This window comes from Armigeres subalbatus, chromosome 1 (genome assembly GCF_024139115.2).
Source record: "Armigeres subalbatus isolate Guangzhou_Male chromosome 1, GZ_Asu_2, whole genome shotgun sequence".
Lineage (NCBI taxonomy): Eukaryota > Metazoa > Arthropoda > Insecta > Diptera > Culicidae > Armigeres > Armigeres subalbatus.
In genome coordinates, this window is record NC_085139.1 from 233,441,943 (window position 1) to 233,676,957 (window position 235,015).

At 41.8% G+C, this 235,015-nt stretch overlaps 10 protein-coding genes and 1 long non-coding RNA gene across 14 annotated transcripts; 7 read left to right on the forward strand and 4 right to left on the reverse strand.

The window, feature by feature from the left end:
* The first annotated feature begins 7,428 nt into the window (after positions 1–7,428).
* On the forward strand, positions 7,429–113,669 carry LOC134205876 (forkhead box protein K2-like). 3 transcript variants are annotated; one of them, XM_062681541.1, is made up of 7 exons: positions 7,429–7,588; positions 21,581–22,471; positions 97,975–98,934; positions 99,116–99,620; positions 99,679–99,893; positions 99,954–100,252; positions 112,688–113,669. In XM_062681541.1, exons 3-7 carry the CDS (start codon positions 98,048–98,050, stop codon positions 112,837–112,839), a joined length of 2,058 nt encoding a protein of 685 aa, XP_062537525.1. In that variant the 5' UTR covers positions 7,429–7,588; positions 21,581–22,471; positions 97,975–98,047; the 3' UTR covers positions 112,840–113,669. The 3 variants fall into 3 exon arrangements, with proteins under 3 accessions (XP_062537525.1, XP_062537527.1, XP_062537526.1); XM_062681543.1 differs by lacking the exon at positions 21,581–22,471 and having other exon boundaries at positions 7,433–7,588; XM_062681542.1 differs by lacking the exons at positions 7,429–7,588; positions 21,581–22,471 and adding an exon at positions 85,370–85,721.
* LOC134211797 (uncharacterized) lies at positions 33,706–34,587 on the reverse strand. Its single transcript, XM_062689039.1, has 2 exons — positions 34,428–34,587; positions 33,706–34,344 (listed from the first exon to the last, which is right to left on the reverse strand). Exons 1-2 carry the CDS (start codon positions 34,498–34,500, stop codon positions 33,827–33,829), a joined length of 591 nt encoding a protein of 196 aa, XP_062545023.1. The 5' UTR covers positions 34,501–34,587; the 3' UTR covers positions 33,706–33,826.
* Positions 113,670–124,241: 10,572 nt separating the features above from the next.
* On the reverse strand, positions 124,242–127,790 carry LOC134205878 (regulator of telomere elongation helicase 1 homolog). Its single transcript, XM_062681544.1, is given in 7 exon segments — positions 124,242–124,468; positions 124,531–125,493; positions 125,496–125,536; positions 125,538–126,427; positions 126,490–127,052; positions 127,055–127,172; positions 127,264–127,790. Coding segments are annotated over 7 exon segments (3,051 nt in total). The 5' UTR covers positions 127,666–127,790; the 3' UTR covers positions 124,242–124,394.
* Positions 127,791–133,685: 5,895 nt separating this feature from the next.
* LOC134211801 (uncharacterized) lies at positions 133,686–134,120 on the forward strand. The gene is made up of 3 exons (XR_009979101.1): positions 133,686–133,788; positions 133,860–133,917; positions 133,983–134,120. It is a non-coding gene; the product is annotated as an uncharacterized LOC134211801 (long non-coding RNA).
* A 1,333-nt stretch (positions 134,121–135,453) lies between these two features.
* On the forward strand, positions 135,454–136,294 carry LOC134205881 (uncharacterized). Its single transcript, XM_062681547.1, has one exon. It carries the CDS (start codon positions 135,564–135,566, stop codon positions 136,011–136,013), a length of 450 nt encoding a protein of 149 aa, XP_062537531.1. The 5' UTR covers positions 135,454–135,563; the 3' UTR covers positions 136,014–136,294.
* Positions 136,266–149,712, forward strand: LOC134205880 (uncharacterized). Its single transcript, XM_062681546.1, has 5 exons — positions 136,266–136,405; positions 136,465–136,564; positions 136,895–138,061; positions 138,126–138,269; positions 149,377–149,712. The coding sequence occupies exons 2-5, from the start codon at positions 136,499–136,501 to the stop codon at positions 149,602–149,604; spliced, it is 1,605 nt and encodes a 534-aa protein (XP_062537530.1). The 5' UTR covers positions 136,266–136,405; positions 136,465–136,498; the 3' UTR covers positions 149,605–149,712.
* LOC134205879 (protein misato) lies at positions 149,663–151,636 on the reverse strand. The gene is made up of 2 exons (XM_062681545.1): positions 150,007–151,636; positions 149,663–149,948 (listed from the first exon to the last, which is right to left on the reverse strand). The coding sequence occupies exons 1-2, from the start codon at positions 151,484–151,486 to the stop codon at positions 149,740–149,742; spliced, it is 1,689 nt and encodes a 562-aa protein (XP_062537529.1). The 5' UTR covers positions 151,487–151,636; the 3' UTR covers positions 149,663–149,739.
* Positions 151,637–152,529: 893 nt separating this feature from the next.
* Positions 152,530–154,485, forward strand: LOC134205883 (uncharacterized). The gene is made up of 4 exons (XM_062681549.1): positions 152,530–152,820; positions 152,888–153,265; positions 153,330–153,452; positions 153,516–154,485. Coding segments are annotated over exons 1-4 (621 nt in total). The 5' UTR covers positions 152,530–152,818; the 3' UTR covers positions 153,634–154,485.
* Positions 154,486–154,740: 255 nt separating this feature from the next.
* LOC134205882 (sentrin-specific protease-like) lies at positions 154,741–197,628 on the forward strand. Its single transcript, XM_062681548.1, has 6 exons — positions 154,741–155,335; positions 163,882–163,976; positions 186,041–186,890; positions 187,501–187,653; positions 188,012–188,207; positions 196,522–197,628. The coding sequence occupies exons 1-6, from the start codon at positions 155,259–155,261 to the stop codon at positions 197,137–197,139; spliced, it is 1,989 nt and encodes a 662-aa protein (XP_062537532.1). The 5' UTR covers positions 154,741–155,258; the 3' UTR covers positions 197,140–197,628.
* A 102-nt stretch (positions 197,629–197,730) lies between these two features.
* Positions 197,731–212,770, forward strand: LOC134205886 (trichohyalin-like). Its single transcript, XM_062681552.1, has 2 exons — positions 197,731–198,432; positions 211,378–212,770. Exons 1-2 carry the CDS (start codon positions 198,057–198,059, stop codon positions 212,745–212,747), a joined length of 1,746 nt encoding a protein of 581 aa, XP_062537536.1. The 5' UTR covers positions 197,731–198,056; the 3' UTR covers positions 212,748–212,770.
* A 39-nt stretch (positions 212,771–212,809) lies between these two features.
* Positions 212,810–219,942, reverse strand: LOC134205885 (uncharacterized). 2 transcript variants are annotated; one of them, XM_062681550.1, is made up of 4 exons: positions 219,758–219,942; positions 219,024–219,680; positions 217,584–218,656; positions 212,810–213,297 (listed from the first exon to the last, which is right to left on the reverse strand). In XM_062681550.1, the coding sequence occupies exons 1-4, from the start codon at positions 219,815–219,817 to the stop codon at positions 212,934–212,936; spliced, it is 2,154 nt and encodes a 717-aa protein (XP_062537534.1). In that variant the 5' UTR covers positions 219,818–219,942; the 3' UTR covers positions 212,810–212,933. The 2 variants fall into 2 exon arrangements, with proteins under 2 accessions (XP_062537534.1, XP_062537535.1); XM_062681551.1 differs by having other exon boundaries at positions 213,151–213,289.
* Between the last annotated feature and the right edge of the window lie 15,073 nt (positions 219,943–235,015).

Sequence of the window (235,015 nt, forward strand, 5' to 3'; positions counted from 1 at the left end):
GGCCTGGACATGTAGTGCGTATGCCGGAAGGGAGGCAAGCAAAAGTCATGATTAGCTGAGAACCTTGAAAAAACGTCGGCTCCGGGGTAGACCCCGCACTCGCTAGCTGTGTGCAATCGAAGAAGATGCGCGTGCGGCCGGCGTGCAGGGAGACTGGCGACCGGTGGCCCAAAAACGAAGTCGCTCGTCGGAGTCGGAGACCTTGTCGGGAGTCGGAGACCTTGTACCAGACAAGGCATTACATTCGGTTTTGCTCCGTATAGCACGAAGTATACTGCCCACAATCGCATATTTGTCCCATATGAATAGGAAATCCAGCAAAGATGGGACTGATATGCGATCATAAGCAGTATACAATCATCAAAGGTATATACGTAGGTACACGTCTTATGACAAGTGAAGACATTCCACTTAAAAGCTTTAAATGATTTTCTAACCTTGTGTTAAAACCTAATTATATATTATTGTTGCAATAGTTAATTTATTGTTTAGAGCAACGACAACTAAAACTTGATTAACCATATTACTCCATCGTTTCCAGTCCCACAACTGATTGATGAGCTTGACTTCCATCAGAGGTAATAATGTAGCGAATACCCCCCATGCGAAATGTGGATCGCCTCGCCTCCAACTCAAAGCATCCCGTTCGAATTCCGGAAGCGAACTGCATTCCTTTGACGTGGGGACGCCGCGATTGTGTTTTGCTATGTTGCCATCCACGTGTTTTGTTTTGCACAAATGTCTGTATGTGGATATATTTATAATGAAGACACACGCGAAGGCTCCCAAAGGCTTGGATTTATTGATGCGAACTAAACCGCAAGTGTAGAGGCATTAACGGACGATAGCTATGACTCATGCTTTCCTTTGCTAATGATAATTGTGCCACTCTGGGATGCATTCTTCTCTCTATATCATATACGGATTTGGCGCGGAAAATATTTCAAGATCCGCGTACAATCCTGAACTGTATATGGCATTTGCATAAGCTAATCTAGTAATAATCGTTTTTGAGAGAACACCTCAGTAAAGTGAAGTGATGATAAGATGCGCAAATCGCGCACATGGCGAAACATAAATTCCCATCATTTCGGACAGTGCAGCATATTTTACAGCCACAGCCACAATCACAGCCTTACGAGATGAAAACGAACGATGATGAATCCGAAAGCACGTGATTCGAAAGAATCGAGCCACAGCATGGGTTAGCACAGTGAAAGATAATTGCAGGCAGAGTGTAAAATAATCGAAAATTTTTGGTGAATTCCATTTTTCTTCATTTGTCAGTTCACTTCCGACACATTCATAGTCGGCTCTGGACAGTCAATATTCAGTTGAATATTAGTCATTGAATATTTATGCACATTGTACAAATTGATAAATTATCTGAAATCTGAACACGTTTCAAATGAGTAAAGTAATTTATCACATAGAACTAAATCCGATTTTCATCCGCGAGGCACTTTCAACGGTAAACATCAACATAAACAATGCTAATTATATTTTTTTCTGCACATAGTAAGCACACTCATTGACAGACGAATGAATGAGTAGGTGGAGTAGTCGTCTGACTATGTCATTCTATGTTTTGAATATTCATGCGATGTTTGTCAATATTCGGACCGAAGTTGCTTCATGAAGATGAATATTTTACGCTCTGATTGCAGGCCATCACGTGGATCAGGTTTGAGGAAGAAAGGAAAATCCCAAATTATGCATTTCAGTTACAGACCGCCTTAACATCGTCGATGAGTCATGTTTTGGCATGCTGGTTTTGTTTTTCAATGTGCTGTAAATTATGCTTAGCTTGCTATACTTTTTGAAGAAGTAAATAAATACGGTATTTATGGTGCGGATGTAGTGTGGCCCGATAAACCTGAGCTTACATATTGGAAGAGATAAGTCATTGCAATTTCATATATTATTAGCTGCTTAAGTAACTAGGATCTGACATGTTCTCTAGAACAAATGAGTACAGTCTTGGAACATTCTTGTCCTGTACCCTGTACTTAAGACCAGGAAAATAATATTGCTCCTTTTTGACATACATTAAGCAATAAAATAGTGAATTTTCGGGAAATTCTCTGGGACTTGATTCGGAAAATTCTTTGAAATTTCCGTCGCGAACTTCTTTAGAATTTCATTAGAAAAATTCTTCGGAATTTCCTCCGAGAAATCCTTTGGAATTTCCTCAGGGAAATTCTTTAGAATTTTCTCAGGGAAATTCTTTGGAATTTTCTCAGGGAAATTCTCTGGAATTTTCTCAGGGATATTCTTTGGAACTTCCTCTGGAAAATTCTTTGAAATTTCCTCTGGGAAATTCTTTGAAATTTCCTACGGGAAATTCTTTGGAATTTCCTCCGGGAAATTCTTTGGAATTTTCTCCAGGAAATTCTTTGGAATTTCCTCCGGGAAATTCTTTGGAATTTCCTCCGGGAAATTCTTTGAAATTTCCTCTGGGAAATTCTTTGGAATTTCCTCCGAAAAATTCTTTGGAATTTCCTCCGGGAAATTCTTTGGAATTTACTCCGGGAAATTCTTTGGAAATTCCTCTGGGAAATTCTTTGAAATTTCCTCTGGGAAATTCTTTGAAATTTCCTACGGGAAGTTCTTTGGAATTTCCTCCGGGAAATTCTTAGGAATTTCCTCCGGGAAATTCTTAGGAATTTCCTCCGGGAAATTCTTTGGAATTTTCTCCAGGAAATTCTTTGGAATCTCCTCCGGGAAATTCTTTGGAATTTCCTCCGGTAAATTCTTTTAAATTTCATCCGGGAAATTCTTTGGAATTTCCTCCGGGAAATTCTTTGGCATTTCCTCCGGGAAATTCTTTGGTATTACCCCCGAGATATTTTTTGGAATTTCCTCCAGGAAATTCATTGGAATTTCCTTCGGGGAATTCGTTGGAATTTCCTCCGGGAAATTCTTTGGAATCTGCTTCGGGAAAATCTTTGAAATTTCCTCTGGGAAATTCTTTTGAAATTCTTTCTCCGGGAGATTCTTTGTAATTTCCTCCGGGAAATTCTTTGGAATTTTCTCCGGGAAATTGTTTGGAATTTCCTCCGGGAAATTGTTTGGAATTTCCTTCGGGAAATTTTTTGGAATGTCCTCCGGGAAATTCTTTGGAATTACCTCCGGGAAATTCGTTGGAATTCGTTGGAATTCGTTGGAATTTCCTCCGGGAAATTCGTTGGAATTTCCTCCGGGAAATTCGTTGGAATTTCCTCCGGGAAATTCGTTGGAATTTCCTCCGGGAAATTCGTTGGAATTTCCTCCGGGAAATTCGTTGGAATTTCCTCCGGGAAATTCGTTGGAATTCGTCGGAATTCGTTGGAATTTCCTCCGGGAAATTCGTTGGAATTTCCTCCGGGAAATTCGTTGGAATTTCCTCCGGGAAATTCGTTGGAATTTCCTCCGGGAAATTCGTTGGAATTTCCTCCGGGAAATTCGTTGGAATTTCCTCCGGGAAATTCGTTGGAATTTCCTCCGGGAAGTTCGTTGGACTTTTCTCCGAAATTCGTTGGAATTTCCTCCGGAAATTCGTTGGAATTTCCTCCGGGAAATTCGTTGGAATTTCCTCCGAAATTCGTTGGAATTTCCTCCAGGAAATTCGTTGGAATTTCCTCCGGGAAATTCGTTGGAATTTCCTCCGGGAAATTCGTTGGAATTTCCTCCGGGAAATTCGTTGGAATTTCCTCCGGGAAATTCGTTGGAATTTCCTCCGGGAAATTCGTTGGAATTTCCTCCGGGAAATTCGTTGGAATTTCCTCCGGGAAATTCGTTGGAATTTCCTCCGGGAAATTCGTTGGAATTTCCTCCGAAATTCGTTGGAATTTCCTCCGAAATTCGTTGGAATTTCCTCCGGAAATTCGTTTCAATTCCCTCCGGGAAATTCGCTGGAATTCCCTCCGGGAAATTCATTCGAATTTATTCCGGGAAATTCGTTGGAATTACCTCCGGGAAATTCGTTGGAATTTCCTTCGGGAAATTCGTTGGAATTTCCTCCGGGAAATTCGTTGGAATTTCCTCCGAAATTCGTTGGAATTTCCTCCGGGAAATTCGTTGGAATTTCCTCCGAAATTCGTTGGAATTTCCTCCGGGAAATTCGTTGGAATTTCCTCCGAAATTCGTTGGAATTTCCTCCGAAATTCGTTGGAATTTCCTCCGGGAAATTCGTTGGAATTTCCTCCGAAATTCGTTGGAATTTCCTCCGGGAAATTCGTTGGAATTTCCTCCGGGAAATTCGTTGGAATTTCCTCCAAATTCGTTGGAATTTCCTCCGAAATTCGTTGGAATTTCCTCCGGGAAATTCGTTATAATTTCCTCCGGGAAATTCGTTGGAATTTCCTCCGGGAAATTCGTTGGAATTTCCTCCGGGAAATTCGTTGGAATTTCCTCCGGGAAATTCGTTGGAATTTCCTCCGGGAAATTCGTTGGAATTTCCTCCGGGAAATTCGTTGGAATTTCCTCCGGGAAATTCGTTGGAATATCCTCCGGGAAATTCTTTGGATTTTTCTTCCGGGAAATTCTTTGGAATTTCCTCCGGGAAATTCTTTGGAATTTCCTCCGGGAAATTCTTTGGAATTTCCTCCGGGAAATTCTTTGGAATTTCCTCCGGGAAATTCTTTGGAATTTCCTCCGGGAAATTCTTTGGAATTTCCTCCGGGAAATTCTTTGGAATTTCCTCCGGGAAATTCTTTGGAATTTCCTCCGAAATTCTTTGGAATTTCCTCCGCGAAATTCTTTGGAATTTCCTCCGGAAAATTCTTTGGAATTTCCTCCGGGAAATTCTTTGGAATTTCCTCCGGGAAATTCTTTGGAATTTACTCCGGGAAATTCTTTGGAATTTACTCCGGGAAATTCTTTGGAATTTACTCCGGGAAATTCTTTGGAATTTACTCCGGGAAATTCTTTGGAATTTACTCCGGGAAATTCTTTGGAATTTCCTCCGAATTTTTTTTTGGAATTTCCTCCGGGAAATTCTTTGGAATTTTCTCCGGGAAATTCTTTGGAATTTCCTCCGGGAAATTCTTTGGAATTTACTTCAGGACTTTCTTTGGAATTTCCTTCGGGAAATTCTTTGGAATTTCCTCCGGGAAATTCTTGGGAATTTCATCCGGGAAATTTTTTTGGAATTTCCTCCGGGAAAATCTTTTGGAATTTCCTCCGGGAAAATCTTTGGAATTTCCTCCAGGAAATTCTTTGGAATTTCCTCCGGGAAAATTTTTGGAATTTCCTCCGGGAAGTTCTTTGGAATTTCCTCCAGGAAAATCTTTGGAATTTGCTTTGGGAAAATCTTTAGAATTTCCTCCTCGAAATTCTTTGGAATTTCCTCCGGGAAATTCTTTGAAATTTCCTCCGGGAAATTCTTTGAAATTTCCTCCGTGAAATTCTTTGAAATTTCCTCCGGGAAAATCTTTGGAATTTCCTCCGGGAAATTCTTTGGTATTTGCTCCGAGAAATTTTTTGGACATTCCTCCTTCGTTGGAATTTCCCGGAGGAATCTCCTCCCGGAAATTCTTTGAAATTTCCTCTGGGAAATTCTATTGAAATTCTTTCTCCGGGAAATTCTTTGGAATTTCCTCCGGGAAATTCTTTGGAATTTCCTCCGGGAAATTCTTTGGAATTTCCTCCGGGAAATTCTTTGGAATTTCCTCCGGGAAATTCTTTGGAATTTCCTCCGGGAAATTCTTTGGAATTTCCTCCGGGAAATTCTTTGGAATTTCCTTCGGGAAATTCTTTGGAATTTCCTTCGGGAAATTCTTTGGAATTTCCTTCGGGAAATTCTTTGGAATTTCCTTCGGGAAATTCTTTGGAATTTCCTCCGGGACATTCTTTGGAATTTCCTCCGGGACACTCTTTGGAATTTCCTCCGGGACATTCCTTGGAATTTCCTCCCGAAAATTCGTTGGAATTTCCTCCGGGAAGTTCTTTGGAATTTCCTCCGAGAAATTCTTTGGAATTTCCTTCGGGAAATCTTTTGGAATTTCCTCTGGGAAATCTTTTGAATTTCCTCCACGAAATTCTTTTGAATTTCTTACAGGAAATTCTTTGAAACCTCCTGCAGGAAATTCTTTGGAATTTCCTCCAGGAAATTCTTTAGAATTTCGTCCAGGAAATTCTTTGGAATTTTCTCCAGAAATTTTTTTCGAATTTACTTCTAGAAATTCTCTGGAATTTTCTTCGGGAAACTCTTTGGAATGTCCTTCGGAAAATTCTTTGAAATTTCTTTCGGAAAATTCTTAGGAATTTCCTTCGGTAAATTCTTTGGAATTTCCCTTTTGGAAATTCTTTGGAATTTCCGTTTTGGATTTTTTTTGGAGTTTCCCTTTTGAAAATTCTCTGGTATTTCTTTCGGGAAATTCTTTGAAATTTTCTTCGGGAAATTCTTTGAAATTTCCTTCGAAAAATTCTTGGGATTTATTTCGTGAAATTAATTGGAATTTTCTTTGGATTTTTTTCTGGAATTCCCTTTAGGAAATTCTTTGGAATGCCTTTCGGGAAATTTTTTAGAATTTATTTAAGAAATTCAGTGTACTTCGGAAAATTCTTTGCAATTTCCCTCTGGATTTTTTAAAATCCTCAAGGAAATTCTTTGAAATTACCTCCTGGAGTGGAAACTCTTCCGATTCTCCATCAATTTTTTTTCTGATTTTTTTCCGCTTATTCTTTGGAATTTCCTTCGGGAAATCTCCGAAATTTCGTTTGAGAAGGTCTTCAAAATTTCCTCTGTAAAATTCCTCAGAATTTCCTTCTTTGCAATTTCGGAAAATTCTTTGATGTTCCCTCCAGATTTGTTTTCGGTTTTCCGTTGAAAATTTTCTTAGGATTTTTTTAGAAATTTCCTCCTGGAAGTTCTTTGCAATTTCCTTCGGGCAATTCTTCGAGATTTCCTCAAGACTTTTTTTCTGCATTTCCATCGGGAAACTTTTCGGAATTTGCTCGATAAATATTTCGGAATTTCTTCGAAAATTTGTTCGGAAGTTCCTCGGGAAATTATTCATATACTAACCAATGTCGTACATACAAGTTAGCGCCTAGTTTGAGGCAGAGGTGAAAATTATAAATCAACGGCGTGATAGATTCTCTTTTGGTAAACGTGTTTTGCAGCTGTAGGTAACTTCGCAGGGTTTTTAAAGGGTATTCAACAAGGTATTCAGTCATCATCAAAGGAAACCATCAAGAAATCTATCCATAGTTTCCTATATGCGCCCTTAATTCTGCGAGCGAGGGCTTGAAACATGTTTGAGCACCAAACCAATAACTGTCAATTCGAAACTAGTCTAAAACTGATTGAGAAGCGAGCTTAGACGAGAAAGCTCAAAAGATTCACGCGTCGCTTTAGCTCGCACCGAACTTTCGTGCTTTTCGCCCTGTTTGCCCGGTCCGTAAAATCAACAAAAACGAAAAAAATAAAACACTGCAGGTTTGTGGCGGAGCGAAGAAGTTTTTACGTGAACGTGACGAACGATTTGTAAACCGCGCAGAAGTGCTTGAAACTCGTGTTTATTTTTCGTGAAGAAAAATCTAAAAATAAGGTGCAAATACAGGTGGAAAAGTGCTTAAATAGCGGAGACTTCATTCGACAGTGGTAAGTGCAGCATTTCCGTATGTTTTCCGGTCGAATTGGGTTCACTGGGCTACCAGAAATAAGTGGAATTAATCGTGGACAAAACAACATTGGATAATATGAATTTCACATTGATTTTTCTCATGTTCGTTCATCCCATTCTGATGTGTTCGGCTCTTGCGCGGTCCCACCCTGACAATGTGTTTGTGCAAGCAAATTCCCTTCTATTTTCTGTATTTTTTTCATGTTTGTAATCACACACTAGAGGTGTGCGCCGATCCAATTCGGATGGCCAGCGTTGCCGCACAGTAGGTCGGAAATTCAATATTTTCTTGATTTCTCGCTTAACTTCTCAAAAGGACATAAGTAACATTTTTTCATGAATATTTCTGAAATAAAAGCACAGCCACTGCTAAATGCGTCACTTACTTTAGGCGAATATGATTGTTCTGCATTTGTTTGTCTAGTTTTATGTACACAAATAATCATATTGAGGTATTTTAAATTAAATCAGTTTATTTTAGAAGGCATGCTTTACGCTTCAAGTTATCCATCGCTGAAAGTATCAGAACGTTTAGGGAAGAAAATTGGGGTGGAATCGCCACTCTTAACTGTAAAAATTCCAGGCCTGGTAGCGGGTCATTTTTTAGTGACTTGGTCACTTTTTTCGGGCAAGTCACTAAAAAGTCCCTTTTTTCGACCTCAAGTCACTAAAGTCACTTTTTCTCGCAAAAAGTCACTATTTTCAACTATTTTGAAACTATTGACTAAGATTTTTTTTAAATAAAACTTTATGTACCCATCGGATAATGCTTTGATCATGGCGGAGATAAAATTACGGATCTTAAAAAAATGATCGCGCTGAAACTTCGCCAGCCGTTTAACTCGCTGCTTTTACTGGCATTTCACCAGTAGCTAATTGAAGGTGTTTCACGTCACAATTTATAAATTGGTATACAGTCATGCAAGCAGGAGACCTGCCAATTCCGATTTTGTTTTAATGCTCAAACTTTATACAGTAGGAGAAGGTGGGAAGATTTGATTTCTTGAGAAACTTGACCTCTTGGGAGACTTAATTCTCCGCTGTTTTACCGAGAACTATAGCAGTATTATTAGAGCGTACTTTTATTATAGATCCTCTAGACAAATGATCGTTATGTGGCGAATTATTTTTTGATTGACAACCTTATTTACTCTATTATTTACTGTGTTTGTCCCTCCTAAAGATGTTTTTTAGTGGCTAGAAAAATTTGAACAACTTCCCCTAATATTGACAAAATGCTATCATTTTTTCACAGCACAAGCCGTCAATATGCTAAATGATCTTCACTGATAAAAATGCCAACATTCCACCACAATTTCAGGATAATTGGATTTTGAGTTGTCACAATATGAGGAGACTTGATTCTGAGACTTGAGAAGTTTGGCAAACAAATTCAAGAAAATATAAATTTGTTCTCAAGCGGCTATTTTTTTGTAGATTTGACAGATGTGATGAAGGGTTTGCTCTAAAAAAAACATTTATTGAGTAGATGTTATAGAGAGAGAATCAAGTCTCCCCAATTTTGAAGATTGCATGCGCTATCTGATTCCATAGCAAAAATCGTTCATGAATACGTACAGCAAGTTGGGAAATCTGCGTTTTATGAAAAAAAAAAAAATATTTAAATAGTTCAGAGAGCATAGTCCTGCAGTATAAGCAGGAGGTTGAGCGTTCAATCCCAGGCTCGTTGTACAGGATCTTTATAATTTTTGTTCCGTTTTCTACCCAAACGATCCGTACTAATGTTTTATTTGAACTGTAAATTCCAATACTTTCCGTGGCACCTATGATAAATCGTGCATCTTTCTTAAATAGGTATTCAACTAATCCAGTGAACTTAATTTTCACTGATTCTCACGTGAAGGGAATGCTCCTTTACGTAGATTTTTGCCTAGAAATCATTTTTCAGAAAAGAAAACAGGTCTTATGAGTGGTAACCATGTTTCGCTCACTTCCAGTGGCGTAAAAATTTGAATTTTTCGGAAGACGACTCATAGCTTTGAGTACTGTTTTTGACTGGCATTTAATAAAATTTCCGTGGGATTAAAAGGAAGGCCAATACAATTTTACTGAGTAGATAAAAGTTAGCGTGTACGATTTTCATTTCTCTTCTGACTTCGTTCTAAGGCAAAAGAGTGGTGAGTGAAAGATGATTCCCATTCGACCCCAAAAACGCTTAAATTCGTCTCATCGAACTTGCAACTGAAACTGAAAGTCATTATTTGGTCCTTTTTTTCGTTAGTTTTGGTCATTAGTCACTTTTTTGAGCTGCATCGGCCGCTACCAGCCCTGAAATTCAAAATTCAAAATATTACTGCATGTTACAGTTTGTTTTTTTTTCTGGGATCTCACTTTTATCGAAATTTGCACACCCAGCAGACATGTTTTTCGCGAGATATCTGTCAAATTTGCTGGTTCCCGTAATGCTGGGTAGACACCTTTACGTGGTGTGTTACGGGGTAAGATCTACCACGGTCACATTGCCAGCTACGGGCAAATCCTGACCCAACGAAAACCTTCCCCAATTTCCAATTCTGTAGTGTTGTCGGTAAGTCATTAAGTAAATACTACACTAATCCTTCCTTCCAACTTCCTAGATGCTTCCCAACCGCAGATAGTAATACTCATGTCCCTGTAATGTTTTTCTTAGATTGGAATCAAGGATTTCACCCCCCTTGATTTCGGATAGCAGTCTGGAAAAGCATTTCAAAAATAACATGAGTATAATTAAAGTGTCCAATCTTCTAATCAGAGCGTTAATGAATAACGCTTCCAATGAATGATTAAATTTGTTATGATTAAATAATTCAACTCTATGATTAAAGATTATGATTAATGATTTAATCATTTTTGGCAATGATTAATGATTATGATTAACGATTGAATTACTTTTTGACAATGATTAACGATTACGAGTATGGAGTTTGGAGTATGATTAACGATTACCGATCGTGATTAAATGCTGACACAATATGTGTATGATTAATGATTAAAGATCGGTATGATTAATGATTAATGATTATGAATAATCAAATTGAATAGTTTGCATATTGACCAATTATCAAGGAACATTTTTACCAAATTGGATTATTGAAATGTATGAAAATTAAATGATTATGATTAAAGATTAATGAATAGAAGCGATGTATGCAATGATTAAAATTGATGATTAATGGATAAACTCAAAACAATTATGAATATGATTAGTGATTAATGATTAAATGTAAAGTTCTATGATTAACGATTAGTGATTAATGATTGAATCAATTTTTTTGTATGATTATGATTAATGAATAATGATTAAATAGCCCATTATTCATTAATCATGATTAAATCTATGATTAATCACTAATGCTCTGCTTCTAATGTTGTGCTAGCGCTTCTTTTATTTTCAGAATTGTCATCACATCTGTTACCGAGGAAAGAAGCTGACGTTACCGTCTACTAATGATGATTTTCTTCTTCTTTTCTTATTTATAGTGAACGTAGTTATTCTGAACACGACATCAACCATCACTTGCCGAATGGAGCATTTCATAACTTTTAAATAGCTTCGCTCCCAACGAAAAATTCATTAATATAATATTTGATTATTATTTATACTAACTGGAAGCGTTTGGTACGGGAGGTCCACGCTTTCTTCCTATTCCCTCGATTTCATGGTATGGATCGACTTTAAGGGTTTACAAATTCTGAAGTCGCTCATTATCTAGAAATCATCTCTGCGGTACATACTGCGTAGTTGGCCTGGCCGAACGAAAAGAAAAATGACGGAATTTAGAAACCGTCATTTTCCAGGATGCTTTCAAGTATTGGCTGCGCAAGTATGAGATTAGATTAGATTAGATTAGATATCTGTCAAATTTGCTGGAAATCTGCAAATAAGTTGCCAAAAATCAGCTAACAAACGTCGTTTTTGCCGGAGTTTTTCATATTGCTAGGCATACGGCTGTGCGCATTTTGCCGAGCTGCAGAAATAAAAACTGAGTGTGTATAGTCTCTTAGCCAACTATATGTGATTGTTAAGGAATACAGATAGTGTGTACCCTCGATAGTACGCAAGGAGCTAGATTTTACGGTGGCGCAGATCAGCGCTCTGATCTGCGCCACCTTTGTAAAGTCTAGCTCATTGGATAGTACGTACCCTCACTTGTACGTACATTTTACATAGAGAGTACGTACACCAAAAAATGTAGTTTGTGCATTCATTTCATTTATTTAGTTTACATCTAAACAGATAACACATAATCATCAATTTGACACCACAATACACGCCCCACGCTCGCCAAGTCGTTTTGCACCTGGTCTGTCCACCTCGCTCGCTGTGTTCCACGCCGTCTCGTACCTGCCGGATCGGAAGCGAACACCATCTTTGCAGGGTTGCTGTTCGGCATTCTTGCAACATGCCCTGCTCATTGTACCCTTCCGGTTTTAGCTACCTTCTGGATACTGGGTTCGCCGTAGAGCTGGGCGAGCTCGTGGTTCAACCTTCGCCGCCACACACCGTCTTCTTGCACACCGCCAAAGATAGTCCTAAGTAGAGGCCTAATTAAGAAAAACGCGGATAGGCATGTGCCGCCAATCGAACCGTCAAAAAAACGGCAGCCAATCGAGCGGGAGACCTGTCTCAAGCAGTCAAAATGTTGGCTCAAATACTGAAAACGGCTGAATTTGTTTTCATGCTATTTTTAAATAAACAAATTTGAATGCATTTTACATTTGTTTGCAATAATATATGCAAGTCATTTATAGATTCTGAAATGAAATGGCATTGTTTATTGGATTGTATTATCATGTGATGTGGAAACATTAAATAGCGGTTTGTGAGATTTTATCTACACAAACCATTAAAAAAAAAAATTCTTCCTTTTCATGTGTTGCTCTTTGATGAAGAAGATTGAATGCAGTGTTGGCAGAGTCATATTTTCTATCCGCGTTTCTTTTATTCAGGCCTCTAGTCCTAAGCACCCGTCTCTCGAATACTCCGAGCAGTGGCGTCTGGTCGGCCTGTTCAACCTGTTCATTGCACAGGTAGGCAAACTAATGAAGATTATATTTTGATCATGTGTTCAAAAACATAGTTGAACTGGTAGGCAGAAAACAGAGCTGTTGCAACAGCTACGTTCAATTTTGTTTCTGAACCAGTCCACACATTTGAATTATAGGCTAACAGGCAGCCATCCTTTTTGTATTCAGGCGTTTGGTGTTTGTATCATTCCAATGCACAAAAAGATACTCTTGCATTAAAACACGTGCTTTTTTGTCTCTGCCCGTCTAAATGTAGAACACGAAGCGATGCAACAAACCTTGCAACGAAACGGCGTCGCAGTTCGTTCAAGTTTACGACGTGAACGAAGGAGAAAATATGAGAGAGAATGTTGAGGATAGAGTCCTATAAGAAGAGTAACGTCATGTGCCACGTTTGACAGGTCTCCTGCTCGTTTGGAACGCGCATTTGTATGGAACTGACAGACGATTCTGTTCCAATTCTGACACTTGACGACACTGGTATTAAAGTCACTGTAGTTGAGGAAAATTTTCTCTCTGTTCGTCTGTTTGGGAACGAACCGCTGCAACACAATGCGAGCATAATATCGACGCCTTTTCACATTTCGTTGCAACTTGTTCAACTTCACATTTGAACGAGCAAAATACAGATTCTTCTGTCGCTTCAACTAATATGGAATGCGCGGAATACAAAACTACACATGATACGGATGTCAGTAGTAACAACAATACAGTGATCGTTCGCTAATTGGGGCACGACCTCGCCCCAACTAGCGAATGCCGTTCGCTAATTGGGGCGTTTTGACAAGCTTCAATGTTGTTTACTTTTTGCATTGAACAAAGGAAAATTTTACGCGCCAGAAAATATCGAGCCCGCCAAACACGGAAACAAAACGTCAACGCGTTTCTGACATCACATTCTGACGTTTAACTGCTTTTTAATTGGGTTTCGCCCCAATTAGCGAACTACCAACTAAAAAGCGCCCCAACTAGAAAAAGCCCAATTAGCGAACGTTCACTGTACATATTTGACTTAGGGCCAATTTCTTCACCTTCGCTTAACTCTTAAGCGGTGCTTACCCATACGTTTAAACCTGGTTTAAGGCCTAAGCGGAGGTGAAGAAATCGGCCCTTAGTCCGTGGGGAGCTTGGTTCAGCATAGTTATTTGAACGTACCGCCGTCGGGGGTGACAATGGGTCTGGGGGATGAGAATGGGTCATCGCTCTCACTGACAGCCTGGAGGTCGGATAACAAATTCGTTCAAAAAGGTCTCTTATATTTTAGTTTTCTTGTCCTCAGATACATTCAATCTATACTACATGCATTCTAAGTAGTTGAAACAGTGACCCATTCTCACCTCCATTTGACCCATTGTCACCCCCGACGACGGTAGTTGATTAATTTTCTTCAGCATATTACGTGGCCGAGTTGCTGTTCTTCTATTTCAATATTGTTTGTTCAAGTTCATACATTACGAGGATGTCTGTGCATGTGGAACATTGTTTTACTAATAATCTGCAATAAAATTGTATCTTGTTTAATATGTGGCTCAAATATAGGTATAATGATCTGCATAACCTCACTTTTTCAATGAAAATATAATCGGTTACATGATGCTTTTCCCTTGCTAATGGCCAACAACGAAAAGTGAGCTTTATAAAGATATTTTTCCGATAATCACTGGTGGCGCCAGTACCAGTCATAGTTATTTGGTAGGGTACCACTTGGTGCAAGAACGTTGTTTTTAGAAACAAAGCGTGGTAGCGCCCCACCTCTTAAAACACTGGTGTACAACACTAACGAAAAAATCTCATACGAGCGAGCCTGCACGGGCGTTTCAGGACCGCGCACTTGCTGAAGGGTTAATAAGAATGTTATTTGATTAATGAACATTTTTGAACAGGTTCTCAATTATTCCACGCGACGCCCCTGACTCCGAGTGCTTACAAGTCCACCTCTAGCATTGTCCATATTTTATGTCCGTAGAGAACTACCGGTCTTATTAGCGTATTGTACATGACACATTTGGAGCCCGTAGTAGGCTCGACTTCCACAAATGATGCGCCTTCGTATTTCATGACTAACATTGTTATCTGCCGTTAGCAAGGATCCGAGGTGAACGAATTCCTCGACCACCTCGAAGGTATCTCCGTCTATCGTAACAATGCTTCCCAGGCGGGCCCTCTCGCGCTCGGTTCCGTCCACAAGCATGTACTTTGTCCTCTATGCATTCACCACCAGTCCAACTTTTGTTGCTTAACGTTTCAGGCGGGTGTACAGTTCTGTTATCTTTGCAAATGTTCGGCCGACAATGTCCATGTCATCCGCGAAACAAATAAATTGGCTGGATCTGTTAAAAATTGTACCCCGGATGTTATATTCGGCTCTCCGCATCACACCTTCTAGCGCAATGTTGAACAACAGGCACGAGAATTCAACACCTTGTTTTAATCCCCGGATTCGAACAAACTGGAGTGTTAGACCGAAATCTTCACACAGTTTTGCACACCATCCACCGCTTTGATCAGTCTGGTAAGTTTCCTAGGGAAGCTGTTCTCGTCCATAATCTTCCATAGCTCTACGCGGTCTGTACTGTCGTATTATTTTATTATTTATTCAGACTAAGGCCGATGTGGCCTGTGCGGTATATAAGAGTCTTCTCCATTCGGCTCGGTCCATGGCTACACGTCGCCAGCCACGCAGTCTACGGAGGGTCCGCAAGTCATCTTCCACCTGATCGATCCACCTTGCCCGCTGCGCACCTCGCCTTCTTGTGCCCGTCGGATCGTTGTCGAGAACCATTTTCACCGGGTTATTGTCCGACATTGTGGCTACGTGCCCGGCCTACCGCAGTCGTCCGATTTTCGCGGTGTGAACGATGGATGGTGTTCCCAGCAGCTCATGAAACTCGTGGTTCCGCCTCCTCCACGTATCGTCCGCCATCTGCACCCCACCATAGATAGTACGCAGCACTTTCCTTTCGAAAACTCCAAGTGCGCGTTGGTCCTCCACGAGCATCGTCCAGGTCTCGTGTCCGTAGAGGACTACCGGTCTAACGTTTTGTAGATTGTCAGTTTGGTACGGCGGCGAACTCTATTCGATCGGAGCGTCTTGCGGAGTCCAAAGTACGTACGATTTCCAGCCACTATGCGTCTCCGAATTTCTCTGCTGGTGTCATTTTCGGCAGTCACCATTGAGCTCAAGTACACAAATTCTTCTACCACCTCGATTTCGTCACCACCGATGCAAACTCGCGGTGGGTGGCTCACATTGTCTTCTCTTGAACCTCTTCCTATCATGTACTTTGTCTTCGATGTATTGATGACTAGTCCGATCCGCTTAGCCTTCCCTCTTATATCTGATGTAGGCTTCCTCCATCTTCTCAAAGTTACGTGCCATAATATCTATGTCGTCGATCCATCGTCGCTTTGATCAACCGTGCCAGTTTATCCGGAAAACCGTGTTCGTGCACTGTCGTATGTTGCGTTGAAATCAACGAACAGATGGTGCATTGGGAGGTATTCACGGCATTTTTGAAGGATTTGCCGTACAGTAAAGATATGGTCCGTTGTCGAGCGGCCGTCAACGAAGCCGGCTTGATAACCTTCCACGAACCCATTCACTAATGGTAACAGGCGACAGAAGATGATCTGGGATATCACTTTGTATTTGGCATTGAGGATGGTGATCGCTCGAAAGTCCTCACACTCCAGCTTGTCGCTTTTCTTGTAGATGGGGCATATAACCCCTTCCTTCCACTCCTCCGGTAGCTGTTATTATTATTGGTTTTATTTCAGAGGCTTTCAGCCCTAGGCTGGCTTACCTCTTAGATAGCTGTTCAGTCTTCCAGAGTCTGACTATCAATGAGTGCAGGCAAGCGGCCAGTTTTCCCGGGCCCATCAAGATGAGCTCAGCTCCGATATCATCCTTACCAGCTGCTTTACTGGTTGGCTGTTGGATGGCATCCTCAACTTCCCTCAAGGTGGGGGCTGGTTGGCTTCCATCGTCCGCTGAACTCATGAAGTCATCTCCTCCGCTACCTTGACTTTCACTGCTTGTACCCTCAGCGCCATTTAAATGTTCCTCGTAGTGCTGTTTCCACCTTTCGATCACCACACGTTCGTCCGTCAAGATGCTCCCATCCTTATCCCTGCACATTTCGGCTCGCGGCACCAAGCGTTTGCGGGATGCGTTGAGCTTCTGATAGAACTTGCATTTTTCTTGAGAACGGCACAGTTGTTCCATCTCCACGCACTCCGCTTCTTCCAGGCGGCGTTTCTTCTCCTGAAAAGGCGGGTCTGCTGTCTCCACTTCCATCTATAACGTTCCAACGTTCTGGCGGGTACCTTGATGCAGCGCGATTGCCCGCGCTGCGTCCTACTCCTCCAGAATCTGTCTGCACTCTTCGTCGAACCAATCGTTTCGTCGACTTCGTCCCACATACCCGACGTTGTTCTCCGCTGCGTCGTTAATGGCTGCTTTAACAGTATTCCAGGCAGTCTTCAAGAAGGGCCCCATCGAGCTCACCCTCTTCCGGCAACGCTGCCTCGAGATGCTGCGCGTATGCAGTGGCGACATCAGGTTGCTTCAGTCGCTCTAGGTCGTACCGTGGCGGTCGCCGGTACCGAACATTGTTGATGACGGATAGTTTCTGGGCGCAGTTTGATCATCACCAGATAGTGAAAACAATTAATTGCATATTATTCGGCAACGCGGCCGTACGAAAATCATTTTTTTGTTAAATACCTTGGCTGTGCATATGCACAGCATATGTTTCGAGATGGACAAATTGATATGAAATTTGCGAAAAAGAATAGTGGTCAGAGTCGATGTTAGCGCCACTATATGTTCTGACGTCGATAATGTCGGAGAAAAGCCGTCCATCAATCAGGACGTGGTCGATTTGTGATTCTGTCTGCAGTGGTGACATCCAGGTGTACCAATACGGAAGGCTGTGTTGGAAGTAGGTGCTGCGAATGGCCATATTCTTGGAGGCGGTGAAATCAATTAGTCGTAGGCCGTTTTCGTTCGTCAGCCGGTGAGCGCTGAACTTCCCAATAGTCGGTCTAAACTCTTCCTTTTGGCCAACCTGAACGTTCAAATCTCCTATGATGATTTTGACGTCGTAGCTTGGGCAGCTGTCGTACTCACGTTCCAGCTGAGTGTGCAGGGTCCGGAAATTGAACTGCTACATAATTGATTAATATTAAAATTAATATAATTCATTAATATAATTCAAAATATGTAGTGGGAATTAATTCTACAAAACATCGTCGAACCGTGAGCACGTCGTTATTTTGATACCAGGGGTTGGGTCATACTACAGGATTAAACGCTGGCTCAAAAGTGAAGAGAACCCAACTATGGGGTTTTCAGGGGTCATATCGAGTCGATCGTCGGACATAAACCCTATGAATTTCACTGTCTGGAGTATGTTGGAGGCCGTGGCTGCTCTAAAATATCATGTGTTTTGTGCAAGTCCTGAACTTTACGCATGAATTTTCAAAAAGTGATACGCTTTCTTGTGAAATCGAATGAAATTTAAATGAAATATTTTTGTTTTGATCAATTTATCTGTTTATTCTAACGATTGTAGATTGTAGAATGCGTTCTTATCATCATCAGTGCTTCCGGAGTGTGGGCTATGGACGTTGATTATGCTGAAGTTGAAGAACCGGCCTTTGATCATCAACCTGCTTATTCTTTCATTGATCGACTACCACCCGTACACGCCTCTTTGCATATCGCCCATCACTATGAAAGCTGTTCCCAGCTCGTGTGTGTTGCCGCAGCTCTGGTAGATGGTATGATTACTTCTACACGTTCGCACCATTGATCCCTTCCAACAAACCTCCTGCAGCGGTACGATGCCGAATTCACGGTCCTTGAGCACATCGGCAAGTATGCGTGTGCTCCCGATGAAGTTGAGAGATTTGCAGTTCCACGAACCGAGTTTCAAATCGCTAGTCCCTTTTTCGTCGTAATGGTCCGGTGGTTCCGGTCCGTACTCTCTAGTTGATTATTCGTTGCGTAAGTTTTTTTTTCGCTGGCTTGCAGGGCCTGACACCAAACCCCCTAAATTTCCGGAGGACCATTCCTCCTTATTCCAGGTGGACCAAGGTGCACAGTTACACTTTGAGTCCCTCGCTGGCACTCGGACGATGATCAGCCGCCCCTAACATGGAGAATAGATGCTAATTTGTCCAATCTTTACATGTGCAATTCATATCCAATTTAAAAAAAGAGCTAACCGCGGTGGGGGTTGGTACTCGGATTCTGATGGCTTTACGCAAACGTGACATTTAAGTGGTCTTGTTGTGTAGGGGTTCTCACGCCTATCTAGAGAGTAGGAGGTTGAGGGTTCGAGTCCCTCAAAGACTTGTGGATTCTTTTTCGTAAATTCCATATCAGTTTGTACATTTTGAAACATGTACTGTACGCGTGTAGACCTTAAAGCCTATACTAGAGGAAATTCTTGGATGACCTGAAATGGAACAGTTATTGAAGGCGAATTTGGTTTCATGGATCAAATAGACATAGAACATGAACCAGTTTTCAAAAGAGATATCGTTGGTTATGTGTGCAGATCTTTAGGTTTTTGTTACGCATATAGACTCCAGGGAATCCTTGCATAATCTGAAATAAAACACTAGTTAACCCGGGTAGAAGAAAACAGCAAAATAATATCAAATTTTGCTATTAATATATGAATAACTGAATAGCAAAATATGATATTAGTTTGTTTGATATAGTTGCTAAAATAGCAAAAATAAGAACAGACATTGCTCTAGCAAATAACTCATAAATAACTCATTTTGCTATTATAATAACAAACCAATAGCAAAATATTTAAAGAAAAGAAAATATCAAAATCAGTTATTATTGATATGTTGAAAATGCAAATGATAAAAAAATAACATACTTTGCTATGATTGCAAAATTTGTTCTTTATTTGTTGTTCTGCTCCTTTTTACAATAGCATATAAATAACTAATTTTACTATTATAACAAAATTTGTTGTTGGGATGCTATTTTATGTTATTTATAAATAACATAGGAATAACTAAATCTGATATCATAGCAAAATTTGTTAATATTATGTTATTTGTTTGTTATTAACCTCTACCCGGGAAAGGCAAATGTTTAAGATGCAAAACAGCTACTTAGTTCTTTGGGTTTCTAAAAGGTTTACTTTTGGATGACAATAATGCCTTAAATTCTTTTTAGCTTCTCCTTCTATGGCTCTACACACTTAATTTTTTAACAAGGATCTCAGCAAAATGTTGAACTTTTACCGAGATTCGCACAGCCGTGCCCCAGCAAACATGTGTTTTGCCGAGATTTCTGTCAAAATAGCTGAAAATCAGCAAATATTTTGCCGAAAATCAGCTAACAAACGCAATTTTTGCTGAAATATCAGTCTTTTATTTTGCTGGCGCACGGCTTGGCGGGTTTTTTCCGAGCTGCAGAAATAAAAACTTAGTGTGTACATTCCAACTGGACTTGGCCTGCTTCTCAACTTAGTATTCAATTAGTATTTCCTCAGTTATTGATTGAAAGCTTTCCTATGCCCGCCCTTGCATAAGTATATACCTTGTGTAACAATTACAATAGATACACCACAGACAAACAGACAAGACACTTGAGAAAATCACATGATACATTGGTCATTAGTTGGCCAATTAATCACTCGTGGCACTTGAATCGGTTGACGGGCTTGGTAGTCATATGGCTACTGCTTCTGCCTCATACGCAGGAGGTCGTTTGTTCAATCCCAGGTCCGTTCCATTCTCCTATTTTGTATCTTTCTCTATATTTCTCATGTTTAGCAATCGCTAGAACTGGAAATGGGCTTCCATACCGTTTCCATCTCAATTCCTATACCTTCAACATGAATATTCTAACAGTAATCTGCTAGAATTGGAAATGGACTATAACATTCTATAACGTTCCCAAACATCCTATTAGAAATTCCATCAGTTGCTTTCTCCTATCTATCACATTGGCAGCTCGTTAACCAAGACGGACCTCTGCTTCTCGAACCTAACCCAAAAAAATCCAACAAATTCCGCATGAACTCGTGGCAAGTGCAGATGTATATTCGGCTTGCAGTGGGCGAGTGATTGCATCATCATTTTCTCCCCCTTCCCTACATTGACTTGCATTCTGACGTGGCAGGCGCCAGTATGACCTAACAAATGGGATCACCAGTTACATGTACATTGAAGATGAGTGCTAGTCCCAAGCAAACATCTGTTGGTTCCCTGAGCAAAAACAGCTGATCTGGTCATAATGGAGTAGCAACTACGAGCAGTCAATCAAGCTCAAGCTCAAGCGTGACACTTGAATCGGTTTTGCTTGAGTTTGACGTTTGCTCACTAACGCAAAATCTGGTTCGTGGTTTGCCCAAGTTGGTGCAAATGACAGATATCGTTAGTGTTTGCATGACTATGAATTTGATGAGTAATTGTTCCATGTGTTATGTCTGTTTGTCTATGGATACACTATGCGCATGGAGTCGAAAATGATCCCCACCCGATAACATCCTAGACCGGACCGCCCAAGTAATCAAAAGTTCCTTTGAAAGTACGTTTTTCGCTTGACTGAGACGCACTTTTAAAGGAACTTTTGGTTACTTGGACGAGAATCGAACTCGCCATCTCCGGAATGGTAATCCTACGCCTTTGCTCGCAAGCCTATAACTGGAGAAGCATCTTTTTAGGTTATAACGTTATAACTTATAACGAAGTGAGGTATAGAAAAGCGCCGTAAAAGGAAGGTAGAGTGTATATTTATGTAGATGCTCATGGAAATTCCGATTCTAGACCCACCGAGGTATCCCCGGTGAACCTTTTCCTGTTTTATTTCCTAGGCAACAACAGAAGTCATTGCTCACGACTGGAGACCTATCTAACATTCAACAATTTCCATAACATCCTATTTTCTCCATTTCTTTTTGCAGCCTGTCACCTGTTAAATTAAAGGGCACCATCGAAGAAACGTGAAATGAACTAATTGTTCAGAAAGTGGTGTTATTTTTCTATAAACGCTAAACTGATTTCGCTCTGTGCTCTGTACAGATACAGCATTCCCACTTTGCAAGCTTTCATTAGAGAGAAAAGAATATAAACAATAACATCTTCGGGAGGTTCCATTGCATTGGTGGTAGTCACAGTAGTTCAGTTCAGTTCACCGCAGAAACACTTGTGAAAAAACACGTTTGCAGTACGGTAGCGACTTGAAGAGGATAAAGACGCAACTATCGTTGAAAATCAGTGAGAATCAAGTGAATATTATTGGTGCAAAGAGTTGTATCACATTGAGGACAAAGCGGGAAAAAGACACCGGAGAAGAAAAAAAAACCAACAGTCCAAAAACTGCAACCCATCGGCGAAGGAAAAACCTCATCATCGGGCGATATACCATTCGGAAATTGGAGTATCGATCTTTTCGAGCCGCCGAACGTCGAACGGGGAACAACGGTGCGGGGCGCGCGCGATTCTCCTACGTGTATTGTAAAGGCAGTAAAGAGTAAAAACACGTTCCCGAGAGTGCTTCAAAACCTTAAACATCGACATCCGAGCCAGGAGGACAGCAGTGTCTCTGTGTATAAGTGAGCAGCAGTGAGTGAGTGCGCGTTGTGTTTCTTCACACCGAATGTTTATCTGGAAATTGTTGTTTCCCTAACTATACTACACCGTCATCGTCGTGTTACTGGTACTAAAACTGGAAGTTAACTGTCTTTCTCCGTGGATTCGCAAGTGTTTTTTTCTGCAAGAGTGTGTCGTCGGGGTTTCATTTTGCGGGTTTAACAATCGAAATCATTCTTTGCGGCCCCCGGACATCGTTAATGGTAAGTCGTTTTAAGCTTATGTATCTTAAGATTGATATTGATTCGAATGCCAGGTTCTGATTTTTGTGATGAGCCACGAATCACGTGTTTTGCGTATGGGGTTGAGTTCTGATTGGACATATTGTGATAGCGGTACTCTATTTGGCTTGTGATGTACATGGAACTGTAGTCTACGGGTGGAATTAAAGTCAATTGGTACAAACCCATAACGATCTGTGAAATGATGTTTGCCAGTTAAACGACTAAACATAAGCACATATTTTAGCTCTCGCACACACTCCCCGAACATCACATTATTATTTGTGTAGCTTGTAGAAGCACTGGGGCAACTGAAACCAGTGGCGACTTGTGTGCGGTGCTGTGGTGGCCATTGTTGCCAGATGCGAAATTCAAAAGACATTTGAGACAACTTGAAAGCTTTTCATTTAGCAAAACTCGTTTTGTTAAGTTTTTTCGACAATTTTACAAAAATATAAATGAATAACTAGTTTTGCATAATATCCAATTAATTTTACAGGACAAGACACATGCGACAATTCAATTTTCCAGGTAGCTCATTATCGCATAGAATCTGTGACCTGGCATCATACGCGGTGCAGTCCTCTTTTTGGTAAACATCAGCGATAGGCTCATGTATACTTAGTTCAATCTCTCGACAATTTCTTTTTGTCGAGAAAGCTAAGCCCATATGAAAACAAAAACACCAGAGCATGTCTTGAATGAATATTGGGTAGACGGAATGCTTATCCTATCAGTCCACTGTATAGATAACATATTCATTTAAAATGGATATTATTCATTCACTCTTTACGTCTACACAGGTTTAAATCAATTGATCAGTTTATTTGAAAAACTTCACAATCAATGTTCCATAACTGTTCTTTAAATTTCGAAATGCATTAGGGACCGTGCACTTATTACGTATTAAGCAATTATAGGAAAAGAGGGAGTCTGATTGTTGTTTACGCATAATATAAATAAAAAATCACCTTATCATACGTAGTTTCTAAAAAAATGTACAGTAATATCCCGATTTTGTCACCCCCCTGGTGAATTTTGGGGTGATAAAACAGGGTATGTGACAAAATTGGAAAAAAAATATTTTCATTTTTTTTAATTCATTCCACAAATATGAATCATTTTATGCCTTGGAAAGGCAAAATGCGTGAACGGCACCCTTTATTTCTTGTCGAAATTGCTTACAGAATATTTCCCAGGTACTCAGACGTCGTTCGTAATAAACTACAGGCGGTGAAAGTTATTTCATGAAAATCAATGTTGTTTTTGGTATTATTTACAAAAATAAAAAGAATGACAAATTTTTTTGGGGTGACAAAATCGGGTCGAAAACGTGACAAAATCGGGACGTGATAAAATCGGGTCGAAAACGTGATAAAATCGGGGGTAGACAAAATCGGGGGTAGACAAAATCGGGGAGTGACAAAATCGGGTCAGTACTGTAGTAGATTTTGAACAAACAATATTGTTATTGTTTATTGAATTTTAGCCTGAAATTCGAAATAAATCTAAATAAACGAAACGAAAACGAAACATATGCAGTTTCTCAAGCATACGGTTCTGATGTTCTCTGTCCTTTTAGACACTTTAGAAGGTCAGATTCATAGGGAGGGATGGATCCAGCTTGTCCTTTATTTTCTGCTTTTAAATAACGTTTCATACTAAATTTGGTTCACTTAAAAAATAAGACCTGGAGACATAACTTCAAAATGTAGAAGATGTATTCCGCCTATTCTTAATAGACAATAATGCTTGACGTAATGCATACAAATGTCTTGAAGACTATTAGAGTAATTATTAATAAAAGAAAAAATCTGTTGTTTTTTCTTCTCTTCGAGTTTTTTAATCCCCGTTGAGCGTATCGACAAAATTTTTATTGTTCCTCGTAGCCGTTGGACTTGGGATCAATTTAATTCCGTTTGTTGAATGGAACTTAGCTAATAATGTACTAGTGAATTGAATGCCATTGACTGACACTAGCGTTTCCGGCGTTCTAGTTGTGCAAAAATTGTTTCATTTATTTAGCTTACATCTAAACAAATAACACTGCATCAACAGTTTGACGCCACAATACACGGTTTGAGGTCGCATGTCTCCTTCCTCGAATGCGCGCCACGTTAGCCCACCTTGCTCGCTGCGCTCCCACTGTCTTGTATCTGCCCTGCCCATCGTACCATTCCGGCTTTAGCTACCTTCTGGATGCTGGATTCGTCGTAGAGTTGGGCGAGCTCGTGGTTCATCCTTTGCTGCCACACACACCGTCTTCTTGCACACCGCCAAAAATGGTCCTAAGCACCCGTCTCTCGAATACTTCAAGTGCTTACAAGACGTCGTCGAGCAAGGTCCAAATTTAATACCCGTAAAGGACTACCGACCTTATGAGCGTATTGACCGTAGTTTCTTCTGGAGCACGTAGTAGGCTCAACTTCCACGGAAAATGCGCCTTCGTATTTCACGACTAACATTATTTTCAACCGTTAGCAAGGATACAATGTAGATGAATTCATTGACCACCTCGGAAGTATCCCCGTCTATCGTAACACTGCGGGTGTACAGTTCTGGCACCTTTGCCTATGCTCGGCAGACAATGTCCATGTCATCCGCGAAATAAATAAATTGACTGAAACTGTTGAAAATCTGTTATACCCGAATCTTCGCAAAGCACCTTCTAACGCAATGTTGAACATCCGGCATGAAAGACACCTTGTCTTAGTCTCCGGCGCGATTCAAACGAACTGGAATGTTCGCCCGAACTTTTAACACTGTTTTTCACACCATCCACCGTTGCTTTGATCAGTCTGGTAAACTTCCCAAGGAAGCTTTTCTCGTCCATCATTTTCCATAGCTCTACCCGGTCTTTTTTTCAGTAGGGTGGGAATCTGCATCCAGACACCGGTGGGCCACTGGCGAACGGGGTTTAGCTACTGCCGACCCGCTAAAACCACCCTGTTCACAGACCCTGAGTCTCCCCGGAACAGTCTTGCGGCATTACTTCTGGGAGGGGTCCGTGCGACTACGCACGCCCACATACTAGCTACCCACTAGCTTCAAATCACAACTAGCTACCCACTAGTTCCTCTACCTCATAACTAGCTACCCACTTGTTCCTCTACTATTTAACTAACTACCCGCTGGTACCTCACCTTCGAGACTAGCTACCCACTAGTCGGCGCTATCCGACTGCTGCTCGGCGCGCCAATTGCGCTGCAAGATGCTGGCAATCTGAGTGGTAGCGGCCGAGACCGCGTTCCACTTTTCAACCTCTTGACACATCCTCTGGATAAGATCCGGAATAGTGTCCCTCCCGCACACCTCAAGCATTCCCCTCCTAACATCGACGAAACGAGGACATACGAATAGTACGTGCTCGGCAGTTTCGTCGACCCCTGGGCAGTCCGAGCAGACGGAAGAGTCCGTATGCCCAAACCTATGTAGGTACCAATTAAAGCAGCCATGGCCTGACAGGAACTGTGTCAGATGGAAGTGGACATCCCCATGCCTTCTATTAACCCATCTTGATACGCTAGGTATCAGCCGATGGGTCCACCTACCCTTAGAAGAGTTATCCCAGTCCCGTTGCCACTTGATAGTCGAGGTGACTCCGAGGCCCAAGCTGGACCGCTGTATCTAAGGATAGATACTGCAACCCCAGCTAATAACCTGCGTCTACTGGAGTGCACCCCCGAGCTATTGGACATCATCCTGGATAATGCCGCAATAGCTGCCGAAGCTCTCATGCAGGCGTAATCTACGTGACTGCCGAACTTCAGTCTTTCGTCGATCAGCACCCGAGGAGCTTCACCTCACGCTTGGAAATGATCTCATAGTCGCCCACGCGAACCACTGCCTCTTGTACCGACTTACAGTTGTTAACAACAACCAACTCCGTTTTGTGATGAGCTAGCCCCATCTGCCTTGAGCTCATCCATTCCTCTACTATAGCGATCGCATGGGCCACCGTAAGTTCCACCTCCTCAATCGACTCTCCGTAAACCTCCAGCGTTATGTCGTCGGCGAAGCCAATGATCTTAACACCTGGGGGAAACTTCAGTCTTAAAACACTATCGTGCATAGTGTTCCATAGCACCGGGCCCAGGATAGGTCCCTGAGGGACTCCTGCGGTGATAGAAGCACTACCCTCCCCTGCTTCGGTCTCGTATAAGAGTACACGATTCTGGAAATAGCTTTCCAAAATGTTGTACAGGCCCACCGGAATGCCCAACCGGAGTAACGAGAGCGCGATGGCATCCCAGCTTGCGCTGTTGAATGCGTTCTTGACGTCGAGTGTCACTATCGTACAGAATCGAGTTCCCCTCCGCTTGCGTTGTATCGCTACTTCCGCAGTTTTCACCACCGAGTTGATAGCATCCACCGTGGACCTACCCTTACGAAACCCAAACTGATTGCTTGACAGACCGTTCGTACCTTCGGTGTACGGGGTAATCCTGTTAAAGATAATCCTCTCAAGCAACTTCCCTGTGGTGTCCAGTAGGCAGATTGGTCTGTACGCCGATGGGTCACCTGGTGGTTTCCCGGGCTTCGGCAACAGCACCAGCTTCTGTCTCTTCCACCTATCGGGGAAACTGCGCTCGTCCAGGCATCTCTGCATGGCTGTCCTGAACATGTCAGGGTTAGCCATGATCGCTGCCTTCAGAGCGAGGTTTGGCACTCCGTCGGGCCCCGGAGCTTTGTTCGTATCAAGGGTTCGGGCCACCGCAAGCAACTCTTCGTTCGTCACCGCTGCCACTTCAGCACTCGCGTTCTGCGGTGCTGGAGGTGGCCAAGGGCTTGTGGCATGGGACGGGAAGAGAACCTCGATAATGCGATTCAACCTTTCCGGCGACCGTTCGGGAGGCGCCAGCCCCCCTCTGGTCTTCGCCATTACTATCCTGTAGGCATCGCCCCAAGGATTAGCATTGGCGTTCAGACATAGGTTGTCAAAACACTTCCTCTTACTGCTACTGATGGCCTTGTTAAGGGTCAACTTCGCAGCTTTAAACGTCAAGCGGCGTTCATCCCTCAACCGAAGGTCTGCGATTGCTGCACTCCACCAGTATGCTGGAGGTCTACCGTTCCTCGGTGGTGCCCTCCTCTGCATGCTGGCATCGCATGCACGTGACAGGACAGCTGTCAGTGCGTCCCCTGTAAGACTGTCGGTGTTACCCTCCAGTCCCAGCGCCGCGGTGAAAACTTCGCTGTCGAAGCTTTGGGCCTTCCACCCACGGACCTGCGCAACCCTGGTAAGGTAGGCTACCGAAGATTCTACAGTTACCAAAGAAGGCAAAAGTAAAACAAACGGATTGATTCAACGGCAACAGACCCGGCAACGAATAAAGGACAACGATTGGAGAGTCGGATCTTGGAACGCGAGAACTTTGAATGAACCCGCACGTGTTGGGCTCCTGGCTCGTGAGCTGCGGAAGTTCGGCGTGATTGTGGCAGCAATCCAGGAAATACGGCGGCCCAGAACTGGAGAACGGGTGGCGGATCCCATAGCGAACACTTCATTCAAGTACCACATCTACTATAGCGGCGGTGACAGAGCAGAACGAGGAGTTGGCCTCGTTGGTGATCGGGAAGCAGATAAAGCGTGTTATCCGGTGGAAGCCGATAAGCGACCGCATTTGTGTGTTGAGAATGAAGGGCAAATTTTTCAACTATAGCCTGATCAGCATCTATGCCCCAACGAACGATAAGCCTGATGACATGAAGGATGGGTTCTATGAGAGCCTCGATAAGGCCTACGGAGGGTGCCCAACACACGATGTAAAGATTGTCATCGGGGATGCAAATGTGCAGATCGGAATAAAAAATTTCTTTCGCTCTGTCGTTGGTACGGAAAGCCTTCATTTCGCTACCAACAATAATGGTCTGCGACTTGTAACCTTTGCTGCTGCTAGAGGGATGGCAATAAGCAGTATCTACTTCGCACGTAAGAATATCGACTTTTCAGCGTCACGAATTTACGAAACAACAGAACGATGCGTTTCAATGTCCAACGCTTGTCAGTTGCCGGAGTTGCTGAACAGTACCACCAGAAGCTGGACGCCGGATGCCACCGGATCTTACGACGTCTACAGATTGTGGGAAAATATCCACGGAGCTGTGACTACAACAGCGTAGGAAGTGTTAGGCATTGCACAGCGACGCCATAGAAATGGTTGGTTTGATGAGAGGTGCCAGCGAGTGACGGACGAGAGAAATGTTGCTAGGAGACGAATGCTAGTGGCTCGTACCCGTTTCAACAGAGAGCGGTACAATGTAGCAAGGGCAGAAGAGAAACGAATCCAGCGCAGGAAAAAAAGGCAACGAAGAGAGTGTGATAGCTGAAGCGCAGGAGAACATGGATAGCGATATGCGGAGGTTTTATGCAATTGTCTATGGCTCGCGGCATGAGACTTCGCAAGTGCCCGCCATGTGCAATGACCGACAGGGGAATTTGCTGACAGACAAGACTATGGTGGCAGCCAGGTGGAATGAGCACTTCGAAGATTTGTTGAACGGTGGAAATGAAGGTGTATTAAGGAGCAGGATGGACATAGTCGGCGACGGTCAAGCTGTGGAACCTCCAACACTGGACGAGGATAAGAAGGCTCTAAACGAACTAAAAACAGTAAGAACGAGATCCCGGTCAACACGGAAGTGAGCAGCTGCATCAATCAATCCACCACGTTATCCAGAAAATATGGGAGGATGAAGAATTGCCAGCCGACTGGTTGGATGGCCTCATATACCCAATCTATAAGAAAGGGTACAGACTAGATTGTGCTAATTACAAAGGGATCACCCTTCTGAACTCGGAGTTCAAAATCCTGTCGCGTATCCTGTTTAACAGACTGAGACTGCTTGAGAAGTCCTTCGTTGGCGAATACCAGGCAGGTTTTCGTGAGGATCGATCAACGACGGATCAGATGTTTAGCCTGCGGATGATTCTTGATAAATTCCGGGAGTAAAACTTGCAGACTCATCATCTGTTCATTGATTTCAAAGCAGCGTACGATTCAGTGAAAAGAAATGAGCTGTGGCAGATAATGTCCGAACATGGTTTTCCGGCGAAACTGATTAGACTGATACGTGCAACGCTGGATGGCTCGAAATAAAGTATTCGGATTGCAGACGAAGTGTCAACATCATTCGTGACCTTAGACGGATTGAAGCGGGGTGATGCACTTTCGACGTCCATACGTCTGGGCAGTTGACGTCCACTCGTCCCTGACCAGCTCTCTGAGCTTTGAGACTTTCAGGGTTCGCCATCCACCTGCTCTGAGGACAACACGATAGAGGACAACAGAGGAGGACAAGACAAACCGTATCGATTAAATTAGAAAACAGAATATATTTTAGTTAAAGCTCTTTTTTATTTAGTTTTTGCTTAACCGCCAGCTTAGCACTCCGCTGAACGTTTTTTTTTCATTTGGTGACCTTGTACTCCGGATGAAAGGGGGCACATATCCAGGGGATGGACCTCCGATAGGATACTTCGATAAACTGGCAGGTCTTGCGTGAGCTCTACCTTATGGATTAGTGGTTGTTTGCCGTTCAGGACGGGGGGGAGGCGGTCTCACTTCTACTAGATGACTCCCGGTTGTTGCTTGGGATGTTCTGCAATCAGGCGAGGCTTTCTGTAGTTACGATGATGATACTTACCTTTTCTTGACATGTGCGCCTGGGCTGGAGAAACAACAACCACGTGTCCAGCTTCTCTGGTTCTAGAAATTTCACGACGAGGCAATCGGCAGTTCCTATTCAGACACTTCTTTTTCTGCCAAGAGCCTCTAGGCCGGATAGTCTACTACTTCCTAGGCCACTAGAAACTGTTCGGCTTGGTTCGGGAACGGTTTCGATGACAACTTCTCAACTAGATTCAAAAGCCGATCGGTTACGATTACTGCAACCGTGCGTCTACTTGCTTTTTTGCCTCTCTTTTATCGTTGTTCGTTATCTATTGAAAGTCTCCACCTGCTGTTCTTAGCGGTTTGAGCAGAAATTGTGCGCTTTCCGGATCTCTCGCAATAGATTTTTCCGAATAATCGGCTTCCACGTTTTTTAGCGCTCGCGACGAGCGATTCTCCCGTACCACCTCTGTTCGATCGCTTCCGAACACCAACTCCCTGAATTCCAGTCTCTTTCTTCCATTCTTTTCTGATCGTTTTCTTTCGTTCCCTCATTCGCTCGTAGTCATCGGGTTGCCATCGTGCAAGTTTCGCCCTAAGGGTGGATCGAGACATGGATTGTGGGAGTAGGTTAGTGGGTACACGATGAAAATAGACTAGACATAATCCATAACATTTCTACTTTGAGTACTACATGCGGAGTCTCACATTTTTTGGAATTAGTTCAGCCAAGTGATTTCATACTGACTGTTATCCGATTCGGTAACAGTTTGAAGTTGTGGAAGAATTTCTTCACCTTGGAACGCTTGTGACATGTGACAATGACGTTTCCCGTGAAGTGAAAAGACGTATTGCTGCTGCGAATAGGGCCTTCTACGGATTACGTAACCAGCTTAGGTCCCACAACATGCAGAAGGAAACGAAATTTGCTCTATATAAAACTTTGATTGTACCAGTGGCCCTTTATGGACATGCAGCATGGACGTTAAAAGAGACGAACCGGAGAGCTTTCGGGGTTTTTCGAGTGAAAAGTGCTGCATACAATACTTGGAGGGAAGCTAGAAAATGGTGTGTGGCGCAGACGCATGAATCATGAGCTGTATCAAGTACACTTAGAAGAAAATCTTATGGATAAAATACGGCAGACTTCAGTGGGCTGGTCACGGGCGAATGTCGGAAGAAAGCATAGCGTAAACAATATTCAACAGAGAATTAGATAGGGGTCGGCGACTTCGTATAAGGCTACGAATACGCTGGCTGCACGCGGTGGAATCGGACCTGGGGACCCTGAACGTTCGGGGGCACTGGAAGAACATCGCCCAAGACCGACGATTATGGAGCTCTACAATACGCCAGGCATAGGTGTATCGACGCTGTAGCCAACCAGGTATTCAGGTATCCATTGCTGAGCGTGGAGACGTGACTTTCTAAGAGGTTTTTTTTTCCAGAACGGATTACCACCGCTTGTCGGAGTTTTACTTCCGCAAACGGGTCCAATGTTAAACGAAGGCACGGGTCCACGGCGCTGAGAAGCATTGTTTAAATTAAAATAGCTTCGGATAGTATTGGCCTTCAGCAAAGATAAAATAGAACCTCACAGTACGAGATCAAAATGCGGTCTGTGCCGTTCGTTTATTATGCTTTAAGTTAACACTTTAAAAACACTCCCCAAAATCGGATTTTCTCCATTTTCCTGATATCACAACTCATCGCGATGCAGCTTCGACATAACAGAATGAAAAAATCAATTTTCTTGTTCACTTAAGTTTTTGAACGCAGGCATCATGCACTTGCATTTGAAGTACAAAAATCATAAATGTTGGACGTATTCCTTTGCCCGAATTCACCTGGCAACTCTACTGATGTGCGGTAGTCGCTGGTGGGATCCATTTTGTTCTGCGCGTATTCTGATAAACAAATAAGACACCCACCTACCAATTTCTACCACCCCATTCCTGCCACACCACGCGTATCATATTTTCCGGCTTTGGTTCGAATACCTTCGACACAGCAGTACTCTCGCTCTCGCTCTCTGTCCGCCGAGTGGGCTATGTTTCATGCAACACATGCTACTACTGGCTGTTTGCTAGTTGCGAATCAGGTACGTTACCTAGTCGAGTCTGGTCTAGTCTGGCAATGGATGATCAGAGAAAATATGATGTCGTTCATAGCAGGTATTATCGCGCGTGTGTGTACAGACGACATATGAAAAGTGCGGTGAAAATACAATAACTAGTTGTTTAGTATCTGGCTGCCCTGTTGGGCCGCACACTGGTTCAGACGCCCCCAAAACGTGCGTTTTTTAGTTTTCGACCTGAAAACTACATTTTAGAGTCATGATGTCTTCAGAAGAGTTGAAGGATATTTCTTGGGCTTTCTTTTGATAAGAAAATATCAATGATCTATCCACCTTGCAGGGCGGTATGAAATAAAAAATTTACGCAGATGTACGAAAGCAGTGGTTGTTCTCTGCAATGTTATAAAGAATGTGAATTGGAACATCTTTTCTGAAGACACAATATTGGACAAACGGTTTTGTAAGGAATTAGAGCACGTTTTGTATGAATGACCCCCAAAAATCATATTTTGAGCATAACTTTTTTGGAAATGATTTTAGCACTATGGTTCATTCTAGAAAGTTGTGCATAATGACAAAAAACATGTTTGTCTAGAAGACTACTTTGATCTATCTTGAAACCTGTCAAAGTTATTAAGAATTTTTAGAAAAATAGTCAATTTTCACATCAACACACCATGAAAAGCGGCAAGAGGCGGCAAGCCAAACAGCCACCATCTGAAAGATTCGGTTTTAAGCTACCGAATGCACAATGTTTTGTTTTGTTCCGTCGTGTTCCACTATTGTTTTGAATCAACTTAAAATAGTCCTTAATGTACGTTTTTCAGTACAACTGTTACGTAAACAATTAAAAAGTGGCTAACATGATTAGTTATTTATTGCATGGTTACAATCTCGACAAATGACATCCATTTGTCTTAAATGTGGCTGTTTCGTCTTGATGGAGATTGTTACTATGCAATAAATAACCAATCATGTTAGCCACTGGTGTTACAACTTACATTAAACTGAACTATAATTGAATGAATACTTATGTCAAACGTCAAGTCTTCTTTTTTCTAAAACATATTTCTTTCAGGTCTTAAAAACACGTTGAACGTCAAACCCGGGGAACGGACAATTGCATCACGTTGCCCCCGCTGATTAACATGATCTTGATTGCGGGCTGCGACTAACGAGATATACATTGCAGATTATGGCGCTTGCTTGTGACGTTGAAGAACACTTTCTTATAATCTAATTAGTAATTTGCGCATTGGTTTCATGTTAGGTACACCATTAATTATACGGTGGATATCTCTACACCATCTGAAGAAATAAATCATTCCACCTAATTATGAAGCAAATTATTGTTTCGCTTATGTTTTGAGTTCTTTTGTGGAATATTTTTATCGATAATATTTATTATTTATTTAGAACCGAGTGCAAAATACTGCATCAGTCGTATTGTTGCGGTCGAATGCGCTTTTGAATATAAGTTGATGCGCGCTATTAATAAATAATAAGGATCTGTCTTTCATCGAAAAAGTCTAGATTTATTTTTTCTTTTCCCATGTGTTAAGAATTTTATATTGATTTCAATTCAATTTAAGTCATAAGAAAAAACATCCAAAACATATTTTAACTCCGCTAAATAACACAGCCCTTCTATCGTCGAGTTCTAGAGCGACTTCCATAACCGCGTCTAGTTGTCGAACGACGCCTTCCACGGCTAAGACTTCGTCCTCGTGTGTCGTTGCCCGCAGCCCTCCGGGGGCGTGTTTCGTGCCATTCCGGTGCCAGTTCGCTTGGGCTGAACACTTGCCTAATCAGCCGCAGCTCGTTGTACGTGATGTCCGCATCTCTGGGCCGCATCCAACGCGTTGAACTGCCGGGAACTGTCGCCGCAGCTTCGTCTTCGTAATCGCTGGAAGAACTCGCTGTCCTTCGGCTGCTTCCGGGACGGGCCTTCAAGTCTTCGCTCACCATCAGCAGCTTGGAGGAGAAGCTTCGGGGCTCGTGGGAGCTGGTCAAGTTGTACAACGGTTTGACACGACCATTGCGCACCATTAGGAGCCCGTAGCGTTTTCCGTCGCCAAGTCCCGCGTTGAAATGGGAATGAAACGCATAGCCCAAGTCGGGTGATATTTCACTGACTTTTTCCAATAAAACGTCGGTGGTGATTTCTGTGATTGAGATTTAGAAAACTGCGTGTTTAATAGAGTTGCTGATGGAGGAGTAAAGAATGTGAGATGTTTTGATAACGTACCTTTGCTGCCGTATTCCTCTATTGCTTTCAATATGAGTGATAACAACTTGCCGGGATCACTTTGTGTTGACATTGTCCTAACAAGAGTTTTGAAAGTTTGCAGTAGAATGACGTTTTGCTATAACGATGCAAATAAGCAGCTTACTGTGATTATAGTCGATCTGAAGCAGCGCGACCAACTTGCGCCATCAACTCCACAGGTTTCCAGAGGGTTTCAGTAAGTATACACCCAACCGGCGGATGTTAGATTGTCCAACAATTCTGTATAAGAATCTACCAAAACCTGTATAAGAACTGGGCATATGCGAAATTGCTAGATTCTTATACAAATATTGTACTAGAATCTAACAATTTTGTTAGCTTTTCTTCTCCTCGTTTCCTCGTTTGTCGGGTGAAGATCACTGCGTCCAGATTTTAGGACTATTGTGATATACCCTTTTGCTGTGAAATACGCAAGTTATCTCAGTAACATGTTTGTTACTGAGATACCTTGGTATCGACTGAACTCAAGACCATCTATTATTGATGAATAGAGATCCTGAGTTACAGTATGTGACTCCCCCATTCTCGCGAGACTAGCTTTATGAAGCCAACCACGTCCTTGGGGGATAAGATCCATATGTCAGCAGGCCCTAAAAAGGGCTTGCTGAGAACTTTGAACCTACGTTGGGTGAGTGCACTGCAATAGCAGAGGATGTGTTCTGATGTTTCTCTCTCCTCGTCACAGAAGCGGCAATTTGAGGTTGGATTGCTCCGATCTTTTGTAGATGGTATCTGCAGGGGCAGTGTCCAGTTATTAGACCGGTGTAGATGTTGAGATCCCTTTTGTTGAGACCTAATAGTTGTTGGGTTTTCTTGGGGTTAATCGTTACGAGCCTTTTGGATTGGCTCGTATGGGGAAGTGCATTCCAGTTTGATGTGATTTGACTGACCATATATTTGTTCAGTTCCATTTTTACAGAGCAGAAGGGCTCAGGGCCAATGAACCTTTCATTAGATCCATTCCTGGCTAGCTCATCAGCAATCTCGTTTCCCTCTAGACCCGTATGTCCTGGGATCCAATATAGGTAGACTCGATTGCGTATGGATAAGTTTTTCAAAGCCAGAATGCATTCCCACACTAGCTTTGAGTTACAAGTGTAGCAGAGGCGTCGCGTGATCAATTATTCAACCTGTGCACCGTTTGATTGAAGTATTACGAGAAAAACGCGTATAAAAGGGACCTGAAATGACACATCAATACCACACTGATATTCTTCCCTCCCCCTTCATACGGGATCTTGGCAGAAGGAAGGTCGTGCGATATGTGCCATCACAAATATTGCCCTCCGCTCGCTTTCAAATCGACTTCTATAAAAACATTCTTCATGCCTGCCGTATCCTAACGGAACATTCTATACTTTCGCCTCTAATGCTATCATGAACATGTACGTCCAAGTTTGGAAGATGATATTAGCATTTCCATATCACATCAATATAAACTATTCATTTTCAAGCGTGTTTTCCATATGTTTCGTCTATCTGCTTCTAAGCTACATTCAATTTATCGAATTAAGTGAAGAACTGATCACTGTATCAAAATTCACAAAAATAAAGTAATAAAGATAATATAGAAATAAACTTAATAAACAGTGCGTTATATTAAAGGGGAACAAAAGATGATTGAGTATTTGTGGTGTTTCGAGATGTTGCACTACATCAATCACAATTTTTCGAAGGACAGAAAGAGACAGACTATAGATGGTGGTAAATTATTTAGAAAAATCCTTTCATCGCCTATTTTTTTCTTGAGCCTTAAAAAAATACCACCATGAGAATCGTTATGCTTCTCAATATGACAAATAAGACATCTATCTATTCAATGGAAAGGTATCTATGTTTTAATTTTAATTTTAGTTATTTCGTAGAATGAGACGAGTCTTAATAATTGTGAAACGTTAACCAGAAAATTGAAATATATTAAAAATGATTAGACGGCTAATAGACATATTATGTAATTACCTTGTCATACATATTAGAAACATGGTGGTTCCTGAATTATTAATTATTCTATTTTTAGTTTATTCCTTTGATAAATAATTTTCTTTTGGAAGGGCTATTCTCATACCACGTGAACAGAAGTCGAAAAGTTTTAGATGTGTACCTCCCTCCATCTGCTCATGCATTTTTTCATTAATTATTTGTCTGAAAGATGAACGGACATTCTTCATACCCCTCTACCGACTAAGTTGTCCACATGATATACGAATAGCTCCTAAAATATTTTGGATATAACGAAAAATTCTTCACAGACCAACATCCCAATCAATGTGAAAGACGCTATTGCTCCGATGCATCATGCATCATTCAAAGTCAGCGAACTTTCGCCATGGCACGTTTTGAGAGAGCCTCTTTTCTCTTTCTATTTTGTTCCGATTGCGCGCTCTCCACCCAATCGCGCATGCGCTGTTTGAAGTGGTAAAGGTACCTACTCGGTAGGCACAAAACCGATGTGCTTTTCTACACCGGCACCAAACCGTGCACTGCCAGCGATGAACGCTTTGACTACCTATACATCGCCGATTGCGGTTAGAGCGGAAGACCTACACATACAAAATAATGCGTGTATGATGTATGGCAAACCGTTCTCGTTTGAAAGTGCACGCGTTGGACAGCATGTGGCGGTGCGTCGTTTCGGTATCGTAGAGTAGAATATAATGCGTCCCCATCGCAACATTTCAGTTGCCTCATATGCCCATCACAGGCCGCCCATAAAAAAATCTGTGCGAATTTTACGATTATGTATTTATTAATCGTCAAATTTGTACAAAACATATGATAAATTCACATAATCCAAATATATATTTGGATAAGAATGTCAAGAAATCTATCGAGAGTTTAAATGTAAGGGACAAAATTGCTACCTGTGCAGTGCACAGGTTGCACATGCGGACGCGACGCCTCTGAAGTGTAGTTATTAAGCGACTTAAGTGCCGCTTGGCTGTCAGAGAAAATACATATTTTTGCAAATCTATACTTTCTCCTCAGGCATAATAACACGCATTCTAATATTGCATATATTTCCGCCTGAAATACTGTGGGCCACTGTCCTAAGTGGACAGAAATTTTTGTTGTAGGGCCATAGATTCCGGATCCTGTCAGATTATTCATCTTCGAACCATCTGTGAAGAAATTTATAGAGCCTGTTGGAACGCTGGGTCCACCTCCTTCCCACTCCTGGCGGGAAGAAATGAACACATCGTAAGTTAAGTCATAATTGACTACCGTTTCCATCCAGTCACTACAAATTCCTATTGCGGGATTTATGGCAAATTCATTTAATATGCTGAGGTGACCCGTAAGGTCTCCCGACAGCAGTGTTTTTGTTCTCTTTAACCTTAGAGCACTTTTTTCCGCTTCCAGCTTTATGAATTGATCTAACCGGGGCAGGTGAAGCATTGCGTCTAGGGCCAAAGTGGGTGTACTACGAACTGCACCAGTGATGGCTATGCAAGCGGTGCGTTGGATTTTGTTGAGCTTAGCCCTTGCAGCAGACTCATTAGTTTTAGGCCACCAGACAAGGGAAGCGTAAGTTGTCCTGGGACGGACAATGGTTTTATATATCCACATGATCATACTTGGTTTTAGGCCCCATCTTTTACCAAGGGTTTTTGAACAAACCCAAAGTGTATTGAGACCTTTCTGCACAACTGATTGGAGATGAGAGTTCCAATTAAGCTTTGCGTCGAGTATGACACCTAGATATTTCACTTCACTTGAATAAACTAATTGTGTTTGATTCAAGAAAAGGGGTTTCAGTTGTACCTTTCTCCGTTTGGTGAAAGGGATAATGGAAGTTTTTGTAGGATTTATGCCTAGTTGATTCTTTTGACACCAGGAAAAAGTGTGATTTAGGGCAGATTGCATTCTTTCCACGATAACACTTTCGAATTTGCCTCGTACAATAATGACAACGTCATCAGCATATCCAACCACTTCGAAGCCTCTTCTCTCTAAGCTGTCTAGAAGCTCATCCACCACCAGTGACCACAACAAAGGAGAAAGCACTCCGCCTTGCGGACACCCACTTGTTGCTTTAACAGTGATGTATGAACCGCTAAGCTCAGAGGAGATTTTCCGATTAGCTAGCATAGCATGTACCCAGGTAACAATGCATGGGTCGAATTTTCTCCTCAACATTGCTGACCCTATAGACGAGTAAGAAGCGTTATCGAATGCGCCCTCAATATCAAGCAATGCTACAAGAGCAATTTCTTTTGCATTAAGTGTTTTTCGATTTTTGAACTACCGTATGTAGTGCCGAGATCGTAGATTTTCCACTTTGATAAGCGAATTGGTTTTTGACAAAGGCATTGCTTTCATAAATTTGTGATTTATGTACTCGCATAGTACCTTTTCCATAATTTTGAGCATTACAGAGGATAAACTTATCGGCCTGAATGCTTTGGGGTTGGTTTTATCTCTCTTGCCTGCCTTCGGAATGAAGACAGCCCGGATTTGACGCCAATCGTTAGGTATGTGCCCCAAAATTAGACTCGCCTTAAAAATCTCAACCAAGGGTGGAACCAGTGTTTTCTCCTCTTTTTGGATCAACGCTGGGAATATTCCATCCATGCCAGGAGACTTAAATGGCTCGAAAGATCTCACAGCCCTCTCAACCCTGGCCCGAGTGAAAGCTTCCTTTGCAACCTTTATTGCGTCTTTTTTAGATCCAGAAACCCATGATTGGATCTCTTGTGGATCTGAGACAGCAATTCCAGTGCCTTGGTCGCCGATGCTCGACTCAGGGATTGAATCAGGGAAGTGGATCTTTAACAATTCGCTCAGTGTATCGCTAGGCTCTACAGTGAGCAAACCATCCGTCTTTCGGAGGCTACCCACACCATTGGAGTGGTCTTTTAAAAGAGTTTTTTTTTGGAGTCTGGCCACTACGGGTGTATTCTCTATGCTTTCATACATTAGAATCCACGATTTCCGTTTGGCTGACCTTATTTCTTTGTTGTAGTTCGTCAGGGCCTTTCTGTATAGGCTCCAATCGCCGGTTCGCTTAGCACGGTTGAACTCCCTACGCGCAGTTTTCCTAAGCTTTTCAAGAGTTTTATTCCACCATGGAAAGTCTCTACTCGAACTAGTTGATTTAGTTAGACAGCTCTCTTGGTAGGCGTTAAGGATTTTGTTTTTAATGGATTTGGACGCATCTTCCAATTGTGTTATGGACTTGATGTGACTTTCTATGATGTACTCTTCGGATCGTAGGATAGCTGAGTAGGATTCCCAATCAGTTTTCTTAGGATCTTTAAACGTTTTTTCCAGTTTTCAAACGTGGGCTTGTCACCAACATTACAAATGTCAATGTTCTTGGAAGAGAGAAACTGTAACAGGTACTCACCTCTGGTGTTTATATTGGTACTTACCCATACGGTGTGATGTGCATTTGCGTCGCACCCTATGACGAAGGGGATGTTGTGTCGGTGGCTGTAGGCTACGAGCGCAGCTATTTCTGGAGGAGGGATTTCGTCCACGTCACCTGGGAAGTATGCCGAGACCACCAAGATCTCTCTACTCCCGGCGGAAGGTACCTCCATCCTGACCGCTACGATGTCCCTTTTTATGAATTCTGAAATTGGAAAGTATTTACAGTTGTTATGTAATAAAATAGCCGCTCTAGGAGAAAGCTGGCTGTCATCATATACCAACTTACATGAGTGTTGTGGAATACCTTGTATTCTGGATTTATTGACCCATGGCTCTTGAATGAGGGCCACGGTTAAATTCTCTTTGGTGAACCTCCGACAGAGCACACCCGTGGCGCTCTCAGCATGGTGGAGGTTCACTTGCAGAACTTTAGTCGCCATTTCCGGGGTTCCCGCTTTTTTCCGGACGACGACTGTCCGGCTTTGGATGTTGCGGATCATCAGGATGTCGTTTGATATTACAGTTTGGGTTTTCTCTTCCCTGTAGCAACCTGGCCCGCCAGTTTCGCCTCTGAGGTCAAACTGTCGCTTTTGCACCCCTTTGCCCTGTTTAGATACCTTTGGTTTGGTACCACTAGAGCAGGGGTCGCCTGTAAGCTTCTGAGCTTTTCCTTTAGAGGCGGACAGACTAGCCTTTATGGTGCTTTTGGGGTGAGATTTACTAACCTCGCCCGAACCGGAGGCTTCCTCAGATTTCTCTTGGGTCGGCCTTCCAGTTAGCCGAACCTCGCTTGAACAGGAGGCCTCCTCAGATTGCTCTTGGGTCGGCCTTCCAGTCGGATTGGCGGTAGCGGCAGTCGGTTGATCTGTAATCTTCCTTAGTTGGATTTCACCAAATCGGTAGTTGAGGGTGTATTTGGACTTCTTCAACTTTTCCATCGACGCACCCTCTACTGTGAAGATCCATTCAACATGAATATCTTTCAGAATGGATCGTTTCACAATACGCCAATCAGTTGTTGTGATGTCATTTTGGCTTTCTATGAGAGCCTTTATTCGGTCGTCATCATAGCTGGAGCTTTGTGGGAAGAATGCTCGGATCATCTCTGGACGTGGAATCGCCACTTCGTCCATTGCCATCAGCTCTGCACCTTCCCAGGGTTTCATGGATGGGGATATTCTATTTAACCACTCAGCAGTCTCTTGATCCTTACAGATTAGAACCATGTAACCGGACTTGTAGATGAGGTTGTTGAATTTGGGTTTTATTGGCTCGTTTCGCTGTTGAACTACTCTGAGCAGGAGTGTTTCTTGTAGAAGGTCTAGCTGGGCTGTAGTGAGTTGGACGGTGGGAAAGTCTTTGGGTATTATCCCGAGCTTTTCTTACATTTTTTGTATAAGAATCTAACAATTTCGCATATGCCCAGTTCTTATACAGGTTTTGGTAGATTCTTATACAGGATTGTTAGAAAATCTAACAACCGCCGCTTGGGTGTAGGAACCTCTAACTATGAGCGTCTTGCTGACGATTTGTAAACAAGTGGAACATCTGTTTGAGATCTCCGCTGAACGCAATTGCGTGTTGCCCTAAGACGCAGAGTTCTACTGCGAGTGGCCAGCTCAATCCGTAACGTGCCGTACATCTAGCACGACTAGTTTTGCTGCCGGGCGCTCGCTGATGTCACAGGTTTTCCTCAAGGTTGCTAATCTAGGTTGGCCATCCCGACCGGGATGGATGCAGACCATACGTCGTGTTCTACATTCTACAGAAACATGTGTCAGAGGTCTGAGGCTGACACTGTTCAATTTTCTTGATTGGAGAATTTTCAGCAAGTTCTTTCAGGCAGCCGATAATGCTAACTAGTCTCTGCTTTTATTTCTCGCCCTAGTAGCACAGTTCTGGCGACGAAATTTTTATCTCGATTAGTGCTGATAGTTTAAAGGCTTCCCCTTTGCCAAATAAAGTTTTGCAGCGTCATTAAACACGAGAATCCGCGACTTTGATGTAAATTGCGCGGTTTGTGAGGCCAGTTGCCAGCATACCCCAACGCTGGGTCAGCGGAGTGCAAAGGCATCGAGTCGAGCTGCAGGAAGATCTGTCATGATGAGCATTATTGGTACGACGGTACGAGTAAAATTAGTACGACGCTCATTGCTATAAGAGACTGAGGAATCTTCTGCATCGCCGTGAGCGCCACGGGAAAGAGATAGTTGGTTAGATGAGAAAGTAATCTATAGGAAGTCGCCATGGTACGTGACTCAATAATTATTTTGTACGAAGTAATGTCAAAGTAATTTACCCGCCCGCACAAGTAGAGCCCAGTTTTTCGATGATCACGCGATAGTTCTGTGGCTGATTGAAAAGACCAGCAAACGCGTTACCTTCCGACACGAAACACGTTTAATCACGCACTAATTGATTTATTTTCTGACCACAAACAGAACTAATTACCTGGACATCGCGAAAGTACTGCGTTCGACACGAAACACGTTTGATTTACCTTCCGAACGCAATGATTGATTTTCTTTCCGACCGCACAAAACAGAACTAATCACCCGGATCTCGCGAAGTTCTGTGTCCGATACGAAACACCTTTGATCGCGCACTGATTGATTTACTTTCCGATCACACACAACAGAACTAATCACCGGACCTCGCAAAAGTTCTGCGTCCGATACGAAACAGGTTTGTTCGCGTACAGATTGATGTACTTTCGATCGCACAAAATAGAACTAATCACCCGAACCTCGCGAAATCACTACGTCCGACACGAAACACGGTTGATTTACTTTCCGAACGCAATGATTGGTTTACTTTCCGACCACTCAAAACAAAACTAATCACCCAGATCTCTCAAAAGTTCTGTGTTCGATACGAAACACGTTTGATCACGAACTCTGTAGCTGAATTTATTCTCATTTCCAAAAAAGTATGTATATCGAAATATTTTTTTTTTTTTCGAGAATTCTTCCAGTAAGTCCATCGAAAAACCCGAAAATTCTCCATTGATTTAAACCATGAACTTCTTCGTTAATTTCTTCGAAAAATCCTTCGGAAATTGCTTCATGAAATCTTTCAAGAATTGCTTCGGATATTCCCACAATAATTCCATCGTGAAATCTTTTTAAACATGGAATTTGTTGGCGCCGTTCCTAGAGACTACCTAAATGAATTTCTGGAGGCATTTCAGCACCAATTTACAGAGTAATTTCTGGAAGAATTCTTGAAGTTGGGTTTCTCATGTAAGAATGGAATAATTTCTAGGGTAATTTCTTAAGCATATGGCGGGAGAACTCCTAAAGGAACTTTACGGAAAAAATCCTGAAACTATTCTGGGTGTTTTATTGGCGAATTTTGGGAAAGAAATTTTCAGGCGATTTTCGGCAGGAATTTCTGGACAAGTTTTATGGGGCTTGAAGACTGGTTAATTATACTATAAAGATTGTTTTTTTTTATTGCGATAGAAATGCGTTTTTTTTTCTTCTACAAACGACGTTTCGGTTAGATTTTTTTTCTGGAGAAGTTTCTGTCGGAATTGCCGGGAGAATGTCTTAAATAACTTCTACAGGAATTTTCGGGTGAGTTTTAAGAGGAATTCCCGAGCTGTTTTTGGAGAAATTTTCGGAAGATTTTTTTGTAGAAACTTCTGAAGGAGTAACCAAATGAACTTCCAGGGAAATTCAATTAGCAGGGGCGTCTCGTGGACTTTTGCTACACCTGTTCAATGCTGATAAAAAAATATTCCTCTAGCTGAGTGATTTCGAATGAAAGTTGTCCATTTAATCTAATCATTTAATCTCACATATTTTGTTGCTATGAAAGAAATGTTATTAACCATTATTAGTACAATAATTATAGTATATAATTATACAATTATTGCTTGATGCGACCCCAGATTGTGACGACCAATGAGTCACATTTAGAAGCTGAAATATGTTCCAGTTATTTAATTCTTCAAATTTAGTAAAAATTATACCTTTTTCTCTATGTTGATTGATTTTGAGTATTCGTGAAAAAGCATTATTTGATGTCTCTTTTAAAAACGCAAATATGAATTTAATATTGTTCTTGATGCATTGCATATTTATCAGGAGAAAAAGAAAAACGAATTGTTTCCAATCATCGAAGTATGAACGAAAGCGTGCGCGGTGCGCCTTTCGGCAAAGCATAGCCCGACACTACGATCGAGTTTAACCGAAGGTGCGTCGCGTCGTTGATTGTTCTCGCACCGCGTCGAATGGGTTTGACTCCTGCTGCGCGCATAGCTTGCATCTAAACGAGCTTGCTTCGCAGAGGATGATGTGAGGAAACGGAGAAAGCTGGCAACGCTCACGCTGGTTCTCTGCGCGCGGAGAACGAGTGAGCATCAGTGGTGGAAATACTCGCTTCACGAGTAAGAAAAGAGTGTAATTGGGCCTACAAAAAATGCCACACTCGCGCGAACCTACTGCCTGCATTTTTCTGGTGCTTGCTTTGTTCGCGAGTACGGGCAGAGCAAAGTAAAAAAGCTGGGCAGTATTTTGTTCGGGAGTAAAAATCACGGTCGCGAGTATTTGTGGTTATTTCGAATACAATGGATAAATTTCACTTGTGATAAACACAATAACTATAAACAAAGGTGTTCTTGCTCGAACACCTCGAACATCCGTGATAAACATGTTTCGATGTTGTTTTATGACATTTTGCAAATTAACCCGAATGACTCGCGAAGCTTCACGAACATTTTTCGGGGTTCGTTTTTCTGTTTTCTCTGCGAGTAGTAGGTAGGCAAGAAAACGGCAAAACAAGTGTTCGCGAGTATTTTGCATTGCCTACTTCTCGTTTTATGGGCAAGGTTCACAGATTTCCACCACTGGTGAGCATACCAAGGAGGAAATTATTTCAAATCATTTGTCATGGCGCAAAACTTTAAATTTGTCTTCTGGCAGCGCTGCTGTTGGTTCTTCATTATGGATCGTACGACTTTCTATGCGATGGGGTGTGGTGTGTCGGGGAAACACACATTTAGCTGCAATTTGATTATATACGCCAAGCATGTGGCGTTAACTTGATCTGCCTACGAAATATTTTGTTTCCTTAGATGTTTAGATGTTAAAATCATTGGAAATATTACGTGAAACTTTGTTTAAAAAATTTACTGGGTAAATTATTTGCCCTAATAATTAATTGCCAAGACATTAATTTCCTACTTCTGACCTAAAAATGGTTACCTGTTCCATGAACAGGTAGAACGTATGGACGAGTCGCCTCTGTCAATTAGGAATGTCCGGTAATAAAGGTAATCAGTTCAATGCGTGTTGGCTCTTGTTTCGGACAGCAGAACGATCACGCGATTTGCCGAAATTTTGTGTTTTGCATTCCGCGGCCGGTAATTAAGTTGCGAGTTGGCTCGTGTTTCGGACAGCAGAACGATCACGCGATTTACCGAAATTTTGTCTTTTGCATTGCGCGGGCGGTAATAAAGTTAATCAGTTCAGTGCGAGTTGGATCTTGTTTCGGTAGCGGGCTTGGTAGTCATATGGCTACTGCTTCTGCCTCATACGCAGGAGGTCGTGGGTTCAATCCCAGGTCCGTTCCATTCTCCTACTTTGTATCTTTCTCTATATTTCTCATGTTCTAGCAATCGCTAGAACTAGAAATGGACTTCCATATCGTTTCCATTACTATTCCTAAACCTTCAACTTGAATATTCTAACAGTAATCTGCTAGAATTGGAAATATCTATAGCGCTTGTTTCTTTCATCCAATTAGAAATTCCATCAGTTGCCTTCTCCTATCTATCACATTGGCTGCTCGTTAACCAAGACGGACCTCTGCCTCTCGAACCTAACTTAAAAATTCCAAAAAAATCCGCATGAACTCGTGCCAAGTGCAGAGGTATATTCGGCTTGCAGTGGACGAGTGATTGCATCATCATTTCCTCCCCCTTCCCTACATTGACTTGCATTCTGACGTGGCAGGCGCCAGTATGACCTAACAAATGAGATCACCAGTACTTGTACATTAAAGATGTGTGCTACTTCCAAGCATACATCTGTTGGTTCCCTGTGTAAGAACAGCTGATCTGGTCATAATGGAGTAGCAACTACGAGCAGTCAATCAAGCTCAAGCTCTCAAGCTCAGTACGAGTTGGCTCTTGTTTCGGACGGCAGAACGATCGTGCGATTTGCCGAAATTTTGTGTTTTGCATTGCGCGGCCGGTAATAAAGTTAATCAGTTCAGTGCGTGTTGGCCCTTGTTTCAGACAGCAGAACGATCGCGCGATTTGCCGAAATATTGTGTTCTACATTGCGCGGCCGTCAATGCCTGTTTTGTCGTGTTTCTGCTCAGTAAGCAGATAGTTCGCACGGGTTCCCTGCATCTTCACTAGTAGATGTTGAACTAACATTCCTTCTCTTCCTTCCGTGATTGTAAGGACGTGGCCAGGTATACAACTGCTACTGTATAGGAAAAGGTACTAATCCCTAGTACCAATTTGCGACAATATACAGTAGATTGCTCAATTGAGCATTGTATAGCCACCCACGATTTGTACAATAACATATGCTATGCTATGCTCAATATTTGAATGAACTCCCGAGTAATTTCTGAACCAAATTCTAGAAAAATTGCTGCAAGAATTCGTGTAGAATTATCTGGAGGAATTTCTTGGATAGTATCCATGAAAAAATCCAAAGGAAATCTCATGTAAGTTTCTGAACAAGCTCCTAATGGAATTTTTTGTTGAAAAGGAACACTGGAGAAATTTCTCAACGAATTTCTAAAGCAGTGGTTCTCAACCTGGGGTACATGTACCCCTGGGGGTACCTCCGATGGTCCCAGGGGGTACCTCGCACAAAAAAGGGTAATGGCGGATGAAGAACTATTTTTTTTATTGTCTTTTTATTGTCTCCCTACTTTTAGCCCGAGTCAGGCTCGTCTCCTGTAGAACTAATTCAATAAAATCTTATTGGTAAATTTTTGATAATTTTTGTTTCTAAAACTTGTTATAGTACATAATATGCATGGGAATGAGTAAGTGATGAACTTCTTATTGTTAAAAAAATCACGTGGGGATCAGTAAATCGAAGACATTTGAATCCTGCAAGCACAGTGTATGAAGAGCTTTGGGGCAAAGATCAACAAGACAAAACGGCGAATGATCAAATTTAAAAAATCTTTAATGTGATCTACCTGATCGAGACAAAATGTTGAATAAGATGTCAAGAATGTGCTTCTGAACTAAAATCTACAATCTAAAGGTTGGGAAGTCTCCATTTGAGAGACACGGAGGCCTTTGTCCGTAAAGCTCAATACCATCGTTGAAAGAGACCTTCTTCTAAGTGGCTCGAAAGCCTTCTTCCAAGCTGCTCGTAACCCTCTTTCGAAAAACTCCGAAACCCTTTTTCAGGAGACTCGGAAGTCCCCTTTTAAGAGGTTCGGAAGCCTTCTTTCTAAGGTTCGGAAGCCTCCTTTCAACAGGTTCGGGAGCTTCGTTTCAAGAGGCTCGGAAACCTTCTTTCGAGAGGCTTGGAAGCCCTCTTTCCAGAGGCTTGAAAGCATTGTTTCAAGAGGCTTGAAAGCCTCATTTCAAGAGGCTTGAAAGCCTCATTTCAAGAGGCTCGAAAGCCTCATTTCAAGAGGCTCGGAAGCCTCCTCTCAAAAGGCTCGTAAACCTCAGATACCATCTTTCGAGAGGCTTGGAAGCCTTCTTTCAAGTGGCTCGGAAGTCTTCTTTCAAGAGGCTAGAAAGCCTCCTTTCAAGAGGCCCGGAAGCCCAAAGCGGCTGAAAGCCTACAAACCTTGCACCCGCAAACCCAGTTTATGTACTGGTGGACAACTGGGTTGGATTGGGAATCACTAAACGAGCTTGATAGTAAAATAACCAATACCATACCTACGGATTGGCAAAATAATTCCTTGGATCAACTCATCGTAAAACTACCAACCAAACCTCTTTCATCATGCACGTAGACTACAGACAGAAGGTAGCCAACTGTTTCGACTGAAGCATACGAGTTGTCAGAGCGCCCCCGAACCGGAAATTCTGGCCTAACCGGAATCGGGGGTTCGACTTTGGCGCTTGATGTTCCTCGTCAACCGAATATGCAGCAACGAACTAAACCTCAACGTAGGAAATGGCCGGCCCCAGGATCGCCGGGACGTCCCCAACTGGAAGCAGCTGGAACCAGAATGGGGCCCCACCTGGCATCCTGGAGACGCGGTTTTCTCTTCAGTTTTTGTGATCATCGAATTCAAGTCATAGCAACCCGAATTACACTCGACCCAAGCAGCATCAGGTTAAATAATCACCAGCACGGTCACCTCCTTTCAAGAGGCTCGAAAGCCTCCTTTCAAGAGGCCCGGAAGCCTCCTTTCAAGAGGACCGGAAGCCTCCTTTCAAGAGGACCGGAAGCCTCCTTTCAAGAGGACCGGAAGCCTCCTTTCAAGAGGCCCGGAAGCCTCCTTTCAACAGGCCCGGAAGCATCCTTTCAAGAGGCCCGAAGTCTCCTTTCAAGAGGCCCGGAAGCCTCCTTTCAAGAGGCCCGGAAGCCTCCTTTCAAGTGGCCCGGAAACCTCCTTTCAAGAGGCCTGGAAGCTTCCTTTCAAGAGGCCCGGAAGCCTCCTTTCAAGAGGCCCGAAAGCTTCCTTCCAGGAGCTCGGAAACCTCCATTCAAGAGACGCGAAACATTTCTTTCAAGAGGCGCGAAATTCTTCTATCAAGGGGCTTGAAAGTCTTCTTTCAACATACTCAAAGGCCTCCGTTGAAGAGACGGGCCTCCTTTCAGCATGCCCAGAAACCTCTTTTCAAGATGCTTGGTAGCGAACAAAATAGGGGGTACCTCAATAAATGCAAAAGTTCCACGGGGTACCTCTCAAGAAAAAGATTGAGAACCGCTGTTCTAAAGGAACTTCCGGAAAAATTTCTGGATGAACATCCGGAAGAATTTGTAAACAAATTTCCCGAGGAATTTTTGATAAACTGGCGAAATTTCTGGAGAACTTCCGAACGAATTCCTGGAAAATCTTCGGGAGGAACTTCCCGAGGAACACCTGGAGTAATTTCTGGAGGTGGACGGAATTTCTTTACGAGCTTCTGGAAAATTTGTAAACGAACTTCCCGAGGATTTGCTCAACCGAACTTCCGAAGGAGTTTCTAAACGCGGAGGAATTGCGAAAGGAACTTCCAGATGAATTCCTGGAGGAACTTTTAGAGAAATTCCTGGAGCATCTTCTGGAAGAGTTTCTGAAGTTACTTTTCGAAAAACTTCTGATAGAAGTTCTGAAGGAACTTCTAAAAACAAACTTCTGGGCGATCATCCGGAGGAATTTCTGGAGGAACTTGAAAAGGAATTTCTGAACGAACTTCCGGGGGAATTCCTGAATGAACTTCCGCAGGAACTCCTTGAAGAACTTCCGAAAGAACTCCAGAAGAATTTTTCGGAAAAACTCCTGGAGGAACTTCCCAAGGAATTCCTGAAGGAACTTCCAGAGTAATTCCTGCAGAAACTTCCTGAGGAGCTTCTAGGGGAATTTCTTGAACTTTCTGAAGAAAACGAGCTTCCGAAGGAATTCATGGAGGAATTTCTAAAAGAACTTCCGGAGAAATTTGTGGAGGAATTTCCCGAGTTATTCCTGAAGGATCCTTTGGATGAATATCCTGAGGAATTCCTGGAGGAACTAAAAGAAATGTATCATGGGGTATAGTCTCCCGAATTAGTTCTCAGCTTGCGAAAAAAAGTTTCTCGCGGTATGCTACATATCGTATATGTATACAGAGATGATAAGTGAGAGACTTGTTCTTTCTCTTCAGGATTCAATCCCTGTGCATGGCCAATGATCTTTTGCAAGATTGGAAAATTGTGGGCCGCTTGAGGCTTGAAATTCGGGAGTCCTTTCCATTATCTGCCATCATCAACGACCTTCAGGTCGGCGGGGGGAACGTACCCCCATTCAGTCATCTCCATCTGCTCAAGAATTTCGCTAGGGACCGCTGGCGTTGCTGGTCTTCCGGACGTCTGTGTACCAGCAGGAATATTACACGCAAATCTCCAGTTATGGCGACACGACATCCGCGGAACTGAACTAGTAAGCAGTTCGAGAGTCTCCAGTAGCCTTGCGAGCAAAGGCGTAGGATTGCCAATCCGGACATGGCGAGTTCGATTCTCGATGCGGTCTAGGATGTTTTCGGGTTGGAAACATTTTCGACTTCCTGGGTATAGTGTATCCATTGTACTTTGTACTTCTCACACAAGATACATACTCATGCAATAACGGGCATAGCTTTTCAATTAGTAACTGAGGAAATGCTAATAGAATAGATGTTTACTGCAAAGTATTCCTTCGTCATTTTTGTAGCTCTTCGTCCGTAAACGAGTCGCAGGCGCTGATGTAAACACACAGAATGTATCGATTTAGCGGGGGGAAAGGTCGTTTGACCGAATTCCACTAGGCCGAACGAACCATTTGGCCGAACAAACCATTAGGCCGTATCACAATAGATCTAATAAATGGCCACAGTGATTAAAATACCCAACAAGGAAAAAAACCATTAGGACGAAACCAATCTGACCGAAGGTGATTTAGTCGAACGGGTCATTTGGCCGAATAGGGTAGGGTGTTTAGTCGAAAGGGTCCTTAGGCCGAAAGGATCATTACTTATCTCGCTACTCACTTCGTGCTTCTCACTTTTTACAGTAAGTTGTGAGACGTCTCATTCCTCATTTCTCACTTAAGTAGGAGTAAGACGTCTCACTACTCACTTCTCATTTCTGACTGCTCACTGTGAAAAGTGAGAAGCGCGAAGTGAGTAGTGAGACGTCTTTCTTCTCACTCCTGATTTATCACTTTTCCAATGACCCTTTCGGTCAAATGTGCTATTCGGCCAAATTATCCTTCCGGCCAAACGACCCTTTCAGCCTTATGGTCTGTTCGACCAAATAGCCAAACAACTTTCGGCCAAATGGCATTCGACCGAACTGTATTCGGCCAAACGGCCCTTCCCCATTTAGCGGCGTCGTCGCTATTTCCTCCACCAATCCAGCCCAGCCGTGTTTTAACAGCGATCGGCCCATGTGGCGCTCTCTGTAAAGCGATGACGTTTTGAGACTTTCTCGTTGCGAGCGTTTACGAAGAAGTTGCTCTTGGTCGTAAAGTTTTGAATTGGAATGTGGTGTTCGGAATGGTATCATCGCTAGAAGAAGCTTCTGTTAGAAAGTAGAGCCAACGGCTGAAACACGTAAAATTGAGTAAAATTGACTGCTTGCAGCAATAGTCGGTACTGTGGCGCCCAATTCAACTTGATCGATGGTGGATGCTTGTTGAAGAGTTATTGAAGGAAGGTCATATTGTAGAAGTATTTTACCATTCCAAATTTAAGCTTTCAGGTTTGAGGTTTCAAATTCGAGCTAGGGGAAATGACGGCTTTGGCAGGTTTTGTTCTATTATTATCAGGGGGGGTTTTTGTTGACCAAATTTTATGAAATTTGGCCACAATATTCTTTGATATGCAAATAATGTTCAGGCCAAATTTCAGCCTAATTAGTTATAGAAAACCCCCCTGACAATAATAGAACAAAACCTGCCAAAGCCGTCATTTCCCCTACTTATTGGCGATCACCTCCGGTAGCCCGAAAACATTTAAAATCTTTTGCTGGCTTTTGACTGCTTCATACGCTCAACACTAACTTTGCTGCAAACGGACGTTTTTCTTATTTAGTGAATGTACCTACCACTAATGAATGTAAACAGAAACAGAGGTCACTCTTTCGGATGTCCATAAAAAGTTAGAATCTTTGAAATGGCTTGTCAGGCAGTCAATTACTCGCGAAAAATCGGGTATGGACCGGCTACTTCCTCTTGCTCGGTTGTAGAATTCCTTCCTCTGCTGCGATTGCACCGCGCGACGTTCCGGCGTACCGCATATTGAATAGAGGGGTGATCTATCGTTGGAAACACCCTTCGTTTGTTATTCCCTGGCCCGACATAACAGACACTAGTCTGATTAAATTGAGAGGAGCTCTTTTTGGCCGAGAAAAGAAATCAGTTCTTGGCTGCGGACTTGTTCCAACATGTGGCCCTTCTTTTGTAGATTTTGGACAAGAAGAGTAGATCCCCGATTGTAGAACTGCTACCGCAACTGGTGGAAAATAAAATAAGTGTTTTTCTACGAAGGTAAAGGAAATCTGCAACCAGAAACCTGGGGAGGTGAACCCAGGTAGTGTGGAGATCACCACTCCCGACCACCTAAACCCAACTGCATCTTCTCCAATTATTTTCCCGGGCCGCAATTAAGCAATAGTTAAGGAGATGGCTTTTGAGAATTGCGCTCCTACAAGACGTACACAAGTACACGTAAGCGCCTCAACTCTCGTAACTCTACATGTGCACATGTGCCCCAACACTCGCTCACCTAAGCCGCAAGGGAGCTAACAAGAAGATAGCCTGGTACCTTGCAGGAGGTACCTCGAGTGGGCGTCTTATGACCCAGGTAGTCCCTAATCAGTGTGGTAGCCACCCCGTCCTACAACGCCACCCTGTTGTATGGCTGCTATGGCAGAGGCGACCCTAGAGCGGTATCCCTCTTTGCCGCTCCTTCCCAATTACAAGACAGACCAGTTCACGTCTCCTATGTCTGAGGTGCCGCATGAGCATTAACCCTTTGACACTCCTGTCAGCCCTAGCTAGACTGCACTCATTTTATAACACTTCTGACAACACGTACCATATGAGGCTTACTTGTGTGCTCATCCATACATTCTGTCTCTCACTCTTTGGGGGTATTACATAATACCCCCGATTCTCTTTCGCTTGTACCACTTGGGGGTGTGCGGGTACCATCCACTTGCCGCTGAAGCAGCCCTCACAGCCCTACCTGGCTAATAGTTTCACTTCCCAGGCCATTCAACCCCTCGGCACGGGTCGCCTGGTATATAGGGATTCGGGGCTAGGGACGTCATATTGCTTCAGCTTCAGTGTTGTACCTAGCCTGGCGATATGACCAAATTTACACCGTGAAAGAAGTGTGGACACCCGATTGTGGGACTGCCATCGACTACGAAAAATATGTTCATTTAATTACTTACAAGTCTTAACTTCAAGTTCAGAAAAAGATTGACAATCAGAACAATTGACAATTGACAATTAAACGAAACTATTGCAATTTTAGTTCATCCTTAGCGTCCCGGTACACATCATCCTGTATTCAGTTAATAGTTGCAGATCCTCAGACATAAATCAGGTCATGCGTAATGATGTACAAGTTGTTCTCTACGTACGGTTTTCAGCAATGTTCTTGGTGCATAATGACAAACAGAACAAGCTAGAATTATCTGCTGCCGAACATGTTCATTACATGGACGTCAATAATGGAAAAACCGTTCCTACAGATACCCCGTTCTACAAAAGTTTTAATACCTAATGTGATATTGCGTATTAACAATTAATTTTATATTGAAATGTTTTCGCCGGCTCAATACATTGTAGTTATTATTTGAGTTTGTCACTGTTATCTACCTACCGAATCCAATATTCAATTCAAAACAAACAAGTACCTATCAGCATAAAACCAAATTGATGCAAAAGTATGCACAATTCGCTCGCAGAAATCAAACTCAAAGCAGCTATAAATAGCAATCGTGCAAATGAAATATGCAAACATCTTCCAAGCATTCGCCGTCGCCGTTTCTGTACTGTTCGTCGTAGACTATACGAGTTGACATGGATTCATGAATTGCAGAGTTCAGTTAGTTCACAGTTGTACGCGCGACGGCCGAGTGGTGGAATGTCGATTTGAATTTATATTTTTTCAGTGTTATTATTTTCCCTTCTCGCGAGGTTCCTCAAAAGAAGTTATGTGTGTTTTCGCTACACATTGGCTGCCTATCTTGGGCCGAACTGAGCCCATGCCGGACCGGCTCAGGCCAGCTCTCTCAGCTCGGTAATCGAAAACGTTGCAAACATTGCGAATAGCAGTGCGGCTTCGCGCTTGTTGATATAGGTCTTCCTGTAAGTAATGGTAAGGCAAAACAACAACAATATTCCACCACCACGACAAGCGCGAGTCGCGAGACCTAGCTTTGAGTGAGTGAATTCGAACGCGAACAAAAACATGGAAAACTCAAGAAAACCGGCCGCCGTCGTCGCGGTCGTCTTGCGAGAGCCAAACGAGACGACCCCGAATGGTCGACGATGACAGCAACCATAATAAAAATAATAACAAAAGTATCAACGCCACAAACCATACAAATTGACGTTGTGTGGCGATATGACCCCAGTCACGTTTTCCATACTCTCCCTACTGTTGCACTATACTGCTTCTTCTGCACCAGTTTGAAGGCAACCAGCGCGCGGGGATGAAGCCGTGCCATGTGACGCGGTTCCACAACAAAACTAGGAATTGTTTTGGTTGGAAACGAGAGGCAATCATGTGTACGATACTCTACAAATCTAATGTTCTATTTTGTTTAATCGTTTTATGCTGCCATTTGGCAGACATTATTAATGCCGAATGTTTTAAATGTTGTTAGATTCCAATTCTCAAGAGTCCCATATTTAATGTTTCAAGTGTGTCTAGCAAATTCAAACGGTTTTCCAACATACTCTTCAATGGCTCTGCTTTCCAACTGGAATTTGTTCTTCTTTTCAACTACACATATGTGATAACATTTCAGCAGTCATTATTTCCAAATTTTTCTAATCCTGTTTTTGTGTGGCTAGCGCATGCACTTATGCCAAAGAAATCAAAAATGATTCTCACATGAGAACATTCTACACCGGACCACCGAGAATCGAAATCGCCACCTTTCTGATTGGTAGTCCTATGCCTTTGTTCGCAAGGCTATCTGGAGACCCAATATTTTATGACTTAGCAGTATCTAATCTACAAAAGTTTCGACAGCTGGTACAAGAAAACAGAATTGTGATTATCACACAAGAAGTCATTCAGGAATTCCGAGAAAACTGAGAAAAGTACAGGAATTGAAAACCATCGGGAATTCCCAGGGAGTTTGGTAGACTCACCGAGATTTTTTTTATCAATTTGTTTTGAAATCTCACAATGGTGTGACAATACTGATACCTTCTTCCAAACTTAGGCGTACTTTTCATGATAGGATTATAGACAATAATATAGATTTGATAGCTCCGCTTTCTTCCATTCAGTTTCAATCCCGTTATCTAATTTCTCTCTTACCCGATCAAGAATGCATAACAAAATTATAACAAGGGGAGTTATTTATTTCAGAAAAATAATGTAACAAAATGTGTTATAAAATTGGCTGGTTAGTTGTTAAAATAACAAAAATTATATCAAAATTCCCTCTAGCCGTAACATAATTAAATCAGAGGTTGTTACCTTCATTTCAACATCATAACAACCGTTGATATGATTATGAGGTACAAAAATCTACTTTCATGGTAATTGCCTACATTACGTATAAAAATGTGGTACGCTACAACGCCGGATTTCCATCCATATTGTAGGCAATTAACTTTGTACTAGCTATTACCATCGAACATTGATTCAAGTTATACTGGAGGTGATTACCTCCGCTTTTTTTCCAATATCAAAAAATGTAGGCAATTATTTTGTGTAAATATACATAACTAATGTTGTTATAATTTTGATATGAAATAAAACTAGCCGAAGACCCATTTTTATCGAATTATCTTATTACAACGCACGTTGTTTTGAATAACAACCATTGATAGAATTGAGATATAATTTTGTTATGTATTCCTGATCGGGTAGCTATATCATTCTTAGGAATATCCAAAAAAAATACACACATATTTTTCGAAGTTTATGCGGGAAATTGTTGATTTCTCCGGCAAATTGTTCACCCAACCAGGGGATGGCAGATTTTAATACAGTTCTGCATAAGAACCTTACAGAAACTGTATAATAATTGGGCATATACAATTCTGTAAGCTTTTTATACAAATATTGTATTAAAATAATCAGGGTTTCGACTTTTCGTTTCAATGAGACCATAGCAAGCGTTTTTCGGGCTAAGGGAGAATCTTTTTTCGTTGTTTATGTTGAGGATCATCTTTCACCCATCAATCTTTCTCCAGAATTACCCTGGGAAGATGAACGAAAATCTTGCCTATTAGATAAAAATCCTTTTTCGTTTCATCACTTTTACCTCTCACTCACTTTTCGCGAGAATTATCGCAGAACAATTACAAAATTGTATGGCCGCGCTGGGATTCGAACCCAGAATAGTAACAATAATAGCTGAGGGGATGCGCTTACTCTAGCCATACCACCACGCTATCTATATGAAAGCGTCAAGTTATTTGGTCCACATAAGCTACTACCATTTGCATTCATGGTGCCACGAAAAGACTCGAATATGAAAGAAAAAGAGCAAACCAACGTTTGGCGGCAATCGAAGTGAGCGAAAAATGGTTATCACTCTCCAGGCTGTTTTTCTTTCCCGAAAAGCGATTTCTCCCCGAAAATTTTGGCGAGGGACCATCCTGTGCTCCTGAGATTGAGTGAGCATTACGAACCCTGACAATAATACAGATTTGTATTATTTTAATACAATATTTGTATAAAAAGCTTACAGAATCGTATATGCCCAGATTTTATACAATATTTGTCAGATTTGTTTTTTGGGTGTACTGCCGTCCCAAGCATATCTGCCCCATGTCGATTTTTATCATTTTTGAGTTTTATGCACCAAACGTTCTAAATTAATGTATATTTTATTGTGAACAAATAAATACATATAGTTTTTTCGAAAACTTAGCGAAAAAATATCGGGTCATTTTGTCCCATTGTAGAATTCCCAAGCATAACTGTCCCATTGAAGCAAATTTCATACAACATGTATTAAATTACTTCGAAGAGGCCAATTTTCATTATTAATTCATTCAGAGAAAGAATATGGGTTGTGGTATAGTTTCAATGTGTAAAAAAGGTTAATCCACCTAACATCGTTGATGCTTTTCTTGTGCATCATGAAAATTTAAAAGTAATAATTGAAGCATATTTAGATGATTTATATTAAAACTTAAGTGACAATAGTCTCTCATTTTTATTCGCATTCTATGTATTTATTTACACATTTTCTTATTTCCTTATTGGCATTACCATTTTTGCATTCGTACCTATATGATGAGGCTAACACGATAATACTTTTATGCCTAATTGCACCCGAAAATTCCTTTGACCGTGAGTTCAACCAAGACACCTAAGCATCATCGCTTTGTAGTCGTGCTTCTAAGCGCATGGCTATAAGGTAGGCCCAATTACAATTACAAATATATAAATTGTTTTGCAATACCCTCGGAACGAAGTGACTAATCGATTTTCAATAGCAAACAATGGGGCCGAATTTCCCGTCAAGTGCAACTTATTACGAAAAAAATGTCCTAAACCTGTGTTTACAAATGTTCATACACGCACCCCACACAGGTGGGAGTTTCCACTCGACACATCAGATGCTATTCTGAAATAAGTCTCATAGGAATCATCAAACACCTTCGCAGTATTGCGGTATTGAGTTACCACGGAAACTGATTTTTATGCTTCTTCCAAAAATCCATCTGCGCTGAAACAAAATTATCCTGAATTTATTTCAGGATTAAATTATGTATATAATGAGCGTTTTGTAGATTGTCAGTTTGGTACGGCGGCGAACTCTACTCGATCGGAGCGTCTTGCGGAGTCCAAAGTATGTACGATTTCCAGCCACTATACGTCTCCGAATTTCTCTGCTGGTATCATTTTCGGCAGTCACCAGTGAGCCCAAGTACACATATTCTGCTACCACCTCGATTTCGTCACCACCGATGCCAACTCGCGGTGGGTTGCTCACATTGTCTTCTCTTGAGCCTCTTCCTATCATGTACTTCGTCTTCGACGTGTTGATGACTAGTCCGATCCGCTTGGCTTCCCTCTTCAGTCTGATGTAGGCTTCCTCCATCTTCTCAAAGTTACGTGCCATAATATCTATGTCGTCGGCGAAGCCAAATAGCTGGACGGACTTATTGAAAATTGTACCACTCGTGTTAATCCCTGCTCTTCGTATTACCCCTTCCAAAGCGATGTTGAATAGCAGACACGAAAGACCATCACCTTGCCGTAACCCTCTGCGGGTTTCGAAGGGACTCGAGAATGCCCCTGAAACTCGAACTACGCACATCACCCGATTCATCGTCGCTTTGATCAACCGTGTCAGTTTATCCGGAAATCCGTTTTCGTGCATAAGCTGCCATAGCTGGTCCCGATCGATTGTATCATATGCGGCTTTGAAGTCGATGAATAGATGATGTGTGGGCACGTTGTATTCGCGGCACTTCTGCAGTACTTGGCGAATGGCGAACACCTGGTCCGTGGTGGAGCGGTCGCCCATAAAACCCGCCTGGTACTGCCCCACGAACTCCCTTGCAGTTGGTGCTAGTCGACGGCATAAAATTTGGGAGAGTACCTTGTAGGCGGCGTTCAGCAGTGTGATTGCGCGGTAGTTGCTACAATCCAACTTATCGCCCTTTTTGTAGATGGGACACACGACACCTTCCATCCACTCCTGCGGCAAAACTTCCTCCTCCCAAATCTTGGTAATGACCCAGTGCAGCGCTCTAGCCAGTGCCTCACCACCGTGTTTAAATAGCTCTCCTGGTAGTTGGTAACCACGTCTGGTAAATGAGCGTTAATACCCTCCGGTGACAAAGATTGGAACAGCCTCAATGTCATCACATGGCAATGAAGTTTGATGTTTTCCAACGTCAAGGAGAATAATGAGCGATAAGGGCGTCGATGACAGAAAGTACATTATGATTGTAAATCCGCCTTTCTGATTGAAATTATTTCAGCAATATTAACAATCAAAAAAAGATACCGTAAAAACTAGTGTGGAGGAAAATGAATTTGTCTGATTTTTTAAATCTAAAATAAAACAAAAACGAATTAGATTTGAATTTTTTTTTACTCGAGATTAGGCCGTTACAAATATTTAATTAACTCGTCTCCGAAAAATCAAGGGGGGTATAATAAAAAAAATAAATATTAAAAAGAAACAAAATTAAAAAAAAAGATTTGTTAAAGAATGTTTTGAAAATCCTCGAAATTATGCGAATTTTATTTTGTAGCCCCTTAAAATATTATTTTTGGGCAATAAAATCCGAGGGGAGGGGAGACGTAATTGTTTTTAAATATTTCTATCGGCCTTACCATTTTTTATTAACTTTGATACTAAAGTCAGCCATTTTGAAATTATAGTTTTTTAAAATTTCTGGATTTCTATTAAAAGACCATGGTTTTATTAGATTTTCAAAATTTTCATCAGAATGCCACGTTGAGTTCAAAATCTCAAAAACTTCATTTAAATTTGTTATTAAACCATAGTTTAATAACAAATCAAATTGCATTTTTAAAGTTTCTTCATTATTTTAATTATGTACTGTATGTTTTTCAAACAAATGGTGCAACCAAAGATTTATAAGCTTTGTGAGTGAACAGTTTGATTGAGAAACTGCATATGTAACATTTTTGTAACAAATGAGATTTTTATATATCTGTATCCTTGTCCAAAAAAAAGGTAATCCGGCAAAAAAGACAATAAAAATTGTGTTCGGGAATGTAGGAAAAAAATTCGTTTGTTTGAGAAACTACAAATGTGCACGCACTTTGAAGAGCAATTATGGATTACTGCTTACACTTTTCGCACTGGAAGTGCCCCAGGGAGTTGAGTTTTGCCTAAAGCTATTGATCTGTATTATATAAGTCGAAAGATTCGGTGCTAATTTGTTCAAGAATAGTTTTTTGTTGTGTTCTCAAAATTGTGCAAAATGGATAGATGCAGTTTCTCAAACAAATCATTCAAATAGTTCACCGACTAGGAATCAATTAAATTATTCTATATTATTCTTTGGCTGTTATACAGAAAACTTAGCTCATGTTAAACATCAAATGGTCGTGGTTCAGCCAAACCGCACCAAGCGGCTTTTGGCGGATTTATAATATTCTCTTCGTACAAACAAAAATGGGAATAATGTCATATCAATTCATACGTTTAATTGTTGTAGGATATCCTCAGTTATGGAGTTGAGGGATATTCGATACGATTGGCGGTCAAATAAATCCACTAAACGAAAGCTTGGGAAGAAAAATGGAAAAAGTTTGGTTGACGCATGGTGCGATTTGGCAGAACCTCTACCAAATGTTGTTGTAATTATCAACGTAATTTTGTGGCACAACTTGTAACTCACTACCCTTTTACGTGCAAGCGAGTAGATACCTTCTCGTGGGGTGTTACTTAATATGAGGAACCATGGTCACATTGCTAGCTTCTGGCTGATTCAACGAATACTATCCTCAATACCCAACTCCTTGGTACTTATGAAAGTGTCGCAGTCACTGGCTTCTTGCTTCCATGGGCGTGGCCAGTAGCAGTAATCCTCATGCTTATGTTGTTTTTGCCTTTTCTTGATTTCTGATAGCATTATCTTATAGTTATAGCAGGGTGACCAGCGAACCGGGAATTGAAAATCACCGGAAAAATGTCGGGAAATATGCGGGAATTTTAATAACCACCGGGAAAATTATTAAAATCTGCTTATGTCTCTTTGTTAAAAATAGTGCAGCAATCTCAAACCTCATGAAAGAATTGGGAGACTCGTTCCATTCTGTTTCAGAGCTTTCAATTTTTCATACATACTGAAAACTCAAGATATTTAACAAAAAATAGTTTATTTTATTTTATTTTTAATTATCTCAATCGATTCCTTTTAGGTTGTCCAATTTGTCCAAATAAATATATTTTACATTCCTTTTCATTTTTAAAATATTGGATTTGGAACATTTCCAAATCCATTGAAAAAGCTGAAAAAGAACAAAAACTGAATACCCAAATCGTCTAAAACGATAATCTTGTTTTAGACGATTTGGGTATTCAAGAAAAAAATCAAATTTGTCTTTCACGATCCTCAGGATGCACCAAAGAGTTGTGATGAAGGATATTTGAAATTTGATTCACAATTACACACCATAATTTGTGACATCATTATAAGGTTTCGGTAAAGAAGTTTTTTCATTTCATACGTATTCTTGTTTATGGGAGAACTCTAGACCAACATTTGAAAAGGGCGTAGCAGCTAAAATTTATTCCTTCTTATTCTTCGTCTACATATATAGCTATGTATGTAGACGAATAAAAATGATGGTCTAGAACTATACCTCAAACGTAACTATACTCAAACGTAATCAAGAATAAAGATGTTTGACTTAAAGAACATTGTTCATATGTTAGAAAATTATGTTTAATATCAAACTGTCGATTGGTTTGAATAAATGCGATACATAGATGTTTAAAAATCGTGCCTTGGTCATATGTAATAAATGAACGCTTATGAACCTTTGCAAGGTCTTGTTTACAATTCCTCCCAAACATTTTGCAATGAGAGATAAGTTTCTGATTAAAATATGCTCACAAGTTATATAGCAAACTTAGTATTGAAAGGCCCTGATAGCAAATGATGGCCCCAATTTTATATAATTATAATGTTTAATGTTTAATAATGTTATATAATTAAAATGTTTAATCCTATTCGTGGAAATATTATCTTAATTTCAGTTATCAAATTTTCAACCAGCATAATTTGGAAAAACTCAAAATCTAATAGCTCATGCACGATTTCAACCAATTTTTATGTGAATTCAATCAATCTTTTGCATGATTTGTGTTTTTCGTTACTCAATGCAGGTTGATTTTATTTTCTTCACTTATTCAGCAATTATAAGATTTATTTAGTCAGCAGGAATCCACTCTTTTACATTTAATTTTGCAGTTGCAGTATATTTGCTTACATGAAAATTTAAAAAAATAGCGGTTTTTCAGTTAAATTTTTGGTATCGGGAAATTTTCCAAAATATCGGGAGAAATCCGGGAAAAAACAGGAATTTGAAATCCACTGACCACCCTGTTATAGATAAGGATTTCAAAAATAATACTATAATTAGCAATCTTCGAATTATACCGTAACAATTCTAATGCTACTTGTAGCTCTATACCCAGCTCAAAACTTCATACAAGTCAGGGTAAATCACTACTTGGGCCTATGGACCCGAGTCCCGGCTCACTGCACAGAAAACTAAAGATTTATACTTTTTGGAAGCCGTAGGCTTATGATTGATAATTTTAAAAAAGTCTCCCGTTTATTTCGCACAATACTCAATATTTTTTAACCATTTATTTCACTCCTAATTGGTCCAATTATAGAAAACAAAAATGTAGATTTCGAACATTCGCTCTCCGTTGCTGCACCACTGAGCCGAAGTGAATCTTTCCACTTTTACAAAACAGTATTTGCATATAAACACCTACCTGGAAATCGTCACAGTACTCGATACAATCATTGGTTGAAGCTGTTAATCACCACACAATAATTCGAAACTCACGCAATTTCATCTTTTCTAGTTGTTCGTTTCACTAGAACTAATATAAACATATTAGAATACATTTGAAAATGTATCCTCAAACCAAACAAAAATTCACCTCGGCATAAGAACTTCTAGCCACACCGTGCTGCCAAAAGGCCAGGATTTTTTTTAGTATGAAAAAAATCCTTCATCGTTCATAGGAAAACTATCTAATACGTTGACGCTATCATGTTATTTATAATTCTCTCGATTACAAAAAGTGAAAAAAATATAGTTTTTAAGCGTTTGTAAGTAATTTGAATGAGCGAATATATATTTTCAACCAAATAAAAATTATTATAAATAATACATTCTGGCATCATGTCGACGTTGAACGTGCATATTTTTGTTTACGTCGCATTTTCTACCGTCCCGAGAGAGAATGAGAGTAAGATGTTGAGAGATTGAGCGAAATTTTGCTTAGGCCGGGAACTAGTTTGGAAGTGGGCCGGATTTGAAATCGCTATGACTGAAATTAGTGCTGGACATCATTTTTTTTAAATCAAATAAAAGCCTTTTCAAACGATGTTTACCAAGAAAAGCTATTTTTAAGCAGAAGTGAACCCCATTGCAGTATTGCACGGCCCACGAAATTGAGGAAAAAATGCTTCCTGTCATAAATATCAATTAAATAATGCAGTCGTATGCATGTTAGGCCGGGAATGGGGTAAGAAACCCTATTTGGTCACTTTTTCTTCAATAGAAAGTCACTATTTGGTCACTTTTTGGTCATCGTAGGTCACTAAAGTCACTATTTTGAACGGTATCAATCGCTACCAGCCCTGTATTAATCTCCTATTAAGGTCACTTCTGATCAGACCTGTCAGGTCAGTTATCAGACCTGCTTATTGAGTCACACTAATTTATTGTAATTAATTGTGTGGTAAGTTGGGGATTAAATTTGATCAAAAGCTTCTGAAAGGTTCTTAAAATTCTCCAGATCTGCAACCTGTAGATTTTTGGTTTTTCAGTTTTAATCATTAGGGGAAACAGAGACTTCTGAACCGAACTTTCTTCCGAAGTTTTATCCGTCAAACTAAATGATGCGTTGTTTAGCGCATTTTTATGTGAATCCAGCGCAATACTTCCGAATTTGGGTAATATCTCGCCAATCGGGTATCTCGCCAATCTTTGTACCGGATAGACAATAATTTTGGCCATTCATCATTTCAAGCTCTATCTGGTAAAAGGGCGAATGTCGCAAGAGAGGATTCTCTTCGTCGACTTCCCCTCTTTTAAATAAAAGTGACAAGCAGAGAATTTCATCGCGGTTTATCACCTCAGAATGCAAGTTTTTATTGTTTTCTTTCGTTCTGAGGCGAAAACCCGCAACGAAATCATCTGCTTGTCAGTTTAATTTAAAAGAGGGGAAGTCGGCGAAGAGAATTCTCTCTTGCGACATTCGCCCTTATTCCAGATAGAGCTTGATTTATCTGTTATCAACAAAGTCTCAGAAAAAGCTAACAATTTGGTAAATGGTGAAAAAACAAGACGGCCTTGATGATGCTTGCTCGTTGCACGACTATATGCCTAGTATTACTGTTGACATCGTCGCAAGAGCGAAGTGAAATGTTCTAAAATTAAATCGAAATTCCTCCTAACCAGCACAAGTGTGCTTTCGGTTCCTTGTGTATGTAGTTTGTTTATCAGCGAGAATTTTGGTTTCACTAGAAGTGGGATACTCTTTTCGGCACACACAGTCGGTTTTCCATTCAAATTTGATGTCGGTAGGCGAATGCGTTCAAAAAGAGAACTTGGTTCGGTTAGAAATAGGAAACTATATCTGCTGACCACCAGCCAGCAGATATAAATTACCGAAATGTGTGACTTACGCAAATGTTGGCGGCAAGCATTAATTGGTTTAGCGATTGGAACATAGTTTCAGTTGTCCGAGGTCGCCGTTATTGGTCAGACGACAAGTCGGATTAACACCGCCACGTATGAGAACTTAGTTTGTTCGCAAATCATCGAATAACCACCGTCCTTTTTAGTTAAAATTTGAATGCCCCTAAAAACATTTCTAGATTACGCCGGCAAAATGTAATACGTCAATAGTTTTTTGATCATTGCATGCAATTAAAAATAAATTTCATACATGTTTACATATTTGCATCTCATGTGCATTTATATTTCCTAGCTTATGCAATAGTGTTTCATCAATACATTTTAATCAATGTTAAAACCCTAACACTGCATTCCAATGTAGTTTTAAAATTTGCATTAACCTTATCTGGTAGCGGAGATGGCGATAGCATAATATTCGCTGTAAAAGCACAGTTTAAACAGCGCAAAACTCATCGAATAAATTTATCCAATATCCAACACACATCCGGACCAGCCAGCAGTAGTGAGTGGTGACTAACACCACCAACACCACTAGTTTAGTCGGTCCCGGTACTTTTTGCTTAGCTCTCACTCTCGCCCCCACTCTCCTGGACTGTATGCGGTGGTGCGGACCTGTGCGGACTACCAGCGCCGAGCCCCAAACGCCGCACAGTCAGCGTGGTGTGTATATTTTGGTACATTATGTTGTGTTTTCTTTTCGCCATGCGGCGATGTGGAATCGAAGAGGTGGCGTGGCGGGCGCGTTTCGTATGTGCTTATAAACATGAAACCTGCTTTCGACAGTGTTTTCCACAGTGCGCACTGTTGCTAGGTGCCCTCCTCCCTGGCTGGTCCTCCTCCTCCTCCTCCGTCGCTTTTTCGCTTTATTCGGTTCGTCGAATTCCGTCAACAGTAAACACGATGACGACGACCGGGCGGACCGGCGCGCAACAACAGCAGTAGTGTGGTGTTCCGATTCGCAAATTTAGGATGAAAATCGCACGTTTTCAGCGCTTATTACGTGTGACCAAAGGGGAGAACAATGAGAGAATCGCGCTTGTAACATAGCAGCTCGCACATTCCACTGTTATGATGTTTGAAGTGCAGTTACGAACTTCTGTATTTGTGCTTCTTGTAAATATTCTGTACATATTCGTGTAATGGCAACACTGTGAAATTACTAAAAGATAAATATTACGTTAAATATAAACTACATACCAATTTATGGCTTTCAACTTTTGCAGGGATTATTGCATATACAAGCAAACTTTACTCCCTAACCTATGTAACCCATGCTTTTTACATTTCAATTCTGGGTTATTCCATACCAAGTGATCAAATTTGCAATTGATTTGGCTTGGCCCTCCAACTTAGATTTTAATATTTTTTTATTTAATGTTTATCGATTTTGAAAATATAATTTATCATGACGGCCTAGGAGGAACTAGCGTGTTTTAAAATTTGATAACCTTACTACTATGAACACTAAATATTTACAATATGAATTTGATAACCTAGCTTCCGGATCATATGTTGGTCAGATAATAAGCAACGCACACTCACCAAAGCGTTCATGTAACATTTTTTCCCAGCCGGGCGGTGAACCTCGGATGTTTTTGTCCTGGGAGGAGTGTTGAAGATCACCCTCAGGAACTTGTTTTGTATTCGTTGGAGTTTTGGATGATGAGTTTTAGCGCAGCTCTCCCTCCAGGCCTCGTTGGAGTTTTGCCACTAGCGCTCTGATCACTCTACCGTTGTAGACGCTGGAGGTGTCATCTGCGAAAAGAGACAGAATGCCGACTTCTGGAGGTTTGGAAGTGAACAGATTGAAAGGCAGGAGCTAGAGGATACTGCCCTGGGGGACGGCTGGGACGATGTTGTGTACATTGGTACTCGCTCCGCTGATGTCCTTGCCGACAAGTAATTGTTGATGATTTACACCAGGCAACTGGAAAGATTGTAGCGTTGTACTTTGTACACCAGGCCATCATGTCATACATTGTCAAATGCCTTCTCAACATCGAGTAAGGCCATGGCGGATGTTTTTGAGACTTGTTCCGTCCGAGGACGTTCGTAACTCGGATCAGTTGGTGTACGGTTGATCGATCGAATCGGAAACCAAACTGTTCCTCGAGCAAGCTGTTAAGTTTTTCAGTAACCGGTGATGAATAGCTTTTTCGAATAGCTTGGATAACCCTGAGAGAAGGCTGTTGGGACAATAACTTTTGGGGGAGGAAGGATCCTTCCCAGGCTCACGTATGGGGATAACTTTCGCTGACTAGGATAATGGAAAGTAGCTAAGCCGGAGACACTGATTAAAAAACAGCGAAATGTGCTCAAAGAACGGAGCACTCATGTGATTGAGCTCGAGATTCAGAATGTTACCGAAATTTGGGGCCATCGTGTTCTTCGATGATTTGATATAGGCCGTCAATTCGCCAGCTAAGATTTCCAACTCCTCAGAAAAGTCGTTGAATGTTGTCAGATGAATGTTGTTTGCATACTCGTTAACAGCTGCTTCATGCGGGCTGATGATGTTTTCCCCAAAATTGTGTTAACTGACGAAATGACGACCTATTTCAGCAGGAGTTGCCAAGCGATCTATATAGCCATTATTGTCTACTGTGATCAAAGGTGGAATGAGCCGAGGCTTGGTTTTAATATTTTGGTAATTTGCCAGAACGGCTTTGCACAGTCTGGAAAATCACTACTCCCGAGGTCTATTCTTGATATTTTTGTGATTTGATTGCAGCGTGCCTTTTGCTCAGGCAGTCCAGTACGCTGAAACGGCCTGCGAGTGACATTACGCAATCGAATCAAATCTTTGGTGATTGTATCAATGGTTAGGGCGTTGCTTACCTGCCGAGCTGTCGGTACTTGTTGTTCTCGGGCCACCGAGATCGCCTCCTCGATGGAACGCAGCTGCCGATCAATTGCTTAGGGCGTTACCGACCGCGCCTTGTAGTCGACGTTGGCGTCCACACACCTTTGGAAACGGCTCCAGTCGACTCGATGATAGTCGACTCGATGATAGTTTCACCGGAACAGCTGATGCCGATTAACCGAGGAGCCCACTTCCGCGACCACCACATAATAATCCGAGCTTAGCTCCTGGTAGACGACTGGCTGCGAGATGTGGTCGTTCATGTTGGTGATATACAAGTCGATTGTCGAATGGACGCCGGGCCGACTCAGCCGAGTGAGGGAATCCGGGATCAGGATCGTGTAGTGTCCTTCCTTCATATAGTTGTACCAGATGGTGCCGTTTTGATTGCCGCGACTGTTGCACCAGGCTAGATGTTTGGCATTCAGGTCGCCGGCAATGATGTACTGACCTTGTCTACGCGTTAGCTTGACGATGTCCTACCGAACGGCGGCCGATGAACCATCGCCGGCTTTAGCTTGAATTGGGCAGTACGCCACGATGAGCTTGATTGTGCCGACGAAAGTGGTCACTTCGACACCGATGGCCTCGATGATGCTCAGCTGGAAGCTCGGGCAGCAAGCGACAGCTGATGTAGTAGCGAAGAGCGATGGCCACACAACCTCCCCTGGTCGGCCGGTCGAGTCGCACGATACGAAGGTCCGGGATGTGGACGCTCACCTCCGGTTTTAGGTGCGTTTCGGTGATGAACGTTACGTCGATCTCCCCGAGGAAATCAGCCAGTTCGAAGTTTTTGCTCTTGAGCGAGCAAGCGTTCCAGTTGACTAGGCACACCCTAGCAGCCATTTTCAATAATGAAGATGCCAAGAGTGAATACCTGGTCGAAACGGGTTTTACATCCCCGCAGTCGAGTGGCGAGCTGCGTGAATGTCGGCATCAGTTGCTCCGGGGTGTAGAACGGAGCAGTTTCTGCTGGCGGAACATTGTCGTTCTCCGGCTGCCGACGGAATCCAGGAGGAGGAAGCGGGGGCCATTCGCTGGAGGATGGTGCGGATGGTGCTGGGGCTTGAACCAACGCAGCTGCAGCTGCCAGTCGCAGCCGGGATGGCTGAGTATTTAACCTCGTTGAGGGCAGGGACACGGTTCTTCGGTTCTTCGGCAAGGTCCTGCTGGAAGCCTTCTTTCGAATTTTCGAAAACGCCGCCAGCTTTGGATAGTCGATGTTTGTCGCCGCATTTGGGATCAGCCACCTCCATCTTGTCGCACTCTTTTTGGTCGGTTGGGGTTCGCCACACTTGTTGCAACGCGGCTTCATGCGTCAGTTCCTGGTTCCGTGCCCGAAGTTGAAGCAGTTGGTGCACTGGGTGACGTCGCGGTGCACTGGGCGTATCCGCTCCCAGTCAACGACGGTGTAATTAATAACGCCGACCAGCTTCAGGTCCTTCTATCCACGTGGTGAAGCCGTGCTCCAGATGTTAAAGCTGGTCGTGACGAGCAATCTTGTGCACGACCACTGGCTTCAGGCCGCAGTTCTCGAGTTCCACAATGAGATCTACTTCCTTCAAGTCGTGGAGTCCTCGCAGCAAAGCCTTGAGCGACTTCTTGCCGAGGTGGTCATTAGTGTAGTGTGTACGGGGCGAACAAACATTTCCTTGGGAGACAACAAGAGAAAGACATCTTCTTCTTGTTATTGAAATTATATCCCCCACTGGTTCATTGTCTGCCTCGTTATTAACTACGAAGTTTCTAAGCCAAATTACCATTTTTGCTTTCGTATATCATGATGCTAACACGATGATACTTTCATGCTCAGAGAAGTCGAAAAAATTTCCAACCCGAAAATTTCCTAGACCAGACAGGGAATCGAACACACCTACACCTACACTGCACGACTAAGAAAAAAGCAAGACATAAGGAAGGATATTTTGACAGAAACAACTATTAAATAGTTACGACAGTTCCTGCATTACCCTCGCGTAATTTTTGAAAACGTCGTAAGTCCAAAAGAGAGGTTCTCTTTGCTTTCTTTCTCTTTCTATTCTTACTTCTTACGAAACCATACAAATATTTTCATTGGATTTTTCCACAGAGATCTGAAGAAAATAGCTTTATCTAGCGCGCTGAGGTGGAAATATTTTAATAAATACAAAACTAGCTTCGATATTGGTGAAAGAGAGCGTAATGCAAGAGAGTCTCTCATTTGGTCATACGACGTTTTCACAAATCATGCTAGATTTGATTATTTAATAAAATATTAAAATTTGCTATTAAGGTAATTAACTTTCACTATGTTATTGTGAAAAAAAATGATGTACGAAAAATGCAAATCTTTATTATAATATTATAATTTTAATGACACAAGCACGTACAGGATAAGGCTGACGATCTGTGATTTGTGACAGATGGGTTGAAATGCCGAAAAACGTTAGATGTGCATTTCGAACGACCTTTTAGAAAATAGGATTACAGAATGTATAGAGCGCATGAATTGAACTTGCAACATCTAGCATCAGTCAACGGACTGTTCGCTTATAACACTCTTCCGCCAGGCCGATATCGTTCTGTAGGCGGACGCGAATCGTATAGCCATCAGTCGTAATACACTTTTCAGATTTCCGCGGATCCAGAGTATTTTTCCAATGGAATTCAATGGCGCAGTATTGATGACGAGACACTAGCTAGCAGACCGCCGACGTTTGGCATGATTCTCACTGTTGCGATCATTGCCTTCGCCGAATTTTCACAGTCGACATAGGGAGAATGACGGCTTTGGCAGGTTTTGTTCTATTATTGGCAGGGCTTTTTTTTATGACTGATTATGCTCAAATTTGGCCTAAACATTATTTTCATATCAAAGAATATGGTCGCCAAATTTAATAACAATTGGTCGACAAAAAACCCCTGACAATAATAGAACAAAACCTGCCAAAGCCGTCTTTCCCCCTAGCTGTTGGAATTTAATCGGTCGTCGATCATCACTCCCATGTGCTTCAGTGATCGCTTCGATGCCTTCCGACGATGATCTCCATCCGATCTTCTTTTGTGGTGGAGCTATATGAGCAACCTCCGAATGTCTCACCCGTAACTGTTAGTCAACACGTTGGTTGTCCGCAAAAGCCACAATTTCCACTTTTCTGCGCAGCCAGGGATCCATCAAACTACATTCCGTTCCAAATAGTTGAACCAAATAGTATGGAGCCCTGATAAACGCCATCAAGACTCTGCTTTGAAAGTAGCTCTTCAAAATATGATTAAGATAATTGGGAACCGGGGCGGCTTCAAAGCGATGATTAACGCATCTTTCACGTATATCCTGACTCTTGACCACTCCACTCACGAGAGCTGTTGGAATTGCGTCCACCGTTGATACTCTTAGGCAATACAAACTGCATCTTCGACAATCCACGCTCCCTCTCCGTACATTTCGTCAGCCTATTGAGGATGATCTTCTCCAAGAGTTTGTCTAACAGGCATATAGCCCTGTAAGAGGCCGGATTTCCATGTGACTTTCCTGACTTTGGCAGCAACACCAGCTTCTGAATCTTCCACATTTCTGGAAAGTTGCCTTAGTCTAGGGACTGTTGCAAGCTCATTGGATACTTGTTGATCTTAAGCGTTTGTCTCTATTTCTTCGCCGTACGGTGTTAGTGGCCACGTAATCGATCATGTTTCAGGGGATCTTGATCGTACATGTAAGGCTGATGCCATACTGGGAGAGAAAAGGAGCGATTAGAAGAGTTGAGAGAGAAGCGAAGCGTCCGCGTGCAAGCTACCTCAATGAGCGATGTACGGAAATCGCTTATACCTGGCATAGCGGAAGCGATGAGAAGAGACGAGAGGCGGTATCCAAAGAGGTGAAGCAGTTCCTAGAGTGCTTTGCCGCGCGAGATCGCAAAGAATCACTTCTGTATGTTTGTTGATTTGAGTTTCCTCTCGTTCGCTCTTGTGTAAAATGGCTGTGGGTGAAAAGTATTGCAGGAGAAGCAAGGAACATTGTTTATTCGTTAATGAAAACATTGAAATATGGTTAGTAAATTGTATAATTTTAGCTACATGTACGGAGCAAATCTGACGTATTTCATAGTAGTGGTGCTTATTAAAATTGGGAATATTCTGGCGCAGTCCATATATTAAGAAACACTTTGAAACAAAAAGCACACATTTTGCTGTTTCCACAGACAAACGGATGTTATTTTAATATCGTTCTCGTATTTAGGATAAGTTTTAAATAACAGATTTTTACGCATCTGTAATGCGTGTTTGAACCGAAAGAAACTGTTTTGTTCATTCGCTTTGACATTTGATTTTACGTCCGTTTTTACGCGGGAGATACGTTCCGTGTATCTTGAAATGCCCATAAAACTGAGTAAATCTCAATAACCGAGAAAAAAACTTCAACGAAAATCGTGTTTGCGCAATTTTTGCCAATGTCCGCATATTAAAACTTCGGGAACAATCCGATAGATAAGGAAATTGTTGTCCCAATTTTTTGCTGCCCATTGGTGGAAAATGGTTTCCTTTTTTTCTGCGGATTTTTGGGATTTGCGTTTGTTTACGCCGTTTTTCAAAATAGTTGGGAGTCGAGACAAAACTATTTTTGTGGAAGTTGTTTTTATGAGGTACGTATCTCCCGAGTATAAATCAACTTCAGTGTATAGAAATGTCGTAAGAGGAACATCCATAAATTACGTAACCCTTGATGGAGGAAGGGTGTTGTCGGCGAAGTGTAACGATCCATACAAAATTTTCAGATGTTTCTTACGAAAAGTATGAAGTAGGGGGGGGGCAGTGTTGGTAAAATCACTCATAAACCTCACTCATCGAGCTCTACCGCACGAGTGAACTCGTTTGCGAATTTAAAGATTTGCATCACGCCTGAGTTTTTCATGCCAAAACGCATCATTTCACTCATTTGCCAAAAAATCATTTCGCTCTAAAAAGCGTTTAAAATCAATTTGCTGGCAATTTATTGTTTACACAAGCAAGAGTATTCATTGTTCTATGCGACGAACGTCGATTAACGGTTTTTAACGTAGGAGAATAAAAGAAAACTTACGATTATTCAAATGGATGATTCAACTCAGCCATGAGTTTTCAGGTGCTGAGTTGATGCGTTTTAGCTCACGGTTGATTTGAATCAGAGGCAGGGGCCCTCCTTAGCCGTGCGGTAAGACGCGCGGCTACAAAGCAAGACCATGCTGAGGGTGGCTGGGTTCGATTCCCGGTGCCGGTCTAGGCAATTTTCGGATTGGAAATTTTCTCGACTTACCTGGGCATAAAAGTATCATCGTGCTAGCCTGATGATATACGAATGCAAAAATGGTAACCTGGCTTAGAAACCTCGCAGTTAATAACTGTGGAAGTGCTTAATGAACACTAAGCTGCGAGGCGGCTCTGTCCCAGTGTGGGGATGTAATGCCAATAAGAAGAAGAAGCTCTTCTTCTTCTTTGTGCTAAATGTGCTTGGTGAAGCGAAATATTCTCCATCCGACGAAATCCATGTTTTTACACTTGTATTTGTTGCGAGATCAACACTCTGAAAAACGCTTTCAGTATGTCATGGCTCGCTTTGATCGCCGCTCCACTTCGCTTTGCTTATCTCCAACCTCTTCGCTTCGCTTCTTTTCGCTCCCAGTATGTCATCAGCCTAACTTCGCCAGAGCATCCTGAAAAACGTATCCCACACAGCTAAAATTAGTTGGAAAAGATCCTTGTACCCCCAGAATAGTGTAATTTTCCACGGTTTTATTTTTTACGCGCTGATAACTAATACGCGATGAAAACTAATCATTTTTTTTCTGTGCAGGCATTGAAGTCACCAACGAAAACTATCGGCCTTCGTCAGATCAGGTTGTCTGCTAACAGCTCCAGCAACTGGCAGAAATGTTCCATGTCCACCTTGAAGGTGCATAGCAACGGACTATGAAAACGCCATTGTTTTTGGCGATCAGGAAGAATTGACCTACACGTTCCGAGTCATGGAGAGGAGAGAGATGTACTCTCCAGTCCAGCCACTTTTTCTTTCCATTGCGTTTTAGACTGAAAAAGAACTGTGCCGATACTTCTCTGTTCCGGTAAAGCTTAGACAGGCTTTTCTAAATAAGCTTAAGGCTTTTCTGCTACATCTGCCCTCAGCGCTGCCGTTTTAAACTCATTCACTGCAGATACTAGCGCAATTCCGATCCTATGAACCATCTCGTTGATCTCCTTCTCGTTCACGAAATTGTGTAGGCTTATTTAACCCGCCCTGTGCAGATTGGTGCGCTTGCTGGTGCTGTTGGTGCTCCTGCTACTTCTTTTTTTCAAGTTCGTTTATTTGGTAGGCTCAGGCGTGTATAACACTTTACGGAGCTATGGTTCTTTGTGATATGTACAATCAATATCATTTTATTATACAGTTAGTAAGAGAAAGGGGATTTCTCCTGCTACTTCTGCTGTAACACTACTACTAATACTGGTGGTCCTGATCTCATTATCCCCCTCTGGAGAACGTATTCGCCACAACTGCGTCTGCTTCTGGATTATTTGTTGAAATATTCATTTTTTCCCTACATAACTGTACGAGCGATGATTGAAGTCATATAAGCTCGATGAGCCTACTGCGATATCATCCATAAGTTGGATTATTGGATAGGTAAATTGATCTGAGTTCCAGGACGTTTTGAAGAACCAAAAAGGGCCTGTAATACAGTCGTCCCTCTAGATGTGATACAGTCGATATCTGAATGGGGAACAGAAGTTCTTTGGAAAATTGCTCGAAAGGACTAAAGGACCTGCTGGAATGCACATGTTCTGAGCTCCAGGACGTTTTGTAGCACTGAAAAGATCTGTAATGCGTGAAATTCCATCGGATCAATGTACCTGCTGGGATGTTCAGCGATGCACGGATACATCGTCCAGGACTTGATTGATCGGGTAGATCGCATGTTCTGCACCCCACGACGTTTTGGAGACTCTGAAATAGTTTACGTTTATTACGTGTTGCAAGTCTTTTTTACTGATACATTCGAGGATATGAACTCTAGAACAGTTTTTACGGCTTAGGACGTTTGAAAAAATGTCAACACTTGTGAAAGTGAAAAAACCAAATGTGTACTTTAAATAGCCGTAAAAAAGTTTATTGATCATTTTACCTTATGATATGATATACTCCGACTCGAACAAGTTTACAGTTCCAACGTGTCAATAATTTTTCATTTTGTTCAAATTATAAAGAATGTTTTTAACAATCATCAATCTTGAACAGCATTACGTTTTACAAATCTGACAACGCAGGTACCCACCAAGAATAATGATAAAAATTGTATTCGCATTCGGCAATGCCGCTTAGAGAAAGATAGCACCATTAACAGACGTGCAAACCCAAAAATCCAATATTGAACAAGTTTAATTATACCGCGGTTTGAAATATCTGCTTTCGTTCGTCTTTCTGCTGCCTCTTATCCGGCATCAACAGCCTTCTCTCCTCGCTGACTCTCTGTTTACCGGCAACATTGGGCCTAGCCTCGGATCGGATATACCGGTCCAATAATGTGTTGTTTTTGTTGTTCGGTGGTTGGCTACACTTGCCCGTTCGATAGCGACTCGCCAAAGTTAGGTATGTTGTGTGTACACACACTTACATAATTAAGTGTGCATTTTATTCGCATTGAAATCTATCAGCGGCACCACTTAAAATGTGCGAAATTAGGCTGCTGCATCGGATTCGCACGGTTGTTTAGTAGCAGCAACTAGGTACCACTCACCACAAGTGACCAGATTTTCGCAGTGCATACACCTACTTGCTGCTGAGCGAGTCTTGTGTTTGTTTTTATTATTAATCAGGTCGACCGAACCCGGCCGACTGGCGGTGGTCGGTCGTTAGGTATGTATTAAGTTACTTACTAGGCGTGCGTAGCTTCGTTCGTTCGCCGTGCAACGCTTCAAGGTAGGACGACCTAAATGTTATTGTTCTTCATCAGTCAAGTCTGACAATGGAATGGGTGGCAGCAACGAATGATGGTGGGGCAGTGGGCATGGCAGTGACATCAGCGCCAGCGGCGACGGTGGTGCTGATTTCGGATTCGGTAGATTCTCTCGTTTACTTCTCACGAGGCCACCGCCGTCGTCGTCGACAGCCGCACCTGTCGCGTGATGCAATATCTACCTTCTGCACTGAAAATCTCTCCGCCCGGTTTTCGTTTTGTTATTGTTCTCGCTCCGAGTCTGGTTGGTGTGTTTTACCTTAATTACTAACCTGATGCGAAGTGAAAATTGAATGTTTTCCTTGTTTGCCGTATGGTGCCCTGCACGATTTTAGCCTACATTATATTTGTTGCTCGTTGTGGCTCGGTTGTTCAAAATTGTTTTCTGGGTTTTATATTTCTGAATGTTTATTAAAATATATTAGCTGATCAAAAAGAAAAACTTACACGATTTAGTGACATAATGCTATGTTGGAATTTACGCGGACATTTTTATAAATCATTTTTTCACGTTTTTGACGTAGGACTTACGTCTCTCTTTACTATACCAGGTATCATTTCAAAATATTCAAATCGACCGCGTTACGCTGTGTTGAAAGATTTTAAACGTTAATGGCGTTCGTCTCAGTGGACGAATTTCTGCAGTAAGCCCCTCAATCGACAGATTTCAAGTATGCCTTTCATGTCCATGCTTGATAAGACCCGAAAAACTTGTTTCAATAGGCATGAAATTGTTTTCAATGAAAAACATTGAGCTCAAGGGAACCTATAAATATGGTTACAGCATAATTCTTGCATCATTCCATTACCACGTTCTGATTGGTGCAGACACCAGCGAATGAGCAGCCGCTGGGTCTGCCGAGAAGCCATAAAATAGCGCAACGCAATTTTTTCCTTTCATTCTGACCGGGACAAGCGAAGCAACCGCATCATCGATTGAACAGCACTCACACCTTTTAGCAGGGAATGAAGTCATCGGAGCCACCATCATCAGCCGAAACCTAGCCAGTACAGCAGCAGTCCACCCTACAGACCCGACAAAGCAGCAATGCTGAGCAGATACCGGCAGCAGCAGCAGAGTCGAGCCGAGACCGGCCGGCATCGGTGCTGAGCCGAGACAGGCTGAAGAAAAGCCACATGATGCAGCATGTATGTCCAAAAAACAAACGGTTCTTCAGAGAACCAATAATAGAGATCAATATCAAAGCTTTCAATATCCTTCGGGATAGAAATTGTACTCCAATATTCTAGTGATAAAATTTTATGCGTGATTTTCATAAATAGCGACTTCGCTTGACCATGCCTAAAAAAACATAAGATGTCCAAATCTCTCACATAATATTTGGATATTTGGATTAAAAACACCGATAACAGCTCAAACATTAATAAACTATCAATCGATTTTTCATCAAATGTTGGATTTTTTGGCATTGATCAAGAAATATCTAGATAAACATTGTTTGATACTGACCGCACACAAAGCGAACGTTACTGAATGATCGTCCCATGTTACCAATTCTAAATCTTATCACCCGAAAATCCATGTCAGGGTGTTTCCTTCCTTCTATTACTAACAATGTTGTCTCAGAAAAGAACACGTACTTCCCACCTGAACTGCAATCCTAAGCTCGCTTTCCCGGCTTATTGGCCTGTATCAAGCGAAAAGTCCCGTTAGGAAATAGACGCCAGCAGCGAGCAACAAGCGTAAAAAAGAAGAAGCCCTTCTCGAACGCGTTGATGATGATGACGCTTTGGCTGACAAAGAAGCGGGATACAAGACACTAGCTGATTGGCCCACCAATTGGGAAGCAGAGAAGATTCAAAATAAGGTATAAAAGAAAAGTGCATTCGCTCGCAGAGCATTCACTCTTTTTTATACCACCACTAGAAATTCGCGGTTATTTGAAAAGATCGTTTTCTTACTTTTTGGACTTAGCCGAAGCAAACAGCCTTTTTCAAGGCTCTCAAGTTAAAAATAATTTTCTCCTTCAGTCGCTATCGCACGGATTAGGAGGCTCTACATCCCCTGCTGGGCCAACTTGTGGTTTATTTCAGGCAGTCCTTCAGTGGGAAGGTTGCCACTGTCGAGGCTAATATTCCGTGACCGGACAGATACTTCCTGAATTGTTTTTGATGATTCTTGTTCGAGGTAGATTTGATTTCTGTGTCGGTTTGATGAGAAGATTTTGCCAAGGAATGGTATGCAACGCCGATTATTTATCCAAAATAGTTGATGTGCGAAATTTGGACATATGTATCTTAAAGGCATGGTCAAGTCAAGTCCTACGTCCACTTAGCGGTTATGTCACAGACATTACCCACTGTTCGTTTTTTTAAGGTCAGAAAACTCGAGAAATTCGATTTTCGATGAAGTCGTTTTTTTCACGTGATTTTTTAAATTTCATAACTAAGTTTTCAAACGGCCACATCAGGATTTTTCGACGGATTTTCTCCGTTTTTCACCAATCTCTTAGCCATCTCTTCTACTTTTTGGACATTACAAAATATTGTGTCTGTTTTCTCTAAGGCTAAGGCTATGCAACTTTTATGATATCTCCACATTTTAATACCAAAAATTGTATCTATCCATTTTATTATTATTATTACCAGATTAAGGCCGGAGTGGCCTGTGCAATACAAAAAAGTCTTCTCCATTCGGCTCGGTCCATGGCTGCACTTCGCCAACCACGCAGTCTGCGGAGGGTCCGCAAATCGTCCTCCACAATCCATTCTCTATTCCAGAGGTTCCCAAACTGTGGGTCGCGACCCCCAGGGGGGTCGTGGGCTGTTCAGTGGTGGGTCGCGAAAGACAAATCCTAATTCATAATTTTGTTACTATTTTGTCCCACAAATCTATTCCATATTTTGAATTAGAATCTAACAAATGATTGGATGATTAAAGAACAACAAACCTGACGAGGTCAACGTCTTTTTCTTTGTTATACGATATTTGGGCAAGTAAAAAGAAGTCCTATACAATCCAAATGTAAGCCCCGAACCCAATCCAAAACCAATCCTAATCCAATTCAAATCCGATCTAAATCAAATCCAAATCTATTTAAGATCCAGTCTAGTGATGAACTTTATTTATAATTTTAAAATCACTTTAAGGACATAGTTGGAAGAGTACCAAGATGGCCTCCAATATGGCACCGGACCTTCCACGGGCCAACCCCACACCTCCCGCACTCCTCTCCCACCAACATTCGAATGCATCGAACAGCATCGAACAAAAGTTAATTATTCAAATTACTAACCTGTTCACATCATATTTCCTTACTTCCCGTGATAATGAACATGTTTCTTCAATGAATCCTATGTATTCCGGCTCGAATTGTTGCATAAATTAGCAGTTTCGTGCCAATTTAATAGCCGTCCGCGATTTGTTGGGTTCATCACTGCACTTCACTTCTTCTCAAAGGGCATTGGAATAATCAAGTTTTTACTCACTTCTCCGCACATGAGCAGCCCGAAATGTTGATAGAATGCAAATTAAACACCACTTTTTGAAATCAGTCACTTATTTGAACCGAAAACTTAGTATAAACTGCCAGATTTGCCCGAAAAAAACGATTAAAAACTGATCGCGGAGCGAATGTAAACACCGCGGTACACCGGCACCGGCAACAGCAAACTAATAAGTAGGGTGGCTCAATATATAATAATGAAAATTTTGCTTCGCCACGCTCAGTTGATTATGATTTATAATTTGGGTGTCATCCAATGGTTTGGGCTGGTTTGAATAGGCTTACCGTGCGCAGGTCGTTTCAGGTTTGTATGACAGTTGATATGGCGAGGTTGAATTTAACATTATTTCGATTCTGGCACTCCGTCATTGGGCGATGGCGAGGGGGGAGACCATATGACGGGATGAAATATTTAAGAGCTTCAACTCCATAGACAATCCATATTGAATGGTCGTTCCAATAGTTGGGAGTCGATTTTAATCGAGGTTGCGATTCTTTCGCATGATAATTAGGCTTCTGAGAAGGCATCAGTGAAACGTGCAATTCAACTAAATACCCAGAATTTGTCTGTGATATCTATCGCACCAGGGGCAGATACTTCTAGTCTAGTCTAGTCTACACTATCGTACCAGGGGCAGATACTTCATACAAAAAGTGTGACATAAGGGTGAGTTTAAAATGCTATATTTGCGTTACGTAATCAATGGATCTTTCCTGCGGTTTTCGTTCACTGAAGTCTCTGATATGTTGCTTTCAGCAATGTGGGTTCTCTTTTCGCCAGCGTTTGGATGGAAAGCGCCGTAATCAGTGTAATAAAAGGTTTAGTTTCCCATTCTAGTTTTCATACTAACTAGAACCGACTTGCGCTCAACCAGTTTTTGTTCAAATTGGTTTTTTTAGGGCACTCGGAGCATGGGACGGAATCGAGTGAGCGTGATGGTGCTGGGTCGTTTTTTGAACCACCCTACTAATATTCTTTGTTTTTTATAAATACGACACCAATACTACTACAGTATATGAAAGTTTTTACTGTACCAATACTATCAAAGCTTTGTTTTGGTACTCAACCAACCTTCACCTTAATCTATATACATAAATATAAATTTCTCTCTGTCTGAACCTTATAGACTCGTAAACTACTGAACCGATCGGTGTGAAAATTTGTATGCAAAGGTTTTTGGGGCCGGAGAAGGTTCTTAAGATGGTTCGAGCCCCTCCCACTTTTGTAAAGAGGGGCTCTCATACACATGAAAAAGAAATTTCTGCATAACTCGAGAATGATTCAGAGAATACACCAATTTTAGGCGAAACAAAGTTCGTCGGGTCTGCTAGTCTATCTTCTATATAATAAAAATAAGTTGAGATTTCCTTCCTGACGATTTAACTGGTTGACCGATTTTCAAGATTTTTTCCCTGATCGATTCGTTTTGAAATCCGCAAGGTTTGTATTTACAAAAAGTTGGTAAATTTGACGGGGAAATTAAAAAAAAAACATTAGATTACAATTTTGGGTCAGCTGTTGAGGAAAACAAAACAAACCCACAGAAATTGATCTAGAGTGCGGGGCTGAAAATAGTACATTGTGACATTTGCACACCCGGGCAAAGCTGGGTTTCTTTCGCTAGTAAAGAAATAAAAAAAAAAATTAAAATTCAATCCAAATCTAATTCAAATCCAATCCTAATCAAATCGAAATTAAATTCAAATCCAATCTGAATAAATTTCAAATCCAATCCAAATCCAACCCAAATTCAATTCAAATTCCATCCAAATCCAATCGACATCCAATTAAAAAAATTGACGATTTTTTGACAAATACAATGATGGTATGTAAACCAATTTATTATAATTTGTCCAATCGAACGCGAGCTCATTTTTATCTAATTTCACAAAATCAATGCATTTGGTACCTGGTGGGTCACCAGCAATATAGGATTCTGCTAGGTGGGTCGCATATCCAAAAGTTTGGGAATCTCTGCTCTATTCATTTAGTGATGATGGAAATATTGAAACAACATATGAAATACATTACCTGGTACATGAGAACAAATTTTGAGCATCCCTATTATGGCTACGGTGATAATTTGGCGCCTGGTGGAACCACTATATACTACAGGATGTATGAAGCCACAGAGAATACCGCGGTATCAACCCAATTATGTCCTCCGCATTCGAGATGATGTAGGATCTCCAAATTGTCCTGGAATTTGAATCAAATGGTCTTCTGAATCAACCACGGCTTCCATGATGTCCTTAACCGCGGTATCAAGCCAATTATATCCTCTGAGTATTTGTGCTTCATTTCCAGGCATATGAAATGTTGTAAGGTCTCCAAATTGTGCTGAAATTTGATTCAAATGGTCTACTGAATCAACCACAGCTTCCCCACTACATACCTTGCGTCCAGGGACTGCTTAGGCCACTGTACCTACTCAAGTAACCGAAGATTCCTTTAAAAGTACGATTTTCGCTTAATCAACTCAGTGAAGCTGATTAAGCGAAAAACGAACTTTTAAAGAAACTTTTGGTTACTCGGGTAGTGGTCTATGTATCAGGTATCCTCGGCTCAGGAGGCACGTTCCCCTAAATTTGGGAGATTTGTGCCATCGCCTTCACTGGCCTTTCTCATCATTTACCTGACAGAAAAGGAAGTGAAAAGGGGAAAGGAAGAGGAAGTGAAGTTGGAAAGGAGAATGGAACAGGTTTCTGGAGAAGGAGGATACAATCAATAATACATACATACGATGCATTTTGTAAAACGCAATGAAACGCGAAGCATAATGCAAATGCATATGATATACCATTTATAAGAAAGCCAATTATGTAGACTCACACGCATTAAGCTAGGGACTAAAGAGAGGTGTCACAAAAACAGTGAGGACGTAACAATGGACGAACCGCAAAGACGAAACACAGAAACGAAACGCACTGTGAAAAACGCATAATGCGAATCCATATAGGTGACAATTTGTTGAAAAACTAAGTAAAACACATATTCATACCCACCACTCACGTTGAGATTGAACAAGAGTAGCCGAAGCCGAACGTCAAAGACGAAACACAGAGTACACTGTGAAAAACGCATCATGCGAATCCATATAGATGACAAACACAAAGTACATTGTAAAAACGCATAATGCGAATCCATATAGGAAATTTGTTGAAAAACTAGGTAAAAAAAATGCATAACCCCACCCTTATTAAACCTCAAGTTGAGTTTAAACAAGAGTAGCCGAAGCCGAACGTCAAAGACGAAAAACAGCGTACATTGTGAAAAACGCATAATACTAATCCATATAGGTAACAAACACAAAGTACATTGCTAAAAAACGAATAATGTGAATCCATATAGGTGACAATTTGTGGAAAAACTAAGTAAAACACATATTCATAACTCCACTCTTATTTAACCTCACGTTGAGATTGAATAAGAGTGGCCGATTATCTCGGAAAACCAAAAAGTCAACTACGCCATAGCTCCGGTTAGCGCAGCGAGGGCTAAATTCTGTGAAGGGGGCCCTGGTGCTTCACAGGCTCCGTTTGCGGTTAGCTTCTTATTAGCCCCCCCCCCCCCCCTAACCATTCATTCGTAGGCACGGTAAGCATAAAGCCGCATCACACTGAGAATTAGGGGTAACCTTTATGGTGGACTTTTACCACTGGAACAGGCAATCCGTAATGTTATTCTTAACCAGAAAACTTGCTGCCGATACCACACGGCTATCTAGGCTGTTCGTGAAGAGAAGTTGACATTGACTTTACGTCGACTCTCAATGTGGCCCTATACCTTGACAGATACGTATTTCGACCTCAACAGTAAGGTCGTCTTAAGTGTCTCGTACTTGACTCAACTCGTAGTGCTCTATGTACCTTGGTTGTGACCTGACCGAAGTGGCCGGACAGACGTGAGAGTCCCTGCTAGAGTATAGTAAAAAGGGAGAACGACCGAGAACAGATGTCGGGGTGGGATTCGCTGTTGTGTAAAACTGTGGCTGTCTAACCTAGGAGCAGACGACAATTGCATCCATTTCAGTGGTGATCCAGTCAAGGGCCAAAGATAATAAATAATTGCATCCATAGGACCCATAATAGTGAGAAGATTCTCTCTCCGAGGCGTGCATAATAAAGTTGGCTAAAGAGGTGCTTGGTGATGGAGTTCAGGCCAGACCCTATGCCCGGTTGAAGTCATCCTTTGTAATGGTTCGTATGAGGTGATTGAAGCTGCTGATTTGATTGACACACTAACGAATCATTGTGGAGACGTAATCTAACGATGGTCAGTATGTCACGGTAGTCGATATCCTATTCAGGAGATTAACTGTTCTCTAAACGACGTTGGCTTTGTCATAGCGAAAGTCAATTCTCCAAGAGTCTTCAACGCTTGGGCTTGGACAAACGTCTCGCCAAGGCCAGAGGTACGACCTTGCAAAAGTGACAAGTGAGAAATGACATGTGAATCATGTGAGAAGTATTATATGAGAAATGGAAAATGAAGTCATTTCTTTCTTGCTTCATTATTCCTACTGCTTCCTTTTTTCTTCCTTCTTGAATTCTCTTTTTTTCTGCCCCCTTCCTTTTGTTTTCTTTTTTTTTTTGTCACTTCTTCCTTCCTTCCTCCTTCCACTTCTGCCATCCTCCATGTTCCGTCATCCTTTCGTTCTCTTCCGTTCTTTCGTTCTCTTCTCATTTGTCACCTCTTACTACTCACTTTTCACTTCTCTTTTCTCACTTTCAAATCATAGAAGCAAATTAGTCCATTTAATGGCTTCCCAACTATTTCTTATTCCACAACTTGATATTTCCCAGAGTCGATGGTCCGTTCAATATAGACTCATGGTGGTTTGACTGTAATAATTTCTCACTACTCAATTCTCACTTTTCACTACTACTTTTCACTATTCACTGGTGGCATTGTTCACTTTTTACTGCTTACTTCTCCTTTCTCACTTTCCATTCGACCTCATCACCCAGCACTCGCTCGGAGGACCTTGTAGCAGATCGATCTAGCATTTCGCAGCGCTGAATGGGCGAATGATCCTCCAGCCATCATTAGGAGATCCTCTTTGGGGTCGAGTTTACCCCTCAAGGGGTTCTAACGGGATCTCGAACATTATCGTCAACTGTGCGATACTTACTGATGTTTAGAACATGCGATACCTGCTGATGTTAATGAGTTGTCTATAACATTTCCCAGACCGTTGAAAACGACAGAAGCTGGTGCTACTGTCAAAGCCGAGGATATCCTTCAGCATTGACCTAATCGACACAACTGGCAAGTTGCTTAGGAGGGTTATTTATATCAGGCTAGAGGTTTACATTCATTCATGTTCTGGTGGCTCTATCAAGTAGTTAAAGCCGAAAACGTCCGATCAAAAGATGTTATAAACTATTGAGAAAGATTGTCGCTCTCCGGAACATCTTCTACTGGAAGAAGAAAAAATCCATACGATTTGAACCAACCCAAATTGACCCAAAATTCATACGATTTGTACCCAACATGTTTCCGATAGCAGAACAAATGTAACCAGAGCGACAATCTTTCTCTGCAGTTTATAACCTCTTTTGTCCGATCTAACATCGATTAAACAGTTTGTTAGCGAAAACAGCTAAGGTAGCGTCCATCAACATGTACAGTCATTCTAATTTGAGAGCAAATTTCATATTTTCTATTTATCGCTGGAAAAAATCCACCCAAATCGCAAATTGGTACGGAGGTGACAGTTGTTTTGTGATATCATTTAATAGTTTTTCAATTTTTGGATTTTTTATCATTTTGTCATACATACCACTTATTCGACGGTAGACATCAGTAACCTCCGTTGTGTGACTTGCTGTAAAAAATCCACCGACGATACCCTAGCCCTCAGCTATGGCCGCATGTTTACGCTAACGCTGTACGAACGGAAACAAATAAAGTGTAAACAATCACTTGCTTCGGAGAAAAATCGGACCCATTTATAAATTGCACACAGCAGGAGAGAACAACAAATAAAGAGCGCAAGAGATTTTCGTTCGATCTCGTCTCATCACATCGTTTGCTATTATTGCATCGGTAGGTTTCACAAACACATCCCAAGTGTTTCAATGTTGATAATGGTTTGGAATCTGGTGCAATGTACTCAAAACTGCCGTCCGTATGCAAGAGTGGGGTTCTTGAAAATATTAAAATTAAGAAAAACTAGCACGCATATATGCCCTCCAAAAATTTTTTGAATAGATATGTTGACCAGGTGGCAGTCATTGTCACATTTCCGACAGGGTTGCCAATTAAAATTTTACGTAATTGCCAACCTTGCTCTAGGCTCTTGCAAATAATGGAGCACGGGCCCACTGACAATCCAGTGTTTGCAACCAAAACATCATAGCAAGACGCAATTCTGAAAAGAGCTACTGTCATTATGTTGGTATCATACTCTATCAAAATCGCTATAATTTTGTTTGCGTAAACCGGTTCTTGCAAACCATAAAATGTGGAGTATATTTGCGACCAAGTATATTATCTTGGTACAAAACAGTCAGAATTGGGTGATGCCCATTCTTAACAAAGATAGGCAAATAATCAAACTTTGATCGTTAATTAATTGGCAATTTATTGATTTGTGCAAACAGCCGACATATGATATGGTGATTCGATACATTATTAGCAACAACAATAGCCTCTTAGTAAAACGATATTGTTGGCTAAAAGGGTTGATTACATTGATTGATGGGAATTGCAGAAAACGGGAGGAAAGGCATTAAACGTAAACATAACCACACTTTCAACCAGACTCGTTGTTTTTCTTGTTAGCGGAAAGCAGCGCTCTCTATAGTAACGAATACGCACAATCATTCGCGTATACACAGAGAGAGAGTTGGGAAAATTCCATATAATTGGGAAAAGAGAGCGTTACCCGCTCTATTCTCTTCCGACGCACCATTCAACATTATGGGCACTCTCTTTCGCTTTAGTTGGGCTGTGGTGCAAACGGCGACATAACTATTACAACTGCTGGCAGTAGTGCAAGTAGCGGTCGGGAACAAAACGTTGTAATTAAAGAAGTCTTCACCGAAGAATCATTCCATTTTGATTGTTTATTGTATCCGCCACATCGGACCGTAGGGGCTCCTCTTGATGGGTGACGGTAATTAAATAGAAGTTTACACAACTTTAATTACCCAGTTTCCGTTCGTCATCGTAGTGTGCACTTGAAATCGAAGAGTGGATACGGAGACTACGGTGACTGAAGTGTTACATTACAAACTGCGTGCACAAGTGTGGTTAACCTACAGTGAGGAGGTTCCAGATAGACTGAAAAAGTTCAACATTCACAGCTTCATAGCTAGAAAGTGAGTATTTCGTGTTCATTTCAATTGAGTGAATTTCGTCACCCAATGGATAATCCCCGTCTAGAGGTCTAATGTTTATTTTATAAAATCGTTTCTGTGCACGAACGACGAGAACATACACGAAGCATGAGCTTGTGCAAAGAATCATCGATCCCAGCAAGCTACGCACCGAGGTTGTACCAATACACAGAGTAGGCGAGCAGTTTTTTTTTCGTCTCTGTTTGAGTCTGTGAAAGTGGGGAAGCCTACTGCTTTGCCCTGCCCGCTGACAAAACCTGATAAACATCATTGTTGTTGTTTTTGTTGACGATGTCGCAGTCTATCGGTTCGGGTAGAGGAATCGACGTTAGTGTGCGAACGACCAACCTTATAGGTACTCTCTACTGTTGTGTTGTGTAAGAATACGAATACGTATAGATCAGTGGCCTGATGGTGGTGAAGTGTAGAAGAAATTATGTATGCAAACGAGCAAAGAAGAGCGTAGACCGACGATAACGGCGAAAACAACAACCCGGTAGATCGGGCAGTATGCAATGAAAATAATGGTGTTTATGATTATCATAGGGCCCCGCAAGGGATTTTGTTTTGGTTCGATCTGTACGGTCGTTTGTGTTGTAAACAAGGCTGTGATTATGTAATGGTTCACCGCAGAAAGTGCAGAGTCTCGTATCAGTGAGAACAGGTACAGCCATAGGCTGTAACCAGACTGACACGGTGAGCTGGAAAAGTCCGGATTACAGCGCAGTATGGCTCGTGTCAGAAACTGTGTCATGTTTCGTTCTGATAAGCTTATGTTTAGATTGTTTCTGAATTTTAGCTCCAGTACTTTTGCTACGAACAAATAGATCAACATGAGTAGCGGCAGTTCTACAGAGTTTAAACACTTTAAATATAATCATTTCTAATTTTTGTATTTGGCCAACTAAACTAATTGTCCAATTACTTGACTGAGCATTAGAACAGAAAGTGCTTTTAATTTAACAAATTAATATAAAATTTGACAAAAGGGAGAGTGGATTGTATGGCATTTGAATCAATCATTCACTGCCTTTTCAAGTATTTACTGACTCAGCCATTATATGCCTACTTTGCGATTTGGGTGTAAAACTTTTGTAAACAAGCATTGGAAAGTAAATTTCTGCAAAAACAAGCATTTTATGAAAAATCCACGCTAAATAGGGTAGTGGGAGGTCATGTTAACCTTGGATGTAACGTTGGCTCATCACGTAAAAGAATTAATAATTCAGCGACAATACATCGTTTTGTAGAGAAATACTTATCAATACTGATTCAAAAAAGTGTATCAAGCACATTTTAGTTACATTACGCTAAATTCATGCACTTCCTTAACTGATAAACGCAATAAACTTCCGTAAAAATCACTTTGGCTCGGTTTTTTACAGCCACTAGCAAACATCAAAAGTTTACTATTTAAAACTATATACAGACCCCATTCGATTTTGGCAACACGTTCGGAACATTTATGTTGCCAAAATCGAATGTTTTTTTTTTCTTATGATACTTACATATACATTTCTTCACTTTTTGTGACGCTAGACACACTGTGACCCTTTTTTACGCGAATTTTAAAATCTTAACGTTTACACCACCGCGGATTGTTTTTTTAATTTTTTTTCCGCCAGTTTCGGGGTCTCCTTTTACAAAAAGCGTTAATCTTAAAAAAAAATTAGTCCTTTTTTTACGTCGGTTTAGCAGTCTAACCAATTTTTAACGAGGATTACGATATTTACGTTGTTTATAAACAATAAAAATAAGAAATAAATAAATTGTGTTGTCAAAATCGAATGGGGTCTGACTCTCCAATTTTGAATCTTAGATAAATTTGCAATCGATTTATCATAATATGATGAAAATCCGTTGAGAAATGATCGACTTATTAGCCTCCGAAATCTATCATTTTTCCGTGACGGTCTCATTTTTCCAATTTTTAAAAAGGTAGCCCCAAATCTGTTTCGAAAACAAAACCGTAGGGCTATGTCAAAAAATAAGTGAAATTGAAAGAGTAACTGGCGATGAGGTAGATCCTTTTGCTAGACCAATTGGCCTTAACAGATTGTCTCAAATGTCGCCAGGGGTAGGCGACAATGAGGAACATGGCAGGTCAGAAGGTGCGCCCATCGATATTAAGCTGGATGGGATGGGGCTACTTCGACTAAGGTCAACAAAGATCTGAACGGTGGGCAAGACGCGTTCATGTCGTATCTGGAAAACTGCAGTATTGCTAGCAGGGGCTCCCGTTATTCCATGCTGACCTTCTGCGATCTAGTCGTTGGTGGCGAAGCCGGAATGGAAGGTCCTGTTGGAGGCCAGTAAGAAAGCAGAATAAAAGATTCTTCTTATTGAGGAAGAGGAGTTGGCGGTTAGCCAAGCGGCGATCTGTACTCAAAGATAGTTTGGAATGTCGTACGAATTATGTAATGTGTCTATAATGGTGTAACGAAGTTTCGTGGAGCTATTCCATTCCAACTCATGAAACTAGTGGGGACATCAAAGATCTTCTAATTGATCGATTTGAATATTAGGATCTGAGCTCAAACACAGTTTGGAGTTTCGTAGAAGTTCAACGAATTTTGTAATGTGTCTATAATGGTGTAACGATGTTTCGTGGAGCTATTCTAACTCATAAAAATAGTTGAGACATTGAAGATCTTCATGTTGATCGTTTTGAATATTAAGATCTGTACTCAAGGACAGTTTGGAGTGTCGTAGATATCGAACGAATTCTGTAATGTGTCTATAATGGTGTAACGAAGTCCCGTGGAGCTATTCCAACTCATAAAACTAGTTGGGATATTGTAGATCCTTTTCTTGATCGTTTTTGATAATGTGTTTATAATGGTGTAATGAAGTTACTTGGAGTTATTCGAAGTCATAAAAATAGTTGAGACATCGAAGCAGTGTTGTAAAATGTCATTTGCATTCGTTTGTATAATTTTCCCAGAACTTTTTCCAGACGGTAGCTATCAATTCATGATGTATGACGAACTCATAGCGCTTAAATGTGCCTACAACGTTGTCTAACAAGGCATTGCTGTAAATATGTAATCTGGGGCGTGGGAGGCAAAATGTCATTCAAATGACACGTAACATTTTGGAGAGTTTTCACTCTCCAGCCTCAGATATTATATTTAGAGAGCAATGTACCCTTGGACAAAAATGTAACCCTGCTCAAGAGTTATGAGTACATCTAAAATTATGGAATAAATTTGGCTTCTAAAGAAAGTTATGAACGAATTAGTCAAATGACATGCAGATGACATTTTACAAGCCTGCATCGAAGATCTTCATGTTGATCGATTATAATATTAGAATCTGAGCTCAAACACAGTTTGGAGTTTCGTAGATATTTAACGATTTCTGTAATGTGCCGATAATTGTGAAGCAAAATACAGTGGAGCTATTCCAACTCATAAAAATCGTTGAGACATCGAAGATCTTCATATTGATATTTTTGAATATTAAGATCTGTACTCAAGGACATTTTGGAGTGTCGTAGATATCAAACGAATTCTGTGATGTGTCTGTAATGGTGTTACGAAGTCCCGTGGAAATATTCCAACTCATAAAACCAGTTGGGTAATTAGAGATCTTGCTGGTCGATTTGAATATTAGGATCTGAGCTCAAAGATAGTTTGGAGTGTCGTAGAAGTTCAACGAATTATGTAATGTGTTTATAATGGTGTAACGAAGTCCCGTGGAGTTATTCCAACTCATAAAAATAGTTGAGACATCGAAGATCTTCATGTTATTGATTTGAATACACCCGATTCTGTTTTTACACGGATTTTTTTTACACGGCCGTGTAAAAAAAATCCCATACAAAATTTTTGCAAAGTTGCTCCATTTTGCATGATTCGTCGAGAAATCATAAAACTTTTTTACACGGATTTTCGAATTTTGAACTGAAAACTTTTTTTACACGGAACGCATCCCCTGTGTAAAAAAAGAATCGGGTGTATTCATAACTGTACTCAAGGATAGTTTGGAGTATCGTAGATATTGAAAAAGATCTGTTATACCACTGGACAGGCGCAGGATTTCATTATTAAGCATTTCAATTTAAATTATTAAATCAGAATATGGTAAAGTATGGTGTTGATTCCTTCCTTTCTTCCTGATTTCTGCTGAAGAAAGCAAAGCTCTATCTCTCAAAACTGATTTTTGGCAGCTGATTTTCGTCTTGTGTCATATATGACCCATCCGTATTGAATCGGTTAAAAAGAGAATATTCTCGTGCCTCCTTGGAGTGTCAGAAGTCAAAACGACTCACTCATTTGCTTGAGTTTCAAGTTAAAGACATTATCGACACACGGGGCCTTCATATTTTTGGAGGTTTTGACATAGGTCGACAGTTTGTCGGCTATCATCGCCAGCTCCTCCCAGTGTTGGTAAAATCTCAAATCTCATCGGCTATTAACATCATGAGTGAGTCAAATCCTATCAGAATCATGGCCCAGAGAATCGCTCATGATTCGAATCCGAAATTCGGCGAGTGAGCGAAGCGATGCGATTCTGTCCGATAAACGCGATGCTCTCCCTACCGAATCACAAGCGAGTTAGCTCGTGCATGAAGCCTTGATGATTGAGATTTGAGTATGATTCTGGCCAACACTGGATCCTCCGAGAAGTCGTTGGCAAATTGATCGAGATTGCTTGCTTGTTGGCTGACAGCAGCTTCACGAGGACTGATAATATTTTGTCCCAGACTGTGAGATCTGAGGTCCACCCTTCTAGCCTTGATAACTTTAGTCAAGCGATTGCAATTCATCTTCAAATAAGGCAGATTGGTTTGTTAGAAATGCCTTCTTTTAACATTCCGCAGATGGATCAAATGTTGATGTGAGTGTGTATCAATTGTTAGGGCATTGCTTACCTGATAGACTACTGGTACGTTTTGATCCCGCATTTGTGAGATTGACTCCTCGATGGAATGTAGTTGCCGATTGATGTTCTCAGGCATCTCAGGGTGCGCTTCGTAGTTGATGTCATCACTACTGCACCCCGATCCCAGTTGACACGATGATGTTGCGTCGGGTAAGATGGTATCGATTTACCGTTGACTCAACCTGGACATTGTTGTCCATGTTGGTGGGGAAAATGTCCAAAATTGCAGGGTTCAGTCGAGTGAGGGCCTCCGGGCTCAAGATGGCGAGTACTCAACGCGTGGGGTAAAGATCCCCGAAATAAGTGAAGATACTTGCTTTGAATTGGTTTGGCCACTTGGATCAGTAAGTGACCGGCTGCATGAGCATAGACCTGGCTGTGTTCCCAACCACCGTCGAGCATAAGGCTTGGCATGCCAGGAGAAAGTGTTTTAAAGCAGCAAAAACCGGAGACTCTGGCGCTAGTTCTACACTTGGGCAGTCTACTCTACATTACTGAACTCCGTTAAGCAAGAAGCAGAAGAGAAAACTGAAGCCCAGGCGGAAAAGTTAACTGCCGTGGCGGATATCCAACGACTCGTCCGCCGCAGTGGCGCAGCAAAAGGTAAGGTGTCTCGCATCCTCAATACTATCCGCCCAAATGGAGATGAAGTGGTTCAGCTGACGGAAGCTGAGGTGAAGGTCTATATAACAAAGTTGGAAACAGCCTATAAGGACTTCAACGTTGCTCACGACCAAATCATGGATGTCGTTCTGACCAAAGATTGCGAGCAGCATGAGCAACAATATGAGAAGCTTAACTTCATTCGCGATACTGTTTCCATTTTGTTGGAGGAACAGCTGACTAAGCTCGAAGCTAACAAAACGGACGCAAACGTCGTCGCAAGGATTGGTAACCAGAACCAACAAGCACCGGTTGTAATCCATCAACCGCTTCGCATGCTGGTGCCCACATTCGATGGCCTGTATGAAAGCTGGCCGAAGTTCTAGGATCTCGTGGACAAGGGTCCAGATCCGCCAGCAGTGAAGCTATACCATCTGGATAAAGTCTTGGTCGGAAGTGCAGCTAGTCTGATTGATGCCAAGACCATTAACGAGGGCAACTAAGCCCGCGCGTGGCAAATCTTGGAAGAGAGGTTCGAGAACATGCGCCATGCTATCGAATCTCATGTGAATGGTCTGCTGAATCTGAAACGTATGGTGAAGAAGAGCCATTTCGAGCTACGGGCTCTAGTGGGCGAGTGCGCCATACATGTTTATTTATTTATTTATTTTGCTTATTTCATCTGACTGTGTCGTCTACATGAAAACTTAAAACTAAAGGTCAGTTGATAAAATATCTGTTGAGCCGTTGACGAAACGCGGATGAACTGATGTTGAAGTCGAATTCGTCCGACACCTCGTTGAAATGGCGGATCATAGCGACAAAGCAGCTATTTGCAGCATAATTGGTGTTATTCCTTTCTTCAAAGAGCAAATCTCGAGGTCGAAGGGATCGTGAGGGTGCATACAATGGAATTTTTGCCAACAAATCTGGCACGTCGTACTCGGATAACAGAAGTTTGGTGATAAAAACGGCTTGCGCCACGTTTCTCCGCTCATCAAGAGTATCTAGCCCCAACAGACTATAGCAATATAGCAATCTATAGCAATCAGCATACGGTGGTAAATTCAGCGGGTCCGTCCATGGGAGATGGCGCAGGGCATATCGTACGAACTTGCGTTGCACAGCTTTAAACCGCTTTAACAAACAGCTTGATATGGATTCCAGACAGCAGAAGCAAATTCGAGTTGAGAGCGTACCAATGAGCAGTATGAGGCTTTGTAGCATAAAGGATCGCGGAATTCATTTGAGATTTTAAAAATAAAACCAAGCTGGCGATTCGCTTTGTCGATCGTAGTCGAAAAATGATGTTAGTTAGTCTGTCATCCAACACGACGCCTAGATCTCTGTTGAAGGTCTTTAGTTTCTGGAGCGAGAGTTCGAAGGAGTAGGAAAGGATTTCGTCATCCATCTACTTGTAGCTGCCTGCGTTACACAACGATGTCCGCCATATTTTGGAGTCAACCGTTAAACATGTAGAGCTACCCGACTACGAAGACATGCTAGTGTTCCTGAAGGTACAGACATCCTCCTGGAAAAAGTCGAGGTTAGCAGTCAGAAGTCATATTTGGCTCCCGTCAAGGCAGTTTTTCTAACGAACAAGTCGTCGGTGCAGAAATCTCATGCAGTCGTGTCTTCGAGCCAGACAGAAATGAAATGTGAATTTTGCGGAAAGTCACATGCTAATCATAGCTGCGCCGACTTTAAATCCCTTACTGTCCCGCAAAGATTGGTCAAAGTTTGAGAACGAAAGCTAGCAACAGCTCAAGAGGGCCTGTCAACATCAGCAACCCCGACGACAGCATTGCGTTCCAGTTTGGCATCTCGTACACAGCAAGTATTGCTGCTTACAGCGGTAATGGACATCTTGGATAGAAACTACCACCCCCACACATGCAGATTTTACTGGATAATGGTTCCCAAGTTAATTAGATATCTCGGGCAGCAGTATTTTTTTTGGGTTTGAAGCTGGGTTTGTCGAACATCACGGTCTTGGGGGTGAATAACACGAATTTTCCATCCAAATTATTCCAACTGTGGTGTGGTCCATGTGTCGTCGAGGTACAACGATTTCCATGCAAACGTTAAGTGTCTGGTAACTGACAAGGTGACATCGGATTTGCCAACATCGGTCATCAATGTCAGCGCATTGGAGCTTCCCTTTCATGTTCAGTTAGCTGATACGAAGTTTTCCAAACCAAGTAAGCTTGATATCCTACTGGGCAACGAATGGTTCTTTAAGTTGTTGTTGTCTGGAGAGGTAGCAATGGGTGATAGTCTGCCTATTTTGCGTGAGACCCAATTTGGCTGGTTCGTGGGTGGTGTGTTCGATGAAGCAGAATGTGAAGAACATTTCCGAGAGACTTATCGAAGAGATGCATTTGGGCGGTACATCGTGGAGCTGCCGCTTAAGGTCAGCGAATTAGCTGATTCAATGTTGTTGGCGCTGAGAAGGTTTTATACACTGGAACGATGACTTCGTTGCATTCAGACTTGAAACAGCAGTATCACGATTTCATGGCTGAGTACGAGAGTCTTGGTCACTGTAAGAAGGTTGCGGTAAGCAAGGATCCGCATGATACCCTCGAGTAGTACTTACAACATCATGCTGTTTTGCGGCCTTCAAATACAACCACTAAGTGCCATGTTGTGTTTGATGCGTCTGCCAAGGTAGCTGGTCGATCACTCAATGACGTAATGAAAATTGGTGCCATAACCCAAAGTGATTTGCAATTCTTTTCTCTTCGGTTTCGTTTCCCGTGTTGGCTTCTGATCTGGCCAAAATGTACCGAAAAGTTCTCGTGGACAGGGACATACACTCGTATGATCTGGAGAAATAGTTCCACCGATCCACTCCGTGTCCTTGAGCGCAAAGTATCCTCTGGTTCACAGACGATGCATCCCGCATGTTTGCTTGTTTGGGGTAGCACGCCGCAATGATGGTGATCGAGTCGACAGCAGTAGATTTTTATTATTTCTCTATTTTTTCCTTTGTGATGTCTGTTGACAGACGGCTGGGACCAATCATGGTCCATCTCGCCAATTTCTCTATTTTATTAGGCTCATACGCTAAATAAACCTTCCCAGCGCCAAAACGTATGAAACGAAATCATCTCAACCACTGTGGCTTCAATGATTTCAAGTTGAAAATTTGGCAGCAGACGGCAATCGATGTTTCAACGCTAGGCGATGGCCACTCTTCCCCCTCAAGTGTACCAATTAAGGATCGTGATAGAACCTTCAGGGCTCATCTTCTTCTTTTGCTTCTTCAATGGCTCTAAATTCCAACTGGAACTTGGCCGGCTTTTCAACTTAGTATTCTATTAGCATTTCCTCAGTTTTTAATTGAAAGCTTTTCTATGCCAACCATTGCATGAGTATGTATCTTGTGTGGCGAAAACAATGGATACGCTATGCCCAGGGTGTCGAGAAAGTTTCCAACCCGAAAACATCCCAGACCGGACCGAGAATCGAACTCGCCATCTCCGGATTGGCAATCCTACGCCTTCGCTCGCAAGGTTACTGGAGACTCCAGGGATCATATTTAGACAGAAAGGTCATGACCACCAGGGGAGCGGTGTCGATTTGCTGTTCCTTTGTTTAACAGTTTCGCAGCCTTCGAAACAGGTTCAGGATGAATTCCGTGATTTCTTCGGGCAGTAAAGGTTTTCAAACTACGGTTCAGTGGGATCATCAAGTCCCATGTTCCCCCCAACAGGCCTGGTAGCGAGTCACTTTTTAGTGACTTGGTCACTTTTTTCGGGCAAGTCACTAAAAAGTCTCTTTTTTCGACCTCAAGTCACTAAAGTCACTTTTTCTCGCAAAAAGTCACTATTTTCAACTATTTTGAAACTGTTGACTAAGATTGTTTTTAATAAAGCTCTATGTATTTGTCGGATGATGCTTTGTTCATGGCGGAAATGAAATTACGGATCTTGGAAAAATGATAGCTCTTAAACTTCGTCAGCCATTTAACTCGCTGCTATTATTGGCATTTCACCAGTAGCTTATTATGAATTGGTATACAGTCATGCAAGCAGGAAACCTGCCGATTTCAAATTTTATTTAAACTCAAACTTTATACAGTAGGGGAAGGTGAGGAGACTTGATTCCTTGGGAGACTTGACCCCTTGCCATAGCAGCACAATTCAAACCTATTTGGTTGCGGTGACTCAAATGTGACTTCGGTTGCATATGGGTCACAGAAACTTTTGTGTAACATGTGTGCTGCTCGGGTGGGAGACTTGATTCTCCCCTGTTTTACCGAGAACTAAAGTAGTATTGTTATAGCGTATTTTTATTATAGATCCTCTAGACAAATGATCGTTATGTAGCGAGTTATTTTTTTATTGTCAACCTTATTTACTCTATTATTTACTGTGTTTTGTCTCTCCTAAAGATGTTTTTATTAGTGGCCATGCAAAATTTCCCAATAATGACTAATTGCTATCATTTCTTCACAGAACAATGCCATACATATCCTTAATGATCTTCATTGATAAAAATGCCAAAATTCACCACAATTTCAGGATATTTGGATTTTAAGTTGTGGTCTCAATATACGGAGACTTGAAAATATTTATTGAGTAGATATCATATAAAGGAGATCTAGTCTCCCCAATTTTGAAGATTGCATGCGCTGTCGAATTCTATAGCGAAAATCGTTCATGAATACGCACAGCAAGTCGGAAAATCTGCGTAATTTGGAGGAAAAATATTTAAAATTTCAGAGAGCATGGCATTATAAGCAGGAGGTCGAGCGTTCAATCCCAGGCTTGTTGAATCTTCATAATTTTTACCTAATCTAAATCTTAATAAACCTTTTTAATTTTTAATTATTTTTATAACCAAGACGATTCGTACTATTGTTCTTTTCGCACTAAAAAATTCAAAAACTTCCGTGGCACCTATGACAAACCGTAGAGTTCTCTGTATCTTCCTTAAGTAGGTGTTCAACTAAGGCCCGATGCCCACGTAGCGTCTTTTCAACGCTGCGTGCACACGGCGTTAAAAAGACGCATGTGTGCATCGGGAAAAAGCGGTAACGCAGCGTCGCCGCACCGATGCACACCTGCGTATTTTCAACACCACGTGCACGCAGCGTTGAAAAAACGCTACGTGGGCATCGGCCCTAATCCAGTGATCGTACATCCAACCGGCGGTTGTTAGATTGATTTTCTAACAATTTTGTATAAGAATCAGGTTTTGATACCTGTATTAGAACTGGGCATATACGAAATTGTTAGTTTCTTATACAAAAATGTAAACTCTCAAACAAATATTGTTAGAAAAGCTTACAAAATTGTTAGATTCTTATACATTACTTGTATAAGAATATAAAAATTGTGCATATGCCCAGTTCTTATACAGGTTTTGGTAGATTCTTATACAAAATTGTTAGAAAATTTAACATCTGCCGGTTAGGTGTAATTTTCACTCATTCTCATTTTTCGGGAAAGAAAAATAGGTCTTATTAGTGATAACCATGTTTCGCTCATTTCCAGTGGGGTAAAAATTTATTTTGCTCGCAAGGGTTGATTCAAATATGACATCCACCAATTTTTGGGATTTTTCAACCACCCCTCCCCCGTCTGTCACACTTTTTTGTATACCATGTGTATGCATTTTCACAAAATCTTAACCCCCCCTCCCCCCTCAAACTGTGGACGTCATATTTGAATAACCCCCAGGACTACTCATAGTTTTTACTAGTCCTGCTTTGACTGATATTAAGTAAAATTTCCGTGGGATTAAAAGAGAGGGCAATACAATTTTACTCAGTCACTGAGTAGATAAAAGTTTGCGTGTACGATTTTAGTTTCTCTTCTAAGTTCATTCTAAAAGAAACAAGTGGTGAGTGAAAGATGTTTGCCGAAAAAATTACGAAACAATGATTCTTCTTCAACCCAAAAACGCTTGATTTCGTCTCATCGAACTTGCAACTGAAACTGAAAGTCACTATTTGGTCACTTTTTCTGCAACTGAAAGTCACTATTTGGTCCCTTTTTTCGTCAGCTTTGGTCACTAAAGTCACTATTTTGAGCGACATCGGTCGCTACCAGCCCTGCCCCAAGCGTTATAAGAGATCGTTAAGCATATCGTCCTGGAGATGCGGAAATTGCTTGTCGTTCATCGGCGGAGGCGTCTTCCTGGCTCGTTCTTTTCTGAGGCCTTCTTACGGATGTCGATGAATTCCGTACGCTTGAAGCAGACACGACTGCTGCCCTCGTGAAAAGCGTCATCTAGCGACATCTTTCGAAAAGGTAAAGAAGGTTGAAATCTTCAATTTGGTGGTGAGTACTTGTTGGTCCGACAAGATACTTGTTGTTTGCTAGCAGTCCAACGATGTCATCGTCATGTCGCAGCTGCTTGGAGCACCTGGTAATCAGCTGATGCAATCGACTTTTTATTTCCTTCGCTGCTAATGATTACAGCAACGCATTTTGTCCTGCTATCTCGAATTGAGTAGAGACAATAATGATCAGTCGCAGATCAGTAGAGGATACTCCAATTTTAGAGTAAAAACAATGTTTATCATAAAACTCGGCCATGTTAGGGACATATCCAATAACTAATTGCGCTGATAAGTTTCTTTCATCAAAAATGTAATCACCACATTGTAGCTCATGCAGAATATTTGCTTTCTCCACGTGCTATTTATTTTGAATTTTGAACATCTGTGCTATAAATAAATTCAAACTTTCACTAATGTTTTACAATTTTATTCATTTCCTTTGTTTTCCAGGTCATGTCAGTTTGAATCCCGCTCATCATCAGCAAAAACACCAGAACATATCCAACCGAACCATCAGTGAGTTATGTCCAGTGGCAACACGAAGTTTCATATGCCGCAGCCTCTCCTTAAGCAGGACGCCCATAAAGAACATCAGTCAGCTACGGTCGGCAGCACCACCGGTGGAGGAACCATAATCGGAACCGGCCCGAACAAAGTGGTCAAAGTTTTCCAAAATCAAGTACAATACATCGTGGCCAAAGGAACGACTGCAATCAACAGCGAAAACAATGGCACCACAGCTGGAGCTGTGAAGAATTTGTCCACCCCCGCAGATTATGTTTCAAGCAGTGGAACCACAGAGATGGCCGACACTGAGGTGAAAGTAGTTATCAAACAGCAGGCAGCCACCGGAGCAGTCGATTCCGATTTGATCGACCAACACGAGCAAAGTATTATCTCCGCCGTTTACCAGCCAAAGAATGGTAATAATCGGTTGTCCTCCCAGCGATCGTCCCCAGTATCTACTCCCTCACCGCCTCCTCAATCCGCAGCGGGATCTACTGCCGCTGGAACGGTGGCAACGGCGAACCTGAAACTAAGCAACGGTGCAGCGGCCAAAATGAGTGCGCCAACCGTAGTAACGACGCCGGCGACGGCTCCTACCGTCACCGCCGCTTCCGGCAACAACAGCTCACCAAATACGGCCAATTTCCACAACTTTATCGGCCGGCTTATCAGCAAGGACAACATGCTCCTGATCAGCGAGGACATAATCGAGGTGGGCCGGAACTCGTCCAAGTCACAAGTGGACTTCCACGTGGGCAAGAACAGTTTCGTCTCGCGGAAACATTTCATCATCCAACACGACATGAACGATGAGTTCAATTTATTCTGCTTAAGCAAGAACGGGGTCTTCATTGATAATGTGTTCCACCGGAAGTGCGCCGAGCCGTACAAGTTGCCAAAGGTGTAAGTATTTCTGTATTATTTTTAAATCGCACAACTGTGCCAATTTCGTGAGAATTCAAGCAAACCTGATGCAATTATGCACATAGGTTAGCAGTTTTTTTATTTAAGGGAATTTCAACACATTAATTCTTTGTATACGAAGTAGTAAACTAATCACAGTACAATTATCTCCTAATAACAGTTGTAGCATCCGATTCCCAAGTACAAATATCAAGATTCAGTTTGAGAATCTGATCGATCAAGCCAACAACGGGGGCATTTCGATCGACCTAAATCAGCACACACCGATTAAAGTGGGAACTGGATCGAGTGGCAGTGCAGCAGCGGCGGCGGCAGCAATAGCCGCGGTTGGAGGCAATCTCAGCGTGGGTGGCACAACTATTCCTGCCGGCGACAAATCCCCTTCGTCGAATGTTGTCTACTCTCCACTCAAGATCTCCATTCCGGAGCAAAGTGGTGCGGCCAATCCTAACCTGGCGGTGGAGATCCGTGGGCACTATGTCGGAAGCAGCGGCGGCGGAGGAGGTGGTCGAGATAGCAGCATGCACATCAGCGGTAGTGGTTACCCGTCTCCCACCGGCACCATCAGCGCAGCGAACAGTTGCCCCACAAGCCCTCGGCAGAACACGCACGAGTTCCCACAGTATAGTCACAATAGTCATAGTAGTAACAACAATAATTATGTCGTAAGTTTATTTTCGTAAATCACCTGTACAATTCTTTAATATTTATTTTGATCGTCAGGAATTCCAAGCACCCGCATCTCAGTCCATAGTTGAAGGTGATAAGCCACCGTACAGCTACGCACAGCTGATAGTACAAGCTATCTCGGCGTCACCGGAGAAGCAGCTCACACTGTCCGGCATATACTCGTTCATATCGAAAAATTATCCCTACTACCGAACGGGAGCCAACAAGGGCTGGCAGAACTCTATCCGCCACAATCTCAGCTTGAACCGGTAAAGTTAACGCTTCCTGCACTTATTCGTCACAGCATCCTAATCATCCCTATCTTTCAGATACTTTATCAAGGTGCCACGATCCCAGGACGAACCGGGCAAGGGTAGCTTCTGGCGGATAGATCCGTCCAGCGAGCTGAAATTGATCGATCAAAGCTACCGCAAGCGGCGCCAGCGGGGATCGCAGTGTTTCCGGACGCCGTTCGGAATGCCCCGGTCGGCGCCGGTTTCGCCAAGCTACGTGGACAACAACTCGCGGGAGGGTTCGCCCGTCAACGACGAGCTGATGCTGTCGGCACCGGGCTCGCCCGGTCAGAACAACAGCGGCAACGTCAGCTACAGCTCGACCAATCATGATGGTATGTTCTGTTCCCATTATTTATGTTGAAGGTTTTAAAACTCAGTTGATAGCTGCGAGTTTCGTCAATTTGTTTTAACTGCCCAGGTCAGATTTCTATCCACTTTCTTTATTTCTTTGTTGAGCCTTCGTCGCCCTTGGGCCTGCCTTTGTTGTGATGTTCTGCCGGATTCCAGTCCAGCGCTTCATTTCGTCGTCGCTCTTTCGTAATGTGTAGCCTATCGATTTCCATTTGCGATCTTAAATGTCAGTTGATTTTGGTGGAACTCAACATTCGACATCCAGGTCCGATTAATAAACGTAGAATACTTGTAACTTGTAACAGACTTTCTCAGACACTGACGGCTGCTGTGAATTGTGGGGGGGAGGGGTGTTTGTGTGGTGGGCCCCCCTTAGCCGTGCGGTAAGACGCGCGGCTACAAAGCAAGACCATGCGGAGGGTGGTTGGGTTCGATTCCCGGTGCCGGTCTAGGCAATTTTCGGATTGGAAATTGTCTCGACTTTCCTGGGCATAAAAGTATCATCGTGTTAGCCTCATGATATACGAATGCAAAAATGGTAACTTGGGTTAGAAACTTCGCAGTTAATAACTGTGGAAGTGCTTAATGAACTGCGAGGCGGCTCTGTCCCAGTGTGGGGATGTAATGCCAGTAAGAAGAAGAAGAAGGGGTGTTTGTGTGGACATCCAATAATTTGGTTTTGTTGACGTATGACGTATGACGTGTTGACGTATAATATAGCTGATCTGATTATAACTTTAAAACACTTGAATTCTTGAATTCGAGACTGTGTATTTGAAATGAATCATGAGAAAAAAGCATCTACAAACCAGGACAGATTTGCGATTTGGGCGTAACTTATTTTGTAAACAAACCTTGGAAGGCAAACAATGTTGTTCTACATTTTGTGCAAAAAGTTCTACAGTTTTACACCATTTTAAACGATTATATATTCTTAATTCATTCATTGCAACTAATAGAGGGATATTTGAATATTAAAAAGGTCATACCAAACTGTCAAATAGAAGCACGCCAGAGCCGCAGGAGCGCTGGAGTATTTTCACTCTAAAGCGAGCATTTTCTGAGAAATTAACGATATGTATCCGACAGAATAAGCTTTTCTCTATCAGAAATGGGAATTAGTTTCAGGGGAAACGTTTGCATTCTACAGAATGGAATCGCAAATCAGTCCCGAAACAATGCTTTGATTAAGTAAATATTGATTTGATTAAATGTGTAGTAGGGGAAAAGACGGCTTTGGGAGGTTTTGTTCTATTATTGTCAGGGGGGTTTTTGTCTACCAAATTTTATGAAATTTGGCCACAATATTCTTTGATATGCAAAGAATGCTTAGGCCAAATTTTACCATAATCAGTCACAAAACCCCCCTGACAATAGTAGAACAAAACCGTCATTCCCCCTAGTATAAATTTCATTAGAATTTCTTTAATTATGTACTTTCTTTTAAGTTTTCACCAACTTTGGAATTTGGTAATGACTTACGGTAATGCTAGGTCTTCAATCACTATTAAAAGTTTTATCGCTTTTTTTCAATTTCCTGCTTATTTGAAAGTGTTTATTCAAAAAAGTCTTACGAGCTTAAAATAATTTTCTACAATTTTATCAAAAAACCTTATTGCTTTTACAATAAATATTTTGATAAAACTGCGAAAATTCCAGACTGCTTCCATATTTTTAGGAACTTTTATGAAGTCTATTCGAATTTTTTGAATTCCTTGGGAGCCTCTTGCATTTACGCAGATTACCAGGTATCAATGAAGTCTTAGCTTGCCTTTTACAGCAAAAGACTGTTAGATCGAACAGGCTGTTGATGCTGTTAGACGTGGTTAGACTTTCAATGCGAGGAAGTAGAGAAAACATTAAACATATGAACATTCTTTAGGTATTTTTTTAATGGCTCATCAATGAACCATTTTGTAATTGTTTAAATATATTTTCCAGATGTCAACGGTTTCGTGCTATACAGGCACAACTCGAAATCTGAGAATGTTCAGAAACAACGTTAAAAATGTTCAATAAAAAAAACTTTAATGTTTTTTTCGAATTCCTTTTTGCATATGTTGACTGTTGATACATTAGGATTACTTTTATGTGTTCCAATAAGAAAAACTTGAAAAAGGCAATCAATTTGAGGTATACATTTTTTTTTTGAAAAATCGTCTAATTTCAAAATAAGCAACTTTTGATGAATTGTGAATTGCGACCTGGGTCTGTCAGGTGAAACTTTATACTGTTTTCTGTGCTTTGCAATCAAAATGTCAAAAAATAAGTATTTTGAGTTGTGGCAGTATTGCACGAAACCGTTCTGTGCCCTTTTCATTATTTTCTTGCCACATAGTTTCTAGAGTGCAATCAATATCTCAAAAGTTTTTCGGACAAAACAGCAGTTGGAACTTGATGCCTTTTAGAGCAAGTCAAGAGCCTGTTAGAATGTTAGAATTCAATGCTTATCATTGAATAACTGAATTGATACTTATACATAATGTTGTACATTTTATACATTGTTTTACATAATCAAAACCCTCTCAGGAACTTTTAAAAATTTCCAGGAAAATTTTGAAAATCCTACCGGAAAAACCGGGAACAACCCGGGAATTTATTTTGCCGACTAGAGTGGTCACTAGGGTGTCCCAAAAAAAATCGATTTTTGAAAAGTCATGGTGCTCAACCCTGAAATGAAAGATATACCTGTCTGGATTATTTTTGTAGAACAACCCGATTTTCAAAAAAATCGTTTAGAAGTCGCGCCAGATCGATTTTTGAAAAATGAGCTTTTTTTAGGTCAAAAATCAAATATTGGGTCCTTTCACAATTTTTTTTCAGGGTCACCCATTCGTTTTATATTTTTTTATTTTTCTGTGGATCTTTGACCATATTTTCCATGAATTAGTTTTTGGTATTATACGTGTTTACAGTCTGCAGATCTTTTTAAACATCGAAAAAAGCTCATTTTTTTGACTAATTTTTGAAGTTATTTCATCCTCAAACAAAAAACAAATTTTTCTCATTCAGAAAAACTCACGTACTACAAAGAGCTATTTATAAGGAGTATAGAAAATATGTTTCCGCTGCATACAATTGAGCCTCAAACGAGAGGAATTTGAGTCTGCCAACCATGTGCAGGGTAAAGTTATTTTTTTTATAATTCAAAAACTGCAATTGGTAGAGAGGACTAAATACGATAAATCCTTGAAATACCACAACTTATTGCCCTACCTTGAGAAATGGATTAAGTTAGGGCGTGGTTTGGTTTGATCAACTAAATCGAATCTGGAAATTTTATTTCCTTTCTGTACTGTTGAAATATTGAAATTTTCCAATTTTGAGTGCGGTTACGAGACGGCAGCCAGGATCTTAAAACTTTTTCTAATAGGTCATTGCTCTAAATCTGAAATTGGCGGCCTGAGTGTCGAAATAATGTCATGACATTCCGTGACATTTTTTAAATTTCGTTTGCATCACAATTTGTCACCCTTATTTATTTATTTAAGGCCTACATCAACAGACTACTTATGTCCTAATGATGGTAATAAAAAAATATAAGTACCTATACATGTCGTCAAAAACTTAGAAAAAAATGAACACAAACACTAAAACAGCTATCTATTGCGATGTGAAAAATTCTTTGAATCTTCGACGCAGCGTCTGACGAGGTAGGTTGAAGTCGAATATTGTAGAAACCCTGTTGAATATACGCTGTAATCCTTCAATACTACCGTTCATACTGTAGTTAGTCCAACGAAATGGCATTCTTAACATAGCGTTATTACGAAGTGTTCTCGGCTGTACGTTAATATTAATCTGTTCCAAAATGTCACTACAATTTATTCGGCCTTGCAAAACGTCTCCAACAAGTACAGTTCGAGCGGTGTTACGGCGTTCTCTTAGCGGCTCCAGATCGATAAGCCGACAGCGGCTTTCATAACTTGGCAGGCGTAATGGATCTCTCCACGGTAGTCTACGCAGAGCAAATCGTAGGAAGCGTCGTTGCACGGACTCAATTCGTTCGGCACCGTTCGTATAATTGGGATTCCAAACGGCGGAGCAATACTCCAGTTTCGACCGCACCAGTGAGCAATACAAAGACTTTAGACAGTAAATGTCAGAAAATTCTTTACCCATCCGAAAGATGAAGCCCAGGGTTTTGGAAGCCTTACTTACAACGTATGAGATATGCATTTTGTACGTCAGCTGGGAATCCAAAATTACGCCCAAGTCTTTGACATGACTCAGACGTTCTATGCTGGTATTCAAAAGCGTGTAGTCGAATCTAACGGGATTTTTAATCCGAGAAAAAGTGATCATCGAGCATTTTGCCGGATTGACTATCATACGGTTGACGTTACACCAATTGGTAAAGGATTCTAACTGACGTTGAAGAAAATAGCAATCTTCGATGGATTGGATTTGCAAGAACATTTTCAGGTCATCAGCATACGATAGGCGGGGAACTTCGAGTACAAAATTCACGTCATTGAAATATAGGAGGAAGACTAACGGACCCAAATGACTTCCTTGGGGTATTCCCGATGTAGCCACGAAGGAATCAGACCTGCAGTCGCCGATAGCAACCGTTAGTTGGCGGCCGGATAGATATGATCGGAACCATTCCAATAGAGTGCCATTTACTCCTAACTTGTCTAATTTGGCGATAGCGATGCAGTGGTTTAACTTATCAAAAGCAGCTGACAGATCTGTGTAGATGACATCTGTTTGAGCTCTTTTCGTCATGCTGTTCGTGATGAAAGATGTAAGGCACAATAAATTAGTACTAGTGGAGCGACCGGCTATGAATCCATGCTGAGTTTCAGACAGATACTGCTTGCTGTGGGAAAGCTGAGGATCCATCACAACGAGTTCGAACAGTTTTGATATTGCACTCAGCGAAGTTATTCCTCGATAATTGTCCACGTCACGTTCGTTCCCTTTCTTGTGCACAGGAAACATTTGTGCAATCTTCCAACATGAAGGAAAGATGCCACTGGATAAGGAAAGCCGAAACAGGAGGAGCAACGGATACTGCAAACTGGAAATGTGTCTTTTCGGGAAATTGGATGGAATACCATCGGGACCAGGTTTGATCGATGACTTTAGTTTTGATGCAGCAGAGGAGATCATTTCTTCGCTGATGTCGATAACACCTAGTACATGGCCATATAAGGGGAACATTGTCTGCTGCGTGATGTACTTCGTTGTCGGTAAGCTGTTCATCTGTAAAAACGTCAGCAAACTTTAGCGAAAACAGTATGCAGATCTCCTGCAGTGATGATACAGTTTCGCCCTGAAATGTCACAGAGGAAGGGAGGCCAGATTCCCCGCGTTGCTTGTTGACATGATTCCAAAACAGTTTAGATATCGGGATATCTGACCCGTTTATAGGCGTTGTTGAGTCTGACGTAGTGATCCTTCAAGGAAAACGTGGGGTATTAAGTGTATTTCTTTAAGGCGACTCTCTTGGCAGTTTTAAGCTCTCTTAATTCCCGAGTGTACCGGGACGGATGAGAGCTATTCTTGTGTACTTTTTTGGGAACATGTCGGTCAATAACGAATGCCAAGATATGCGAGAAAGTCAACGCAGCATTTTCGACATTATCTGCAAGTATAGCGTCCCAACGCATACCAGATAGTATGTCGACAATGCTTTGATGATCGGCCTTCTGAAAGTATGAAACGGAAGCGGAAAATACATTGAACTCGTTGGCCAGGCACACCGGAATTCGGTCAACTAAAGAAGGGTGATGAGGGACGAGCTTAACCATAGGAGCTGGAGCTGCAGCGATGAACGGGGTGACATCTTGCTTGCTCACAAAACATAAGTCCAAGCAACGTTGATTCTCATTCGCTACATGATTGATTTGAGATAGCACCGCCGTGCTGTAGTCATCGAGCAGATGCAAAGCACCCGAGTGAAAATACTGACCGATGTCCATCAGGATAGAGGAAACCATTGTGAGACGGTCTCCACGAAACACCGGAAAGATTAAAGTCGCCAATGACAAGAAGCTCATCCGCCGCTGCCATACCCTCGACTACGGTTAAGACGGAACGGCAGTGGGTATCTAAGTAGTCAACGTCACGTGTTCTATCTGGAGGTATGTACACGGCACAAAGGAAAATGGCGCTCTTCTTCAATTGGATGGATATCCAGACTTGCTCCAAACATTGCCACGTGGAATTCTCAATTAGCCTTGCCTTCAAACCACGCCGTACAGCAATGATGATACCGCCACCAGAAGATTTCCTACTATTTTCAGGATTTCGGTCACACCGATACGCTTCGTATTCAGTACCAAACACTTGACTCGAGAGTGTGCGATCATCAAGCCAAGTTTCGATCAGGACAATAACATCGTAGCACTGAGCTGATGTTGCTAGACGATAGCTGTCTACTTCTGAGTTGATACCGCCTACGTTTTGGTAGTAAATCAAGAGATCATCGGTGTCGCGATCGATCGACCTGGTTGATGATACTACCGGAGAACTGCTGGAAATTAGATCCGAATCAGGCAGCGAATGTTCATTGTTGCATAGGTACTTGCCTGGAGTAACGTGCTGGGAGATGCCATGATATCAATGTCGTCGGCGAAACCAAATAACTGGACGGACTTCGTGAAAATCGTACCAATCGTGTCAATCCTTGCCCTTCGTATTACTCCCTCCAAAGCGATGTTGAATAGCAGACACGAAAGACCATCACTTTGCCGTAACCCTCTACGCGTTTCGAAGGGACTCGAGAATGCCCCTGAAACTCGAACTACGCACATCACCCGATCCATCGTCGCCTTGATCAACCGTAATCAGTTTATCCGGAGATCCGTTCTCGTGCATTAGCTGTCATAGCTGGTCCCGATCGATTGTATCACATGCGGCTTTGAAGTCAATAAATAGATGATGTGTGGGCACGTTGTATTCGCGGCATTTCTGCAATACCTGACGTACGACGAACACCTGGTCTGTGGTAGAGCGTTCACCCATAAATCCCACCTGGTACTGCCCCACAAACTCATTTGCAATTGATGTTAGTCGGCGGCATACAATTTGGGAGAGTACCTTGTAGGAAGCTTTCAGCTATGTGATTGTGCTTATCGTCCGTTTTGTAGATGGGACACGCTACACCTTCCATCCACTCCAGCGACAGAACCTCGTCCTTCCAATCCTTGGTCATTACCCAGTGCAGCGCTCTAGCCAGTGCCTCCCCACCGTGTTTAAACAGCTCTCCTGGTAGTTGGTCAACTCCATGGGCTTTGTTGTTTTTCAGCCAGTCGATCTCCTGGATTTCCTGGAGATTCGGAGCCGGAAGTCGCATGTCCTGCGCGCGTGCTCCTAGGTTCATTTCCATACCGCCACCGTTGTCTGCCACATCGCCATTCAGGTGCTCTTCGTAGTGCTGCCGCCACCTTTGGATCACCTCACGCTCGTTCGTAAGAAAGTTCCCGTTTATGTCCTTACACATATCGGGCTGTGGCACGTGACCGTGACCGTTCACGTAAGGGTTTCACTTCTCTTAGAACTTTTGTGCGTTATTAGCGCGGTACAGTTGCTCCGTCTCTTCACGGTTTCAATCTTCCTGCTGGCGCTTTTTCCTCCGAAAAATCGAGTTTTGTCTGTTCCGCGCCCGTTTGTATCGTGCCTCGTTCGCCCTCGTGCGACGTTGCAGCAATCTCGCACATGCTGCATTCTTCTCCTCAACACACATTCGCCGTCATACCAGTCGTTTCTATGATCCGGGGGCACCCTTCATATGAGTGAAATTTTAAAAAATACGAGCTTCTTTCCGCCATTGTTCGGTGGAGAACTGAATGAATAACCAGCCAGTGCTGGACGTTGCGCTTGGATTGGTGCGAATCGCTAGCCTCGATTAGTTCTCGGCGACCAAGTAGGGCTTGAGAATAGATCGTTGATGCTGAGAATGAGAAACGGATCAGAGAGCGGATTGTTCCGTGGTGTTGTATACTTGCCTGTAGACGAAATTCGGAAGACCTCCTCTCCCAACTCAGATGTAGGACCAGGACGGCTGTTGGTCGCTGGTAGGAGAGGCTCGACTGCGTTGAAAGGGGCTTCCTCAGCTAACGACAAGATTGCGTTCCGATGTTCGACTTGTAATTTTCAAGTGCGGCTTGCTAGATAAACTGCGGGAGACGGATGAGAGAACGGATTTTTCTGTGATGATGTATTATATATGTGCAATCAAAGTGGGAGCCCACATTCAGGACTCAGACGGCTATGATAATCGGAGGCAGTAGACTGGGCTGGGTATCAGGGGCTAAATCTTCTTCTTCTTCTTCTTCTTGGCATTACATCCCCACACTGGGACAGAGCCGCCTCGCAGCTTAGTGTTCATTAAGCACTTCCACAGTTATTAACTGCGAGGCTTCTAAGCCAGGTTACCATTTTTGCATTCGTATATCATGAGGCTAGCACGATGATACTTTTATGCCCAGGGAAGTCGAGACAATTTCCAATCCGAAAATTGCCTAGACCGGCACCGGGTATCGAACCCAGCCACCCTCAGCATGGTCTTGCTTTGTAGCCGCGCGTCTTACCGCACGGCTAACTTACTTACTTTACTTATGGATCCTGTACACCTCCGGTGGTGCAAAGGGCCGACTTGAAAGATCTCCATCCTGAGCGATGCCCGGCTATCGCTTTAACCTGTTGCCAGGTTAGATTTCGGTCGACTTCTTTTATTTCTTTATTGAGGCTTCGCCGCCATGAGCCTCTGGGTCTGCCTCTGCTGCGATGTCCCGCTGGGTTCCAGTCTAATGCTTGCTTACAGATTTCGTTTCCGCTCCTACGTAGAGTGTGGCCGACCCAGCCCCACTTCCGATCCCGAATTTCTGTTGCTATCGGCCTCTGGTGACAACGACGATGGAGCTCGTTGTTTGAGATCCAGTTGTGAGGCCGACAGGCCCGAATCATATACCGCAGGCATCTGTTAATGAACACCTGCAGCCGTTGAGTGTTCTCCACTGATACACACCGCACGGCTAAGGAGGGGCTAAATATGTAGCCCTTAAAGCAGTTGCGATTCCTCATCCTCAATCTACCTGATCAACGAATTCGAATCTACAATTTTGTTGCGCGTTAATGCATGGAATAAGTTGATTTTGATTAACTTTTTTTTCCTGTTCGGGTGTGCAACTGCGACCAGTTATTAGATCTATTGTAGCATTCCCCGTATCCTTAGTGTTTAACTTTAAGTGCATGTCAAATTAGTCTATTACTATTGAGAAGCAATAAAGTATCGGTTTCGATACAGTTCTTGTTTTGTTTTCCCAAGAGTACATGACACGGCCTCGCTATTTAGACCCTTCACAGAGAGCAATCTCATTGAAGGCGCGCCCCTTATCAAATCTTTCCTTGAGAAAACAGAACAGTAATACTGTTAATTGGCCATGCATCGGAGCCCTAGCCACATCCTTGCCTTGCTTCTAGAATATCACCAGTAAAGCTACAAACCCGGGATTTAGCTCTATCTACAAGATCATTTCAATCTAGAGAAGTTGTTCAGTAACAAGAATTTTCGTGTGTTCCTCGAACTACCTTTGTTTACCAGTTCATGAAGAGTTAGTACATGCATAGAACCCTAACTCGAACTTTTTCCAGCAGTTAGTTCAGCCTAGGACCTAGGTCGATGGGCCCTGGTTTTATAACTAATTGCTAGAAAATATGTTTCCGCTGCATACAATTGAGCCTCAAACGAGAGGAATTTGAGTCTTTCACCATGGGTAAAGTTAATTTTGTTATAATTAAAAAAAACTGCAATTCCCTGTCCATGGATAAGGGGCTTGACGTTGATATTTCAAGTGTCTTAAAAAGATTTTTATTTTATTTTTATTTTTGTTGTTTAATAGAGTGCTTTTTTCAAACAAAGGTTAAGTTCAACACTAAATTAAAAAAATTAGGATATTTTTCCATTTTTTTATATCTCTTTCACAAGAATATCGTTATTTTAATGGTAATGGTTTGAAAATAAGCTCCGTAGAGAAACTTTTATCACATCTTACTTAAATAAGGTCAACAGTTATACCAAACACTTGAGGTACCATGCCTCCAAGTTAACTAATGGTTAGTGTCGCACGATCTAACAACAACTGCCTATTGGTAAATTTGGAGGTGCCGGCAGGGCTCAGTAGGGGTCTAACTAACATAACTCTAATACTAACAAGACCCTGAAACAAACGCTTATCCAAATAGCATACATCTATTTATACTTGTAGTAGTAGCTAACAATAATTCATTTTGTACCCGTATAGCTGAAGTAGAATTTTAGTAGTGAAAAGTAGAATTTGTAGATTTACTAATTTGGCATTGGAGATAGTGAATGTATCTATTATATCTTCTCGATAATCTTTTTATTTTAGTCTCTCTAGCTGCATGGATCAACGCAAAAAAAAACTGTTTCTCTCTTCCTTCTATTAGGTTAGTTAGAAAAATTAGCGGATATATAGGGGACATGACTTAGTGTTTCTCGTATTAAGACAAATTCGCTGACCTTTACCTTATAATAAAATAAATGACCGATAGTAAAATAAATGACTGAAATTTAAAGATATCAAATAAATAATAAAAACGAAAATAAATACATGACCATCGGTGGACAGAAAGATAAGAGACAGAGTTCTGTTTAGAATAGTTAATTGAGACCATTGCACTCACAAGATAGAGAATAACTAGTACCACTATTATTGCTACAAGACTAATAACTTGACCACTTACGGAAATGAGGATAGACCATATGATGCGTTGAATATTGTATATCCTGAATCTGAATAACTGAATTTTAGACCTCATTATTTTAATAAATAATAAAGGTTTGAATATTAGAAAAGGGAATAGAACTTGACCAAAAAAAGCATTTTGATAAGAAAATTATTTTGAGCTTTTTAGTGGAATGTCTTCACTTGTCCTAAGACGAGTTTGTGCCATCCCATTGAATTCCACCACTTAATTGTGTCTTGACGGATACGTGTTTCGACCTCAACAGTAAGGCCGTCTTCAGTGTCTCGTAAGTCGAGTCAAGTACGAGACACTGAAGACGGCCTTACTGTTGAGGTCGAGGTACGTGTCTGTCAAGATGCAGTTGAGTGGTGGAGTTCAGTGGGATGGTGTAGGCTCGTCTTAGGACAAAAGCAATTACGGAACAACTGGACAGAAATTTTGTATAATGATCACTATTAGACTACTGAAACTTTAACATATGACATTACTGTGACTGATAGGATACAATTAACTCGACGACGTATTGACAAACATCCGATACTCAACCGTGTTAAAATAAGAGAAGCTCTTCAATGTGTCCATTTATTACAATAGTACTTAAATTAATCTATTTTGAAACTACCCTACCAGAATGATATCATTACATCTTTATTCGAAATTGTTACTTGGAAATGGCAACAGTACCACCCGTTGTCAACATAGACTACTATTAGGTATTGAATGTCGGCTCCAAGTAACTAATAATTAAATTTACATGTTAACTACTTATTCAGAAAACATCTATGTACATGTTGAGCTTCCATTATTTGTTCGGTTTATAATTGACAGACTGTAGATAGAAAGAATAATGTATCGGTATGATCACAATACAAACCCAGGCCGCAGTGACCTAGTGAGCAACATATAGCTTGAGTCGTCTGCTAGTATTGTGTATCACATGGAGAGCCCAGCCGAGATACCAGTCTATTAAGACTACAGCTGGTCAACTCTCGAAAAAAAAAAAAAAAAAAATTAAAAAAAACTGCAATTGGTAGAGAGGACTAAATACGATGAATCCTTGAAATACCACAACTTATTGCCCTACCTTGAAAAATGGATTAAGCTAGGGCTCGGTTTGGTTTGATTAACTAAATCGAATCTGGAAATTTTATTTCCTTTCTGGACTGTTGAAATATTGATATTTTACATTTTTGAGTGCGGTTACGAGACGGCAGCCAGGATCTTAAAACTTTTTCTAATAGGTCTAAATCTGCTCTAAATCTGAAATTGGCGGCCTGAGTGTCGAAATAATGTCATGACATTCCGTGACATTTTTTAAATTTCGTTTTCATGCATCACAATTTGTCACCCTTATTCTTGTTTATGTACGAACGCACTTTTGAACGAAAGCTGATGGGCAGCTGATGGTTTACGCCAGCAAAATCAAATGGAGAAACGATTCGAACGAACTGCATTTGTTCGAAAGTTTCGTCGTCCGTAAACAAGAACACCTAGGGGTTATAATATTCTGACGACTTCCTACATTTCTATTAAACGTCACGTTATATTCCAAAAGTGAGGATTCAATATATAAAACTATCTTGCATTTATTAACCCTTGATTCTTGTTTAAATAATTTCTAATTCTCAATTTTGTCACTCCGTAAGCGAATATTCTAAATTTTTAAAACATCTGCTTTCTCTTCATTGCAACAGGTTCCCTGAACTCGTCCTACCAGAATCAGTATAACGCGTACGCAAGTGGCGCCGATCAGCATAGCGTCGAGGTGTACGATGAAGACGACGCTATCGAGTACGACAGTGATGAGTATGACGCACCAACGGAAGTCAAACGTCAGAAGATCTAATGCCGCAGCACGCCAACTACAGTGCCGCCAACGTCGCAGTGGCAGTCTCATTCTCACCCGGAGGCGAGTCTTTAATTCAACCTATCCGACAAGTGTCGGAAAGGAATCATATGAAAACAATTGCACATAAGGGAAGAAGTCATCGACTTCGTCTAATTGTTACTCAGAACACATTTTGTCACCTACACTAACACATCTACACCACAGAAAGCAACCACACAATTTAACGTTCTTGATGGTCTTATTCACGTTCGTTGTCGGTTTGTGAATCATCTATCTGGAAGCAAAATCTGAATGAATCGCAAACCACTTTCTCCTTTTATCAGTGTAAGAACACAAATATACACACACATACAAATAGAATAAAAAACCAACAGTCAAGTGATGTTTTACCACTGGAGAAAATCTTTTACGATCTTACATTATTGCACATACATTTTCAGTAACTGAAAAAAGCGTTCGTGGACCTACATCCCGACTGCATTGATACATTACTCCACCTTAGGAAGATGAACATCTTGAGCAGGTCCTTAAACCGTATTTGATGGTTTACATATTAGGGCCGATTAAACGGTAGGTGGAAAACCGTTTCGCCACACGACGCTACTTGTGTGGCGCCGCAGACAAGTGAATCAACAATATTAAAATTTATAATCTATGATCTATAAAACAAAGGACAGCGCTAAATGGAAAAAAATGAAAAGGAAGTACATTTAAAACTCTAGTTATTAATGAATGTGAGCAAGAAAATCTATACAAATTTAAAGGTAAACTAATTTAAACAAAACTCTAAGTGAATGAGATAAACAAGTATTTAGTGTTTAGTGAAATGTCTCTTTTATTGAATATGAAACATAAGAAGAAAAAACTCACCCCCGAAAACCTACAACACAACTCGTAGGTATAGAAAACCCGCGAAAGCGGCGCAGTTTGGTTATCGCGTTCTTTTGCATAGCGAATTTGTCCAAGCGTGTTAGGAAATAAAAAATCATGGCATGTGCATTTCGTTCGTACTCTGTTGAGCAAAAATGTTTTAAAACAGAGCGTTACAAATTATTTCCTCGATGAAGGTAACTGAGCTCGAATTAGGGTATTCAAAATTTTAAAAAAGGTATTAACACAGAATATCTTGTCATGATTTTTAAGACCTATAGACCTATAGACCTAATTTCTCTCTATTTTCCATTGAAGTGTCCGAAGTGCTCTTTGGCCTATTATGCACACCAGAGCATCTTTTTGTTTGCGCATGAAATTATATGATCATTATCGATCGATTTCATAACTCAATCTTGCAACATATTCATCGTTTTCAACAATGCATTAAGTTTATTCGCATTCAGAATGTTATCCTTCGATTTTTATGCAGAATTCTTTAGATTTAAAACAATGTTTGCCAACTTATTACTTAAAACCCAAGAATACTAGTGCATTACGGCCACTTAGTACTCAAACGATAGACAGGCAATAAGTCGGGACATCCATCTGTACTGCCTTTGTAACGGGTTCGTCGCACATTGTTATAGTCCATACATGCCCAGCCGGATTCGCTAGGTGGCAGAATGCGAAGCTAAATCGCCGAAACGTAGGTCCGAAAAAATAGTGAAATTATGTCTAGCAGAAAAGAAACAGAAGCAAATTTATCTAGCTGGTAAGTAAGGTTGACATATGAAGCAAATAAAAAAAAATCCACAAACACACCGGAATCAATCAAATTGATTACACAAGTAGGTACACAAACACACTACTAATATTAGCTCCAAACACGAGCAAGCTCGGTGGAGTGCTGAAACGAGTGCTTTCAGAACATTTCGCCGTTGGCATTCGCTCGCTGGAAGGGAAACCGCGACCATAGCCGCGGAGCGGGATAACATTTACTGTGTAATGGGAAAGATGTATGATATACAAATTTTGACGCGTGAGGAATGTAAAGTGGGCTCAGGAGAGATACAAACACGAGATAGTAGGAAGAGAAGAACGAAGTTGCGGTGAACGACAACAATGCTGTGTAACTTAATTGTATTTGTTTAAATGTAAATTTATTAACAATACAAAAATGAAGAAAAAATAGTTTGGTATTTTGTCGGTGGAACTAGAAAAGAACTAACTTGGGGGTCCGAGTGAGGCTTGACTTGAAATATTATATTTAAAATATAATATTCGATGCCAACGCAGCGTCTTTTCGACGCATCGTGAAATCGGCGTCGACGCGCCTATACATTGGTACCTGCGTTATTCCAACACTACGATGAAAAACCGCTACGTGAACATCAGGCATGTTATATTTGTAACTCGCTAGCTCAGGGATTGGGGATCTGGGGGTCGTTTGAAGCTGACTTGTCTTTCAAATCTCCAGCACTATAGATGCGTCGACACAGGACCTTTTTTTTCGGTACACTTACCCACTGATGTTTCGCTAACAGGTCAGCTGTTTAATACGGAAAGCATCAAGTTGGGGAAGAATTACAGAAAATTTCGGCCTGATAGCTCCGTTTGTGCACGAGAATGCAAATACAGTCGACTCTACATCTCGATATCTCTCCCTATAAAGATGGTTTTCTTGGTCCCTTCAATCTACATACACTTGGGCATTCTACATCTCGATAACCTCCCTATCTCAATATCTTTTTATCTCGATGTGTCCTGGTCAAATTCATATTTCTAGGTTACTAGACCATTTTTAGACAAAAACACTTGCAAAAACAAATACATCCACAACAGGAGAAGACATTTGTTTTGTTGTCTTTTTTCATAGCAACGAGCTTTTTCCAATCTAGTACCCATTTCAATTTTCCTCCCATTCCTCGATCTGTCCTTATCTCGATGGTCATCCCTTCAATATCGAGATGTGGAGAGACGACTGTAATAGCAAAGTTGTGGAAAAGCTTCACCTCAGGGCTATGCTCTTTAACCCTTTCTTGTCCATGACTTTTTTCAAAGATTCTAACAATGAAGGATTCATCTTTGAGAAAAATGCTAGAACAAAAGTCATTTGGCATAGCTAAAATTAGTGGAAAACGAAAAAAAAAAGTTTTTGATTGTAAATCAATAGTTTAACTATTTGTACTCAAAATTGATTATATTTGCAGTCTAAAAGAACCATAAAGATGACGTGCCAAATATTGCTTTTTGTTGTTGAAACTTTAATATTAAACCGCATGATTTTTTTTTGAATTTACTCCTGAACACGTCCTATTAGGTTTACAGTCTACGATCAAAGAGACCGATTTATATTTTATTCTCCTTAAACAGACATCGGCTTTGTTCTTCGAACTTGCGTTACAGCAAAAGCGGTTCTGACTTCTTTTTGGTCATGGTCATGTTTGAAGATCAATATCTCAATTGCTAGCGATTAGAATGTTTTCATTTTTTGTCGTCAAGCCTAGAATATTTGAATTTTACCCCGATGAATGTTATTTGTATACAGTTTTATTTGGAGCTCCTCTATTCACTAAAGATACATCTCTACAGAATGAACCAATTTATGCAATAGCAATTTATGTAGGTGTAGAGCCGGTTACGATGACATCGATTACGTATTTTGGTATTGCTCGGAATCCGACGCCTCCAGAGAACAAGAGATCGAAGTATGCTGCGTTGGTGACAACACGCAATAATTTTTGCTCCCGTCATTTTTTTTCTTTGAAAAATTTACCTACTGAAACTGAATTTTAAGCAACTTACAATTAAGCGACACCGGAAGTGAAAGTGTTTTCTGGTTTGTGCAAAGAGATCTAATACTAGTGTGATGGAGCGATGAAGAAGGAATAACGGAAGCATGAAAGCAGCAGCGCCTCCTGCTCGTCGGATACCTTGCTTCAAATTAGGTGATCGGGTAATCGTCGGAACAAAGACGAGGACACTGCATTTTGTAAGGAAAATGTATAGGTACAAGCTCGAGAACAGCCAGCGAGCAGTTCAATGACGTGGGTGAAGCTATAGTGGCGGTGACTGCTAAGAAGAAATAGAAGAAGTCAAGAAATCGAAATATCGTGCTCATCCAGAGGGACGTCGATAAAATGACGAAATGGAGATTTGGTGAGGTTTTTCCGATATAATAATTGCTGATATTCGCGTACCTGAAAGTTGTAAATGCACTCCCACATATATTTATCAATAGAATAGTCGAAGAAACATGATTCAAATTCAAATGGACACAGCTCAAAAGCTGAACAAATATCTGTCTTTGTGTATGTATGATGTGCTACTTTCGATGAGGGAAATATTAGAAAATATTATTACGAGTTTTTTAGTGGAATGTTTTCACTTGTCATAAGACGAGTTAACTCTGTGTCCTTTAGTTTCACCACTTGATTGTACTCGATTGTATTGTACTTGATTCGATTCAGTCACTGTCTAGTACGAGAGACTGAAGATGTCCTGGTTGTTGGAATTTTATGACAAGGAAAAAAAAATCCTAGTTTGATACTATTACTTTAATTTACCAATAATGAAAACAGTTTATATTTTTTAGATTTGTGAGTTGTGTTGAAAAGGATGTGTGAATGGATTTGGATTAGATCGTAATTGAATTTGGTTTGAAAGTTTTCATCGATTTTAGATCTCCTTGACATAAATACTAAAAAAACTGAATTTGACAGGGGAGGGGTTTTCCATATATGATTCTTCTCTTCTCGTTTCAGAGAGCGAGCAATGGCGCTTAAACCTAGGCTTATTAGCCAGGGCAAGTCTAATACCTTGTCCCATCCCAGGAAGTTAAACATCTAGGAAAACGGAGTGACATAAATTTCTTAGCATGGTCACTCCCAACGTTTGAAAAAACTTATCATATCATTTGCTTATGATGATATTCCAAAACTAAATTCCCTACCAACCATCCAACTCCTTGACATCTATGAGGGCGTCGGTGAGTCGCTGGCCTCTCACTAAGTAGATGTCATATCATCATTTCCTTCCCTTCCCTAGTAACGGAGAAGATGGGCGTGGCCGGCAATGGTAGTTTTCATGCTTTATCATTTTGGACCTCCAATTGGGTTGCTATTAATTCCCAAATAGTAATCCATAAGCAGTTGGGGTAAGAAAGTTAAAGAATATACATGACAGCTATCAGTATGCAATCTACGAAATACTCCGTTACAACGCAACGCAACGCAACGCTCGGAATCCGACGCCTCCAGAGAGCAACTGTTGGATACTCTTGTGGCCCGAGGATACGCCATTTAGCATACATTAATTTGGCTCCATTTGTTGTTCTTTCAGTTTCGATGACTATACGCTTTAATAATTTATATTCTTCATTTCATTTATTTAGTCTACATCTAAACAGATAACACTGAATCAACAATTTGATGCCACAATACACGGTTCGAGGCCGCATCTCTCCATCCTCGAATACGCCCCACGCTCGCCAAGTCGTTCTGCACCTGGTCTGCCCATCTCGCTCGCTGCGCTCCACGTCGTCTCGTACCTGCCGGGTCGGAAGCGAACACCATCTTTGCAGGGTTGCTGCCCGGCATTCTTGCAACATGCCCTGCCCATCGTACCCTTCCGGCTTTAGCTACCTTCTGGATACTGGGTTCGCCGTAGAGCTGGGCGAGCTCATGGTACTCGAGTACTCCGAGTGCTTGCAAGTCCTCCTCGAGCATTGTCCATGTTTCATGTCCGTAGAAGACAACCGGTCTTATTAGCGTCTTGTACATGACACATTTGGTGCGGTGGCGAATCTTTTTTGACCGCAGTTTCTTCTGGAGCCCGTAGTAGGCCCGATTTCCACAGATGGTGCGCCTTCGTATTTCACGACTGACATTGTTATCGGCCGTTAGCAAGGATCCGAGGTAGACGAATTCCTCGACCACCTCGAAGGTATCCCCGTCTATCGTAACACCCCAACTAACAATTTTGGTGCTAAAAGCTCCAACTTCTAGCCTTTAGCTGTATAATATTTGAATAAAAGCAGCCAGTGCTGAATAAAAGAAAAGCCTTCGCAAATAATCCCTTGAACTTCAACTCGACTATTACCCAAATATCTATCAGCTAGTCAGTTTGTCCCCAATATATTCCATCTTTTATCGTTTATGCAGCTTTCATATAGTCATAAAACAACTCTGTCTGAATTAGCAACAAAGCTTATCGGTTAAGAGCTCATGTATGTAATTGCGTTGCTTGTTAGCAACTTTTCATATTACGGTGAGTAACATTCACAATGAAAACGTTTTCGCTGTTGTTATAGCACTAACAATATAGCGTAATGGCGTTATAAATGAACTAACGAAGCTTTTAGGCAACTTCTGTATCTTTGAAGCACAGACAAACAGACGTAACACTGAGGAAATTCCCATCGACCATGAGCTCAACGGTCGTTTTAAATTCTACTGCTTGCGAGTTTCACATCCAGGGGCGCGCGCATCGTATACCCTTGTATTTGACACCTGACACTAGCGCCTTCTGTTGACATTGTCGTACTAAACTTTGTTTCGTACAACATGCACGTTAGGTGGTGGTAAAATAGCTGGTCGATGGATTTTAAAACAAATTGTTCTAGCTGTTACGTCTGTTTGTCTGTGTTTGAAGATTACACAACGTTTAAGTAAACCTATATACTGCTTCTTTTAATAGCTTATCAGTATGGAACGTCAAAACCACAATGTTTACATTTGATTTTTGTTGCCGGAGCTGTGTATGAGCTATTGATTTCTGTAATGCAGCTATGAAAGTATTCACCTGCTCTTATAGCAACTGACAGAGCGCTGTCATTAATGCTAGCAGATAGTGTAAGAAAACAAGCCATTTAGAAGCGATATTGCTGTTGACGGCTACTGTTAAACGATTAGCAGCAGAGTAGCATCTATACGGATCGAGAAAATGTTGCCTAAAAGCAATTTCAGCGATTGATGATGCTCCGAATTTTACTCTCCTCTCAAATAATATTTAATCAAATTGAATTCAGTGGCTGTATAAAACTTATTTAACAAATTCAAAAAATCTGAATAAGCGCCATTGAAGCGAATTATATTACTAAATGGTTTAGTAAAGATTGAGAAAAAAATGTGTAATATGCTGTAAAGTAGTTGTGCAGGCACGTCAAAAACAGCTGAATAGATTCGCCAGATTTGCTGGTAAAAGCATTGAATAGAAGTTCTTGATCATATGTATAGCACACATATGCAGCTTGAAGCCGTATAGATGAGTTGAAATAACATTTACATTAACATTAAATGTTAGTTGGGAAGTAGGAATATCATATTCTTCCATATTACGATACTTCTTTCGCCTAAATAAACGTTTTGGATGAGTGGCCCATACTGCCCCGTATAGTTGGGATTCCTTGGGAACACACAGTGAAATCAATACATTTTCAAAAGTGCATTCCAACAATTTCCAAACGCATTTTTCGTCATTCATCGACGTAATATGAAACATAACATTCTGTAGTATAAGTCAACTACATTTGAATGAAGTTTTTTTTAGCTTTTCAGCGCTTTTCGGAACGATTTCCTTAGGTGGCCCATATTGCCCCGAACACCCCTAGTAATTCTTAACCGATTTTCTCGCAACAAGTTGCATTCGACGGGGAAGATACCCTAGTTGATCACTATTGAATATAGTCACGATCGGTCATTGCGTTCAAAAGTTATGAAGAAAATGGTGTGTTGAATCATATACGGTTGGTGCCTTACAGCATTTGCAAGAGCCGTATTATTAATTATTTATTCAGACTAAGGCCGAAGTGGCCTGTGCGGTGTATAAGAGTCTTCTCCATTAGGCTCGGTCCATGGCTACACGTCGCCAACCACGCAGTCTACGGAGGGTCCGCAAGTCATCTTCCACCTGATCGATCCACCTTGCCCGCTGCGCACCTCGCCTTCTTGTGCCCGTCGGATCGTTGTCGAGAACCATTTTCACCGGGTTACTGTTCGATATTCTGGCTACGTGCCCGGCCCACCGCAGTCGTCCGATTTTCGCGGTGTGAACGATGGATGGTTCTCCCAACAGCTGATGCAACTCGTGGTTCATTCGCCTCCTCCACGTACCGTCCGCCATCTGCACCCCACCATAGATGGTACGCAGCACTTTCCTTTCGAAAACTCCAAGTGCGCGTTGGTCCTCCACGAGCATCGTCCAAGTCTCGTGTCCGTAGAGGACTACCGGTCTAATGAGCGTTTTGTAGATTGTCAGTTTGGTATGGCGGCGAACTCTATTCGATTGCGGAGTCCAAAGTACGTACGATTTCCAGCCACTATGCGTCTCCGAATTTCTCTGCTGGTGTCATTTTCGGCAGTCACCAGTGAGCCCAAGTACACAAATTCTTCTACCACCTCGATTTCGTCACCACCGATGCAAACTCACATTGTCTTCTCTTGAACCTTTTCCTATCATGTACTTCGTCTTCGACGTGTTGATGACTAGTCCGATCCGCTTAGCTTCCCTCTTCAGTCTGATGTAGGCTTCCTCCATCTTCTCAAAGTTACGTGCCATAATATCTATGTCATCGGCGAAGCCAAATAGCTGGACGGACTTATTGAAAATTGTACCACTCGTGTTAATCCCTGCTCTTCGTATTACCCTTCCAAAGCGATGTTGAATAGCAGACACGAAAGACCATCACCTTGCCGTAACCCTCTGCGGGTTTCGAAGGGACTCGAGAATGCCCCTGAAACTCGAACTACGCACATCACCCGATCCATCGTCGCCTTGATCAACCGTGTCAGTTTATCCGGAAATCCGTGTTCGTGCATTAGCTGCCATAGCTGGTCCCGATCGATTGTATCATATGAGGCTTTAAAGTCGATGAATAGATGATGTGTGGACACGTTGTATTCGCGGCATTTCTGCAGTACTTGGCGAATGGCAAACACCTGGCCCGTGGTGGAGCGTTCGCCCATAAAACCCGCCTGGTACTGCCCCACGAACTCCCTTGCAGTTCGTGCTAGTCGACGGCATAACATTTGAAAGAGTACCTTGTAGGCGGCGTTCAGTAATGTGATTGCGCGGTAGTTGCTACAATCCAGCTTATCGCCCTTTTGTAGATGGGACACACGACACCTTCCATCCACTCCTGCGCCAAAACTTCCTCCTCCCAAATCTTGGTAATGACCCAGTGCAGCGCTCTAGCCAGTGCCTCACCACCGTGTTTAAATAGCTTTCCTGGTAGTTGGTCAACCCCAGGGGCTTTGTTGTTCTTCAGCCGGCCAATCTCCTCCTGGATTTCCTGGAGATCCGGAGCCGGTACAATTATGTCCTGCGCGCGTTCTCCCAGGTCCATCACCATAACGCCATCTTCGTCTGCCACATCGCCATTCAGGTGTTCTTCGTAGTGCTGCCGCCACTTTTGGATCACCTCACGCTCGTTCGTAAGAAGGTTCCCGTTTATGTCCTTACACATATCAGGCTCTGGCACGTGGCCCTTACGTGAACGGTTTATCTTCTCATAGAACTTTTGTGTGTTATTAGCGCGGTACAGTTGCTCCGTCTCTTCACGGTCTCGATCTTCCTGCTGGCGCTTTTTCGTCCGGAAAATCGAGTTTTGTCTGTTCCGCGCCTGTTTATATCGTGCCTCGTTCGCCCTCGTGCGGTGTTGCAGCAATCTCGCTCATGCTGCATTCTTCTCTTCCACTAACTGCTCACATTCGCCGTCATACCAGTCGTTTCTCTGATCCAAGGGCACCGTGCCAAGTGCAGCGGTTGCTGTGCTACCAATGGCGGATCGAATATCTCTCCAGCCATCTTCAAGAGACGCTGCGCCTAGCTGCTCTTCCGTTGGAAGTGCCACTTCCAGCTGCTGCGCGTATTCTTGGGCTAGTCTACGTCTTGTAGCCGCTCAATGTTAATCCGCGGCGTCCGACTTCGACGCGTGTTGTACACCGTCGAAAGTTTTGAGCGCAGGCATACTGCAACGAGGTAGTGGTTGGATTCAATGGGAAAGAAGGTGCTTCGGACTACCATTCCGCGGGAGGCTGCGAAGTTTATGCATCGTTGGCCGTTGTCATTCGATACGGTGTGCAGACTATCCGGTCCGATGACCGGTCTATACATTTCCTCCCTTCCTACCTGTACGTTCATGTCACCGATGACGATTTTGACGTCCCGCAGTGGGCATCCATCGTATGCTCCAGCTGTGCGTAGAACGCTTCTTTCTCGTCGTCGGGTCTCCCTTCGTGTGAACAGTGCACGTTTATGATGCTATAGTTGAAGAAACGGTCTTTAATCCTCAGCTTGCACATCCTTGCGTTGATTGGCTGCTACACAATCACGCGTTGGCGCATCTTATCCAGCACTTTGAAGCCGGTTCCCAGCTCGTTGGTGGTGCCACAGCTTTGGTAGAAGGTAGCCGCTCGATGCCCGTTTTTCCACAATTTCTGTCCTGTCCAGCTAATCTCCTGCAGCGCCACGACGTCGAAGTTGCGGGGATGTAATTCATCGTAGATCCTCCTGTCGCAACATGCGAAACCTAGCGACTTGCAATTCCATGTTGAATGTTGCAAGAGCCGTAATGTAGGCAATTATTTATGATGTGTATCTCACTAATGTGAAATCAAGGGATTGAATCGAGAAAGGCATCGTCACCGCTAGGTGGATTAATCTGGGGTTTTTATTTTTCATTAATTAATACGCATTTGCACCATTCTTGGATTTTTTTTTAAATTTTGGATTTTTTTTCCAAGGGTGATCCTTGGGAAAAAAACAATGATTTTTCAATAGTTCAATAATAAAAAAAAGATAAAAAGAAACATCTGAAAATTTTGTATGGGTTGTCACACTTCAGCAAATCCCCTTCCCCCTCTTAGCGTTACGTAATTTATAGATGTCCCCAAATGCAACGTCCGATCGGGCCAATTTTTAATAGCAAACAATGGGATTGCATTCCTCGTCGAATGCAACTTGTTGCAAGCAAATCGGGTAATGCTAGGTTCCAAAAAGGGTGCCTACAAAGTTTGTGCATATACAAACACACACATACAGACATCACCTCGGTTCGTACAACTGAGTCGATCGGTATATTACACTATGGGTCTCCGGGCGTTCTACCAAAAGTTGTTTTTTGAGTAATCGAGTAATTGAGTTGTACGAGAAAGGCAATAAACTTCCAAATATTTATTTCAGAACCTTTTCCGCATCTTACCTACATCAGTCAGATTTTAATTACCTTATTGCCATTTTCTTCACCTCCGCTTAATTCTTAAGCGATGCTTACCCATACGCTTAAACATGATGTAAGGCCTAAGCGGTGAAGAAATCGACCCTTAGTCTATAATCTATTATAATCATTTAAGAATCATATTCCTATTCTGTGCTGAAGGATTTGTAAAAGTTAACACCCTAGTTTTTTTTTTCTTTATATTTTCAAACGATCTGTTTTATACCCTCTTGTGATGGAAAAAATGTGAACACACTTACTATTAGATCTTTGGGAAGTTCATCGGTTGAAATAAGCTAACTACGCTGTGTTTAAAAACTTAACATTAAAGTATCAATTATTTATTTATATACTGCAAAGCACAGCAGCTTTTTCATCATTTAAATGACAAATAAACTGTAAGTCTTCCAATCTGGTCAATATCACAAACAATAGCGTAACAAATCCTTATCCCATACACAGATCATCGACCACAAACCTCTATGATCTTGGAGTCAAATCTTGCTTCGTGATCACCTTTGACGAATCGTCTCATGGCTGTAAAAAGGCAAGTAATTAAAAAGTATGTTTTGAACACTGAATACACGAGAATGTCATACCTCTCAGCAAATAATATAACTCCGGGCGATCAAATGCCACCAACAATCCTTTCATCAAGCATTCAAAATCCCGCTCCTTATTATAGAGGGTTAGCGTTTTAAGAAATGCCTGATATTTGCTCATTGGAACGGAAGATTTTATCACCTTGATAAGTTCGATACGATCCTCGGGGGCCTGCCGAGAGGGATCGTCACCGATCGTATTACTCTTCTCGTTATCGTCGTCATCGCTACTCAGATTATTAATTTGCTGGGGAATGAGAACCACTTTCCGCTTCTTTTGACTGGTGAAAGATGATTGGCTAAATTCGGTAGCCGATAACGATGAACCATCGGAAGATCGCTCCCGCTTGTGGATAGTGACCAGTGAACTTTGCGAGGAACTTGGCGTGGAGTACGTTGACATGTCGTTGAAATCGATTGTACTGACTTGCGTGTTCAACCGACTAAGGAAGTTTTGGGGCCTTTTGGAGTCATGATTTTGTCCATGCTTCTGTGCATAGTCGGAAATTTTAAAGCTCGTTCCTACTTGGTTCGAATTTTCGATCCGGACGAAATTATTCCGTATATCATCGAGTTTTTGTTTGGTATCCCTATTGACCATTAGGGCGCCAGGAATGGTGCTTTCTGAAAGTGGGATTGGTTCTTGTATTAACGGCACTATGTTGCGGGAGAGCTTTGCTTGGGGAAGTGTTCTTTCGGCGTTGCGAAAAAATCGAGACAATTCACCAATGATCGGCCCAAAGTTCATATTCTGGCTTTGACTCGAGTTCAAGTGTCGCTGAATCCATGACGAAAGTTGTGACTTTTGACGATGGTTGTTAAAGCGATTGTCGCACAGTAAAATGGCACCGTAGTCGTTTTTGTGCCGAATTACTCGACCAATGGCTTGGTTTACTGCTCGCGCTGCTTCAAGAGATTACCATTCATGGCCGGATATGATTTCGTTTTCCTTGGTTCGGACTCTTGGAGATACATTCTTTTCAATATTACTCGGGCATCCGAGTGGAAATTGCAAACCGGTGATGATTACTGCCCGACCGTTCATGTCCGCGAAATCCAACCCTTCGGATACTTTTCCTCGGCAAACGGCCATGAAAACCGCACCTTTTCCGTCGGGATCGTTTATTCGCTGGTAGTACTCAGTCATCGTATTCAGAAATTGTGCCTTCCCCCGAGGTTCGACAAAGATGGGTTTCGTTCGACTGATTTGGGCCCAAATTCCTGTCTCTTGCCATGACTCTTGACACTTGTTCAATAATGGATACGAAGGAAAGAAAACTAGCAATCCTCCTGGTATGATTGGACAAAAAGACAGTATCGTTCGACCTAAACTTGAAATGTATTTCGGGTTATCCCGATTGCCGTAACTAGAATTTAAACTTTCCTTATCCGGCCCTTGTCCCACAATCTTGACGCATACCTGACTGCCATCAATAATGTGTGGATTCTCCAACCTTACCGCAATAGGAATGTCCAACTCACTAATCAACGGTTTCAGGGGAGCCAAAGTACCGCTGGTCAGAATGATACTCCTAGCGTTCCTTCCAAGTAACTGCCTCATTCCGAATCCTGGATTGAAGCACCAAAAGCTGATAACCTTCGCATTGGCTTTTACCGATGGAACCAACTGCTTGGTTGCAGTCCATCCATCCGCCTGCTTTACATTGCCTTTGATCTTTTTCTGCTCTTCAAACTCAATGTGCACCTTGTAGCATCTGTCGATCAATTCCCGGTACTGCGGACCACTACCGGCGAAACAGATTGAAAGCGCTTCCGCCAGAATCTGCAATCCACCGCCACGCCGCACAAAGTTATTCTTCTCCGTTATGGTAGCAATATACTGGATAATATTCTCCAGCAGTTGAGCAACGACATGATAATTACCTTCTTTGATCTTAAAAGAAAAACAAAGGCTTAGATAAATAATCAAAAATTACATTCAATACAAATACTCACGTTGGCCTTGTCGAATATTTCGAAAATATAAGTGCCCGTGAACGTGCTCCCACCCTGAGAAAACATAATCGGAATCTCGTCCACCGTTTTTTCCAATTGCAGAATCATTTCTTTCAGTAGGGCCAAATCATCGATGGTGAAATCTTTCTTCGTTTCGTCATCATCTGGAATAGCCACCGAGTGGTCCATCACCTTCATAATCGACGTAATATCATCGATGCACAGCGCTATGTCCGTCGATCGAATTTGCATCGACGCCGATTCTTCGCACATCTTCTCCACATTGTGAGCCTCGTCCATGTTGATGATCGTGTTCGATAGCTCCAAATTGTTCGCCTTGCGCACCATCGGGTCTAGCAAATAATTATACGGCATGAAGAGGATATCCACGCTCTCGATCATCTCCTTGGATAGGAAGAAGGGACATGCTCGCACCTTCGTTCCAACCCGCACCAAATCCGCGATATCCATGATGGCATTTTCCACCACCTCCGGTCGCTCCTTGCAGCTTTCTACTCGACTGTAGAACGAACACGTCCGCGTTTGAATCTTGACCTTACATATGTGTTTGACGAATTAGTCTCCTCTTTGGAAACTTCCGGATGAATACAGAGCTGATCACGCGATCCTAAAATTACTCCTTTCATGAAACTGTAGCTCGTATTTTTCATCTCCTGCATTACCTGTATAAATTGATTATTATAGAATAAATATTTCAAAATTGTCCTAGTATTCTTGAATTTCGTTTTTGTACATCAAGAAACAAAAAAATACCTGTGTCAGTTGTGAATGCGTTCGCGATGCGTACACTATCTTCGGTACACCCCATTTCGCCCCCTCGGAGCCACTTCCTTCATTCAGCTTGTCCAGCAGTTGTTCCATTTCCGATCCACCACCACCCACATCGCCAATCTTCTTTCGCTTTACCAATTCGAACTCCTTCATATCGGTAATGTTTGTGCGCATATTGGCCTGCACTTGGGCCTTCTTGTGCAAAACCCAGGCCAGTGAGGAGCACAGAAGACTGAGCGTTTTTCCCGTGCCGGTCGGTGATTCTAGTACGCCGTTGGTTCCGTTTTGCAGGCATTCGATCACCCGGTCCATGTAATCTCGCTGAACCTGGTACGGTTCGAACGGAAAGTTAACCGTAATACCATTAATTTGATATTCCGGCATTGCGGCGTTTAATACACACTCCGCGGAACCGGTGCTTTATGCTACGCGCGGAAAAACAGGAAAAACCATGAAAATTACAAAGTTTTCACACGACGCGAAAGGCGCGCAACAATGAATAATAAAGAAAATTTTTAATGCATTTGACAGTTCTTTTAAAAATACTTTTCATGGGGGGTGTGAATCCAGCACTCATGAAAAAACGAGCGAGCGCAACGACCGAACACAAATGTCATCACAACACAAACACAATACCCGGATAAAAAAGTACCATTGGTTCAATAGTGTGACCAATTGAATTACCATATGCTGTACGGTTTTCCCGTTACATTCGGATATGGATAAATACTTGGATGTAATGCGTATCGGTGTAAATCCGGCCATATTGTCAGGCTCGATACAACACTGAAGCTGACAATATGGCGCCCCTAACCCGGAATCCCAAGGTGTCAGGCGACCCGTGCCGAGGGGATGAATGACATAAGGGGGTGAAACAATTAGCCAGGTCGTTAACGGAGCCTGTGGAGGTTCCACAGAATGAAGGCTGCTTCGGCGGCAAGCGGGTGACAGTGGGTGGTACCCATACACCCTAAAGTGATGCACATGTGGTGCAAGCTTCACGGAAGCTTTAGGATACCCATTAATGGGTATTTTCTCACCATTTTCAAACAAAAGCGGCATAACTCATTTAATGGGTAAATCGCGTTTATCCATTAATGAGTACATGCACTGAACTTCATAAAATGGGTAAATTTTCCACTTGGTTGAAAATTAGGAAATGGGTCAAAAAATCCCATTTATTGTAAATGGAAACATTGAGGTTATGATCATAATGATAATAGAAACAAAATAGTGGAATGTTAATTAAAATACATTTTATTGCAATTTCCCCTATTTGTTTAATACCCAACACAACACTTCATTCAAAGGAAGCTATTTGAAAATAACCACTGCAGCCAGCGGCTGTTCCAATTTCAGCATTTATTTCATCGGGATCCTAGTCTTGTTGTTCACTGGAAGCCGAGGATGGTAGCTTTATTGAACAGAGTGCATCAGGAAGTGCACCATTTTCTAGCAGTAGTGAAGATGCACCTGCGTTCTCGCCTGCGTTCACCCACAACCGAGTATCTGCAATGTTTTGAAGTATGGATAAACAGCAGGCAAGCGAAATTTCCGGAAGTTGCTGGTCCTTCAGCTGCAGCTGAGGAATCATAATAAAACTGCATCTACGGGAATTGATTTCCAACACGCGCAGCGATGAATCCTGTAAATATACCTCTTATGATAAGCACCGATAAATAAATGCATAAGAGATTCTATAACTTACCAGTTTTTGGTTTTGATTTCTGCAATCATGATTTTTTTTCCTAACTGATATGGTTAATATTTACCCATTATTTCTCGCTTAACTTTTCAAAAGGACCTAAGTAACATTTTTTTCATGAATTAATTTGAGTACTGCAATCAAAAGCTTTCATGTTTTTCTGTTGATTACGCTATTCAAATTAATTCATGAAAAAATGTTACTTAGGTCCTTATGAAAAGTTAAGCGAGATTTCTCCCAGAATCAAAACTCTGACATTGGCAAAAATACCCTTTTTTGTTTACGAAAAATTTACCCGTTTTCTGACATCTCAGTATTCATTTAAAAAATGGGTACTTGATGCCCATTTAATGGGTACTTTCAAATGTCCGTGTTGGGTGCAAGCGAATGGGAGTTGAGGGTATTATGGGCCAAACACAATTGATACATTTGCGTGCGTTTTGACAGTTTTCCCATGGGAAAACTGTCAATACGCACGCAAACGTATCAATTGTGTTTGGCCCATTACTCATAATATCCCCACAGAGTGAGAGACCGAGTGTATGGGTGAGCACACAAGTAAGACTCGCATGGTACGCATGGTCGGTAGTGTTAGAATGACTGAAGTCTGGTGAGGCCTGGCAGGAATGTCGGGGGCAGATACTTCTGCGGCACCTCAGAATTAGGGGACACGAAAGTCTCGCTATGCCTGGCAGGAGTGCAACGGAGTGGCACCTGGCAGGAGTGTCGGGGGGTTGATGCTTCTGCGGCACCTCAGAAATAGGAGACATAAAAAAGGGTCTGTCTCGTAGCTGAGGTAGGAGTGGCATAGGAGTCATCAACCTAGGGTCGCCTCCGGCTTGGTAGACAAATGGTGCCACCCTGTTGCAGGACGGGGTGACCACCATACTGAACGAGGACTACCTGTGTTGTGAGGGGGCAGCATGAGGTACCCCCTGCAGGTTACCCGTAGCTTCCCTTGTTGAAACTCGAGCAACATAGGCAGGAGAGTGTTGGGGCACATGTGGTGCCAGTGTGTCGTGTGCAAATGTGTTGCATGGGGAGTGCAGGAAAGTTGAGGCGCATACGTGCACTTGTGTACGTCATGTAGGGGGCGCAATGCCCAAAAGTCATCCTCCGAAGTATTGCTTAATTGCGGGCCGCGGGAATGACTGGAGAGGAAGGAGTTGGTTTTAGTGGGTTGGGAGTGGTGATCCCACCCCACACTACCTGGGTTCGCCTCCCCAGGTGTCTGGTTGCAGATTTCCATTACCTATGTTAAAAAAAAAGCTTTACGGTTAACACCGTTAACAGTATTTTGTGCTCGATAATGGCCGACTAGTAAGTTACTTTTTGAAATTCGAGAGGTATACACATATTATATTACACTGCTAAAAATTACTATACACATCAAAAAAATCAATATTTGTTTGCAAATGTAACGACACATAAGGGCCGATGCCCACGTAGCGTCTTTTCAACGCTGCGTGCACACGGCGCTAAAAGGACGCATGTGTGCATCGGGAAAAAGCGGTAACGCAGCGTCGCCGCACCGATGCACACCTGCGTTTTTTCGTGTACGCAGCGTTGAAAAAACGCTACGTGGGCATCGGCCCTAAGAGCAGATGCCCACGTAGCGTCATTTAAACGCAGAGTGCACGTGGCGTCAAAAAGACGCAGGTGTGCACCGGGAAAAAGCGTCACCACGCCGATGCACACCAGCGTTATTTTAACGCTGCGTGCACGTGGCGTTGAAAAACCGCTACGTGGGCATCGGCCCTAAAACGATCCGAAAGCATCTGTTATACATTTTATATCGGCTTTATAATATACAAAATGATACAGTTAACCTTAACCCTTTTGTTACCGACAAAAAAACACCCATCAACTAAAAATTAAAAAAAAAATAGCGATATAATGAAAACTAAACAATTCAAGGGGAAGGTCAATTTTTTAATTGTTTTGGGTACCGTCAACTTAGTACACTGGAACCATAAAACCAGTACTAATTTGTTCGGACCCCAGCATCTTGATAATTATATCTATGATGTTACCATCAACCAGTAATGTAAATTCAGGAGAAGATGTGTTTTATGAGGCACAGACTGTCAGGAGAAGGAATCAGCCCAACTGATGGCAAAGTAGAAGCAGTAAAATCTTTTCGGGAACCACGTTCTACCGAAGAACTGCGTATAGTTTTTTTTAGGACTCGTCAATTATCTGGATAAGTATATTCTCGATTTGGCAACACTTACAACACCACTTCGTGCACGAATTGTTACGCAAAGATACACTGACAAAAATCTAGTCATATTTATTATGTGTGGAACACATAAATTTTGACTATAGCATTTCCCACATAATGGCTATGTGAATTCGCATAGCATACCTGAGCAACACAAGACGGTGTGCCTGATACACGGTAAAAAAACGGACCCAACCATGCTTTCGCTCATCTATAGATTCTACTATCTATAGATCAAAGCGTTTTTAACGTAGAATTACGTCCTTCGGTAAGATAGGGGGGTTATTCCAAAGTTTCAAATTTGGGACTGTCACGAAAAGAGTAAGTAAGAGCCAGTAACTCAGCCTTTTTTTGACGGATTCTGGAGATTTTGGAATGAACCGATCAGTTAACTCTTTAAGATTTCATACAAATTTTGTGAACAATTGAGCATTTAATTATTGAAAATCCAATTTCGATAAGTAGTGTTCAAATTTCACTTTTATCACCTTTTAAAGTAAATTGTCTACATTTCCGCTATATCCATCCGCAATGAACATGCACAAAATAATTAAATTTCACATCCACTATCGAACTATGAGCAATTCTACGTTCAATTTGCGGTCGTGTCTTTAATACAACTTTTTTTTATCTTTATTTGTGTTTTTTTGAGTTTTATATTAGGTTCAACACAACGAAAGCGGTATTGATCACACCATCAAATCTAGGGTATTATTCACCATTGGACAAAACTATTCTTATCGCCGAAACGAGCCATGCAGGGCGGTTTTTATACAGGAGAGGGATGAAAAGAAGCGTGTCATTTGCTACATCAGCAAAGGATGGTGACGGGAGGCTACTGACTGATACTTCTGCCAACAGCTGTATCTCTCTTTATTCAACAACAGGTATATACAAGCATCAACAACAATATTCCTTTTTTTATTTATTACCAGACTAAGGCCGGAGTGGCCTGTGCAATACATAAGGGTGCGGCCAGAGTAGGCGCGAAAAGCGAAGCGAAGCGAAGCGCCCATACGATTTGACAGCTCCTTATTATTGATTGTTATTATTATACAACGCAGTGTGCGAAGGGTCCGCAAATCGCCTTCCACCTGATCGATCCACCTTGCTCGCTGTGCACCTCGCCTTCTTGTTCTCGTCGGATCGTTGTCGAGAACCATTTTCACCGGATTACTGTCCGACATTCTGGCTACGTGCCCGGCCCACCGCAGTCTTCCGATTTTCTCGGTGTGGTTCGGTGGATGGTTCTCCCAACAGCTGATGCAACTCGTGGTTCATTCGCCTCCTCCACGTACCGTCCGCCATCTGCACCCCACCATAGATGGTACGCAACACTTTCCTTTCGAAAACTCCCAGTGCGCGTTGGTCATCCGGCGGCGAACTCTATTCGATCGGAGCGTCTTGCGGAGTCCAAAGTACGTACGATTTCCAGCCACTATGCGTCGCCGAATTTCTCTGCTGGTATCGTTATCGGCGGTCACCAGTGAGCCTAAGTACACGAATTCTTCAAACAACTCGATTTCGTCACTAGCGATAGAAACTCGTGGTGGGTGGCTTACATTGACCTCTCTTGAGTCTTTTCCTATCATGTACTTCGTCTTCGACGTGTTGATGACTAGACTAGAATCCGTTTAGCTTCACTTTTCAGTCTGATGTAGGCTTCCTTCATCCTCTCAAAGTTACGTGCCATGATATCAATGTCGTCGGCGAAACCAAATAACTGGACGGACTTCGTGAAAATCGTACCACTCGTGTCAATCCGTGCCCTTTGTATTACTCCCTCCAAAGCGATGTTGAATAGCAGACACGGAAGACCATCACCTCGCCGTAACCCTCTACGCGTTTCGAAGGGACTCGAGAATGCCCCTGAAACTCTAACTACGGACATCACCCAATCCATCGTCGCCTTGATCAACCGTATCAGTTTATCCGGAAATCCGTTTTCGTGCATTAGCTGCTATAGCTGGTCCCGATCGATTGTATCATATGCGGCTTTCACCTGAATTTTCTGAAGCATTTGCAGCTACGTGTGCACGTAAAATGTACCTGAAAATTCAGGTGGAAACAACCCCGCATAGTAAAAAACCCTTCACTGTATTGTTACAACATTAAACTGTGTTTAATTCATATCGTTAATATTTGTGATACCGGTATTTTAGAATGGCACTATAAATGTCTGTCTAGCATCTACTTCATATAAACGTAAACCCAGTTTACCATTTACAGTCAATGTAAGGTATGAGATTATATAGCATTTTCTGATGTTCCAAAATCCATACGAATTTCAGTGGCAAACTATAGTATCCTATATGTGACATATATAACATAATGTTAACGTTTCAATATATGTTCCACACAAGGTTTCATATCGTTTCAGTTGAAAACAAATTTCATCATACCACGCAAACAATCACACACATTTTATAGTTTAACATCTGAAGAAATTTAACTGTTAAAGTTATGTTTCGGTGGTATTCGTGCAAGTAAACTTTGCATCGCTTTATTCTGGAAAACAAAAAAAAATCCTGCTGAGGAAGAGCTGACTTATTGACTGAGCTAAAATGCGAGTTTAAAGGTAATTATCGTATAAAAACTTTAGAAAAAAGTGAAATTAGCTTACACCTAATTCTTGTTTTCATATTTCAGGTAAAGATGCTGAAATTTACCGCGCACCGGAGACACACCGGAGTTTTCTTCATGAGCAGTGAGTAGCTACAATTATGTTTCGCGTAACTTTAAGCATTGTTTTTTTTTTTAATTTATTTCTAGAAAATGATCCTATCCATAATGCTGTCATTCCTGAATAAAAATCATATGAGCTGCAAATCTTCAGTTGCTTCCATCGCTTTGCCAGGAGATATTATATTCGTATATGAACGGATGAGTCCGCCGGAGTCCGCATGAATACCTTTTCCCAATCAATCTTCCACAGGACGAATGTTAAACTTGTTTCCAAAAATAATTAATTTATGTTCAAATAAACGATGTTATAAAGACTAAACTCTTGATATTGTTCGGTTCTTGTTTTGTTTTTTTTTCAATTTATCTGATCTGGAAGGGGAATAATCTGCTCGACCCTTGTATATACTAACTATGCATAACAAATAAGTCATATGGTTCGAGTTTCAAAAAATGAATTGTATCTCAACCATTTGTCAAAGAATGAGGCGAAAATTTTGTTCGCGAAAATGGTCATTTTTAACAACCCGTTACCCATATTGTCATTCGGCTAATAACCATTTCATATGATGTCAAAACCATTAATGGTAGTGTGGACTTATAGTTGCGAACGACGTTTTGTGGCAATGCTGAGATGTATTTACCTGGGTGCTGCGGATAGAGCTGCTTTTCTGCGCTCAAGCGAGAAGAGGGATATTTTGAAATTACTCCCGTAAACAAAATTATTTTGCAGTTACTTGCCTGTCAAATATTTCCCGCTCTTCGAATTTCTCTTTCCATGCTGCATGAGGGCGTACAAATGCGCTAGACTCTACATGACTTTACGATTGCTTACATACATTCATGCTCCAATCAGCTGCTGAATCTCATGAAACTTCGTAACGAGTGCTTTTTAGTTGCATTCCTACTAATTTTCCATTCGAAATATAATGTGAAAATGTTAATTACAAAGAATCCAAAAATCAAACAAAGTTTATTTTCATTTCTGCCCTAAATAATAACAATACTTCTTAATATTATATCAGAAACGAACATAACCACAATCTTCAATGTTTGGCTCCGGCACAATAGAAATTTTTGGCTTCAGTTTGACAACCAAATCGATTCTATTCGCACCACCCAGGTATTTACTAATGGTTATGGAAATTAATGGTGAAGGTCCATGTACGGTTCAGATTTATGCGGGACGTTTAGAATATTTGGAGTGAAGGAATGAAGAAAATCTATCCCGCCGTTTTCGAGTTATGCGGACCATTTAATTTTTATTATATAGAAGATATTTTGCTAAAGCGCATTTTGTAGTGATCATAAGGTTTTTATCGCTGTGTGGCTAAATGTCCATGAAGGGAAAATCCATACGATTTGAAAGTTCTGTACCCAACTGCCCAACATGTTTCGGACAACAAAACAAAGGGAACTGAAACGACAATCTTTATCTTGAAACCCTTGTAACTCTTTTGTTTAGGGCGTTAAACGATTCGGTGAATGGTAAACTTCTGTTTATTCGGGTATAAGAAAACTTTCAGTCTTCCCTTTGACTATGACTAAACAAAAACAAACACATACATAAAAATGTCAGATTTTTAACAAACATTCTTCAATATTTGTGTCCATAATAAATTTTATAACATTCATTCTTTAAAATCCTCTACCAGTGCAAAATTAGTAATAATGTTCTCGTTCTTTAAAAGCAAAAAACCCAGCCCGGATCACACCCCAGCGGAGCCTATACCTGGACCAATTCCTCCCGCACCCAAAGAGGACGACTTCATTTTCGTCGAACGAAAGGGCTCGACACCTTCGCCTTCGACATCGGGAGGAGGAACACTGAACGATTCTCCTTCCCGGGCAGTATCTGGTCTCTATCCGAGTATACCGACGGTTCCAGCTGCTGCTGCTGCTGCTGGCACGACGAGACAGCAAAGCGAGGAAAAAGTTGGCTACCACGTATTGCATGGGGTGCCGTTTAAGCTTTCGCCCGAATTGTCCAAGGACAGCAGCCACTGGGATGTGACGCAGTATCATGTGAATGAAACGCTATCTTTTATCACCAGATCGACCGCTGCTGGACGAGTGGAATATGACTTCAGCTTGGAGAGGAGTGTGCTGTACGAGGGATAGGCGACGGTCGACGATGATTGGGGTTTTATTTTCTTGAAAAAATATGCGATGGTTCAAGAGCAAGAGGTGGCATGTTGCATCAGCTTTTTATCACGCCTTTGCTGAGGAATATTGTGATGATTCCTATGCTTAAAAAGATGGAAAGTAAGAGTTCTTTAGCACTAAAGAAGGATTATGCACTGTGTTCGGACAACGTTAAAGCTTTAGCAAGCCATATATTTGTATGAGTATGTTACGAATTAGTTAATTTAAATAATAAAAATCCTGATTATAGTCACAAATGGATTGTTCATGCATTCGAAACTCCTGTTTATGCAAATGAGAATAATTTGTAAACAGATCAAAAAGTAATAACATCAAGTGTGAAGTTTCTTTTGCTCATGCGCATGAAGGTAATGTGGAAACAAAACAGAGATAGAAACAACATTTAATTCATGAATTTATCAAATAGCTTAATAGGAATAAATTAGTCGCATTAAAAAGGAATGGATTGTCAAGAAATATACGCCTATCAAGATGGAAGTTTAATAATTGATGATTTACCTAATGAGGTATGTATGTATAACTTTTTATAATTCTTCGTTGAAATAGTTGCCATAAAATGATCGATCATATCCTAAAGAACTTTTAGATGGGCCAAATTTATATGCAGTAGAATAGCTCATGCTTTCAAACTATTACACCTTTGAGTGAGCGATACAATACCTTGCTGATGACAATTTTACAATACAATTTTTAGGTCAAACAATGCATAGTTCTTAGTTCAGATACTAATTCCTTTTTAGCGGCATATGGATGATTATTGATCAACTATCGCCTGTTCTGGTTTTCTTGCTGGCGATTTTCCTCAGCATAGTTAACATATTTCCCATTTTTTACAGGTTTTTGAGCGCATAGTGTCTTACTTGAATGTAGAAGATTGCAAAGTTGCCTCTCTGGTCAATCACCGATGGTCCCAGTTTTGTTTTTCACGCATTGTCCTCGGAAAGGTACTTCTGGAAATCAACTGTGCCCAACGTGATGCCTACTACTATTGGACTGTATTGGAGAACAGCATTCGATGCTATCGAAATGTGGTGCTGAAGTTCGCTTTCGACGATGAAGGTTATCTTTTGAGAGTGCTTGACAAATTTCAGGACAGCTTAGTATGGATCAGCATTGAGCAGGATGCCGATGCACGGTTGCTGCACACCGAAATCTCATCCACTTACTTAACCCGGATGCTACAGACATTCGTCAACGTAAAAGTGCTCACCATTAAGACTATCATGGAGCTATCGGATTCAGTAGATGGGTCGGAACTGCCACAGCTGGACAAACTCGAGTCGATCTGTTTGTACACACACTGTATGGAAGGGGACTGGGTCAATTGGACCCAAATGTGTCGTAATCTTAAACGTATCGGAATTCCTCTGCAGGATGGCCATGTAGGATTCCCTAAACTCATTCAACATTTTTGTGATCAAGTCGTGCATCTGTCCATTGATGCGAGATTCGTCGAGCGTGATTCTCTCAACTTTGTACACGAGGAATTCCCAAAACTGAGAAAGTTTCGCTTACTCTACCCAATCAGCAACCCTCCAGTAGCAGGACTTATCAAATCGTTTATCTGTCGGTTGTCAAACCTAACTGAAATAAGTCTGTTTGCCAACTCAATCACTAAAGAAACCCTAGAAGCTATAACCAAAAGTTGCAATCAGCTGCAAATGGTCAGTTTGGACACCAACGATGTTCCGATTACAGCGTTTTCCATTCTATCAAAACTTCCGCAGCTGCGACAGCTGGTGTTGCACAAAATTACCGTCGAGCCTGCCATGGTCACTTCGACTTCGTGTTTCCCCGCGTTACGCCGACTGACGTGCCTTTCGATCCGAATCAATTGTCCGGATGCGTTTTTTCAGCAGCTGAATAGGAAGATCCCGTTGCTGACCGAGCTGGAGCTGTTGGATCGCTTTCGCTTCGGAATCAGCAATTTCAATCAGAATGGCATCGTGGCAGCCATCTGCGCCCACATGATCAATCTACGGCGGCTTGCACTGGTAGATTGGGTAGGTTGCTTCTTATAATGTCCATAATCATGGGACATTCTCATTTGAAGTGGAATCATTGCAGGCCATCTTAGATCTGTCGATTTTCGAAGATCTACATTTGTTGAAGAACCTCGAAGAACTGAGAGTGAAGTGCATTGGAATTAATGCAAACAAGACTGTTCCCCGCTGTGAAGGAGTAAAGAAACTAATTCTGGATATCGAAGCGGTATGTATTTTGCTACGGGATCAATTGATCTGGCTAATGATTGGTTATTTATAATGATTGGATTGGAGCTGGAAAAATGTTGAAGAATACTTAGGGGTCGTTCAAAAATGACGTCTACAGTTTGAGGGGGGAAGGGGGTCAAGATTTTGTGACAATGCGTACACTCGGTATACAAAAAAGCGTGACAGAGGGGAAGGGGGGGTCTAAAAATCTCAAAAAGTAGTGGACGTCATATTTGAAGCACCCCTTATGAATCCTTCGCAGATACGTGGCTTATGTTAATCATACGGAACAGCAAGAATCAACGGTATTATTCTCGATGGTCGGAATAAAATAGAACAGCAGTTTAACAGCAGAAAACTATTTATTCAACTTGTTAGGTGGAGAGCTTGAACAGGAATGAATGATTTGCTACAATTGTTTATTCAATAAAACTTATGTTGCTATGGAGGCCTTCGGTCTCCAAGGAGGTCATCAGCATACTTTGTTGCCGATTTACTCCAACACCCCCTCCTGAATCGGTAAGTCCTAGGAGGGTCCTTAGTTCGCGGAAACGTCCAGGTTCCAGGGGTTTGGTGAACGTGTTTGCTATCTGATTCGCTGTACCAATTGCTTCAATTGTAAGTCGTCCTTGTGCTACATGGTCGCGAAGAAAGTGGTGCTTCACATCAATGTGCTTAACACGCTTGTTCTCCGTATTGGCGGCCATCAAAATGCAGCCACGGTTGTCTTCAAAAATTTTGAACGCCATATTCGGTTGGACTTGTTTGAGGTCCTGGAGGATTCCGTGCAGCCACAGCCCTTCGGAAGCCGCGGCACTCAAGGCTGCATACTCTGCTTCGCACAACGATAACGCAACGGTTTGTTGCTTGCGGCTAGCCCAGGACACGGTGTTACCATAAACTTTGAAAATGTAGCCGCTAACAGATTTTCTATCTTCAGTGTCCGCCCAACTAACAATTTTGGTGCTAAAAGCTTCAACTTCTAGCCTTTGGCTGTATAATATTTGAATAATAGCAGCCAATGCTGAATAAAAGAAAAGCCTCCCTTAAACTTCAACTCGACTATTATCCAAATATCTATCAGCTAGTCAGTTTGTGCCGAATATATTTCATCTTTTATCGTTTATGCAGCTTTCATATAGTCATAAAACAGCTCTGTCTGAATTAGCAACAAAGCTTATCGGTTAAGAGCTCATGTATGTAACAGAGTTGCTTGTTAGCAACTTCCCATATTACGGTGAGTAGCATTCACGATGAAAACGTTTTCGCTGTTCTTATAGCACTAACAATATAGCGCAATGGCGCTATAAATGAACTAACGAAGCTTTTAGGCAACTTCTGAATCTCTTAAGATTACACACCGTTTAAGTAAACCTTATACTGCTTCTTTTAATAGCTTATTTGTATGGAACGTCAAAACCACAATGTTTACATTTGATTTTTGTTGCCGGAGCTGTGTATGAGCTATTGATTTCTGTAATGCAGTTATAAAGGTATTCACCTGCTCTTATAGCAACTGACAAAGCGCTGTCATTAATGCTAGCAGATAATGTAAGAAAACAAGCCATTTAGAAGCGATATTGCTGTTGACGGCTACTGTTAAACGATTAGCAGCAGAGTAGCATCTATACAGATCGAGAAAATGTTGCCTAAAACAATTTCAGCGATTGATGATGCATAAAGGTTAGCCCGCAGAACATGCTGACAGATGTTTGAATACTAGTTGGAATAATGCTGAAAACATAATTTTTAAGCTTATGTGCTGAAAGCAGCATGTAGGCCTCTTTCTAACGTTTATACAGCATGAATCTGAAAATAGCATTAGTAAAATAACCTATAGGGTATGCGAAGAAACACATCCATAATTTTCTTTGTTATTTACATATGTCAAAGTGACGGTGATGACAGAGCAGCGGCCATTGAATCAGGAGATCAGGAGTTTGAATCTAGGTAGCAACAAAATTGGTATTTGAGTTTTCACAAAAAAAATATATAAAAAAAACAATAAATGAACTCCAAAATTTACTCTCCTCTCAAATAATATTTAATCAAATTGAATTCAGTATAGATTCAGTATAGGCTGTATAGAACTTATTTAACGAATTCAAAAAATCTGAATAAGCGCCATTGAAGCGAATTATATTACTAAATGGTTTAGTAAAGATTGAGAAAAAATTGTGGAACATGCTGTAAAGTAGTTGTGCAGGCACGTCAAAAACAGCTGAATAGATTCGCCCGATTTGCTGGTAAAAGCATTGAATAGAAGTTCTTGATCATATGTATAGCACACATATTCAGCTTGAAGCCGTATAGACGAGTTGAAATAACATTTACATTGACATTAAATGTTAGTTGGGCGACGCCCAGTCGGCGTCTGCGTATCCGACTAGTGCCTCAGCGTCGTTGTGCTGCTTGTACTGAAGTTTGAGGTTCTTCGTACCCTTCATGTACCGAAGCGCCCCAGGTATCCAACCGCATAGCATATGTCGGGTCGGACACACAACATTGTGTACATAAGGCTGCCCAGCAACTCACGGTACGGATGCGACACAGGATTCACAGATCGCGCCGGTAGGAGACAGCCCTTCTCCATTGGAGTCTTGACGGGATTGCACTCTTGCATTCCGAACTTTGCTAGCAGCTTCTTGCATCAGGGACATATTACCGGTGACGCTATCGTATCGGATCTTGATTCCGAGGAAGTGGTTTATACCGCCGCAGTCCGTCATCTGAAGCTTCTTGAACAGTGCACGCTTGATTTCCTGCGCCAGGTTTAGCCGATCGGATGCGATCAGCAAATCGTCCACATAGATGATGATGAATACCTCCCTCGATCGTCGATCCTGGTATACAGACAGTAGTCGTGTCGCGAACGAGTAAAGCCGAAATCCAGTAGGAGGTCGTTCAGCTTGCTGTTCCAACAGCGTGGGCTTTGCTTCAGTCCGTAGAGTGAACGTTCCAGCTTGCATACGAGGTGCGGTGGTGCCGAAATGCCTTCAGGTATGGCCATATACACATCTTCTTCCGGCTCACCGTACAGGAACGCGGTCTTCACATCGAGTTGGTGAACGTGCATCCTTCGGTGGACTGCTACAGCAAGAACGGTTCGGACTGTGGTCAACTTCGCTACGGGGGAATACGTTTCGTTGTGGTCGATGCCGGCCTTCCGCAGGAATCCTTTCGCCACCAGGCGTGCCTTGTAACGAACTGGTTCGCCTCGGTCGTCTGGCTTGACTCTGAAGACCCATTTCGATTTAAGCGGAACCACGCCAGCTGGACATCTCACCAATCGCCAAACATGGTTGTCCGCCAACGACTGCAATTCTTCACCGATTGCTTGCTGCCAAAGGGTTTAGTCAGCTCGTCCAGCGATTTCCTTGTACGCCTCAGGAACATCGAAGATCAAACGCTCAGCCTCATCTCGTGCATCGGAACCGTCGACTGGCGCATTGGGAACGTTCTGTACAGCATCTGTAGAAGGAGACTGCGCGGCAGTGAAAAGTTTCCCAACCCAACCATAAATTCTTTCAACTTACCGGGGAGTCTGCGCTCCCGTTCGCTGCGCCTCGGGGTTACCATTTCGAGGTTTGAACCACGGTCTAGTTGCGAAGGGAGCGCTCCGGTTTCGTCAACTTCGTTTTCACCCTCGTTGTCATCATCGTCAGTCAGAATGTCATCTTGTTGAGCCACGAGTGGTTGATTGGTTTGAACAGACCGCACCGGGTGGTGCACGTCTTCCTTGTCCTGATCCTCGAACTCGTACGGAACAACAACCAATGGAGCTTCATCACGGATCTCGGTGGCAAATGAAAAACTGCTCTCATCAAACTTCACATCTCTGGCAAGGAATAACTGTCTCTTCTCTTTATCCCACAGGCGGTATGCATTCGGCGCGTAGCCGATCATCACAGCAGGCTTGCTTTTTGGCTCAAGTTTTCTCCTCTGTGTCGCTGACAGCCAAGCAAATGCTTTGCATCCGAAGACACGCAATTTCTTCAGATCCGGTTTGTGACCAGTCCACATTTCGGCAGGAGTCTTCCAGCCAGATATCGCATTGGTTGGACTTCTATTCGTCAGATACACCGCCGCTAGGACCGCTTCATTCCATAGAGTCTTCGGAACTTGGGCTTCAATAAGCATCGCACGCACCTTTTCTACGATTGTCCGATTGAACCGTTCGGACACCCCATTTTGCTGTGGTGTGTAGGTTGCGGTTGGCTCGATCTGGATCCCCTTGGAAACGTAGAACGCACGCTGATCTTTGGAGCAGTACTCACTCCCTTGACCTGACTGTCGAAATCGGCTTCGAAATCGAGTGCTCCAGAGCAGCACTAGCCATGGCCTCGTATTCCTTGAATTTTTGGAACACCTCGGACTTCTTCTTGATGGGATAAGCTACTGCGAAGTGCGTGTAATCATCAATAAAGGTGACGAAGTGCCGAGAACCATCCCAAGCCGCTGGTGTGATGGGACCCACACATCGGAGTGCACTCGCTCTAGAGGTCTTGCAGCACGAGCTCTAGTACCCGTGAATGGTTCTCGGCACTGCTTTCTAAGAACACAAACATCACAGAAATCCAATTTATTTGGCTCCTCGGGAATACCTGTTACCATTCCGTGCTTAACGAGTGCTTGCATGTTCCTTTCTCCCAAATGGCCAAGTCGGCGGTGCCACAGGTTACCGTTCGCAGCTCCACACATGTTGGCCGCCACAGTATCGACAAACAGATCGAGCTCGTTCGCCCCGCATGGGAAATCTTGCAATCAGCTCTCCTTCGTGCTTCAAGATTGCTTCCGTCTTTGAAAACGTGACATTCAGGTCCGCTTTTGCCATCTTCTTCACAGACAGCAAATTCGCTCGGAGATCTGGTACGTAGAGGACATCCTTCAGGCTGATTTGATTGCCTTCTTTGTTGACGCCCTTAATCGTGCCTCGGTGCCAGGAAACCAGAGATTGGTCATCTTTCGCCACGTTGATTATGACGGGTTGCTTCAGCTTCGTGAGATCGGCGAAACAGTGGTTCACGTTCACAAGATGGTCGGTGGCTCCAGAATCCAGCTTGAAGGACACCACACCATCGTCCTGTGTGCGACCGCACTTTCCGGTCATGAAAACCACCTTACCTCCGGAAGCAGCGTTAGCTTCAGCATGCACATCCGTCTTCAACTTCACGCGACACTCCTTGGCCTTGTGTCTCTTCTTCTGACAGCGGTTGCACTTTCCGGTAAACTTACCAGGTTTCTGCTTCGATCCTTGGAATGCTGATGGTTTCTCTTGAGAGTTGACTACCCGGTCGGTTTTCTTGAGTTCCTCGGCAAGAAGGCGCTCGCGAACAACATCCAGCTTCAAATTATCCTCACCAAGATTTTCCAACGCAGTAACCAACGGATCGAACGATTCGGGAAGGATGGCAAATAGCTGGGACACAACATCGTTTTCTTCAAGCTTCGCCCCGGCCAACTTCAGTTGTCGGATCAGCTCTTCGAATGTCTTCAGGTGATCTTTCACTTTCATCCCTCAGCCATTCGCAGCTTCGCAAGTTGCTTTCTGACGAATGTCTGCGACGAGACGGACTTCTTGGCGTAGACGGCTTCAAGGCTGCTCCAAACTTCCTTTGCCGTCTCCTTGTCCCGGACAAGATCCAGCAGATCGTCATGGATAAATGAGATCAGCAGGTACGCCGCTTTATCGTCTTCTTCCTGGAACTTCACAAGCTCGGCCGGTTCCGCTGGAGGATCCTTCTTGATGACATCCAATAGCTACACGGACTTCAAATACTTCTCCACTCGAAAACGCCAATTTTCAAAGCCGGTGCCTGAGAACAGCGGGATCCCGTGGACCGAATCCTTGCAAGGGTCGCCCATAACCTCTTGATGGTCGGAATAAAATAGAACAGCAGTTTTACAGCAGAAAACTATTTATTAAACTTGTTCGGTGGAGAGCTTCGGAGAAATTCGGAGACGCATAGTGGCTGGAAATCGTACGTACTTTGGACTCCGCAAGACGCTCCGATCGAATAGAGTTCGCCGCCGTACCAAACTGACAATCTACAAAACGCTAATTAGACCGGTAGTCCTCTACGGACACGAGACCTGGACGATGCTCGTGGAGGACCAACGCGCACTTGGAGTTTTCGAAAGGAAAGTGCTGCGTACCATCTATGGTGGGGTGCAGATGGCGGACGGTACGTGGAGGAGGCGAATGAACCACGAATTGCATCAGCTGTTGGGAGAACCATCCATCGTTCACATCGCGAAAATCGGACGACTGCGATGGGCCGGGCACGTAGCCAGAATGTCGGACAGTAACCCGGTGAAAATGGTTCTCGACAACGATCCGACGGGCACAAGAAGGCGAGGTGCGCAGCGGGCAAGGTGGATCGATCAGGTGGAAGATGACTTGCGGACCCTCCGTAGACTGCGTGGTTGGCGACGTGTAGCCATGGACCGAGCCGAATGGAGAAGACTCTTATATACCGCACAGGCCACTTCGGCCTTAGTCTGAATAAATAAATAATAATCGGTGGAGAGCTTGAACAGGAATGAATGATTTGCTACAATTGTTTATTCAATAAAACTTATGTTGCTTCGGAGCCTTCTCCAAGGAGGTCATCAGCATACTTTGTTGCCGATTTACTCCAACAATAATAGCCCTTTCGGCACAATTTTGTTGTACAAGAAAAGCAAAAAATGTTCAACCTCATATTCAACCAAGGGGACATGCATAAATCTCGTAACACTCTTAGGGATTGGATATGAGTTGCAAGAGGTGTGACGATCTATACAAATTTTCGTTATACACTCAACCCTCTTTTACGTCACTTATTGGGGGGACGTAAACGGAATGTGACGTAAAAAGAATTTTTGCTAAAATTTCTAGTACTTCACTTAATTTATTGATAGTGAGGATACTTTCAAATACAATCACTTGCGACTTACATGAGGTATTGTAAGATCTCTCCAAATCCAGGAGATGTTATAAGATCTCCAAATTGTCCTGGAGTTTGAATCAAATGGTCTACCGAATCAACCAAAGCCTTCATGATGTACCAAGCCTTGGTATCAACTCAGTTATGTCCTTCGTGGATTTGTCTTTCAATTGCGTCTCGAAACAAGACATATGAGGTGATGTAAGATCTCCAAATTGTCCTGAAGTTTGAATCAAATGGTCCACCGAATCAACCAAGGCTTCCATGATGTCCCCAGTTTCGGTGTCAACCCAATTTTGTCCTCCGATTATTTGTCTTTCACTTCCGTCTTCAATTCTTGCATGTATGAAGTTGTAAGATCTCCAAATCGTCCTGGAGTTTGAATCAAATGGTCTACCGAATTTACTGAGGCTTGCATGATGGCCTCAGCCACGGTATCATCAAAATCATGCCTTCCGAGTCTTTGTCTTTCACTTGCGTCTCAAGTCCAGGTATATGAGATGTTTTAAGATCTGCAAATTGTCCTAGAGTTTGAATCAAATGGTCTACAGAATCAATCAAGGCTTCCACGATGTCCCTAGCCTCGGTGTCAACCCAATTTTGTCTTCTGAGTATTGGTCTTTACTAACGTCTCAAGTCCAGGTATATTAGGTGTTGTAAGATCTCCAAAATGTCCTGGAGTTTGAATCAAATAATCTAATGAATCAACCAAGGCTTCCATGGTGCCCCCAGCCGCGATATCATCCCAATCATGCCCTCCGAGTATTTGACTTTACTTGCGTTTCAAGTCCAGGTATATGAGATGTTTTAAGATCTCCAAATTGTTCTGGAGTTGGAATCAAATGGTCTACCGAATCTACTGAGGCTTGCACGATGTCCTCAGCTGCGGTATCATCCCACTCATGCCCGCCGAGTATTTGTCTTCACTTGAGTCTCAAAACCAGATATATGAGATGTTTTAAGATCTGCATATTGTCCTGGAGTTTGAATCAGATGGTCTACAGAATCCCCAGCCTCGGTGTCAACCCAATTTTGTCTTCTGAGTATTGGTATTTACTAATGTCTCAAATACAGGCATATTCGAAATTGGAAAATCTCCAAATTGTCCTGGAGTTTGAATCAAATGGTCTATCGAATCAACCAAAGCCTTTATTATGTCCTACGCCGTGGTATCAACTCAATAATGTTCTCTGAGTATTTGTCTTTCACTTGCGTCTCAAAACAAGACATATGAGGTGTTGTAAGATCTCCAAATTGTCCTGGAGTTTGAATCAAATGGTCTAATGAATCAACCAAGGCTACCATTGTTCCCCCAACCACGGTGTGAACCAAATTTTGTCTTTTGAGTATTAATCTTTCACTTGAGTCACAAATTTTAGCATGTTAGATGTTGTAAGATCTTCAAATTGTCCTGAAAATTGAATCAATGGTCTACCAAATCAACCAAGGCTTTCATGATTTCTTCACTCCCGGTATCAACTCAATTATATTCCTCGAGTGTTTGTCTTTCACTCGTCTCAAATCAAGGCATATGAGGTGCTGTAAGATCACAAAGTTTTCCTGGAATTTGGATAGTTAGCGAATTGAGTCTCAAATTCTGACATGTAACATGTTGTAAGATCTCCCAATTGTTCTAGAGATTGAATCAAATGGTCTACCGAATCAATCAAGGCTTCCATTATGTCCCCGGCCACGAAGTCTAGACTTGTTGAATGCGTATCTAATATGGATCTATGGATCAAAATGGGATGAACCATTTAAAAATAATAATCCTGTAGACCTAAAGACCAGTACTCCATGCCTTTCTTAAATTACATGGAATGGAACAATAGTTGAAGAGGTATCCAATTTAGTTCTATGGATCAAAACGGGTATGAGCAAGTTTTTTTTAAAGAGATAACAGTCTTTTGGTTACGCGTGTTGACCGTAAAGCTTATATTTCAGGGATGGATGATATTCATGAATGATCTGCAATGGAAAAATAGTTGAAGCCGTATTCACTTTGGTTCTATGAATCAGAAAGGGCATGGTCCATATGAATTGCCGAATTTAGTCACAATTAAATTGCTAGACCAATCCCTACAAACATTTTAGTTTTATGCTGATTTCACCGAAGTCATGTAGAGCAAATAATGGTTTTCATGACCTTTATAGAGCTAAAAATGTTCCTTGGGATGATTGTCTGACTTGTGCTGCTCAGGTTGTTACTGGGGTTGCTGGGGACATCATGAAGGCCTTGGTTGATTCAAGCTCCAGGACGATTTGGAGATCTTAAAACAACTCATATACCTGGAATTGAAACGGATCATGGAAGCCTTGGTTGATCCGGCAGACCATTCAAACTCCTGGACAATTTGGAGATCTTACAACATCTTATATGCCTGGATTTGAGACGCAAGTGAAAGTAAAATACTCGGAGGACATAATTGGGTTGATACCGCAGCTATGGACATCATGGAAGCCTTGGTTGATTCGGCAGACCATTTGATTCAAACTCCAGGACGATTTGAAGATCCTACTACATCTCATATGTCCGTTTTTGAGACGCAAGTGAAAGAAAATTAATCGGAGGACATAATTGGGTTGATACCGCAGCTATGGACATCACGGAAGCCTTGGTTGATTCGGCAGACTATTTGATTCAAACCTCAGGACGATTTGGAGATCTTACTATATCTCATATGTCTGGATTTGAGACGCTAGTGAAAGAAAATTACTTGGAGGCATAATTGGGTTAATACCGCAGCTAATTCGGCAGACCATTTGATTCAAACTCCAGGACGATTTGGAGATCTTATTACATCTTATGTGTCTGGATTTGAGACCCAAGTGAAAGACAAATACTCGGAGAACATAATTGGGTTGATACCGCGGCTTGGAACATCATGGAAGCCTCGGTTGATTCGGCAGACCATTTGATTCAAACTCCAGGACGATTTGGAGATCTTACTAAATCTTATATGTCTGGATTTGAGACCCAAGTGAAAGACAAATACTCGGAGGACATAATTGGGTTGATACCGCTGCTGGGGAAATTATGGAAGCTTCGGTTGATTCGGCAGACCATTTGATTCAAACCTCAGGACGATTTGGAGATCTTACTACATCTTATATATCTGGATTTGAGACCCAAGTGAAAGAAAATTACTCGGAGGACATAATTGGGTTGATACCGCAGCTATGGACATCATGGAAGCCTTGGTGGATTCGGCAGACCATTTGATTCAAACTCCAGGACGATTTGGAGATCTTACTACATCTCATATGTCTGGATTTGAGACGCAAGTGAAAGAAAATTACTCGGAGGACATAATTGGTTTGATACCGCAGCTTGGGACACCATGGAAGCCTCGGTTGATTCGGCAGACCATTTGATTCAAACTCCAGGACGATTTGGAGACCTTACTACATCTCATATGTCTGGATTTGAGAAGTAAGTGAAAGAAAATTACTCGGAGGACATAATTGGGTTGATACCGCAGCTATGGACATCATGAAAGCCTTGGTTGATTCGGCAGACCATTTGATTCAAACTCCAGGTCGATTTGGAGATCTTACTAGATCTCATATGTCTGGATTTGAGACCCAAGTGAAAGACAAATACTCGGAGGAACGGCTGCTTATGGCATATTGTGTTTGGTTTAATAGATCACATAGAGCATGAACCATTTCATAAAACAGATAACAGCCCTTCGGTTACGCGGATACACCTCAAGACTTATATTCCAGGGAATTCTTGTATGACCTGGAACGGAATTTGGTTCAATATATCAAATTGGGCATAAACCATTTTTTACAAGAGATAACAGCTCTTTCGCTACGCTTGTAGACCTTAGGTCCTCGGTTACGCGTGTAGACTCCAGGAAATTCTTGGATGACCTGGAACGGAACAATTGTTGAAGGCAAATGATGTGTATACAAAGCATCTACTTTGTTCTTTGGGTTTCTAAGAGTGCCTTGTTATAGGCTTACTTTTGGATGTCAATAATGTTTCAAATTCTTTTTACGTCACGTGCCGTAAAAAGGAGGCCGTAAAACGAAGTGACGTAAAAAAAACTGCCGTAAAAAGAGGGTTGAGTGTACTTTATACCTCAAGTGTGACAGGAAGGGTTAAAAATGGCTAAATTTTGCGTAATTAATTAATCTTCCCTAATCGAAGGTTTAATCTATTTTCAGCACAAACCAACAGATACGATCCCTCCCGTAAGCCGTCTGACCCTGGCAGAAATAATTTCCGGAGCCTTTCCTAACTTGAAAAGTATCGAACTACCCAAGCAACTACTCGATAAGACTAAATGCTCCGAACAGGAAATTGCTGCCCTCCGATCGGCTATGCCCGATTGTACGCTTTACCGCCGCACTCGTCCACCAATGGCAGACAAAGACTACGCAGCTTTGCTCTAGTCCGAAACGCGGCTCTGTAGAAGGACTTTCTCTATTAAATGCCATTATTACTGCGACGTAGTTAAGCGCTTTTGTGTACAAGGCCTTATGTTTTACCTTGTCTTGCATTTTTTTTTAAATAAAAATATAAAAAATTTAAAGTTCATAATTGTCATCATACCTTTCTTTGAAGTCCATCAGTCGATCCATACTTTCTCGGTAATCCTCCAGCTCCAGGCCACTCTCAGCAAAACGGGAGATTTTTGCAATTTTTATTCGACTCGCCTCGCGATGCAGGCTATCCAGGGTATCTGCCAGGTCTCCGGATGATTGGATCATCGCCAAGGTCGGCATGGAAATCACTTCTGCAATAGAACAAAATCACGATTACCGAATCCAAATTTGCAATTTACTTTAACTTACTTTGCTTGACTCCTAAATCGTATTCGTGTAGGAATCCATCAAATCCCACCCGTGACTGCAACAGCTCGTTAGGGAACGGCGTCCGAAGATCCATCGGTGCTTTGCATGCTGTCACGTGCGACACACTGGCATGAAGTCTACACTGATAGTAGAATTGCAGCATTTCGCTCACGGAGTCACATCGATACGCTGCCATGCGCTGCTGTCTTTGGGCCGACTTAGACGTCGGAGGTCTTTTCAGCCTATTTCGAGGGAGACCACGGACCGACACCGACTGGAAGAGGTACTTGGTTCCGACTGAACAATTGGGCGTTAACTGGGTGTGAAGTAGCTTCTGCTCAGATTGTTGGTCGAGGAAATCGATTAGATCTTCGGAGCTGTTCATACCGAAGGGCAAAGCCAACGCCGCGGCAGCCATCTTCCGTCCATAGGGGCTTACTTCACCACATAAACTGGCGAGAAAGTTGTCTTGTGCTGGATTTTTCAAGCGATACCGAAGTGAAACGGTATCCAGGAACGTGGCCAACAACGCTGAAGTTTGGTAAAAGTTGCTTCCACCGTAGGCAACATGGGGGAAAGATCGTGGTTGATCAAGACTCCGCCAGCAGCGCCCCATGGTGGATAAAGGAACAAAAAGCGAACACGATTCCATTAAATTTGAAAAGGAGAGCGCCGTATTGATTATTCGAACCGATGCCGTCATTATGTCATCCGCATTTTTAAAGTTTAGCATCTTCGGAGGAATTAACGGAAATACTAAACTAGCCTTTCCGTATTCATCTTGCAAATGTTCCAGACACCTCACTCCCAATCCTGCGAATCCATCAACACAGTCGAAAAGCGTTTGAAACCCCTGGCACCCATCACATTCCTCCACATATTGTCGTATTCTATCCGTAACTTCATCCTGGAAGTCGTAGTTCCTCCACATTTCCATCCCATTCGTTATTGTATCAAACAAATTCTCTTCTTTTGAGTGGCTATACTCGCTCACCATATTAATACTTCTCGGATGATATCGCGAATAGCTGAAATCGATCCAATCCTGAACCGTGTCTTTGAAATTGTAATCCTTCTCTTCCTCATTATCATCCTCATCATCTTTCTCATCACCCACCAAATCACGCTGGAATTCACATTTCTCCACCGGATCTTTCCTGATCACTTCCACTTTAGCTGCTTCCCAACCGATTCCACTGATAAGTTCATCCTCGTTAGCTGGTTGCTGTTGCCCTTGGTACAGCTCCCCCTGCTCCGGCATAAACTTCAGCGTCCCTTTCAAATCCACCAACAGCATCCGTGGGGTGTAGGTTGTCTGCCGGTTCAGCGTCCTACCTTCCCGGTACAGAACATCGTGGTCAACCTCTGACGGGTCGGCATTCGGGTCGTAGTTGAAGGAGGCTTCCTGAATGTTCCACCAGTGTGTTCCGACGTAATTGGCGTAGTTTCCTAGCTGAAGAGTCAAAATTTCGCGTGCCATTGTGAATGGTAAATTAACACTAAATTTAATGAATTTTTCACATTTGAAGAAATTTTAAATTTTTGCATGCGCATTCACATTCCGAGATTGCGATCGAACAGCTTCAAAACGTAAACAGAATTATTTACACCATGATTTACACCTTTCCTTTACACCGGACGAACAAAAGCGACCAATTCTGCTCGAAAACTATTCGGTAGGCACAGCTCTATGGGTCTGATCAAATATTACGTAACGCAATAGGGGGTGGGGGGTTGTTTGATTTTTGCAGGTCGGCACGACGCCATGTTTTTGTAGCCAACATCTCAATGTAAAATTCATGATAGTATTTGTTTTGTTTACAAACATCACGTTTGATTCTCATTAGGATACAGAGCTGTTAGTGGAATACGGCGCGTAATGTTGGCTGCAAAACAAACCTATTGTGTGAGATAGGGATGCCACCCGGCTGGATTTTTGTTACACTTTCTTACGCAAAATATAGGGGGTGGGGGTCCTTAAAAATATTGTTACGCGTAACAAGTTATTTGCATAGCGAAAGAATATTAAAAAAATTCAAAAATATTCATTATATCTTTGAAAAAGCATGAAATATACAATAGATAATTATTTATTGCACTGTCCTTTAAATTCTACTAAAATAAGGAAGTTTTTCAAAAAACAGCATTTGTTACGCGTTAAGGTTGGTATCGTGTTCAAAAGAAATTTCTTTTTCTATCTCAATCACATGTTAAATTCCGTTCACTGAATCGGAAAAGTAAAGAATCGAAACAAAATTCTTACAACAGTATCCACATGAAAAGAACAAAAAACAAAATTGGCATTTGTAAGGTTCCCACGCAAAGTGATGGGAGCTGTCACTTTACTTTCGGAAAAATATTCTGCTCGATTATTCCGTAAGTAAAAGTGACAATTTGCTCCATGCAGATCAGTTGTCAAAATTCCTCTTGGTAATATTGAACAAAATTCCGTAACCTCTCTACTTTTTAAGTCGATACTGGCCTTTACGCATAGGGATGGGGGTGGTTCTGAAAATTGTTACGCACGCTTAGATCAATTTACCTATTTATGAGTACTTGATTTACCCATATTTGGGTATTCCAAATTTCACTCATATTATGAGTAAAATATACTGATAATATCGGTAAGTTTCACCCATCTTGTTGAAGAGGAGACTTTACCAATTTATGAGTAAATAAATCTACTCATATTTGGGTGAAAAAAATGACTTTGTTGTTTGTTGCTGTTTGTTGTTGTCATGCTCCGAACACAATCCGTGCTCCGAAAAAAAAATTGCAAATTGTTCCGTTCCGGCGATTTGTGGATCAATAAATGTAAGTAAATATTTAATACCGATGATATAATATTACATATTCTGTATCAATATTTTATAAATTCTAGGTATCGAATAATCTTTCCTGCGAGTGGAGTCACAGCACAGCTAACTTGCCATATGCGACGGTGGACAGACCCCGACCCAGTCCATCTTGTCTCTAACGCTCATATCCGCGACCCACGAAGATGCGGAACCGAATCCCAGTCCTCCTTGCTACTCATCCCTCAATCAACAGTTTTTTACGGGCACGTCCAATTTGATTGTTGCATCAGGAGGCAAGAACCGAAGTTCATTCATCGGGTTCTTTCAATTGCCCGGAGCATCTTGTTGAAGTCCAGCGTGTTGTGTGGGCTAGCATCTAGCACGTTCATCATCGACACCAACGAATCCAGCTGCAGTGGAGAGCGTACACCTGTTGTGGAAGCCCCATATCCTGTTAAAAGGTAAGTTTCAATTATTATCCATGCTTCTAACGTCAACAAAGACATTCCTGTTTCCATCTTGTAGAAATGCAGTCTGCCGGAACGAGATGACATCCAGCTCACGGATACTCAAACCTGATACTCTACCTGATTTGCAAGCCAGCGATGCCCGTCTAATCAGAAAACTTCGCAAGCAACATGTCAAACTGTAAGTTGAAATAATTCTTTACACTAATCATTACAATAACACTTTATCTCCTTTTTCTTGTAGGGGCAGAAACGATCATAGAATCAGATTCCACCCACATCCCGAGTTTGTGTTTGCAAACTTCGCGGATTGTGCTATTCTATCTACTTCGGCACCATCCAAAGAGTATGACGATGGGTAAAATTGAAGACACCGCATACGAAGATGACGTCGCAGGTGAAAATGGTACAGCAGTTATGGACGCAATTGTATTGCTAATGGACCTGGTGGTGGAACCGCTGATACTGGGTCGAGTCAAAGCGGTCGAATGGAAGTACGTCGTTTAGGAGGAATAGGCCTAAGTTATGCTAAAGATCCAACTCCGGGCAGACAACGACGTAGTGGCAACGATCACGGGATGTATCTTAGTATTGACGAGATCTAAACGATATAGATTTCGGATTGGCACGGAGGAAACAGTTACCATTTCAATAATTACAACGATCATGTATCTCAACACGAACGTCGTCGAAACGAGAATGGGCCTATTCCTTGGAATATTCCTTAAACTTCCATTTCTGCCAATGCAGCAACCGTAAATGTACTTGGTATACCAACGGGGCCGAGGGTGTAATACCTGTCGCTCACCGGTACTCAAACAGTTGTGGCTCCTTTTGATTGCGGTTCGCAGATTGTTATATAGCAGCAGCCGTTCCTCAGCATAATCCGCGTAGTCATGAACGTATCGATAAGAGGAACCGGATAAAAAATCCTTCACTAATGCGAAATTTAAATCAAGTTTGTATTTTATGAATAATGATTGTCATTGTTATAATAATTTAATAAATTTGGATGGTATTGTGCTCATTTATTTGATTTAATTCAAATTTCACAATTGAATTCTAATTTCAATATATTATTATGCAATAAAAAAAATAAAACATTACCCAAATTTGCGTAAAATTTACCTATAATCGCGTGTTTTCAAGTACCCATATATGGGTAAACTCGAGGTTAAGTCAGATTACTCATATATAGGTAAATTCAACTTTACCCATATCTACGTATGTGCACTTTTTGAGGATTTTAGGTACACTTCACCCATATTTGGGTGAACTGAAGTAAGCGTGCGGATTGTTACGAGGGGGTGGGGGGTTCTTAAAAACAACGTTTTTCGCGTTACGTAATATTTGAACAGGCCCCTTTGTACTCGAATTTTCGTCACATACCTCCCAGACCTTTTTGGCCAAAGATTTGACATCTTTTTAGGGTTGCCAACGCGTCCATTTTGGTCCCTTTATCTGTCGCACGCGAAAGAAGCTTCGCAGCCGCACCGAAAGGTAAAATTTCCCTTTGGCTTTGGCAAAAATTGAAAACTTTTCGCGTCGTCTGGTCCGTCATCATCGTTCTGGTGGCTGACGAGCGTTTTCTTTTTCATTCAAAAGTGCTTTTTCCGGTGTGATTTGTGCGTAATTCGAATGAAATTTCGGTACTGGCCAAATAGAAACATAAAGTAACGTCGAAATAAGTGGCACTGGATTGCGGTGCAACGCGTCCGTCTCGTGAGAACCGAAAGGCATTCGGAGCTAGTGGCTAGTCTGGGCTGGCAGTCGACAGCAAGAAGAACAAAAAGTGCGTGTCCCGTTTTTTTAGCGTTGTCCACACGGCAATCCAGACCCGGGGTTTCGTGGACTACATCGCTAGCTTCCAGCAATTGGTTTTGGTAGCCAGAATTTCGGTATTTTTCCCTTCGTAATATTTATTTTCTATATGAGTGCATCATCCGTGCCAGCCGACGATAGAGTTTCTCCTCCTGAATACGGTTGAATGACTTCCGGCATGTCTGTGACATCGCTGTTATCCCGAATCAAAGAGTTCGTGGTCGACGGTCGGAAGCGAAAAAGGTAAGGAACTCGTTATCGAACTTCTTGGGTCACGAATATTTTCACTGATGGTCCAGTTAGGATGAGTGTTTCCCAATCTAAATTTGTGACGTCCCGACTAGACTTTGTAATTGTAATTTATTAACTATACGTGGACCTGTTAGTTACCTTTACATCTGATTAAGGAAAAAAATGACATTGTATGTCATCAATGATAAGCCTAGTACGCTGCGGATACGGGATGGGTTTACGGAAAATTTGCTGAAATTACTAAAACCAAAGTAAATTTGACAGCTGATTCAGTAAATGTCACTTTTCCGTACGCAACTTCCTTCTCCAGCAGGCGTCATTAGCGTTACGAAATTTTCTCTACTTGTTAGCTCCGTACTGCTCACGGAATTACATAGCGGAATCATTCCGTATCCTATCTATTTGCACAGCACTGTTCAGCAGCGTACTACCCTAACCGCCTATATTGTTTGTGAAATTGTCAGGGCCGGATTATTTTTTTTAGGATCAGGATCCGTATAATTGGGGACCATTGCATATAACCCTTGTAGATAGACATAGGGATAACGGCTCAAACCTTGGCCCTTTATGCTACGGTTGAGCACATTTATCGTTATAAATCTTCATATATTGCATTTCCAACCAAAATTTTTCCATCAGCCGGCTTGCTTACATTTGGTTTTGACGTCAAATAGCAAAAAACTACGATTGATGTCCACAATCAACCCTATTCTTGTTTATGGACAAACGAAACATTCGAACGAATGTAGTTTGTTTGAATCGTTTCCCCATTTGATTTTGCTGGCGTAAACGAGAATGCGCATCAGCTTTCGTTCCGAAGCGCGTTCGTACGTAAACAAGAATAAGGGTGAATATCTCATTTAGACCAGCGAAAGTCTCGAGCAAAATGGACAAAATGTTGACATCATTAGTGCTGTCCAATGAGAGCTTGAAGTAGCTCGAAGTTTCTCCCTGTCCTGCTCATGCCTATTTGTTGACAAAAAATAACGAGCAGGACGGGAACAACTTCGAGCTATTTCGAGCTGCTCATTGGACAGCACTATTGTCCCTATCAGGTGGATGATTTTCCTGTCCACTTGGGACGAGTGATTGTTGATTTCGAGCAAACGAAATATGAAGATGGGTTGCTATCTATAGTGCTGTTCAATGAGCAGCTCGAAGTAGTTCCCGTCCTGCTCGTTCGTTTTAATGAACAAATGGGCATGATCAGGACAGGGAGAAACTTCGAGCTACTTCAAGCTCTCATTGGACAGCACTTATATTACAAGCATTTTTGCTTGCGTTGAATAAAGACACCATGCAAACAAATAGAGACAATCAAAACATCTTATTGAGGGCGGATTCTAATTGGCTACATGTAAGATACTACCACACTGGCTGTGAAAGTGCGTTCTAGCTACCTCAAATAGCACGCTCACCAGGAACATGCAAACGAAAATACCTCTTTTGAATAAAAGTGACAAGCAGCGGATTTCTTTGCAGTTTATCACCTCAGAATGCAAGTTCGCATTGTTTTCTATCGTTCTGAGGTGATGAACCTCAAATAAATCAGCTGCTTGTCGCTTTTATTTAAAAGAGGGGAAGTCGACGAAGAGAATCCTCTTTTGCGACATTCGCCCTTATTCCAGATAGAGCTTGATATTTGCAAGTAAAGAAGTTTAGAAAAATAAAAACTGATAAAAACTGCAATTGCAAAAAAAAAAACTACATGTTCTAGCCGTTATTTTGCGCCTTCAAACAAATTACATATGTTAATTAGGCCGATACAAATATTTAAAATCTATTTTGTCTCCCTCCTCCCCTTGGTTTTTTCTTGCAAAAAAAAAATTGAGGGGGCAACAAAATAAAATTTGGATAATTTTGAGGATTTTCAAAACATTCTTCAACAATTCCGAGGAGTTTTTTGATTTATTTCATTTTTATATTTATATTTTATTATACACCCCCCTCTTTGACCTTTAGGAGACCAGTAGGACAAAATGTTAATTAAATATTTGTAACGGCCTTATTGAGTGCCGCGTAATTTTGAGATTTACTGCTAGTTGAAACCCTGGCAGTTGTGTTGCTCTCGTAGTGCGATACTCTCAAAGACTTTTTTTTCCAAAACGTAAACAATGCTTTAGGCGGAGATGATGCATAACGCACTACTGAAGAAAGCAAATTATAAAACTTAGTCTAGGCAATTACTTGCTTAGGGTCTGTCTCATTTGGATAATTAAACTGAAATTAAACTTAAAAGTGACATTTCAAAAATTAACGAATAACCCTGCTCGCAGAGCAAGATTACTTTTGACAGATATCGAATCATTCAGCATCGATGTCTTATTGGAATTGCTGGATAGCACCAACAATTCTTATGACTGGGTGATTTTCTAATTTTCGAACTGTCACTTTTAAGTTTAATTCTCCTAATGAGACAGACCCTTAGTATTTTGCATAAACAGTTAGAACTCTGCTAACTATCTGATTTTATTACGAAATTTATTAGGCAGCGGCGGATGAGCTTCTTGTCATCGGCGACTTTAATCTTTCCGGTGTTTTGTGGAGAACGTCTCACAATGGTTTCCTCTATCCCGATGGACATCGGTCAGCATATCACTCGGGTCCTTTGCATCTTCTCGATGACTACAGCACGGCGATGCTATCTCAAATCAATCATGTAGCGAATGAGAATCATTGTTACTTGGACTTAAGTTTTGTGTTCATCGCCGCAGTTCCCATGGTTAAGCTCGTCCCTCATTACCCTACATTAGTTGTCCGAATTCCGGTGAGCTTGGCCAACGAGTTCAATGTATTTCCCGCTTCCGTATCGTACTACTTTCAGAAGGCCTATCATCAAAGCATTGTCCACGTACTATCTGGTATGCCTTGGGACGCTATACTTGCCGATAATGTCGAAAATGCTGCGTTGACTTTCTCGCACGTTTTTCTTAAAGGATCACTACGTCAGACTCACCAACGCCTATAAACGCGTCAGTCGTATATGCTATTCCCGATATCAAAGTAAGATCCAAACCAATCTCAAAACGCATCCTAAACTGTTTTGGAATCATGTCATCAAGCAACGCGGGAATCTGACCTCCCTTCCACTATGACATTTCAAGGCGAAACTGTATCTGCAGGTGATCTGTAGACTGTTTTCGCTAAAGTTTGCTGACGCTTTTACGAAGTACATCACGCAGCAGACAATGTTCCCCTATATGGCCATGTACTAGGTGTGATCGAGATCAGCGAAGATATGACCTCCTCTGCTGCATCAAAACTAAAGTCATCGATCAAACCTGGTCCCGATGGTATTCCGTCCAATTTCCTGAAAAGACATATTTCCAGTTTGCAGTATCCGTTGCTCCTCCTGTTTCGGCTTTTATCCAGTGGAATCTTTCCTTCATGTTGGAAGATTGCACAAAATGTTTCCTGTGCACAAGAAAGGGAACAAACGTGACGTTGACAATTATCAAGGAATAACTTCGCTGAGTGCAACATCAAAACTGTTCGAACTCGTTGTGATGGAACCTCTGCTTTCCCACAGCAAGCAGTATCTGTCTGAAACTCAGCATGGACTCATAGCCGGTCGCTCCACTAGTACTAATTTATTGTGCCTTACATCTTTCATTACGAACAGCATGACGAAAAGAGCTCAAACAGATGTCATCTACACAGATCTGTCAGCTGCTTTTGATAAATTAAACCACTGCATCGCTATCGCCAAATTAGACAAGTTAGGAGTAAATGGCACTCTATTGGAATGGTTCCGATCATATCTATCCGGCCGCCAACTAACGGTTGCTATCGGCGACTGCAGATCTGATTCCTTCGTCGCTACATCGGGAATACCCCAAGGAAGTCATTTGGGTCCGTTAGTCTTCCTACTATACTTCAATGACGCGAATTTTGTACTCGAAGTTCCCCTCCTATCGTATGCTGATGACCTAAAAATGTTCTTGCAAATCCAATCCATCCACGATTGCTATTTCCTTCAACGTCAGTTAGAATCCTTTGCCAATTGGTGCAATGTCAACCGTATGATAGTCAATCAAAAACCCGTTAGATTCGACTACACGCTTTTGAATACCAGCATAGAACGTCTGAGCCATGTCAAAGACTTGGGTGGAATTTTTGGATTCCCAGCTGACGTTCAAAATGCATATTTCATACGTTGTAGGTAAGGCTTCCAAAACCCTGCGCTTTATCTTTCGGATGACTAAAAAAATTTTACTGTCTGAAGTCTTTGTATTGCTCACTGGTGCGGTCGATACTGGAGTATTGCTCCGCCTTTGGGATCCCAATTATACGAACGGTTCCTACGATTTGCACTGCGTAGACTACCGTGGAGAGATCCATTACGCCTGCCAAGTTATGAAAGCCGCTGTCGGTTTATCGATCTGTTGCAGACGTTTTGCAAGGCCGAATAGATTGTAGTGACATTTTGGAACAGATTAATATTGATGTACAGCCGAAAACACTTCGAAATAACGCTATGTTAAGATTGCCATTTCGTCGGACTAACTACAGTATGAACGGTAGTATTGAAGGATTACAGCGTATATTAAACAGGGTTTCTACAATATTCGACTGCAACCTGCCTCGTCAGACGCTGCGTCGAAGATTCAAAGATTTTTTCAAATCGCAATAGATAGCTGTTTTAGCGTTTGTGTCCATTTTTTAAAAGTTTTTGGCGATATGTATACTTATATATTTTTTATTACCATCATTAGGACATAAGTAGTCTGTTGATGTAGACCTTAAATAAATAAATTACGTCATCATTCATAAATACAATGATTGGATGCTGATTTCCAACGATGCCTGCGTTAAAAATTCATGATTTATACGTGCGTTTGATTCCAATCTCCTCTATATCGATGAGCTGTTGTGAATGCTCTCAAAACTCTCACGTGTTTCAACTTCCCGAGTTGAACCATGAAAGGTTGATGCTTGAATCGCTTGTGCTTAAGGCTCAAGGAAAGTTGGGCAAAGAAAACAGCTTTCTGAATGATTCACCACCGGCGGTGTGTCGTCTGTCTCTTTCCGTCCTTCGGAAAATTGTGATTGTGTTAGTGCAATATCACAAACACTCATTCAAAAAATACGGATTTATGTAGTGGTTTGTTGACAACCTTCATTCCCCCTTAAATCAGGTTTGTGGAAGCCGTAAGGTAGGCAATTATTTTTGGTATAATATACGGCGAACGAAACGATTGTATCGAGATTCGAGAAAAGCATCATGAGGGCCCATTCACAAACTACATGACGTCTTAGGTTGTGGGAGGGTACCCGCAGACTATCCGGTCCGATGACTGGTCTATACATTTCCTCCCTTCCTACCTGTGCGTTCATGTCACCGATGACGGGTTTGACGTCCCGTTGTGAGCATCCATCGTATGTCTGATTTAGCTGTGCATAGAACGCTTCTTCCTTGACGTCGGATCGCGGCCTTTCATCAGGCCTTTCAGGAAAGGAAACGGCCTTTTATCATCAGCTTGCACATTCTTGGGTTAATTGGCTGCCACCTAATCACGCGTTGGGGCATCTTGCCCAACACTATGAAGCCGGTTATCAGCTCGTAGGTGCGGTGCCACAGCTTTGGTAAAGTATAGCCGCTTGATACTCGCTTTTTCACACTTTCTGTCCTGCCCAGCAAATCTCTTGCAGCGCCACGGCGTCGAAGTTTCGGGATCCATAGTCCACTGCCAACGCATTGAAGTCACCTGCTACAACTAACGCTTTCAAACCGGTTAGTTTCGCCGCAAGAATATCTATCCTAGTATACTGCTCTATATTCCATCTAGGAGGACAGTAGCAACCTGAGAGTAGCAACTACAAGAGTAAACTCCGTGTACCTTCGCTATGACAAAACCCTCATGATATGGTCGGGTGCCAAACCGCACCAAGCGGCTTTTTGACTTACTTGTGATATTTTGTTCATATGAGGACAGCGGAAATTGTTTCATATCAATTCATCCGTACATTTGTTGTATGATATCCTCAGTTATGGGGTTGAGGGTATCCGATACGCTTTGCGATCAATTAAATGCGTTAAACGAAAGCTTCGGCAGAAAAATGAGTAATATTTCGTTGTCGCTTGGTGCGATTTGGTTGAACCCCGATCATATTATCTCTTGGATGTGGTACCACCCGCAAATCCAGATTGCCACTATTCCGGACTTGTCAGCGATCCAGCTGTCGTTTCCAGCAGGAATGCGGTATAGGTCGGCTACATATACAGCAAGGCAACATCAGCTTTACACTCGATAATCGACTGTTGTAGCGGCAGTTGAGCTGCCTCGCAGTGATTTTAGTTAAACTGTGTTCCTGCCTGTCTGGACCCTTCTAGAGGCCGGAGAGTCCTCAACACCGGAGAGGTGTCTATTGTCTGGTCCCGGGTGACGAATAAGACACCTTGGTGTGGCCTGACAGGTGTGGGCTTTGTGGCCTTCAGCTCTATAGCAAGCCTGAAGTGGTTGGCTTATGTTCATCGAACATACCGACCAAACTACTTTCAACTTAGCCTTGTTCAGTACCTTCTTCGCCTCAGTCAGAGGCACTTGGAATGAGGCAACCTGCATTCCCGCATAGGTTTTGCGTAACCGAATCGCGGATTCCTGGATTTCACCATTGCAATTATCTCTCATTGCGTCCACCAGGTCTTCGGCTCCTGCTGGATGATCGAGACTGTGCATAGAGCTCTTACTTGAACCCCATCTCCCAAAACTTCGTCGGTCAACTCTTTATACTCAGAACTCTTCTGAGCGGCATCCCGCTTCAAGACAAGAATCATGTCGCCTTTCCGCGTTCGGCGGATGCAGTTAACATCCTCTACTAGGCCAGAGAACTTTTCGTTGCACCTCACAGCCTTCAAGACTTCGACATAGCTTTTATCGTCAGACTTGACCAATTTTCGCAGGCGCGCCCTTTTTCTCACGGGCTCTACCCTTTGTAGTCGTGACATGCTGCGCTCCATTTGCGGCTTGTGGACCACTCCGTTTCGCCTTTTTTGGATTCACGACCTCCACCCATGGTAGGCCTTCCTCCCGGGGATCTTCAGCTGCCCTCCTTGGTGGAGGCACTAGTTTTCGTTGTTCCTTAAGACCAGCAATCTGCTTGACCTTCTTCCGGCGAGTTTCAATATTGTATCTCTCCTTTTCGGAGGTACTGACTTTTTGCTATAGCTACATTCAGTTCCGCCACCTGCATTACTTCTTCTTCTCCTTCTTCTTCTTATTGGCATTACATCCGCACACTGGGACAGAGCCGCCTCGTAGCTTAGTGTTCATTAGTCACTTCCACAGTTATTAACTGCGAGGTTTCTAAGCCAGGTTACCATTTTTGCATTCGTATATCATGAGGCTAACACGATGATACTTTTATGCCCATGGAAGTCGAGACAATTTACAATCCGAAAATTGCCTTGAACGGCACCGGGAATCGAACCCAGCATGGTCTTGCTTTGTAGCCGCGCGTCTTACCACACGGCTAAGGAGGGCCCCAAAGCTTCGGAAATAGCAATGCGTTTTTGAAGTTCCGCAGTCTATCTCTTCGCCAGCTACTTTTCCTTATTATGGAGACGAATCTTCAATTCGGCCTCCTCACTGGCTTTCACCGCCAACTCCTTTTTCTTAGTAACGAGGCGTACTGGCCTCCAGCAGGGTCTTCCGACTTCGCTTCCACGACTAAGGCGCAGAAGGTCAGTAAGGCCTATTTCAGATCCCTACTGTATTTTACGCGGTTATTTAGAAAGAACATGATTACGTTCAAAACATCGGCAATCACCTCTATTTTCTGGCCTCCGCTTCCATCGTGGTTGGTCAACACCATTTTTGTGACCTTGGTTAGAGTAGGGCCGTCCACTTTTACTTTGACCGGCACCTCCTCTGGCCTACTACGGCCTTCGCCTTTTCATTTTCTCGGTGACCTTTAGGGTGACCGAATAAAGACAAGTTTTTTTTGATAAAGTTGTTTGTCATAAGACGAGTTCGAGTTCTATTCATTTCCACCACTTTATTGTACCTTTGACAGATACATATTTCGACCTCAACGCACACTTAAAATTCAGCATTGGGCGATATTGTTTTCGTGACGATAATTTTTAATGCTTTTTGTTCTAAGCGAGACATCTGTTTCTCTGTGTATTAAGTATCATCATTAGGGCGTTCATCTTGCCCCGTCCTACCTTAACTGTAAAGTAACATGCTTTTCAGTAAACCGTTCATTCCTGTTTACTTTCACGAATCGGTCTTCCTATTCGACCGCACGCACCAGGTAAAAAAAAACTTTGATGCTAAATTGAGAACCGCTGATTATCTGTGTTTTAAGCGCATGCACACTTCGGCTACCGGTGTCTCATGCTGGTGTTGCTTCTGTTCCCATCTTCTCATCTCTCTATCCGGATGGAGATGCATAACATAGACGAACCAACCCACCACCGGCTGATGATCCGGCAGCAGTAGCCGCCACAGTCGCGCTGACTTATTACCCTCAACCCACAGAAGAAAATTTCCCTTTTCTAACGGTGTGTGTATTTTTCTTTTTTTCCGCAGCGACGAGCCGTCAGAAGCATCAACAATAAGTTTTGCCAAATATCGTCGAATCACGGACGATTTTCCCAAGTTTATCTCCACACCGTTGAGTAATGGTAAGTATCGTGTCATCATTGTAATGCATTTTTTACTTGGGAGTTTCTAGCGGTGATTTGGTTTCTTCTGTTGTTTAAGTGTTACTGGATGTTGAATTACGATTGTGTTCATCCCGCTTCATAACAATCCGCTGCCGAAAAATAATGTTCTTCTCTAGGTTTTCCGCCCACGTCGTTAAGCTTTCCTGAGCGTTGGGTGCGTTACTATTGAGTATACATTAGAAATTTCAAACAATTTGAATGGTTATTGGATGTGATTTCAAAACGATTTCATCCACGAATAAATATCATAATGCGAATAGGTAATAGGTATTCGAAATGGGAAAACAACTTCTATGGTGAACAAAACGTGAAATATGTTGTGTCAAATCAAACATAATATAATAGACCAGTAACAATGATTTTGTCACAGGCGGATTGACTTACACAAACCTATGATAATTTGTCATACATTCCCTAATTGCAATGGATAATGGAAACTATTTAGAAGTATTATACATTTACTACAGTAAAACTTTTAATTTCAAAAACATGGGATATTGAATGAATTGTTAGCACTCAGCAGTAAGGTCGACGATTATATTCAATGAAAAAAAGTCGAACCCAATCAATGTCACAACGAGAGTTCGTCAAGGGTCACACCAAGGACCTCTTCTGTTCATAATGTTATCAGTGATAATTTTTTTTTACTTTTCTCGAACTTTTCTCAGTGCGAAAGACTATCATTGCAAAGGCGAACTTTTCATAGGAAGCCGGAGACCCGTTGAATAGAATTATGTGATTACGTGTTTCATATGCATTAGAGTGGTCATTTTTTCAAATCAATGGTTTTTCGAAGCCATTCTGGGTCCTGAACAACTATGCAGAATTTGGGACCGATTGGTTGCTTCCTCGCTTTCCGCATCGCGTTTGCAGTTTGTATGGAAATTAGTATGAGAGAACGTATATTTTTGCATTTTACTTCTAGAGGTTTCAGTTCATCATAAACCAAATGGCACATTGCGTTAAAGCATAGCCCAAAGGATGCCAAAAAACTTTGCCAAATAAGGCACTTTACTGGAACGTCCACGAAAAGAGTTATAACGCTTCGAATGTTCAATCCATATGCAAAAAATGGTTTATTCTGTTAGCACTGCCGAGCTACATGGAACAATAATTTAACTGTGTGTTGTTTTAAAATTATTGATCTTACAGGGCTTTGGAGCTGATGGGAGTTATTCGGAATGATTTTACAAAGTAAAAATTTCCCTCCGATAACCAAAGGTTGTCCGGTAGTGCTGGCAGAAACATTGATTTCTTGCAGATGGTTTAAAAAATCAATTTTCGAAACGTAATAACATTTTTTGTAGATCTTCCAGCTACGTACCTTCGGCAAAGTTGCTAACGACAACGTAATGAGTCACGTGGTTGACGATAAATTGAAGCCGCTAAGAGCAAAAATATAAAAAAGTACGTTTTCCCATACTAATCTCCATATAAATTCAAAACGCGATGCGGAAAGCGAGGACGCAACTAATCGAGCCCATATTTTGCACAGTAGATTGGGGTCCCAAAAACGTTCAGAAAAACCTTGATCTCACTTGAATGGATGAAATTTGCGTTTTCCCATACAACTGCGCCCCACTCTAATATGCAGTGTCACAGTATCAACATACCGCCGATTCAACATAGATTTTTTCTCTGACCCACATTTTAACATAAGTTTTAGTCCAAAAAGTAATGCAAGCCTTGAAAAATTAGATATAGGTGTGGAATTTTTCAAATATGTTCTGGACTGTGTATGCTTGTACCAAATTAAAAAAAATGCAACTGAGCAAATCGCATTTGGAACAAAATTACAATTTTCACTCCAGGGGCCTGTAGCATAATCGAAATTTTACTAATAGTATTAGTAAAGTCGCTTGTAACTTGTATTTTTCTGTTGCATAATGAATCTACAAGTATGAATTTACAAGACTAATATTACAAGTAAACCGCACTAATAATATTAGTGGAATTTACAAGTAACTGTTGCATAAAGAAAATACAAGTAGAAATTATTAGCGTTGGATTGTAGTTTCTTTTACAAGTATGAATGGTGCTGTAATTTAATTTACAAGTAGCTTTTATTTTATTATTTTAGCTGTGCAAAGTAATTATGCATAGTTTAATTGTTTGTAACGACTTAACAAAGAAAGAAACTATTATTCTAGTTGCTTCAAATTACCATATAATGAAATACTGTGCATTAAAAATAAATTTCTCGTTCCCATATGAACCGGTGCCAGCGAAAGTGGTACATAAACCATTTTTGTCAATTACTGAGTTTTTTACACCAACGGCTTCTATTTGAAAAGATCTAGTAAGGTAATAACAATAAGTGATTTTTGGCAACTAAATCTGGAAATATGCACATTTTATTTTCTGGTATATATCACAATGGTCATATCGTTGACAGAAAAAGTGGTACATGTACAGTTCAACCTACTAAAATCTGCATATTTAGAAGAAAATTTAGCAACATGACAGTTTTCACAACACCTTTTGATCCTATTTTGAATTTCAAAATAGTTTACTGCCGTTTAGAATGATTTTAAAATGTACATGTACCACTTTTACTGTCAACGTTTTTGGTTTCTGTTTCCTTTTGTTCCCATTAATAGTGGTACATGTGCAATTTGTTCCAATAAATTTTAAATTTTTCATAAACTTTGCTAATTTTTCACTACTATCTTTAGGCACATCAGACATAACATGTTGGTACAGTTTAGTTGCACAAAACTGCAAAAATTAATTTATTATTCGATGTTTGTGGGAAAATGCGTCTCCTGAAAAATTTACTCAATGTAACATGTACCACTTTCGCTGGCACCGGTTCATATAACATGGAGAATTATGAAAAATGTCAAATTACTTTGGATATAGAAAAAGTAATTTAAGTGCTGACATCAAGTATTCAAATGGTGGAGCGCTAAAGATCATTAGCAATTATGCAGTACACAGAAACTCAAAACTACTCAAAAGTGGGTTGTCTTAGCTCAAATCCGTACTTTGGACCAATAACCAAATTTTGAGTTTCCTAACACTTAGTAGTTTAACTTAATCCACTTAAAACATATTAACCAAAGCTGAGTTTAGTTTACCCAAAGTTGACTTTATTCTTCTCAAAATTGAGAAAACTTAAATTTGTATTATTGTATTATTATACTAAACAATCTCGTTTAAGACCATGCATATTGCTTTATGTTTGACAACAATCATGGGAAAGAAAGGAAAAACGGAAAAACTACCTAAATTTTGAGCAGAATTTATTACGATATTTTCATCAGTTAGTATGTTGAACTAAAAAAGAAATGAGTCCAAATTTCATAATCGAATTAGAAGCAAAATCTAACCCGCATAAGTCTTACAATACACGTAAATTAAAGCCTCTTCAAAAACCCACAACAAACAAGTCCAGCGGGATTCGATTTATCATGGAGGATACGTTCGCGTAACTTACAAATCGCCTTAATTAAAACTTAAGTCAATCCCAAAGACCACGTAAAAACGACTCCAGTGTGCATTACATTGGCTTGGTTAAAAATGCCGATACCACCGCCGGCTTAAACCGCGGAATCAATAAATTTACAGAGAGTGTTCCGTGCATACCTATCGCAGTCAAAATATATATTCTATCCACAAATTTGCAAACAAACGTAAACAAATCGTTTAGCTCCGCATTGACAGTGAACTGTCGGGTGAATTTTGACAGGTAAATGAACCTGACGGACTTGTAATTTAAACCTTACTAATAATACAAGTACTAATATTATTAGTTGGCAAAACATTATTATGCGACGCAAATTACAAGTACTTGTAATTTGTTGACTTGTAACTTGTAACTTGTAGCTAATATTATTAGTCTGATTATGCTACAGGGCCCAGACCTCATACGAGTAGATAATTTAAAAAGATTTCATCTCTAGACTATTAAGGGAGCTCTATTCTAATGACTTCATTCAAGTTTTTAGTTCAGAAATATAATTTGCGACCTTATTCATGAAAATAGTTTAGCGGGACATTTATGCCGAGAAATATAACACTTGTTTGCGGATTTCTACGCATATTAGTCCCGCTGAGTGAATGATTTCGTTAATGACTACTATGATCGACAAATCTCTTCCCACGCTTAATATATAAATTTGTACTGCCCACGTGGTTGATGTTGGTAGATCCCCTTGCTATCACTCAGAATAAAGATCCTTTTAGTCGGCCTTGTTTACCACTAAAAGTGGTAAGGCTTGCGAAAGCTAAACATTGAATACCTTTTTTATAACAAAACTGTATAAAATAATAGATTCTGCATAATGATTAATTTATTCCTCACGAGACAAATATAGTAGAAATAGAAATGGGAGAAGAAATTCAACAATGGGACAAACCGACTTGATGTTGTTTTCATAGATTTTTCTAACAAAGTTCGATATTTTCGAGTGCTCTCAGGAAGAACACATCAAAATAGAGCGCTCTGTGATAAAAAGTCAAAATCATCAAAAACTAACTTGGGACAATTATGCGTAGAAGGGCAGTAGAGCCTCCAAACCTTTCTTGATTTTGGATTTTGATGTTCTCCATGATCAACAGAGCGTTTGAACGCTTTTCCCCGGAAGCACCAAGATTTGCACAGCCGAGAATCTCAGCAAACATTTGTATATTTTTTTAAATTTCTGTCAAAGTGGTGTATCGTTGCTCTGAAGCTCAGCACAACTGTTTTGCCGCAATATCAGTTTCTGGTTTTGGTGAGTAGAAGTCTGTGCGGACTTTGCAGAGCTGCAGAAATTTAAATTGAGTATTAGAGTGGTAGGCCTGGTAGCAGGTCACTTTTTAGTGACTTGGCCACTTTTTTCGGTGTAGTCACTAAAAAGTCTCTTTTTTTGACCTCAAGTCACTAAAGTCACTTTTTCTCGGGAAAAGTCACTATTTTCAGCTATGTTGAAACTTTTAACTATTTCGTGAGCAGCGTCGTGGAATGAGAAAAAATGTTGAAAAAATTGAAACTTTATATGACGGACAGGGGCCCTCCTTAGCCGTGCGGTAAGACGCGCGGCTACAAAGCAAGACCATGCTGAGGGTGGCTGGGTTCGATTCCCGGTGCCGGTCTAGGCAATTTTCGGATTGGAAATTGTCTCGACTTCCCTGGGCATGAAAGTATAATCGTGTTAGCCTCATGATACACGAATGCAAAAATGGTAACCTGGCTTAGAAACCTCGCAGTTGATAACTGTGGAAGTGCTTAATGAACACTAAGCTGCGAGGCGGCTCTGTCCCAGTGTGAGGATGTAATGCCAATAAGAAGAAGAAGAAGATGACGGACATGAAATGACGAATTTAGAAAAAATTACCGTACTTAGTACTTTTTAGCCAAACGCTGTTCTGAACTTCTCCGTACTCTAAATTCGCTGTGAATCTCGGTGTTGTCATTAGATTTTCAACAGCGATTAATTCAATAGGTTTTGTGTCCCAGGTTATGATTGGGTATATAGTAATGAAAGCAGGAGGGGCACAGCGGATTGAGGATCTACAAAGCCAAATTGCTGACTCGGCTGATTTTTAAAAACCTCTTTTAAAAGCATTAGCATGAGCATAAGCATTATGACCGCACATTTCGTAGTTGCTACTCCGTGATTGACTGAACTTGCGAAATTGTATAGAGAACACAATGAATGGGGCTTAGGATTAGCTACCCATTCTCAATGTACACGTTTCGGTAACATATAAACACGTTTCAATAACGGCGCCGGCCACGTCCTTACGATCATATAGGAATGGAAGTATTGTTAATCGCGACTCTCGTTGCTACTGGAGACCGAGTATACCTCTGCATCTCCACGATTGTCTTACAAGCTACAAACAATAATTTATCTGGATTCACTTTGGTAAGCGATCCGATCTATGGGATGGGATATAACACTTGTTGAAATTTCTGTCATTTTTTTACATCATGTTTGCCGGGATATCAGTACTTATTTTGCTGCGCGGATTTTTGCCGAGCTGCAGAAATAAAAACTAAGTGTGTAAGGAAGTCCTGAGAAAATTCTTTAGATTTTGAGATAATTATTGGGTTTCAGTTTTAAAAACTGTGAGTCGAATTAAATCTATGTCTAAAAATTAATTATAAATTTCTGTCATAAAAACTGTTATTTTTACATACAAGCGATGATTTTTTGAATAAGATTGAATCCATAATAAATATTATTGCACATTATTCCGTATGACTTGCCTCAAAGTTGTGCTTTTCCAGTGGTGAATGGGGAGGAAAATTTAAAAAAATAATAATAAAAAGAATCAAATAATAATAAAAAGAATAAAAAAAATCGGATTTGTTGAAAAATGTTTTAGCAATTGGAATTTATTGCCCCTTAAAATTGAAATTTTCAACCAAAAGGGGAGACATATTTTTTGAAAATTACTTGTTTCAGCTTTATTAACTTCAAATAAAAGTCCATTTTTGTCACTGCAAATTAAAAGTCACTATTTGGTCACTTTTTCTGCAGATGAAAGTCACTATTTGGTCCCTTTTTTGCCAGTGTTGGTCACTATTTTGATCAGCTTTGATCGCTACCAGCCCTGGAGTGCGGAGGCGAGCCAGCCTGGGGCTGCAAGTCTCCTTAATAAAGCTAATAAAAAAAAAGCCCTGGAGTGGGGCGTAATGGTCATTTTTTCCAAATCAATGGTTTTTTGAAACCACTCTGAGTCCCAAACAATTGGGCAGAATTTGGGCCTGATGGGTTGCTTCCTCGATTTCCGCATCGCGTTTGAAGTTTGTATGGAAATTAGTTTGGGGAAACCAGGCTACTGTCATGCTATTGTTTAGCCCATCGCCAAATCGTAGCCAGGATGTCCCGGGCACAAATATTTTTTCATACTACTTTTCAATGATGACAGCGGTCTATGTCTATTGATGATGATGACACCGCGCTTGTCACAGGGTCGGGGGAAACGTATATTTCTGCATTTTTACTTCTAGAGGTTTCAGTTCATCGTAAACCAAACTTTGCTGAAGAAGGTACGTTGCTGGAACGTCCACGAAAAAAGTTATAACGTTTCGAAGATTGATTGTTCAAACCATATGCAAAAATCGTTTATTCTGCCAGCACTAGTGGTCAACAATTTAACTGAGTGTTATTTAAAAATTTCGAACTCATAGGGCTTTGGAGCTAATGGGAGTTATCCGAAATCATTTCATAAAGTAAATATTCCGACAAGAAGGAAGATGGGTTTTGCCCTCTGACAACCATAGGCTGCCCGGCAGTGCTGGTAGAAACATTGATCCATTCTATAGGGTATATGCCTCAATATGTTACGGTTGAGCACATTTATCGTTATAAATCTTCATATATTGCAGTTTCAACCAGAATTATTTCACCAATCGGCTTGCTTACTTTTGGTTTTGACGCCAAACAGCAAAAAAACGACGATGAAATCTTGGGCGAAATGGACAAAATGTCGACACCATTGTTCCTATCAGGTGGATGTTTTTTCAGCCCACTTGGGACGAGTGATTGTTGATTTCGAACATACGAAAGATAAAGATGGGTTGCTGTCTATATTACAAGCCATTTTGCTTGCGTTGAATAAAGACAGCATGCAAACAAATGGAGAAAACCAATACATCTTATTGAGCGTGGATTCTAATTGATTGCATGTAAGATACTACCACACTGACTGTGAGAGTGTGTTCTAGATTCCCCAAATAACACGCTCACCAAGGACATGCTAACGAAACTACTATTATATGATACCTATGATACATTTGTTTTTTAAATAGGGGGAATGACGGCTTTGGCAGGTTTTGTTCTATTATTGGCAGGGGGGTTTTTTATGACTGACTAGGTTCAAATTTGGCCTAAACATTTTTTGCATATCAAAGAATATTGTAGCCAAATTTCATAGAATAATAGAATAAAACCTGCCAAAGCCATCTTTCCCCCTATCTACCATATTTGCAAGTGAAGAAGTTTTGAAAAATGAAACTTACTAGCGTTGCCCAGCTATCGCTTTAACCTGTTGCCAGGTTAGATTTCGGTCGACTTCTTTTATTTCTTTATTGAGGCTTCGTCGCCAAGAGCCTCTGGATCTTTCTCTGCTGCGATGTCCCGCTGGGTTCCAGTCTAATGCTTGTTTACAGATTTCGTGTCCGCCCCTACGTATAGTGTGGCCGACCCAGCCCCACTTCCCGAATTTCTTCTGCTATCGGCCTCTGGTGACAACGACGATGGAGCTCGTTATTTGAGATCCACTTGTGATGCCACCAGGCCCGAATTATATACCGCAGGCATCTGTTGATGAACACCTGCAGCCGTTGAGTGTTCTCCACTGATACACACCATGTTTCGCTAGCGTATAACAGCACAGATTTTACGTTAGAGTTGAAAATTCGTATTTTGGTGCGTTCACTTATCTGCCTGTTTTTCCAGATATTTCTTAAACTCGCAAAGGCAGCCCTTGCTTTCTTGATTCGTGCGCCTATGTCGATCTTGGTACCGTCGTCTGACGCCATTTGGCAACCAAGATATTGGAAGATTTCAACATTCTCCACTGGTTGCCCGGTTTGACGTTGATGACTAAACCTGCCGAAGAGGAGCTCTCGACGAGGTCGTTGAGCTTACTCTATATATCAGAGCTCCGTTGAGCGAGTTGTGCAACGTCATCAGCCAATTCGAAGTCGTTTAGGTGCTCCATAGTTATAGGCTGCCATAACAGCCCGCGGTTTGGTTCACGGTCAATCGCATCTACCAGAATCTCGTCGATTACGATGAGGAACAGTAACGGTGATAGAATGCATCCTTGCCTCACACCAGCTACGACCCGGATAGGGTCGGACAAGACCCCATTGTGCAGCACTCTACACGAGAAAGCCTCGTACTGTGACTCGATGAGGCCGATGATTTTCTTATGAACCCCCTTACGTTTCAGGGCGCCCCACATATTCTCGTGATTGAGACGGTCGAAAGCTTTTTCGTAGTCAATGAATACCAAGTAAAGGGACTCTTGGAATTCGTTGACCTGTTCCAGAATGATACGGAGCGTGACAATATGGTCCACACCGGATCTTCCGGCACGAAATCCAGCCTGCTGCCACCGGAGAGTCGCATCGATCTTCTCCTGAATCCGGGCTAGGATAACTTTGCATAGAACTTTGAGAATGGTACACAACAACATAATGCCTCGCCAGTCATCCTTTTTGGGTACCTTAACTAAAATACCTTCCATCCAGACGACCGGGAAAATTGCGGTGTCCCAGATATTACGAAATAAACGATGCAGTAGTTGAGCGGATGTCATGGGGTCAGCTTTGAGCATCTGGGCTTTATTCGATTTCATGATTTGGATAGTTGTTTGAATCTCTAGCAGTGATGGAGCTTCGGTATTGATGCGTGTTATACGTCGGATCCTATGCAGATCATGCCGAGGTGGTGATGGCCTGGCTGGCACTTAAAAAAGTTGTTCGAAGTGCTCGAACCAGCGTCCCAGCTGGTCAGTTGGGTCGGTCAATAAATGATCATTCGCATCTTTCACATGTATCGTTGCATTCATCTTCGCCCCGCTTAAGCGTCGTGAGATATCGTAGAGGAGGCGAATGTCCCGGGTTGCTGCGGTTCTTTCTCCTTCGTCGGCCAGAGAGTCTGCCCACGCTTGCTTGTCCTGTCGCGCTTAACTTCCTTCTCAAGAGCCGAGTATTGTTGACGGGCTAAAACTTTGGCTCCTCTGGTTTTTGTTCGCTCTATCGCGGATTTGGCTTCTCTTTGCTCCTCTATCCTCCAGGTCTCATCAATGATCCATTGGTGGCGATGAAGGCATTCTTGATGGCGGCCCATTGGTCTTCCACGCTGCAACCTTCCGGAATATCTGCAGCAAGCGTCTCCAGTTCTTCAACGAAGGACCGATTCACCGTGGCATCTTCCAGTCGGCGTGTGTTGAACCGTCGTCCAACTCTCTCCTCCTGCCGACGAATCCGCGCAATGCGCAGGCGTATTTCGCCGATAAGGAGGTGATGATCAGACGCGATATCGGCACTACGTCCGTACATCAAGAAGGATCCGTTTTCATTTTTGGCTGATGCAGATGTGGTCGATTTGATTTTCTTTAGTCGATGAGGGAAGAGCGATCCCTTGATCGTTATTACCACAAAATTCTGCGAATAGCTCTCCGTTTTTGCTCATTTCTCCGAGACCATGGCGTCCCATAATGCGCTCATGGTTCGAGTTGTCGGATCCGATGTTCCCATTGAAGTCGCCCAAACAGATCTTGATATCACCCTTCGGAATTCTATCTACGACGGCATTGAGTTGACTGTAGAAGTTTTTTTTGTCTTGCAGATCGGCAGCATCGGTTAGCGCATATCATTGGATTATAGTAAGGTTTCGGACCCGTGTTCTAAGTCTGGCAACGATTAGCAGAGTGCAGAGTGTGCTTGAGCGCTTAGTAGGAAGCCAACTCCGCGATGCCGGGGAGCGTGTTCACCTCGTAAACCAGAGTATAGCAGAACTTGTTCCGACGGCGTTCTGTGTTCTCCAAAGTTTGGCCAACGGACTTCACTCAGTCCCAGGATCTCAAGCTTCATGCGGCGTGCCTCATTGGCAAGTTATGCCAATTTCTCGAACAAATTGATGTTTCGGGAACAGTAGGTTGTTGGCCCAAGGTTCCCTATCCACCGGGATGGGGCTGCCATTTTAGGTATAGCTTCCGGGGAATAGCATTTCATACTCAGCCGCTGGATGCCAGAACACTTAAGTTAAGTCAACGAAACATGGCTGCTAAAAAACCGAGTCAAAGTGATTTTTCACGCTAGGTCGTTGCTTTTAATAGTAATGAAGCTGAAGTATGTTTGATACACTTTTTTAATAAATCAGTGGTAAATACCTCCCTACAAATCGACGTATTATCGCTGAAAAATATTGATTAATTTGAGTGATGAGCCAATGTTACATCCAGGGCCAACGTTACCTCCGGTCACCCTATTACGTCGAATTTGGGCTTCTGGAAATGGGAGTAGAAAAATATGTTGTGAATTCTAAACCTCTTTGTATTCTTCATAGGAAATCTTTCGTAAATTTCACAGTAAATTGTTCATAAAGGGGAAGGGACGTCTCGTCTGAAGTCCTTCGGCAGAAAGCCATTTGACAGAATGTCACTGCTTAATAACACGTTAAGCCGAATTCCATTTGGTCAAATTTAATATTTGGTTGAAACTGTTATTAGCTCGAAAACGGTTTGGTCAAAAGTAACTACGACCGAACCGATAATTTGGCCGAGAAGGCCGTTTGTCCTAACAGACCGTTTGGCCGAAATGGTCATTTTAACCATATTACTGGCCATGATTTCATAGTTGCCGTAACAACCATTTCACTTTCGCACGTATTTCGAATAATTCAAGGATAAACATCGCACATTTGAAACGTTTCAACCCGTAAGCACTTATGAGGTTTGGAATAAGCAATGTATCGGTGTTGCAGCAGGTTCATATTGAACCCGCATAGCATAGCTGCCAACACATCAGGGCCGCATTCAGCTGACCCTATAATGTATTCACATATGTATAAAACAAGTCAGTTTTGCTACGTAATGATCTTCAGGGGCCGGGCTCTCCATAAGATCATAATATGGTTCATAGGATTCTTGGGAAAAGATGAAATTTATGGTTATGGTACAGGTAACAGATGTTGGTTTGCGATTAAGTTAACATTAATTTTTTTTTTCTCTCTCTTGTTGATGGCTCAGACCTTTTGATCCATAAAGCCAAGGATTGTGACATTTGTGGTGTTTTAAAAATCATCGTTCGGGATACCGAAACTGATGCCCCTTCAGTATTTTACTGATAATCTTTCGTGATTTGATTACATTTATTTTTTATTTTTTTTTTAAATCTCAAACATATTTGTCAATCTTTCTCAGGTATTCAACAATTTGTTTGTGTTCTCTGGGGTCATTTTTTTGAAGAATATTAATCAATGGTGTATTATTATTTAGTATGGGGGTGTTTGTTCTGTTTAAATCAGTGGTCCCCAGCATGCTTACTATCAAGGGCCGCATAGTAATTTCGAACTGTTGAAGCGGGCCACAGTACATTTGCATGATTTGTTTTTCATATCATGTAGATTTTTACTGCTTAATAAATTATTTTGAATATCTATTTCACATTTCAATAAAATTTGTTGCGATGAATCTTATTTAAATAATATACTTGTAAACACATTTTATTCTACGGGTTTTATCTCCGCAGTTAATACTAAAGACGATAAAAATCTTTTCGCAACAACATCTTAAACATGATTATTGTTCACTACACATAACAGTAACGATTCCTTAACCTCATTCCATCCGTTCAAGGACTTTAAATATGCGAAATGTATGCGCGTAAATGCATGAAATAAATAAACTGATAGTTTTATTTCCTATTTAAGCAGTCAAAATATTGAAATCTCCCAATTCTGTGTCATTGAACGAATAGATAAAAATTGAGATTTCGAGCCACCGTTGATCATAGTTTGTCGTATCAAATAACGACAAACATGTTTCAAAGCCAAGTAAACTTACCAGCAGTTTTGAATAGAAATCGAATAAATCTGATTTCCGCACTATGTGCCTTGTTTCCAGATTTCCGATCAATTGATTTTTTCAGAAACCTTTTATTCGTCAACTAATCGGAGCTTGGGAAATTCTTGAAGGTACCATTGATCGAGGGTTCTTTTGATAGATCGAAGGCTATCTTGGACATTTTGAAACAAAAATAATAAAGTAAATTACTCACAAATTGCCATTATCACAGTGTTGATTGGTTGGGTGGTTGTTTGGATTGTTGGATGGCAACTTTCTGTTTCAAATGTGGTATTTTTTCCGTTTAGTTTTTTAGAAAATCAAAAATCCAAAGTAGCTCCCGCAGTCAAAAAAAGCCATGCACGACGGTAGCGTAAAGTATGTTAATCTTTAGCTTGCTTTCTTAAGTTAAAAATAAAGGAAATTTAAATTTTGCCAAACCCTCACTTGTAATGAAAGTTTCCTTATTTCAGAGCAGTATATGACAACATTAGTTTGACCGTTTTTGACCATTGGAATTTCCACCATTGACCATTTGGCCTACGTAACATCTATGAACTGATGAATTTAATTAATCATGATGGTGCTTATACATCGTAATGTTGTGAACTTGACAGATTCCCTGAGTATAACAAAAAACTGAGTATGATGAAAAGCATTTCTTATGCATTTAAACGGGCCACATGTAGTGTATATTCTGAAATCCTTCGCGGGCCGCAGGAAATGGCTTCGAGGGCCGCATGTGGCCCGCGGGCCGCGCTTTGGGGATCACTGGTTTAAATTGTATTTAGGGCAGTGATAAAGAATGTGTGATAAGTCCTCTGTGTTCCCGCAATGGTCGCAACGAGAATTTGAGACAAGATTCCAGTTTGCTAGTTTTTCTTTCGTTACTACATGTCCTGTTCTGATACGTCCGATTTGTAATACTTCTATTGTCGTTAAATTTAGTCCTTTGAACCACGGTGTATTGCTGATTGTTTTAGAATGTTCATAGTGAAATTTGCCTTTCTCCGTTGAAATTAATTCGTATTGTTCCTGCCATTCTTTATTAGTTTCGTTTTGAATATGTTTAGTAAGTCCGGTAGTGAGTATCCTATTTGTTCTTCTGTAGTCTTAGTTGTACCCATTTTAGCTGCATAATCAGCTCGATCGTTCCCTATTATATTAATATGTCCTGGTATCCACTGTATGTATATTTTACTGAAGTCTGTTTGTTGTATTTCGTTCCATAATTTTACTATTAAACTATTATCAGTTTCCATTGGTTTTAGGAGTAGTTTGTTTTGTTTGTTTGTGTATTTACGACACATTACACCAGAGTAGTGCATTCGTGTCGGAAGGCGAATTTAGCAATACAATTTTGAGTGTTACATTGTAATATCTTCCCTACGTCTTGTCTCACTTTTCTCTCACTCTTCTTTTCACATTTCTTTTCTCTATTCTTCATCTTCATCTTATTTAACGGTGCAGATTCCAGCGAAACAGTCGGAGATCTACTCTACGATCCGGTTGGTAGGATAATTTGTCGGTGGTACCAGCCAAAGGCTTCCTTCCTGGTTGAACAAGAGCTGTGAAGTAGCAGCGCTTTCGTCTACGTGGATCAACTGTTGGGGAAAAGGTGCAACGATAAACTCTGAAAATGTATGAATACATTTGTACTTGCCTGTGGGGCGCTTTGCCCCACAGTACGAACTGCAGTCGAAACCATTACACTAGTTCGCCAATACCGACAACAGCCAGCACTGGGGATGCGCTTTGTGTAATTTTGTTTCGGTTACGGTCCTCCTCCAGGCGAGAATACAGTTCCGGTTTGATGGTGACCTGTAATTTTGGCAAGGCAGTATCTGTATACAGATGAATAGATCGAGTACTGACCTGTGGGACGCCAGTGCCCCACAGTGCCAGCCGTTGCCGAAACTACTACACAATTGATTCCAGATACACCGGCAACAGCCGGCACTGGGGAAAGGCTTTGTGTAGTGCTGTCGACTGGATTGTTCTTGTTAGGGTGTTGGCGTTGGGTGGATTCTGTTTGCTGGTGTGGGGCGGTGTCATATTCGATTTCGCCACCGTCTAAAGCTGTTTGGATAGGTTGGTTTGCTGCAGGAACAGCAACAGTCTTTTCGTCGCTTCGTCGGCATTACCCAGGGCAGCTCTGAGACTAGTTGTGTTGATGTCGTTGTCCTGTCGTTGCTGCTCATACTTCTGGCAATGGAGGATAATGTGTCGCACGTCAACGATGGTTCCACAGCACTCGCAAGTTGGCGGAGGATCCTTCTTCAGTAGGAATGTATGGGTCAGTCTCGTGTGGCCTATTCTTAGTCGGGTCAGTGCACGCTGGTCCGCTGGACTGCTCTGATCCATCCATCTGAGCGTATCGTTCTTGATCTCTCTCAGTTTCTCGTCGCGAGAATCGTGCCACTGGCGGTTCCATCGCCATCGTATTGCCTGGGGTGACATTGCGCATCTCGAATCGAATCACTCGATTCGTAAGTTTTTGGATTCGTTTCTGTTTCGTATCTATTTCGTTCGACTTCATTCAGTCGCAGTACAAGATTTCGAATGGTGCTGTACTAGTTCAATCGAGTATGTTCTGTCAAACGAAATGTAAACAGAGAGAATAAGAGATAGCTGTCTCCGTGTTTAGTATGCCGCCCGCTGGAGAGACAACCTTCAGCGCATGGCGAATGTGAGTAAACAGAGAGAATAAGAGTAATTTCATCTGCGTGTAGCATGTTGTCTGTTGGAAAGGCATCCTTCAGGGCATGAATTGGCAGTTAATTTATAAACAAGCAAATTGTGCTCAATGACTTTAAAAAGCAATATTATTTATTGAGCAGTTGCAATCGATTAAAACATTATGCCGATACGACATGTTTTGTAAATTGAGATATTGTTACGACACAAATTATAAGTTTTATGTTTATTCGAGTGTATGCCACAGATCCAAATTTGAGGTAAATAATTTAAAGCTTGGGTCTACCCATGTGCGTTTTTTTTTATTTAACTCATCTATTTTTACGTAGATCTTGGAATATACACGTTTTTACGCAGATTTTCCCCATAGATTTTTCACGCGAATTATAGAAATCGTCAAAAAATACGTGAAAACTTCAAAACACCGATTTTAGTTGAAGTCGTTTTTACGCGGATTTCAAGATAATTAGAGATTGCATATTGTCTGGAAACCATAAAAGTAGGTATACTAATGACATTCTTTTCCTCAAAAGACAATAATAAAACATTTATTCTCTTCTCGTAGAGAAATAATAACAAATATAATTAAAAACTTTCAGCAAGAAATAACTCTCGAACAACATTCAGAAAGCTATAAAGGTGACGAGTGTTTTTCATTCGACTTGAGTCGTTTTTCAGTGTGCTAACGAGTTTCCATAATGCCAAAACATCTCGTTATTCTTGTACCTCCTCGAGCATACTCGAACGATGAGTCGTTTTCGAGATCGAATCGAAACCCGTAATGCCAAACATGTTCGACTCGATAGAATTACGTTCGAATCGAGATGCACAATGCCACCCCTGTTTCATCGCTCTCAAAGCGTCTTCGCCCGGAATGGGCATATCGATTGCAGGCTGTCTCCTAGCCTCGTTTGCTAGTCGGTCGGCCTCGGTATTTCCACTAATGCCGGCGTGTCCAGGGATCCAGCAAAATCGGATGAGTTTATTGTGCACCAAATTTTCGATCTCCTGTATCCACGGGTGTTTTGATGTCCCGGATTCTAATGCCAACAGGCAACTAGCCGAATCCGTTAGAATTATTATCTCACCATTGGTATTCGGGGTCAAAACTGCTTTCTTTATTGCATACGCCTCCGCAGAGAAGACACTGCACGCTTGCGGAAGACTGAACGATCCTGCGAGGCCGGTCGTGTGAAACGCGGCTCCAACCGCATCATCAGATTTTGAGCCATCGGTGTAGATCACCGTCGAACTACGGAATCTTGTCGAGAGCAATTCTTGGACGACTGGTATAGCTCTATTTGGCGGGGCGCCGGCTCGAACGCAGTTCTTTACATCCCACACTATTGATGGTCTTCGTGCGTGCCAGACACGATCACTCTGCCTTGCAAGCTGGTCGATAGCGGGGAGTGTTGTACCCGTAATTTCGCAAAGACGGTCTGATGCCCGACGGATCAACGGAAGGGTGCTGTTGTTGGGACTTTTAGTCATAATTCGAATGGCCGTCCGCGCTACCGACTGTGTAACAAGTAATCCAAACGGAAGAGTGCCAGCTTCGGCCATGATGGAATTAATCGGGCTGGTCACAAATGCTCCGGAAGCATAGCGTACCATTTTATTGTACGCTGGGGCGAGGGTCTGCAGGGTCTCCGGCCCTCCTCGGCTCACTAGTCCAACTCCATACATCAATTTCGCAGTTACTAGCGCCGAACCCACCTGCAGTAGGGTCGCTCGGTTACCACGTGGAAGTTTCGCTCCAATCATCTGGAGGATTCGCAGTCGTGAGTCGCACGATTTTTTCACCGCTTTACAGTGCGGTTTAAACGTGAGCGTTCGGTCCAGAGTGACACCCAGGATCCTTAGGAGGTTGGTTTTCGGAACAGGAATTTGTTCGATGGTGATCTCTTTGGCCGGCTCTCTGCGCGCGTTGGGGCTGCAGTAAAACGTCTGCGATTTGGTTGCAGATATAGAGAATCCCACGCTCTTCGCCCACTTGTTCACAGCTTTGACGGCGGTTTGCAATCTGCGGTGTAAACCTTCCTCTTTTGCTCTACGCACCACGAGGAGGATGTCATCAGCGTACAAAAGGATTTCAACTCCAGCGGGTAGCACGCGGAAAATTGGCTGCATCGCGATGAGAAACAGCGTCACGGACAGAACGGAACCCTGAGGTACTCCGTTCTCCAAGAGGTACTCTTGAGACGTATGTCCTCCTATGGATACCTGGAAAGTGCGTTCTGAGAGGAAACTCTGCAGTAAATTTAGCATCCGACCACGTATTCGCCAAGATTTTAGAGTTCGCAGGATGCCGTGTCGCCATGTGGTGTCGTATGCCTTCGATAAATCCAGGGATGCTATCAGGCAGTGCTCGTCGGTAGTAGGCAACGATCTTTCAAGCTCGGCGAAGTACGTATCGGTACCATGTCCAGCACGAAAAGCGTGTTGGCGCTTATCGAACCGTCCACTGGATTCGAGTTCGGTGATCAGTCGCCGATTAATAATTCGCTCGAGGAGCTTCGCCATGCAGCTGGTGAGCGAGATTGGCCGGAAGGCATTCGGTCCGGAATCGCGGCAGTTTGGTTTTGGGATAGGAATGACGACGGCTTTCCGCCAGTTGGCGGGAAACTCGCCACTGCGCCAGATATCGTTTAACATCTCAAGAAGCGTCGATTTTACGGATAGCGGAAGACGTTGCAGCAGAGGGTACCCGATCGAATCTGGACCTGTTGAGACACTTCGCCCTTTGTCGAGGGCCCACAGAAGTTCGCTCAGGGTAATATCGATGTTGTATACATCATCATTGTGATGCGAAAAATCTATGGACCGTCGTTCAGCTGCTGCTTTCGCCATCTGGAACGATGGAAGTCGCCGATCTCTCGCAATACACTTTCCCAAGTTCTTCTGCCGCTTCTTTAGGATCATCCGTGAATCCGTCCACTCGTTTGAGGACGACCGGGCGCTGTTGCCGATTACCACGCAGGTATTCACTGTCCGCCACAATTCGGTCGTCGTGCTGCTGGGTGATATTTTCGCTACAAAGTTTTTCCATGACTGTTCCTTTGCCTCACTGATCGCCTTTCGCGCCGCCGATCGTGCTTCCTGGAATTTCGCCAAAGCCTCCGGAAAGCCCTGTTCACATAGTTGCAGGCGTGTGAGGGATCGGAGACTCTTGCGTTGGTGTGGAATGGGTGCTTTCGCTTCGGGGTACCACCATGGTGTCGCTTTCGGGCCAATTCGGCCACTGGATCGTGGGATGGATTCTGTTGCTGCTGTCAATATCTTCTCGGTGAAGCTGTTAATGTCCCACTCGGCATCTGCCCGGATGGTTTCGGCCGTAAGCCGCTTGTACAATCAATTTGATCGTAGAGCCACTTCTGTCGTGTCGTTCGATGGTTCGTCCATCCGGGAATGGATAAGATGATCGGGAGGTGGTCGCTATTATGCCAAACTCTCTGAACAGATGGTAACGTTAATTGCCGAGGTTTTGCCCGTACCCGGATCGATGCGGGTATGTGAGCCGTCGTTCAGAATCACCAACTGATGGGTCAAAATCATCTCGGCGATGAAGCGACCAAGCGGGTTCGATTAGCAACATCGGACCCTCTAGCTGCTCGAATAGCTCACTCAACGCTGCCTGACACTGCGTAGAGCTCGGCGGGATGTAGATAGATACTACCGTTACCTGGATCGGTGCGTGGATGCGTACTGCAATAAGCTGCAGGGTGGTTTGGATCTGCACACGCTCAAACGGTATGCCTTCTCGGATGGCTAGGCCAACCCCGTGTTGCCAGTAGTGTACGCTGTTCGACTCCAGAAGTAATGTATAGTTCCTGCCCACGAAATCTGGTGCAACAACGGTTTGATTTACCTTGGTCTCCTGTGGTGCAACGACGCAACGCTCGAGATCAGCGATAATAAGCTTCAATTCGCTGATATTGCCCCTGAGGCCACTCAGGTTCCCCTGTAGGGCGAAAATGCCACCGGAGCGACTATCCGTGGCGGATCGTGTGACGAATGATGATGTGGATGCCCTTCGCGTCGGCGGGTCGGTTGTAGGAGAGAAATTGACCGCGGTAACTTTTACAGGCGTTTGTACTATAATGGGACTTACCCGTGGGACGGTTTGCCACACAGTACCAGCCGCTAATACCGACAACAGCCGGCACTGGGTATGCGTTTTGTGTAATATTTATTCGATGGGATGGGCCTGTTCCGGGTGAGAGAGCTGCTGTGATGTGGTGTGGACCTGTAAGGTTTTTCGAGACAGTATCTGTTTGCAGAAAGGAACCTTGAGGACTGACCTGTGGGATGCCTTGCCCCACAGTGCCAGCCGTTGCTGAAACTACTACACGGTTATATCCAGATCTGCCAGCAACAGCCGGCACTGGGGAAAGGCTTTGTGTAGTATTTCCAACTGCTCCGCTATTAACGCTATTAACGCTATTTCGCTTCGGGGCTTCGGGGTTGTATATGCTGGGTGCTTCGAGCTTGCAGGTGTAGGGCGGCGGCCAGGGCATAGGAGGGCTACCCCTCCCCCCTGCCGTCTATCCCGGGGTCTCGGTGTCGTGAAGGTATTTGATTGTGTATGGCGGCAGCCAGAGCAATGAAGGACTACCCCTTTCCCTTGCCGTCTATCCCTAGTTTCCGGTGTCGCGGTATAATCAATGTTTCCATCGGCTACGGAAATAAATTTTTCATCAACGGGTTGGGGTAAGACGTGCCGGATGACTCCTTTAATCTGCCGTACTTGCGTCGGAAGAGGTACTACACTTTCCCTGCTTCCGAACCGTTTTGGCTCGTTGTCCGTGTTCGTGCTTTGGTCGTCATTGAAGTCCATGCGTTGTTGAGGAGTAAAGCTATCGAAGACCTTGATTAGGGTTTGTCTCCGGTATCTCTGACTCCTCGCTAGAAGTCCATTTCCGTGAGGTAATGGGTGACGGCGGTTTTTCGGCGGCGGACTTGGATTTGGTGAGGTGGCCGGTTCAGCAAAAGTGTTTTTCGAAGATCGTCCACACTCTGTATCCTGAATGGCTGGGGAGTTATTCCTGGTTCGAGTGATGGGGCCTGTCATTGTGTAGGTTGGTCGTTGTTCATGGCTATGGTGCGGTTTTTCTTGGCTGGATGTTTCGCTAGTATGGCTCTGTTTTACTTGAACAGCTTGTTGTTTCGTTTGTCTGATATACGCATGCATTTGATCTATCCGCTCATCTTTTCGTCTGATTTCTTCTCGCAGTTTACAAATTTCCTGGTCTTTTCGTGTCATGGCCGCTTCGAGCTCCTTTAGCCTTTTCTCGAAAGTATTCTGTTGCGCTGTTGCCTGCGCATAGCAACCTCCTGCCTGCTGTTCGGCTCGTTTTCTTGCCTCCGGAAAGCTTAAGTTGTCACGAACTTTAATTTTGATGACCTCTACTTCCTTTTTGTAAACCGGGCACTGGCGATTGGTCGGTCGATGGTTTCCTTTACAATTCCGACAGAATGATGCTTCGTTGCACTCTTCTTCCCCGTGGAAATTGCCAGAACAGTTAAAGCAGCGTTGCGGTCCAGGGCATCGGACGCGAGTATGGCCGTAGCTGAAGCATCCATAGCAGAGCATCGGATTCGGGAAGTATGGACGAGTGGCAACACGCAGAAGGCCTACTTTCATATACTCCGGGTAGGTTGTCTTATTGAACGTAAGGATCAGAGCTGGCGTATTCATTCTTTGGCCGTTCTCGTTCTTGGTGATCCGCTGGACACGGATGACATTTTCCTTGGTCAGTTCCGCCAGAATATCTTTCTCTTCCATGTGGATCACGTCATAGCAGGAGATGACGCACCGGCTAACGTTCAAGTTCGGGTGTGGGGCAATTTCTATTTCAGTTCCGTCGATTAGTTTTGTTAGCTTTAGCAGCTTAGCAACGAATCGGGTCACGGACACTTAGAGTGTACTTGGTCCCTTGCGCTTCAGTTTTGGCATTCTCAATTTGACCAGCACATGCCTCTACGGACTTTCCGATCACGAACGGATATTTCGGGAGTGGGATTTCATTTTTGCCGGTTAGCTGCAAAAACGTCAGCTCACCGAATTTATTCGTCGGGTCCATAAAATTCGGTAGTCTGCGTTTTACAGACCCGCCTGGGTCGCCGCTACTAGCGGCCGCCATGTTGGTTTACGTTGGACTCACTGTTGGCAACGGTTACCCGTTACCTACCCCAAAAGAACGAAAGAAAGGTAAAAAGGAATGATCTTACCTTCTTTGTCCCTTCAACGTATTTTTTCCAGGTGTGCGTAAAATTTTGATCCGCACTGTGTTCACACACTTTTGGACGACACTGTAGTACTTCTTCGATGACGATCGGACACTTTCCGGATTTTCGAATTTTTTAAGGATTCAAAACTTTTCAGCACTTTCTTCCTATTTCAATTTCTCCTCCTTCAGGCGCAGCGCGACCTACACCATCGACATTTGAATGAAAAAAGGCCGAGCAGCCGATCGATGGCTGTTTGTTTTGTTCGACAAAGCACTTGGCGAATGCACTTTTTCACTTTTTACAGCCGTTTTTCGGGCGATTTTTGCGAAACCTTCACTGTTCACTCTCACTTTTGCACTTGATAAGCTGATCGAAGTACGTTTCGACCGCCGCGACCGCGAAATATTGGTAAAATTACCCTTGTTTACTTCGAGAGCGCGCACTGTACCACCGCACGGGACGGTGTGTCGGAACGTGGTGTTAGAAGTAGTGTGCAAGCATTTTTGGATAACATTAATTTTGTTCGTTACCATTGGGCGATTCCTTTTCTAATTTTTTCTCCCTATGTATTTTTGCAGATTATTATTCTAAATCAGAGCCTACCACAGACAGATTAAGGCTTCCGGTTAATACCAAGAAGATCATGACGGAAGCGACGAACAGCGGTGGTAAACAAAGTGCTTATTTCGGTGCCACCGGCAAAACGCGGCTCGAATTTGCAGATATTGAATTTTCCGACGATGAAGATGAGATTGATTGGATAAATCGTCAGCAGAAGCCGAACCATCGGGGTCGGGTCAGCAATGTAGGAGTTGGCGCAGGAGGTGGCAGTGGTGTCGGCGGCGGTGGTACTGCCGATCGGCACCCACCTCCGTTAGCGAAAATTAGACCTTCCCTCGCACCAGTTCCTTCGCTGTTCCCCATCCGGACAAAAATGACCAATGGCAATGCAGATACATACAGCCGTACATCGGATCCATTTAAGAAGCCGTTCGTATTCAAATCTCAACAGGCTGTGCAACCACAACATCAGCAGCAGCCGCAACAGGCTCCACCGCAATCCAAACGTAATTCGATTATTGCGCAGAGCTACAACATGACGGAAGTGAACAAATACCGGGCACTGCTGAAGCGATTGCTTCCAAATCTCTACTCGCCGGAGGAACCGTCGGCATCTAGTGCATCGCGAAAGAACTCGTTACTTCTGTCGTCGGAAGACATTAATTTGTCGTCGTCAACGGCAATCAATCGCAGTCACGGCGAAGGTCACTCGAAAGCTGCCGGCCCGTCTACTAGCGCAGCGATACGCTCGATACCGGTGATCGATTTGTCGCTGGAGGAAAGTGACACCGAGGGGCGAAAGAAACGCACAAGTCTGTTCACTACCGTCGATTTGACGCAGTACAACTTGACTACTGAGGACGAATCGTGAGTATTTTATGTAGTTTTCAAATTCTTTAAAGTATTTCTTGGCGTATGGCATACCCTGCTCCTCTAGCCCTGTTATTTCTAAACAATAACAGTGAAAAAAAGTGAAAAAAAATATTATATTCAAAAAAGTAACATTAATTTAGGTTGAGTGAAGTTCTACTTATTTACCGTTAAGTAAAAACGTTGTAGCATTTGCTATAATTTGCGATAGGCTAAATATATATAGGGAGGTATAGGCTACAACATCTTTAGTTATAAAATATGTGGTAATAAGTAGATTATAAGTTTTATTTTGGTTTTATTGTATAAAAAACGATCGCTATTTAAGTTAAGGTGATTATGAAAAAAATATGAATCCTAGTAGTCTGAATGAAGAAACTTTCAAACTCTAAAATGAGTTTAAAGACAACATCATTCGCTGTAGTAGAGAATGTCAAATCTGTTTTTATTTATTTTCTAAAAACTTTTCTATATTTAGTAATATTATGTGGATGCCTTACCGAGTATATTTATTTAGAAGTTAAATATAGGATACTTCACAATGCAAGACAGTTCGGTAATTTATTCCAGCGCAATCCCTATTGTTCAATGTTTCTCTTATTTGCAGTGAAACGGCCCAAGTGGTGGATCCGGTTAACACTTTGCAAGAAAAGCTACAAACTAACAGCAAGTTTCGCGATGATATCGTGGACACCGTTCAGCGCAAATATGGTAGCACTTCCAGTCACCGCAAGGACCTCATCGCGCAAGAACGGGAAAAGTAAGTACCATTTATACGATCATCGTATGTCATCCCGTAAGATTAAAACCCTCTGAATGCCTAGTGTGTGCTCTCCTGTGACTCAAACTGTGGCGACATTTTCGCTGGTAAAACTTCTACTCAGTTTCTTCAACTGGTTCTACAGCCGAAGAAAAAGCAAGTCTATTCCCGCGGTGCAAGAACAAAAGTACCATAGTGTATGTTATGTCCAGCCAGAAATCGTGGCATCCCGATCATCTGCACGTTTGATTGAATACGGAGCGGGAAGTAGCACCACTAGTGCCGCGAAACAACCACTTGTTCGACCAATAGAAGAACTATCGCTTGAACGACGAAAACCCTCTTCCATTGATTTCAGCTTGAAGGAACTGAAGAAAAGCACCCAGGACTATGAAACCCCCTTCCAGCGGAAACTGGGCGATTACATGATCAAGTTCGAAAATATCGTGCTGGACGAGGATGAATCCGAAGAGGAAGAAGAAGCGTATCCGGAGCTCACTGATGAGCACCAGGGTGCGATCAAGCGAGCTCTATACGGAGGATCACGTTCCGAGGTAAGGCCTTTTTTTAATTTATTAAGTACCGTGCTGTGGCCATATCCCTAAGGCAATGCATTCATGCATTCATAGATTTACGTTCTAAAAGTGAAGAGCAATTGTGTGGTCCTAATTCCAATCATCCGAAAGGACATTGTTTCTAATTCCGTTCATTTGCGTTCCTAATTCCAATCACCAGAAAAACATTTTATTTCGTAACAAAATTATTATTGTTTCATTATTAATGCAATTAAAATGCTTCGAATGTCATTTTCTCCAAAATTTAAAATACTGTGATACCGATATGTTGGAGTTTTCCACCTTATCGTTAACGTAATTTTTACTAGAGCCTGGATACTACTCACGTCTCTAATTTTGACCTGAAACTGTCTCAACAATGTGTTTGTATGGAATTATTTCAACCGCCGTCTCATCCAAATGAAATATTTACTCATGGTGCTGTAAACTCCGGATTGCCTATAATTTCACGGATTTCGATAATCGTGTCTGCATCGACATGAGGGAAATTACAATGCCAAACCATTTAAAAGAAATGGATGCAACAGGATGCAACTACATTTAAACACCATGTGGTACTCCATAAGGGCATGAAAACTCAACAATCTTCTAGCCAAAGCAGCATCATCCACCCCGTGCGTTCACCCTCTGTCGGGAGATTTTCAACGCATGACTGCAACACCTATCGAGCAACATCAAGCGCGTTGCTTTTTCACTATCTTCTAGTGGCTCTCAGTGGACCTCAGTGGAGAGTTCCGTCTGAGTCTAATATACCAAGAACTGGCAGACCAAAACTCATACAGTCAAATCTCCATAAGTCGATATTGAGGGACCGTCGACTCATGGAAATGTCGAGATGTTGAATAGAAAATGCTTGGAAATCTGTTTGAAGGGACCATCACAGTAACCCAGAAAATAATGTTTATTATGGGATAATTTGCTTCTAAGGGTCATTATCGAGTCATAGAACATCAACTCATGGAGGTTTTACTGTACGCACAACATTTCCGCTAAGAGCCCGTTGGACAAGAGATACGCTGCGCTGTGAAACTGCTTCACAATCCGTCATCCATTTGGCATAACGAGACAGGGAAAATTTGGCATAACAACCGTTTGGCATAAACACCAAAATAATCCCTAGTATTTTAGGGCTATTTGGCATAATGATCATGTGGTATAAACATTAAAAGAATTACAATATCTCTAGGCAAATACGTGCTTTACAAGAATCATCTGTTTTATTGCCTTATTCTGGGCACATGCGTATTTTTAAGAAGTAATTTACTCTTTTGCCCAATTCCGAGTAAATTCGTGATTTAACCCTCTCCCGCCCATGGTGTCTGTGGTGCACCATCAAATTTTGCACCTTCTAACCTTCATCGAATTGTTTGAACAACAAAAAGGAATATTGGACACATCTTTATGGTTCCATTAGACTGGAAATATAATCAATTTTGAGTACAAATAGTGAAACTATTGAAAACAATCAATTAACTATTGATTTACAATCAAAAACTTTTTTTTTCGTTTTCCACTAATTTTGGCTATGCCAAATAACTTTTGTTCTAGCATTTTTCTCAAAGATGATTCCTTCCCATTGAAATCTTTGAAAAAAGTCGTGGGCGGGACAGGGTTAAATTAAGAAATAGGGGCACCGCCAAACGTTTTTCAATATTGGGCACTTCTCAGAACAACACTTCCAGAAGTCCCGTCACCGTCTTATCTAATACAAAAGAAAGCCGTTTGAAAATCCTTTACCTACCTGCTACTGCCGCTAACCGCAAGTCGAGCACATCTGTATATGGGCCTCCATATACAGATGTGCTCGACTTGAGGTTAGCGGCAGTGCATGGAATATGAGATCCTCATGTGGCAATCTTTGATCAAAATTTGGTATTGAACAAACATGCCAAATATTTTGATGTTTCGCCTCACATTAAAAGGTATAAATCAACAATATTGAAATAATTTGAATACATTCGGATTATGTGGAGGTGGTATATATTAGCCATATTTCAAATAACGATCATGATTTGTTAGATATATAATGTAACTGTGGTGCAAAATCAATTTCTGTATGCGGTAGCTGTCGCTACCGAGTCTCTCGAATACTCCGAGTGCTTGCAAGTCCTCCTCGAGCATTGTCCATGTTTCATGTCCGTAGAGGACAACCGGTCTTATAGGCGTCTTGTACATGACACATTTGGTGCGGTAGCGAATCTTTTTGCGACCGCAGTTTCTTCTGGAGCCCGTAGTAGGCCCGACTTCCACAGATGATTCGCCTTCGTATTTCACGACTAACGTTGTCAGCCGTTAGCAAGGATCCGAGGTAGACGAATTCCTCGACCACCTCGAAGGTATCCCCGTCTATCGTAACACTGCTTCCCAGGCGGGCCTTGTCGCGCTCGGTTCCGCCCACAAGCATGTACTTTGTCTTTGACGCATTCACCACCAGTCCAACTTTTGTTGCTTCACGTTTCAGGCGGGTGTACAGTTCTGCCACCTTTGCAAATGTTCGGCCGACAATGTCCATGTCATCCGCGAAGCAAATAAATTGACTGGATCTGTTGAAAATCGTACCCCGGCTGTTACACCCGGCTCTCCGCATGACACCTTCTAGCGCAATGTTGAACAACAGGCACGAAAGTCCATCACCTTGTCTTAGTCCCCGGCGCGATTCGAAAGAACTGGAGTGTTCGCCCGAAATCTTCACACAGTTTTGCACACCATCCACCGTTGCTTTGATCAGTCTGGTAAGTTTCCCAGGGAAGCTGTTCTCGTCCATAATTTTCCATAGCTCTACGCGGTCTATACTGTCGTATGCCGCCTTGAAATCAACGAACAAATGGTGCGTTGGGACCTGGTATTCACGGCATTTTTGAATGATTTGCCGTACAGTAAAGATCTGGCCCGTTGTCGAGCGGCCGTCAACGAAGCCGGCTTGATAACTTCCCACGAACTCGTTCACTAATGGTGACAGACGACGGAAGATGATCTGGGATATCACTATGTAGGCGGCATTAAGGATGGTGATCGCTCGAAAGTTCTCACACTCCAGTTTGTCGCCTTTCTTGTAGATGGGGCATATAACCCCTTCCCTCCACTCCTCCGGTAGCTGTTCGGTTTCCCAGATTCTGACTATCAGTTTGTGCAGGCAAGTGGCCAGCTTTTCCGGGGCCATCTTGATGAGCTCAGCTCCGTTACCATCCTTACCAGCTGCTTTATTGGTCTTTAGCTGTTGAATGGCATCCTTAACTTCCCTCAAGGTGGGGGCTGGTTGGCTTCCATCGTCCGCTGAACTGACGTAGTCATCTCCTCCGCTGCCTTGACTTTCACTGCCTGTACTCTCAGCGCCACTCAGATGTTCCTCGTAGTGCTGCTTCCACCTTTCGATCACCACACGTTCGTCCGTCAAAATGCTCCCATCCTTATCCCGGCACATTTCGGCTCGCGGCACGAAGCCTTTGCGGGATGCGTTGAGCTTCTGATAGAACTTGCGTGTTTCTTGAGAACGGCACAGCTGTTCCATCTCCTCGCACTCCGCTTATTCCAGGCGGCGTTTCTTCTCCTGAAAAAGGCGGGTCTGCTGTCTCCGCTTCCGTCTATAACGTTCCACGTTCTGCCGGGTACCTTGCTGCAGCGCGACCGCCCGCGCTGCGTCCTTCTCCTCCAGAATCTGTCTGCACTCTTCGACTTCGACCCATATACCCGACGTTGTTCTCCGCTGCGTCGATAATGGCTGCTTTGACTGTATTCCAGCAGTCCTCAAGAGGGGCCCCATCGAGGGGCCTCACCCTCTTCCGGCAACGCTGCCTCGAGATGCTGCGCGTATGCAGTGGCGACATCAGGTTGCTTCAGTCGCTCTAGGTCGTACCACGGCGGTCGTCGGTACCGAACATTGTTGATGACGGATAGTTTTGGGCGCAGTTTAACCATCACCAGATAGCTGTCAGATGTTAGCGCCACGATATGCCCTGACGTCGATGACGTCGCCACTAATAGTGGTGTACCAGTAATAGTGGAAACTCGATTATTGCTGGATTTATTGAATTTTGGTTTTTACAAATTACTTCATAGCATAGCGCTTGCTTATTCCTATAATAGTGAATCACATAAGAAACCAATGGGATTCTCTATTATATGAACAGAAGTTAGCTAGTACCACTATTACTCGTCCATGTAACAGTTAATGAAGGAAGCAATTTTGAAAAGAAAACAAAGAAAGACGCTCAAAACCAATTATTAAGAAAACAGCTGTTATTGGTCGACGGTACAGCAGCAGTGCCTTTCTTTGCTTTGTTCTCTCCGAGGCAGCCAAGTTGGTTGCGACGAGACGGACGCAATGAGAAAACAAAACTGTGCAATAAAAATCCTATTCGACTAAATGCTGATGTCATATTAGAAATTTGGAGACAGTACTCGTCGATAGCAAATCCTTCCGCACGCGATGGCATATGAGCAAGTCAAACCACCTTCCTTTTGCCAGTGGAGATATATCAGCTTCCGCACTGATATTCTTCCCTCCCCCTTCATACGGGAGCTTGGCAGAAGGAAGGTCGTGCGATATGTGCCATCACAAATATTGCCCTCCGCTCGCTTTCAAATCGACTTCTATAAAAACATTCTTCATGCCTGCCGTATCCTAACGGAACTATCAATTCTATACTTTCGCCTCTAATGCTATCATGAACATGTACGTCCAAGTTTGGAAGATGATATTAGCATTTCCATATCAATATTTTAAAGTTTCGACAATATTTTCCCGAAAAGTAGAGATGAACAGCTTTCTGTCAATATATTTACATCACCGAAAATACATTCCTATCAATTGTTATGAATTAAACAATTTGAACCTGTCACTAATACCACTATTACCGGTACAGCGACCCTTAAGCTATTTTTTTTTATTATTTAACATCTGGTTGCTTCGTGCGCCAGTCATCCACTTCGTCCTTCCACTGATATTTTAATGGTTTGAAAATAGAGACTGGTTGCGTAATACGTGTTATGTTAGGATATAAAGAAATTAGACACAAATCTACCACTACTATTCCTACGTGAGAAGAATGGCCGTCCACAAACAATATTACAGGGAGCTTGATTCCTTTTTGAAGTAGAGATGGGTGGAAAACTTTCTTCATGTATTCACCGAAGATAGGAGATGTCATCCACCCACGCTCACTCTGCCCAAGTCCCCATTCTGAGGGAAATCCTTGCGTGATTTCCTTTCTGATTCGAGCCCTGGAAGAATGGCCAGTGGATTCACCACCAGTCTGGATGCGCTAAAAAAACACATCACGGTAACGTTTTGCTTGCTGCAGGCTTGCTCCACTTCGTAGACGTTTTTGCTTCCTCTCTGTGCAATGACTTCCTTAGTTTTCGGATGGAGGTAAAAGGAGGATTCCGAGCAGAGTCCACTATCAAAATATTATCAAAATGATAACAAATTGAGTTTTTGATATCATAACTATGTATAACATATTTTGATATAGAATTGCAGAGTACTTTAGCAAATATCATATTTTGATATTATTTTGATAACTGAGAATAATAAATAGAGTCCGTATTCTATAAACCGCATGAAAACATATTTGAGGCAATATCGCATAATATGTGTTCGATCAAACGAGTAACTAAATAAGATATCAGTATTTTGATATCACGAATCAAAACAATATCAAATTGAGATATTTTTTTTGTTTATGCTCTATATAGTCATTTGCATAATGAAAACTTATTATGTAAACCGTAGAAAATATACCCAATATCAAAATAAGTTTATTTTTGTATTCCGTGATATCAAAAATTGTTATCATTTTGTTTATTTAGATACAACATTTAGTTCTCAACTTTTAATGTGATTACCAGAGCTTCAAATATTCAATTATTTTTTATGAAGTCCATCGGCCTTCTTTATCACTTCACTTCTATTCGATTCATATTCATATTCGACTATGCACCGTCAATTTTTAGAATGAATATGGGTCAGTGAGTATTTATTTGAATATCACAAATTATTAAATAATCGTAAAACTGAACACATGTTTGATGATTTAAATAAATACACGCATAGATCTAATCCCGACGTTCAATTGAGGGGCATTTTTAGCGCCAAATGTCAATGTAATCAAGGCTAATTTTGTTTTTTTCGCGCGCAGTTACCATACTCAGTTGTAATCAATTGAATGACTTTATGAAGAAGTAAACTGAGTAAGTCATTCTATGTTTTGAATAATCAAAACACGAATGTCAAAAGTCGGAGTGAATGTGCTTCATGAAAGTGAATATTTCATGCTCTGGTGATTACTATTAACTCGACCACAGGGTCACCAAAATTTGATATTGCAAATGAAAGTATCAAAAGCATATCTCCGTTAAACACACGGGATGAGTCAATTAGGATATCACTCATTCCATGGCGGTCCAGCCACTGATAGACTTCCTTAAACCAATTCCGAATATCTTTTTCGTTTACACGAGCACTAACAGATGATACTTCCTCTGGTGTTCGGAGAGACAATGTAGGATGTCGTCGCATAAATGAGTTGAACCATTTCCGGCCTAGAACCAGAATAATAGAATTGGCAAACAATAATAATAACATCGCTAGAATATTTATCAGTGGAATATTTTTTTAAATGGAGTTTTCCTGGGATTAGCAGACAAAAACTCTTGGACTTTGAGGAGCAGGAAACGGCGCTGTACGGGGAAACCACGCTGGAAATCAACCAATTTTATCTTCTTCTTCCTTAGAGAGAACACTGGGTGGTCCATGTTTGGTTGTTTTTTGCCATTTGCTGCTCAATCGGTATCGAATAGTAGAGATTTCGTATTTATCAAAGTTGGATTTTACAGAAAAGCCCTTTACGATTTCGTCGAGAGGTCTAGACACTTTCTGATTGCTTCTTCACTGTGCGCATGCCAGGAGGGACTTTATGACGACAATGTTTCGGATTTTTTTTGCTAGGATAAAGAGGCAATAAACAAAAACATACACAAAATATGATTAAAAGTATACGTACCTCGTTATCCTGAACCATTTTGCCTTCATAATTTGAAATAATTTGAGAAAAACTGCTGTTAACAAAATGATAATAATGTCACGCGGATGGCGAAAATTAGGAATTGTCAAAAAGCAGAGCGCGTTTAGGGGTGGCCAAAACAGGTGCATGCTGCGATATTTTACATAATTTTTAAATGCAGAAAACAACAATTTGTGCTAATTTAAATTGATCAAACAAGTGTTTAACTTAAAATTCCTCCATTAAATTGCACACTGACCTTGGTGGAGTAGCATAAGCATGAAAAATATTATATCTACTCTCGTAACAAAATATGACTTCCTAGTACAAAAATTATAGTAATGCCCTGGTAGCTAGTACTACTCGGCAAAAAACTTCATTGTTCAATAAAATTTGCATTATCTTTATTAACTTTTTTTCACCAAAATGAAGATTTATGTTCATATTTTTAATGGTTTTCCGAAAAGTTAAAAAAATGCCAATTTTACTAGATGTATTAAATTATGTGCTTTGTGTGGCCAATACCGGAACATGGCCAGTTCTGGAACATCTACCCTACTTTCCGGTGATTGTTCGAGCGGAATGTTGATTAATTTCAATGTTATGCGGTGTGCTTATTTTTAAATGGCATGGTCCCTTATTTGTTACACGACTTTGTTCTGAAACAATTACTGGAAATATTTGAAGTTTTTGCCGGTAAACTTGAACTCTAAGCGAGTGTTGCAAATTACCCCACATGTGGTTTTTTTTTTCGGGCAGAATCGCATCGCTTCCCTTATTCGCCTAAAAATGAATTCGCCCGGTAAGGCGTCAACAAAACTCAATCGATGTATACTTTTATGTGTTCATTCTATTGTTTTAAGCGATGAAAGTCAATTCAATGTATTCTACAAAAAAGAACATGTACAAATCCTGCAAGAATGCAAATTATAAACGATTCTCTAAGCTATGGGTCTAGTGGGTGTGGGATTCTTTGCGGTGTTTTCACCGGAATGGTGCTTGATATTTGAGAATTTGACACTGAACATGGAACAATTATGCGTGCACCAGCAGTATAATAGGTATATGGTCATAATTTTTACTGTTCGAGGCATATATGTAATTTTGTTTTTTTTTAGTATAACTGATTTAAGTCACAAACACCCTCAAAATTATTCGCTTATTTTTCAATTAAATTTTGAATATCACTCCTCAAATAATAAAATATTGAAATTTGGAGGGACACAAAAAAAAAAGTTTGTCCGGCCTATCATTTTTCAAGTTTTTCTAACGCTTATTATTTTATTGAACAGGTTATCATCAACAAGTTCAACATCAGCATTACTCGCAACGATCTGGCCACGCTGATCGGAGACAACTGGCTGAACGACGAAGTTATAAACTTCTATATGAACCTGTTGATTGAACGCAGCGAGCAGCGCACTGACGATCGTCTTCCCCGTGTGTACGCTATGAACACGTTCTTCATCCCGAAGCTGCTATCGGCCGGCCATGGGAGCCTGAAACGGTGGACCCGCAAGGTGGACATCTTTACGTATGACATCATTCCAGTGCCGGTTCACGTGGGCCGAGTGCATTGGTGCATGGCCATTATAGATTTGCGAAACCAGGCGATTCGGTACTACGACTCGATGGGTACGCCCAACAATGCGGTCCTTAATGCACTGGAGCAGTATCTCCGAGACGAATCACTGGACAAGCGGAAACAACCCTTCGATACCAGTGGCTTTGTGAAGGAAAATATGCGCGAATGCCCACGGCAAATGAATGGCAGTGACTGTGGGGTGTTTAGTTGTATGTTCGCGGAACACGAAGCACGGAACCGGGAGATAGGGTTCTCCCAGGCTCAAATGCCCTACTTCCGTCAAAAAATGGTGTACGAAATTTCGCAAGGGCGATTGATCACCTAAAAGATAGCAAAAGTGAGTGGCAGTGGTGGACCGCTCCGGTTTGTTTGTAGAATAAACAGCAACACAGAAAATTGCCGGTAATATGAATCAAATCGATATGATTGTAGATCGTAAGCTTAATTTATAATAGTTTTCCAAAAAAGAACATAAAATCAGTTTTGTTTTAGAAAAACATTCACGAAATACTGTTCCAATTTACTGCAGCGGATCCTCGTTTGTGTCGCACTTTTCTTCACATTTTACTAATGGAGAAAATCTTTATAAAATGTTCCGAACTGAAATATTTGAAATATTCAATATAATTGTGATTTTGTTTCGCCCGAGGGCCACAAGAATGGCGATCAGTTATAACCACGCAGGTGGGCCAATCGAAATAACAGGAAAACATCAAACAAGTGCTAGGATGGATTTGGAACGTTTAGTACGAGAGAGCAAAATTGTGCGTGACGAAATAAATGTATATTTGAAATTAATTTCAACGAAATTAAACTCAAACCCGTTGTTTTTCAGTTATCCGAAATTCAAATTTAAACTAGGTACTGCCGAAGGTCGTATTAATACCACCTAATCTACGGTCAAAGCAGCAATTCGCAATCTGTTGATGGACGGAAACACCACATTTCACTATCTTCATCCCTCACCTAAACAGTTTCTAATCGAATGCGGCAGCAGCAACCGTTTTGTAAATATCACGCCAACAACGTGCCGCACCTGAACGTCCGTTACCATGGCAACGAAAACGGGGGAACTGTTGTTTTAAACAAATCTTTGATAGGATCGTAGCAAGCGTCGTCTTGAAATCATCCTTTCGAATTTTCGCCAGACGCGTGTTGGGGTGCACTTTTGGATTTCATTCCTGCAGCAGAGGGACGTCGAAATTGAAAATCACAGCTCGAAAATCCATATACCTTCGTGCCATGATCAAAGAACTGTACCAAACGGTGGAACCGCAGTCCCGACGGCCGAGCATGTCCTTGTCATCCTCGTCATCGCTAATATCGTCGGTAGCCGGCCGAGACACTCCGCGCGCACGCCAACACAAGGCGGTGGTCATATCGGCTGAAAAATGGAACCAGCTGTTGGCGACAGCCAGCGGGACGTCACCGGTTCGACCGCAAACGGCCGTGGTAGATGAGGAAGGCAAAACATTGGCCCAGCGAGAAGCTGAGTACAAGCAGTATCTGAAGAAGGAGTCGCAAGCTATGACTAAAAAGTGGGATAACACGGTGCAGAACATTCGCGAGAAGAAGGAAGCCGAGCAGTTGCAGAAACAGCGCGAGAGAAAAGAGGAAGGTTAGTAGTGATTAAAATTGAATTAAGTAAAACGGTGTTGGGTCAGACACTTGCTATGTACGACAATTGGGGTAAGAGATATCTAATGATAGGGTTAGGCGGGGCAAGATGGGTCACGGGGTAAGATGGGTCAGGGCCATTTTTGAGCATCGTGTACATTTTAATGTGGAGATTATAACTTTGTAGGAGGAATAATTTGGTGCTACTTTATTATCACTCGATTTGATGATAAAATTTTATTTTGGTAGAGTATAACACCCTGTCCATGGATAAGGGGCTTGACGTTGATATTTCAAGTGTCTTAAAAAGATTTTTATTTTATTTTTATTTTTGTTGTTTAATAGAGTGCTTTTTTTCAAACAAAGGTTAAGTTCAACACTAAATTAAATAAATTAGGATATTTTTCCATTTTTTATATCTCTTTCACAAGAATATCGTTATTTTAATGGTAATGGTTTGAAAATAAGCTCCGTAGAGAAACTTTTATCACATCTTACTTAAATAAGGTCAACAGTTATACCAAACACTTGAGGTACCATGCCTCCAAGTTAACTAATGGTTAGTGTCGCACGATCTAACAACAACTGCCTATTGGTAAATTTGGAGGTGCCGGCAGGGCTCAGTAGGGTCTAACTAACATAACTCTAATACTAACAAGACCCTGAAACAAACGCTTATCCAAATAGCATACATCTATTTATACTTGTAGTAGTAGCTAACAATAATTCATTTTGTACCCGTATAGCTGAAGTAGAATTTTAGTAGTGAAAAGTAGAATTTGTAGATTTACTAATTTGGCATTGGAGATAGTGAATGTATCTATTATATCTTCTCGATAATCTTTTTATTTTAGTCTCTCTAGCTGCATGCATCAACGCAAAAAAAACTGTTTCTCTCTTCCTTCTATTAGGTTAGTTAGAAAAATTAGCGGATATATAGGGGACATGACTTAGTGTTTCTCGTATTAAGACAAATTCGCTGACCTTTACCTTATAATAAAATAAATGACTGAAATTTAAAGATATCAAATAAATAATAAAAAACGAAAATAAATACATGACCATCGGTGGACAGAAAGATAAGAGACAGAGTTCGGTTTAGAATAGTTAATTGAGACCATTGCACTCACAAGATAGAGAATAACTAGTACCACTATTATTGCTACAAGACTAATAACTTGACCACTTACGGAAATGAGGATAGACCATATGATGCGTTGAATATTGTATACCCTGAATCTGAATAACTGAATTTTAGACCTCATTATTTTAATAAATAATAAAGGTTTGAATATTAGAAAAGGGAATAGAACTTGACCAAAAAAGCAATTACGGAACAACTGGACAGAAATTTTGTATAATGATCACTATTAGACTACTGAAACTTTAACATATGACATTACTGTGACTGATAGGATACAATTAATTCGACGACGTATTGACAAACATCCGATACTCAACCGTGTTAAAATAAGGGAAGCTCTTCAATGTGTCCATTTATTACAATAGTACTTAAATTAATCTATTTTGAAACTACCCTACCAGAATGATATCATTACATCTTTATTCGAAATTGTTACTTGGAAATGGCAACAGTACCACCCGTTGTCAACATAGACTACTATTAGGTATTGAATGTCGGCTCCAAGTAACTAATAATTAAATTTACATGTTAACTACTTATTCAGAAAACATCTATGTACATGTTGAGCTTCCATTATTTGTTCGGTTTATAATTGACAGACTGTAGATAGAAAGAATAATGTATCGGTATGATCACAATACAAACCCAGGCCGCAGTGACCTAGTGAGCAACATAGCTTGAGTCGTCTGCTAGTATTGTGTATCACATGGAGAGCCCAGCCGAGATACCAGTCTATTAAGACTACAGCTGGTCAACTCTCGAAAAAAAAAAAAAAAATTTTGGTAGAGTATAACAAGGTAAAAAAAATTTTCAGCATTGTTTCTTATGTGAAACACACTTTCTATAAAACGTGTAATCTCGTCGAGCAATGTGAAATTTAAATTTTTTTAGTGACATAATGAACGTATTATAAGTAATGTAGGTGATGATATACTAACTGCGTTGAAATAAATAAATTTTATCGAAAATTAGTCATTCTAACGTGAACTTACAAATGGGGCAAGATGGGTCAGCACATACTGAAGGGCATAGTTCGTATTCAAAACATATTTTCCATTGCTGGTTTAATCATTTTAAGGTTACTTTTGACATAATGATGTTAATTTGTTTATTGAAAATGTCTATTTTTTGTTTTCAAGAAAGCTACTCTTAGACGGCTTGTTTTCATAAGAATCTTCAGACATTTTTAAATGTAGAGCCATTTCTTCATCCAAGGCTTAAACATTATTTTTTATTCAAAATAATCATTGGCAATAAAGCTATCTATCTGTGTGTAATTCAATATTGGGAATAAAAACAATATGAATTGCAGTATTTAAAGGTGACCCATTTTGCCCCGCTGTTTGACCCATCTTACCCCGCCATATTTTGATTGACAGAAAAATAGATTTCTACTTTAATGACTCGAAATGGAACAAAAAGTGGAGTTTTTGTTATTTCATACCCCTGGCTTACAGATTATGAGCTATTTTTATAGATCCATGTTGAAAAGTTGAAATAAAATGTTTCTGTTTTGAGATATTCAGGGTTCGCCTTAGGCGACCCATCTTGCCCCATCATACCCTATATCTGCCACTTTCTTTGCTTCTCACAAAATAATACCAAATTGTTTAAAAAAATAACAATAGGAAAAAACTGTTGAAAAAATCTCGTTTTATAATCATTAGATTTTGACAAAACGTCAATGAGAATGAGAATATTTGTAGAACATATGTTATGAAATATAAACTTAGATTAATGTAAAATAGAATATAAATTTATGATAATATTCGTGCCGAATAATGGTTAAATTTTTATTTTGCCGAATATTCGTTTCACCGAATAGTAAATCGCGATATTCGGCCGAATAATGCCGAATTTGTTGAATCAATAAGGTACAGTGGGCAAGTGGGTAAAGGAAATCGTATAGTTCATGTTCATCAATGTGGGTTAGGTGAAAAAATAATTTTAATAGAGGTTTTTTTTATAAGAACACATTTTCTGTTTATATATTTCATGAAAACGATAATTATATTGAAAAAAAATTTTAGTCAAACCTGGAATCATCAGTGCTTCAAACAATCCACTTAGGATTTCAGTAGACGAGTCTACATTGAAAAATGGCTAAGCTAATGCCGTTTTCGTGTCGTTTGAGGTGTAGCTACAGTGTTTAGTGATGCATTTTGCTCATCGTACACGTATATCTATTAAAGTTCTAAATATAATATCTTTTGAGCCAGTTCAACAGTGTCTTAATGGACGACCAAGGATGTTAACGAACATTCAGTAGTTCAATCAAAGGTAATTGCCTATTTCCGGGGATTAAACCACCCGACTTGGACGTTAATTTACAATGTTATGAAAACTCATATGTGAATATGTACGTTATGTGGAAGATATTGATTTGGAAAATGTATTGGAGGTAACCACTTTCCCTTCGATGGGACTCGAACCCATGACCCTACAGTACGCTAGACTGGTGCTTTAACCAACTAAGCTATGAAGGACCTCCGTCGGCCTTCGCAACCTAGCGGCTACTGAACGAGCTCGAGATTCCCAAATTGGACGCATAGTCAAATCACTCGCAATCCATTTCTCAAGCCAATACTTCCACATGTGTATTGTACACGTCCACATTAGAGGAGCGTGAGTATTTAGAATGTCTGGCGGCTATACACATTCTTCATCAGCAACGGTACTGATCAAGTGAGGTTGTGTAAGCTATGCCAGTCGGTCGTCAAGCTCAGACCCGACCGCATTGCGTAGGCAAGAGCACGCAACTCAAGTTCAGTTCAATCAAAGGTAATTGCCTATTTCCGGGGATTAAACCACCCATGTGGACGTGTACAATACACATGTGGAAGTATTGGCTTGAGAAATGGATTGCGAGTGATTTGACTATGCGTCCAATTTGGGAATCTCGAGCTCGTTCAGTAGCCGCTAGGTTGCGAAGGCCGACGGAGGTCCTTCGTAGCTTAGTTGGTTAAAGCACCAGTCTAGCGTACTGTAGGGTCATGGGTTCGAGTCCCATCGAAGGGAAAGTGGTTACCTCCAATACATTTTCCAAATCAATATCTTCCACATAACGTACATATTCACATATGAGTTTTCATAACATTGTAAATTAACGTCCAAGTCGGGTGGTTTAATCCCCGGAAATAGGCAATTACCTTTGATTGAACTGAACTTGAGTTGCGTGCTCTTGCCTACGCAATGCGGTCGGGTCTGAGCTTGACGACCGACTGGCATAGCTTACACAACCTCACTTGATCAGTACCGTTGCTGATGAAGAATGTGTATAGCCGCCAGACATTCTAAATACTCACGCTCCTCTAATGTGGACGTGTACAATACACATGTGGAAGTATTGGCTTGAGAAATGGATTGCGAGTGATTTGACTATGCGTCCAATTTGGGAATCTCGAGCTCGTTCTGTAGCCGCTAGGTTGCGAAGGCCGACGGAGGTCCTTCGTAGCTTAGTTGGTTAAAGCACCAGTCTAGCGTACTGTAGGGTCATGGGTTCGAGTCCCATCGAAGGGAAAGTGGTTACCTCCAATACATTTTCCAAATCAATATCTTCCACATAACGTACATATTCACATATGAGTTTTCAGAACATTCAGTAATTTGCGTTCGATTTTTTAGTAGATTGTCAATAACAAATTCCAGAAGCTGAATTTCAAAATATGTTGTATGGTGGACTTCTAGTGCAAAGGTTTTTCTACAACTCTGCCTAATGGTTCGTTGTTTGAATTCCACTAGTAACGGAGTTATAGCTATAGTTCCAGTAATTTAGACTAAATGATAACAAAATTCCAATCATTTAGTTTAAGTTACTGCAACTAGCGCTCTAACTCCGTTATTAGTTGAATCCTCTCTGACTATTTATGAACGTAATTCCCGCTGATTCAGTTGCAACAGCGTCTTCCTGGACGACATGTTCATGCTGGTAAACTGCTTCAAACGGAATTATGCCACGGTATCATCAAAGGCCTGGTGCAGAGGTTTCTACTCTATTCAGAGTCCCGCCAGTAAACCTTCATACAAAATTACTGCATCTGTTTGGGTACGAACTGGGCTGGGCAGTGAATCCTTCCGGGTGAAGTATGCCGGGATGATGGCCAGAACCCTCGGTTGAAGGAACGCCGGGACACGACCGTTAGCTCGACCAAAATTTATGGCTTAATTGAAGCCTTGAAAAAGGTTGTTTTCTAGCTGCCTCTAGTGGATTGAAAGGCGGTTGTTTATCACATAGGCTATATTTTTCTTCTTCGATGTGGACTGTACAAAATTATGAAACTGAATGAACAAAAATCAAATTCATTTTTTTTTTCAAATGTATGTTTATTTATTTGGTTTGATTTTAAACTAATGTACATTGTAAGTGTTTGGGCACACGGCCCTTCACCCTTGTTTGTTTTTTTAAATTAATTTTGAAAAGGAAGTAATTTGAAATATTTCTAATATGACATGGAAGCCTATTGCAGGCATTAGTTCATTTTGAAAAATTGATAACCTAACTATACACACTATATACACTAATATTTACAGTAGAAATTTAATAACCTAGATTGGAACTAGCGCCCTAATTGGAGCCTGATCCGAATGCAAGCAACGGACCCTAAAATTTTCTTTACACTCACCAAAGCGTTAATGTAAGGTTTTTATCCCGGCCAGACGGTGGACCTCGGATGTTCTTGTCCTGGGAGGGGTGTTGAGGATCATCCTCAGGACTTAGTTTTGGATCCGTTGAAGTTTGAGGTGGTGGGTTTTAGTGCAGCTCTCCCAGACCGGCATGCCGTATTCGATCACAGGGAGGATGATTTGCTTGTAGACAGCAAGCTTATTTTTCAAGGACAATGACGACCGATGGTTGATCAAAGGGTACAGTAGTTTCAACAAAACGTTACACTTCGTCACCATCTTGTCAACCTGTTGCCTGAAAATAAGCTTGCTGTCGAGGGTCAAGCCAAGGTAGTCGGAATCATTGGCCCATTCCACAGTCGTGGCATTGAGGATGATTTTACAGTCCCCAGGCGGATCATATTTGGGAGATTTAGAGTGGGGGAAAATGATGACCTGGGTATTCGCCGCGTTGATACAGATCTTCCAGCTGGTGAGGTACTCTGTCAGGGCATCCAGGCCTCGTTGGAGTTTTGCCATTAGCGCTCTGATTACTCTACCGTTGTAGACGATGGAGGTGTCATCTGCGAACAGAGACAGAATGCCGCTTTCTTGAGGTTCTGGCATGTCGGAGGTGAACAGATTGGAAAGCAGGGGCCCGAGGATACTGCCCTGGGGGACGCCTGCGACGATGTTTTGCGCATTGGAACTCGCTTCGCTGATTGAGACCCGGAATGTTCTTGCCGACAGGTAATTGTTGATGATTTTCACCAGGTAGCTGGGAAGATTGTAGCGTTGTAGTTTGTACACCAGGCCATCATGCCATCAAATGCCTTCTTGACATCGAGTAAGGCCATGGCGGATGTTTTTGAGATAAACTTGTTCCGTCTGAGGACGTTGGTAACTCGAGTCAGTTGGTGTACAGTTGACCGACCGCGTCGGAAACCAAACTGTTCCTCAAACAAGATGTTAAGATTTTCGGCAGACTCTAGTAACCGATAATGAATAGCTTTTTCAAATAGCTTGGATAACCCTGAGAGAAGGCTGATGGGTCGATAACTTTTGGGGGAGGAAGGATCCTTCCCAGGCATCCGGATGGGGATGACTTTCGCTGACTCCAGGTCGATGGGAAGTAGCTGAGCCGGAGACACTGATTAAAGATCAGCGAGAGGTGCTCAAAGAACGGGGCACTCATGTGTTTGAGCTCGAGATTCAGGATGCTGTCGAAGCCTGGGGCCTTCATGTTCTTCGAAGATTTGATGTAGGCCGTCAGTTCGCCAGCTGAGATCTCCAACTCTTCCGAGAAGTCGTTGGGAATCAAATGGATGTTGTTAGCATGCTCGTTGACGGCTGCTTCGTGTGGACTGACGATGTTCTGCCCAAGATTGTATGAGCTGACGAAGTGACGACCTATTTCAGCGACCTTCTCTGCAGGAGTTATCAAGCGATCCTTAGAGCCATTATTGTCTAGTGTGGGATCAAAGGTCGAATGGGCCGAGGCTTAGATTTTAGTATTTTGGTCATTTCCAGAACGGCTTAGCATAATCTGGGAGAGTGCGGATCTTATTCAAAAAGGCGTTATTTTTGAGATCCACCATTCTGACCTTGATAATTTTTGTGATTTGATTGCAGCGTGCCTTAATCTCAGGCAGTCCAGTACGCTGGAACTGCCTGCGAGTGACATTCCGCAATCGAATCAAATCTTTGGTGAGTGTATCGATGTTTAAGGAGTTGCTTACCTGCCGAGCCGTCGGGACATGCTGCTCTCTGGCCACCGAGATTGCCTTTTCGATGGCGCACAGCTGGCGGTCGATACTTTCCGGCGTTTCCGGACGCACCTCGTAATCGATGGTGTTGTCGACGCATTGCTGGAACCGCTGCCAGTTCACGCGATGGTAATTTCGCCGTAACTGCTGGTGCCGATTGACCGAGGAGCCCACTTCCGCCACCACCGGATAGTGATCCGAGCTGAGCTCCTGGTAGACGACCGGCTGCGAGACGTGGTCGTTCATGTTTGTTATGTAGAGGTCGAGGGTTGCGTGGAAACCGGACCGACTCAGCCTAGTGGGGGAATCCGGGCTCAAGATCGTGTAGTGGCCTTCCTCCATGTCGTTGCTCCAGATGGTGCCGTTTCGAATGCCGCGAATGTTGCCCCAGGCTTGATGTTTGGCATTTAGGTCGCCGGCAATGATATACTGGCCTTGCCTCCGCGTAAGCTAGACGATGTCCCTCCGAAGGGCAGCCGATGGAAACTTGGGAGCAGACTCCGGTTTTAGGTGCGTTTCAGTGATTAACGCCACGTCTATTTCCTTCTCCTCAAGGTAATCCTTCAGGTCAATTGTTTTGCTCTTTTGCGAGCAAGCGTTCCAGTTGACCAAGCCCACCCTAGCATCCATTTTCAATGATGAACATGCCAAGAGTGAAGACCTGGTCGAATAGGGTTTCGCAACCACGCAGCCGAGTGGCGAGCCGGGAGAAGATGGGCATCAGTTGCTCCGGGGTGTAGAGCGGAGCAGATTCTTCCGGCGGGCCAGTTTGATTCTCCAGCTGCCTACGGAATCCAGGAGGAGGAAGCGGGGGCCATTCGCTGGAGGATGGAGCTGGTGGTGCTGGGGCTTGAATCGATGCTGTTGCTGTAGCCAGTCGCTTGTGCGGCCGCAACGGTGGATGTACTGGTACCGCTCGTCGGGGAGCCGTGATAGCAGGAAGGTTCATCTCGTCGATCACTGAAACACGGTTCCTCTTCGGATGGGCTTTGTTGGATGCTTTCCTTCGGATTTCCAGGAACTCCGCGCGTTTCTGACAGCCTTTCGTAGTGGCCCGATGCTTTTCGCCACCTCCATCTTGTCGCACTCATCCGTCGGGTGCAGTTCGCCACACTTGTTGCATCGTGCGACCATATGGCAATTTCGGGTGCCATGCCCGAAGTTGTAACATTTGATGCACTGTGTTACGTCACGATGCACGGGCCGGTGTCGCTCCCAGCCGATGACGGTGTAATTTATCACTCCGACCAGCTTCAAATCCTTGAAGGTGGTGAATGTTCCAGATGGACCAGGTGAAGCTGGTCTCGGTATTTTCTCGCCCTGTCTTGGCGAGCGATTTTGTGGACGGCGACAGGTTTGAGGCCACTACCTTCTAGCTCGGCGATAAGCTCTTCCTCCTTCATATCAAGGAGCCCTCGCAGCAAAGCCTTGAGCGGCTTCGTACCGGTGAGTTCATGAATGTAAAACTCATACTTGTAGACCTGTAGGAACTCCACGATAGATTTGTGATGATCTGGATTGGCATGCATCACCTTGACTCCCTCACTGCAAAGCCGGAACGTGCACTTGAGGCCCTTTGCAATGAACTGGCGGATTTTCGGCCGCAAATCCGGTGGATCGCCCTTAACGAAAACAGGCGGTCACTTCTACACCCGCTCAGTTTGCCCCTGCGGCAGCTGCGATTGCTGCTTTTATCTCTTTTTCGGCGTATTGCCGGCGTCATCAAGCGGCAACGGCGAGAACACGTTGCTCTGCAAAAGCTGCTTGGAGGGGTTACCCGCGCCTCCAAGAGCAGTGCGCTTAGGCACTTTTCTTGAATGACACTAATGGCCCGTTTACATATACGCTAGTTCTAGCGGACAATCCACTGTCCGACAATACTAGCGCGAAATTAGCATAATGTAAACACTATTAGCAGATGACAATTCCTGTTTACATTGTGCTAATATCGCGCTAGTTTTGTCGGATAGTGTGTAGCAGTCAGGAAAATTGTGAATAAATTTGTAAATAGCTTTGGTGTATAAGGTAGATTGTAAGAATTTGCATCTTTCAATCGCCAATAAAATGTACATAATTGTCCCTCGACGTAGGCAAACGGGCACTAACCAATTCAAGACAAAATTTTCAAAACGACTTATCTGCTTTTGTAAACAAAGATTCAAACGACGATTTGACGAATCTGATAGCTCTCCCACGCAAACCAACACCATCAATAGGTAGATGAAGGTTTCCGCTACCTGTTGATGGTGTTGGTTTGCGTCGGAGAGCTATCAGATTCGCCAATTCGTCGTTTGAATCTTTGTTTACAAAAGCAGATAAGTCTTTTTGAAAATTTTGTCTTGAATTAGCCATCCTCTCCTAGGTCGAGGCCATTTGTTTTTCGGATAAGATGGGAGAGGGAAAGCAGCACAACTTTCGTGTCGGATTGTCCATCGTACCAATAAGGTCACGATCATACACGAAGGGAGTCGGGAAATGACGTATTTCCGGTTGAGTCCGAGCCCACCTTCCTTGATCTGAAGATTCACGGGCTCGATCATTTCGTCCGTGATCATCCAATAAGTTGGAAGTGTCCGCGTTGGTTTAGTAATGTTTCGTTGTGCATAATAGGCCAAGATTAAGTGTGCGTTGCAAGATTGTGTGCGGTAGTAGGAAACAATTATAAAGAGAAAGATTGGCGTGTATTTTCCCACCCGCAGCAATCACATCGTACCCCAGCGCGACATTTCTCCCCGACGGACGAAATATTCCTGGCGATCGTCACCTGCTAGAAGCGGACCGATCCGTCGCCATATCGGTCCGAGGGAAGGCCAGGGGACTTCCACGTGGACGAGATCCACCAGCCGGTCCGTAAAACCGCCGGCTAGCAACCGCCATCGCGATCACGTCTCGTCAGCTTCATTAAGAAGCGTCATCGCCGGCGTCAACAAGCCGGGAGCGTCGACCCCACCAGCAGGTCATCGACTGGGTCAGTAAGCCCAAACAAACCGGTGAGTCATCAAACCCTTTTATTGATTGGAGTGCGGCGTCCGAGGAGGGCGCCGCGGAGGAAACGTTTTTTGTGCCAGTCTTAGACTGAAGAGCCATCTAATGTGCTAATAGAAGCTGAAACAATTTTCGCGAGTCGCAATCCACCGACGACCGCTTGGGTCCGCCATCACGGACCCGTGAAACATGCGTGCGTGAGCCGTTTTCGCCACCACCAAAAATAACATCAAGTAGCAGGAGCGCAGACTAGTCAGCAGCTGCGCTGCGTTTAAGAGTGACGTCACATTAAGACACAGCATAGAGCACGAGCACAAACGAAAGAGAGAGCTAGGGAAGAGAAACCGCACACAAGATAGACTAACGCAAAATGAACTCCCCCAAGAAATTATGACGTTTGAGCGGGTCGCATAATGAACGCAAAATGAACTTTTGTTCGAGAAAACGACCCGCTCAAATGTCAAAATCCGTAGGGTGAGTGAATTCGATGAACTCCTGCATAAGTCTATAGGAGACAGAAATTATGAATGAACACAAACACTAAAACGAACAGAACACAAACCCCGAACAAACATGTGCCCCTGTTAGTATTAAGACAATAAATGTTTCAGTTGTTAGTAAATAAAATGTTTCAATGTGTCTCCCTAGCCAATTAGTTAATTGATTGTGTTTAACGTCACAACGCGATATTGTTTGTTAGTGTCGAGTCCCGTCCTCTTTGCGAGTTTGACTGTGGTGTGTTATGTTGCTTCCAACTCATTGATGGTTGTTGGTGAGAGGAGATAGTCCGCCGATGATGAGAGCGGTACTCAAGCTTAGAGTGTATTAGGTTCTTGTGGGCTCTCACCGATTCTTTGAGTGTGTGATGTGACTGTAAAGTATGGATGGAAGATAGGGTGGACCCAATTTGGCACGTTCCGTTGTTGCTGGCTGGACCGATCCATAAATCCGTATCGGGAAAATTTAAATGGACTCGCCTTGAGAGAGTCTCATCCGGGCAAAATAAATTGGGCCGTGGTCTCCTTAATGGAGTGGCGCTTAAGCCACGCGCTTTTATGAACGGATCGCTCCGTGCCGGCTACAAGTGCATTGTCCGCTAGAACTAGCTCATATGTAAACGGGCCATAACTCTTCTTAAATAGCTGGCAGGTAGACAACGATGACTGTGTTGCGCGTGTTGATTTTGAGAAAGAACTCTAACTTATCATTGTCGTTGGCTAGACTCATGGCTTCTTGGGTGCATATTCTGACATGTTTACAACAGCGTGATGAGGAAACCAAGCACAAAAGATGTGGTTGTAAGAGGAAAAAAAAGATATTTTAGTTACTAGATAAAGATTGTCGCTGTCGTCGCTGTCCGGAACATCTTTTGCTGGCGAGGATAGGGGAGGAAACCAAGCACAAAAGATATGGTTGTGGGGGGAAATAAAAGATATTTTAGTTACTAGATAAAGATTGTCGCTGTCCGGAACATCTTTTGCTAGCGAGGATAGGGGAGCTAAATGTCAAAGAAGGAAAATCCATACGATTTGACAGCTTGGTACCCAACATGTTCCGGACAGCAGAACAAAGGGAACCGAAGCGACAATCTTTATCTAGTAACTAAAATATCTTTTTTATTTTCCCATCGTGGTTAAATTTTTTTGTTGACAGATTGATAGTTATTTGAAGCGAAATGTTTTTGGCGCCAATTTTCTCGCGAACAAAGTTTAACTATCGAACTGTCAAATCTAACCATGCTATGGAACAGGGTTATTATAATAACCATCGAGCTGTCCAGTTTTAACTAAAAGTTAAATGAATCGTTGGAATGGTTCACAGCCTAAATGATAACAAAATTTCAATCATTTAGTATAAGTTACTGTTACTAGCGATATGCTGCCCATGATCGCATATTTGTATCATTTGCATTTTGGTTGATTTTGTAAATCGTTTGTCAATCCTCCCCACAAACTCAATCATTTCCAATTTACCACAGATAAGCTGCCGTGAATCGCATATTTGTCCCATACGAATAGGAAACCCAGCAAAGATGGGACTGATATGCGATTCACGACAGTAAGCAAGATGGTAAAGCCTATTTTACTGTTGTGGGATTAGATGTAATGAATTGAGCTTCCAGAACGATTCACAGGCTTTTTACAAAATGAACAAAAATGCGAGTGTTACAAATATGCGATCATTGGCAGTACAGGTCTGTTATTAGTGAAATTCAAAGATCGAACTGTTAGACAGAGATGTGAAAAAACCTTCGCACTAGAAGTCCACCATACAACCCTTTTTGAATTAAGCCTATGAATATGATCGATAGCATCCTTGGTTTTGATCAGTATGGACAGCCCTTAACATTGGGTATACTTTTTTTGAGATATAAATCGTGAATTGAAGATTTTTTTACACAATTTACACAACAGCGCTATTAATTTGAATCTCTTGATTTAACTTCCAGATGAGAAACACTATCGCGAGCTAAAAGCGGCAGACGAGATCAAGCGAAAAGAACTGATACAGAAGGCAGAAGAGATGATCCAGAAAGAAAAGGAAGGTCCTCGCGTGCTGGAGAGTGCGGCTAAATTTTGTGAAGTTTTGAAAGCACGTGAGTTCCAACGACAGTTTCGTGTTGAACAGGAAACACAACATGAAGCCCGCCGCCAACAGTTAGACTGTCAGGATATTGCTCAAGCTAACCGATGGATGAAATCGCAGGCAGAACGCCACATTGATGACCGCAAACGATTCGATTATTACAAGAAGGAACTGAAGGAGAAAATTGAATACGACCGTGCGGAGATGAAACAAATACGAGACGTGATGCTACAGCAAGAGCAGAAGCAACATCAAGCGCTGCAGGAAGAGATTCGGCGGGATATGGAGCACGAGAAGAAAATGCTGGAGTGGAAGAAAGAGACGAGAAGACGACATGCACTGGAGGCTATGAAAATGGCACAAGAGCGCGAACAGCGTTTAAAACGGGAGGCAAATATCGAGGAAACTGTGAATCAAATCTACAACGATGGTCAAAGGGCTATTGCAGAGAAACGAAAGGAGATTCATGTCAATAAGCATAAGTTTCGCGACAATTCGCATCTGCTTCAGAATTCTATTGAACGAGAGAAACGAATGTTAGCAGAGGAAAAATGCAACCGGGAGAAAGCAATAAATGAGAAAAATTCTAAGGCTGATGAAATAGAGCGCGAGGCGGTGGAAAAAAGGAAGCAGGTTAAAGCAGCACGTATCAAGGCGCACTTGGAAGAAATGCAGTGGCAAAAGAAGAAAGAGCAGGAGAAAGCAATTCTGGAACGGAAAGAAATGGCCGAACGTTTGAAGAATGTTGACGTGACGTTCGGCTTCGATCGGCGTAAGGTCACAGATAAAACATTCAAGACCCATGCCCAGCGCAAATTGCTACTTGATCAAGCCGATGAAATCGAGGCGCGCGAAAAGAAGGAAGCTGACACATATGCGGAACTTGAGTACATGCGAAATAGTGCCGAGAAGGAGAACAACCATTTCTTGAAATATGCAGATGAGCTAATATCGGATGCTAAAGCGAAGAACAGACCAGTTCTACCATTGCTGAAAACGGTAGAGAATTATAAACATGAGCACTATTTCGACTTCAAGGAAAAGAACTTTGTACCTAGGCATTTGGTTTCGCGTGTTCCAATAAATAACAAAGCTGCAGAGCAACAACAGATGCAATGCATGTCTGATCCGGCCATAATCGAAATGACACCGGCAATGCCCCCAATCCACATTCGCTATGATCCCGAACAGCTTAAAACCATGAATCCGTACAAAAATGGTCGTCAAACGTAGTTTGTCACTAGGGGTGCGATAGGAATCTTCAAAACCTAAGTATGAATTGTTACACATTCTCGTGGATCTTATGAAATACCAATAATTGTTGAAGTCTGATATTCGAGGCACAATTATATTTAAATTTACATCAAAATAAAATCTAGTATTTAGAATTAACGCTGACTTAACAAATAAAAGAAATTCTTAGCAATATTTTTGATCCCATGGAGTACGTCGGAGATAGGCCGTGGCACTGTACAAGTCCGCTTCCGAGGTCTTGGGACGGAGCCTACTGGTCAGTTGGCAGTGTTGTTGTTGCTGCGGCACAATGGCTTGCTTCATCTGATGCACTAATCGAGAAACGACCGTGGCCGATAGAGTAGGCGACGGGGTCTCACGGGGTGATGATCCTAGAGAGCTTCTGCTGGAAGGAGTACTGTTGATCCTCGTAACGACATGTGCATTTTGTTTGCAAGTAAGAGGATCATCATCGTTTACTGTTCCATTGGTGTCAAAGTTGCCAGCATCCTCTGCGGTGGCGGGTCCCCCTTCAATATTTACTGAATGTCTTGATGTTAGAACAATTGTTCCAACAGAGGTTTGCCATACACCAAGCGCAAGCAGAGATAGTATGTGAAATAGAAAAGTGCTGTGTTAGGATTGTATGTCATACCCCAGAAACCCATTGCCCAGAAAGTGATTCCCCAGAAATTAATTCCCCTGAATGCACTATTCCCCAGAAAGCCATTCCCCAGAATACCACAATCCCCAGAAAGACATTTCCCAGAATGCCCCCATCCCCCGAAAGACATTCCCCAGCATACCATACCCCAGAATGCACCATTTTCTAGATTTGACTAAATACCACTAAAAAAAGTTCGTATTAATACTAAATATATACTAAATACTCGTTTGACATAATGCCGTTTGGCATAAGTCCGTTTGGTATAAGTGCGTTTGGCATAATGACATTCGGCATAAAGACCATTTGACATAACGATCGTTTGACAAGAAAAATAGTCATAATGATTTTAGGGACATTTAGCATAACGACCATTTGGTATAATGACAATTTGGCATACAAATTGAAAAATTCATAAAAACTCTAGGATTTCTTCCAATCAAATGCGTGCATGCTTCCTCGTTATAAGGAGAAATCGTGAGCTTTAAAAGATGGAATCATCAGGTCATTTATCTTATTCGGTTCGTATGCGTTGAAAAGAAATCATATACATTTCGACTTTTGCGATCTTTTAATAAATGGATCATCTAGTCTTCTGCCTTCTTTCGGAAAAAGGCGTACTTTTGAAACGGTCATTTACTCTTTTGCCCTTTTCAGGGCAAATGCATGCTTTTAAAGAAGTCATCTACTCTTTTGCCTTTTTTAGGGTAAATGCATACTTTTAAAGAAGGAGTAATCTACTCTTTTGCTTCATCCCGGGCAAATGCGTACTTTTAGAGAAGGAGTCATCTACTATTTGCCTTATTCCGGGCGAATGTATACTTTTAAAGAAGGAGTTATCTACTCTTTTGCATTATCCCGGGCAAATGCGTACTTTAAAAAAAATGAGTCATTTACTCGTTTGCCTTTTTTCCGGGCAAACGCATACTTTTAAAGAAGGAGTCATCTACTTCTAAGAATGGAAATCATATATTCTTATGACCCATTGCATTTGATACTTTTTTCAACGATTATGCCAAATGTTCATTATGCCAAATGACCTCGAGGTACCCAACAAATTATGTCAAACGGCCTTTAGACATTTAAGTCGTTATGCCAAACGGTTTTATGCCATATGGTCTTCCCCCAATATGAACAATGAACATAATGAATTATCTGCTCCTTCGTATTATATGTGAACCTTAACAAACAAATCAAATGGGCTCCATTTCGGGCAAATGCGTGCTTCAAAAGAATACAGCATATGTCGTTTTGCCTTATTCCGGGCAAATGCGTGCTTCAATATAAGTATATTTGAATAGAAATATAGTATCTGGTATTTATAATTTATAGAAATGACAGCGAAAGACAGAGTTTGTTAGACTGAGACTTTTGTCTGGGGAACGAATCATTCTGGGTGTTTGGTTTCTGGGGAATGGGTCAGTCTGGGGATTTCTTTTCGGGGAAATAGTACATTCTGGGGAATATCATTCTAGAGAATTGGTCGTTCTGGTAAATGGAATTCTGGGAAATACCATTCTGGGGAACTGATTCTGGGGATTGGTATTCTGGGCATTGACCTACAACCTCTACGGTTGTATGTCAATGCCCAGAATACCAATCCCCAGAATCAGTTCCCCAGAATGGTATTTCCCAGAATTACATTTCCCAGAACGACCAATTCTCCAGAATGATATTCCCCAGAATGCACCATTTTCCCGAAAAAGAATCCGCAGAATGACCCATCCCCAAAAAAAAAAGCCGAATGACCCATACCCCAGAAACCAAAAACCCAGAATGACCCGTTCCGCAGAAAAAGGTATCAGTCTAAGAAACTATGTTTTTCGCTGTCATTTCTATAAATTCAAAATACTAGATACTATATTTCTATGCAAAAATACTTAAATTGAAGTACGCATTTGCACGGAATAAGGCAAAATGACATATGCTGCCTTATTTTAAAGCACGCATTTGCCCGGAATGGAGCTCATTTGATATGTTTGTTAGGGCTCACATATAATACGAAGGAGCATATAATCCATTATACTCGTTGTTCATATTGGGGGAAGCCCATATGGCATAATGCCGTTTGGCATAAAGCCGTTTGGCATAATCGTTGAAAAGAGTATGAAATGCAATGGGTCGTAAGAATATATGATTTTCATTTTTAGAAGTAGTATTTACCTGGAATAAGACAAATTAGTAGATGACTCCTTCTTTAAAAGTACGCATTTGCCCGGGATAATGCAAAAGAGCAGATGACTCCTTCTTTAAAAGTACGCATTTGCCCGGGATGAAGCAATTACGAAGTATTTAGTTTGAGCTAGGAAATGGTGCATTCTGGGGTATGGTATTCTGGGGATTAGGACATTCTGGGGGATGTCTTTCGGGGGATGGAGGCATTCTGGGAAATGTCTTTCGGGGGATAGGGGCATTCTGGGGAATGTCTTTCTGGGGATTGTGGTATTCTGGGGAATGGTTTTCTGGGGAGTAGTGCATTCAGGGGAATTAATTTCTGGGGAATCACTTTCTGGGCAATGGGTTTCTGGGGTATGACATACAATCTCGTCTACTTCTGCATATATACTCAGAAAACCTCTTTTACGGCGCTTCTCTATACGTCACTCCATTTTACGGCCCATTTTTACGGCAATATTATTGACATCCCAAAACATAGAAGGCACTGTTAAGCTTAGTCCATTTCCCGAATTGGCAAATGAATGTAAGATTTTCAATCAAACGCTCGAATAGGTCAACTATTTGAATACCGTAATGAGGTAAAACACAATTTTAAAACTTGAAAACAAAGAATCTACCCATCTTTGAGGAGGCACGTCAAAATACTAAACCAGATTTATTATAGAAAAAGTGCTTAGGAAAATTGAATGTGAATAAAGAACTTATTTCTATCAGTGAAAAAAATTACTCAATATATTTTTTCATTGTTTTTCCCAAAAAGATACATTTAGAACAAGATAAAGTAATATGAGTAGGGTAAATGTACCAGTAATGCCCAATAAGAAGAAGAAGAACTGTACCAGTTTGGGCCATGTTCCTAATTTGGCCAGTTTCTTACATAACTAAGAAAAAAAAACAAATTTTCGAGGGTTTTATTAGCTCAAATAGGAGATTTATCCCTTATGCTTTTTCGTATGTTGAAACTGATCTATAGTTTTAGGAAAATATGCATTTGTCAGGGTTGGTCAAATTAGGCACAAAGGTGACCAAAATCGATACACTTACCCCATGCCTACAATGATTAAGCAGTAGACTGGCCCAGGAAACAAATTGTAGTCGAATTCCACGGGGCACCCCCCAGGATTGTGTCTTTTGGTGAGAAAATCAATCTCTGAAAATTTCAGCTCAATCGGTTGTTGCATAAGCTGGCGCAATTGATTTGAAGTTTGTATGGAGATTTCAGCCAAAATATATAGGAAAATACACCTCCGTCACTAATTCGATCTGAAAATTGTTTCTGATCGTTCGATTGAGCTCAGAATCGCAAAAAGAGCAGTTGGTATGTAACAGAACAATTTCACAGAACATTGTATGATGATTAAATGAACTTTTATATAGTTTTCGGCTGATGCGATTCGATCAATAAATCCAAAATTGCACTATCCAGCTCTCAATACATCAGCCGAAAGCTAAGTAAAAGTTCATTTAATCATAGTACAATGTTCTGTGAAATTGTTCTGTAACATACCCAGTGCCTTTTTTGTAATTCTGAGCTGAATCGAACGATCAGAAACAATTTTCAGATCGAATTAGTGACGGAGGTGTATTTTCCTATATATTTTGGCTGAAATCTCCATACAAACTTCAAATCAATTGCGCCAGCTTATGCAACAACCGATTGAGCTGAAATTTTCAGAGATTGATTTTCTCACCAAAAGACACAATCCTGGGGGGTGCCCCGTGGAATTCGACAACATTTTTTTCTCCCCATACTAAGCTGGGCCAGTCTATTAAGCAGTGTTAGTTTATTTGGTCTGTGGTTTTGGTTATTATGAGAGTATAACAATTATTTTTCCTCTACTACAAAGATATATCTATTCTACTAAATATAATGCAGAACAAGTCTAAACAGTAAATTCCTAATAAAATACTGATTAATAATTTATTCCAACTTTAAGGATAGCCTCTACTTTCCTGCAATGCATAACCGAGAATTAGAAGTTAATCATACTTACAAAGAGCACATCTGCAGTTTCCGGTAGGCATTCCCACGACCTTTGGAAGCAGTCCTGCTGCTAGCCGCCGATCGCCCAGATCCCACCGAGCTAGCGGTGTGAGGACGATTCTCCAGCTTACGGCGCATTGTTTCCCGATCCCGTCGTATGATCGCCATGCGTTCTTTGGCACTTGTTTCGAAGAACACGCCGTGCAGTTGGTAACATGCCGACGTAAGCTGCTGCAACAGAGTACGCTTGAGCTGAAGATCGGCCGGGCTTCGAACGGGATGTCGCTTCTCGTGATGCAGGTCCAATACGAAGAGCAATGTGTCGCGGATCACCTGCACCATTTTCTGCACATGCTCCGTTTGGAAGAGCCTCCGAGTGAGATAGCCTCGGGCATAGGCGTTGATTAAACTAGCAGCGTTGTGACGGATGAGAGTCTGTTTATTCGACGGTTTTTCGATCGTGTCCAAAATAGACAGTTGTTTAAGGTCATCGTCCTGAAGAGATCGACCGATGGTTTCTAAATAGCTGCGGACGTCATTAAATTGAGTATTGCCGTTTGCATCACCGAGCGATGAACGAGCACTGACGGCATTGTTTTCGCAAGTACGGTACAGATCGTCGGAGTTTTCAAATTCCAAACTTGTCCTGCTGGCATCGGAGGATACGAAAGTATGGGTCGAAGATGGATGTCCAATACTGGACTGGGACTCGTTGTTATTGGCAAAATCCTTCGAACTGATGTTCAGCGATCTGAACGATGGCTTGGCAGCCTCTTCCTGATCAACAACAGACTCATCTGGGCTTGTCAGCAGAGGAGTTGATGTGTGAATTTGATTCATTAGCGGCATTGGCAGCATTTTCATTAGCTCTTCTTGCTGTTGGCGGAAGCTTTCCTGTAATTTTCTTTGTTCTTCCTCCTGCCGTCCGAGCAGTTCCTTGACTCGTCGTTCGTGCTCGGCTTGCATGTCCAGTATGCGTTGCTGGCAATCGCTTAACGGTGTCTGTTCTAGTGGTGTTCGATGTTTTTTGATGGGACTTTCTTGAGAACGCTCGCGTTGTTTAGTACTACAACTATCAACAATCTGAAACAGTCAGTATAGCAATTTGCAAAATCCCTATGTTTGTATTAAAGGTTAAAAGTGGTTTAAAGATATATACTAATATAGATGATAGGTATGTATGAGGATTGTAAAAATAAGATTGTTAATGGCCAGTAACCGGGCTACAAAAAAAAAACCAAATCTTAAAGGACGATTTCTTCACCTTCACTTAGTTCCTAAATGAGTGTTAAGCGTATGAGTAAGCATCGCTTAAGAGCGGAGGTGATGAAATTGGCCTTAGAAGATAAATAAATTTCAAAGGTTAAATTATCGGAATTGATCAATACTTTAAAAAACCAAACTAACTATTTCCGTTGCAAGGACTTAAACGATGGCTAGAATAGCATACCTTAGATGGAGGAGTGTTTACGGGCTTAGCTTTCTTCTTGCACCCAACAACTAGTTTTCCCGAGGATTGATAAGGACTTTTGTGCTTTTTGACTGGACTCATCGGTTTCGGTGAGACCTTTTTCGTGGACACCCACTTCGGTTTGGCACTGCTGGAGATTTTGGAACTGCTCTTGATCTGCTCACCGCCACCTCCAAAATCTAGTTTCTTCACATGAGACTTTACACCTCCGATTTCAATTTCTCCCATCGACGACGAACATTTGATATTTAAACTTTGATTGTGCATATGTTTCATCAGCAGCGGGCTCGGGCTGTCCAGGGTGTACGAATTGGAGCGAATCATTCTGGGTTTGGGAGACTCGTCGTCGCCAGGGTTGTCATTAATTTCCTCAACGCCGATGGATAGCGGTAACTTTCCTAGACCCGGGCTAGGTGCGTCCAAAGTAAATGAACCTCGTCGAAGAAGTGAACCGTCAGACATTGACTCCCGTGGAGAATTTACTTCTTGTTGTGGCTCTCTTTCGATTATTTTTGCAGCATAATGTTCAGTCCCTCCCGGCGTACTCCGAGCAATCCTCAAACGCTGAAGTTTTTGTTCAAGCTCTACTGCCGCAGCTCGGTAGCGTACAACCTCTTCCCGCACTTCATCGGTCAACTGTGTATGGATTATTTTCGGTACATGAATAAAAATTTAATTGCCTTTTTGAAAAGATGACATAATTTCTCTCTTACCACCGGTGCAAGTATCGGCACACCATTAATTTTGAACACAGAACTGAAACTGGAGGCCATTGTCCACCACGAGCTTCGAGAATGCAAATATGTTAAAGTATTTAGTAGAAATCCATTTTTTTTTTATATTGAATTCAGTAATGAAACAGGAATAAATTCAAAAATCTTGCTAACTTACACGCACAGCTGAAAGTATGCTCTTTTGGGCAGAAATACACTCTTTTCCGGGAGAATGGGACTACCCACAAAAGGAGTAAAATTTGACGCATAAAAAGAATAAGTTTTACACACTTTCCTGTTTTTATGCATAAATGTTATTCATTTGTGAATATAAGATAGTCATAATTATGCATAATATTTATTCCTTTTTGTGTGTAGTCCCATTTTCCCACGAAAGAGCGTACTTTGAAGTCATAATTAAATACTTTATAGTCAAAAGAGCATACTTCAAAGTCTTTTGTGTGTAAACTTTTTTAGCAGTGTAACGGATAGAATCACGACGTCTTGTTTACTTCCATTACCATGGCAACCGCAAGCGTCGCGCGGTTATAAAAACATCGAAAATACCAGGGGTGGGCAGATTGATTAACCATGAACCATCCACACTATAGTAACTATTCAACTGTTGAACTATCCACACTATGGTTTTTCAATTAATCTATAAATTTGCTGTAATATAACCATTTAAGGCTACCTTACACCTCGGGAAAATTTTCCGCCGGATTTTGGCCCCCGTGCATTTTAAATGGGGCCGGGATTTTGATTTTCCGTGCTCAAATCCCGAAAACATCGCATATGCAAAAATACATGGGGAAAAATCCGCGGACCAAATTCCCGAGGTGTGAGGCTACCTTTACGTATAGAATTGACATATTTTTGGCAATGAAATGAATTTCTACTTCAATCAATTAATTAAATTAGTCATATAGAAATTTTTTTCCTCGTTTTTCTCGATTCAGCATTGTTGGATTTTCGGCCATAATTATATTGTGTATCCGGATTAAATTTATACCGCTTTTTATACCGAAGTTGGATTTTTCTCCAGATACAGGCAACTTTCCCAACTTCGGAAGTAGTGCGCTGGATTTGCCTAAAGATGCGCTAAACAACGCATCAATTAGTTTGACAAATAAAACTTCGGAAGAAAGTTCGGTTCGGAAGTCCCGACTTCCGAATTCTAACTTGGTGCTACGCCGACAATATGTTGTTCGAGTTTTCGTTCTTGAAACTCGGTTTCTGAGGGCGTTTCGACGCGTATAGTTCCCAAGCTTATCGCACTTGAAACATATCATGTTTGATTTGTCCTTGCTCTTGACCGCTTGGGTCGGACACGACGTTGTCATTGCTCCACTTGATCAGCCAGTCCTAAAACCAGAGTCTAACGTCACGACCTGATGCGTCCATGCCCATGACCATTGGCTTATATCTCTTCGCTAGTCCCATCACGAGAATCAACAATAGAGGTAATAAACTATAGAGGAAGACTGTCGCTGTCGTCACTGGCGAAACATCTTTTGCTGGCGAGGATAGGGCACTAAATGTCAACGAAGGAAAAATCAGTACGTTTTGACAGTTGTGTACCTAACATATTTGGGAACGAGAACAAAGGGAACCGCAGCGACAATGTTCCTCTATAGTTTACTACATCTATTGAATCAACGACATCCACTCGTCGTTTTTCAAGCTGCGTGCACGCCGCGTCCACGTTAGGTACCCAGCATCAAATGTAGTCGTGCACACGTTTGCGTGTGCATTGCTCCATTTGATGCTGGGTACCTTGCGTGAAACCGGCGTACACGCAGCGTAAAAAGCCACTACGTGGACATCGGCCCTTAAGAGCCCCGCACATTGGATACGTTTGCGTTGCGTTTGACACATGTCTCATGGGAAAACTGTCAAACGCAACGCAAATGTATCCTATGTGCGGGGTTCTTTAGAAAAAGTTACCGACTTCGGTAATTCGATTACCGAATTCTCAACAGCTAAACAGTCGGTAATGCTACGTTTTGACAGTGCAAGTGAATTGAACAACTCAGTTGAATTCAATTGACTTGCCAAAAGTTGAACATGTTCAACTTTCTTTTCGTTCAAGTGAAATGAATTAAGGTGTTTACACGTTCAGTTCGCTTTCGATTCAAGCGACTTGCTCATTTCACTTGCCTTGTCTGAACGTAGCATAATGGTTTCGGTAAATTTAAAAACCACCGAAACATCTGTGAATTGCCATTGAGAGGAAAGCTGTCAAATTTACTGACTGTTCGGTAATGTCTACCGAAAAACTGAACCAGATCTGTAAATTGCATCAGTCGACAATCCGTCGAATTTACTGATAGATCGGTACAGTAGCCGTTCGATAACTGCAACATGTTTACTTTTCAGTTAACGAATACCGTTCGATAACTGCAAAGCATTCTGAAGTCAAACAGTTGTCAATCGGCGTCAGATGCAATAAAAGTGCCGCTAAATGTGCAGCGCAATGCAACCATGCTACTGTCAATGAGTCTGACATCAGTTTGAAGTTTAGTGGTCCTATAACTGCAAAACTGTTGCAACTATCAAATTGCAGTTGAAAAGCATTGCAGTTTAATGACTTGCAGTACATTTTAATGAAAAAAAAAATAGTTCGTAATCGCATTTACCGGAAAATTATTACAGTGAACTTTCGCTAATTGTTTTTTTTTTTTATAGTTGGGGCGCTTTTAAGTTGGGGGTTCGCTAATTGGGGCTAAACGTCAAAATGTGATGTCTAATAAAAAAGACGTCTGTTCTGATGGCTGGTCCAGATGAAAGAGACCTTTAGTTTATTTTTTGATCATCTTCTTAGCTTGAAGCGTTACGTGTGTTACGCTTCTTTGACGTATGACAAGATGGTTTGACCAAGGTATTTACAATCATATAGATGTTTCAGTGTGGGTGACACAACAGCTGTTCCCCCTTTTTAATTAATACATTAGTATTAATATTTCAAAAAATTCGAACTTGAAATATCATTTATCAAACTTAACAACTTCAAATGAACTTAAATCCTAAATCAATTCACTTTATCGATAATTCATCACTTTGAACTTATACTCTACGAATAACTGAACTCCGGATCTTCGTTTCGCTTGCGGACCCTCTTCGATCGCCGTAGACACACGTTCGGCAAGTCCGCCGAAGTCGCGTTTCGCTTTCTGGCCTTTGCCGGAACCATAGGGAATCCCCTGAATGGTTCATCATCAGAGCCGCTTCCAGCGTTAACTTCTTCGGTGTCCTCTTGGTTTCGTTCTTCAATTCCAGTTCGTTCTTCGACCGTAGCATCTCTACCACCCGTACCGACTCCCAGCCACACGTTTTGTCTCGGCTGCGGAGTTTGCCCCTTGTAGCACCTAAGCTGACTTCGGTGGGCCATGGTGAGAGCGCTTCCAATTGCTATCTGGAAAGTGTTAATAGAAAAACGTTTGAGAAACGTTGCCTTTATCCATTTATTCGGTAAATGATGATGAACATTTCGATACCATACAGTATCTCCTTCTGTCAGTGTGTCTAAGCAGTCATTCGACTTTCTCGGCATATTAGACACATTTTTGTCATCATTTATATTTGTAGTTTGCGGTACTTGTAAATAATTTCTATAAGTCTTTTTTGGATTCAAAAGGTCCAAAATCGTTTTTGGCTTAAAAAGAAATATTTTCTCCGAGGGAAGTTGTCATTAGAAATAAGTTTATCTGATCCTCCAAATCAACATCTTGCAAGTTTGGTTCTAATAAAAACTTTTTCAATACTGTTTTAACAGTTCTCACCAGCCGTTCCGCCTGCCCATTACTGGAGGGGTTATAGGCTGGACTTTTCAAAACTTTTATTCCCTGTTTTTCAAGAAATGCTGTGAATGAGAATGAATTGAATGGAGGACCACCGTCCGATACCAGTACATCTGGCAAACCAAATCTAGCAAAATAAGCTACCAATTTCTTCACCACTTTTGCACAATCCGTGCCCTTCTTCATCAATTCTACTTCCAACCACTTTGAGAAAGAATCAACAATCAGTAGAAAAGTGTGGTGAGAAAAATAAAAGAAGTCAATGTGAACTCGGCTGAAGGGTCTTGTAGTAGGTTTCCAGTTGGATAAAACTTTTGTTTTTGGTACTATTACCATACTTCCACATACATCACAATTCGATACATACTTTTCAATGTCTTTATTAATGCCAAACCAGTACACTTGCCTTCTTGCCAATTGTTTCATTTTAACTATTCCTGCGTGGTTGGCGTGTAAAAGCTTCAAAATTCCGTTTTGCATTTTATGTGGAATTACCACCCTGTTCTGGTACAAAACGCACCCTTCAACAATTTCCAAATCAGTTTGATTTGCAAAAACGTCCATAAGACATTTATCCAACTTTTTGGCCATCCATCACGCAAATATTTCATAAGTTGTTGTAAAAACTCGTCGTCCTTTGTCCATTTGGCAATCAAAGCAAAATCAATGGGTAATTCATCACCAAAGTTTATACTTTTATAAACTCATGATCTAACTCAATAGGAACCTTCTGCTCTAATGGGAATCTCGAACAAAAATCCGCGTTTCCCATTTTTGCAGAAGGTCTGTACCGTATTTCAAAATCGTAAATCGAGAGTTCAAGTATGTATCGTTGGAGTCTTGTTACAAATATGGAATTTTTCCCTTCTTTGCCGAAAATCCCTATCAATGGTTTGTGATCAGTATAAGCAATGAACCTTTGCCCATATAAATATTTATGGAATTTTTTAATAGTACAAACCAAGGCCAAAGCTTCCAGATGAAGAATTGGGTAACCTTTTTGCGCGTCATTTAACGTAAAAGAAGTAAAACTAATAGGCTTTTCGATGCCTTCTATCACATGTGCAATCACTCCTCCTAGGCCATAGCCTGAAGCGTCTGTTACTACCAAAGACTAATTAAGACGTTCATGTCCCATACAACAGTCCGATTTTTTTACGCTCATGAAGTACTGGAACAAAAAGTTGCATAACCATTTCTGAAATAACCTTGCTTTGTAGTAAAAACTGAGCAACTAATACTACCTCATTGTTGCTAAGGCTACTTGTTGATGGTTGTTTGGTAAATCATAACATTTACGCAACATTCAAAAAGAAAACAGAATTCATTCTTAAACTAACTTTTATCTTTCAGGGCTGATGACCAGGATACTAAAGAGATATTCATAATATCAATGTAATATCAGTCGCACTTTATAGCACTTTGCATTTTGTGTTATTCATATAAGAATTCCCACCGTAAAGTTTTGTGGAATCGTCAAATTTTCGTCCAAAACTGCCAGCGAAGCCTCCGCGAATTTAATAATTCGTTCTGACTGACTCACACATCTGGGAGCCCAGAGAGACCACGTTAATGGTACTTAATCCCTGTAATTTTTCCTGATTCTAGTTCCACATCAATGAGTTTTATGTCTAATACAGACCACCACCGAAGACCAATAAATTTTACGAAGAAGGCATGCAATTATTACCATAAATTATTCTAGTAAGCTTTAAATTTATAAAACAATGAATTGTAAACTGACTTGTCTACAGCTGTAATGGTTATTTATTCTTTGCTTCGAATGATTTGATAGCTTGAACACGAAAGACCGCGCTTTGTCTATAGGTCTAATAGACATCCAACTTTCTTTTCCATGCACCACTTTATAATCCATAACATTTATCCAGTAACGAAATTGGAATCATTATTTAGAGAGAAAACATACTTGTGTTTTCCAATCAGCACTTTGAGATATTCTGAATATTATTTTTACTTCTAACTAATTTACCTTTTTAAGTTAAAACATAATAGGTATTATGTAAACGATATTAAGTATAATACAGAATACAATCTATAATTCTCGGCCAGAAATAGGTTGTTTGCTGCTAAAGAAGCTTTTATATACAGTGTCTCATTCTCATAGCTTGTATATTCCTGCTTCTTCGAGCGACTCCAATTTGATCATCCATAATTTTCTAGAAAAAAAAATCAGAATTCCATTAGGTATTCCTGATTTTTCTTTCATATTACGTTTCAAAACAATCTTGAAGGCATCATTACAAACATTGACTCGTACCCATAGGCTACTGCAATAGAAGGTGGATAAAATGTAGGTGATCAGAATAAAAAATCTTAACTTCAAACTTGGGTACCGAGGGACCAAATGCAGTACTAGAAGTGGTCCCTCGAACGAGCTCCACAGTTCCGTCTTAATTAGTCTTTGTTACTACTACAATGTCTTTTGATGGATCATAAAATTCTAAAAAACTGGTATTAACCAGTGCGTTTTTGCTTTCTTGGAACGCTTTTTCACAATTACCGTCCCAAACAAATTTAGTATTTTTCTTCAATAGTTTATACAAATGGAATAACTTGATAGACATATGGGGCACGAAACGATTGTAGTAGTTGATCAAGCCTAAATATGACTTTAGCTCAGTCACATTTCTAGGAACCTTTCCTCTTTGTATGGTTGAAATTTTGTCTGGACTAGGTAGTAACCCGTTTTCGCTGAGAATATGGCCCAAATATGGCAATTCTGACTCAAAAAAATTGCATTTCTCAACATTTACTTTAATATTTGCATTTGCGAGTCTTTCCAAAACAAGAAACAATTTTTCACGACAAGTCTCCAAGTTTTCACCTGCTATGAGTACATCATCAAGATAAACATAAACATTTTTAATCCCTTCTAAAATTTGATCCATAACCTGTTGGAAGATCGATGCACTTGAGGAAGCCCCCTGAGGTAAACGATTATATGTGAACAACCCCTTGATTGTGTTAATCACCATAAATTTCTTAGAACGTTCAGTCAATGCTAGCTGTGTATAAGCTCCCTCCAGATCTAGCGTACAAAAAACTTTGCAATTTGCCAATTTAGCGAACAAGTCGGCTGCTAAAGGTAAAGGGTAAGTTATAGATATTAGGGCGACTTGCAGACAACCATGAAAAGACACGTCTGATCAGTTGAAGAGCTTGTTTATTAATAATCAATATTTGATGAAGACGTTACCAAGTGAAAAGTGATAGCACAGTCAACAGCTCCTTCGATTGCTTTTAACACCCCCTCTTGTTGACTTGCTTGAAATATTACAATAAACCGATCCTTTTTCGAAATTCTTGAAATATAGCGGAAGGCAAAGATTTGGTCAGCATATCTGCCTCCTGATCGTGTGTTGGCACGTAATTGATCTTGATTTTTTCTTGTTTCACAGCATCACGAATAAAATGATATTTTACATCAATGTGCTTAACTCGTTTCGTTTCTTCGGTTTTGGACATAGCAATTGCACCTTGATTATCCTCCGAAATTGGTATTGGAAAGATTGTTTTAGTTGGCAGTAAATCGTTCAACAGCCCTCCCAACCAAATAGCTTCACTGGAACAGGCACTCATGGCCACATATTCTGCTTCTGTTGACGACATCGCAACGGACTGCTGCTTCTTCGATGACCAAATTACTGTATTTCCATAAACCTTTAGTAAATATCCTGAAACGCATTTTCTGTCTACTTCATCACTTGCATAATCAGCATCAGCAAAGGCATGAACAATAGGCTGATAGTTTCTTTTGTAGTATGTTAGTTTCATAGTTTTAGTTCCTTGTAAGTACCTCAAAACACGTTTTGCTTGTTGCCAATGTGGTTCGCCAGCTGCATCTTGAAATCGAGCCAAATATCCAACAATATAACATAAATCAGGTCTGGTTCCCATCATTATGTACATCAAACCACCAATTAGCTCGCGGTATGGATTTTTGCTGTTTCCTTCATATTTGTTTAACTGCAGGTTTGGTTCCGCTGGGGTTTTGACTGGATTACACTGCTCCATTCCAAAACGTTGTAGAAGTTTATCAACTTGACCCGTTTGAGAAAGTGACAATGAACCTGCTGCTACATTACGCTCAACCTTGATGCCCAAGAAATGATGTACTTCGCCCATGTCAGCCATTTCGAATTCTTGTTTCAATTTATCTTGAATATCTCGCACGGCTCCAGTGTCTTGTCCAGCAATAAGAAGATCATCAACGTAAATGATAAGATATACCGCATCTTTTCCTCCACTCTTCACATACAAGCAATAATCATGGCGGGAACGACGGAAGCCAAGGCTGATCAAAAACTCGTTAAATCGATTGTTCCAACACCTAGATGATTGTTTTAGACCATACAATGAACGTTTCAAAAGACACACCTCTCCTGGAACTGCTGCTACCCCCTCTGGAACGGCCATGTAAACCTTCTCACGTAATTGGCCGTTTAAGAATGCTGTCCTGACATCCATTTGGAAAATTGATAAATCGAATTCATTAGCTAATGCCAGTAAAGTCCTAATCGTTGCAAGCTTTGCCACCGGAGCAAAAGTTTCTTCGTAGTCCAAGTGCTTTCGCTGCATGAATCCTTTCGCCACTAGCCTCGCTTTGTACCTCACAGGATTTCCATCTGCATCTGTTTTGATAGTAAAAACCCATTTACATGGAACCAGTGAAACAGCATCCGGACATCTAACGAACTCCCACGTGTTATTTTTCACAAGAGACATCAATTCCTCCTCAACGGCACGTTTCCAATGAATTTGGTTTAAGTGACCTTCAATTTCCGAATATTTTGACGGAATCTGTGAATCGTTAACAGCAGCAGAAAAAGCTCGATAGGAAGAAACAAAATCATGCAACCAACCTGGTCTCCGGCACTCCCGACCACTAGACCTCGGAACATTCTCCTCTTGAGAGTTCCCATTTAATTGTGGTGGGAGTGCATCTTGTTCTTCCTCGGGTGCCGAGATATTTGCATCTACATATTCTTCGTCTGTAGGGACATCATTTTGCTGACCGTCTATCTCGTTCGTTACAATATTTACTACAGGAACACTTATTGGTGTTTGTTTCATTGTTGGAAATTCATCAGACACAGTTATTACAGATGGCCGCACATCATCTTCTTTGTATGGAAATGCTGACTCGTTGAACTTCACATCGCGGGCAACAAACAATTTTTTATTTTCCCGAACCCCTAGTCGATAACCGTTTGGAGCGTACCCTAACATTACACACCGTTGTCCTGTTGGATCGAGTTTTCCGCGTTTCTGCTTTGGAATCCAGGAGAATCCGAGGCAACCAAACACTCTTAGTTTACTAACATCAGGTTTCTGTCCATTCCAGTACTCTGCAGGCGTGGCCAAATCTTTCAAAGCTTCACAAGGACTTCTGTTGGTTACGTAAACTGAATTCAAAATAGCTTCTCCCCAAAACGTCTTTGGCGCACCAGATGATACTAACATAGCTCTCATCTTTTCTACTATAGTACGATTGAATCTTTCTGCTACCCCATTTAACTGTGGTGTGTATGCGACTGTGGATTCCACCTGTACTCCTTGTTTTTCATAAAAAAATAACTGTTCATTTGAGAAATATTCGCTACCCAAATCACACCTCAGAGTTTCGATTTTCTTTCCAAATTTGGCAGTAACCATAGCTTCATACACTTTGAAATAATGGAAAACTTGATTCTTGTTACTCATCAGAAATACAACAGCGTAATGAGAAAAATCATCGATGAAACTAACAATATTTTTTTATCGTCGTATGTAGGAGGTGTTATCTTTCCGCAAACATCCGTGTGAATTCTTTCTAAAGGTCGACTCGTCGCCGGTCTCGATCCATTAAACGGCAATCGCACCAACTTACTCTCCATACAGGGCTCGCAGAAAAATTCTTCACATTTTCTTAACGAATCTAGACCAACGACCATTGCAGATTTCTTCAGCTTTTCTAAGTTCTTGAATCCTAGATGTCCATACCTTTGGTGCCATAACGCAGTTTGACTTTCGTAATTCAATTTTGACATTAGAGCAGTATCTTTCTTATTCTTCCACATCCGAAAATAGTACAAATTTCCTCTAACTTTAGCTTCACCCACTAAACGATTGCCTTGCATCATAACTGCCTTTTCAGCTTGAAAATCAATCGTCACTCCAGCCTTCACTAGCTTCCTCAGTGATAAGAGATTGAACGTAAGATTCGGAACATACACAACTTCTCCTACTTTAAATGCTATAGTCTCTCCATGAATTACTGATCTTCCTGACACAGTGCCACCTTTTGTAGCCCACATGCTTTCACCATCCTTTGCGCAATCGATCTTCACAGGTTCTGGTAAGTCTTCAAGTACATCAAATAAATCTTTTTCATTGACCATATGCCGACTGGCACCGCTGTCTATAATCCACTCCAACTCGTTTTCAGTTCCCGCTTTCTCGCTTTCTGTCATCATCAGTGCAACTTCCCGATCTATTGGTATCTCAGCTACATGTGCTCTGCCAGTTTTCTCAATCATGTTTGAACATTCAGATCGCCTATGTCCAAATTCCCCACATCCAAAACACTTTCCCGGAAACGCTCTATTTTTACCTCTGTACAATCCAGACCTTTCTTCACCATGACTGGTTCCATAGTCTTCGTCTCTTCCAATTCGCCGGGACTTGTCGGCCAAAACAACTTCACTATGCCGCTCATGAACCTCTTCTCTTCCAGCTCTCTTTTGCTCCTCCGCCAATAATCTAGCTTTCACAACATCTATTTTAAGTTCTTCGTCTTTCAGATTTTCCAAAGCAGTTGTAACTGTATCATACACGGCAGGTAGTGTCATAAACAGCTGACTGATAACATCCTTTTCACACATCTCCGATCCTGCGTTCTTGAGTTGGCGAATAAGTTCATCAAACTTGCAAAAATGCTCCTTCAACGATCCTCCTTCTGGCATCTTGAGATTATGTAGGCAACGTCGGATGAAATTCAAGGCAGCAAATCCAGTTTTTCCGAAGGTCCTCTTCAAACTTTCCCACATCTTTTTGGCCGAGTTCATATCCCGAACATGTTCTAGATGACTGTCAGCAATATAGGATACAATCAAGGCTTTGGCTTTTTCATCCCGCTCCTGGTAGCTTGCCTTTTCTTCCGCCGTAGCTTCATTTGATGGTGGTTCGTCAACGATCGGCTTTTTACTCAATGCGCATCCAATTGGGTTTCAAACCGGAATAGCCAGGTATAAAAACCCTCCCCAGAAAACTACGTAATTCCTGCTTTCTGAGCTGTAGACGCCATTTCCACTTCTTTAATCGGAACAATATGCTGGGCCCACAACCTATAGATATTAGGGCGACTTGCAGACAACCATGAAAAGACACGTCTGATCAGTTGAAGAGCTTGTTTATTAATAATCAATATTTGATGAAGACGTTACCAAGTGAAAAGTGATAGCACAGTCAACAGCTCCTTCGATTGCTTTTAACATAAGTATTTGGTATTAAAACTTTATTTATAGAAACTTTACAGTCAATTACGAGTCTTATTTCATTATTCTTTTTCATAACTACAACAACTGGTGATGCCCATTCACTAGTCTTTACCGGTGTAATCACATTTTCTTTTTCTAATTTTGTCAAATAATCCAGGACTTTTCCCCTCAACCGATAGGGTACATCATAGGCCCTTTTAAAAATAGGAACATCACTTTTTAACACCAAATCAGCCTCAAAATCTTTAATGGGCGTTGAAAAATTTTTCATAAACACTTTCGCAAATTTGCTTTGAATTTCCCCAATAATACACTCTTTGTTCGCTGAATCTACCCTATTCACCATTTGATCACTAAGAAAATTGTTCCTCCATCGAGGAAAGAAAACATCAAGCCAATTTCGGCCAAATAAGGGAATAAATTTAAAATCAGTATTTAAAATTAAAAGATTCATTTTCATTTTCAATCCATTTAGATTCACTAAAGCATTTGTTTCCCCTTCAATTTTTAGTTTTGATCCATTGACAACTAGTAGTTGCTTATCACTCATAGTTAAGGGCTTTTTGAATAACGAAAAATATTGAGATTTTCCCATAACAGTTACACTAGAACCACAATCAACCTCCATTTGTACCAAACGATCATCAATTGAGACATTTATAAGACATGGTTCACTTATTCTATTGAGAGACGCAACACACATACACTGCAAATCACCTGAATTCCATTCATTATCATCGCTGTCATCGTCAGCTCCCTGAATCGTCGACATTCTGCCCATTAAGGTGCTCAGGTTTTTCTCTGCGCTCGTACCCGGTTTCGCAACATCCACGAACTTTACCGCATCCCTCTTCATATTCTTTAATTTAAAACATTTCCTTTTTATGTGTCCTTTGACCCCACAAAAATCGCACGTCATATTAGAGTAGTCTGTCCTACGTCTGTCATTGTTCCGGTAATTGAATCTAATTGTCTTTTGTGCATGATTGTTGTAATCTTGGGTACGTCTTATGTTACTGTATGGTTGTGTATTCCGGTTGTTTTGTCTGTAGGGCTGGAAACCTAATCTTTCCCTAACTGGTATCCGAACTTGATTTGGGCGCTCCGGTGTTCCCACCGGACTGTCCCTTGCCGTATTATAAACCTGAAGCAGTTGATTTATCCGAGAACCCTGAGGAAACCCCGTGTTAATAGTTTTCGCATTGTCTTTTGCTATATTCCATGTTGTAATGAATTTGTCCATAGATTCAAGGGTTAAGTTTTCTTCATTCAGAAGCCTTTGCTTCAATGCCTCATCTCTAAGTCCATGCAGAATTCTATCTTGAATAGCAATGTCCTTAAACCCGCCAAAACCGCAGAATTCCGCTTGGAGTTTTACCGCCAAGACGAAATCCTCGGCTGACTCATCTGGTTGTTGGACGCGATGACTAAACCGGAATCGCTGAACTAAATCTGGTTCGGTTTTGTCGAACCTTTGTTTCAATTTATTTACAATTTCAGCGTAATTAACTGTCGCTAATGTTCCTTGCTGAAACACTAGTTTTAACTGGGAATAAACATAGGGTCCACACAAATTCATGAAATGCGACTTTTTTTGTACTTCTGACAATTCATTTGCCTCAAAAGAAAATTGCAGACGGTCAACCCAGTCTGAGAAGGAAGTTCCCTTGCGGTATGGTTCAATACTAGAAGCCATGCCGCCTGGGATTTGATTTGCAAACATGTTTAATTCTTTACAAAAGAAATAAAATGAATAAAAGAAATAAAATGAACAAAATAAATAAAATGAACAAAAGAAATATAAATATTCTTCAATTATAGGCTCGCGCAATAAAAGGATCAAAACGACTTACCCGTTCAGATGCTATTGGCTTTTGCCTAGGCCTTTGCCCGTGCCGACAATTGTCGCAGTTACCCTACACTGTGTTCTCCGAAAACGACGCGGAGTCGTATTATTCGGACCACGATTGATACTTCCTTGGTAGCACGAACACTTCCTCTATTGTCTGAGATCTAAGGATTGAAAGAAAACACTTTTAGTACACTTCAAAACAATGTCTCAATCCTGTGATAAAAGGAACAATTGGTTAAAATCACCAAAGGATTCTTCTGCTTTTGTCTTGCACCATGTGCACTAAGGAACAAAGAAACAAAGTGGAATCACCCACCCCACAAAATGAACGCTTTTTCAGAAGTAATTTACCTCTAGCTTACTAACCTTCCGACGAAAACGCCTTCTATCCACTGCAAACTGAACGATTACCACGAAATAACTGCCTCTGCCTGATTTATCCGGCGCTCTTGACGACCAACTCGCAGAAGAACCGCACTTTTTGTATCGATCGGTGCTTCTGTCGCCGTCCAGTGTCGTTACAGTGGGAAATTTCGACTCGATGAGCAGATTTCGTCGCGAGGTTAATAGATACCGTCGTTGTTATGGGGAACTAGAGCACTCTCTCGAAAGCCGCCCCCGGCGTGCTTCACCGACGCCGTTGAGAAAAAGATGGCACCGTTTTCACAAAATGTCGCCAGCCGTTTGCGATCGTCGATATATTTGCCGGCGTTTCTTACTACCGTTGTTATCGAGAATCCACTTTTTAGCACATTTACTGCCACTACGTACAGTCACGCACAAGCTAACTTTGCACTACTTTGAATTAATATTCACAAATGGTTCAAAAAAAATCCCTCGTCGCCAGTTAATAAAAAAGACGTCTGTTCTGATGGCTGGTCCAGATGAAAGAGACCTTTAGTTTATTTTTTGATCATCTTCTTAGCTTGAAGCGTTACGTGTGTTACGCTTCTTTGACGTATGACAAGATGGTTTGACCTACAGTGACTATAATAACAGTGTCGTCAAGTGTCAGAATTGGAACAGAATCGTCTGTCAATTCCATACAAATGCGCGTTCCAAACGAGCAGGAGACCTGTCAAACGTGGCACATGACGTTACTCTTCTTATAGGACTCTAGTTTGACCAAGGTATTTACAATCATATAGATGTTTCAGTGTGGGTGACACAACAATGTCCTTAAGTCCTACCTCGTTTATGGTTGCAAACGATAGTGCATCGGTCAAGAATACTCGAACTGATGTTATAAAAATTCTGGTAAAAGTATAAATCAGTAAAAATAATATTTTTATGTTTAATACATTTTGAGGCAAATTTTGGCCTGTGCAACATTTCAGAACGAACAACCATCATTCCAAAACGTCAGGCCCATATATTAACTGTCAAAGGATGAGTCAAGTGCCCTGCGGTGTTTTGGTAGTGCGATTGAATCATATTATTCCGTATGTCAAACAAGACTGAAAATGTCGAGGAAGCATTTTTCATCTATTTTTTAATTTCAAATTAAACAATGTTCCTTTCGATTTTTGGGTCAAAAGAAATACTGGCGCGTTCAGGATGATTAACTTCGTCCTTCTCTGAAAGAAAATCGAACATCGATTCTTCATTTTAGGACCCAATTGAAAAACAACTGTGAACACATACTCTTCAACCGATGAACAGTCTTCAAGCTCCATCTCATCAGCTTCCGCAGCAGGCTAATCTTCCTATACTTCCCGCTGTCCTAGAACACCGTTCGGAGACTTGACTTGTTTGACTGTTCGAGCGTCCTGGACCAGTAATTGTACCTTTCGATACTCGGGCAAATCGTCGCTAAAGCACGGTCCGAGAGGTTATCACTTATCTGAACGTTATCCGGAGCATCAATGGCACACCAGGTTTCTTTCTTTATTATTACCATCCGGATTCCGAACGCCCACGCCGCATAGTCGTCACGGCCTTTTAGCTTCTCCAGAGATTGATGGGACACGCTGTTGAATGGAACTCTATGTTCGCACATCAGCAATCAGCAATTCCCTCACCATCCACATTCCAGAACCGTTGATTTGAGCAGAATTACGAACATTTTCAATTGCAATGCCGTTTTAAGGAGGTACTCCATCTCCCG

Coding starts and splice junctions, on each gene's coding strand:
- LOC134211797 (XM_062689039.1), bottom strand. CDS start 34,500: ATGTCAACACAAAGTGATCCCGGCAAGTTGTTATCACTCATATTGAAA. Junction 34,345..34,427: donor AGAGGAATACGGCAGCAAAG/GTACGTTATCAA, acceptor TCTCAATCACAG/AAATCACCACCGACGTTTTA.
- LOC134205876 (XM_062681541.1), top strand. CDS start 98,048: ATGTCCAGTGGCAACACGAAGTTTCATATGCCGCAGCCTCTCCTTAAG. Junction 99,621..99,678: donor GTAACAACAATAATTATGTC/GTAAGTTTATTT, acceptor TTTGATCGTCAG/GAATTCCAAGCACCCGCATC. Junction 100,253..112,687: donor CAGCTCGACCAATCATGATG/GTATGTTCTGTT, acceptor TCATTGCAACAG/GTTCCCTGAACTCGTCCTAC.
- LOC134205881 (XM_062681547.1), top strand. CDS start 135,564: ATGTTCTCGTTCTTTAAAAGCAAAAAACCCAGCCCGGATCACACCCCA.
- LOC134205880 (XM_062681546.1), top strand. CDS start 136,499: ATGGATTGTCAAGAAATATACGCCTATCAAGATGGAAGTTTAATAATT. Junction 136,565..136,894: donor TTGATGATTTACCTAATGAG/GTATGTATGTAT, acceptor CATTTTTTACAG/GTTTTTGAGCGCATAGTGTC. Junction 138,062..138,125: donor GGCTTGCACTGGTAGATTGG/GTAGGTTGCTTC, acceptor GAATCATTGCAG/GCCATCTTAGATCTGTCGAT.
- LOC134205879 (XM_062681545.1), bottom strand. CDS start 151,486: ATGGCACGCGAAATTTTGACTCTTCAGCTAGGAAACTACGCCAATTAC. Junction 149,949..150,006: donor CGATTTAGGAGTCAAGCAAA/GTAAGTTAAAGT, acceptor GTTCTATTGCAG/AAGTGATTTCCATGCCGACC.
- LOC134205883 (XM_062681549.1), top strand. Junction 153,266..153,329: donor GCCCCATATCCTGTTAAAAG/GTAAGTTTCAAT, acceptor TCCATCTTGTAG/AAATGCAGTCTGCCGGAACG. Junction 153,453..153,515: donor CGCAAGCAACATGTCAAACT/GTAAGTTGAAAT, acceptor TTTTTCTTGTAG/GGGCAGAAACGATCATAGAA.
- LOC134205882 (XM_062681548.1), top strand. CDS start 155,259: ATGACTTCCGGCATGTCTGTGACATCGCTGTTATCCCGAATCAAAGAG. Junction 155,336..163,881: donor GACGGTCGGAAGCGAAAAAG/GTAAGGAACTCG, acceptor TTTTTTCCGCAG/CGACGAGCCGTCAGAAGCAT. Junction 186,891..187,500: donor TTGACTACTGAGGACGAATC/GTGAGTATTTTA, acceptor TCTTATTTGCAG/TGAAACGGCCCAAGTGGTGG.
- LOC134205886 (XM_062681552.1), top strand. CDS start 198,057: ATGATCAAAGAACTGTACCAAACGGTGGAACCGCAGTCCCGACGGCCG. Junction 198,433..211,377: donor GCGCGAGAGAAAAGAGGAAG/GTTAGTAGTGAT, acceptor TTTAACTTCCAG/ATGAGAAACACTATCGCGAG.
- LOC134205885 (XM_062681550.1), bottom strand. CDS start 219,817: ATGGCCTCCAGTTTCAGTTCTGTGTTCAAAATTAATGGTGTGCCGATA. Junction 219,681..219,757: donor TGCCGATACTTGCACCGGTG/GTAAGAGAGAAA, acceptor ATCCATACACAG/TTGACCGATGAAGTGCGGGA. Junction 213,298..217,583: donor AAACTGCAGATGTGCTCTTT/GTAAGTATGATT, acceptor TCTAACATCAAG/ACATTCAGTAAATATTGAAG.